Below are 276,120 nucleotides of genomic sequence, written 5' to 3'. Positions count from 1 at the left end.
CCTGAACTTTAGAGTTTTATGTCCATGACCACTCTTGACCGGTTCTTCTTACCTCTTCCTTGTCGGAAACCAATAAATTAGTACCCAAACCATCCGCTTCAACCAATTGAAAAAAAATCGCTGGTAGGTCATTTGTTTTCCATCTGCTCTTGCTATGATTGCTGGGTTGTGATGATTATATATTTTTTTTTAGATAAAAAAAAGCCGTACTACTGAACACTGGACATTTCGAATGATCTTTGTCGACAATGGTCGGTGTTGACTGTCCTTTCTATGCTTCACTCTACGAGTATTGGTTGTATTTATTGACAGTTAGAAAAAGTGGATGAAATTATATTTTTTAAATATTTAAATTACTTCATTTAAAATTTTTATAGTATTTTTTTATTACTGTGATATTTTGATGTTAAAAATAATTTTTTAAAAAAATAAAAAAATATTTTTAAAAATAATTATCATCACATTTCTAAATATCATGTTACTGGAGTTAATATCTGATGTTAGCTTTTTTATAATGTTAATGAGAGTGTGTTTAGTAAATGATAATCTTTTATCTCCATAAAAGTTAATAGAAATTTTTTATGACCCCATATCCTCTCATAAAGATCGGCCTGGGACTGCCATTAGATTAGTTGGCTAAGGAAATAGTACCTGCTGAATTTGGAGATTTTGGTCAGAGGTACCGAAGCTTGAGCAAGAGGACCTAGGACATCTCGTGTCTCGCAAAATGTCAAGAGAGTGATAATACACTTTTAAGACCAACCTCAACAGGATTCCTTGAGAGTTGTAGGGTGAATTTTTGAAGAATTGCTCTGGTCATATCTCGTCAGGATTCCTAACCAGGCAACAACAAATGCTCGATTATTGGATCCTCTACGAGGATTCATACACATCTCTCGTGAATTCAATTGCATGCTACTTACGACAGTTGACATTTAAATCTGATTGCAGCCGTGAAAAAACATGACGAAACCAAGAACCCGTTAGGCAAACGGCGTTCCATTTTGCTAAATAGTTTACTGTCATAAAATAAGTAAATATGATTCAACCGGCGTGAATCCTTCGGCAAACAGGAAAGAACCAAATTTTCAAGAAGAACCTCAATTCTCTGCCATAGGTTCGGCTCTAACCTAACACACACAAGTAAAAACTTCGCTTACTAAAACATAACAAGTAACCGTAACATTAACATCGACGGGCAAACACGAGGAACGATGATGAGGAAAGGAACTGGAAACAACAAGGAAATAAAAACTGTAAATTGTTTGAAACCACCAAAGGTGCCAAGATGTTGTATACAGTCTTAATGGCAGAACAAACTTTCTCCACACCAAGATCCACATGAATATCATTCATTACAAATAAAAAGCCACTTAAATAATGGCAAGTCTTCATATAAGGCCGCATCTGGTGCAGAACGTTACTTAAATGGGCCCAGATCTCAAACCCACATAAAACCCCTTGCTAAAACTACAACTATCAGCAGTCAACCTTGGGCATGCGCTGCTTGCAGCCAGGCACAGACTACTTGGGACCGATGTCCTTGAGGGCGCAGATCTGCTCCTCTCCCATGGAAGACATCACCGTCACAACAAGATCTTTCCCCTCACCAAATCCATCCTTAATCTGCATAACAAAGAGAAAAACATGACCAACTAGATTCTGTATAACAAAGAGGTTCATGGATTTTCTGAAATAGACTGAATCGGACTTATCTCCTATAGATTGAAAACTACACTACAAAAATTGAAGCGCAAAAGCAGAATGTTAGGGCACTGTAAGATTTTTATACATCCAGCACTTGACCTTTGCTGCATTACAAAAATCCATCCAATTTCAAAGCACAAAATACACAAGCAGATTAAGCGACCAAAAAACAAAAAAGTTAAAATCCTGAGAGGCAGCACAATCTTGTTGCCTAATCGAATTCACTAGGGAGAACAAAATGTCAACTAACCTGAGTGAGGAGACTGTCATCAGTTGGGAGTTTCAGGTCATCCTTAGTATTGCCATTCTCAGTCAGTAAGCTCACCTGAAATTTTAAAAACAGATTAGACAAAAGTCCAATTAGCCTAGTTTTAAAAAAAGTGAAAGAGCAAGGAACGAACAAATCCATCCTCCGAGATATCAATCAGCTGGTAGTCAGTACGGGTGACGTGGGGAACCTACAATGCAATGGAAAGAGACATTTAAATCATGAAAAAGCTTCAGTGATGAATAACTCATTGATGTAAAATAAATTAGATAAAAAAACTGCATACATCACAGTTGTGGGAAGAAGGAACAATATCTTCAAGCTTTTTTCCATTGAAAATATCAATTGCAACGAAGTGACATTTAGCATGGCCATGCTTGCCAGTTTTGGAGGTTGAAACCTCCACGACCTGTAAAAGAAAATTAAAAGCATGTCCTTAATAGTGTCATACAAAACCCAAAAGTTTTTTTAAAAAAGGGGAAAGCAATCTCTAAAGAACCAATAGGATGATCTACACGGGTTAACAAAGCTCAACATCACTAAATGAATTATACACGTGATAAACAAACAAACACGCTTTACACCTGACAAGTAGAATTTCCATCCGAGTTCATAACTTGTTTCATATTTATAATTAATCAAAGTATCCTAAGATTTACCTTCACAAAACGAGCAGAGCAATGGCTATTTCGACCATGCTCACAAAATTACCATCAGCATTAGATTCTGCCTATAGACATGTTATTATTCAACAAACGTTTACATTTCTGAACAGTTTATTATCAAATCTAAATAATTTATTTAATTTTCCTCTTACGTTTTTAAAGTTAATAACAGCCACTAACACACTGAACATGACTGTAAGTAACCTTTAAACCCTAACTATCCATAACCAAATCAACTCCATAAAAATAATAAAATCAATTCTGATCCGACATTCATAAAAGGCATGTCTGGAACAAAACTGAACACACAGATAAAAATCAAAACAAAAAGATTCAAGCAGATCTAAAATTGAGATTGATAGTGAAACTTGACCTTGCAAGGGCGATTCTTGATGACTATGTAACCATTCTTGCGAATGGTACCAGCTTGCTGAGGATAAGTTTTTGAAGCTCCGGCATCGGCCTTTGACTCGAAGTGATGCTCCTCGTCAGACATGGCGGCGATTGATCAAGAGAACTAGAAAACACTTAACAATAAGAAAACACGGAGAGTACCAGGGAGGACAAGGAGATTTTATCAATTTATGCTATTTATAGGGGTGCGTTATTTAAAAGGGAGGGTCTTTAGGGTTTCTAATAGTTGGGCTTTTTTGTAAAACCACTTATTTTGAGTGAGTTTAGATCATTGGATTTAAGAGATGGACGGTGAAGGATTCGATGAAATATATTTTTGGGCCTCATGCGTTATTAGTACGCAGTCCGGCACGTGGGCTGCTTGTGATGATGCTGTTTGGGATAAGTGTTTGTGTAAAGTTCTTGACCAAAACACACATGCACGATTATGTTCTACCACGTGTCCTCCTTAGTAGGAGCGCCCCCCCCCCCCCCCCCCCCCCCCGGGAAAGCATAAACTAGTTTGCCACGTAACCACAAATTTTGACCTTGGCGGCCCCATGCGTCGATGACACGGTTTCTTTTATCCGTATTCCATACTAGTTTGGTTTATAGGGATGAGTTATGCTGCCACTTGATTTTTTCTTTCCAACATAAAAGAAATACGCAGGTTGGAAGAAATTATTTGGTATTATTAATAAATTTAGTTTAGTAGATTAATTTTGAAATTTTTTTATTAGCTTTTTTGTCTAATTTGAATTTAGTTTCTATTTGATATTATGGTCTAAACAAAAAATATTCTAAAAATTAATATGTACTGCACTCTCTAAACAAGTCCTTAAAATTAAATTATGTAGAAGTTACCTTAACATGATCTAATCTATTTAAATCATCAAAATATAACTTAAATGATTAAGAAAAAATTTTTTTTGACTTTAAAAGAAAACTTTAAAATGATTTTTTTTTTTGCTATTAAGACATGGATATATTATATTGCCATTAACTTTACAATTTAATCTGTTAATTTTGTAATTCATGTGATGTATTTCATTAGGTTTAAAAATTTTATTTATTTATTTTAAAAATTATCTATACTTAAATATATAATAACAAAAGTAAATGTTTATAAAATTAAATATAAATTAAATATCAGATTTGTTTGAGACTAGAATAAACTTATATAAAATAAATTAAAATATTTAATAAAATAAATTTAAAATTAATTAAATATTAAAAGATAGAATTAGAAAAAATTAAAAAAAATACAAGAGATAAGTCAACACTTGTATTCCATGCTCGATTGCGGCAGGAGAATTTATGTTTTATATTATAAAAATGGAATTTGGTTTATGAAAAACTTACGAGATAACTTAAAAAAAAAAACAAATAGACACTCAGGTCTGCATCATCATTTTTTAATTTATTATAACTTCAAATTATTTTTTTGAATATTTTTTAGTCGTTTTCATATGTTAATTTTAAAAATAAAATTTAAAAGATAAAAAATTATTATTTTAATATGTTTCTAAACAAAAAATATTTTAAAAATTAATATATACTGCACTCTCTAAACAAGTCCTTAAAATTAAATTATGTAGAAATTACCTTGACATGATTTAATCTATTTAAATTATCAAAAAATAACTTGAATGATTGAGAAAAAAGAGTTTTAACTTTAAAAGAAAACTTTGAAATGATATTTTTTTTGCTATTAAGACATGGATATATTATATTGCCATTAACTTTACAACTTAATCTGTTAATTTTGTAATTCATGTGATGTATTTCATTAAGTTTAAAAATTTTATTTATTTATTTTAAAAATTATCTATACTTAAATATATAATAACAAAAGTAAATGTTTACAAAATTAAGTATAAATTAAATATCAGATTTGTTTGAGACTAGAATAAGCTTATATAAAATAAATTAAAATATTTAATAAAATAAATTTAAAATTAATCAAATATTAAAAAATAAAACTAGAAAAAATTAAAAAAAATACAAGAGATAAGTCAACACTTGTATTCCATGCTCGATTGCGGCAGGAGAATTTATGTTTTATATTATAAAAATGGAATTTGGTTTATGAAAAACTTACGAGATAACTTAAAAAAAAAAACAAATTGACACTCAGGTCTGCATCAGGCAACTTGATTTTTAAGTCTGACCTTGATTATGTGGAAAATTCATAAAAAATATAACCTTGACACATACTGCCAGTTCTTTTCATTGAATACTCAGTACTAGGCACGAGGCAGCGCCCATCACTTGACAAAAAAACAAATCCTTCTTTATGAATATCCTGGTCCATTCGAAAACAGAAAAAGAAGAGAAAAGTGCAGAATCGGAAAAGGGTCCGCAGATGAGTACTGCATGACCTAACGGCGTCAAATTAAAGCCGGACAGGATAACCATTGAAGTGAGTGGCATATGCTACAGGTACAAGGAATTTCTTACATGGAAGAATCAAAACAAAATGTTTTGCACCTTCTCTCCCCCGCATTTTGCAGTTTGGAGCAAGCTCTAGAAAACGAAAGGGCTGAAGCAATAATAAAAACAAAAAAACAAAGGGAACTGACTCCATTATTAATACCCGGGCAGCAAATTGCATTGTTATAAGCAATTAAGCAAAAACTACAGAGCAGATTTATCTTCTAAATTAGATCTATTACCTCCTTTACCAAGCATCCGAATATTCATTTCCTACTTGAAACTTCAGAAGAAAATCCAACATAGCTGTCTTCCATTTTCTGTATGAATATTTGAGGGGAAACCTCCCTGTCATGGAAAAGTCACATGGAGAAATATGCATGGTCAAGCGATTTGTTTAACACGTATTAGGCAACACCGTGCCATAATCAAACAAGAGACCATTGTTGGTTCTCTTGCATCACATAATGCAGAAAAATGAAGAAATAAGCAGCAAAGACAAAAATAGTAACAATTAACATTAAAAAAAACAGAATAATTTTTCACCATATATCTAAACATTGTTCACACATTCCTAAAACACTGTCCATTTACTTTTGCGTTCGGAAAGCCCCCCCCCCCCCCCTTTCTTTTTTTGCATTTTGGTTCTTATAATTAACAAAGTTTATATTTCAATCATGACATTTTTTTTTTGTATATTTCAATTTTTCCACTTGAGAGAGAGGTTTTGGCTGGCTATATTCTGGCTGCAAAAAACACTAATCTTAGTGTTAATAAATTTGTTTTGAAGAGGGGGGTCTGAAAAGATAGTTTGGACCTTAAATCATACTACAAATCAAAATTTGAAAAAAATGTTTTTATTTAATTTTAAGTTTTTAAACTAACTGGAGTGTATTTTAGAATTGAAAATAGAATTATAGAGATATCTAAAATGTGTTTTCTGTGAAAAAAAATTGAAATTTAGATATTGAAAACCTAAAATAAAATACTTGGTCCGTAATTTTCCAACAACTACCAGTGCACTTTTTGTAAATAATGATACCTCGCCCTCTTAAACGGACAACATAACATTCAATGTGCTTTTTTTTAAAGACTTGCACGAGGCCTGACTTGTCATTTCACGCTCAAGAGAACCTGAACTGTCAAATAAAATTAGAATTTTTTATGATAATATTAACAATTAATTTATGAATAAGTTATATATGAATTTGATATATATATTTTTTTAAATTGTTCATGAATATTCAACAAGAATAAAATATTTATATTATTAGTTTTAAATTATATAATTTTAATATAATTTTCTCAAATTAATTATTCATTTATTTTTTTATATGGTTGCATAAAAATTATCAAGACATCATTTTTTTATTGAAACTTTCTTTTATAGGTTTTTATTCAAAAAATCATGCTATTAATTAAAAAGATGTGTTTTTGTAAAAATAAAAAAAGAAATATATAAATAAGGAAAGGGAGTTTTAACTAAAGAAAACTTTGACAAAAATTCAAAAAACTCATAAGCAAAAAACTCTTCGCCCGACACGGTGGTGTATCAACAATTGCTTGAAGAAAAAAAGAGTTTTTTGCTTGTCAAAAACACTTTCCCGCCTTATCATAAAAATAATTTAACCTTCATGAAGTGAAACAGATTATGCACATGCACCAAATTTTTACTTTTTGATAAAAAAAATTAATTAAAAAAACAATATCAATTTTCTTCCAAAAAAGCAGTCTGCAGCGTTCTACAAGGACGAAAAGTTGAAATTTAACAGTACGGAGAAAAGCATCAATGATGGAGTAGAACGGACAAAATTCATGCAAAAAACTAGATTTGATGGTGGAGGCTGCCAATCTATCTTTATATGGACAAAAGTGAACAGATGCATCAGTATGTTACGGAAAACCAAATGACAACAATGAAAACAATGGAACACAAGAATATAGAATGTAGGTGCTGAAGAAAAATTCTACTGTCAAGATTTAAGAAGAGTATGGTAGAACAAAATCACAAAGGAGAGCAACTGGAGTGACATACCTTTCATTAGCTTCTTGATATGTGTAGCTTGATACAACAGCTAGAAGTTGCCCCACATGGTTGTATGATAAGGATGCCACACTATTTGGATATCTAGGAAACTGAAAACAAGAAAAGGAACGAACCACTTACAAGTAGTATTGAAAAGGAAATCAAAGTGCATGCAGCTAACTGTTGTAATCAGATGGGAATATACCTCGTGTAATCTTCTTTTACTTTTAGCATCCCACGCAGTAACATAGCCTTCATTATCGCCAGTAACAAAAGTACCACCAATGCTAAATCAAAAATACCCATCAATTTAAGTTTCACAGAGTACATGATGGCAAACAATTGACTGGACTGTACTTACAGTGGATTGAAAACCATGTCATTAACTGACACAAGATGTGCCGTTCCATCCTTTGTCGTAGGGTGACACCGAAAAGTGTATCTGCAGTTGATTTTGAAAAGAGCAACGCATTGCAAGATTATTAGCAAATTGTTCAGATCAACATATAAATATGCACTTGCACAGACAATAGCAAATAGAACACAACAAACGCTCCAGCACAAATATTTGATTCTGCAGTATGGAAGCTAGCATATACCACAATGGTCAGATTGAAATATCCAGGGTACTAAGAGCAATATGGAAAGTTTGAGAACAAATTACGAAACTTGTGTTATCCATGTAAAACCCGTATACAATGTTGAAGCATTAATATCTCAATACCGGAAACTTAAATTCAACTTCTAGAGAGGAGTCAGTGATGCCACAGAAGTATATCTAGTCTAGTGCACATGCATGTGAAGAAACAAAAAAAAAAGGTTAAATCTCTTTGCTAAAGGACAACCATAAAAGCTTTTAGATTTAAAACTCAATAACAAAAAGGATGCAATTCCATCCTGCTCATCGAGTTCTTGCTTGGCAGTCTAGTTGGACATATCCCATGACCGCCGGGATGCCTCTTGTATTATACAACTTGTCTGTCACAAATGCAGAATTGTCCTTGACCTTGGGTCCTAAGCTTGGGTGATGAGAATGTGGAATGGCATTAAGTTCAGTCTTGGTCAAAATCTTTAGAAAGTAAAGGAAAATGCGTCTACATTCTGAGGATCTACTCTACTCAAACCTTTCGCAGTGGGACACAGAAAAACAAAAATACCACTAGAAAACAAAGAATACAAAGATTAAAATTGAAAATATACTACCAATATCAGATCTTTAACAAATGAAGCATGCTTGAAACCAAAAGACTGACCCAGTGGAATTCGAATTTAATGGATTTGAAATCTCCAGCGCTACACGTCCATCTATCAACCCAATTGCATATCCTGCAAAAAAAAAAAAACATATTCAAAAATCAAAAGATTGAAAGGGAGGACAGGGGGTTTGGAAGAAAGAAAAGGAATATAATGTCATTTTGAATGGTTAAAGAACGATTAAAACCTCCATACCATAAGAACTACAAGCAACCACACATAAGATTGGTAATAAAACAATTACAGTTTGGTTGATTCACTTTTAAGGAATCGGTATGTTCTAATAATAATGACATTTCCTGCGAAAGAGATCTTCCACCAGAAACTGCATGTTCAAAATTATAAAGCTCACATTATCATTATAGTTGTACCTCTGGTAAATGGAACTGAAGCAACACAACTTATCCCTACATCCATAGATAGTTCTTTTAAATCCACCGCTCTTTCATAGTTCCGCAAGTCATATATATTTACTGCTGCTCCAACAGCTACCATCAAATCAAAACCGGAGATAGAAATGGAATCAATTTCTGCACCCAGATTTCGGAAGAGAGCAGGAGGATTTGCCAAGCGCATATCCCAAGACATTACCTTCTTGTCTAATCCAGCTGAAATCACTTGGCCTATAAAAGCCAAATAGAAAAGAATCATCAGAAACCCCTACAGCAATGACACAACAAGGAAATAGCAGATCCACATGAAAATATATAGGTTGCAAATTGGGCTCTTTGTATGTCTTAGCAACCAAATCTTACAGCAAAACCGCATTGCATTGCCATGGTCATATATATCATAACGTCAAAAATTATAATGCAAAGAACAGAAACCCTAACCTTTAAAAAGAAATCTAAAGGATGGAATGCAAGGTTTCTAGTTTGAGGTGGGTGAATGATAAAAACCCCAATAAATATGCATGCAAAGGTCTTATTTTTTGCTTTCTTAGACTTGGTTATCCTTGATATCCACAAAATTTGTCTGTAGTCCCAACAACATTTTAACTAGATGTATGACTGACCTTATTCAGATAACAGTTGACAGGATTTAATAGTGCTCTTTAGAAATATAAAGATCTCCAAGGAAAAGAATATAAATGCATACGTTTTCCCATTATTAGAATAGTAGGAAAGCTGCATTTACTGCCAAATATACCATGTGAGGTTGAGTACATATCTATTCTCGTTGTCTTGCAGAAAATAACAAAAAAGAAAGGAAGAAAGAAAGAATGCAACATGTGTCAAGTTCTAAGGTAGATTCATGTTCATGTGACTTGTGAGGATGCGTAAAGATAGCTTACATGTTTCAATAGAGTATCCCACACATGTTGCCATGTCCTGATGATTTCCAATAGCATCAATAGTTCCTGAGTGCAAGTCATACCTAGAAAAATTTGGCCATAAAGAGTCAAGATATAAGGCACGAAAACCATAGCATACCACTTCAAACAACAAACTTAACTAAAACACACAGTTATGATTCAAACATATTCTCTCCAATAAAACCATTGTAAGCAAAGCATGATCGAGCAAATCAGCCCAAATAAACAAAACCCCAGCCTGATTCGCTAAAAGAAGAGGCCAGCAATGTGTACCAAAAGCTAGCACCGTATGCTGCTGAAATGCAAAAAATTAAGCAAGTTATGATCATAGTATTGGAAGCAATTATTGAATCAGAAGTAATAAATAATATAAATTGATTAATATTAGAATAAAGAAATATGAAACATTTATTGTCGGAGATAAAAACAAAATTGAAGCTAAAGCTGGGTTTTGGAGTCCCAACGAGAACAAGAACAAACCTTGTAATGGAACCATCGGACGCAGCCGTAAAAGCAACGGACTCACTCTGGAAACAACAGTCGAGAAGAGCAGCTTGTGAGGGCGCAGGAGCTTCTAATCTAAGCAGAGAGCTATCCACATCGTATAATCGAAGATTCTACACGATCAAACAGATGTAAATATAATAATGTCGAAAAAAAAATCTAAAACTAATTTTTAAAATTAAATAATAAAGAAGAGAGGCGAACACTGACGGAATCCCAAGAGGAAATGAGGAGATTATTGGATTGAGGGGCGAATCGGATCCTGGAAACTGCATCTTCGATGGGGTTTTCGAAATTTAAACACGCGCCTTTCATTTGGGTACAAAATTAAGACACAAAAGGAGGTGTTTGAATGGGGAAGAGAAGAAAACCTAGTCTAGATCACAAAACCAACTGTGATTTCAGTCCTAGTTTGCCCTAATAAAGAAGCTATAAGACGCAGGGAAAGTGAACAAGAAGAAAAGTTTCCTTCCCGCTCAGCGTAGACAGCGGGATAATTATTTGAATCTATGTTACATACGAACTACCATTCTTGGGTGCATTTTGATGGGGTACTTTTTGGTGTTCATGCTTTAATATACTTTCTCCTTTAATTTTATTGATTTTAAAATTAATAAATGTGGAGTGTTAATTTTTTTAATCAAAATAAAATTTTATTTCTATATATTTTTTGAAAAAAAATCATAAAATAAAATAAAATTAATTTTTCTCTTTAAAGTTTAAACTTCTCCTCTCCTCATTTTATGTAAAATAAAAAATAACTTATTAAATATTATTTTCTATTGGAGTACCACATGAAGATAAAAAAAACTAAATTACACTATTCAAAATACTATATTAATAATTTGAATGAATATTTTTTAAGAAAACATTTTGAAGATTTTTTTTTTGTTCATCTTTTTTTTTCTTTTTCCTGGCATGCATGAGAGGCTGGGCTGCTCGAACCCTAGTACACTGTAGGAAGGGAAGTACACCGCCTAAGGACCAGTCGGTGTGTCGTCTTCTCCAGGACAGTACAATGTCAACTGAAATTGTGATAATTCTTCCGACACTGGAATTTGGGCGATACTTGAATAGACAAGCACTCCAACCAACTCCAACGTCTCTGTTTCATCAATCTCCATTTTGTAAAAATTTAGAATATAATTTACTAGCAATAATTATTTTTTATATTTAAATATATGTAAATGATTTTTTTTATTTTTAAAAAATTATTTTTAATATTATCATATCAAAACAATCTAAAATATATAAATCATATTAAATTTTAATAAAAATAAATAAATTTTTTAAAAACACGCATCGTATTTCTAAAAAGTTTCATAGTAAACACTACCATCTCGCATGCCTCGAGGAAAGCTGATCAGTGGAGATGGCAGCATTGTATCTTTCAGTATCTCGAATGGCGATCAATCGCATTGAAACCCCGAAAGACATTCCTTAATCTCAGATGGAACCTAACCATTTTAAAATTAAACAAAACACAACGGAAGACCTGAAAATTCTACAAATTCATACAACTCACAAGCACATTAAAAAGACATAATAAGATACGTGAAAGAAAAACTTAATAGAGATCCAAGGTTTGTGTTGCTACTACATATCTGGTTTGAAACCTGATTGGCAAAGGACTAGAAATTTAATCAACATCACAAACAATCATCAAATCATTTCCATTGCTCAAATCACCAATCAACACACTGACAGGCTACCTTCAGATGATCAATAAAACATGCAAGCACAGATGCACACACAAAACTAAAATGATTTTAGGATGCCAATTCACATGCTCTAGCGTCATTAAGGCAAAAAGCCAAATCGAAGAGAAAGTTCAAAAAGAGCAAAATCTTCAACCACTCAACAGGAGTTTCACATATACATAGGAGTGAGATTATAAAGTTTTGATACTAACCAAACCCCCCTCTGTTTAAATTTAATCTTACAACTCATCGTGTTCTTTCATCTGGGATGTAGAAATCAAACCGAACATCAACAGAACCAGAAGTTTCTCCAGTATCTTGGTACTCGATGTTTGTTATCGATCCACTCTCGTCCTCTTCCTGATATCCTGGCTTCACCCGATGTACAGGCACTGTCACAGAGTACACCGTCCCAAGATCTGTATCAGTTGTGACACTCAGCTGAACTTTATCCTGTGATTCTATCTCCACGAATTCTGATAGAGCATGCACAATGTTGTTCACAATTTTCCGTTTTGCCTCATCACTAACTGCACATCTGTCAGAGAAGAGAATCATCTTCAGACGCTGTTTGGCAACCCTTGCATTTGAGCTCTTTCTTTGAGTTGGTGAAGGGAATATTATCCTCCAAGCCAAGTTTAAACGCTCAAAGAAGCTCATGTTTATGGCACTTAGGAGCAAGCTTTCAGCTTCTTGATTAATTGCAGTTGAGGACAGTTGGTAATCTTCAGCAATCCCAGCAGATCGTTTAAAGTGACTGTGTATTTTAAAGCCACGCCACTTGAGCATGTTTTGGGAAGCGCCACATCCTCCATTGAGGAAGCCTAGGAACTCTACCTATATATTACAGAGCAAAAGACTTAACTATAGTGAGACATTAAACAACACACATGTCAAAATCTGCCAGCCAAAAATTCTTCAATACTAAAAATACATGGATGTAAAAAACAAGAGCAAAAGATTTTCTGTTTACTAAAGTAGTTCCGACACAAATATTGTAACATCTACCCGCAGAGCATTTGGTCATCCTGTATCTATGCTGTCTCATTTTACTGAACATCGCATGGTTCTCTATACCATAGCATACTATCCAAATCTTTGTTTTTCCGTAAATAAATGCAGAATTAGTATATAAATCCTCAACTTAAACAGCCCGGCACTCCAAATTTGATATTTCTCACAGTGTATCCACAACATCAGACAAATGTTTCTTCAAGTTTAAAACATGAAATGAACAACCTTAGAGCATGTAAATATAACTTCAGGAAATAAAACCTGCATTCGAAGTCATTTATCTGACAATTTCACTTCACCATAATCTACTTTCAAAATATATCTAGGTGCCAAATACATAATGCTAAGCACCTCTCCAAACCATAAATTTTCTAAATTTCTGTTCTTCTCCTTTATTGTAAATCATTGCATACGGATTTAAATGATACATAATCACATACGCATTGACCCTTGTATGCCAAAAACCTATCAGCCCGGATCACCAAATGAAACAACAAAGGACACCCATAATTTATCAGCCTCCATAAACAATTAAAAAATGATATTTACATGCCCCCGTTTTAGTAACAAACAGCCAGTTCTCCCTCAAAAATCAACCCAAAACCCCAATCTTCCCCATCTCATTTCCCCAAGTATTTCTCAAATTCCCCAGCCAACACAGATAAATTGACATAACATGGGAAGCACACAAAATACACGTGAAAACAGAAGCGAGTGGAGCTAAATTAAACGGAGTGGAGACCTTGGAATTCGAGGGAGGCAAAGAGCATAGAAGGTGTTTAGAGTAAGAGGCCAGTGTCGCTGAGACCCTCAGATCTCCTGATATCGCCATTTCCGATTTTGTAAGCTCTCTTTCCTCTCTCTCTCTCTGGCGCTCGCACCTACACCGTCTCGCTGCTATGTTTTTGCTCGCGGAGTGGCAATTCTGTTTCACGCTGCCTTCCTGGGGTGGAGTGATATATTATTTACCTGTTCCAACGGCGGCGTTTTTATATGGTTTAATTTGCAATTATTTTGTTCTTGTTGACCTAATAGCCAAGTCTTACTTCGGAATTAACGGCATCATAGTAGTTGAGTACTCCCCAGTCCCCACCCTAATTTTTACCATAAAAAATTATTTTTTCCCCTCTTAATAAAAACATAGTCTCTAATTTAAAATAGGAAATTTATACGATCAAATCCTCGCATGGTCTCTTTTAATTTATCGAATTCAAGTTTTAAAATTCACATTCATAAAAATTTATTAATTTAAATACAATAAATTAATATGTTTTTTAAATCATTATAATTTAGTCTTAGTTAATTAATGATCCAGTTAAAAAAAAATACTTGATATATTTAATCATTTAATATTAATTTATTACACGTTAAAAAATCTATTCTTTTATTTGAAAAGTGAGTTTTAACTTAGATTTGACAGTAAATAAATTTTCCCATTAATATAAATCAAATTCAATTTAATTTTTTGTGCAAGAGAATATAGTATAACGAGATATAAAGGTACTTCAATTTCCCCCTTCCTTGGATCATAAAAAAAAAACACATAAATAAGATTCAATTCTATATTTTTTTTCAAGCAAAAACAAAAACAATTTAAAATATATTTTAAAAAATATATTTAACTGCAAAAAAAAACCCTATCATAAATGCAATTTTGTTACAAAACAGTAAAATGACCAAAAAAAAGTAATAAAAAATTAATAAATAAAGGGCCATAATTGTTAACAAACAAAATCAGAGGAGTGGAGTAGAAGGCGCAGCTAGAGCCAAGAAAGTTGGAGGCCAGAGAATAGGGCATGGATCTATCACTCACAATTCACAACGGACTAACATAACCTTTTACTTTCCAATCTAAAGAACTGTTAGCTCCCATAATAAAAGAAAGAAGCATTCCTGTCCAAAGTGAATGGGCAGCAGGTGGAGAGCTACTGCTTCTCTTCTCCTCGACCACATAACCACAAAAGCTTCTGACTTTCTTTCACCTAACCTTCCCAAACATCTTAATCGCTCACACCCTTTAATCCAAACTGTCCTTGGCTTCAAATTCAGGCCATTTTCTGCAATCCCTTCCCGGGTTTCGGTTTATAGCAATGAAATTGAATCCGGGTCTCATGATTTGGCTCTTAATTATCCTTTGGGACCTAAAGAAGATGAGGAAACTGGAAAGATTCCCGTCAAAGCTTACTTCCTTTGTACCAGGTCTGCCACTTTATATTTTTAATGTTCTTTTTTTTCCTTAACGGTTTCTTTGTTCTGTGTCTGGAAATGTGTTTTTTTTTTTTGCTGTAGCTTAGTAATTTTTTTCTTTAGTGGGTTTCTATTGGCTGAAATTTGTGGCTTACTGTGTTTGTTAGCAAAAATGAAGTGACTTGGATTAAACTAGGCTTCAATATGCAACAACCCTCTTTAAAGATTGTTTTTCCCCTGCTGAGAGACTTCTTTTAATGTTAGTAAAATGTTGTCTAGATAGAGACTGTCTGTTGTACTGACTGTCCGGTCACTAAAAGGTGATGATTTGAAGTACCTACGTTTATGTTGCTGGGTTTTGGTTTTTGATAGCGAGCGTCTTTCTTCGGTTCGTTACGTGCTATCCTCTCCATGCTTTATGTTCCTCTTACATTTGTGGTTCTGTGTTTTTTTTTTCTTTGATGGTTTGGTTTTCTCAGATTCGTGATTTTGGCAGTATTAATTTGAAGAGCATGCAAGCAGAGAATTTAAGCAATGTTGTTCCTCCTACCTCTCGCTCGACAAATTATACTGTCCTCAGATTTTTCAATTTCTCTTCAGACATTAGTGTAAGCTGATTGAAAACAATTCGTAGTTTTTTTTTTTGTGATCTTTTGAGCTTCGTTAGTTTTCCAAACATTCTACCTCCTTGTGCATATGGATAAAAGTGGTGGGAATCATGTATACTTAAGATCAGATCCTGATTCCAACAAAAAAAAAAAAACCTTTCTAGCATGTATTTATGCCTTTCAAGCGGATTTGTTTGATTGTCATCTTATACCATCTGACTTTTAATTCAGGCACTTGGAATAGGAGGGTATGTCAGCTGCCGATACATGGTTGTATTCCAATATGGATCTGCTGTTCTATTTAATATCGAGGATCATGAAGTTGAAAGGTACCTGGAAATAGTGAGGAGGCACACTTCTGGATTGCTTTCCGAGATGAGGAAAGATGGTAAATTTCTTTGAGAAGATCCTATAATTTGTCTTATTTAAACAGAAAAGTTAGTTTGTTTGTCTTGTTTAGTAGATATATTTAACGTTTTGTGATATTGTGCAAATGTGGTACATTCTGCGCTTTAATGATTGAGATGAGAATCGCATTTAGGACAGTCGTCGTAATCCATAACCAACACCAACTAGTTTGGGATCAAGGCTTGGTTGTGTTGAGTTGAGTCGAACTCTCATGGCTTTATTAGTCTCTCAATTTTTCCAAGTTTTGCTCTGTCAGCCCCATCATTTGTTTTGTAACCACTCTAACTTTTTGATAATTTCTGAATACGTGAATGATTTCTTGTTTGGCCCTTGATTTCTTCTTTTATTAGATTATGCCATAATAGAGAAACCACTTCTGGCTGAGGACATGCAGGGAGGTCTAGATTACATCGTTCTCAAAACCTTAGACACTGATAGTATTCGCATTATTGGAAGTGTGCTTGGGCAAAGCATAGCTTTGGACTATTTTGTTTCACAGGTAATCTTGCATTTGTATCCTTTACTTATGATGTAAATCGAAATCTACATGGTAGAAGAAGACATTAGGTTGTTCAAAACACAGTGTGGCAGATTTCAAGTAATTGAAGCTTTAATCATTTGGATGTCAGGATTCAACTTGTGAAACATTTTTATTTATTATTGAAAAATGGCTAGCACAATTTGGAATGGGATGCCAATTGGAGGAACTTTAAACTGAAAGTAAATTGTTAATTTCTTTTGTCCCTCTCCCTCTCCCTCCCCCTCTCTCTCCCTCTCCCTCTCTCTCTCTCTCTCTCTCTCTCTAAGGTTGACGGGATGGTTGAAGAGTTTTCTGGCATAAATCGTGCAATGGAAAAAACTGGAACTTTCACAATGGACAGGAAAAAGCTCCTTCAACTTGTTGGGAAGGCTAATTCAAATCTAGCTGATGTGATTCTAAAAGTCGGCCTTTTTGAGAGGTACTCCATTGTTACCATTACTTGTTAAATTTCTCTTTGCATATTATAATTTTAAATGGTCTCTTTCACACACTCTATTATCTAATTTCCTTTCAGATGTAAAACCATGTGCTGTTAGGAAATTTCAGTAAGATCTTCTTGTTAAGCACCTAGTGAACCTTTTAGGTTTCAGTTCCATTTCCCCATATGTTTACTGTCATCAGTCATTAAGAAGCATGAAGATTTTAAAGAGCAGGAAACTTTTTCAGAAAAGAATCTTCTTTTTCTTGGGTAGTGCTGTCTCCAATTTAAAGAAACGCATCTGGCATCTGAATGAATCTGCTTATCTTAGATGACGAGTTCTGCATGGGATCCTTTGGATGTTGGTTCAAACTATGATGATTCCACAGGCCATATAAACTGTTGATGTTCTTTAGTGCTATTCAATAAGCTGTTCTTAAGTTCCTTGTCGGTCTACTCTGGTATCATTACGAGAATAAATGTGTGTATGCTTCAGCCTCATTATATTTTCAGGTTCCTCACAGAATCTCATTGCTCATTAAAGTGTAGACTCCTTTATCTAAGAAAAAGTGTTGAGACAAGCCTCAGTTAGAAAAGGCAGGTTACAGGTTGACTATAATGAAATTGTAAAATTGATGAATTTTTAGAAGTGTCCAAAACAGCATTGTATATGCTGTGATTTTTTAACATGCATTTTGCAGCCTTTACCAGTTCTATTCTTTCACTGTCCAGATCTGAAATTGCTTGGAGGGATGCAAAATATGCTCAAATATATGAGTACCTCAGGGAGGAGTATGAAGTTACTCAACGCTTTGGAAGTTTGGATTACAAATTAAAATTTGTTGAGGTACGCATCTGCTTTTATTGTACCTGATGAATATTATGGATTTTGGTTATTACTGAATTTTAAATAGCTATGTGTACGGTTATTGTGGTGATTGTGTTTATAGAGAGTTAGGCGTGAAAGAGCATATAATACGTGGTGCTCATTGGAGATAGTGCAGTTGCATGAATGAGAGGATGCTTGAAATATTTCATCAAATGTAAAGAAATTTAAATAAGCAGACAAATTTACAGAGAGTAGACAGTTGACTGGTTTGCAGTATTTTTCAGGACTTTTTCAGGTTTCCTCCAAAATATTGCAGTTGGACTGCAAGTAGTAAATTAATGGCTATTCATCTGGCAATTGCTCAATAATCTCTACAAGCACAGTTTCCACATCTCACTTCTCTGAATTTGTTGTGATAGTTAGTTATTGTGATATATTCATCTGGGAGCTGCTCTCTCATCCCATCTCTCCCTTCTTGCAGCACAACATTCATTTCCTTCAAGAAGTTATCCAAAACAGACGATCTGATCTTCTGGAATGGTGCATTATATTCCTGCTGAGCATAGAGAATATAATATCAATTTATGAGATAGTTCAAGGATAAAGTGCAGATACATAGCTGATTTGATATACCCTGGCATACGAGAAAGTTAGGATCGCCAAATGGAAAATTAACAATTCAATCTTTTGTAGAGCAGATCAATTTTTCAATATATATCTGTAATAGATGATCTTATTTTGCAGTACAGAACGTGGTGGAGGGTTTCTGGATAGAAAATTCAGAAAGGCAACCTTTTCAACCTCCGGCACGGCTATGTATTAACAGTTATGTGGACAATATGTTTGAACGCTTAGTTTCTCTTTTGAAATCAATATGGAAACACATTCACCTGCAGCGAAGTTCAGCTTCTTATTGTAATGATTGCAGCAGGGGGCAATGCTGCTGGTAGAACCTTAAGACTCTGACTGGAGGTAGGTCAGGCATGTATCGACCTCACCGTCCTGATAATCTTGGGCTGGCGCCTCAAAAGCAAATGTCTGCTTCTGGTTATGATGGTGCCGTTCTTTCCGCAACATCAAAACGGGATTCATTTTTATTTTTATTTTTATTTTTGTTGATTGAAACAAAGTGGTGACATTTGCTATTAGTTGGAAAACTTGCAGCTACAAGAATTGTCACAATTTGCCCGTGGAGGACATTATGTACCAGCATGAGGAATTTACATGTGGTGTTTAGACTTTAGATGGCATAAAAACCATCCATTATGCCCAGTATCAAATGGAAAATCTTTAGTAAAGGCGGATAAGCAATCGACCATATGATGTAAGTGCGCTCTGCTCAGCTGTATCCATCCCTCACGTGCATCAGGTCGATTTTCCTCCGTAGCAATCTATGGCCAAAGCTCTCGACAGTGTGATCGTGTACACGTCATCATTCTTGGCTCTCAACGATCCTTATTCCACCAAATGCACTCGTGCAGAAACGCTAATAATGGTGAGTGTAAAATCTCAAACTCATTGCAATCGCGTAGTCAAGTTCCATTATAGAGGCAATTGGATTTCGAATATTACATCCATAACAAGAGATTTTTCATCTGTTGATTACAGAGCACGAATTATGCTTAAATTCCAAAAAATGACTAAAAATACGAGCATTGACCATGGATGAAGATGATGGCGTTCCACATCCTTGGTTCAAAATTCCTCAACCCTGATAGCAGCCTGTGGTACATCATATATTTTAGGCCTAGACTTCTTGACACCAGCTGTAAACCACACCTTATCAGACTTGTAGCTAAAAATACGAGCATTGACCATGGATGAAGATGATGGCGTTCCACATCCTTGGTTCAATATTCCTCAACCCTGATAGCAGCCTGTGGTACATCATATGCAATTTTAGGCCTAGACTTCTTGACACCAGCTGTAAACCACACCTTATCAGACTTGTAGCTCTCAACTGCCACACTCGTAACCTTAACCCATACTAGCACTTTTGTCTTCATTCCCTCAATACCTGTCAGCTTTCCCCTCGTAAGTATTGTCTTTACTCGAGGTGCATACCTAATTACAGAAGAGTCCTTGAAGCTGACCTCACATGCAGAAGACAAGTACACAATCAGTTTGGCCTTTGATTCATCGAATTCATAGCAAGTTATGTTCTGGGGAAAAAGCCCCGGTGGCAAATTGTATTCTCGGAGGAGATCTGGCAAACTTTTTAGTGGCTTTCCTGCAGAAAAAAGTAACATTCAGTTAAGCATCTGGTATAAAAGAGACGACTTCAATAATGAAAGAAATTTTTAAAAATTGATGTCCTTGTTAACCATCCCAAATTTATTAATCTCGAGTCAATTGAAGAAATAGAGCCCTTAATTACTTTTAAATAGTTTCAGGTTCTCAATTCTGCGAGCAAAATGGTAATATCCATTGCAATAATGCATATTAAAGATGAGGAGGAGATTGCAAAACATTCACTAAAGAATGTTATGTATCGAACAATTTAGTGGAACTGCAAATGTGTAAACACGCATATACTATAAAATCTGTTGTGGGCATCACATGTATCGTTGTTGGCCCAGTCTCATGGTTATCTAACTTCTTCGAAAAAGCAACAATCACTAAATGGAGCCAGGGAACATACAAACGATAAAAGATTCTCCTTTCAGAACATTCTCCAGAATTCTGATCTACAAATGACAGCATTGTATCACCTCAAGTGCCTCTCGAAACAGTAATGCAGTTAAATGAACACAAAACCTTGTATCTAATTGAAACAATCAGCAATGAGGTGGAGAATGAATATCAAAGACATTGAAATAAAAAAAACAGTGCCATGCGAAACATCATCGGTGCACAAAAACAAACACGGTGCATCATTAGTCAATTCCTCAAGAATACCTGCAGCTTTAGCTACATATAATTCTCTACGTACCTTTCAACTTGTTGAAAACCCATCTTGCCTTCTCTTCAACAGTATTTGAGATAGTCTGCAACCACAAGCAATCGTGAATTTACTCCATATACAAAACAAGTTTCACAGCAAAGCAAAACTACCATACAAGCCAAAAAAAAAGGGGACAAAAACTCCATTTGGCAATACAAGACGCACGAATGAAATCCTAAAACTCGTTTCTTTTTTCATTGGTTCAAACACAATTATTTCATACAAGAAACTCAATTGGGTCTCCTTCAATTGGTCTCTTTTCCTTTTCTTTTCTTCCAGTCAGTAAACCCCAGAAAAGAAACTTAAAATGTAACCTCAAATGTTTCTTTTATTTTGTATTTTGTTTTCGAAACCCTTGGATTCAATACAAAATAAAAAGAAATATCTTGTCCACATTACACATTCTTTTTTTTCCCATGATGGCATAATCATTTACCATTTGAAAAACAAACCCATCTCCAAAATGACTCTTGTTTCCATGAAAATCAACAGATCCATTTAACATTAGCACAATATCACTAAATGGGTATCCTCCAATCGACCCACATTACACCAAAATCACCTAAAACAAAAGGCATACTAGCTTAATAAAAGTACGGTAAAACAAAATCATCATGACACAGACGTAAAGTTAAAGGAAAAAGGAATTAGAGTACGTACAGGCATCACTTACATTGATGTCTTCAGTAATGTTGGAGAACTCTTCTTTTGCTTTCTTTGAGATCCATAAGCTTCCTACTTTCAAGCTATTCACTTTTGTTAATGCTTTCTCCATTGCCTCAAACTCTCTCGAGCACCGAGTACAAGACTTCTCTTTCTCCTGTTCGATCTGTTGCTGAGGCTTGAGAGAGAGGGTGTGAGACGACTGAAAACAGCAAAATGGAAAGGAGTGGGGTTGCTTTTCTGGCTAAAATCTGAACACTGGCTGGCACAAAGGGACAAAAATGCAGCTGCACAGCACATTTGAAAAAACAAAAAGCGGCGCTCACGCTTCTCTAGGCACTGAATTTTCAATTTAACCGAGGGTGTTTCTGTAAATTTTAGAAAGGGGTGATGATAGAATTTGCCGCGATTCCTTTGGATTATTATTTGCTGTCCCAGTTTTTCTTTCTTTCTTTCTTTTTTTCGTGTCACAGGATCATTCTCTGTTTATCAATTACTATTTTTTTTGGAAAAAATAATTCATCCTCTGTTGATTGATTGATTGATTATTATTATTATTATTAAAATGGCTAACTGTAACAGCAATGCACGAGAAAAATAAGATGAAAATTTTATGCAGAAGTTAAAACTTTTGATGATTTCATAGTTTCTAGCGCACAAAGTGTTTTTGCTTTGTGTTTCCTTTCTAATTCTTCTCTGTTTCATGTCATATTCACATTACATTTTTAAAAAAAAATTGTTCGTATGATATTTTCATTTCAATTTCTAACGCTATAAATTAGATCCAAATCCTTTTTAGAAAGTATCAGAAAATTCCCAGTGTTAAATTTTAGTTTCAATTACAGCATTTGTCAGGAATTTATAATACTAACAATTTAGGATTTACAACGACAGACGTATCGTGCAAGCAATTTTATACAAGTTAATATCAAATCTTTCTTCCATAAAAGTACTTTTTGCTGTGCTTCTAAAACAAGGCTGATGATTAAGAAGGAATCATTTTGCCATAAGTATGGTAAAATGCATATAGCAAGGGCCCAAGACTCTGAAAGCGACTGCCTACCAAACTGGGAGAGATGAAGTAGAAAGGATAGATCCCCTGGAGCTAATACTGATGAAAAGTCTTTCAATTTTTCTCTCTTTGGGTTGCTTCATGTCCCCGCATTTGTCTATACCAGAAAATTAAAGATGCAATAGACCATGGTGGGCCTGAACCCACGATTTTTCCAGCTCACTAGTGGACAATGACAACTATAGCAATGCAGCTGCCTCTTGTGTTTACAGCCCCATCTTGCTGGATCACCAAGCAGACTGCTTCATCGGTGACAGTGTTTGCTGTTTAATAACAAACGAGGAAAAATTCTATTAATAAAACATACACCATAACATATAACATTTGGCGTTCATAAAATGCTAGACATTTATAACTATATAAAAGCAGTCTGCAGATTTGTTTTTAAAACAAAAACACATGACTAGGGCATTAGTCCAGCCTTCTCAACAAGTATTCAACCTGAACTTCTCGTGTCAGAGGCATGGTCCAATTTTTGTACAGATTAGCAACTAAAGTTGGCTCCACTTTGTGTAGGGAATCAGCTCTGTCATCCTGCTGGGTGACCCTTACCTCTTGACCATAATTTCTTGTTTTCATCTCTACTCGATTCTCAACAGCTGCTTCCACGGCTTCATATGTGAGCAACTCCATGAGTTGAGCTCGATCCTGCAAGAACCACGGCCCCTAGGATGACAGGAAAGGATGACAATGTTACTACAGGGGGGGGGCGGCGGTGGAATTAGTAGACAAGTATCGAAGCAACTTTACCTGCACTTTGATAGCAGCCTTGTAATCACTGCAACAAATTTTCCTTAGTGGATTCTCCGTGACAGGGGCTGCAATAAGAGTCCAATGGTAGAAAAAAATACAGGATTTTAGATTGAACTTTCTTGCAGAAGTTATCCATTTTTAATTTACCAGTAAATTATTGAGCATCCACGTAGCACAAAAGTGTCGGTGCAAATACTAGCATGTTACTTGGCTCAGGTGTCAGAGAGGTTTAGGAAACCACAGTAAAGTTTCATTATGGCGTATCATACCAATCCTCAGCTCAGAGGCAAGACTCGACACTTCATGAATTCCGCAAGAAATTCTCATTCTCAAAAAGGAAAACGAAATCTTCTTAATCATCAATGAAATTTAATTCCTCTATATGAAAGAAAATAAAAGAAAGCGCGGTAAATCTCTTCAGCATTCATAGGGGTCCGCTTGGCTTATTCAAGGCAGAGAAGAGGTCGATTTTCTGCCTCCACGGAAGTACAGAGTCCTTGTGGAGACGTCTCGAAACCATTGAATGCCATCAAAATGGCACTTGCTTCATGGTGTATAAATAAACTGGGACCTACTTGCAATAAAGTAAAATGATCGGTTCAATGGCATACCTGCAAGCAAACCATGCAAACCATGGAAGAACCACAGTCGCCATCATCCCCAGCTTTCACCAGCCAAGGAAGATGATCCCTGAAGTACATGTTCCAACTTCCAAACCTTTTTGTTTATATTGGTTGAACCAGCACAAGGATGCAGAACCTCATATCACATCAGTAAAGAGACCAAATCAGTCAGCAGAGAAGCCACTCAGCACAAAACTCGACTATTTTAGAAAGAATCACGTCTCATTTATTCAACTGAACTGAAGTAGAAAGCATGAGCAAGTGTCACTAGAGATTTGCAGTGTTTGGTAATTGTGTTTCGGAAAACACACATTGTAGATCAAGACCTTACCTACTAAAAGAAAGTTGTGAGAAAGAGATGAGTTGCTGAGCAAGCATCAGTATGGTGCAAGTTTATTAATCATGTCAGAATTCCAAACCATAATTCACGTTTTAGCAGAGCATAATGATGCAAAAACGTACATGATAAAAATATTTATTACATTACCAGGTTTAGTAACCAGCAAATATTGAACAAACCTACTATTTCAACTCAATTGACTACGCAGAGATTAGTACAGGGTGCAAAATGGTTCCTTTAGCAGCAAGATTAAATTGTACTAATCATTTTATTCGAAATGCCTTACCTTTGAATGCTTTTAAGTTTTAACAGGGGGCGCCGCATTTGGTTGAATTTGTATCAAACAACAAACGTGCTTCCCGTGAACACGAATCACAAAGCAATTAGATTCGGTGCCCATAATGCCAAATATTGTAGCTATCCAGAGAGTTGGGGGTTTTGAGGCTATGTTGAGTTCAGAATAAATTTGTTGATGATGGCCAAACTTATCAAACTAAAGCAAGCATAAGCATAGAAATTTATTCACTCTGAAATTGTAAAATGCTCAGCATCATTCACGAGCTTGAATTAGGCCCTTCACAATGTATGAAGAGAGAATATTTCTCACCATTGGTTACTGCAAAGGAGGCAGCATTGCATTGGGTCAGGTAAAGTTTCTGAAAAGAAGGGGTGCTCATCTGGACTTTTATATCGCCCCACATAATTTAAGAGGAGAGAACTTAAAATTTATGAAATCATGATTTTGTTAGAGTGCTTGCCTTTTTTTCTCTCTTGAAAGCGTACCTGAGGATGGAGCCTTCCGGTTTCTTTTACAATGAACTCGACGAAAGAACCATGGAAGCCGTCCATGCATAGAAAATCATGGTTGTATGAGTTTGCGTTGTAAGAATACTGTGCTCTGAGCAGAAGGTTGAAAATTATACCGTCTTCTTGCAAAATTAAAGAATTCCTTATCACATAAAGAGCCAAGGTCTGTCTGCTATCCACCCTTTTTTGAGCATATCTACTTGGAAAGGGAGAAATAATGTCAGATATTGCTGTTCAAACAAGAGTATAAAATCACCCATGCCATCAAAAAGTTCCCCCATACAGAAGGAATTATAGCTAGTTAAAAATGATAATTGGTAAGTCCTGGCTCTCTCACAAATTTATCGTGTTAAACAAGGTATGTACTTTCATGCAACTAATCAATACTTTAGTGGTTTTACACAGTCGTACCTGAGCTTCCAAAGAAGTCAAGAAAGCAATAACCACAAAGTGTATCCCAATGAATATCAGGAGTTCCATCTCTTCAAATGTCAGACCCTCACGTATCACCGCATTGAATGTGCACAACAAAGTTATAGTGAAGTGCTCCATTAACAAGATTTTACGGTCACAATTATGGTAATACAAAGCAGAATAAACATGCATTTTTCTTGAAATGTTCCTAACTTTCTTAAGCGAATTAAGTCATGAATAGATGGGAAACTCTGCTAGAAATCCCTCCAAGTAGTTACAATGAAATTGATATGAAACAATGACGGACTGAACATGCATGTTTTCTTTGTACTGAATGAATAAATGGACAATGTGTTTCAGACAGCTATAACAAATAAATGGGTTCGAATATAAAATGTCTATTCAAATGACCTTCTCGTATGGAGTATGAAGACATGAGATGAAAGACAAACATGTATAATTGACAATGAGTGAACATAAAGCATTTATGTGTTTGGTACCTCGTGTGAAAAGATGAAGAGTTTTGAAAAGGACGACGATCAGAAGCTCCAGAGTTTGACTGAAGAAATTTGAGGGAATTTTGATGATGGCGGGCCAAATTAATATGAATAAGGTGGTACGAGGCTTGAAGTCTAGAGGCTTGAAGTAGTTGAAAAGTAACATTCAGTAGCTTTGACTCCGTAGATGATAAATGAGAAGGGAGAGCAATTAACAATTAGCAAGAAGTTGGGTGTTATAAGACGAGCACTAATTACTCCATTGATATTCTAACTTGTACTCGATGCATACCTGGAATATACTTGGATAAATAAGGCCCATTTGATCTTGAAAATCTTGAGTGAATGATATCTAATACAAAGAAGAACACGAACAACGCGAGGCTCCACGGACTATTGATATGTTTAATGTTGCAATCGCGCTTCTTGGCTACGAGTTGTGCTCAGTACAACATATTTGGCCGTAAAAAATCAAAATCACAGCAAGTGTTCAGCCTTGTTTGCCATTTTATTCGGTTTAGAGAAAGAATGCGAAGAGAGTTGTTCCGTTGATTAGTTTGGAGATCGAGGTAAATGGACGGGCAGAGAGCGAGGGAGAGGGGAGGGTAGTTCCATTCTGGTCCACGAATTACTGCCTTCTGAAGTCCAGTCTTTAGATCCATCTCTTCTCAAAAGATCGCAGGCTTAATTAAACTGGCATATTGGACCTTGGACTTGGACAGTCTAGCCCGTAACTACGTCTGCATCGAGCCTACACCAATTTTTGCTCCAAGGTCCATAAAAAACACACTAGTGATGCTATAAAATAAAAAAAGGAGTCCCGTAACCAAATTAAGAAAGGAAATTTTCTCACATCTCAGTTTTTTAGCGGATCGACCTGCAATTGGCTTGTCTTCGCGATTATCGATCCTATTTATTATATGGGTGGAAAGAAAATGTCCCGACCACTAATGATAAGTTTCTCCAAACTTACTACAAACCAATCATGAAAGGTTGTGTCACACGCACATATTTCATTAAAAGTGATCAACAGTAATTAAACTAAGTTCAAGATTGTATATCAGTAGATTAGAGACAGAAGTCGATGTCATCATATAATAGTCGCGGGAGATTGAGAAGCATTAAGGAGGAGAGGGGAGAAGGACGAGGATTTCTTGAAGAATAATGGAATAATGATGTATATACAAAATCATTGACAACATCAACATTAATACGATGAAAAGAAAAAAACAGCGTCAAAATGCCTGCTAGCTAGCTAGCCTTCTTTGTCCATAAATCTTTGAGCTTGCACAAAAGCCTCCTTTAAGTATGCCCGAAACCTAACGATATCAAGCTTGACATTTTGGGTCTTCATATATACCATGGCCTTTGTATAATTTCCGTTGACAAAAGCTGAAGGGTTCTTTAGCACCAAATCATTAACCCGATACTTTTCTGACAAGCTACTTTCATTAACTTCAATCTTATATTTCATGTACTCTAATCCCAAAACTCTAGCCGGCTTCTCGTAGAATGTCTTAGCAGGCCAATCTGTTCCAATCGGCACTATTTCACCCACCACCGTTCCTACTCTTAGAAACAATAAATGTGTCATCGCAGCACCATGTACTGCTAACATTGCATGGCTTCCATGGAGTAGCCTGTATGTTTCCCTCACCGAAGCATTTCGCTTTGGCTCGAACACTATTGCTTTAAATCCCACTTCCTCAATTGCCTTGAGAACTTCTTTCAAGTTCAAGATCTCACGACCGACACCATTTTTTCTATTCACCAGAACAAGCTGGGGCCTAGCACCCTTTGATTTACCAGATGTCGAAAGATAATTACCTCGGGGACCATATGTATTTTGTAGGAGTGCATGGAAATCAAGGAGTGTTTTATTCCGGGGCAGCAATCTGGGGTCCACAACTAAGGGACCGTGTGTCATTAGCCCTACGATTGCCGATGGGAAGCAGTGTGTCCTGGTCTGATTGTCCATGTTGACGATGGGGTGCCTGGTGAATTGATGCAGTAGATCAGCGTATTTTTTGGCCCACCAATCGCTCCAATTGGTGACCACTAGGATGACATCTTGATCTAGAGTGTGAGAATTAATGGTGATGTAGAGAGCAAGCAGACCATCATTGAACTGATGGTAGAAGTTTCCTGTGTACCCGCCCGTGCTGAATACTATGGCTGGACTCGAATGCCTGATTCCGCAGGAGGATTTTGGTGGAGCTGAGGTGAGTGTTAGTTCGTTGACTTTAGACTTGGCATTTTTATCCGTCTTCCGAGGGTAAGGATGAAATTTCACTGTGAAGTCTAGTGGGGTCGAGTTAGTGGCGCCGATTGCGAAGAATGTTGAAGTGATTGGATCCAAGAGCGTTGGACCGTTGATAGACCACATATCATAGTATCCGTGAGAGCAGTCGCATGTGATTACGTTCTTGACCCCTGGACGGGAAGTTGAAGGAGCTCGCTTGTCTTCCCGCGCCGTGTTCACAATAACTGTAAAACACAAGGCATGTCTATTTTGAATGCAGGCAATCATTTGTGCAAATCACTTTTCTATTCTTTCCTCGGCATTTTCTTTTTCTTATACTATGCTATTTATTGCAAACCTATTTGTAATTATAATTATAAGCAGAGTATTACTATTGTCCAATACTTCTTATTCATCCACTTTCTCTTTGTAACATGACACAGTGATTGGAAAAACAAGTAATGGCTTTGGTTTAAGGATGACTATTTTGATTTAGGAGATGTTTAGAGTGGGCCAGTAGCTGTTCTTCAATGTAATTTTTAATGAAAAATACATCAAAATAAATGAAAAATAGATCAAAATAAATTAAAATTATAGTTCACGTCAGCACAATAAAAAAATTAAAACACATAAAAAAAATAAATTCAAATTTCAAAAAACATGCTTTCAATTATCTTTCTAAACAGTCATTTAGCTTTTAGAAGAAAGATGGAATTGAATTAACTAAAAAAACAGATCAAATTGAACAGAATGTATCGATCGAATTACAATTTGTGCTGTTTGAGTTCATTAATTTTTGAGAGATGGATCACGCGAGGGAGGTGGATCGCTTTAAGAACTTCCTTCAGCCCATTTGTGTTGCAAAGGAATATTAGCAAATTGATATTTAAAAAGAATCATTTACTTTCCATTTTAAAACGAAATAAAATCAGACTAATAGAATTGAATGCGCCAATAAACTCGATTTAGCTTAGAAATTCAATTTAGACTGAAATCTGCTCATCCTAACAGCATGCCTGAGAGGGTGTGTGATTCACAAGTCCAGTCCATGAATTAATCTTGGATCGAAGTCCAATGGAACATCATTATTGGATAATATTTTCTTAGAGTGGATCTGTGTTTTTTAGCTTTTTTATGAATCAATGATTTATTATATTTATATTTATATGTGATTTGTTAATAATAATTAATTTCACAGAACAAGTCCATCGGATAATTAATCCCCTTACAAAAATTGTTGCAGTTTTATTTTGTCTATTTTCACGATCGTACACGGGACTTGAATGCTAGAGAACAACCATGTGAAGTCTTCACGAGTAATACAAAGCTATACAAGATCAAAACAAGAAATAGCTGCACCAACACACATGATCCATGTTTTTATATGAAAACTAGACAAGAATTAGCGAAAAACAAGAGAATGGTTCCAGACTAGCTAGGTGACAAGGAATTGCAGAAGGTCAACTCTATCAGACAAGCAACGAAACGTGGTATTTTGATATTTGTGTTTGTAATTGAGAAGAATATCATGGCAATCACAACTTAGTTAATCCTGATTATCGATGGAAGGATTGCGTAACCCATACCTGGTTTACTCCTGGCTACCGAAGAAGCCACATTTGATCCAGAAAGCAACGAGAGGTTTATTTGGGAAGTGAAGAAGAACACCATAAACACGAACACGAAGGACACAATTGCAGTTGTAGGAACTCCCTTCTTCAACATGGTTTTGTTGCGTGGCTGGAGTACTGCCCGTAAGAAGACGGTGTTTTATGCGAGAGGGAGATACCTCGTCAAGAAGACGATCGGCTGCTAATGCTACCATATAATTAAAATAATGTATGGTCTGACCAAAATGGAGGCCATGATAAGACGTGGAAATAATTTGGGCGCCAGTAATAGGAAATTAGTAATACGACAGTGATATGTACTTATTGAGCTACTTGGGAAACCACCTACCAAGTGAATTCCTTATTTAATTGGCCATCGATGCTCAAATGCTGATTGTCTATTGATCCTCGGAGCGACCCCTCGATGTCTCGCGTTAAATTATTCTCGAAGGGAATAAAGAAACAAGTAATTGTGAGATATGGACGAGAAACAAATTAGTAGCTGTGGACAGCTGCGTCACAAAACGAGCACACAGCTAAACACAAGCATGGAAAAAAAAAATAACGACCATGAAATTCCACGCTCTGTATCCTCCTCTTCAATGTTTAACGGAAAACGCTCTATACAGACTAGGATCATATGCTGATAATCTCGGTGACTGGCTGGTTGCAAGAAGCCGAATCACTGTTCTTCGTTGGTTTCGAGGAATAGTACTGAGAATTGGAAGGTACATGTGGATAAGATAGCCCCTGGTTTGTCTTCGTGATTTAGTAATGGATTATGATAGGTAGTGGTGTAAAATATTTTTTATTTAAAAATATATTAAGATTATATATTTTTTTAATTTTTAAAATTATTTTTAATATCCGTGCATCAAAACAATTTAAAAATATTAATTTTAAATAAAAAAAAATTAACTTTTTTAAAAACATGAGTTAAACTATTAAACATACTTTAAAAACTCGTTCGAGTTGTGCCACCATAATTTCATGTCTCATACCAAAAAAATTCATTTCATATTTGCGTCTTGCCATGCCATTAACAAGGGAGAATATTATTATAGTTCTGAAATTTGATATAATTTATAGGTGGTTGGATTTAGAATTCCAACTACTTGAAGCTTGGACTAGTTTAAAATTAATTAAATTAAATAATTAGTCTGGTCCACCTAATTAAAACATAATTGATTGATTTAACATAATTTAAATTCAATGCTATACTATGTAAAATAAAATAAGATGATACAGTTAACCGTTCAAAAAAAATATGATTAATGTAATGACTCAAATTCTTTTTATTGGATCAAATATACATCAAGTATGATAACCATGGATATCATCACTTTTAATAAATGATAAATGACAAAAGGTATTCATATCAACATTAAATAAACTTGGAAAATGGAGTGTTGCTTGAAGTTGATGTAGCGTGATCATCACCTCTCCCTAAAAAATAATTAAGCCAAAAAAACTTAGCTACCTTCCTCGTTGTTATTATTATTATTATTACATAAAAACTTCAGAACAAAAATGTAGAAGATAGAAATAATTACATTCAGTTTGGTTTGATTTTTATAAAAAAAATAACTAAATTAAAATTAAAAAAAACCTAAATCGGTTCAAACTAACCTGTTTAGATTCGGTTTTTTGGACAAAATAGGTTAAAATCGGTTTGGCTTATTTTTTTCTGGTTTGGCTCGATTTTTTCCGGTTTGACTCGATTTTTTTGTTTGAGTTCGGTTTGATTTTTTCGATTTTAAACTTATAAAACAGAAACCAAACTGAACCAATCAATTTATTTTAAATTTTAATCAATATAATTAGTTTTTTTTTAGAATTTGATTTTTTCAGTTGTTATTTTTTTATTTTTTTCTCACTCGCAAGAAAAGGTGTCCCAAATCTTTCTTGGTGAAATAAATGCTACCTAGTAACGAGCGACTCTACCTAGTTGCCAAATTTTGTGCAGTTTTGGGCTATTTGGCCACAACTCGGTATCATATCTCCGAAGACTTTTTTTTTTTTAAAATTCTCCTGAAAAATTATTTGATGATAGTGACGCCAGGTGGATTGCGTGTGCAAATTGTACAGATTTTATCAACCGTCATTAATAACACTCTGACCAAGTTATTTGATCTATGATCTCTAAATTACCATAGAGACTCGAGATCAAAACAAGAAAAAAAAATATTATTCAATTAAGACATTACTCGAAGACTTAATTGAGAATAGCCAAGTAGACTAATTTGATGTTTAACCTAACATTCTTAAATGGTTGCGATTCGAAACCACATGTTTTGCCGTTTTTTGCATATCATTTATCGGGTTTGTAAAATGAATTATCTTGCTCTTTTTTCAATAGCCTATGCGTTGACTTGGGAAATTATCGATTATGGGTCTAGCTAGATTAGTCATAAAAAAAACACTCAGATTACTAAATTAAAAACTGGTTAAACAGTAATTAATAGCACAATATTAGTTATTTATTGAAATCTATCCTTAAAAAATAGATAAATACAAAAATAAGAGATAAGTTTTAGGATGAGATATTATCATTTTTGATAGATCTGTGTTTTATTTTATTATTTCCTCGTATACTATTTTTTATAAAAATAAATATAAAAAAACCACTGGTTAAAAATATCATTATAAAATTTGTTTTGCTTTCATAGCCATTGCTGCAAAGGTTAAATAAATGAGCTCGCCGGCAGCTGATTTTGAAACCCAAGGGTTGTAGATTGAGTGGGCCCTACCGCGCAATATATTTTTCCGGTTCAGTTACGATGCCTTTACGCCTCTCCAGCCCCCGCAGTTAGAATAAAAATGAAGATAAAAAAATGACAGGACAGATGGCAGGTGGCGAGTAGTTGTCAAAGGGCAGCAGGTTTCTCAACTTAGAACATCTCCGCTGACGTCAATATGATAACCACACAACATCCAACTCTATTATTGACAAGTGCCAACCTGTCAGAACATGCCAGGGCACCGTTGTCATTGCCACTACCTACTCCGGGCACTCATTGTAAAACACAGCGACTTTTTTCTCTCTTTGGATTATAGATTCATCCCGCGGTCTCCGTCGCATTGGAAAGCTGCTTTCCCAGTCAACTGATTCTTTTTAAACAGCCAATCAGGGTAATTCAAACTATAAAGACTGTTTCTGAAAAGTATTTTTTTTATTTTAAAATACTGAATATTAATACATTAAGATTATTAAAAAACATTAAGAAAATAAATTCATTTGATTTTTTTAAAATTAATTTGTAATAAACAAAGAGCTCGTAGTGGGCCATTACTCTGGCTTATCAACAATGACAGCTTTGTGCCGATTTTTTTTAAAAAAAATATTCTCTTCATAGTTTCTCTTGGCGACCGAACTAATTTGTACAAACAGTAGAACTACGAGCATTGCTGATATATATATATTTTTTTAAAAAAAAGAACAGAGAGCATTACTGGTATAAATAAAACGATCAACGATTCCTTCGAGGGAAGGAAAGTTTGGATCTCCATCCAGGCATATTTATTGAGAACCAAGATGAATGGGAAATTATACTCGTCGGTTGCCCTTACGCCACGGGTGTAAAAATCTGGACATGTTAGAACTAGAGTTCGTACATTCTGTGTGGAATGTTGTGCCTGTTTTTTTCTGCGTTTTGATTTCAAAAATTAATAAATAATAAAATAAAATAATTACTTGTTGGGAAGAGACTCCACGTTTGTTAAGCTTCAGCCATCCGTGCGTGTTTTTTACTCAGATGTCCGCTGTAGTTGTGGTAAGAGAGAGAAGTGATCGATTAACATGGTCAAGATAAAGTTTTTTTTAAGTGCGATGAAATATAATTATTTAAAAAAATCATTGTTATATCATATGATTTTTATTTAGTAATTTAACATTGTAAAACACCTTCTATACAAAAAGATGGTAGGATTGTACAACATTATATTTAATCTCAACTTATTATTGTTTTAAGTTCCATTTTACAAGTATTGTGAAGGATTTAAAGTAATAAAAGAAGGAAAAAGGAAAGGAAAGACATGGAATATTGTTGGATGATAAATAAAGAAAAGGGCATGGCTTGTGTTGTATATTGTTCGGGATCTATATGTTTTGTAGTTTTTGAGTAAGGACCCACACGGACAGAAACCACTACCGTTTTGTCTTCTGGTGCAGCGGCCATAGATGGCTACTTCACCCTTCATGCCAAACAGGGCCTGTCGAGCTCGAGTACCAGTCTAACCAAATTAATATATGTAGCCTTCATACGTCCTTCAAGTGCAGGATCTTGAAGATATATATAGAGGTTTCATTTTTACATTAACGGAATATAAAAGGAAATACCAAAAATATCTGGCTGGCGATGATCTTCATAGTTGGGTACGACAACAGGTGTTCACGGATGGATTTTTTTAATAATAATAATTTTTTACTTGTTGTGTTATGATTTTAAAACGGAAGAATGTTATGAAAAATATAAAGATAATTAATTTTTGGATAATTTATCATAAGCGTAGATATCTGGATCAGTTTGTGTATATATTTACTAATTTTACATACTCTAAAATTAATTAATATATAAATTTTTAATAACTCTAAAATTTACGAGAATCAAACTAATATTTTTTTTTAAGAAAAATAACACCCCTACCAACAAACATCCACACTTACTTGGAATGCAGGGTGTAATGTAAAGTGATAGTAAGATTTTTGGACAATTTATCCTTGAAACTTCATTCATGTATCTCTCTCTCTCTCTTCTTTTTGTCTTCTTTCACCACTTTTGCGTTGCCTTTTAACACGAGAATATACCTGAGTCTTGCATCCATAGCTTTTGTATTCGAGCTTATTTGACTTTACTGGTGTGCTTTTTCTGGTTACTGTGGTTGAGTGGTACGAGATTCTCTGTTTTGAAGTTGATGCAATATTTAAGCACGCGCCTCTTAAATGGTGAGGAAGTCGCCTATGTGTTGGCTCATGATGAGCAAGTGACCATAATTTTTTTTTAAAATTAAAAAATATTTTTTTTTTAAATTAAAAACATTAAAATGATATTCAGTATTATGATTTTTTTAAAAACAGAAAATATAAAAATACCTTTCAAAATATGAGTTGTTGTTTTTTTTAAGGATAAAAATGTATTTTTAAAATCTTATAAGAAAAGCTTTTGATCACTAGCTATAATTTTTTTCTATCTAAGCATGAATAATTAATTTTACTATTTTAAAGTTTTTTAAAAAACAAAACAATCATTATCAATACTTATAAATTTTGTTGATTTTAGAGTTAAATATATCATTTGACCGTGTAAAAAAATTAAAAAAGACTAATATATTTTTTTAATTGAAAACGATTAAATTACCCCCACCATCTAGGCTAGTGTTACATGAAAAATCCAAGTTTATATATTTTTTATTAATAGTATTCTTGAAGCCCAAGAATGTTGACTGAAGTTGGGATTCAAATTTGTATTTATATATATAAAGAAAAGGTGTACAAATTCGTTGAAAATTGAACAATGCAAAAAAAAAATATGATAAAGAAAAGAAAAGAATAAAACGTTTAAATGAGCAGACATGACCATTCAGCTCCTTATTGTCATGTCTAAAAGCATGGGGGAGATAGTTTGAACTCCGACACGACAGATGATGGCCATTGAACCACGACTAGCTGCATTCAAACCCACTTTGCAGCGGGTGAGGTCGCTCGCACGGTATATAAGCTCCAGAATTTACCTTAAAGAGATAAATACGGTAAATGTTGAGGTGGAGGGGCTCAGTTTTTGGTGACTTTCTCGAAAAAGGCGGGGGAAAGCGAGATGCTATCTAGCTTCACACATTCCGATGCTCATCTGGAGGGCCCAGCACACGAGAGGTGTCGTTCCGTCGGAAAAATGAAACATAAATACGAGGGTCGGTCATTTTGTGTTTCGAAGCCCTTTATTCTTGGATGAAGATAGGCACGGGAATTCGAGAGGCAGAGGGCTTTTCTGGGTGCCTAAAAGCACCAGAGTGAATAAATTTTTCGCTGTAAGCGCCTTTTGTGCGAGCGTGACTCTTTGAAAGATACATGTACGACTGAATAAATCGATGCGAATATTTTATGTTGTGTAAAAATTAGATGATGATAATTTTTTTTATTTTAAATTGGGTTGAATTTTTTTATTAAAATATATTTGTTTTTATTTTAAAAATATTTTAAAAAAATTCAAATTCTTTTTATTTTTTTATTTTAAATTAGTATTTTTTTATTATTTTAATATAATATCAAACCAAGACTATTAGATCTTGCTCCACAACAGCCAGACTCGAGCCGAAACCTAAACATTTAAAATCATACTTTATATTATTTTTATATTTAAAAAAACAGTTGTTATTAACCCACGCACCAATATAATATGCTGGTATCATTGATGGTTTGCCCCTTGAATTTTGCCCATCTGCTACTGTATGCCTTTAGACCTTCGCAAAGCGAGTAGGAATGAAAATAAAAAAAAAGAGAGAGAAGGAAAGTCTTTTTCAGATAGATGCAGGACTAAAGCCCAAAAAAGAAGAATGACGAAGAAGAAACCGGGAATAGCAACCCAAATAGCACCATGATGTAAAGGATCAGCAACTCCTGCAGGCGAGAATTGAAGATAAGGAACGCCAAGTTCAAAAGAAAGGTCCCGATTAAGCAACCAATCCCCACACCCATACAATTTTTTAACATTATGTTTGGAACTTTTCAAATCCAGGCATGACAGAGTTCCCACTTCCACATTACGTCACTCATCAGGAAAATCAATCAAATGGGTTTTTAATCCATCAATCTAACTATCCAACCAAAATCTAGGACACTTCCCATAGCCAATAACCATCGAACACCCTTCAGAACGTGATGCCAGATATTGCAGACCAATTTCCACAAATGTAAAGCATTGCTTCTGCAATTCAAATAAGAATTACACCCATAACCAAACCAATAATTGCCACTGGGAAATTGAACCCAGAGATTCTTTTTAACTTATCGAACCCAATTTCATACACAAAGCATCAATCATAGAATCCAGATGCTTTAATCCAATTCCACCTGATTCTTCGGCTGACAAAGAGTATCCCAGTTAATGATATACATTTTGGGATTCCCCTCCTTCTCACTCCAATCAAAAGACCTGCATGACCATTCAATTTCACCAGTAATAATCCTCGATAGCTTGACACTCTGCATGGTATAATTAAGAAGAGAAGCAAGAACTGATTGGCACAGAGTTAACCACCTGCAAAAGATAGATTTTCCACTTTCCATCTAGTTATCCTGCTCTGAACTTTATCAACTTGATGCTGGTTGGTCTTCTTGGTGATTCGAGGATGAAAAAAAGAGTCCCAGGAAACGGCTTAGATCATAACATCCAAAATATCCACATTAACGAGGAGTTGCAGCACCCAAGAAGTTAGTTACATTTTTATCAACTTATAGGCCGACACTGTATAATAGATTCTGGAAAAGCAATCTTAGGAATCAAAGCAATAAAAGTTATCATTCACTCCCTTTACAGTCTCTGTTTCTTGAAATGTGTTTTTTACAAATTGAACAATGAAACACTCACAAAATCCCATTAAGATTGGAAAAAACACGCCTAGACCAGGACATGTCAAATAAGGCCAAGTGAATTCCCTCTCTATTCACCAAGCAATAAAACGAATCAAACTCGGAAGAACCCAGAGCAGGGAAACAACTAGTAATGAAAAATTATGTAATGAGAAGCAAAGAAGTGGATGGAATGAGAAGCACACCAATTGGCACATGTAAGGTCATCAAAACTCCCAATCACGGATAGGATGACAGATGTGATTTCCACTCTTAAAAAGGATTGGTGTATCGTAATGCTCAATGAATAGGTTTGGAGTTCTCACCCGTACTCTGCTCAGTCTTTTCCACCTCTGGGTCAAAATTCGACCTCCATTATTGGACAATTAGGATGTGTTCGACCACCATCTATGGACCACCAGATAAGATGATATTGAATTTGGCAAGGTATTAGCCATTTCCAATTGTCTACTGAAAACTTGTAGCCTATCTTTATGCCCGGAACTTTAACAGTTAGGGTTTTTTCCTCGAGGCTTGCGCAGCCGTATTTTATCTGAAGCTGATAGTCTTCCTCTTGATAGCCGAATTGCGGGACTATCCTCTTCCTCTGCATCCGACTCGTCCTAAAAAATCACATCCTCATCGTCTCCATGCACACTTTTTATTGGAATATCGTCACACGGGAGAATCCTTATAAAAAGCTTCAACCCGTTCGGTTCCTCTAATTCATGCCATCAAAATCTCTGTCTTGTCAGTTGTCATGGTGTCCCGTTCGCTAGTAGTGATGTCCTTGGTGATTTTAACTTTTTTATTACTTCGAATAGCTCAGTAAGCCTTTTCTGCAGATCTGTCAAAAAAAAAATTCATCAATGATATCGCTAGCTTGATTTTCAAAACTAAAAATTATTGACTTTTTTAAAAAATAAAAACTTTAGTGAATTTGAATCGCTGTAAAACAGCCAACGCCCATGAATCCACGATGCTATTTCTGAAAACAAGTGAGTGGCAACGGAACAAAAACTTCTACTCACAAATCCTTTAAACCTGCAATATTGATTAAATAATCTAACGGTTTAAATCATTTATAGAGAGTTAATGGCCCAATATTAGCATTGATTAATGGTAAAATATCATTTTTCATTGAAGTTCCTCCTCCAGCAATAATCCATGCCGCCATTCCCAACCAAAAAAAAAACCATCATATTTTTATAGTCTTTTTATTTTTTTGTTTTAAAAATATTTATGAGAAAATTAAAAAAAATTATTATTTTTTATTTTTAGATCGTTTTGAAGTTAAAAAATAATTTTAAAAAATAAAAAATTATTCTTTTAATTTATTTTTTAATAAAAAAATACTTTAAAAATAATTACCATTACAAAAACAACCAAAACTATCCAAAAACAAAAAATAATAAAGAAAGAAGTTAGGCACCCAAAACTGTAAGGAACCAGATGCCTTTTTAGCTACAGCCAAATCATGCCCGATTGTTCTTTTCTCTCGACAAGGAACACCTGAAAAATACGCCACGTGTATGCTATATTATTTCATGTGATCGTATTTAAAAAATTCGATACTCGGGTTGTTATATCGACGAGTTACGGAATAATCACAGCAACAATCCATTCGCTTTTTACGATTTTTCTTCTGCCTCTCGACGCGTCGAAGTGAGTGATCAAAGGACGAAGACACTTGGATGTTTTTGTTCGACACATCAATTCGACTTTTCTGTTAGAATTCCTTCAAACTTTAGAGCTCATAAATCAACTCAATTTCGTTAAATTTTATCAAAGTAATCCGAGCCACGGATTGTTTCAAATATTAATTTGTTGTGTTATAAAACTACGAGGAGTAGGGAAAAGGTATTTTAGAACCCAGGCAGAAAGTTGAACCTGGCTAGTTGGCTTGTTTTGTTTGGGGTGTTTACTGCTGATTTTTTTTGTTTTTAGTTGATGTTTTAAGACTATTTTTAATTCAAATAATATTAAATTTATATGTTTTAGTGTTTTTTTAATAATTTCAATATGTTAATATAAAATAAAAAAGATTATCTAATATATTTTTAAACAAAAAATTATTTTAAAAAATATTCAATATTTCCAAACCGACAAGTTTATTTTCTTAAGAAAAATCATATTTGGACATGAGGCTATAAGAAGAGGGAAATCTCACGGGTAAATAGGTATGTTGGCTGAGATAGTTTTAGCACTGTAATAAATTTTACTTTCGGCTTTACAGGGCATCTTGATTTGATGCAGAGCTAGGATGCTATATAGAGCTGGACCCCACACCAGTCCTTTCATGTAAGCCAATGGGAATGCGGGAAATAAAATCATGGTAACGTGACCATAAATCAAACCATCACAGAACATCCAATCTAAAAGTCAATTAACTCTAATGGGACACGGGTCATCGCGATCCATTAGGTGGGCCCCACAGCGTTTAGTCAGCCAAATCTTTCCCCTGGTTTGGAGCTTACAGAGAGCTTCACTTATTTTTTCCATGACAGTGACAATAGAAGTGTACGAGCAAGGGACCACTTTAATGAGGTCAGATGTTCAGATTTTGAATATAAAAATAATATCCCGTGCGGGGATGTTGTGTTTTGAATGGGGTGATTGGGAAAGCGTTGGATTTTTTTAAAATATTTTTAATTTTAAAATATATTAAAATAATATTTTTTAATTTTTAAAAATTATTTTTATATCAGTATATTAAAATTATTTTAAAATACAAAAAAAATAATTTGAAAAAAATAAAAAATCTAATTTTTTTCAAAATAATTTTTGAAATATAAAAACAAACCGGCTATAAATTTATTCGTGGTTGTTTTTTATTTATAAAGATAATAAAATAATTTTATTTTTATTTTTTTAAATCATGGATATTATTATATTAAAATGATTTAAAATTATTAAAAAATATTTATTAAAAAAAAAACGTTTCTTTTTAAAAATATATTTGAAACATAAAAATACATGGAAACATACTTGACCCGCGACCACCCCCTACCGTACCGCGAGATATCCGTATCGAGTAGATCCCCAAATGTGCGAACAAATTCCTGTTCAGTAATGCCAGGTGAGGAGGAATTTTGGCCAAATATTTCAAATACGTGATCCAAATCTCCACCACACATTATAGCCTGTGATCTTTCAAACAGACATGAACCTATGGGACTAACCCTCATTAATATTTCCCAGAGTTTTTAGAAACATTTTCTGACTAACAACGCCCATGATAATGTGGCCATATTCAATGTTAGACCCAAATAAGCAATGGAATGTCACGGCAACAAAATCTTGGGCAATACTGTTTTTATATCCATGTAATGTCGGGGTTCTCATATTTAATTTTTGTCAGGGATATGGGCAGTGAATCCACCTCACGGTGGTGGTGGTTGCGGTCCGGTTTATCGTTCTTGATGATGCAGGGGGGGTGGCTTGCGGGCAACTGCAGCCCAGCAATATAGCACTACATGTTTTAAGTATAATGTTTTTCTTTTTGGGAAAGCAGTGTTATAACTCACAGATAGCAGCTGAAATTCACTCCAGCAAAAACTGCAGTGGGGGTGCTTTTCCCCAGAGCGGTTTCCGGCCAATCAACACCTCAGTTGTACGACTAACTTATTGGATCACCTTGTGGTTTGGAATAGTTGAGCTTTGTCAGTAATGGAGTTCACTAAAAGCCCACAGTGATCAAGTCCTTTTCAAGGCTGGTAGGTGGGCTGAACGGCTGACATGCAGAACTTGGGTGGCATTAGGATGTTCATTTGAGAAATCTCTCCCTCTCTCTTTTTCCAGCGGCTAGATTTTCGTGGATCTTTTAATTTTACATAGATTTTTCTTATTCAAATATATTCTTTAATCTCTTATAACTTATTGGATTCCAAATTTGTTTCGTTGACTAAACTTTTTTTTCTGATTAATTTTTGCCTGTCAATATCAAATCTGTCTTCAATCATATTCCGAGATGGTAATTTATATCTAGATTGATACATGCACAAGAAAATTTTTCCTCCCTCAATCATATTTTGAGATGGTAACGTGTGGAGCAATCCTCCGCTTACCACCTAGTCAGATCTCAAAGGTATTTTGGTAACATAATTAATTCAGTTAATTAGCATAATTAACATGGTTAACGTGCAGTATAATTGATAGTGCATTTCCAACCATTCATCATAGCCAATGTACACATGCCCAAATCTGCGGAAATTCCTTTTTCTAAAATGGAAAAGAAATAAAGGATTGCAGCAGAAGCCATATTTTTGATAGGCAGCATATTAAGCATGACCCCTTGTTGAATTTTCATGAAGAAGGAGGGCAGGGGAGTAGGTAGAGGTAGAAAATAATCCATCTCCTGCTAATCTAACATCGCCAGCTCTGTGTATGAGTGAGAACATGCATGTCCCCCTGCATTTTCTCGACATAGCTTGCATCTAGTGTTCCTGTTTTGGCATTAAGTTAGCTTCTCTGTTTTAAAGTGTTTTTCTAAATTTCTTTTAACATGAATGAATGTTCTCAGTAATTTTGATGTGTTGATATTAAGAATAATAAAAAAAATTACATTAAAAATACCATTTTAATATATTTTTAATTAAAAAACAATTTACATCACATTATCAAATAGGAGGTATTAACCTCTCTTGTTAAATCATATACCCATGTCATATTTTTAAAAATAAAAAAACATGGAAAAAATGCAATGATACTACTAATATGTTTGTTGATATAAAAAAAACAACCATGAAATCAAAATCGAAAATATATTGGACGGCACCCTTTTAAAATATCAAGTATGTGACATGTTAGAGGACATCTTTTTTAAAATATTAAAATAGAGATATATCGGATTTACCCGCAACAATCTTGATTAACCTAAGAACCCTGCAAACCAAGTTACGGGACCGTGATAATATCATAAAATGCAAAACAAAACAAATTAGGAAGATTGATTCTCAACAAGCCATGTATGTAAGGATAATTTTTTTTAAATTTTTTTTTTGATGCAGGGTTCACTTAGGTCAACCCGCAACTTGAGTTCCGGGAACTAGAATACAACATGTAAAACAAATTAAAAAATGATGAAGCAAGATCTTATCCAACATGTTATTAGGGGATAAAATCGAAAAAAATATTTTTTTATAAAAAAATTAAGTCAACCCAAATTAATTCAACAAATATTTCATCAAAGTCATGAGATTACGATAATTTAATAGAAAATAAATAAAAATAATAGCAAAGCCTAGCTCTCATCCAGTTAAACCCACGATCGAAGTCCTGAGAACGAAATTACCTGCATAAAGAAAAATCAAACTTATATAGCATGAGTGTAGGTAAACAATATTCTCCACTCACCTAATATTAAAAAAGGTTAAATTAAAAAATATATATTTTTATAAAAAACATGCGTGGCCATGCTAACTTATTAAATTTATGAATTAAATTGTGAACCAAGACAATCCCATATATACAATCAAAGAAAGCCACACACGTTATCAGAGCGAGACAGACTTCCTCCTTATGATGGTATGTGCAAAGCACACCCTAGCCTCAATGTATTTGACTGTTTATTCTAGTCCATGCTTTGGTTTTTATTTTTAAATTTAGCCCCTCAAGTGCTGATTGCAGATTAATACAACCAATTTTTTTTTTTGTGGCAAAATTAAGCATCAACCATGCATTAAGATTCCCATCTTTAAGCAACCAAAAAGATACTATTAAGTAGAACCATGGATAAACTAAATTTAAAAGAATTAAATTGAAAAAAATAAATATTAAGTGACCATAAAAACGAGGGTTGATCTTTTACTTGACGGTGCAATTACATCCCTGACTATTTAAAGAAAAAAGAGCTAAATATTTTCATACTGTTTGAATTTAACCACCACAGCTCTGATTATTTAAAATCTACATAACCTCATTGAACTGGTCTAGTCCAAGCATCAACCGAACATTTTTTTTTCCCAACATCTCGAGATTCCATAAGCTACGAATCCAAAACAAATAGTAAGGTCAAATTCTAAATAAATGCAACTTCAAATGAACAACCCATAAGAAAATTAAATTGAAGTATTGAAATGAAAAAAAACCAAAGAACCAAAACAAGAAAAAAATATCGTGAGTTACTATTCCACGCTTACACAGGTGTGGGTGAACATTTTGTCTAACAGATCCTAACGTCGGGATCCTTAACACTATTGGTCTGAATATCTTGAAACTCAATTTTTATATTATTTTTCTTGCATCCTGGATAAAATTAATAATTTGAATAAATTTATCTAGCCTTGAAAAAATAAAAAAATGAACGAGGACTTTGAAAGAGCGCAGTTCAACTCCTGGAACCTTAGTTTAATGTCCTAACCATTTTAAAATTGCATCGTCTTAACTTAGCTCGACAGGACATATCCTCGTCTGAAAGAGTGAGCACACAATAGTTTTATTTCTTCAAGACTTTAAATGAAAGTAATTATCCACCCCTTCCCATCGAAATAGAAATAAAAATAAAAAATAAAAATAGAAAACCCCTCTACTCCTTCCCTTCAAAGCTGGATGCTGTGCACAAAGACAAAAAAGAAAAAGAAAAAAAGAAAAAAAAGGGCTCTCTCTGTTTCTTTCTTTCATCGTTCACCCCCCCAAGCTTTTTCTGTTTTTCTTTTTTGGGGTTTTAACCTTTCATTATTCTAATGCCCAGTGGTTGTAATAAAATCATAGCACTGCTCAACCTTTTAACTTTTCTCAGCAGTAATAAAAAAAAAGGGTGTTTTTTTATTAATCCACTAAACATTCTAATTGACTGAAGCGCCCACTGGATGTCCTCTGATGTTGATGCTGAAAGAGGCCACGTGTTATGCGTTGATCATCTCAATTATTTATACTTGTTTTTTATTTTCTGGGCTTAACGAGGCACGATAATCTCATAATTTTAGCATTTCCTTTCCCTTTTCTCTCTCCTGGATACGGAAACAGAAAGAATCAGCCAATCAAAACCAAGCAGTCGAGAATCAAAAATTCAATCTTGTAAATATACCCTAAATGGAAGGGTACTAATTATCCGACCCAAAACCCGAAGAAACCTAATCCTTCTCACAGTCCATTTTTTGTGTGTGTGTGTGTTGAATTAGTCAATAAAACACTGGTTTAAATGGAAATAAGTGCATATACTAGCCAATTGATTACTCTTAATTAAGGAGCAAACAACCACTATAGATTAAGTTTATATTTAAGCTTCCAATACACTGACAAGGTAAGTAACATACAAGGTTGTTTTTGTCAAGATGGTTTTGTAAGGGAATGCCAGTGCAGGGTTTTCTCTGTAGCAATTTATTTATTTATTTGCTTTCTGTCAAATGTAATAATATATTTTTAATATCTGTACCAAAAGCAAGGAAGGTGGAGAGAATCCAGAAATGCTCTCCATTTATTTAAAATTTCCCCTCAAAAACCTATATAATAAAACAACAACAAGTACTTCTTACTAGTAATATATTATAAATGGGAAAATAACAGAAATGTATAGTGAGAGAGAGCTAGAGAGAAGTGAAGAGAAAACGCAGAGAATAAAAAGAGACCGGATGTTGACAAATTTCATGTCACTGTTATTAGAAGGTCGTTTGTTTGTGTAAAGATTTCTTATCTGGGATCTCTCTCCCCCCCCTCTCTCTAGAATAAATAAAAATACAATCTCTCTCTCTCAAAAACCATTCTTTTCTTTTATATTTGTTTTAGTTGTTGAGAGAGAGAGTGGCCCAGTAGATCGGAATCTTCTCTCTTTTGTTCAGTCTGGGGAAGATCTAAGCTTCTTTAATGGAGTTGCAACAACACCCACTTTCTTATTTGTCGTGTTATTGTGACTTTTTATTGGTTTCTTTTTAAGCTTATTTTTTGGGTGTGTGTTTTGATAGTGTCAGTCTCTTGGACTCTTTGAATTTTTTCCATGATGTGGAGGTAACTGTCGAATGATTGAATCTATGGGGATTCTTGAGGAGATGAGATAATAGGATGTGGGTCTGAGGTAATATTTATTTTTTGCACTTTCTTTCTGTATAATTTGATTTATTGTTTTTTATTGTTTGGTGACTTGGTTAATTGGGTTTTAATTTATTTCATGATTTAATTGATAATTATTTCTTATTTTTAGTCTGATAAATTGTTGGGATTATGACCTTTTCCATTTCCTTTATTGTGAGTGTTTCTCTCTCCCTGTGTGTGTGCATGTTTCTCTGAATTTTGTTTTTTTTTTTTATATATAGTTTTCTGATGTTTCTGGATTGTTTTGAAGGGTAATTTGATTTGATGGGTTAGTTTACTATTTTGTATGATAGATTCTGTTGCTGCTATTTGCTGATACGCAATGTTATTTTAGATTGAATTAGTGAGGGATCTGGTGTATTACCTTTTCGGACTAATTAGGCTTTTATATGTTTATCATAGTAAATTGAAGTGAATATACTTGAATTTTCCTTGTTGATCAATAGGGCTTATTAAATTGACGTTATTTTAGGTTTTTCCTTAAATCTAGCCATTTCTGTGAATTTCGGTTTCCATGTAGATATTTGGATATCTGGAATCTATGGTGATGGACTATACATACCCTGCTTTTATATGTTCCGTGCTTATTAATTTTTTTAGCTGCATTAGCTCAGAACATTCTATCTTTGGTACAAATGGCCAGAAGGATTTGTATGCTTTCTATTCATTTTAGCTTTAGAGTGAAGAAGGAGACCTGTCAATGAGTTGAAATTGAATTCTTTTTTAGGAGGTATAGTCATGGTGTCTTGATGGTATCTTGCTCTCTTCTAACTTTGGCCCTTCTGCATCTGTATTTATGCTTGTGTGATGATTTGTATCTTTAGAAAATTGTCAAGGCAAGAACAGGTGTTTACTGCTTGCGCTTTCTCCATGGCTTTGAGTGGTATATGTCTTATTAGGAAGCCAACTTCATCTTCTTATATTTGAGGCCAGAAATTAAGGTGCTTGTGACTTACCGCAGTTGAAAAGAACATCTCATTGGCGGTCATCTTCTAACCTTTCTGTATGATTATGGCATGACATACATGATCTGTGAGAAAATAACTGCATGTTTTGTAGGTGGTCTTTTTTACTGTATACCTGGGCCATCTCCATTGATCCTTGAATCAAAATGAAATAGTAGAAATTGCCTAATTGTTTGGGGATTTTAGCATTTGAGCAATTTGAGTGATCATGGACAACCATTGCATATTCAGCGATCATGTACAATTTATTGGCAGTTAAATATAATTGTTTTGAGGTTTATTAAGAATCTTTTCTTTCTTTCTTTCCTTATCTAAGCAGTCTCTTATAGTTTTTTTCCCCTTTTATATGATTTTTTTCGAACTGTGGGAAGATAGTAATTTTCAAGAGATTGTAAGCGGCAAAAGTTTCACTCTGTCTAACCCTCTTTAGAAATTTATCTGTAGTTTTTCAGTCCTGGGAAAGCAGGGTTAGGTGAATTACTGCGGCATGCTTTATATAAGACTGTAAGCACACCTGTCATTAAGTATGTCAGTTCCTTCCCTGTAGCTCGGGGCTGCCTAATCTACTTCATCTTAGTAATTGTGTTCACGGCATTTTTTATGGTAAATATGTTAATTAATGGTCATTTGAGACAAGTATTCCTGCTTTTAGGAAATAACTTTCTTGATGGCTGTAGTATGCAGACTTTTTGAACTCTTCGCCCTTCCTTAACTGTGGTGTTTGATGCCTAATAACCTGCATGCCTCACTGTTTTTTGAAAGAACCTTCATTTGCTTTTCTTACTGCTGATCAGAAAAAGACTTAACTTGATTAAGCAGTGCGGCCATTGATCTATGCCTTTTTGTCTAGATACGTCAGTGTATGTTAAAGTATTTACACTAATGGTGCTATGACAATTGATGAATGGCCAAAGCTTGTAAATGCATGTTGCACATGTGGATCTTTTTATTTTTGGGTTGATTATGACATTATCATTGAATTTGTAACACCATGATTGTCAAAGGTCGACTCTTTGTCAATGAATAGCATTTCCTTTTGTCTACCATAACAAATTTGTAGAGAAAATCCGTGATCTTTCCTGTTAAAGTTCGCATATCTGCTGCTAAATGATAGTTTCTTTGATGGTTATGTTTTTCACATTTGCTTCATATCTTTGATTGTTTGCCAGGAATGGGAACAAAAGTGCAGTGTGAAAGTTACTTCCCAGGATATTTCTCAATGAGGGATCTTAATGAGGATTCTAACAGTTGTAGCTGGCCCCTGTTCTATGGAGATAAAACCTTTACAAATGGGCAGCATTACAATGGTCTCTTGCCTAGGGTCATTGCAGATGCTTATCCAGGGAACGATAAGGACGTAGTAAAGCAGACAATGCTTGAGCATGAGGCCATATTTAAGAGACAGGTGCGTTTCATTTTAAGTCAAGTGATGTGAACTGTATACCATTTGTATGCTACAAACCTAAAACTTTCTTTCTTCCCTCTGTTATCCAGCTCCGTGAACTTCACCGTATATACAGAATACAGAGGGACTTAATGGATGAAATTAAAAGGAAAGAACTACTTAAAAATCAATTGCCTGTTGAGACATCATTTTCATCTAGCCCTTTAGCTTCCCAGATTACATCCGAAGATGCTCGTAAATGGCATATCCTTAGTTTCCCATTGGCAAATTCAATATGTGCCAGACCATCCACATCAGGCATTGAAGATATTCATTCTCCTTTGAGCTCTTTGAAAGGAAGCAGTGCACAAGCTAGTCCCTTGCCATCTCAAAATGGTGGAGCTTCAAAAGATGTGGAGATTCTAGAGTCCAGACCATCAAAGGTGAGAAGAAAGATGTTTGATCTTCAGCTTCCAGCTGATGAATACTTAGATACTGAAGAAGGGGAACAATTAAGGGATGAAAATGTATCTGGAATTTCAAGTTACGTGTCCAACAGGAATCCTAAAATTGCATCTCAGAATGAAAGAAATCTTTTTCTTGGCAATGGTGGGAAGAATAATTGCCAAGGAGATGCATCAAGATCTGAGTCATGTTTAAGGAGCCCAGTTAATGTGGGTGACTTGAACAAGCCTATCGAGGTTGAAGAGGCAAATGCTTCTGCATATGTTGATATTTTAGGTTGCACCTCCTCCCAAGCAGTGAGCCAAGGACATGAACTAGCTTCTAAGCCAAAACAAGAGCTTCTAGGTTTTCATAAGGAAAGTTCAGCAAATTTCCATTACAGGAGTGACAATGGGACTCTCAACAGTCCACATTTGCAACATAATGCCAACGGAAAATGCTGGTTTCCGCATGCACTTGACTCAGGTAAGGTTTCCTCACAAAATTACGATTTAGTTCTTTGGTTTCATTCAAAATCTTCATTACACCAGCTTTCATTATTGTAAGTTGTGTTTATTTGTTTATGGTGGAGCTAGTGAATATCATGCACAGATATTTTAGGAATTGTTTGCTGTTTTCCATGTAAAGTTTTCATAACTCGTACCAAATAAAAAGGTGGCATAATGATAGAGAACCTTATATTTAGTTCTGGAAACTGAAGCGCCCCCCCCCCCCCCCCCCCCCCAGAAGCTTGTCATGGATTGATCTACCTTTTGAAAAATGGTTTTACTCACTGGCAAGTTGGTTAGGCAAACTATAAGTTCGCTGAAGTTTTTTTCTTTTCGAATTTAGCATTTTTGGCAATGTTCTTGCAATTGTTTCCTTTGGTTCTATTGACTCTCATATGTTGCTGTCTCAATTTGCAGGGCACAGCAAAAATAATTTGAAGTCTGCTTCTCCAGAAAAACCTACCTCTTCCCAGCCAATGCAAGTTCTGTTTAGTAAAACTCATGAATCTCCTACCTTTTTTCTAACTGATCAAGGCAAGATTGATCTGTTGAGAGAGCGAACAGCTCGTAGTTTAGAACTTTCTGAAAGAAATCATGAGATCTCCCATAGTAACTATTCAGAGTCAGTTGTTGCTTCTCATATACCCAGCCCATATCCAATTGGTCCTCCTTCTGAAGTGGGAAAGTTCTGGCGTCACTCTGTTTCCTCCAAGTCTGCTGTTAGCTTAGGCCAGAAATCAATGTCAGTTCAAAAGCACCCGTATTTGAATTCATCTGCAACTTTGAGTAGGAGCTCACAGTCATCAACTCAGAGCCATGGGTTTTTAGGAGACCAATGGAATTATAACAGAAATTCTACATCTAACCCAAGCTTTGTTTGTGAAATGCCCAACCAAGATGGATTTTACCATGGGTCCTCATCAGGGTCCAAGGAACCATCAGTTCACCTTCCTTCAGGAAACTATGAGTATTGGAACTGTGCTGGTACTAACAATAGAGCATCTGGGCATTTCATCAATCACAGTTCAGCAAACTTCTACAAGAGTCCAAATTGTATGGACTCGAAGCTGGCTAGGGATGTGAACTTGAATGCAGTGCTTTCGAACAGCTCATTGAACAAGGTGGCACACCAGCAAGGTATTGAAGTTATAGATTTAGAAAGAAAGCATGAGGATCATCTCGCAGCTTTGCCTTGGCTTAAAGCTAAGCGTGCTTGTAAGAATGAGGGCACCAAGGGGATGGATTTAAATATGGGGGAATCGACTTTCTTATCTTCTCTGAATCAATTACAAGATAAGAGTGAAATTGGAAAGGTTCCTAATCAAATAGCTGTTCAGAAAATGAATTTGGCTTCCTGTCCTAATGTTGTTGAGACCAGTGTGATTCAAGGTAGCGACTCAAGCTGCAGAAAAATTCTTGGGTTTCCAATTTTTGAAAAGCCTCATATTCCCAAGAATGAGTCTTCTTCCTTCACCTCTTCTTCTGTGGCCCTTCCTCAGCTATCTGAAGAAGTGGAAAATAGCAAGAAAAATAAGGTATTTGATATAAACTTACCTTGTGATCCAGCTGTTCCTGACTTGGCTCAACAGACTGCAGAAGAAATTGTGGTTGTTGCAAAAGAACCAGCTACAAAAGTTGCCAATTTCAGATGCCAGATTGACTTGAACTCTTGCATCAATGATGATGAAACTTCTCTGATGCCTTCTGTTCCAGTCTTCAGTGCAAAGATTGTTGTAGGAATAGATTTGGAAGCCCCTGCAGTTCCTGAGATTGAGGAGAATATCATTTCCACAGAAGAAAAGGCACATGAAGCGGCTTTACAGTCAACAGAGCACAGAGTTGAAATCCCAACGGATGAACTTATCAGAATAGCAGCCAAGGCAATAGTTGCCATTTCATCAACTAGTTGCCAGAATCATTTGGATGACGCCACTTGCAATCTGCGTGAAGCTTCTATGACGGACCCTCTTCATTGGTTTGTGGAGATAGTTTCATCTTGTGGAGAGGATCTAGAGAGCAAGTTTGATGCTGTTTCAAGAGCCAAAGATTGTGATGGTAATTTGGAGACATCATGGGAAGTAATTGATTACTTTGAGTCGATGACTTTGAGATTGACAGAGACCAAGGAAGAAGACTATATGCCCAAGCCTTTGGTTCCAGAAAACCTGAAACTGGAAGATATAGGAACCACTCCTGTACCGACACGAACCCGAAGGGGCCAGGGAAGAAGAGGAAGGCAGCGGAGGGACTTCCAGAGGGACATTCTTCCTGGCCTTGCCTCACTCTCGAGACATGAGGTGAGAGAAGATCTTCAAACATTTGGAGGGATGATGAGAGCCACAGGTCATCCTTGGCAGTCAGGATTAACGAGAAGGAACTCTACTAGAAATGGTTGTGCAAGGGGGGGACGGCGCTCGCTGGTTAGCCCCTCACCTCCAGTGACCGCAAGCCCACCTTGCACTCCACTAATTCAGCAGCTTCATAATATTGAAGTGGGACTGGAGGACAGAAACCTAACAGGGTGGGGGAAGACAACTAGACGCCCCCGCCGGCAAAGATGCCCCGCAGGTAATCCTCCATCCCACCCTTTAACCTAATTACAGGAAGAGACTTTCATTTGTCAATTCATAGTTTATAGAGGGAAGCAGAAAGTTTGTTTCTATGACGCTGGGGATTGAGCTGTTGTGATCGATTGGGGACTCCTTGTACATTTAGCCCATAATCTAGGTCCCCTTGATTCTGTCTTTGGGTGGTAACCAACTTTGTATTATTCATAAATAATATTGCGTGATTTCTTCCAGGATGTATACCAGCATTCTTGAGCTGTGTATGCGCATTGAATTATTGAACAGTCCTCGGATAGATTACCTCAGGAATGTTCAAACAATTCAACGTTTTTTTTTTTTAAGTGAAACATGCCAACCGTAATTAAGTTTTTTGAAATACCTAGAAATACTTGTACTCTAATAGTAATTGGGGGGTAGGGTATCCTCTAAGGAGAGATTTTCATGCATGGAGGGATACAAGTTTCTCAAAAACTATGCGTCTATGAAGCACCATGCTATTGCCGGTTTAACATTTAACATCATCACGCATCTACAACAATACACTGCAACAGCCCCTGCGAAATAAATTGAGAACTAAGAGATTATTTTCTAGATCTCCAGGCCAATATTGGCTAGTCAATTAGGGGGCCAGGATGTATATTAAATTATTAATGATGGTTGGGTGCGTATGTCATGCCACAAGGCACAAGCACGTGTAGGGAACAAAAGGGCAGAAGCATCCTTAAATCGTGGGTTGTTGGCTTGTGATAACAAGAAGCGGTTCTATGTGTAGTATCTGATTGCACGCCTTTTTATAGATACATCGGTGATTTTTGTTCCGAATCTCTCCCACCTGGGCTGATATTCTGATACAAATAATAAAAGGTGAAAGCTAGTTATTAGTTGTGGTTCTGTCGATTCTATTTATCACGCAGATGAATGCCACGTTTTCATTAAATTTTATTTGAATTGCTGATGTAACTAAGAACAAACCTTGTTCTGAGGTTCCTAAATAACTGCTCTGTTCTGTAAGATAACTTCAAACAAGATGCTAATTAACAAATGTTTTTTTGTTGTTGTTGTTTGTAAGGGGAGAAAATGAAAGAAAGAGAGAAAATAGACGCGCGAGGAATACACGTGTGGGGAACGTAGTGGGTCGGAGAAGGAAAAAGGAAAATTGTTTGAACAGAGCCTAAGCTTTTGGAGGCAGCAGAAGAGTGATGCGTGTTGATGCTTAATAGATATGATGTTGGAGCTGTCTGAAAGGAATGGATGATCACATCAACCTGTTCCCCACAAAAATCTCCATGTCTGTCTGTGGTTATCCTAAACAATATATGTGGTTGTCATAATAATAATAATAATAATAAATCTTTAAAATTTATTACATTTAGAAATGGTTTGCGGGACAGGTAAATTGCTAATTTTTTTAACAATATACAAATTGATTTGATATAACATCATCAATTTAATAAGTATTTTTTAAAATAAATCGGTTTAATTTTTAATCAATTTAATGTTAAATGATAAAAATAAAAAATATCAATTAAAAAAGATAAAAAAAATTGAATCAATTAGGTTAACCCACTAAACTTGCGACTCTTGTCATGAGATCGAAATAACCTTTTAGAAAGTAAACCAAAATAAATCATGAATTTTAATTCATGATCAACCAATATTAAAAGATGAAGATAAAAAAATATCAATTAAAAAAAAACTCAAGTTAAATTGCCAAACTTGTGACATTGTTTATAAAACCGAGCTAATTGTGTATAAAACAAACCACAATAAAATTATAAAACTTAATTTTTTATAAATTAAATGTTAAAGTATGAAATTAGAAAAAGAAATGTAGATTTAGAAAAATAAAAAAGCAAAAATAAAAAAAATATTATTGAAATGAATAATATTTTGTAAGATGGTGCACAATAAAGGCACCACACCACCTCTTTTAGTTCATTGTTAGTAACTAGACTATGATGCAGATTAGATTAATTTTTTTAATGTAAAAAAAATTTAAGTATTGTTAACGTGTTTTTTAATATGAAAAAAAAAACTGTGGGGGGTGATCCTGTATGCCACGGTCAACTTGACGAGTTAAAAAACAATTCAGATAACTGTAAAAAATATAATATGACTAAATAAAATTAAAGACGATATTTTTTTTTTAATATTGAAGTGAAAATATATTTGACTGACCCAGATTTACCTCGATTAACTTGTCAAATATGCGACCCATATTAAGGGATTAAGATAACCCTTTAAAAAGCAAATCAAAACAAAATATAAAACTCAATTTCTAATCAACTCAATACTAAAAGATGAAATTAATAAAAAAAATTCAAGAAACAAACAACTCGATTAAACTCAAGTTAACGTGCTAAGCTCGCAATTTAAGTTATGCAACTTAGGTTATGTGATCGAGTTAACTTCATAAAAAATAAATCAAAATAAATTATAAAATTTAATTTTTAATTGACTTAGTATTGAGGGATTAAATTGAAAAAAATTCAATTAATACAAAAAAAATAACTTTAGTCAACTTGTGTTAACTTATCAAACCCGTGATTTAGATAATAAAACCATAGTAATTTCATTGAAAGCAAACTAAAAGAAATTCTGAAATCTAATCCTAAATCAAGCAAATATTATAAGTTTAAATTAAAAAAATAAAAAAAATTAAATGAACCCATAAAATTCATAACTTAACTTGCTCGTGAGATCAAGGAAAACAAACCCATTGAAGAATGAAAATAAAAACATAAATTCCAAGTAAACAGTTATTTGCGAGTAGGTTAAAAGTAAATTCCCTCCTTGGTTTATGTGTTAATTTTCACCAAAACTCCTTTCCTCCTTGGTGTGTTTTGGCTTTTCTGCATGGCGATACGAAACGATCCTTTACCAATTGTTTCGTATCGTCATGCAGAAAAACCAGAACACACCCAACTTTCGAGTGCTGCTGCTCCTCCTTGTCTGTCCTTTTCTTGTCATATATATATATATATATATATATATATATATATATATATATATATATATATATATCCACTTTGTTCCTTATTTGATAAGAGAGCTCGCATTGCATTCCTTCTTGCCCCCTTGTGTTCTTGTTTATCTATTCTTTATTCCACTTATTTCTCTCTTAATTTTTTTATAGCAACGAGATCCTCTCCACTCATATCCTTCGTTTTATATTATTAGTATTAAAACTTAAAATATCATTTCTCCTTTCTACCACCCTTCACGAGGACAGGCCACAGGCCAAAAAATACAGAAAAGAAAACGAAACATTTGACAATTGAATAAGATCCATGTTGACTCGACTCTTGGCATCTACTAGCAATTTTTACATATATATATTTCCTTATTTTCTTCTCAGAATTCCCAGTTCTTTCTCTTTTTCGAAGATAGATTTTTCATCTACCACCAGCTTGGTGCCTGATCTTACTGCCTTTCTCCCCAACCAAGGACTGGGCCTATCGAATCTGACATTTACTCCATGAATGATTTAGTCAGTCCTCTGCTTAAAAGTAAAACAACTGGGTCACAACTGCAAATAGTCGTGCCATAGTGGCTCAATATTTCACTTTGTTGAAATAAGATCCCTTATGCGAGGTCTCATCTAATCCAAACTCGTAGCTATAAAACAAAAATGGTGAAACTAATCCCTCTTTTCCACAAACAAGCGTATCTGCAAAAAAACAAAGCTTTCTACCTTGAATGGAGAAATCCTCCTCTATGCGCACCATCAACTGCTCTTAGAGTTAGAACACCCACCTTATGTACACCACCAAGACATGCCTCTGCCCCAATACCCTACAACTTCTTCCAAACCCATCCTTTCGCCTTCTGGGTCTCCGCGAAAACATCGAAACTCTCATGGAAACGCACGCTTGCCTCATTGTTCAGGGCCTCACTCGGGATCTTTCTCGCAGCACCAAATTAATTAACTCTTATGGTTCTTTTTGCCGTGTTGATTTTGCACGCTTATTGTTTGACTCAATACCTGACCCGGGTTTTCTTCATGGAAAGCGATGATCAGATGGTATTTTTGAACAATGTGTTTTGAGAGATTATTAGGTTCTATAATCGCATGAGAATGTGCTTAAAAGATTGTCATGATTTTGTTTTTTCCCATGTTTAAAAGGCCTGTAAGGAAAGTACACTATCAAATTGTCAAGTTAGGGAATCCTGATAGTTCTGTGTCGACTGGTCTTGTTGACATGTATGCCAAGTGTGGAGACATCGACTGTTCTTGTGCCGTGTTTGATGGAAATCTTGATAGATATGGGTTACTTGGAGCTTCATGGTTGCTGGCTATGTACGGAACAATTGTGCTCAAGAAGGGTTAGTTTTATTTAATAGAATGAGAGAGGAGTTGATTGAAGCAAATCCAATTACACTATGGAGCTTAGTTACTGCATGTAAAAAGTTAGGAGCTTTGCATCAAGGGAAGTGGCTTCATGGATACTTGATTAAATGTGTTTTTGAACTTGGTTCTTACTTGGTGACAACCCTTCTAGACGTGTATGCAAAGTGTGGAATCATTAGAGATGCGAGGTCTGTATTTGATGAGCTGTGTGATATTGATCTCATCTCGTGGACAGCTATGATCTTCGGGCGCACCCAGAAAGGCTGTTCCGAGGAGGCTTTGAAGTTGTTCATGCACAAGGAATGCGCCGGTGTCTTGCCTAATGACGTTACCGTTGCAAGTGTGTTTTCAGCATGTTCAGTCAGTTCATGGTCTGAGTATTAAAAGCTTGGGTCACGGGAGCCTATTGTCACAAACTCTTTGATGGATTCTTATGCCAAATGCCAAATTAATTGATATGCTCGTTTTATATTTGAGACAGTTTCAGATAGGAATTGGTTGTCTGGAATTCCATTATTTCCGGGCTTTATCAGAATGGTTCTGCATACAAAGCCCTTGAACTGTTTCGCCAAATGAGGACGGGATCTGTCTTACCTGATGCAGTCACGCTAGTTAGTGTCTTGTCAGCTTGTGCTTCCCTTAGTGCTCTCCAAGTCGGTTCTGCTTTTCATGCTTACACAGTAAAGAGGGGTCTATTATCCTCTCATGTTTATGCTGGCACTGCACTTTTGACCTTTTATGCCAACTGTGGGAATGTTGAATCTGCTCGTATTATTTTTGACGATATGGGCAAGAGAAGCACTGTCACATGGAGTGCGACGATTTGTGACTACGAAATTCAGGGGGATGGTCGTGGATCCATTTCAATTTTCGGTGATATGTTGAAGGCAGAGTTGAAACCCAATGAAGAGATCTTCACATCCATCTTATAGGCATGTAGCCATACAGGGACGGTTGGGGAAGGGTGGCGGCTTTTCAGGACATGTCAGGATTACAAGTGCTTACAATGAAGCATTATACATGCTTGGTTGACCTGTAGCTCGTGCTGGCAGGCCTGAGGAAGCCTTGGGCTTCATTCAGAAAATGCCAGTTCAACCAGATGCTAGTTTGTTTGGAGCATTTCCTCATGGATGTGGACTACATTCAAGGTTTGATCTTGGAGAGGTAGCAATCAAGAGGATGCTAGAGCTCCAAACTGGTGAAGCTTGTTACATTGTGCTAATGTGCAATCTGTATGCTTCGGATGGAAGATGGAATCAGGTTAAGCAGGTACGGGAGTTGATGAAACAGAGAGGATTGATGAAAACTTCTGATTGTAGCCTGATGGAGATGGATGGTGACCACTTCTCCTTTTCTACAGTTGCTTCCCTTGCATGGGCCATGCATCGATGCCATGATGTACATGGAATTGCACTGAAATAAATAGAGCTTTGCCATCTTAAAGATGATTGAAGATGGTCATTGGGGAAATGCTTGACGATGAGATCTATGTTGATAGTTTCTTGTCTCTCGAGCAATGAGCTGGAGCTGCATGGTGAATGCGGATACTTGCGTATGGTGCATTCACAGGAAATCTTTCTGTGCTCTTGTTGTATCATTGATGTGATGATTTTACTACTTCCGGTTCTTCAAACATGGCCATCAAGAATTTTGATGGGTTACCTTTGCTGTAAGCAATAAGAGAAAAGGTAAATACACAACTACCAAACCGAGGGGTCAAGTCTCCTTGGATGTGCCTTACATATTTGGTACGAGCTTTGCGAGTTTAATTAAACAGATTTTCTTTTGATGAATGTAATCAAAGATTGAAAATTATATATACACAGTTTTACTACGTAGCTGGTTTTCTTGGTCAATCATTGGCTGCTGTTGTTTTTTCTTACTATGATCCACAAAATCGAGATCATCCTTTACAGCATTGATCCACATTTGACTTGGACAGGGAATGAGGCCATTGTTGGTGGGATGTCACCATGATCCACATTAATTCCTGCCAGGGCAATTTTTTTTACCTAGATTTCACCACTTTGCCAGAAAGGCAATACAAATACAGAAAAGTAAAAAAGACAAAAAAAGACGGTGACGAAAAGTTTGAACTAGAGAATTATAAAGTTGATTCTGATTTTATTTTATTTTTTTGCATTTCAGAAATCTATTAAGAGGAGAGTAAATTGCAGGACGCATGTGCAGAGATTTTTCTAGATTAAATTGTAAACATTTTCATATTCTCTCAAGTATGGTCATCAGAAAAGATACTCTTTCATAGGAATTTTCATCTCAAGGAAAAAATAAAATTCACTGCAGGTATAGGGAGATCAAATTCACATCATTGCTTTTTAGTCAAGTTAAATTGCACTGTACCCAGGAACCTTCTTATAGCCTGAACGCTCCATAATATCTCTGGTGTTCTCACGAGCAGCCCAGTTTCCTATTTCTGCGTAGATATTAGATAACAAGGAATAATGCCCGGTATCACTTGTCCTGATCTTCAAGAGATCCTTTTCAATTCCTGGGATCATGTCCATCCTCTGGTGAATTCGACAGCCATTAAGTAAATTACCCAAAACACTAGCATCTGCAGGAAATGGCATTGAGTTGATTATTTTGTAGGCTCCGTTGACATCACCAGCACGGCTCAGAAGGTCAACCAAACAAGCAAAGTGTTCTGAGTTTGGTTCAACGCCAAAATCTCTCATCAGGTCAAAATAGAACTTTCCTTGTTCCACAGATCCTGAATGACTACATGCTGATAGGATATTCATGAAGGTAATATGATTTGGTTTTATTCCCAATTCTACCATTTGATTGAAGAAAGTGATTGCAGCATCAATACGACCATGCATTCCATATCCAGAAATCATCGCACTCCATGACACCACACTCTTTTCTGACATGCTATGAAAAACACCTTCGGCAGTTCGAAGATCTCCACACTTTGCATACATATCAGTTAGAGCAGTTTCTATGTAAAGATCCTTCTCTACACCATACATAATGAGTTTGTGGTGAAGCCATTTTCCCTTTTCAAGACATACCATGTCTGCGCAAGCTTGAATTGCACTTAAGAAGACCACATCAGTTATTTTAAGACAATTGTGGTACATTTGATCAACGAGATGAATTGCCTCTATCGAATTACCACTCTGAACGAACCCAGAAATAATAGAATTCCATGCCACACTACTTTTTTGTTTAATATCATTAAATATCATGTATGCTGAATCTGAGAAACCACACCTCGAGTACATGCCAATTAGAGCATTCTTGACAAACTCACCCAAAATGCATCGTTTGATGGCATAACCATGTATCTGACGCCCAAGCTGTAATGAACCCACATTTCCACAAGCAGATATCGCACTTGACAGGCTAAAAAAATCCAGCATTAGTCCTCGTTTTTGCATCTGCACAAATAATACTAGTGCTTCCTCAAACAACCCTTGCCTAGCATTTATCGATAAGAGTGTGTTCCATGACACAACATTTCTCTCCCCAATTGCAAGAAGAACCTTCTCACAATAACCTAGTTTACCACATCCAGCATATAATTCAATTAACACTGGCCCTAGACAGTCATCTTGGAATGTCATACCTTTCTTCAATGCATAACAATGAATTAATTTCCCTTCTCTAAGCCAGCTTAACCCAGAACAAGATTTAAGAACCCCCATTATGGTAATCACATTCGGCTCCACTTTCAACTCTAGCATCTTCACAAAAATCTCAAAAGCTTCTTTAAACCAACCGCTTCGATTATAACAGTAAATCATTGAAGTCCATGAAATAAAAGTCTTATTGGCCATATTTACAAAAATTCTATCAGCACTATACAAATCATCACATGAACTATACATCTCAATAAGGGAATTATCCAACGCCTCACAAGTGTCAACTCTCCTTCTAACGATATAACCATGTATGGACTTAGCTAGCTTCAAAATGCCCAGTTTAGAACAAGCCTCAGTGACACTTAACATTATAACCCAGTCCAATTTAACACGTTCATTTACCAACAACCTAAACATCTCCAACGCTTCATTTGCCTCTCCCTTATCAACATAACTAGAAATAATCGAACTCCACGAAACCAAATCTCTGACCGGAATATCATCAAACACCTTCCTTGCATCAGTTAAGCAACCTAATTCTCCATACAAACCAAGAAGTGAAGTCTCAATAAAAGGATCGTTATCAAACCCACATTTAATTATCCTCCCGTGAACTTTTGCACCAATAAACATGTCCCCAAAACCAGCACAAGCTCTCAAAACTGAAGGAAATACGAAATTAGTAATTTGAGCTTCATTGCATAACATCTTGTTGTAGAGTAAAATGGCTTCTTCAAAACCGTGAGACCAGACATGGCATTTTATAAGGACACCCCACATGAAAGAATCAGGGTTTTGATTGGTTTCGAAGACAAGTGTTGAGGATTTAATGGAACCCATTTGAGCATAGGACTCGATGAGTTTGGTGGAGGCTTGGGCGGTGTTGGAGAGATTAGTGACTACAAGGTGGGCATGGAGTTGGTTTAATTGTCTTAAGGTTTTGCAGGACCTGAAAAGGGGCATATAGCGTGTCATTCTGCTTCTTTGTTAATAAGCAGACACAGCATTGTCGATTGTGTAAGAAGCGATGCAGAAGTTAGAAGACCGAGCAGGTAGCAAACAATGATTGGTTATATGGGCCACGACAGAAAGGGTGCTCTCCCGCTATGAAATCAGTGGAACAAGAAAGCAGAAAGCAGATTGATTAAGCGAAAAGCAAGCTGTGGAATCAATATATTGTATTAGCTTAGATTCGGACCATTCATAAATCATGCTATTATATCTTCACAAGACAACAAGCAGCAGCAGCAGCAGCAAAAACGTTTATTATATATAGTGCCTGTAGTTTATTGACATTGATTAATTAGTATTTATACTATAAAAATAATTAATTTTGCCATTTGACATCATTGACCATCTTCGATATAGTAATCTTTTTATTTGAAAATTACCTTCTTTTCAAATCAGATTTTCCCAATATCTTTTTTTCTCCTTTCTTGCACTCTATTTTTTAAAAAGAGAAAAAAATAAATTTATTAGAAAATAATATATAATTGACAGAAAGACCAAGTTGCAAGCATATTAAAAAAAAAACATAGTTTGTTAAACTACAAGGATTAGTTAACTAATTGAGTTAAACTACAAGGACTAAGTCATAATTAAGTCTATTTTGGTTCTGAACGAATAAAAAACACAAGAACAACATGTTTCTACTCTCTAATGTCTACGAAGAACCTGAACCTCAAGGAACAAGACGAGGCAGGGAAAAGAATATAAGCCATATACAAGTTATTGCTAACACATGATCTAAATCAAATCACATCTGAAATTTCCAGCAAAACAAGTGAAGATAGCGGCATCAAATCATACATGACTGAGATAGATTGAAAAATTCCACAAGCTTTTCAGCTCCATGCCTCCATTCTCAAAATCACGTGGACCAGAAGGCAGCACTCGCCTGCTTAAGCACGCCGCCACCATTATCGTCATTTAAGGCGTCGTTTTGGTATTAAAATAGTAATAGTTTTTTAAAATATATTAAAATAATATTTTTTTGAAATAAATATCTTAAAACAATCTCAAAATATAAAAAAATAATTTAAAATAATAAATAAATAATTCTTTTTTAATTTTTTTCAAATATATTTTTAAAATGCAAAATCATATATACTCAATATTGATCAACCGGCACTTCATGACTGACGAGGCCTATTGTACTTTTCACGCAGCTGCTTGATTAGGATAAAATCTCCTGGTGTCTCCATCCCATAGAAAAGAAACGATGTATAGGGATGATCAAACCTTTCCAGCACATTGATCATATGCCTAAAAACAATCAAGTCAAACAAGCCAGGGGAATGCTTCATTTTTTAATCAACAACTTGACTTGCCATATCCGGTTTCTCAGGAGCAACCAAATTTTCCTCAGGAACAACTGAGACATCAGGGAAAGAAAAGCTAGCATGCAGCTATGGAAGTTTGCTATAAGGCCAAGATCCAAACTCACTGGAATCATGGAAACATAAAAAAGAGGGAAGTACGAATTGTTGACACATCGCAACAGGATAAGCAACTCCTAATCTTTTATATTTGCACTTTGATTCTTCTCACGTAAGAGACTCTATACGGCTGCGGCTGTCTGTAGAATTCATTTACCGAGTCCAGAATTATAACATTCAGTTCTAAGGATGTGCTCCCATGGCATAAATGCATCTCTACAGATTCTTTTCCTGTACATTCAATGCAACTGAACCTCATAAAGGAAGTGACAACAGATGAAAGATTTAAATGACGGTGTGGAAGCCAAGCTTACATCCCAAAAGTTTTGTGCCTCACTTTCTGCCCTAAACAAAATGCATACTGTGCATTTTCATATGCCAGAGCTCTAGCAGATGCAGCAGAAGACTCTGCTTCCAGTTTTGAAACTTGATCTCGTAATCCAGCTGCCACTGCATAATTCTCGTTCTCAATTGCATTCTGGACATCTGCACTGCAAGTAAAGAAGCAGAAGCAGTCTAAACATATTCTAGTTGAGCCAGTAAAATGCAACATAAGAAATCCCACAAAAAAGTGAAGATTATTGTTCCCGTCTCGCCATCAATTATTTTTCTTGCTCCTAAAACGATGAAGATTTATAAATATGCTGAGTGGATGATATATCATTTTCTTTTCATTGGACAATAAATAAATAAAAATATTAGCCCATAAATGAGCTAGGCCCAAATAAGAAAATTTTCAGCTTCTAAACACGTCTCCATGGGCCACAGCATGATTACTAGGAAACAACTCATAAAGATCCCTCCATGGGCTGAATGTCCTTAGTTCATCTAGATTCAGAACCGGATCCTCAGTTGGAGCTTGGGCCTTACGCTTATAATGTTTTTTTCTTTTTCCCTGAACAGAAGCCTGTGATCTTCGGGTTCCATCCTCTTCGCAGTGAAATTTCGATCTCGGTGTTAAAGAAAGTATGATTTGCTTTTGAATTTGTTTAAACATGTTTGTATTTGAATTTTTTTTTTACTTTTTTATGTTGATATTAAAAAAATATTATTTTAATATACTTTTAAATAAAAAATACTTTAAAAAATAATAGGTAAAAGAATCTCAAACATTACCGGTAACTCACCCACCTTCCACAGCAGCTTACATACATTTTATAGAGAAGCATCCAAAGATAACAAGGGACAAGCTAGCTTTTATTTCCATTGTCAAAAGCAATCATTCATTGCTCAACAAATAAAATAAACAAATGAGATGCTATTTATACATGTTTCAACACCAGATGCAACCCCGATTAAAAAAGAAAGAAAAACCGCTGCAATTTTTACGAAGGCAACATCAAATGCACCTTCGGAGGGGGGCGGGAAGAGAATTAAAGAAACCACAATCTAACTTGCAAAATCACGTGATGAAACTGTATCTCTGATGATGCCTACGGTCGATGATACACATATTTTGTTCTGGGGTCCACAATAAGACCCTTTCCTCCATTCACTTCTAAATCGTGCCTGCATACATCACATCAACAGTTTATAAGAAACTTCGTTTGTCCACTCCATCCTTGCAACCATACACCATTATCAGGATATGCAACGATCAACACAAACAGACAGCAAGGGATATGAATTGTAAGAGAAGCAGCAAACTCAACTGGAAAACAAAGTCAGGGATGGTCAGCTGCTCACGAGGTACATATCTGAACAGTTGCACGAGCCGATCAACATACACCACTTTCTTCCAGATCTAGGAGTCAAATTCAAGCAGTAAACTTGCAAAATAGATTCAGATTTCAATTGACAAAAACTCAAATAAAAATACATACCACTTTATCAACAAATACTTGCAAAGCGAAAATTGTGGCCTTCAGGTGAAAATTTGGGTGAAGAACATATATAGCCTACAAAGTAGATGAGGGGGTCAGATCTAAGAAAACAAATATATGCAATTACAGAGGTGAACATATATTGCATACATGCAGATTTCGCTGGTGTTTCCGAGTGAGTATTTGCTGTAATCTTCGTATCCATCCCAAGTCTGGTTGACTGTTTATCAAAGAGGCAGGCACGTATAAAATGAGGAAAGCTGACAGTTTCAGAAAGATGAACTTCAAAAAAAATATTATAAACCAGCCCAGACAAACAAAACCATTCCCATAAACTTGAAAACAAAAAAACAGGTGGAATAACAAAGCTCCGGTCAATAACCCATTTGTACAAAGAACAAATATCAAGAGTCATATGATTATCTTCTGATAGAGAAAATTCTGATCAAATTCTCCATAAAGGTACCAGTATGTGGCCAAGACAAGGATGGTGGGCAATTCCCACAATCCAAGTAGAAACTCAAATAAAGAACTTGAAAATTCCTGATCTATCCAAATCCTAATTGAAAATTCCTGAGCTTTATGAATCCAAATTCCTGATTCCAAGAATATAATTCTGATCAAATTCTCCATAAAGGTACCTCTTTGTGAGCACATGTCTGGTGACAAACAATCACCATAATCAGGGAAAAGGAAAAAAAAAGCCAAAGGTAATCCCACATTTAGAGCAAATGAGGAAGAAAAAAAAATCAGCATTGAGCAGAAATATCATTGACAAATGTTTCAATTCTCCCACTTGAGCAACAAATCATCTATTGTAAAGACAAAATTTCAAGCAAACGTAAGTGTGTAGTTTAGAAAGTCAGCCATGCAATACTTACACTTGCAAAGAGGCTGCAGAGTGGAAATACACAATCGTATAAGGCTTCTGTATCAAGGGCTCAAATTCCTGAAATTTAACAATCCAGATAATGTTAGGCTAAATCAACAGCAAAGTCAAGAAAATTATAACAGGATAAGAATAAGGATATCTGAAGACAGGATTGTCCAAGATCAAGAAGCTGATAAGTGAGAATAATAAAACTAGAAAATGAACTACCTTTACCACATGAAGCACAAATCTTTCTAGATCAAGACATCGCAGCAAAAAATGCGCTCCCACTACCACCATCACAGGACGGCCCTCGCTGTCTACCCCACCACGGTAACTAGAGTAGCAAGAAAAGATCTAAATTCAATTATATGCAATCTGAGATCATAAACACTAAGCATTAATGAAAGTGATAGATGCTGTACAATGAAGGAAATGCAATTCATGCAAAAGGTTATGTAGCCAGGTGGACTAATTCATAATGAGAAGATCTGAATGTAGAGGCTGCAAAAAGATAATTCAGAGCCACAACCAATGAACATTACACCAATCACGTTGATTCAACAGGAATCAAATTAGGCAATGCAAAGTTTGCCTTTAAAAAGAAAAGGAATTAAAATCTAAAGTGCATGCAAATGAAGATGTACAGATGCTTACACAATTTTCATCTCTGCTATTTCAGAAAGATTAAGAGAATTTGCTTTGGCTAGGTATCTTGAATGAAGAGAATATTCTTCAGCGGCTGACAATGGAGGGCCTCCAAGATCACCGAATCCAAGCATTTTGGCACAATTCCATCCACTCTGTGCTTGAGCAGTCTTTTCCCATTGCTCCTTGCGTCTCTGATCTGGATCCTTAATTACGGACATGAAGGCAGGATCCAAATAAGAATCCAAGTACGATGAATTCCTGTAAAATGGAATGATTGATTAGACGAGCATGTGTGTGAGTGTCATATTCAAAGAACCACTGTATGAGATTAACACTTCAAGAAAGAGCATATTCTTTTTGAGAAAATCCTGAGCATTAGCCATTGTACTGTTCATTCCATTTAAACACAAATATTCAAAATTAAAAATAGTAAGAAATAAAGTGTAGTGATCTAAACTGAAAAGTGACCATCTTAAACAAGAAAAAGGAAAACAAAACAGAAAAGAATGTTTAATTTGTATTGCAATTAAGTCAACTGACCTTCGTACCAAGCCAACATCAATGACAGGAAGGTCCGCTGGAGGTTGGGAAGGTCTCGGAATATTTTTCTTGGGCAAAGGCTTTATTCTGATTTTGCGCTCATCTATTATTGTCTCGCCATTCTCATCCCCAACATCAGCAGGAAGTTTTGAGACGGCCACCTCCTCTTCATGTTTATCTCGAGGAAAGTACAATGGAAGCAATCTACATTGGAAAATGGTAAAAGGAACAATGACCACAGTTGATAGAATTCTTACAAAATAGTGGTTACATAAGAAAAATATAACAAATGTGACATGTCTCAACTGAGGCATCATTATTTTATTTAAAGAAATGACAAAATGTGGATCTTGCCCTAACTAGTTTGGGCTATGGCTCAAATTCAGTTGGGTTGTAGCCATTTGTGCATCGCTAAGGTAACAGAAAGGAACATAAATATAGAAGCACCTTTTATATATTTCAGTATCAGTTGATGTGGTGGTACAAAAAACAACAGCTGTAATCTTATTTTTCTGCTTCTCAAGGAAACGCCGGACGGTCCCTGAACAAAACCAAACAGGAAATCAATTAGATGACAATAAATCACATAAGAAACATTCAGCTCTCCAAACACAGACAATATCAGAAATATACACAAAAATTTATAGACATGGGAATAAATGAATGAGTTTATGTGCATGAAGTGCAAGTTATTGTGTTATTCCAGCAAAACAACATAAATTCTCTCTGATAGCTCAAATGGATAGACAATATTAATTTACTAACAATAAGAAAAAAATTCCCTGGATCGATATTAACATGCACATTAAGCACTAGAGAGATAAACAAAGAGCTGTAGTGAAAGGAAAATTTCTCACTTATAGCCACATGTGCGGCTGGTTCACGCGGATAATTTTTAGACTCCATATATATACAGCCCATAGCGATGCTGCATTTGTATGTCAAGTTAAAGTTAGCTCAGTGTTTTTAAAAATCATAAAAGCACAATAAATGAACAGAAGACCAGCAAATAATGGAATTACAACCTTTGAAGCCCATTCTCAATGAGAAGCTCCAGGCAAGAGCGGTAGCAGTGACTCAAAGCATTCTCTGCAGCAGTATGATATTTCATTGCGTATTTGGGACCAACAGTATGGATAACTCTCCTGCCATGATATTAAGCAAAACATTAGCTTCTATTTCAAATAACAAAAAATATATAAATTAGAGCTACCAAAAAGAGAACCTGATGTAATGCAACAAATAAGTTGGAAGGATTCAACAAATATCAGACAAAACATTAAGGACAAGAAATGGAAAGCAATTTAAAGAAAATATATATTGATATTGCAGAGTGTGCAATATGTAAATATGGTAAATATGAGTCATCAAGCATGACTTTTGAAGAAGGAACACAAGCTTAGACTGAAACAACAATCAATCTGGAGAAGCTATTGTTAATTCTCCACTATAACTGGGTTCCCCACTATAATACAGCGTTCATTTATCTTGACTCATTCCATGAATAAGAAACAAACACTAATGAAATGACACAGATGCAATCCGTCTGAATAAAACAACAACCAACAAGAAAAGAGCACACTAAAGCATACAAGCGATATACCAAATTTCTCCATTGTCAATTCTTGAATCATGGGCAGGTTAGAGAAATGGAACACAGGATAATAAATTTTTGTGATATAATGCAAAAATAAATTAATGCTTCGTATCAAGTAGAACATGCCAGCATGCATACCTAGCTGGAAGGTCATATGCATTAGTAACTTTTGCCATCCCTGTTCGACATCCACCCTGACCACACACAAATGCATGTCAAGTCAGTCCCACTCTTGTATTTTCTTATCTCCATAAAAATGACCTAATAATCAAACAAGCTAACTTTAGCAACTACAAGTGTTTTGAACATATCTAGAATTGCCCCGGAGTATGAATACAGATTTACTGCAGTAAAATTTGTATTGTTTATCAACTATCTTTGCATGATAAGGAGCTTGTGTGCGCGCGCGCGCGTGTGGTGTATGGATCATTAAAAATCCTTGTAACTGGTGTTCATAAACATGACATATAACCTCCACGTCAAATGAAAATATTCAAATATTAGCAGCTGGCAACCAATTGACATCATACCAGTGTTGTGCATTCTTCTGCAAGACCAGGTCCAGCTGCTGCATGCAGACCAGGGCTGCTGTGTGCCTCATCCAGTAACTATAAACCATCAATTAGAAGGAAATTAGAGAAGATATAAGTGAATTGCTGGTTCCTTGGTTTTCATGTTTGAAAGCTCGATGCAATTAAAAAAAGGGTTTGAAATGCTACAGCAATGCAATTTACTAAGGATGCTGGAGCACACAGATTAGTGATGGATGCACCAAGAGGAGAAGGTGAATTGGCTTGGTGGTCCCTTTAAGCATAGAGTCAAAAACAATTTCTCAACATCAGCAGCAAGCATATAACTCATAGATCAAGTGCATCCACTGAGGACAAAGATAAAACAATTATGGTGCTCTAAAGCATCGTATTATATCAGGTGCAATGGGAGCTTAAAAGATTTTCCATGATCCAAAAAGAGAGTTCACATTCCTTAAAATCTGAATATGAGCCCCACAACCAAACCACGGAAAAAAAATTCAGATTGCAGGTTCTAAAATTCAGATGTCATTGTAGAACATGTGGAAGCTGTTGGTTCAAAGTCTCATATTATATCAGGTTCACCAAAAACCAAACTCCACTAGCTATCCAAACCTGCTGCAAAAGTAGCAAAAGGTTTCTTCAGACATTCCACTTTCTAACCATAGATGTCAAATCTAGATAACCATAGATCACTTGGGTACAAAAGGTAAAAAGTCAACAATCATCAGTTCCAAGGATAGCACTGCTAATGCAGTTCAACCAAATAAAGGGGAGTACCCAACATTCACCTCATTTGTAGAATTCACAACAGCATCCACCTCAAGATTCCAAGGGTTGCCCCTCCATAAATATATCTTTGAGTTGATCTCATGATCAACTGGGAACCTCGATACCATCCCACAGCTACTGCTTTCCCCCTCAGAAGGTGACGTTAAAGGATCAGGGAAAAATGGATTTGTAAATGAAGGGTCTTCATTATCATAACCGAACGAAGATCTACTCTCAGCATCACTCCATCGCGGAACTTGATCCAAAGTCACAACGGAATCCCCATTGTCAGTGGGCGATCCACCTCGGGTTGTTACAGCCGCAGGCACACGTTGGTACATTTTCTGTGGCTACTGATTAAATTCTCAGTTTCTGAAGCTGTTGGGCTCCTTGACCCAACAACCACCTACTACAATTTTTTGTTTACAAAATCACACTAATGGAATAATTCCCTGAAACAGGAAAACGCAAAATCAAACTCAAAATCCAAATCATCACATCACATATACAGATAAATGAAAATAAGATCAGAAATTCCTATCAAAACTAACAAAAATAGACCTAATCACATTTTGCTCTACATTTTAAGCAATTAAATTCCTTTTAAAAAAAGTCTGCTATAAAAGCTGAAGCTTGCGACCCAATAACACAATTCGTAGTAATATTACTCGTAGGTAATAGAACAGCAGAAAATCCTCAATTTCTATCCATCCAATTCAACGCTTGATCAAATCAATTAATTGCAGCAAACAGCTAAAAACAAAGAAGAATTTTAATGTCACCTTCAGTCAAGTTTTATGCTTTGAAAACCTAATTTTTAAATTCCGCGACGAAAATTGAGTAAAATAATCGATTTTATAAAGAAAATCTGAGGGAAATAAATCTGAAAGAAGAGAATTTTACGTACCTTTTAGGGATTGGACATGGTATTTAATTTTTATTTATTGAGTTAATCAATCATCTGGTTCTGTGTTTTTTTTTTTTTTAAAGAAATTGGATGGGAATTAGGATCGCTGGCTGCCTGCCTTGGTGAGCTTACAACATGCAGAGCTCATCTGGCTAGACAGACAACGAATTGGTGGGTCAAATTTCAAAATCACTCCTTCATCTTCCTCTCAATTCCATTTAAGGACATCCATTTTGGGTCAGCTTCCGAACTTTGCAAGTAAGAATACTCTTATAAATTAAAATTAAAATTAAAAGAAACTCTAGCACACGTAGAGAAACACTGTGGATTCACAAATCCACGGTGTTTTTTCTACTTTATACCTTGCAATACAAAATTGATGCCTTGGAATAGGATAGGATGTTTTCATCTTTTTACATGGACACAAATATTTTTTAAAAAATTATTGGTGACATAAATGTTTTTTTTTTTGCTTTTTTAAACAGTGGAATTACTAAAATAATATTTTAGGAATTTTTTTTTTGTTCAGGAGCTTTATCATAATTTCCTTTAAAAATGAACAGTGAAAAATACCCTTTAATAATTTAGAAAAAAACAGTGTCAAGTGATTTTAAAACTTCCTTCAAAGGGTATTTTTGTCTTTATATCTTGATTTTTTTGTTATTTTCAAGTGAAGTTAGGGGTATTTGTTTTCTTTTAATAACTTAAAAATATTATAAAAAAAAATGTTTGCACGTGACAAACACTCGACGGCGATTGAATGCCATCTGCGCTGTGTGTGGCCGCATTCTACAGTCAAAGTTAGCTTTCATCGTTTTTTTAGAAGCGTTTTTTCCTTACGGTGCGGTGCAGTCTGGTGGAAAAGTTTTTTTTTTTTTTTAAATAAATAAATTTAAATGCTTTTTTCTTTGTAAGAATTTTAATCGTAGAGGTGTCGAAAAAAGAATCCTCAGAATAATTCATTTGTTTGTATCGATTCAATAAATATGCTCCTTTAAAAATGTTTTGGTCAAACTTTATCTTGTATTTATAAAACCCAGGTAATTTAATTTAATTAGACTAAATTACATTAAATTATAAAATCAATCCTAACTAAAACTTGGGAAGTTCTTAAGAATTCAAAAATTAAACTAAATTACATTAAATTATAAAATCAATCCTAAATAAATAATTTTCTCCAATACTCGGTCATCAAGCCTTTTAAAACACTTAACAGATAAAAGTGAATTTTTGAAAAAAAAAATCGAAATGTTTAAGGAATGAGAAATTCAAAATACTCACATAAATTATTTTAAAATACTTATTTATTAAATTTTGGGATATTTTTAAGAAAACGAAAAACAAATTTTGCAAAAAGTATAATCATTTAAAATATTTAATAAATAAAAAATTCTCACCAATTAAGATTTATGAAATAAAAATAAAAAAGATTTGAAAATTTCTAGCGAGTGATGTTTCTGAAAAAAATTCATTCGCAACATACACACTGTAAAAAATACATGAAATAAAATTATATAGAATGATGGAAGGCAACTAAGGCACCGTTTGGGAACGCGGCTGCGGCCGCGGCCGCGTTCCCAAAAAATTTGAAATATATATTTTTTTTTTACTAAAATTTAATATGGTTTGTACGTTTTGGATCGTTTTGATGTGCTGATGTCAAAAATGATTTTTAAAAAATGAAAAAACATCGTTGGCATGCATTTTGACACGAAAAGTTATTTGAAAAGCACCCGCAACCATACTGCCAAACACGCTCTAACACCATTAATCACGATCGAGCTTTCAATGACTTACTTCTTTTTATCCTGGGCCAAAGGCCCAGCCACGAAAGAAAACTGTTACACATCCTCACTGGTCTAAGCCCCCTCACTCCATAATAGAGTCTGCAGCCTCTACGAAAAATACGGCGTCGTGGCTTAGAGTAACACCGAGATCGTCAAGACCATCTGCACTGTAAGGTAGTCTCTCAGTTTTCTCGTGCTCAGTGGCCAGTTGATATACGCATTGTCACCTCCAGCAGAAGTTTCGTAATTCCCAGACTCCAGGCAAGCTTTAAACGAACATCCACTGCCCGTGATTCTGCCTTACCGCTTATAATAAAACATGACTATAAGAAAAAAATCAAAGACCATGGAAGGTAAATGATATGTACTAGAAAAATTATAGTCGTTAAACTCGACTTAATTTGGTAAATTAATTTAATGATATATTTTTATTTAAAGTTTGACTCCTAGCAATGTTTTTTTTCAAATCATTTTGAAAGTTGATTTGATAAATATAAACTTGTAATTCAAACAATGTGAAATATGGTTGGACCAATATTGTTTTGAATAAATTTTTAAAAAAGTTTAAATAACATTACTTTAGAACAATAATGGATTGACATATGGATCAACAAATTAATCTCATAAATTTACTATATGGATTTTAAACCATATCAGATTAAAAGTCATGGGAGTTAGGAAACTCTCTCTCTCTCAGTAACATGTATAAAAAAATAATTTTTTTTTAAATATGTTAAAAGATTTCATTTAGAGCCTTCATTCATCATATCATAAGCAGACTTTATTCAAATCTTATGGGCTGGACTCAGTTCTATTAAGACAGCCCTTTAAGTTGATGGACCTTTTCCTATAATGTTTTAAGTTTTTGGGCTTCTCTGTTTACAATGTGACGTGATGTTAAGTTGAATTTTGAAAAAACCTCAATGTTTTTCTTTGTATATAAAAAGGGTATTTAAAGGTATAATTGTTGTTATTTTTTTAAATATTTTTTATAAAATAATTATTTTTGATACGAATACATTAAAACAATAAAAAACATGAAAAAATAATTAATGTTAAGCAATTGTTTTCAAAATTTAGGAAACACTATTTGGAACCCAAAATCATTCCCAATTGAATTCCAAAAGAAAATAAGATCTCTCATGTCTCAAACATTTCTCACCTGTATTTTTTTTTATCAGTCAGTATATGTTAATATTTCCTGTCCAGATGCAATAAAACAGCATCGCTGTGGAGGAAAATTGATGGAGAATTTACCAATCTGCCAGACAGAGGAACCTCATTGAGAAATGTGAAATAACCTTTTTGAGAGATTTGTAAAAACTTCGGGACTAAATTGATAATTAAGTGAATCCATGGGAGCTAATTTTGAGATATCCCGTTAAATATTTCCACGCGAATGAATTTGTAACATTTCTAACTCTCAATCTTCCCCTTGGATGCCTGATCTCCGGAAACGACTACTTCCACTCCCTATCACTCGGCAATATCCACCGCAATCGTGAGCCGACACGTATCCCACTTGGCTCTTGCTGGTGCCTGAGGAACCAAGAAGGCGACACGTCCCCGACGCTGAAAGGGTACACGGGGAGGACAAATAACTCGCAACTGATTACACTGGCAGCCTTTCCAGACCTCTGTGCTCTCCTTTTCCCTCCTCAAAATTGTCACGCTATATATATTAATCGAATACCTCTACCGTCTATCCGATGATCCAAACAATAAATTATCTGTAATCCTCTCTTGAATCTCACTACTTTTTCCTAGCTAATAATAATAATAATAATATCCATGGATTCAGCTCCAAAGGACAAACCCGCCGAGCATGACCGTCAACCCTCTGCCTCTGAGCTTCTCGCGAGTGCCAAGTTAGTGTCCGAGGCAGCTCAAGCCTCATTCGGTAATGAAAGAGACAAGATAGACAAGGTCAAAGTAGCTGCTGCTGCAGAAGATCTTCTTGAAGCTGCCTCCAAGTATGGCAAGCTGGAAGAGAAAGGCTTGGGCCAGTATATAGAGAAGGCTGAGAATTATCTCCACCATTACCATTCTAGTTCCCAGCCTACCACCACCCCCAGCACTACTGGTTCTGGCCACACAGCCCCTGTTGAAAAACATAAATCTTCCGTCCCGCCGTCGACTGATGGTAATAATGACAAGTCTGGAGATGGGCTCGGGGGAGCTTTCAAGATGGCTCAAGGATTCTTCAAGTAGCCTTGATATATATATATATATATATATATATATATATATATATATATATATATATTGAAATTAATTCTGTGCAAATAAATTAATGTGTCCAGTACTATATTCCATTGCTTTTAAATTCCAGTCATAATCCTTTATATATACGCTCGCGCACTGAAGTTTAATTGCTCTTGGAGCTTAATTATATTCGACTCCGGCCATGAATGTGTCAACTCTTTAATTTAACGTGTTAGTTCTACTTCTGGTTTTTTATTGTAAATTCATTTTCGTTGCCTTAGTCAGCACAGCTAGTTTCATTATTACTCAGCCTGGTGACAAAGATGACGATCCTGTTGACCATGCCGGAGTCGATTATTTGTTATCATTTGTTCCCTAATTAGTCCTAGAAAAACCCTGCAATATCGGATACATATGCTAATAATAATCGCATCCGGTGCATGTTCTGCATTATTACTCGGGAGATCAAATAGAGTTTGATTAGTTTCTGCCAGAAAATCAAAAATCTTATTTGAGTACAAATCGGAATATTATCACAGCCTGACCCAGTGGAGGAAATCACTTTTTGCCTCCATTTCTTCGCGCCTGGCTATATATTTCCACGGCACGTTGTTTTAAATCCATGGTAAATTATTTATGAGTGTGATCTCGAACTTGAGAAACTCGTTTCTCTTACAAGTCATCATACAATCGTGAAACAAAAATTAATCCTGTGATTTCTCTGTCAGCCAGTTTTTAGATCAAATTAATTTTCTTTTATATATGTGCCGATTAAATGACTCATTGGATTAATCCAAATAAAAACCAAGTTCCTATACGAAATTGTCAAATGTACTAAGAGCTTCTCTTTTTCTATAATTTTTTTTTAAAATAAACGGTTAACAAGAATAATTTACAAACTCGCATAGCTTAGAAAACTGCACCGCTCATAACAGTACAATTCAACTGGTTGAACTACGAAGAACAGAGCAAACATAAAAATAAAAATTTGTGAAGGTTGCGCTTTAACAGGATAACCGTGAAAATTTTTTATGAAGGATACATCACTGTGTAACGCGCAAATATATATGTTCGTGAAACTAAACTACACTTGACAGCGCGACTTTTACAAATCTTTTTTTTATGGTTACAGTATTCTTAGCGGTGACCAATTGAATTATAGAATTATGCTTCTGCTAGGAGCATAATCTGTTAAGTTTTGCTATTCGTAGTAGCACAATTACCCAAATCTCAATATATTTTTTTTTAGTTATGCTAGTTTATAAAGTATCCTTTACTAATAATGTATTAAAAATTCTAAATAGTTTAGAAATAAAATTTATAAGTTGAATAATTAGTTAACTAATTAATTTTAATAATCTCATTTATTTTTCTTAATTAAGATAATTGATAAATTATATTTGATGTCTGATAGATCAAGGTGACTTGTAGCTAATACTTGCAAAAAATTATTTTTTTATAAAAGTGAAGACTCTATAATATTTAAATAAAAAAATTTTAGAAAAAAAATATAATAATATTTTAAATATAGATGCTTTGAAAATATAGTTGTAATAGAAAAAAAATTATGAATTTTAATTCTAAAAATCTCATTATATATTTATAATTTATGAATTTTTTTTTCCATAAATAAAAGAGTTTGAACTCTAAAATATAATTTTACCGATATTTTAAGTCGTATAAAAGCTCAAAACACAAAATAACACGTATATAAAATACTGAGCCCACTTTTCTTGGACCCTCCACTATACTCTGTGCTCGGGATACGAACTACATCTCAATTCGACCGAGCCTTTGTCCTAAACTAATTGGAGTTGGCTGCATAATCCTTTCCTTCCATTCTGTCTGTTTGGAACCAGATTTCTCGCTACAGTATCACTTATATATTAATCTGGCTCAGAGTTGAATCACTGCGCTTTGTGCTCGTAAGCCTACATCTATCTGGTTCTAAGTTGTAGAATTACGAAGACAGTATAGATGACAGTACTGGAAGTGTGGAGTTTAATAAACGTACCTTTTAAACTCCTATTTGAAATTTATCAGAATCATATAGGAACTATTTTAAGTGTCAATGAGTAGAAAAATCCAGCGGTAATCTTGACTACTTGAACCAAGGCAAGATTCTATCATTCAAGAATCCTTCAATATTAACCAATAATGATGATGGCCTTTTGTAATGGTAGCTACGGAAAAGAACTCTTACTTCATTTTTTTTTTCTGGCATATATTTTTGTTAAGAAATAAACTCATTAGTGAGAGAATTGACTTTCCTTGTGTGATAAGAAAAATACAATAATATAGAGTGATTTTTTTTTATTTTTCTCCAATTGAGACAAAATACGACTCTTCTTAAAAAATGATCCCACCATTATTCTTCTTATTTATACATCACAGCAGAATTGGCCTAGGCTCAACTATGGGCACCCAATTTTTTGATCCAAAGCTAAGAACTCCAGCATAATTTTTTTGTTTTATCTCCCTAAAACTACAGCAAGAATGTCATGTCAAAGTTTCAACTCTTGGTGTCCATTTTCCACTTGAAATTATGTAAGTGGTTTGTATTTCTTTCTCTTGTTCCTGGAACAGCCAAGCTTGCAGGGACAGAGTAGAGAGCAGGCAAGAAAAGACAGGAAGAGGGATGGTCTAGATAATTGGTTATTTTCTTTATTAACTCATCAGTTCAGTGTTGCTTCAAGTATATGTGAAGTTTCCGTGAAGTTAAATATTCTGTAGAAGTTGATTGAGGAGTATGCTTCCCTTGCAGCACCGATATTTGCTGCTCCCTACTTTCTCATTGAAAAATCTACATCATGGATGAAAGAACAACGTCTCTTGCTCACCACAATATCAGTAGTATAGTCTGTACATTGCTTGTGATCAGTGCAAATCAAGCTACAGAATGGTGTAAAGCACGTATATATTTACATTTTGTAGCGATGTTTTCTGGAACTAGCTAGGGAACTCTTATAATTGGTTGATTCAAAAGCAGAAACATGTCCTAGGAAGCTTTCCTGTTTTTCTGATTGTATTTGCCTTTCCTTTTGCCCCGAGCTCTTCATTCCTTTGCCTTTCTGCTGCCTTTGCTTTTGCTTCTCCTGCAATCCGATCGATATCAGCCATCTCAGCACGAAATTGTTTGAGGGCTTTTGACCGTATTCCCTCCGAGTCATTCTGCAGATCCAATAAATATTCCATCAACCTCTAAGATATATATAGTTCGAGTTGGATTACATAAAGGTAAATGAAGCAAACCTCTGTTTTCTTAAGTCGATTTCTGGCCTTTTCCTTTTTCTTGTTCTCCCAGGAGAGTATTCTGGCATTCGTTTTCTCATACCTGACAAATCATTTTATTAGTGGTAGAACCGCATTACATTGTGTTTACTTGTCAATGAAAAATCAAAGCATGTCTTTGCAAATCTATGATTTTATTATTCCAAGTACTTGGCATGTGTAATTTTTGTTAGGATTTTTTGGTTTTGCTTGTAATTGATTTTATGGTTTAGTAAAGTACTTTCCATGTGAATAAATACCTCCTTTGAATTTTAGACAATTCAGCTCTCTCCCAAGCATCCGCATTTGTCCCGTCTATTCCAGGTGTTGTTGAAACCTTCCTTTCGATTTTAGTTGTTGGAGTAGCAGGTTTGCTTGTAGGAGGCTGATCAGGCTTCGGTGCTGTAATTCTTGGCATCGTTGTAGGCACCGGCTCTGCACTTTCAGGCTTCATATCCTCTGTGCTGCTCAAGCTCTTATCAGCGAAGGTTGGGGTTTCCTTCATTGATGGAGCAGGCTTGTCAGTAACTGTTAGGGTCCTTTTAAATTGTGGGGCAGCAGCGGCATCATCACTAGTTGTTTTTTCTTTGATAGCTGTTTCTGGCACCTTGCTATTTTGTCTTTCGGGGCTTTCAGTAGATGTTAAGATCCTTTTAATCCTTGGGGCACTTTCAGGACTTCTCATTGAACCTTCACCTGATTAGACTAGTTAATTAATTCTTGTTCAAGAAAGCACCATTGAGAACTCATATTTTATGCCTAATAGTTCACTCTAATTGTTTTACCTAGAAAATTGTTTAGATGCCTTACCTGGTTCTGACATTAAATCAGTCGATTCTTTGATTTTGCTTTTGATCTGGGTCAGAGAAGGTTCAGGGCCCTTGCTGATCCTTCCCTGTTCTTGGATGCTTGGTGCGTTCGATGATGCTATGGCATAAACGGCAGCTGCCACTGCAGTTACATGCTCTAGTCCACTGGAATCATAATCTTTATTCATTTGTCCAGAAAATTGTCTCTGGAACCAGTTCCGAGGTCTTTTAATCTCTGCAAAACCCACTAATGAGATTCATTATAGTTTTTTTTATCTATGTATTTGACTACCTTCAATCGTCTCCTCTTGGAATATGTCTTCTGTTGGTAGCGATAAGCAGTAGGAAAATTTAGGAAACTCTATATGCAAATTAGCATGTCAAATAAACACATAAAACCTTTTAGGTAATGAAAGTTAAAAGGGAATCCATAAGAATATTAAGAGGTACCTTCTTCGAAGGATGGAGTTCTTTCTCTGGCACTTCGAGGCTCTTCTGAGTTTTCCTGTCCAAAAAATCTCACCCTAACAGAAACGGCCAGTCATGGCGGGATCCTAAAGAGCAATTGATGTTAACGAGAGTAGCACGTTTACCTGACTTGTTTCAGCAGATTCTCCATTGCTCGAGGAACTTGCCGTCCTGAAATATCAAGGTCTCAGACAATTTTGCAGGATGCATTTTTGCTGTGTTTATTTGAAGGTGATGGATATGCTTTGGATTTGTCAAGGGAAGTATTCTTTCTCTTGGTGCTAGCTTATCAATGCATAACTCCAACGAACAAGGTATTGCGTTTTGATGACTTTTCTACAGGTTTCTTTTTGCCGGGGGAGTGGATAAGAATCTTCTTTGGAAACTTCAAATTAGGGGGATTGAAAAAGGTTTCTTTTGCTCTACCTGCCTGGATTTCTTCTTAATTTATGCTTGGGACAACGAGGAACATACTTGAAAACTATCATGCAGCCCCCGAAGTCAACTTATGAATCCAGTTTAAGAAAAACTGCGATTCTTGATTTAATCCTCAAGGCAGATTCACATGCTTTTCTGCCACGTATTCTTAAGCTAAGCCGTGGATTTAAAGATCCCTAAACAGAATCAAGTCTTCCCCAGCCCCTTGACTTGGATATCTTCATCCAAACGCGTAATTTAATTATATTCCATGAGTTCAGAAAACTCCATCGTATATCCATACCTCACTGGAATATGAACGGCAACAGTGTTTGATATAATACCAACGTGACTAGCAGTAAATCCATATATATATATATATATATATATATATATATCACAAGTGCACCGCAACGTTTTTCTTTTTTTCGTTCTGTTTGTCAAGCTGCTAACTTCCAACCATGGTAGAGAAAATTCAAGACTGGTCAGTTTAAACCTGATGGAGAAAATTAAAAACTAAGCAGTAGCTACAAAAGTTTTTCGTGGATAAGTTGTATCATCTGGAGTTCTAATATGGCCACGTGGCAAAAAAGAACTATACATGTATAAATATACTCTAAAATTCAATTTAGCTTTTAAATTTTATTCAATGCCATTCTAAATATGACTGCAAAGAAACATTTTTTTCTAGGAAAATAAATCACTGGCACTGAAAACCAATATATACATATGAAAACTTCAATGCTCTGTTCCTTCAAAACTTACCCTTGATACCATTAGCCAAAATCTTGTTGATCAAGAGCGCATACACTTCAATATATACCAGCTGCCTTGCATTTCCTTCATCAGCTTCTGGGGAATATGATTATGCCGAAAAAATGAGAAGCTGATGAGAAATAGAACGGTATACAAGGCAGCTGGTTGTCAAGACCCAGCCTTGTGAGCTTGTTATAGGGGAGGAAAAAACATTGAGACATGGAAGACGTTGGATCGGCTTATGAGAAAATGAACAAGCAGTTGAATTGTTTGGGATGCCAAATTGTTTATTCTAAGTCGCCAAGGCATGACTTTCAGCGTTAAGTGTTTTAGTGCTAATCCCTTTGCCTGCTTTAGTGATAGTGGCATCTTCTTTCAATGCTGTTAAGCTTTCGATTGCACTGGTACGAGAGTTAACCAGTCAGATGTGTTGAAGGAAGTGTCTCGAGGTTCATGCCAGTGCAGCATTCGCATAACAATCTTGCAAGACCATTGTGAGACTTATCATGATACATTCAACGAACCACAAGCTTCACCCACCAACATACAGCACATCTTTTGCTAATCTAGAAAACTTCGATTAGCAAGGTCGAAAGCATGCCAATTGAAGAAAATTTATATTTGAACGCGGTGGTTCCATTCCCAGGGTGTCACCCACGAATCCTGTATTGCTGAACGAGTATCAGGTTGAGTAAACCAAGTCTTGGGACTGTTTTTCCAAAATTAGTTCGGTCAAAAAAAAAAAAAAACCAGCATTCGGATCAAAAGGGCGTCGGCGCTCAGCATGTATCGTAACACAAAACGGAGACGCATGGTAATAATAATAATAAAAAAAATGACAGCATTAAATTCCTAGATATCCTGTAGCACATGCAGGTACATGGATTGCTAACAAGGAGAGATTTGGGCCATTTGGGCTCTACGGCATCCTTTTTATATCCCTTGCAAACAAACACTGCGGTCATTAAAGGGAAAGTTTGAACTGGGGAGCTACTAAATTTCCCATTTCATTGCAGAAACATAAATATAGCCTTGTCATGCCAAAAATATTAGTGTCCAAAAAATAAAAAATAGGTTGATTGATGCTTACACTACACTACAAAATCAGTATCAGACACTTCAAGGACTTTGTGAACACCTATTGGGTTTACACCTGGCTTGAATGCATTTCCTTCAACATATCTGCAGAAAACATTCAAATAGCTATGGTTCACCGAGATGCACACAAAAAAAATTATCACATTTCAGGTCCAAGGGGAGAAAGAAACTCACAATTCTTTCAAATATGGGTGCTTATAGAAGGCGTCAGGAATTCTCCCATTAAAATTGTTGTGATCCAAGTACCTGGATGATGAAGAAAGCATATATAATGAAAACAAAAGGAATACACGATTTAACAGTGCACAGATACTTAGCTAACAATTGGATCCAACAATTTCACTAATTCAAACTGGGGGGTTAGACACATACCAGCAAAACAATGCATTAGGTTTAATGACGTTGAAACAGAACAGAAATTCTTGGAGAATAGGCTACATATGGATGCCAAAAGGGGACCAGCAAGATGACCAAAGTCACTTCAGATAAAGGAGCTTGGGCATTTTTAAATTTTACTTGGGAACAGGTTTTTGTTGACAAAAATACCTCAGCCTTGATGCCATTTGAGAGTATGTCAAAAGATTTGTGGCAAGACAGTCAATATTCAACTGTTTGCTAGAGAATGATTGAACAAATTATGGATGTAAAATATAAGAGATCTACATCCAGATAAAGCACATTCTTAGGCATTTTTTCTTCATGGAAATGCTGCTATAGCTGGGATGCAAGCCTTTATTTTTTTCTTTTATCGCAGGACAATCCAAGATGATATATTTTAGCAATTCAATCATCATGGCATGCAGTGCTTTTGACAAAAGGCTGATTATAACTTTGACCTGATGAAAGCATTACCAACACTAGAGAAATGTAGCAGTAATATTTTGAAGAAGAAACTTACAAGTAAGTCAATCTAGGCATATGAGCAAGTCCAACAGGTATTATTCCAGTCATTTTATTGTGTGATAGGTGCCTGAAACCAATAAAGCAACCAATTATAATCATGGTACAGCAATGAAAATCTAGCTGCCTTTAGAAAGAAAGAACAAAAATGAAGAGAAACTTACAAGATTTCCAAACTGGTTAGGTTTGCAAGTTGTGCGGGGACTCCACCAGTTAGATAATTATCATTTAAATAACTACATATCAAGGTCAAAGATAGAATTACTTACAAAAGCTTCACCAAAAAATAAAGGAGCAAATGTGAACTTGCAGAATCACATAAACTTACAGGTTGCGAAGTGCAGGGAAGCAACCATCAGTACGTATCAGTTCCCTGATCGTACCCACCAAATGATTGTTGCCAGCATCCCTAAAAGCGAGGTATTAGAATTAGATTGCCAAAAATATAGTTCTACCATTTAACATACAACAAGGACATGCTGAGAAGGGGATGGCCTCTTACAAGTGCCGAAGATTTTTCAGTGTCCCCAATTCTGCAGGAATTCGCCCAGAAAAACGATTCTCATGTAGATAAAGATACCGAAGCTCAGGCAGATTTGCAAGCTCCCTAGGGATTTCTCCTTTGAAAGCATTGAAGCTCAGATAACTGCAAAAGGATACATGAAATGACTTTTCAGATGAAAGAATCCCTAACGACATCATATTATATATTGGAGAAAATTAGAACACTCACAGATGAGTCAAACTCTTCAGTTCACCTATTTCAGGAGGAAGAACATCTTGTAGTTTATTCCACCTCAAATTACTGACACAACAACAACAGAGCACCAACATAATGAATCACACTTTGCAACAACTAGCCCAAATTAACTCAAAGCTTAAAAATTCAGCACAAAGTAAAAACTTAAAATAAGCAAAAGAAAAGGGCTATTACAGTATCTTAAGACGCTTCAATCGCCCAATTTGCGGAGGAATAGGCCCTGTGAGCTTGTTATTATGAAGATCCCTGCATGTATAGAAAAACCCCGTATAGAAAAATCACAAGCACTTCCAATACATGAACTCTATCATAACCTGCCTTCATTAAATTAGCAACACTTGTACTTGTAGTCCATAAATTTAAAAACAGAAGCTGATGCAATAGATCAACAAAATTGAAAAAATTAAATCCAAATCTTACAGTCTAGTAAGATCCAGCAAATTGGTTACAGCAGTAGGAAATGGCCCCACGATGGACACTGCGTACACTTCCCTGCAACCAATAATAAAGGAATAAAAAACCTCAAATTTTCAATATTTCTCAAAACCCTATTTCTATATTTAGCAAATTGAGATAAAAAAATCAAACTATCAGTAATTACAATTCAGTGACGACTCTGTAATCTCCTGCGATAGAGCAAGTGACGCCGGACCACGGCGGATGGTCACCGTCGCCACAAGGATCGTCGCCGACCCAAGCGTACACCACTCTCCAACCTAGCGATGCCTTTATTTCATTCAAAGCTTTCACTGCAAAAACAAATACACACTAAAAAATCATCAATCTGAAGAGATATTTGGTTTACAGAGCGAGTTAAAAGGAGAGATCTGAAGAAACACCGTCGCGTTTAAGGGTTTTGGAGAGAGCGAGATGGAAGAGGAGAGGGAAAATGAGGATGAGAGAGAAGGAGAATGATGAACGCGCCATTTTTAGGAAGAGAAGATCGGGTGGGTGTGATCACTATAAATTATGTGAAGAATAAATGGAAGAGAAGATAGAACAAAGATCTATGAAGTATTACAATATTTACTATTTACTATTACTATTACTGTTATTTTATTATTGTAGATTTTTTTTTTTTTTTTTTTTTTTTTGATTCACGTGGGGTGTCCGGGCCAGCTTGCGCGCACCACGACTATTCCCCACGGCCCACTGGACATCCTGCAAGCCCAGGGGCAGGTTAGGCACCGCGGGGGTGACAGGCGTGCACATAGAGGGTCGAACCCGGGACGGGGGTGGAACAAGTCACACGGTTGACCACAGCAACTAGGCCTTCAAGTGCATCACTAACGGGGATGACAGGCGTGCACATTGTAGATTATTAATAAGTCCATCACTAACGGGACTCGGACTCGGTGTTTGGCTCTTCTTCACTCAGCTTCAGAAAATGTCGAATGGAATGCCTGCCACTTTATTTTTTCGATTTAGGTTAAAATGTAAAATATATTCCCAGAAGTTTGACCCAATACTATATTATTAAGATCCCGTTTATTTAGCGTTACTATGCAACTTGTTTTTTTATTAAAATTTAATTTTTTTATTTTAAATTATTATTATTTTAATGTATACATGTTCAAAATACATTTTAAAAAATAAAAAATACATTAATATTTTAAAGTAAATAATTATTTTAAAAATAATATTTATCATATTCTCAAATCTCTTCTTTCTATAAGCTGTTTAGAATTACATTTCAAACAGCGTTTCAACTAAATTAAAAAAATTATATTTTTAAAATTTTATATACTATATTAAAAATAATTTTTTAAAAACTTAAAAACTATATATTATTTTAATTTATTTTCAAATAAAAATCATTTTTAAAATCATTTACATACTATCACACCCGTGAATCCCTCTTTTCAGACTTTGTAGTTACACCTTGTAAACACTTAATTAATTTATGATTTGTGAAACTTATTAATATTTGTTTTAAGCCACATCAATTGGACTGAATATTTAAAAAACATAATCATTTAGGTGGTGGTCCAGTGCTTGCTTATGTGATAACCACTGGAGGCTTACATGGTCATTAACTTCATGGTCCATAAAATTAGTCGAAGTATGCGCAAGCTGAGCAGACACTCACGTTAAACTAAAAAAAATATATAGACCTTTTTTCTTTTCTTTCCTAATGATCACGAAAAATTATAGTTTATTACCTAAAATTTTCAATTTTTCTTTTCTATGTTTTGAGAGTTTCACATGTCCCTTTTTAAATTTTATTTATTTACATTACAGGTATCAAAATTTTAAAAAATATCATTGAACAAAAAAAAAAAACAAGTGCTTAAATAGCCACATTTTAACAACTAAAATAATCAATCTTATATAAATATATTCATTAAGGAGAAATAGATTTAATAAAAATAACATTTTTCCTTGAATATGTTTTAAAAATTAAATAAAAAAAATCATGAAGTTACTTTTTATTTCGTTAGAATTTTATTTTTTTTAGAGTGATTGCAAGTTTAAGATTGGAAATAGGTCTACTGAGATTAGTATGCTGTTTTTTAAGTATTTTTAAGTGAAAAAAAATTAAAATTGAGTCTTTAGAGATCAAAATAGTTTTTTATTAAGAATATATTTTTTTAGCTCAAGTATTATAGTTTTAGTTGAGTTTTTTTATTGTTTTTGCTTTTTATTTAATGAACTGCACTGTTTATGAAATTAAATTTTATTGTCAAAACAAAAAGGTAGAGAAATTAAAAAGGAGTATTTTAACAAAAGAGTTGTTGTATTATTTTGATGTGTTTATACTAAAAAAGAGTATTTTCATTACTTTTTTATATATTTTATTATAATATAATTAAATAAAAATATTAGATTGAAAAAGTTTACACCGACATAATGCATGTGAATATAACAGAACAAAACAGTTGTTATAAAAATAGCTTGTTTGATGGCATTTACAATTGTCCCAAGAGTAAGACTTCTAAGAGCACATGTATTTTATCGGCATTTATATTTAGTTTTATCGGCATTTATTTTATATGATTTAACTGTATAATGATCTCTAAGAACACATGATATAAAGTTTTTTATTTTTAGTTTAATGTTGGTTTCCGGGTTAGTTTACTTGTACCTCGATTAATCTCATGGGTTTTAAAATTAACGACCATTTAAGCTTCCAGTGATCATCATATAAGCAACTACAAGACTCAAACTAGAAATTATAAAACAAAAAATTTATTTTAAAATTTTCCCATTAAACCACAACCTATATAATTACACAAAATATAAAGTTATTTATACCAATATTGGTATGGTTGCTATTGGCATTTGCAAATTCCGTTTTAAACCCTTCATGATTGCATCTAAAAAGCCATCGTAATGTGAAAAGCTCAATTGACCCTGTGAAAGACGAAATCCATCAGTGAGATTTGATGGCTTTTATTTAGAGGCAGTCTGGAATTTCGTTTTAAATGATATTTCATTTAATTAATTTTTTAATATTATTTTGATATGTTTATATTAAAAATAATTTTTAAAAATAAAAAATTATTATTTTCATACATAAAAAAAAACATCTTGAAAAATAATTATTATAATACTCATTAACACCTTTAAATTCAGGTAGGGCATATGCTTAGTTACCTCTGCATTAAAAAAAAAATACTGTATACACTGCATGTATATATATGTAAATAGAATGTCATTACAATTCTTTTCCAAACCGAACTACAAACTACAAATTCTTGCTGGCCTGAAATCATGGTTAGAGGGGTTTGGTAACCTTGGCCTTTCTTTATTTTATTTATTTTTTATTATCTCTCGAACTCCCATATTCTATTTTATCTCTTCAATTCGCCCTTTTTTTAATTTTAATTAACTTAATCTCAACCACTCACTTAATCAAGCTATCCAGTTATCAATATTAATTGTTGACGTTTTCATTTGTCCAATGATGTGGAGAAAAATCGGGTTAAATGCATGCTTGGTCCTTTCACTATTTAATAATGACCCTTGTATTTCATGAATTTTTTTTTAATTCAATTCGAATCTTCCATCTACTCCCATTCAAGTCAAATATTAAATTTAACCAAAACTGTTCACATGTCAGCGAAAGATCAATCGGCGTAAATTAATTGAAAAAACAGTGACTATATATTATGTTTATTTTAAAAAAAAATGACTGTGATCTATGTGATCTTTAAGGTTTTTGGCTCGCCCATTTAAAAATTGAAGATTTTTTTAGAAAAAGCTATTTCAGGATGTATCTGAATTAAGAAATGTTACTGGCCCGTTCGTCCATTTTCTGCTGATTTCTTTTGGAGCACATGCACACAAAGGGAAGACCCGAAGGTAAAATTACCCAGTTAACAATAGAAATACTAGATATAATGCTGTCATTGCAGACCAAACGTGGATTTGTCCAGCCATTTTGGACGGCATTTTGATCGTGTCTAGAAGGAAAATTGAGGAATGCTCCTGCATTTCTTCATTCTCGTGATGTGAAACCACACTAGGAAAGATTATTGCATAAATTAAAGAAAACGTCCATTACCAATTTCTACACTATATACCTGTGTAGCGTGTACCTATGACATAACAGGCTGAGGTGCATTGCCCGGTTAGAATGCCAACGAGCTAGCTAGCTCCACAGTGATTTGTGTATTCATCCAAAAACAGGCGAGATGCTGACCATGAATGCATCAATGACAAAGCTGAGAGAGAGAAGAGAAGCAACAGTATATAAACAAAATGATCACAGCTAGCGAAACTTAGATTAATCAACTTAAGTACTATATACCCTCGACGTCAGGATTGTGGTTGCGGACCCACATGGGGAGACAAATCTGCCCCCAGCCTCCATTCTTTGATTGACTTTTGCTTATACAGCTCCAAATTAACGCAACTCATGAGTTTCTTTTGAAGTACACCTCCACCAAAATTCTGAACTTGTCATGACAAGAAGACCATTTCCATGCTTGTTTAACTGCCCCCTAACTTTTCAACCCTCTCCCACATTACACGTTACAAGCTATGCATCTTCTAATAACACAATCTAGTAATCAAACACAAGCACAGCTGATCCTTTTCTGCATGCATAATAGTCACTGTATATCCATTAATACATAACTCTCCTTTCACGAATTCGATCGGTAGACCATTTCCATGCTTGTTTAACTGCCCCCTAACTTTTCAACCCTCTCCCACATTACACGTTACAAGCTATGCATCTTCTAATAACACAATCTAGTAATTAAACACAAGCACAGCTGATCCTTTTCTGCATGCATAATAGTCACTGTATATCCATTAATACATAACTCTCCTTTCACGAATTCGATCGGTAGACCAGATGCTCAAGAAATAATTTAGGCAGGCATGAGAAGGTCATGACGTAGACACCAAGAAAGACCAGAAGAAATGCAAAGAACGATCATATATAATTCAAGAAAGAAGAAAATCCTGGCAAAAAAATATAGAAAGAACTTGGCCATATTTAGTATAGCTAGTGCTATAATACTGAAGAGATGAAAGATGGTATTGAGTCTATTCACAGCACTGGTTAAATTATATATATATATATATATATATATATATATATATATATATATATATATATATATATATATATATATAGGTACGGTGATGAAAATCAAGAACTATGATCAATTATGCAGAGGGTTAGGCCCAGAAGGTACTAGCCTCTTCTCAACACCATATCTTGGATCAATCTCAATAGGTGGTGGTAGTGGTGGTGGAAGTGGTGACCCTAGATGTCGCCGCCCGTTCATTCTTTGAAACCGAATGCACCAAGAGCGTGAGGAGCTTTTATGAGGGAAAGAACCGCAAGAATGGTGTTGACTCTTGAAGCGGTGGTGCTGGTTTCTTGAAGATGTCTCAAGTGAAGCAGAGGTTGGGATTCCAGTGGCGGTTGATGATATGACAAAGAAGAGGAGGAGCAGAGCCAAGATTAGGAGGCCGTGACTAGACAAGGTAGTGGTTGAAGAAAAAGGGTTCTTCATGGTTGAGAGAGATAGAGGAGAAAGGGAGACAGCGATTGTTGAAGAGATGGCTTGGAGAGAAATGAGAAAGGAAAGGAAGATGGGGTTAGAAGAAGGGTTTTAATGCGAAGCAAGAGACACATGAAGAACCCTTAATTTTAATGCGAATATAATTTGTCAAAGAACAAAGGGGGCCACTTTTTCTGGAAATCGACTTTTATCTTTCTCGTCAAATTAATTAGCCACGAATTTATAGGGTATATACTATACTGCTCTTCAAACCGATATTAGCTAAAATTGATTTCTTTATTTAAAATTATTTATATATATATTTAAATTATTTTGATGTGAGGTGTTAAAAATAAATTTTAAAAAATAAAAAATATTTTAAAAATAATTATTATTATATTTCTAAATATTTTTTTTAATTGATTGTGATGCTGATAAAAGAAATAAATAATTTTCATAAAAGAAGAAATTTAGTTTGTATACTTTCAATTTGAGTCATATATATTAAATTCATTTGAATAACTGGGTGTCGACCACTAATTTTTTTATTTTTCTTCTTCTTAGTGAAGTTGACAGAGAGATAATTTAATACTTAAATTATTTAATACTCTTCTATTACGTGGCAGGACCACCTTGAGACATCTCATTGCATTGTGTTAAAATGGTAGCTTGAAATTAAATACACAAGATTTTTCTTATGACCACACTTAATGATTTGGGGTTTGCGAGGGAAAAAAAAAGACGGGTTAAACTGGGGTGAACTGCATCATTCACTACTGTTTGTTTTTATGTTTGGAATCATGATTTGTGATTTTTTAAATTTTATTTATTTATTTATTTATTGTTTTGATGTATTTATATCAAAAATAATTTTTAAAATGTCAAAAGCTATTATTTTTATGTATTTTCAAACAAAAAAACATTAAAAAATAATTATTATTACATTTTCAATACTAAAAAAATAAAAAGAGAGGACGGGGAGTTTAAAATTCGTGTAGACCGACAGAAAAAATCAACTGCTAGTTGCGAAGGGAGGGTTGGGGAGGGTGTGTGTGTGTGTGTGTGTGTGTGTGTGTGTGTGTGTGTGTGGAGATCCACGCACATTCTCTCTGCCGTTTAATTGCATGGCCATATTTCAATATATATGCCTATATGGGATCAAAACGTTCGTGAACATGTACAGCTCACGTGGATCCGGAACCCTAAATCTGGGCACATTAATTAGGACGGACTGTCATTAGGGAAGAGGAGCTGGAGACCGCTGCCCGGACTACAGAGGATTTACTGTCTCATTCCAATTTCTTCACGGATGTTGCAGATAAAGTCATGGTCTTCGGATTCATGAAAGGACTGCATTTTATTATGACTTGATGAGGTCACGGGAAATGTGGCCTCATGCACGTCCCACCTGAAAGGGCCAGCTTCGGTTGACTGTTCATAATTATCAAACCAGTTACTTCAAATCTAACTTGGATTCGAAAAATTAAATCCAACTAAATCAACCTATCAAAACTCACATCTCAAATCATGAAAATAAAATATGATACAAATAAAAATAAAATATATGAAACTTAATTTATTAATCAATCAACCTAAAAACAATCAATTAAAAAATAACAAAAAAAATTAAGTCAAATTAATCAATTAAATTTACAATCTGAATCATGAATTAAAAGAATAAAATAACGTTACATAATTATTTACCTCAATAAAATTGGATAAAAAAAGAAGTAAATAAACAAAAATGATGGACCCATCAAATAAATAACAGACATCTAGGCTTATGTGGCCTTTAATTTTTTTTTAAATAAGATAAATAGTATCGTGTGCTAACATATATAGAGTTTGATAATTAGAAAGTCACTGGAAAGCCAGAGTTGTGATATTTCAATCAAAAAACTAATTTTAAACTAGTTTTCTTACCAAGGACATCTAAAAAAAACCATCATAGATATACGAATAAACTCAATCTTAGCTTTAACTAACTTCAAAGTTGTTCAAAAATTAAAAAAAAATCAATCTAAAATTAAAAAAAAATTAAGCTCAAATTTACTTTCACAAGCAGGGTCAAGGTCATAAAATATTTTACTATAATTTTTTTTATTAAATATAACTCGTTAACATCATAATTAATATTTTTCATGCACATAATCAATACCAGCCACCATTTTTCTCACTTCCATAAAATTCAGCAACCCTCTCGTTTTTCTTTTAAATCTAAAAATTAAAAATTAAAGTTTCATGCTAGTAGTGATTTTTCTAAACCCACGGGGATTTGGAAAAGTAGAAGAATTAAAGTTAATTCTATGTGCAAATTTTAAAACAGCTGCCTATTTTTTTTATATTTTTTGCTATGATCCCTTGTCTTTGAATTCTGTCATTCACTAACAAATTAAAAGCAAATAACAGCAAATTATGCATAATAAGGATCAAATTGAAGAGAAAAAAAATAATGAATAGAACATAAAAAAAAAAATTGGCACTACCCAAATCCGTAGTAATATGTAATACAGCTACAATGTACAATCTTAATGTTTATATATATATATATTAAAAAGTTGAATTTTTTAAATAATTAGTCTATTAAATTAATCTAGTGATCTTCAAGTTACTCTAAGCCTAGGTTGGATTAGATCTTGTATCAGGTTGACAAGTATGCTCCTGTTACAAGATCCAATCATGTTCATCTATTGTTTGATATAGAAGTTTAACTATGTTTTTTAAAAGTTTTATTTTAAATTAATTTTTAATATTTTTAAATTATTTTAATGCGTTGATAATAGTTTTTTTAAAATATTATTTTGATATTATAATATAAACAATCACTTTAAATTTTAAGGTAATAGTAAATTGCATAACTTTCTAAGTTATTGTATTTTATTGTATTTGAGAAGATCCAAATACTTTTCTTTTTTTACCCTTTTGATTTTTAAATTATCATCTTAAAAAAAATAAAGGAGTGTTTGAGAGTAGTAGAATTATTAAAATACTTTTTATTTATAAATATATCAAAATAATATTTATTTTATTTTTAAAAAATTATTTTAAACATCAATATATTAAAATAATAAAAATCACTAAAAAAATATATCAAAATAAAAAAATTTATCGAGTCTCTTAATCGCGAAACATAAGGATTACGATACTCTTTTCTCATATAAGATATTTTAATGAAAAACATTTTATATATAAGATATATTTTATTGATAAAATATTTATACAAAACAAATGCTCCCTAAATATTAGTCATGACTTGTATCAGGATCCACATTTTATCTCTAAATTTCCTTAATTACCCTCACCTAAACATTATAAACATTTCATTGCTTAATATTAATTAGGTCAATCAAACTCACCTTCTTGTTTCTGCCACACAAACGAAAGACATCAAGACGAAGAAACTCCCTCTCCCTCTCCTTCTCTTCCACCACACTCAAATTCCTCTCTCCAAAGTCACAATCTCCGTCACCCCAACAACCCTCCAAATTAAAATCTGGTGACAGTAATCATTTCCTGGTCTAACATTTGACTCACCTTCCAAACTCGTTTGGCTCGGTCTTTACTCACCTCCTGACTCTCTTAACGAGCACTCCACCGGCTACAAGTTCCTATCTTCCTCTCCTTCCTGACAATCCGGGTCGGGTTACATTTCCTTGCCCATCACGGTGTTTTGGTTGCTTTTTTGGAGCTGCCTTGTTGTTTTCCGCATGGTAGAATTTCTTTCTTTTTTTTATCTCTTAGAAATCACATACATCCATGCCTTTAGGGATGAAAGCTAGATTGGAAAAGGCAAAAATTCCTGCTTTCCCTACGTCAGGTTCATGCTTTTCATGGGATCTCTAATTGAGTTAAGGATCGGCTTTTGATTGCCTTTTGCATTTATTTTTCGATCTTCTGCTTGCTGTTTAATTGTAGATTGCATTCTGCTACAAATATCATTCTTAAATTAAACCACAAGTTGTTGGCTGGATTATTTGTTTCAATCTCTCTTTGTATTCCTTGTTTTGAGAAACAATATGACATCAATTATCAAAACCGGAGTCAATCACAGTTTTTGTGATCATCTAGAGTGTAAAATTCTGCTCTCGTTGGCACTTTTCACATGGCCAGCTGCACTGTGATCCTATTTCTCTATATAATATTCATGAGAGTGGATGAAGGTAGCATCATCTGTTTCTTGCCCAGATGACACCCTACGAATTTCACTGCAGCAGCGATAACTGTAGTTGATAAAGTTCAATTAAAAACCCTCAGTTACTGCTCAAATGATTAGATTCTAGAATTATTATTTAAAAATCATCCATTTTATTTTCACAAATATCAAAATCATTAAAGATTTATATCATAATTAATTTTAAAATCCATAAAATTAATCGAGATATATATACTCATTTAATCTAAAAAAAAGGTTCAATTAGCTAGCTTCTCCACCATCAGAGTTGGAAATATTTTGATAACTGGATGGAAGTACTGACTCTTAGGGTTGGAACACGACTCGGAGTTTTGTCTCACGGAATGGAGACTCGGATGAAACGATATGCTACCTTTATCAGTACACAAGACGGAAGCATATCAAACCATGAAGTGGATCCTCTGTGACATAGAAGCTACTGGTAACAAACCTGCTTTTGTTTCTCTTCTTGGAGATATCAGCTATGCAAGAGGCTGCTAATGGTTGTGGGACCATTTTTTTACTCAAGTTGAACCTGTTGCATCCAAGTGCCATACCATGTGTGCATTGGTAATCATGAGTATGATTGGTCTTTACAGCCCTGGAAACCGGATTGGTCCAATGCAGTTTACGGAACTGATGGCGGTTGTGAATGTTGGCCTGTTGGTTCCTTACAGCCTTAAATTTAACATGCCAGAGAACTCTTCAGAGTCAACTGGGACCCGTGCTCCTGGACTCGAAACCTTTGTACATATCAACTAAGACCAATTTCGTTTCTGGGAGCAGCCAATATAACTTTATAAAGCAAGATCTGGAATCAGTTAACTAGAGCAAGACCCCTTTTGTCGTGGTCCAAAGGCTCAGACCAATGTAAACTACTAGCAGCAAAAACAGGGATATTGCCCCTTGAGGAACAAAATGTTTGAGCACTTGGAACGTTTGTTTGCGAAAAATTAACAATGTTACCCTTGCATTGTGGGGTCATGTGCATAGATATGAAAGGTTTTGTCCAGTGTGCAACTTCACCTGCGGAAGCACTTGGAAGGGATTTCTCGTCCATGCTGTGATTGGTATGGCAGGACAAGACTGGCAGCCCATCTGGGAGCCAAGACCAGATGATCCACTCTTTCCACAGCCTGACCGGTCTATGTACGAACCACGGGGGCGAGTTCAAGGAGAAGCTAACACTAATTACTTATAATGTAGGGAACCAGGATGGACAGATGCACGATATGGTGGAGATATTGGCATCTGGAGAAGTTCTCAGTGGTGGTGACAGCATTAGTAAGGAAGCTGGAGACAGGATTAAGGTGATTGATTCTACTTTCCCGTGGTATGTCAAGCTAGGGTGCTCGTCCTTGGGGCTCTTTTGCGGGCTATATTTTCGGCTACGTTTCCCTTTCCAGGAAGCAAAATGGTAACAGGGACAGCTGGGCCTAGACTCCTGTGAAAAGCGAGGAGATCTGAAAGACTACGAGGAAATTATGATGCTTGCTATACATCATGCAGGACATGTTTCCTTGTATTTTTGGAGCTCGTGTGCGGGCGTCATTACGGATGTGCTGAAATGAAGCCCTCCTTTTTAGTCTAGGGTAGACTAGTTTTTTTTCAGAGCGGTTTTAAAAATCTATTTTTATCCAGTTATATTTTAATTATAATAGATATTTTTAATAAATACAACAACTTAAATCATAGAGAAATAGGTGAAGGATTTTTTTTTCATGAAAACATTTTTTTTATTAGTAGCATATTTTTCAAATAAAAACTAAAAAGAGTTAAAATAAATATTTATTAAAATTTTTATCATTTTAATATAGAAGGAAAAAATATATTTATTAAATCATTTTTTCGTATTCATGTGTTTTTTTTTTTTGGGGGGGGGGAATACTTTTTTATATGAAAACATTGTTTTTTTTTATTTAAAAAAACTCATCGTAATATGAAAAATAAATTTCAATTAAAAATATAAATTCACAATGAAAAAATTTTATAATGAAAAATAACAAAATAGATATTTTATTTTACTGAATATTCTTGAACATATTTTTTTTAAAATACATATTAATTTCATATATAATAACTAACAAAGTAATTAATATTACTATAAAATATATTATGTTATATTAAAATTATGGTGAAATTGGATAATATTTTAAATATATTTTAATTATAGTGGGTTTTATTCTTTTTTTAAGAAAAAAACTAATTTAAAATAACTGAATGGCATTATATATATATATAAAAAAGCCTAGCACCTCGGCTTGGGAAGATGGGCGAGTGTGCTTGATGTAAAATAAGAAAAGCTGAGCGATACATGGGCCTGCAAGACCAGACCCATGTGCTAAGTTTTTTTTTTTTTTTTATAAAAAAAAAAAGTGGACAACGGAGGATGTGTTGTTCATCCGGACAGATGACTAATTGTTTTTTAGCTCAAATTTTGACCACCTGGTGGTTAGAAATTCAAGGTTTGAGTTCTGGAATCATAAAAAATCATTTTACAATTTATTTTAACCCAATATTTAATAACATCTTCAAAACTTTATTAAACTTAATTTTAACTCAAAACACCATTCAATCAATCTAAATAACAAACTAAATAAAAAACTCTCTTGAGCTTTAATTTATTTTTTTAACAAGATAAAAATTTTAAACTCCTTTATAAAACTTTTCTTTACGAGACAAGTTCATAAACATCAAAAGTAATTTTTTTATGTATTAGAATATACCTAAAGAACCATTTTTTCTCTCCTTTTATTTTTTGTCTATTTTCTTTCTCTTCTCTCGCCACCGACTGAATAAATGATGCATAAATTGAATTTTTTAAACCAAATTGAAGTTTTTTGTGCTTTTTGAATAGTGGTCTATTTTTCAATCTATTTTTTTAAAATTAAATCCAATTTTATAAAATTGATCTTTATTGATCATTAGAATCTTTCCCGACACTTCACATACGCGAGAGAAGCGAAGCCTAACAAATAAATTGTTGCAAACATAACGTGAGAATAAAATTAAAAAGAAATAAAATTCAATGATTTAAAAAAAAGAATAAACAATGTTGTGCATAATGACATAATAAAATGTGAAGAGATGAACAATAATCTATAATATATAGTAAAAGAAGGTATGCTTTCAGTTAGTTTGTAGTTGTAAATGAAGCCTTCCTGCAGGTTGTTTTCGCAAATTGGATGGCTAAAAAACTACATTATAATTTTATATCATTCCTGTAAATACTAAATACCAATCTTTGTTCTTTATTTAGTGAGAACAAAAGCATTATACGTTTTTGTAGGAATATGTTTTAATAATCATTGCATTCTGTTTATAAATTGCTTCATCCTGGGTTTAAGACAATGGTTTAACTGTTTTATACAGTAACACAATCTGAATGTCACTGCCAATAGAGCTCACATAATTTCATGGGAGATCTCTCTCTCTCCCCTTTTGTTTTGTTGTCAGTGGAACATCAATAGTCCTGATTCTCCTAACCTGTGAGTCTGTGAAGTAGATGCATCATTGTGGAGAAATTATATGCCAAAGAAGCGAGGAATAGATTTTGTATTAACAGTATCTTGAAAGAGAAACAACACTTGCACTTTGTATACAACTGGGACTTGACAAAACTTGCCGCTGCAATAGCTAAACAGAAGTTATGTAAACTGAATTCTGAATTCAGTAGCTGAAGGCGATACACGCTGCCCGGTGTTTCACTTCCCAAGCAAACGGCGTGCACGTTGATTAGCTCCTTTCACTCGAGAGTTCAGCTCATCAACATCATCACTAAGGTGATCAAGGGATTTATTTTGGCTGCATCAATGACATAATTTAGGAAAATAAGATCAAAAATGTTTATGACGAACTTGCAATTGCAATGCACCAAAACATCATTTTTTTCAATCAAGAGTGACGTCAAACTGACCTGTCAAGTTCACTTCCCATGTCAATTGCCATGCCTTTTAAGTCACCCAAGATGTTGCTTAAATCTGAAAGTGCATCATCTTGCTTTCCCTTCTCTGCCTGGTATCATCACAGCCATTTATGCATAAATTCCTATATTACACTACAATTGAATTCTCCCAAGTTCCAATCACCAGCCAAGGAAACTAACCTCAACTTTCTGCAGTGCGTTTGTTGGTTCAGGAGGAGGTGTTGTAGGAGCTGAACGTCCTCTAGGAGCTAAACCCAGCTTTTCTCTTTCTCCTCTGTTGTATTGGTTCAGTTTGGAAGGTTTATCTGTAGCCAGTAAAGCAGTTCAAAGAAGAACACAAGGCAACAATTCTTAGAAAATGAAACAAGCCAGTGATGCTAGAAACCTGCTGTGATCAAAGGTCCTGTTATATCCCGGGTTTTCTTTGGCTTCCAAGGCTTAGAGAAAATGCCTCCGAGATTGTTTAAGAGCTTCTCACCCTGATAATACCAGTTTGAGATCATTAGAAGCTATCACCAACTGTTCGTGAAATGATGGAAGGATCCAGTAAACGAGATCAAAGAAAACCAAATGTAGAACCAAGAAGAAAGTCTTTTCAAAACAGTCATATATGCTCTTCAATGGTAATCCATTACCAGGTAATGTTTCTTTATAAACGGTAAAGCAAAATAAAAGCTTCCTTTCTTTTTACATCTGTATTTTTTTTTCTGGGTGAGTTGACCTCGTTTTAGTTTCTTGAGCCAACAGACTACTGTAATAGAATGACAGATTATCTTTATAGAATTTAAAAATCATGCCTTGCGTATGCAACATATCTTCAAGGTATGCTTTCTTTCTACAAAATTTTTCTCACATCTAATCAAGCAAATAATGAGTTCAATCCTTATCTAACTGAACTGATGCCTCATAAACGTACTCTCTTATGCAAGTTAAGGACCAAAAAGCCATGAGGGGGCCATGGCCAAAATTTTGCATCCCTTGCAAACGTTTTTCCTTCCAATAAGCATATGCTGAATTGCATGAAATTTATGTAGAAAAAATCCTTGGTCTTGTTATCAAATTCAACTGAAACAGAATTATCTTCATACAAGCATATAAGAAAAGGCCCTGTTGATGACATAAATATACACATTGCTCAACCTAACATGATACATTATGGATTTGCTCTTGCATAGAATCAGATAACACGGAACTTTCGTAAGTACTGATCCAAGGTAGGCGGAATTAACCAAAATGAACCAAGTCTAAACTCTGGAGATAATAAGACAAGAATTATTACCATCACCTTCTCTCCAATCTTTTTAAAATAAAACAACCATCAGTTTTCCACCTCGACTAATGCAATTCCTATTAACAGTCGAACGAACAATGATTTCATAACAACGCATTGAGCTTACCTTACCGAGATCCTTATCCATATCAACAGCCATGTTGTGGGTCCTGGTGATTTGTTCACCCTGAGCATGCAACATCTCAAGAGTCCTTGTAGCATCTTGTCTGATATCTTCGGCAATCCTGAGGCAGTTATTAACACTCTTTGTTGTCTCCTCAGCCTTGTAGGTAGCATATTTCTCCAGTTCTTGAACACTTTGGTTCTCTAGCCCTCCTGAGTCACGGAAATCGTTCTTGTATCCGTCTCTATCATCAAAAGCATCATTGGGGACATTAAGTATGGGCTCAGAAGAAGTTCGTTTTCCGTGATGAAGTGTTTGCTTGGCATTGGATTCATCATCTGAATCAAAAGGGTTAGAGGTAAAAGAGGCTGGAGGGTTCACTGAACTTTGCTTGGTAGGTTTATTATTTGCAGGTGATTTCCTAAATCCAAACATTTTGACTATGAGCAAAACTTGTGCACGTCAATTGGACAGTTGATTGGTTGGAAGTGCAAAACCCAAGAAAAGGGTACAATGGTATCCGCGTGAAACTTCAATCCTGATACCTAAACATAAACCATGTCAGTCAGCTGTAATGGCAATGGAGATTTTTCTTCCCAATCTATTTTATTTTCTTTACTAAGAAAATGTTTCAGGATGCTAACAGCATATTTGCCAACCATTAGTATTAAATCTCAAGCCAAGCACAAACATTAAAAACACCCAGAAATCAATTACCAACATAACTCCAATTAACATAAATAGATGAGAGAAAGAAAGAGAGAACCAGAATTTTGCAAGAAATTAAAGTTAACAAATATGAATGGGTCGTAGATTTGATAAGAAGAAAAAAAACGGAGGAACCACTGAAAATGGAATCCCAACTCCTCCTTTTTGGTTATCTTGGGTCTTGAACACAACAACGAAAGAAAGATGCCAAATTAATGAAACGAAAAACGGAATTTATCCCTGAAGAGTGAAGATTAACGCTCCAAATAATCAAAACTAGAATCTCTCAATCTTATCCAGAAAATAAGGCAATCAGATCAAGAACCGTACGGGCTGCAATAAGCAAGATAAGCATGAGGGAAAAAAATCATCTTGCTTCGAAGTAATGCAAGATGGACAATTCAAAAGAACATCACATTAAAAAGTGGAACTAAAGAAGGGAAAGAGATCAAAGAATGGGTACCTGAGATCAGAATGAAGAATGAGAGCAGCAATTATAATTCCTTTTCCAATTGCCAAGAGAAGTTTCACGTAAAGCCCGTGGATGCGAATCAAAGAATGGTTACCTGAAAACAAACTCCTCCCTTCTAATAGAAAGAGAGAGATTTTGGTAAAATATTGTTTGCCTATCTGTCTATGTTTGAATGAATCAAACAGATGGGAGGCGCTGCGTAAAATAAGAAAGGCTAAAATCTCGTTTTCATGGAGGAAGAAAGAGTCTACTTTTGTTATGATAAGAGCCCCCCTCTCAATTTTTAGACCGTTGGGATCCTTTTGTCCTTTTCTCCCGTGAGTTCTCCTTGAAAAACTAGTTTGGTGGTCAAAGTCCATTTGGAAGTCTCTAACCAGGCCCATTGTTTTTTTCAAATTTCGTTTTCTATTGGATCAAGCCCAACTGGTTGTTGGCGTAAGAAGGGGGATACGGGTATGGGCCTAAGTGGGCTTACTCAACAGCACGCATCTAAAACCGAAACCCCACTCCCTCTCACTCTCTAGTCTCTACCATCGATATTTCCCTCGTCTTGAACTTGGAGGAAAGCTCTCACACGAGAAAAAACCAAAACCCCACTCTCTCTTTCAGCAATCCATCTAAAAAAGAGCAGAGAACGACAACAATTCATGGCTGCTTTACCATTCTCTGCGGCTCAATTGAAATTCAGTTTCAGGCTCCACATGTGTTTCAGGCTTCAACTACCGAGCCAGCCATTCAAATCTATTATTTTCTAGAACCCCACGATTTTTCAATCGTTCAAGAAGAAGAAACTTGTCTTTCAAAAACATTGCTAGAGACGAAAGGCAAGAATTGAAAGATCCCACAGTCAATGGGGAAGGTTCTTGTTGTACTACTCGAAAGCTTCTTCCCTTTCTAGTCTATTTAGCGTTCTCTCATTCAACAGCATGTACTGATATTGCGCATGTGCTTTTATACTGTGTTTGCAGCTTCTTTAGATACCTTTGAACCTGATTCAGCATCTATTGCAGCCAACATTAAATACCATGCAGAATTCACACCATCATTTTCTCCAGAACTGCAGAGAGCGTTCGCGATTCGTTAATCATAAATTGGAATGCCACATGTGAGAAGATGAATGTAAAGCAGGCATATTATCTGTCTATGCAGTGCTTACAGGTTCAGTACTGTTGGTTTTCTGGTGGCCACAACTATTGAAAACCAATGCTGCTATGCTAGTTTGGTTTTTACTTGCAGTGCTGATGATTTGTTATGTACTGTGTTCTTTATTTTGCAGGGTAGAGCATTGCTAAATGCCATTGGAAACTTGGAGCTTTCAGGAGCCTATGCTGATGCTTTGAGAAAGTTGGAGGATGTAGCCGCCGGACAAGTAAGATATTTTTATTATATTTTTTTTCAGTCATCATGGCTGATAACTGCTTACTTTATGCCAAGTCTCCAGATTTATGAGTGTGATATGAAGTTGGATTTTCTTAACTCAAGATACTTTTTTTTTTGCTTGAGAACGAATTTTTCATTGATCAAAATATACTTAAGCAAATTGCTTAAAAGGTTTGTACAATATACAAACACCACAATACAAACAAAAGCAAACTGCTGAAAGTTTCAGCTCTTGCAAAGAGCATCATATCCGGGATTTACAATAGCTTTCTGTAGAATTCTTATTTTGTGAAGTCTAGGTCGAACAAAGCTGGAAATTCTATCAGACTACCAGCACTGAATTATCCTGCACTGGGGGTATGGACTCAGGTCCAACTATGGCTTGTTCAAACATCTCATCACAAAATAAGGCAAGTTGTATGCGTGCTTCTGTCCAGATATTTTCACAGCACCTCAGTAATATTTGTGCTGGTTAGGAACGGTTTATTATTGTCATTATTAATATTTCTAATGCCAAAGCTGATGGTTCCAATTGATGATTTGTTGTGATCAGATTTGCTACATATTGGACCCCGGGGATGAATCTGTAGAGGGTAAGACACTAGGGTTGAAGCAACAATATACACTATGCTCTGCATCTCTCCAAGACATAATTGCTCACTTTGAAAGGAGATCAGGGAAGCCTGTGAAATGGGAAAATTTTGCAGTGCAAATGAATGACACTTGTCCAACACTTTGCATCTCGGAGCTGATAAGAATTTTGATGGATTGGAAGGGTTTGAGCTGGAAGGAAGCATAAGCTATTACTCAGAGGTACTTCCCAGCATGGGTTTTGCACTTATGTGGCTACCAGTTGTGCAGTAACTAAACTATGCTTGTTTCACAATGTATGTCACGCCTATGTGTGTGCACATTTGCATGCACATGAATTATAGTTGATCCATACAAAGATCAACATTTCACAAAAAAAGTTTTATACAAAATCATTACATTCTCGGAAAAATTAGTTGCACTATATGCTGGCTTCTATTTGTGGTTGCTAATATTTCCTCGGACCTTTTGATACACGCAGAACTTTTGTATGCACAAATCACACAGTTCTACCTGAGGCTCTGGAGAAATGGAGTTTAGACCTTTTCAGGAACTGCTGCCTCGGCATGTTAAGATCACTAGGATGATTGATGAAGAGGTAATATTAGAAAGACATGGAGATTTTGTGTCAGATCAATTTTTTTCTTCTGTTATGTTTTCATATCTTCCATGTGTTATCCAGCTGATTCATGCCATAGTTGTGGAGTATGGCGCTGAGGATCTCAACTTGTTGCGGAAAAATCTAAAGCAAACGAGAATTTTTTATAACATCGGGTTGCCTGAGTCAGTTAGAGAATTGTTAGTTAAACTAGAAAGTTCTGCTGTTGACTCCATAGAGGATGTTGAAGTCTCAGATGAAGAAATTGAATCTACTGATGAAGAACAGTCTGAACAATAGGAAATTGATGAGACAAATGAGGCGACATTTGAACCATATCCAAAACTGCCAAAGATGGTCCAGGTGGCTAATCTATGTCTTCAGTAAATGGAGCTGCTGAGATTCACAGTGAAATAGTAAAAATTGAAGTATTTAATGAGTTCTATAAGGAAACAGAAATTGCATGCTATTCTCTTCCTCATATCACTTTCTCATGAAATTGAAGCGCTGCTATTTTTTCTAGGACTACTGTGCATTGAATGTTCTTCATGACAAAAGTAATTCCAGTATCCATAACTTTTTGACAGTTGTGTCGTGAGAATTTTCAGAATAAAACAAATGGGGCGACACCAAGAAGATGGATTCGTTTTGCAATCCAGAACTAAGTAAAATCATAACCAAGTACTATAACAGATAACTGGGTCATAAACACTTGGAAACTGTCGACCCATGGAAAGGTAAATTGCTATTTGCTACGTTACAGCCTACAGGTTGCAGTGTGCTCAACTTAGATATCTGGTGACATTCAAATTGGGATTTCACTTGAATGCATTTTCACAAGCGCATGTTTTAAATGTCCCAATATTGCATGACACGAGGCATTCCATCTACATTTTGGGACCACTAAATTTGACCTCGTCAGTTTCGCACACATCATATTTTGACAGACAAGTGTGAGTTTTTGCAGTTTTCTTATTACGAGGACCTTCAATCTTAATGGATGGAAGCAAAAAGAAGAAACAAGATCAAGGTTGCGGCCTTTCTTTAAGAAAAGACTGGATATATTGTCAATCCTGATGCAATGTTTGATGTACAGGTTATTTCCTGCCTGTCATTTCCTAGATCTGTCTCTGCCTTATCCGATTATACAACTCTGGAGGAAGCAGTTTTTGGTCCTTTTGTACATGGCTCTTGATTTCTGGTTTCTGGCACTAAAGAGTTCCGAGTAAAACGTGGGCACTTATGTTGAAAGGTTGGGAATGATGACGGTTAATGGTGATAACAGGCAGTGTCTTGAGTTTTATTTGTCTCACTTTTGTTCATATCGGTGATGTTGAGCAGAAAAGAAAGGACATCTTTAAAGATAACCTCTTCATATTTATATTATTTATAAATGAAAAATATATTGAGTCTACAAATAATAACTCTAATTCTCAGGTTAGGTGCATACACGAATACAAGCGGCAGTTACTGAATATAATGGGAATTGTTTATTGCTATAAGAAAAATGAAAGAAATGGTTTCTGAGGGAAGAAAGGCAAAGTATGTTCTGTTCCTAGGGTATATATATTTGGAGGCAAAACATTTGCTACATATGTCCAAGCCAAGAGGATGGTGAAATTTATGACAGATGACCTTTTGTTAATCATGATGCAGACATGGATGACCATTTGAAGCAAATGTTAGCAATTGTACTATGGAAGCATATACATTATAAATTAGCAAATGTTGCCTTGTTAAAAAGGTCGAGATGAGCAGTTACTTTATTTTTTTATTATTCAACCAATAAAGAGAATTTATAGCCAAATAAATAGTAAATAAAACTACAAATTAAGAGTTACTAGACGCAAATAAATTATTATATATTTTTGTATAATAAACAAGGAAATGGAAATTATTGTGTAAAGCAACATAACATTCGAGGGAGAACTGATCAATCGATTTAGAATAAACACTTTCCAAAAGATGCTTTCAAGCTTTCCTTCCCATGCACGAGGCCACCGATTGAAAAGAATGTACAAGTTACCTTTACGGAGTAGAGCAAAGCTTATAGCTCATCGGATCAAAAAGTCTCGCAGTGGAGAAAACACCACTTTCTAAGAGATAAAAGGGAGGCTTTTGCTTTAATCACTCGCTTGCTTGGTGTTAGAGACATATCTCTCATCAAGTTAGGCATGTCCCCAATATTAATAGGCCCATTAAGGTAAACTCCCTACCAAACCGAAGTCAATGATAAAGTAAGAAAAAACAAGTGACCAAACTGATGTGCCCTGCGAGGCGCCATTATTTCCATTCACAGCCCAACCAAGTGCAAGTCAAATGGCTGACAGGTGAAAGTGTGACAAAATTTGTGAATTTCTCCCCAACACAACATTGCAGCTTTAGGCTTTGAAGATACTACCTAACCAGTAGGTGGTAGGCATTCTATAAACCAGTTTTATGCGAACGTATAGAAAATAATTGCGAAGCGTATAGAAAGCTTGATCTGCTTGCTCAATCTGGAATTTTTGCAAATAAAATGCTTGAAATATTGTTGAATCGGTGAAGTATACATAAAATCAGAAAACCTTTCATGCTGTCCTTTTCAACATGAGCGATAGTCAAGGATATGTAGTTTTTAGACATTAAAGTTGTGTTCGACGCCTGATTAAAAATTTGAAGGGGAGCATTGAGGATGTAAAAAGTGCCAAGAAGTGAAGTATTAAGGATGTTTAGGAAAATTTGAAAAAAAAATTAGGGTAAAAGGGAATCCCGGCCGCTATAAACCAAAACAAATTTTAAATAAAATAAAATAAAATAGTAAGAAAATAAATAATATTATACTTGTGGTACAAAATGAAAAGGTGTAAATTAATTAATTAATTAGCATTATATTTAAAAAAATAAAGTGAGATTTATAAAAATAAAAATAAAGTTCTCCTCAAAATTCCTTTACCCTTTCCATTATATTATAAGGTTAACATTTTGCTCTTTTTTGGAGTCTAATGTTACCGTTCTTTAAAATTTTCTCTCACCCAGAAGTTGTGCCCCACATAATTCCTTGAAAAAATTTCCCATACCTTCATACTCATTATATTATATCCAAGGTTAAAAGATTTTCATGGCACATATATATTTACAATTTATTGTGCTTTGTATAATAAATTTACTAAATTACCCCTGGCTAGTAAAAACAACTTGCTTTGCTTGGAGGGTAATTCAACCTTTTTATAAGGGTTTAAATATCATTGTCAAGTTCATAAAGGTCATTATATTTCTATCGTATTTTTATAGCATAATAAAATTACTAAATAGCCTTATAGAGTTACTTTCACTTAATTATTTTAGGGGGTATTTTTGTTTTTTAATGTTTTTCTAAAAAAAATGTAATGACTATAATACCCTTTAAATCAATTTCTCCAAGCTTTGGACCTATGGGTGTTTTTTTTCATTTCCTATAGGTTTTTCTATTATTATTAAGTTTGGTTAGGAGTGATCCAGTCTTTTTCTATTTTTAAAATTTATTTTTTAAAAAAATTGATAATGTGTGCAGAAGGTGACTCCACGTCTTTTGAGCAGCGCGTAAGCCACAAGTCGATGGAAAAATGATAGCTTCCACTACGGTGTTTGAAGCTTTACGACATCCTCTTCCAAGTTGGGCGATGTGTGTGGTGTTTTCAATAATGGTTTGTCGCTGGCCATCCCTTCCTTTTCTTTTCCTCTTCTCTCTCTCCTCCACGTTGAATTTCATGTTGGCCATGAAAAAAACAACTTTGTTATCTTATTTTTTGACATTTCATATTTGGCCCACAATAATTTAATTTCTAAGTTTGATTCTTAACTTTTTTATCAAATTTTAATTTGTTTTTAATTTCATCCTTGGATCCATAATCTTAATTTTTATTTTTTTCATGTTTGGTCCTCATTCTCTTGATTTTTATTTTTTATTTTTTATTTGAATTTTTTTATGAATTTGATTTTTCTTTTCATCTTATCCTTTAATTCAAAGTTTTATAATATTTAAGGCTATGCCTTCTATGTTTTAATTTTAAATTTTGATTCTTAGCTTTTTTATCCAATTTTATTTTTTTTTGCAATATCATCTTGGATTCATAATCTTAGTGTTTTAATTTTTTTAAAATTTGGTTCTCCTTCTCTTAATTTTTATTTTTGTTTTGAATTCTTATTTGAACTTGATTTTTTGTGTTTTGTCATTTAATTCAGAATTTTAGTTTATCCTCTCATTTTTCAAGAGTCGATCCGAGTCAAATATCAGGTCACGTGTAAGTGAGTTAACCCAAGTCAAACAATTTTTTTTGTTTTATAAAAGTATAAAAATAATATTATTTTATAAAAAAATAAAAGAGAATAGTCATTTAATTTGATTTTTTGTATTTTGTCATTTAATTCAGAATTTTAGTCATTTTTCAAGAGTCGATCCAAGTCAAATACCAGGTCACATGTAAGTGGGTTGACCCAAGTGAACCCAAGTCAAATATTTTTTTATTTTATAAAAATATAAAAATGATATTATTTAAAAAAAATAAAAGAGGATATATAATCAACTAGTTTTGACTAGGTCTGTCACGGGATGATCATGCCACGTGTTTTTAATCATTTCATATCGGGTCATTTCTCCAAAAAATTCTTTTGAAACCCAAACCGGCCATCCTAAGTCTCGGGTCACTCGAGTCACATGTCAATTTGCTTTCTATTAGGTTTTTCAGTTTGCATTACCCTGCTTGCGAGTTTTGTCGACCTAACCTTGATTTGTTGGTTCTTTGTTTTTAAGATTTTTTTTTTGTTAACCGAATTTTTTTTACAAACTTTATCTTTATATGTTTGTATTCTTGTGGATTGACAATCATAATTTTTTTTTATAATATCAAGTCAAGAATTTTTTCTCATTCTTTAAAATGCGTGAGTATTAATTTTTTACTTTACAAAAAAACTCAATCTGGCCCAGAGCAAATTGCGATGAATCCCAAAAAGCAAAGCTTTCATATATAGATTCTCACGAAGTCATGATCGGAGAGATTGAATTATTTATCATGATACCCAAACCCTAATCTGAAAATACAACATGAATACATGTATATTAAACCTCCAATATCCATGTAGTAGTTCTGTTATTAAAAAGCTAAAGTTTACACGGTTGATCAAGCGTTAGTTTCTATTTATAATTTATACTATATATGCTTTAGCCCATGACCCTTGATTTATCAATCATGGTAGTGACAAATGGTCGAGACTCATCGTGACTTTATAGCAAATGTCACTTTCGTTTAGCCATGTCTGTAGCTCTTTATATCACAGGGTTGTCCAGAAATCATGCCCTCACCACCAATAACTGTAATGATTATAAATTCATTTACAATTTACAAACAAGAGATTTTTTTTTTAATTTTTTTTATGATTATACCACTAAGATCCTTCAATGCTTTTGCTCGTGGCATCATTGAATCCCGCATGGCCCATATATATATTTCTATCTTATTATTGGAAGCTCATGACTGCTCGGTCTTGATCTTGTCCAATTAATTACAGCTAGACTTGCAATATACGTTGCTGTCCAATTAATATCAAATCGAAATAAATGAAAAATAAAAATAACTTTTCAAAGCCAGGCATCCATATTTTTTCTAGCTAGGAAACAGACAATCCGCAGTATATTCCTTTGATTAATGGGCCTTAACATAGGTTTAGTTGGTCCCAGAGTGAAGCTTGCCAAGAACTACGAGTCGTCAAAACTTGCTGGCGGATCTATATATGCATGCCTCGTCATTTCTATTTTCTCGTTCCTTTCTTTCCTTAATTTACTATGTTATTTCAAGGCTATCCCAATGCATGTGTAATAAGATAGTCAATCAATCCAATATTATCTTTGATTATAGAGAAGGCTAGACAACTTAGAATTAGCAGCAAGCAAACAAAAGATAGGATCTGGGATCCCAATGGACCCGATACTTAGAAATAAAGTATTTTTTAAATAATTACTCCATAAAATGGGCAAACGAAAAGGTGCTTAATTCATAGTCTTTCTTTTTTCAACGTTTTTTTTAGATAAAATTACTTCTAAATAATATACCCGTGTGCTCTTAATTAAGAGTTGGAGAAACAACTAATAATTTATTAATTACAAGCACATTAAGGTTGAGGTGACTCTAAAATCAATTTCTTTATTTATATCTTTAATTTAGCAGATTACATCCATAATTTCTTCTTCTTGTTGTTTTAAGGGTGCGATTTGGGCGGGTTTAAATGATACAAGTTGAAGATTGTATATATATATATATATAATGTACATATATGCTGCACTTATGGTTATGGATATGCAGTGCAACGATTAACTAATTAAGTGATAGAGATAACAAGAAGGTAGAGACAATACGGATATGGGGACAATACGGATATGGGGTCAACAAGAAGGTAGAGACAAAATCCATCTTGTGAATTGGAACAAGATGTGTCGGCCGAAGGAAGAAGGCGGGATGGGGTTAAAGAAAATGAAGTCAATGAATAGAGCCTTTTTAATGAAATTGGCTTGGGGAATGATGAAGGAGAATCATCTTTGGGTAAAAGTTCTAAAGGACAAGTATATGAGCACTAGGAGAAGGGAAGGTAATCCGGTGGCAATACCGTCTGACTCAGTGTTGTGGAAGGTCATTTGTAAAGAATGGGACATGGTGAACCAGAATGCAACCTGGAATGTAGGGAATGGCAAACGGATTTTATTTTGGAGAGACAGTTGGTTGGAGAGTTATGGGCCTATCATTAATCATTTAGAGAGGGAGGTGCAGGTAGAGACTCTTGATTATACGGTGGCTGATATGGTGGACGATAGGGGCAATTGGAAATGGGATGTGTTTGCCCATCTAATTCCTATGCAAATTGTGATGAGCATTGTTGGATACACTCCACCAATGCAAGATGGAATAAACGACACGATGGGTTGGGATCATTCTTCAAATGGAAAGCTTACAGTCCGAACTGCTTATATAGTTTTAGAGGAAAGGGGGGAGATGGATCAAGACCCTATTTGGAGGTTGATTAGAAAGTGGCAAGGCATGGAGCGTATCAAAGTGTTTCTTTGGACGGTAGCCCATAATTCTATTATGACCAATGACCTGAGATATCGGAGACATTTAACAGCTAATAGATTTTGTGATCATTGTGGTACTGAAGTGGAAACATTAACCCATGCGTTGCGCGATTGCCCTAAAGCTCGTAAAATTTGGGAGGTGTTCGTAAAGGTAGAGAATAGAGAGTTATTCTTCAGTCAAAATTGGTATGCATGGCTGGTATCAAATATGTCCGCCAAAAATAGAAATACGGATCATAGGGCTTGGTCGTTGGAATTCGGAATAGCTCTATGGTATATTTGGAAAGAAAGGTGCAATAGAGTTTTTGGAGTAGATCAGGGTAATTGGTTTAGGGCTATTCTTGCTATAAAAAGAATGGGTCCGGGATACTGAGTTTACTTAAAGGCATGGTAATGATAACGGAAGAAGCAGTAAGGAAGATACTCAGGTTGGGTGGAAATACCCACAAGAAGAGCGGATCAAGCTAAACGTGGATGGATGCAGCAAAGGAAATCCAGGAGTGGCAGGTGCTGGAGGAGTGATTAGAGACCATTTGGGAGCGTGGATAGGGGGATTTGCAAGGAATATTGGTATTTGTTCGTCAGTTAATGCAGAGTTATGGGCGGTCTATGTTGGGCTTCAACTTGCATGGGATAGAGGGTTTAGGAGGGTGGATTTGGAATCCGATTCCAAAGTTGTAGTGGGTCTCATTAATGGGGATAGTGTGAGAGTGGACAGGAATTATAATATAATTATGCAGATTAAATGTATGTTAGGGAGGGATTGGGAAGTAACAACTTATCATGTGTATAGGGAGGCCAATTGTGTGGCCGATTAGTTGGCAAATTATGGGCTAACTAGGGATTTATTAGCCAAGGGATTAGATGTGTTAGAAGAACCACTGTCGGGGCTTTATCCCTTATTGTATTATGACCTGATTGGATCTACTGTTACTCGTTCAATTTAGAAGGGCTTATTAGCCCCGATTATTACCAAAAAAAAAAAAGTGATAGAGATAACGAGTTTTTCTGGCTCTTATCATTTTGTTTAAATAAAATTTATTAAATTTATTAAAAAAAATATTTGCTAATGGTTTAAAAATTAGTTACTTAGCTTCTGAGAGTACTGTAAGTTGATTTTATATAATCAAATTAAAAGTATATTGAGTACAATCGAGGAGTGGTATTTTTGAGATAAAATACATCTTATTTTACATATTTAAAATATAAAAATATTCTTAAATATTTAAAATTATAAAATTAATCAGTTTACCGTAATATACACACACACACGGTACGTAGTTCTTAATCTTTTAAAAGTCGAAGTATTTTAAAATAACTTAGTTTAAGATGTAAAATTCATTTTTCTTAAATAACCTTAATTAAATTATTTAGTAGTTCATTGATTTCTTTTTTTTATTACTTAAAATATTTTGTGTTGTTCTGTGTGTTTTTCAAAAAAAAAATAATTAATTTAACAAATAATTCAATATTTAGTTTCTCAAAGAAGATATTTAATTTAAATTATGTCTCTAGCTAATTGTAATTTAATTCAAATAGCGTAACGGTTCATTATTAAATAGTTTAATATATTTAATTTCACAGAATAACACATTGCAGTACAGGAAAAATAGTAGAAATCAAACAGACTCGAAATCTAGGTCAAGTTAGTTTGGATAAGAAAGAGAATAATATCTCAATAAATTCCATCTCTCTATATATATTAAATTTTTCCACCTCCAGTTCAAAAACATTTGGATAAGAAATTAGGAAAAAATATAAATGGTTGGCCATAAAAATTCATAATTACTAGTCATTTTAAAAACAAAAATAAAAAAATAATCTCCTCGCTAAATTCACAGGTAATTAAGAATGAAACAAATTTCATCCATAACTTGATCCTTTTTTCCTGCATTATTGCAGTGATTTTGTAATTAAAAACTATATATATATATATATATATATATATATATATATATATGCGGAGAGTTTTTGAAAGGATATTTAATATTAAACATGTATATAAGTTTGTTATTGATAGAATAATTAATATTTATCTATCCGTCGCTGCAGGGTTAATATGAGGGAAGCCTAAAGATTAGTGATAAATAGAAGCTTACTTAATAGCAGAGAATTAAAAATTTGCTAGACACGAAGGGTTTATTGATTTGAAAGTAAAAATAAACAAAAGTTCGGTGGTTTAAGATTTCTTTTCAGCTTATTCAAATTCCTTGGTTGGAGACATATATACGGATCAAGTTCCGACTAGCTACCTGCCTAGCTAGTAGTAGTTCGAATAGTTCTCAAACTCGATATGGGGTATGCTGAGGTTGAAAACTCAAATTATTTATCAATATTAAATAGAATTTATATATATTAAACAAGACTCTCAGAACTTCATTGACTCAATCAAGTTATTATTGATCTGTTAAATCATTTAAATTTAACTAAATTAATATTCAAAACAGCCTAGTAAATTAATTAATGAATCATCGAATTGACCATTCATATTTGGAACCAGTCTATATAACATTATATATACAGTGGTGCTCGTGATGTTGTTTTCAATTAACATTAAATGAATGATGAGATATGATTATGACAACAAAGTTTTTATATATGATATGCTATGATCAAGATTGTAGTAGAATCAGTGGAACACACATATATTACGGTGCCCTTTTTTATTCTTTTGTCTCCACACAGGAGGTCATGAACTCGCTTTTTTATTTGAACTATGTTGTTTTTATTTTAAAAGTATTTATGAAAAAAATTAATGTTTTTATTTAAAATTAATTGTTTTTTTATGTTTTTAAATTATTTTGATATACTGATATTAAAAATAATTTTATTTTAAAAAAATATTATTTTATATATCTTCAAGCAAACAACACCTCGCTCAAAGATATTCATTGTGATCTCTGAAGGGTAGGAAACCATGTTATTACTTGTAATTGATTATTAATTAATGTAACTGAGTTAATACAATGAATGTGATCTGTATGCACGTAGAATGGGCTATATATATCACAGTTATTAACACATGGATTGGCTTCACAGTTCGATCTAGGAATTGATCCGGGTTTATTATAAAGTCGGCCGGTACAACAACCCATTAAAACTTGATTGTTCTGGCAGGTCGATTTATGACCCTGACGAACCTGGACGAGACTTGATATTTTTTTTTTAATTTTGGTTTTTCTTCTAAACTCCTCTTTTTTCATATTTTTTTAGTTAATTATTAACACCTTTTAAAGTTCATTATATAAATATTAGAAAAATATTTTATTTTTTCAATGTATAATTTGAAACCTTTTCATATATATACTCTATGTTCACAAAAAAAAAGTTATGTTATTTCAATATAGGATTTGAAACCCTTTAGCATATATACTCTATATTCTCAAGAAAAAAATTATTTTTTCAATGTAGAATAAAAAAAATTTTGGTTTAAATACTTCAATTTAAAAGAATAACATAATATCTTTTCAATGCGAGATTTGAAACCCTTTAGTATATATATTTTATATTCACAAAAAAAGTTATGTTTTTTCAATGTGAGATAAAAAAAATTTTAAAATATTTTTTAAAATTTTATTATTTATAATATATATAGCCTATATTCACATGAATTTTTTTATATAAAATATTAAATTTTAATTTTAATTTTTCTGGTTACTCCTAAAACTCGTTTCGGTTTAATATATATATATATACACACACCGATATGTACGTACGTACAACCACAGAGGAGCGTAGATTTTTCTGTAGAATTGCAGGGCATTAATCACGTACGGTAAAGTCAACATGGCAACGCGAACAACCATGTTGACTGCCCTAGACCATAAGATATGGCGGGGTATAGTTGAGGAGGCCCGGCGGGGGCTCCCACAACCCACAAGTGGGTTTCTTCTTAAAGCCACATTTCTTGATCGCCACCACTTGATCTGATTACCCCACTCCCAGCTAATTTGTTTAAATTTAGAAGATTCCATGAAGTGACCGTGTTGACCTTTCGATAATAATTATTCACGTGAATATAATGACCACATCATACAAAATACTCGAATAAGATCTTTCGAGTTGTAACTCACTGACGACAGGCCCTACATTTTCTTCGGGCATCAGCATGAAAATTCCACAGCTTTAGATCCATGACTGATCAGGCGGTGACGGGTGAAGCATTTTTGCTATCGTGTAAAATGCCATAGATGCATGTATATATGGAAGCTTTCTCATTTTTAAGTTTTATCTACTGCTAATCAGTGATCAGAGAGATCCTTCATGAACTTCGGTGAAAGTGACCGGCTTGCTTAAAGATCAAGTTAGCTTAATTATTAATAAAAGAGATTCGAATCCGTCCCCACTCCTCATGCCCGCCCTTTAAATACTTGAGGCGTTTCTTTGAACTTTAAGGAAAAGGCCATTTATGCATCCCATCCAAATTAATTAAACAATTTATTTCCTTAATTACTCTAGCCTCTTTAATATCGATCTATGGCTCGCTCCCTCACGTACGCTACATTTCTCTCTTTCTCTCTCGTTTCTCCAGTCGGCTCGGGTGGTTAAATATGCCAGAGAAACTCTTTCCTCCCCATGTATACATGTACTTGTCATTATCTCATGTTTGATTTTATTAAAAAAAATTTAAGACAGTAAAATTTAAATTCTTAATTGTTTTTTCATTAGGATTTTAATATTATATTAAATAATCATTTTAATTTTAAAACTTAATTAATTGATAGATAAATCCTAGAGAATTATTCACTTTAGCCTAACGATCTGGGAATTAATTAAGTAGTACATGATAGAGTGGCTGAATAGACGGTAGAGTTCGGGGTTCATAGCGATCGATGCCTACAACGATCTACTGTGTGGTTTTTGAAACCACAAATCTAACAAGGGAATCCCCCTCCTCTAATTAAAGGTGGGCGATTCCATTGATGGAAGAGGATCGTTTCCTTGACTGTTCATTAATGGCCTGTAGTTACTTGGGTAGGTCTGTCTATTACTAGAAGCAGAACCAGCGGTTGAGAAACTAGCACCACTACTTAAAGAGATGGTCTTCTGGACCATGCTGGCTTCCATGGTAGACCCTTCATCCTTGTATGCTGTTGAAAAATATTTCATGGGCTGTCAGAAGTCCATGAAGTTTCAAAGAAATTTTACTGGTTGAACTCCGGTAGGCAGGGACGGAACTCCATTGAAGGGTGGAGCGCCATGGCACCCCAAATTTGGGAAATTTAACATTTTATTCCTGCAATTTTAAAATTCTTAATTACGTCCTTCAATCTTACATGTTTTGCATCCAAAAAACCACTTGATTTCTTATTTCCCCTCCAATCCTAAATCCCTGGTTCTTCTCTTCAGCAATGATGTATATAAGCTGAGATTCATAAGGAATTAATGGAATTTAACTGGAAATTAAAAATTAAAATCAATAAAGGAAAAGTGGTTTTCCAACACCAACTCATCTCAAAAAATATATAAAATGATTAAAATAACTGCAATTGGTTTGCCTGACGGTGAAGATGCATTGCTTTATTCCTTGATTTTCTCGGTTTAAATCTTGGAGGCATGCAGTAACAAAAAAGAGTTTATTAAATTTCTTTGAATGTGTGAAGATGATGCATGTAGGATGTGCGCCTTTAATTAATTATTAATATCGCTTGGAAAGAGAACTCGATCGATATTGATGCGCAAGCTCGTATGAAGATACATCTTACCATCAAATTAACAATAAATAATTAAAATAAAATTTTAAAGATTTTAAAAAATAAAAAAATCACGACAATATACATCATTAAGACTCTTAAAAAGGTTTAAGAAGTAAAAAATATTGCGGGGAGCCCCAGTCATAGATACTAATAAGATCTTAGTCCTTTATTTAATTTAAAATGCTAAGATCAAACTAACTAACATGGATGCATCGTGTTAATTAGCAGAAACTTGAAAGAAATTTAATTCGTATAATTAAGTACACAATCCTTGCAGATTATCACCCGATTTGCTCACAAAAAGCCATAACATCGACCGATCAAACAAATACATAGGCTTACCCCCATATAACTACAGAAATCTTGCAAATTGTCAGCTTACTAATTAATTTGCTCACAAATTAAAGCCATAAAATTGACCGATCAAACAAAAAAAAAAAAGGCTTTCCCCCCTTTTAGGTAACATGGCAAATTTACTTGACGTTTAGGCAAGCATGATACAATGAAGCGTCATTGTGGGATTGCAACTTTTCATCATATAAAAGGAATAATCCCATTGTCAAATAATGCTTCCAAGAAGACTTAGATATGGCTATCCATTTCAAGCTTACAACCAAATGAGAAATGATTTCATCTCATTGTCATCATAAGTGTCATTTATAGGATAAATTCGTGCAGCTGATCCTTATTTTCTGTATTTAACAGATGTCCTAATGCTTAATAAGCTCGAATTAATGAACCCCAAAGCGTAGTTTTGCTGTCAGCATCAATCGTTGTATTGGTGGGCCAAGGCCTAAAAATGAAATTGTTCCATGACCGTCCCCTTGCTTAACCAACGGAGATGATCTTGATTTCTCTCTCGTCTTCTTTCCTATCTAGGGCCACGATAGCTATTCTCTAGTTGTAGGTTTGGTCGAAACTCCTACGCTCGCAGACGTCGTCACCATATTTCTATCTTAGACATTGAAGATTGATGGCTGTAAGTTTCTAAAAGCATTTGACAAAACTAACGCTAGCTCCGGCTGCTATCCGATTCAATTATCAGGAGGTTGATTAATTGACGACTGACAACAAAGTTTGCTTGCCTGAGTTTTTCCTTCCTGGACGCCTATGTTCCCTGTATATATTCATGACACAATTAGCAGAGAATTTCATGATCAAATTATGCTACGTATCACGGACTGCAGGAAAGCACGCACATAACGGTGGGGGTCAAGTATATATATGTCATGAAAATTAATCTCACTCCTAGCGTGTATATTCCTGAATAAGTGATTTGTGAAATTTAGTATTAATTTGTGGCTTGTCCCTCCCGTCCTAACTAGAATAAAATCCTGTGGTTCTTATGAAACTAGCTAGCTGGTCCAGTCCAGAAACATTATCTTTGATATTTTTTTGCCCAATCTTCAAAGTGGATTCGGTCAAATACGCATTGTTTTCTACTTCTCTTCCTTCTCAAGGTTTTAGATTCCTCTTAACTAAACCACAAAAGACAATGCGATTCCTATAAACCGAAGACTTTGATTCAAACAAGTTATCGCGGCGCAATAATTTCATCTTTTAGAACCCACGCGGTTACTAAAATATTTTTTTTAATTAAGACTAAATTAATATGATTCTTTTAATATTTTTTATATACTTAGTACTAAAACATCAACATATGTTCAAAAATATTAAATTAATATTTTTAAAATAAAAGGCCAGTTGAGCTACCAAAATAAACGCACCCTAATAAGGCATACAAATTAAGAAAATGGTGTCAGCCTCTTACCATCTTCAAGGGAAGCCCTCCTTCTTTCCCTCTCACAATCAAATTTTAGACAAATTAATTATATGGGAAATTAAGATTAAAAAATATAAAAAAAGGCAGCCAGCGATCGAAGTAGGGGCGAGGAGTTTCATCTCATGCGCAAATGTGCTATGGGGGTCGGGGAAAATCGTGCAGATGGTGTTAGAGCTTCATGCCTCACGGAAGGAGGAGACAAGGAGAGATTGGCCGAAGAACCAGTGTCACAGAGAGTTGAAGGTAAAAACTGGGTGCTGCCCTCTAGTCAGAAAGTAAACCCTCTACTAATACCACCACCACTACAACAATGGAGCAGGACTATTTATTCATGCGCGTAAGGGACCCACCCGCATCCCCTTCCCTTATTATCAGCCTCCCGTATTATTATTATTATTATTATTTTGCAGTCGACGCATCCCTAATTTTTCCATCTTTTATCTTATCTCTCTCTCTCTCTCCCCTCCTTTTTCTCTGTTTCAATGTTTTTCGGTGATAAAAAAAATAAAAGAGTTAATATTTTTACAGGACAAAAAGTTTTCTTTCCTCGAACCCTTTGAAAGAAAGTTAAAAAACAACGCGTCTTTCCCAACACAACGAACTTCCTTCATATCACTTCTCCCAAAAACCCTAACTCTCTCTCTCTAGAAACCACATGCGCTCACTCTCCTTTTTCACTCCTATCTTTTCAGTTTTTCCCCACCCTCTACTTTTTCTCTCCTTTATTATATCACTCGAATTCACTCTCTTGTTCTCCCCCAAAACTCAACTGTTTTCCGATAGATCTCTGCAAATTATTTGATGGACGATACAGAAAATCCTGATCCAGGGACCGAGTTCACCAGCGAGTCAAGCTGGACACTCGGGCCTGACTCGGATAGAGCCAATTGTTTCTTCTCTAACCACAGAGAGAACTCCATACTCAGCGAATTCGGCTGGAATCTTCAATCGGATGAACCAGCCCGGTTTATGGACCTGGATCCGGTCGAAGCAGAAGAGAGGTCCGATTTGGCGGGAAACATAGAGATTCAGCGATTGCAAGGGGCAAGTCCGGCGGGGTCTGGTGGTGGCGCCGCTGACGTTTCAACTTCAAATTACCCGTCAGTATCATCGAGCTCCAGCGAGGATCAGCCCGACAAGTCTACGGGCTCCGGCGGGAAACCGCCTGAGATACCGTGAGTTCACTTGTTTGGATATTCAAATATCCATGAAACAATATGGTTAATGTTTTATATAACTTGAAATTCAAGGAAAGAAATTATAGAGTAGACAGATTTTGCAGTTGGAATAACGAGGGATAAAATCACAAACAGAATCGAATTTCCCCCCCTTTTGCAAAGCCTTTTCAGCTTCCAAGATAGAGAGAGTGCAATTTGCGCGTCCGTACGATCTAGAAACTTTCAAAAAAAAATTAAAAAAGGGGTCGGGTGGGGGGTTTGGTTCATGCAAGTTGTTGGGGGGTGGGGAGGGGAGGCAGTTTCGTAATTGGAGTGAAGTGCGGGGCTAGATGAGGTAATTAAACGGAATAAAGCTTAAGTGAGAAGCATAATTAACAGAAACCACGTCCACCGCCGTTATTGCGGCGGGCATGGCGTGCTCTCTATCTTTTTTAAACAGTGCACAATGAACATGCATTGAAGAATCATTTTTTTGAGTACTAGTAATTAATATATAGGGATTATCTTTCTTATTAAAGAGATAGAGAATATAGAGAAAATTTGTTTTTGTCGATTTGCTTGGGCAATATTGCTTTTTGTTTCAAATAAGGTAAAGAGATATTCTCTTCTTCTTATTATAAAAAATTCGCTGTGCTGCTGCTGCTGCTGCTGCTTGTTTTATGTTCTATATTCACCCCCCCTATGATAGTCGAGGTGCACATTGTAATCATTTTGAATGCGATGCGTGTCTGCCAAGAATATGCGTTGTTATTTTCAAGTTTCTTCTATGATCTCGCTTTTTGTTCATACACTAATTTGTAGTTTATGAATTAGATTTTCTTCACTAGCTTTAATTACTTCTCTTGTTAATTTTTGTAACAATCTTTTCTTCACTGTCAATCATTTCATGTTGCCCCTCGCAGCATGTATATATAGACATGTGATGCCAATGAGCTAGGTAGCTTACAAGTAATTTCCTCTTCAGTACGTACGTACTTCCCTTCTGAATATTTGAAAGATAACATTTTTTTCATTTAGGACAAATTAATCCTACTAGAATGTGTACTTAGACTGGATAGATCTTGATGTGGTTCACATCAGGCTGTTGATTTCCAGAGAGAAATATACATTAATTCACGTGAAAAAATACAATCTAAAAACTATGATTAATCTATTTGCAATCAAGTTATTAATTACAAAATACATCTACGTACGCACTTTTTCTTTCTTTCTTCTTAATTTTCAAAAAAATTTATTTATTTTGATAATCGTAGTTGAAATATTTTGTAGGAGCACTAAGGTTAAAAAGAAGGGGCAGAAACGAATCCGGCAGCCACGCTTTGCTTTTATGACTAAAAGTGAAGTTGATCATCTTGAAGACGGATACCGATGGCGGAAATATGGACAGAAGGCAGTTAAAAATAGCCCATTTCCCAGGTCTGTAATAACTACACCTCTCTTCTTAATTACTGTCCTAAGAGTGTACATGCTATCTTTGTTGAGCTCAAAGGTAGAAAAATTAAATCAACTTAGTTTCTAAACTATAATTTTTTTTATTTGAGTACGGTGAATTAATTTATATATATAAAAAATAGGCCCCTCCATCCATGTTTTCATCTCCCCATCTTTTTTTCATTATCAAATCACTTGTTTTCTCGATACCATCGCGTTCTACACAGTTATCTATAATTAAAATTAACGTAAAAGCTTGTTTTTTATATAAAAAATTAAAAGTATTTAAATCAAAAAAATTAAAATTAAGGACGAATTCAGTTTTTGACTGAAATTCACAACATTTTTTAGTTATTTACCCTTTTTTTGATCTTGCAGTGCATAATTTTCTCTTAATTAAGTAATTAATTATGAATGCCTATATAGATCCTTTACTTCTACCTTGTTATAACTGACTCAAAATTACGTCTTAGGGTGCTTTTTGAAACAAGTTGCATAAAATCTATATATGTGGTGTCCGAGTTAGGGATATGTTTTCTCGCAATATTCTCATTTTTATCTTTTTTCTTTTTTCACATTTCTGATGCATACTTGACGTTCTCTGTAAAATCAATTCCAAAGTAAAAGCTTAATTCCTTACTTTTCTCCATCTCGCCCGCAAATATTCTTCAGGAGCTACTATCGCTGTACAAATAGCAAATGCACTGTGAAGAAAAGGGTTGAACGCTCGTCTGAAGATCCCGCCATTGTGATTACCACATATGAAGGCCAACACTGTCATCATACAGCTGGTTTTCCTCGAGGAGGAATCATCAGTCATGAAGCTACATTTGCTAGTCACATGACTCCTCCAACGTCGCAATTTTTTTATCCCGGGATGCAGTTACCCCGAGAAAATCCTCCAAGTACTGTGGTACAGTCGCAACCGTTGCCAGTTGGAGCAAGAGAGTGCAACACAGTGCCCACGCGAACTCCCCAACTTCCAACAGATGAAGGACTGCTTGGGGACATCGTACCTCCTGGAATGCGTTGATCAAATTGGGAAAGGTACTCATTACTTGCCTTGAATTGATAAATGTAACACATTTCAACTTACAAATATTGCGTGAATATCTAAGTTACCTTTTCCATTCTTGGCATGTATGAGAGAAGTACGCGTCCATTAATGGCATAGTTCTGAAATCAACTTTAGTAGTTTTAGTACTCTTAACTTTAGTAACATCCCATCTTTAAGATATCTATTTGCACATATCTCATTTAAAACCTCTCGATCCAAGGCCAGCTTATGAAGCCCTCAAATTACTCAAGCTTCCCTTCCTTTAGCATCCACCGAAAAATGGCCAGCAAAAATCCTCCTTAAAACATCCTTGAGCGTGTAGGATTTGTTCAGGGAAGTGGTATTGTTAATATGAATCAACTCTCACCATCTGGGCCGTCTGTTACATACTTAGTTTACATGCTTGAGCTGGAGACCATCACTCTACCCACTCAAGTTTAAGGATATTTAGTTATGTAATTAAATAAATGTCAAGATCCAATGTATTTATTCAGACATTTTCGTGTCGAAATATTATGTCATGTCTCGAATTATTTATGGAATATTATGTTTTCACGAGTCAATTATTGTACACTGTTTCCTGCAGGGGGATCGACAAATTATATTTCATGAAATAGGGTTGTTTTTATTACCTCTCCGCAGATAGTCATTCCATTCCATATTTTGTTGAAATGGCAATCGTAATCTTATTCTCTTTGTTTCTTTAAAAACAAAAATTTATACTGTCAAACGTAAAAATGGATCCTCACTAAATTTAATAGCATAATATATATATATATACTGAGGAAAAAAGAGAGGCAAAAATAAGAATATTTTATTAGCAGAATATCAAAATATTCATAGATTCATTCCATCCAAAGAAAACCAACTACAATCCGACTTCTTATTAGATTTTTGCATCATGATCCTTTTCTGATTACAAGAAAATTATCGAGGATGGATTCTGATATGCGGGAAAGTGTCCAATGTACATCTGAGTTTTAAAAACTTTAATTTCTAGAATATTGCACGCATATTCTATTGTTTCTTTTATTCGCACAACACTTCCTAACATACTTCCACGGGTATTTGAATTATTGAACTTCAAGAATTAACTTGAATGCTCAAATTCGAAGTTAATTCGTTGTTGAATCTACATTTTTACTTCCCAGAGAGGGAAAACTCGGCAAGGGTAATATTGACATTAGCAAACAACTACTTCAAACTAACTTACTGTACTTTTCTGATTTAATTCTTTCTTCTTATTTGATAAAAAATAGGAATATATATATATATATATACACACACACACACACACACACGTAGAGTGCAGCATCTATTTGAATCGTGTTAAATTAGCTGATCTATAGTTTAAACCTTCCCGACATGTTCAGGGAGTTGTCCATATAGTGCAGTGATCTTGTGTGCCCCAATGTTCCTCGAGGCGGGCGGCGAACCTGATTTTTTAACCCGAAACATGTCCTTCAGTTTTCTGAGACTCTTCCGTATATACTCACCGGCAGTATCTGACATTGATATGTATATGTGCGCGCGCTTCTGCATCAGGTATTTGTTGCTCATGGTAATGCGCCCTTGGCCCCTTAGAGAGAGGGTATTTATGTCATATCCACTTTTTGATTATTTGTGCATGTAGATTTCCAAGTTAATATATATACTGTACAGCGAGTTCGTGTTACTTGCTTTGCAGGTACAGCATGTGTTCTGTAATGTAATATAAAATAATTTTTAAAGATGATTTTTAATTGAAACTATATAGAAATAATTTCTTTTTATTTTTTACATTAACAGATTAAAATTATTAAAATTCATATTAAAAAATATTAATTTAATATTTTTAAAAACACATAAAAAAATCTAAAAAATAATTTTAACCATGAAAACAAACTCCATACCTGGATAGCATTCAATATAAGGTCAAGATAATATAGTTTATTGCACCGTTGCAACGCTTGAACATCTATTTAAATATTTTGTGTGTTTATAGCTGTTGTTTCATCTGTTTTTCATGGAAATTTTAAATTTATTTTTTTAATGTTTTTTTATCATTTTAATGGGTTGGTGTCAAATAAAAATAAAAATAAAACAATATTAATTTAATATATTTCTAAAAAACCAATTTAAAAAAAATCTCCCAATCGTACTCCAAAACAACTGAATTCATTTCTAAGGTCTAAATAAATTATTATTTTTTTGCATTCATTATTCAACAGCTTGTGATCTTCGATCTGTGATGCTTTTCTGATGTTCTGTGCGGTCAATTTATTCATGGTACGTACACGACTGTCAATTTCACACGTGAATAATTAATGAATATAGGCCTCAGAAGTAGGGGGGGCCTGCAAACCAGGTCAGTCCATAATTTCGTAGGCTGATCAGTAGGAGCGTGGATTTCGATGTTGCTTCAGAGTCAGCCGACAGTGTTTTTTACTTCTCCTTTTTCTCACAGCGCTTTCTCACCACCAATCTCTAACCCCTTCGCGATGGATACGTTGCCTCTTCGGACGCTCGGCATGATCCATGATTGCCGGGAAACTGTGTCCTTGTGATGAACCGAAAGGGTCAGGCTACCTGGTAATGCGACCGACCTCTCCCCTGTTGGCCACCTTTCAAGGCGGATCTAACACCGACGTTGGGTTAACGTTTTCCATTGTACTCTGTTAAGTTGCGTTGGTGTGGCATTCTTCTGTCTCTTTTTTAAACGTTGGACTCATATTGACAACGATAGTCTTTAATTTCACGACAAGTTCGCTATTTTGAATTCTTTTTTTTTTCTTCCTTTAATTTTCCTTATTTTTTATAAAATCTCATCATCCAAAAAAAAACTTGGTTATTTATGATAAAAACATATTTTCTTCCTTTAATTAAGTTGATGGCTTTAAACAAAACATGAGAGTTTGGGGTGAAAGGATATTGGTTTAAGCACAATAGAGCTAACTCATATAATAATTAAATATTGATGCTTCTTTTTAGCTATTTTCTTTTATTTGATTGGGTGTGAATATGCATGCAGTGGGGGTGGTAATATCTCTTTGTTTCTTTTGGAGCACCATTGTATTTTGTAAGACTATTAATTATTATTGGTTTCTCATCTGATTAATAATTGATTATTCGATTTTTCAGAAAGTCTAAATAATTTACCAAATAAATTTTATAATTACATATTGACAAGAACATTAATAGCTAGTTGGCTAGTAATTTTATAATTTTATAGAAATTAATATTATAATATTATAATTACATATTGACAAGAATATTAATAATTTTATAATTTTTCAGAGTAGTTTGCCCTTGATTAGTGAGAGATTGACATGTTATAGTTGGCTGGTATAGAAAAGAGTGAAATAGTTTCTCGAATTCAAAGTGCTAGCTAGTAATGATGCATTGGTGATATTAGTGAGGGATTTGTCACAATTGTTATTATTTTATTTGAAAGCTTGATATTCTAAGAATACCCAGTAATTGGTACAGTATCCATTTAAAAATAAAGTCACATGGATAAATTAAACAATCACATTAAATTAATTTGATACAATACAAGTGATTTAAAAAACAAAAATTTTAGGTCGAACTATGATGATGATGATCACATTAAACAAAAATTAAACAATCACATTGATGATGATCATAGTTTTAGTGTGGTTTTATGCGCTCATATATGAGTGTTGAGTCATTAAACAATGCAAAGTTAAAAAGTTTTTCGTATCCCAACATTGTTACTTTCCCACTTATAATCACCTGGTAACTCCTGGATTGCAACTTTTCTAAGATAAATGCAAATGAGTCTCTCCAATCTGATCACAGCAGTCGGTGTGGTGTTTTCAAAAAAGGAAGAGCATATGAGACACCAGCCCCTTGCTCGCGAGACTTCCGAAAGGTTTTCTGTAAGAACGGTGCGTGGTGGTAGCTGGGTGGTTAGGTCGAACTTGTTATGCATCAAATCGACAAGACGTGATAGAAAGCGAGCTCCCCCATTAAACCATTTTCTCCTTTTCTTTTCTTTTCCTTTTTTACTTTTCTCGGACGTTTGTGTTTTAACTTTCTTAGGCAGATAATTTTTTCTGTCTACTTGTGTTTGATACGTAACATTTACAAATATAAATTGAAGCTGTCATAAGAACCAGTCAACCTGAATAGTTGAAGCCCGTGTCCAAGATAAAGGAGTGGCAGCGCTGGAGCCTGGTCACCTCAAATCAGGCCCTTTTGTAGCTCATAACTCTGATGTCTGTACAAGAACAGCCCACCGTACTTTGATTGTGGACCAACTTACTCATAAAGAACGATGCTTTATGGTTTTTCATTTTTTCTCTCTCTCTTTAAAAGTATATAAAAAAATATTTAAAAAATATTTTATATAATTTTAGCATGCTAATATTAAAAATAAATAAATAAATTTATTTATTTTTAAAAGAAAAATACTTTAAAAAAAATAAACGAACAATTCTTTCTAGTTTTTTCTTGTGATATAGCACCTGTAATTAAGGCGCAAAGATTTTTAATGATATCAGCCAGTATGGGATGATCATGTTCATGCATGCAAAATGGGGACTTGAAAAGAAAAGGGAGCACAAAGACTTAAGTAAAGCTTAATTGAGTTGAACTGAACAATACGTTCATAAACATTACATGCTAAGTTGTTACTATGCAATCTCTGAAGGAATTAATAAGAACATCCTCCTTCAGGTTATGACCTGCAACGCAAATTGAAAAGGTAAGAAACAAATAAGAGAATAGTTTCCCAGCTAGTACTATATGGTTTTTTTTATACCATTCTTTAATTGTTCCAACCAATCAATATTAAAAGTAACCCCTTTCGCTTTAGAAAAGAATTCTTCTGTTCAGTTAATTTGAGTGCCTATTTTCAAAATAAATAAATAAAGAGACAACAGTCTTAGAGCCGTTATTTATAGTTTATGGGGGGGTAAGAAAACTACAAGAGAAAGTACTGTATTGTTTAAGAATTACCTATAAAAACTATTTTGTTAAGTTGGTTTTCATCGCTTCTCCACTTGCGAGCTGGAACAATGTCATATAACTCCCGCACAGCCTGCCACGTGTGAAAAGATTTGCATATTTATGGATACCAAAATATAAATTTTTGCAAAGAAAAGGCTCCAGTGCAAGAAAAATATAGCATAGGTAATGGTACCAAAGCAGGCTTTGAATTACAGCTCAGACCCTCAATCATTGACACAATCAAAATTTTGAACTCAAGTACTATTGAATTCCTATTGCTGTACTAACCCCCTGCTATCATTACTGTTGTAAGCCGTATTCCTAAATTATTCAACCCTTTCCGATAGAGGCCGCAAAGGGCACCAAAAAGTTCCATTATCGAAACAAATCATCATGAAACTGACAGGTATTATGATAGAAATGGGCATTGGTGAACATATAGTCAGAGGCTCAGAGCCAGAATACACAAACCACAACCTCCAAGAACCCAATCTGCAGCAGAAGATGAGTCAACTTGATAAACAATTCTTGGCATTTAATTTCCAAAACTACCTGCAAAGTATGTAGTTCATCAGAGTTTCTAACATATAAAACCCCTTTGCAGCGGTATACATCCATGCCATCTTTCTTGTCCCACAGAATCTCCTCAAGCCACAGGCGAACCTTTGGCAGTTGGAATGTCAGGAATCATTGAACAGATATGTATGTGACAACAAAAAGGCGATTAGAGAAGGAAAGGAAGAATTCTTTATAGAGAAAAATAAAGTACAGAAATAAGCCTAACTGCACAAGAAAGTCAAATAAAAAAAAGGGATGTTAATATCTGAATTATCTGATCAGATTATGTTCGATCAAACCTCCTACAGGTGTCCCTGAAACCCTTATTTCCTGTACTGTCAGCTTTCACAATGCAGACAAGCAAGCACAAACCAGGATAACTCTAAATTCAAAATTCAATTTCTCTGCCATGTTCATCCTATTTTCTAAATTTTAATCTGTCATACTACAATATTTTGCAACAATGATAGTGAAAAACCGAAGCTATTGGCCTTCAAAAGATGCTTATACAGGTACAGATACATCCCAAAAAACCAAGCATGCACCCATGCAAAATGGGGACTTGAAGGGAACACAAAGACTTGAGTCAATGAAAGAGCAACATCAAAACTCAAAAGCTATGTAGATATCCTATCATTCGTACACTATATAAAGGGCCATAATTTTACCTAAGAGAAACAACAAAACAGAATTGCAATTTCCTTCATGTTTATGGATATGATAGCAATTGCTAGTGCAGCTGAACTAGAGTAAAAATCAGAGCAAGAAAATGCTAGTCCTGGGGTGTATGCTTGTGACAAATGGCATGGTTTCAGCAATATTGGACCTAAGAGTAGCACATCACAACAAATTTGTACAGCTTGTTGATGATCCATTTCAAATAAACTACCTTATCAAGATCAACCTTCTGCGACTCACAGATACATAAAGTTCGCAAGCTGGAATCATGAAGATCACTGGTAGATAAAGACTTGCTTTCCTCTAATAACACTTCCAAATGACCAACGTGCTAAGATCAAAACACAGAAGTATTCAAAAAATATCCATTCAAATAAAAATTAATATAAAAAAGAAAATAGCATGCTGATAAGAAAAAAAAAAGCAAGGCTTTATATGACTTACTTTGGAATCATATGCCCGGCAGTTTAATATCTTAGATAAGTCTACCTGACACCGAACAGAATGAATGATATTAGCAAGGGAGTTGATCTTATGTATTTCATTTTCTAGTTCCTTCAAAGCCTCTCCAGAACCTCCCAAAGAAACCAAATCAACCTTGTTAAGAATGATAACATCCTACAAGAAAAAACCTAACTTATGAGTTATTGGAACCTTATGTATAAATATAACCAATAAAGTCAAATTGGAAGAGGAGCGAGCAAATAATTTATCCAATTACAAATTGCAGGTGCATGCATGTAGTAAAACAATCATACAGAAGTATGCACATATGTATATGAACCTGCACATGGCACATATCAGGCTGCCAAATCACTATAGAAGAAAGAAGAATAAAATGAGAATTACCGCAAATGCTATTTGAAGAGATGCTTCAGGAAACGAAGATGAATTCTGAAGTTCATTGAGCTGATAATGAAGGTTTTTGGCATCCACAACCTGCACAAGCAGCAATTTGTTGAGAGAGTTGGAGACAGAGAGGAGAAACAGTGGTAAGCTGTAATAAAAGATAACTAGAAAGAAAAAAAAAATTAGGGGTACTTGGAATATATTATACTTGTATGTACACAGAATGACATTAAGATGGGCATTTATGCCTCACACTAATACGGTGCCCGGAAGGCATGCAGAACCACATCCCTGTCTCTGGTTTACGGAAAAATGAGGGAAAGGACAAAACACAAAATTAAAAAGAACTTGGATCATGAAGTAAGCTTCCAATTTAAACTCTTTATGCATGAACTTGAAAAATTATTTATTTTCCTCAATATCCATAGAAGGAAAGGGAAGGAACTTTATTTTCCATTCTCAAACATTTCTTTCCTTCATTTTATTTCTAAGGCTGTGCACTATTTTATGTTGTTATTTGTTGTTTAGCATCTTCATCTAATTTTGATTTTTAGCAGCTGATTAATGGCATGAATCCAACAAACAATTTGATAACAGCTTGAATAGTTGAAAGGCCTGGATATGAAAAGGTTAACAACCTAAGCTCTAAATCAGACAGACAAGTGACAGAAATAATTGAATTGTCAAAAACAAAACTTACAGTTATTATAGAATCAAGCTTGACAGCTGATTCCAACTGATCATCCAGCCAAAGAACAGAAGCAAGTGGAGCAGGATTTGCTAGCCCTGTGGTCTCAAGCAATATATGATCGAGTCTACAAAAAAAAAGAATGATCGTTTACAGATTATTAAGTTGTGTCATAACTTATAAGCCTAAAGTAGTGATCAAGGGAATTTTGTTGACAAACTCTTATTTCCACGAACACTATGTTAGGATGGAAAGGGAAGAGAAGGACACTTATCTTTCAACCTTGTTGGAAGAACTTGGAAAGGAAAAGGAGTGAGTGATTGGAGAATTTGCATAACTCCAAATCCCAAAACCCCAAATTAGGGTTTTAGGGAGGGAAAGGAACTATATTTATAATTTAACAACCAGGGAAAGGATTGGATTGGTAATTTCATAAAATAGTGACAGATGCAGATAAATCAAGTGCATTTTTTAAAGAAACAAGAAAGTAGCAGCACCTTTCCTTCATCTGAACAAGTTGCTCTAGTGCTTGAACTAAACTATGCTTAACAGTGCAGCATACACAGCCATTAGCAAGTTCAACCCACTCTTCAACAAGAGCGCCATCTTCTCCTTCATTTATCATTGCCCTCTCAACTCCAATTTCTTCACCAAACTCATTCAAAATGACAGCGATCCTCTTTCCATGTTGAGTATTCAAGATATGATTAACAAGCTACAGCGTAACCCGTTAATGTCAATAAAATTTGTAGCTCTAAATATTTGACAAAACAGCATTTGATTACTAACACTCATTTTCTTCTGAAAGAAGATGCGAATCAATAGATAGATAGAAATATAAATCCCAGATAAGCGAAGCATCTTATCAATCAATGTTAACTAAATTAATTTATCAAGATGGTGAGGGGATTTTACAGTGGATTTGCCAGAGCCCAGATAGCCCGTGATGACCGTGACTCCAACAGGAACGTCTTCGCCTTGAGGTTGTTTTGAATGAGAGGAGGAGGGTTTTACTGGTACGGTTTCTTCAAGTTCAACTGCGAGAGGCGCATCGTCTTCTTCCTTCTCCATTTTCAAAATATTCAATCACCTCACTTTTCCTTTCTACTCCCTTTTCTTTATTAGGAATAAAGATGTGCGTCCGTTGCATTAAGGGAGCCCAGATCCCAAAGCCCGCTCAAAGGGGATGCACTAGCATCCTTGGGACAGGTACCCAAAGCTACTAAGCCCAGCCCATTTAAAAAGGGCTCGCATAAAAAAAACAGCACTCTGAAGAAAACTTTTTCATTTTATATAATAATTTGCGTGTTCCCATGGGCCGAATCATATTTTTAAAAATATAAAAAAATATTATTAATAATATAGAGATTTTTTTCTATAAATTAATGCAAAATAATAAATATTTAAGAGTTAACTCGATATAAATTAGTTTTTTAATAGATTTAAAGAAAATTTAAATGATTTTTTTTCAAAATTAATGTTGAACAATAAAATTTTTTTAAAAAATCCAAAAGATAAAAGAGAGTGTCAGGCCATGTAAACTTTTCAAACCGATAATTCGAGACATTAGATCAAAAACACTATGAAAAAGTAGTGAAATTCAATTCCCAGCAAATATAATATCAAATAATAAATTATTATTGTTATTATTATAACAATTACTATTTTCATTGTTATTATTGTTGTTGTTGTTGTTATTACTGCTATTACTATTACTAATATTGTCACGATCATTGTAATTATCACCATCACTACTATTATTAATAAATAATATCATAATTATTATTAATATTATTATTGTGATCACTGTCACTACTACTACTATTATTATTATTGTTGTTATTATTATCACTATTATTATTATTGTTTATATTATTGTTATAATTATTATTATCACCACTATAACTAATATTATCATTATTTTTATTTTTATCACTGTTATAAGTATTATTATTGTTGTTATAATAATAATAATAATGTTATAAAACCAAACACTGGATATGGATGTTTGGTTACTTTTCACACCCTTTTATTATTATGATCACTTATCATTATATATATATATATATATATATATATATATATATATATATATATATATATCAGTATTTTTGAGAGAATATAATTTGCACATATAATTATAAATTCTCATGAAATAAAAGTGTTCTTTTCATCTTCTAATCTCCATTGTTTTTATATATTTTATATATTTTTTATTAATTATATTGTTTTTTTATTATATGCTTCTTCAAATATAGTTTTATAATATATTATTATTAACAATAATAATTCATTTGTTATTACTCTTATAATTATTACCGCCACCGTAACTAATTCACTTGCAATATATTTGCAGTATACGATATTATTGAAAAAGACAGCAGATTAGGACTCCTCCGTCACAAATGACGCAGATTATTTCTATCTTTCCTTCTTCTTCTTTTTTAAAAAATATACAACTCAGATAAACAAACAACGTTGCATCGCTTCGAAGTTTAAGAAACTTTTGTCTTGCAGGTTAAAATAAAAAATCTTAAACAGATTACTAACCAGCTAAAAATTCCAAAGATGCATGTTTTACCGACAGAGAAAACTATCGATTCACTCGGGGACCTGGGTAAGGGCGAAAAGTTGACAGCATACACTGCGAGTTGATCCCAGAAATCTGTGACGAACATTGGAAAAGACAACTCACAAGTGGTTCAAAGAAAAAAGTCCCAACCATTTGAATTTCACCGGGTTTCTATGGCTTTCAATGGGTTTTTATTGGATGTTTTGCGTATCCACTAATCAATATGAATCACCGACATGGATGGATTATCCAGTGGCGGTGCCACTAAATTGCCGATGCCGGCCCGGTTCCATAACACTGGTCAAACACTCGAATTAATTATTATAGCTCCATAAGTATGTGAAGGGTTCAAAAAGGTAAAATAACATTTTGAATAGTATAAATATAATTTTTTTAATTACATGTATGTATACTTTAATAAAAAAATTATTAAAAAAACTAATTATATTTATTTTTTTTGCTGGCCCTATTTTATTGGTTTTAGCTTTTTTAAAAGACATGTAGGAATAACATTTTCAAAAGATAAAAGATATTTTGACATTTTATTTATGATTTCATATTTAACGCATGTAAAATAAATATGGAGGAGCCAAAACAATATTTTTGGTTTTTGGTTTTTCATTTAGCACTACGTACGTACGGTACTTGTACTTGTATTTATTACTAGATGTTATCTGCTCAAGCAGGCATGCAATTTTGGTTGCCGATAACCAAAAACGGCAGTTTTCTAATTAAGGATCGTTTTAAATAGTGGGTTAAGAACACTGTGATGAGATTGATTATCTTTCATCGTCACTGCATCATAGCAGAAAAAGTCGAGTAATTAATAATCTCAAAAATACAACGAATTAAGAGCATGCTGTTTCCAAATAGTCGATCCCAAAACATCTCTTCCATTAGACGGCAAGGAGTTCATGTGCCACTACAAAAAGGGATCAATTACCTGCCGACACTATTTTTACCCTGCTTTATTTGGGAACGTAGGCAATGGGAACAAGTTGGTAGGATTTTTTTAAAATTTATATTATATTTATTATTTATTCGATAAAACATTTAGATATTTATAAATTATTCACCAATTTTCAAGTATCCATTATTTATTACTCAATAAATAAATAGTTAATATATATATATATATTAAAGGATAAATATTATACATGTACATGTGTTTTATATATTGAAAATTATATATATCATAATGTATTAAAAGAATCTAAATATTTTATAAATATATCTATATAATATAAATATATATTTTAAATTAGGTTTGAGTAGCTTCCAGGTCGAGTTTGAGAATATTAATACCCTAATTATTAATCATTGAATAAAATAACTGTAAAAAATATCCAAGGTTAAATCGGGATAGAATTAAATTGGAATCTCTCCTCAGTTTTATCAGCAAGTCAAACTACAGCTAAACCGGTGCCATCAAAAAAGGCAAAGTCAACTAAAACTAACAGAATGCGAAGAAAGGCATATTTAGTTCACACTAATTATATAAAAAATAAATAAAAACGCCGGACATACCAAACTCCGATTTCCCACTAAAATGCACAAGGAAGTCATGATGTATCTGAAACAATCACAGGAATCGCCGGAATAAAATGAAGTTTTCCTTTGAAATAGGAGGGCAATAGGCATGTTCGTATAAGATCAACTGCCTTGTTCTTTTTATTTGTGGAATAAAAATCATTCTTTTGGCAGCATCGGGAGCTGTTGTCTTATGATTAAAATGTTTGATCTCCAATCTATAAGTTAATCCCCTCGAGGAAAAAATAATAAATATAATCTTTGTTTTATATGAACAGCGAAAAAAATATAAAAAACATTACTTTTCTCTCCTCAGAAAAGAAAAACTGGAGTAATATTGTCTTCTTAAAAAGAACAGTAAATGTAATAATATGTATAGAAATTGCTTATTAATTCATGGACGCATTAATTTAACCTGCTCCTTTGAGATTTTAACAGAAGTTTTGTAAGTTTTAAGTTGATAAAGTATCTCAGAATTCCAAGAATATAAAACCAGATATATGCATAATAGCCCGCTCATGACGATCTTTAATTAAAAAAAGAAAAAAAGAAGAAATTAATAGGGAAAATTTCAATTTTGCAAAACGAAGAAAAAGAATGTCCCTTGGCATATACTCGGCGCATGTTCTCTACAATTCAGCGTGGAGTGTGGACCTAACGCGGTTAGTGTCCAGGTCCAACCATAGAGAAAACTCAAATCTTTAACGCCATGAACTGGAAGAGCCAGAGCCCAGAAGTGACTCAAGTGAGAACACAGAGAAAAGAGAAGACGACCCACTGGCCATCAACTGAGCATGACTAATAATGAGTGGATCATTGCTCCCTCCCCCGTGTCTTGTAATTAATGGGTGGGGTAGCTAAAGGGAAAATCACGAGAATTCAAATTCCCTGGAAATCAACGTGGGAATATCATGTAATCCAACTGTACCACAGCATAATCATAAAAAAGAAGAAGGACATGTAGGAAAAACATTAAAGGAGAAAAGCAATCATGGAAAGCAACCCGGGATTCAATTACAATAAAGGAAATCCAATGTATGGTTACTGTGGAATTTACACAGATGTGTGTGAATGCAGGGCTTCAAAACAACCCAATGGTCAACACCCCACCACTATCCTATCTTGTAATCCGCACCATCGTAAAAAAACTCAAACATCCTGCAGCACCATCCCATCATCACCTTTCACATGCCTCCGTTTTTTTCTCATCCCATTTCGTATTGTGTCGTGATTAATTGATCGTCTAGTCCCTTTTAATCTCTATCCAATTCTATACAATAAATCCAAACTACTAGTCTTAGTTAGTACTGGCTAGCTAGTTCCATATACGTTTTTTCTAGCTCTTGCTGCATTATATATATATTTATATATTTGTTACTTGTTGTTCTACGCATCTCAGTCAATATCATTGCCATCTCCTTCTCCCTGCAAACCCAAATCTTTCTTCGTCTCAGTGCAGATTTAAAACTCTCCCTCCCTCCCTCCCTCCCTCCCTCTCTGTATGCGTGCCTCTATATAGTAGTATACTCCCCGTCGATCATTATTAACCAGATCGATTTCTGTATCAAAAGATCGATAATACAGGAATCAGGATGCTACTGAGAAGAGGCATTGCCTTGGTTATAATAGTGTCAGTTGCTTTTCAGATCCAGACATGCTTCTCACAGATTAACAGGGCAAGTTTTCCGAAAGGGTTTGTCTTTGGGACGGCCTCTTCTGCTTTCCAGGTTCGTTTCATTCGTCTAATTGATAATACCTTTTACTTTAGAAAGCCTGTTGAGCCTGTTTTTGTTCGTTAATCAGTAATTAACATTGTGCCGTTTTTTTTCTCCCTATATTTTTAATTAAAAAGAGAGCCCGTTCACGTTTAGAGGGAAAGAAAATATTGTTGAGATTGTGTTCGTGTTATTTTTTAGTTTAAAGTTCAACAATAAAAATTAAATTAAGCTCGCACCCATGCTTAAAGCAGGCTCTCCGGCCAGTTATGCTTGCCTGATGGTTTGATTTACGTAGAGAGTGGCTTGTAGCTGGGCTAATTGAACTCTATTTAGTTTAAACTTTCATGCCATGTTCACGTGACATACTAGCCGTGTTGCTTGATGTTGTTAGTGTCGGTTTGAGAATCATTAATTAATTTAGTTATAAATGTTTGTTAATAGTTTAAAAGTTAATATTACAATTATTTTCATGTGTTATTTTTATAAACTATAATTTGAGAGTGTAGTTCTATTGTAATTTAAAGTGTTTTTCATGTTAAAATGCATCAAAATAAAATTATTTTTATTTTTAAAAATTATTTTTAAAATTAATAAATCAAAACGATTTAAAATACAAAAAAAAAATTAATTTTTTTTAGGATCCAAACGGTGCCTTAGCACCACCACTGCTAAAATCAACCCCAAACGGACCCACCTGTGGTTTCTCATAATTCAACGTCTATAACACTCTAAATTCTTCTTTTTTGGGGGTTTTTTTTTTGGGATGCATTTCCTTTTTAAAAAGAAAAATATTTTTTTAATGCGAAGTAAATGTTAAACTGGACGCGTAAAGGCTAATTTTGGCAATATCTTGAATTATCTTAGTCCTAAAAAAAATCGAGGCCACAGACCGGCCTGGGGACTAGGGCCACTCCCGAGGTACAGTTGTTGTTCCCTGGTTTTAAGTCATGGGTTCCATGAACGAACCACTGTTTTTAGGACATTTGTAAGAAGCCATTTTTTTTCCAATGGGAAAGGAATGAAAAGCACAGTTCACACTTTAGTTGTGACACTGCACAAATCGACATTTATATTAAGATAATATGATTTAAATGATTTAAGAAAATAGAAACGCTACAAGAAAGAGAAAATGAAAATTATTTTAACTATAATGTTATTGTTACTGAATTAAAATCATTCTTGTTAAAGTCCAACTGTTAATTTAAAACTTTATTAATACATTTCTAACTTGAGCTGGATATTAAAAAAATCAACTTGATTTAATTTAATTAACTTAATAAATTGGCCCGTAATTATTAAAACTTAAATGATTTTAAAAAATTAAAATAAAATAATTTGACATTTAAAAAAATTTAATTAACCCCGCCAGTAATCAGAGCATGTTAACCCCAGGTCAAGATTAACATCTGTGATTTAAATAAATGCCATGGAGTACTAGAGTTTTCCCCACGTAAAGAGGGTTGCAGATCCAACGGTTAATATAACACATGGGAAGATAAAATAACGATTTCATCACTTATCTGACTGATGTGATGTACTGTTTAGGCGAAGGCGAAGAAATTAGACAAGCACGTGATCACACTCTAGCAATCTGTTAAATCAACTGTCCTAATTAGGAAAGGGGAACAAAAAGAAAGTCAAGCATTAAGAATCTTTAGTGAGCTGGCCTGCTGATCACACCGCCAATCATGCTCTTCAGTATGGCATTCGGACTTGATCATTGTGTACAGAAAATGAATAAGTTAAAAATGGCCGAATCTTTGGAAGAAAACCTGTCGGAAATTAGATTACTTTTTTTCTTCTGGGATATTGCTTCCACACATATGATTTGTCCGTATCTTGTCGGACGTGTTATCGTGAGCTGGAACGACGGCTCCAGCAAATGTTGCTTCTTACACAGAAAACTCCCTGCTATGCAAAAAGGCCATAAAGAATGCTTGATGTTTTCAACTTACTGCTTCTACTAAAATTAATTTTATTTGTTTTACAGTATGAAGGAGCGGTGAAGGAGGATGGAAGGGGACCGAGTGTTTGGGACAAATTTTCACATACTTTTGGTAATACTTCATCACCAACAACAGAGTCCACAGTCTGAACATCGATAGGAATAGCTGATTTTCTAGCATTTGAACTAATCTTATGGTATAATTACTGCACAATAAATTAATCAGCATCAATTTAAAGCTATAATTTAATGGAATTATTGTTCATTGCAATGGAAATCTGAACATACGAAGCAAGTCAAGCAAAATAATAAGCCTACACTTATCTATTAGTTCATTTTCAGAGTGGCTAAGGCCACTCCATGATTAGCATGTGTATATTTAACAGTCAAGGTAATTAAACACATCCCAGAGAATATCCACCCCGCAAAAAAAGATAAATTTTCTGGCAAGAAGATCCCTTAACATGTGCCTGGTTTATTACTGTACTATTTCAGTTTAAATTACTGAATCAAATTTTAGTTGTAGAAGTAGAGTAGTCCTGGATATCAAGTACTGAAGCTGCATAAAACCATTTCCGCTTTTTAGTTCAAACTTTTATCAGATGATATGGGGTTTCTATTCGCTGCATGTTTGTAAATCCGCTTTAACCATGTAAAAGTGTTTGACCTTGCAACCATCAAGCTAGTAGCTGAATGCATAAAGCAAAATTGTGCAATGTCAGGTAGCAATTTGCTTCCCAAGCTAGTTCAGAAACCAGCTCTGAAGTTGGGAGCTGTCAGGTCAAGTTGTAGTTTCAAAACCTTTGATATGTCTGTTAGTAAGCTTATCAAGTTATTGGTCCTGCAGGCAAGATAATTGATTTCAGCAATGCCGATGTGGCTGTGGATCAATTCCACCATTTTGATGTACGTATTCTCATACGAATCCTCCATTTTATGAAAGTTTGAGCTACTAAATATTGCTTTTAGACATGAAAGTCAATCATGGTATGGTACAGCTTAAAGTTCAAAAAAAAACCCAGCAATTATACTATGTGTTCTTAACAATTTACTTTGTGGTTATTTGGAAACAGGAAGACATAAAACTTATGAAGGATATGGGAATGGATGCCTACAGATTTTCAATTTCTTGGACTCGAATATATCCTAGTAAGTTTACAGCACAGTTACCCTTTTTTTTTCGGTGAATAACAATTATTCATTTTCGAGGGTGATATCATGGAATAATGGTGAGGTCTCTATGTAGATGGAACAGGGAAAATCAATCAGGCAGGAGTTGATCATTACAACAAATTCATCAACGCTTTACTTGCTCAAGGTAAACCTTTACATCAAATCATCCTCTGGCGAGATTCATGTTCTTCGGAGCTAGAATAGAGTTCTACGAAAATCATGTAGCTTAAAGTATCCTTGTCCCATGTTGAGAACACTCAATAGCTTGTAAACATAATATACATTCTTCAACTTTGTCACTGGTTAGTGATATTTAATATAGTTTCTGATAGTCAAAGATTACCTATGCTGCATAACGTATGCAGGAATTGAGCCTTATGTGACCCTATTCCATTGGGACCTTCCTCAAGCCTTGCACGACAGATATAATGGATGGCTCAGCCCCCAGATCATGTAAAAGATTGTTCTTATACTTTGCAAAATTGCAATTAGAATTACCTTTATGATTTTGGTGGTTAAGATGATCTCTCTCATTTACAGAAAGGACTTTGCAACATTCGCAGAGACATGCTTTCAGAATTATGGTGACAGGGTGAAGAATTGGATCACGTTCAATGAGCCTCATACAGTTTCTATTCAGGGTTATGATGTGGGTCTCCAGGCTCCAGGAAGATGCTCTATCCTTCTCCACCTCTTCTGCCGGGCTGGAAATTCAGCAACTGAGCCCTATATAGTCGCCCACAACATGCTTCTTTCTCATGGGGCTGCGGCAGATATTTACAGGAAAAAGTACAAGGTAAAAGGCAAATATATACTATCCTGAGCTTAGTTGTGAGGACGCACAACTTGCCTTTGCCCTTTATTTTTTTCATTTTGTGTTCTTATCATATATTTTTCTATTTCCGTTGGTGCTAAGCTCCGGCATGATATTATGGCATGAAAATTTTCAGGCAAAACAACAAGGATCTGTGGGCATATCACTTGATGTGATATGGTTTGAACCAGCAACAAACAGCACGAAAGACATGGAAGCAGCCCAAAGAGCCCAGGATTTTCAGCTTGGCTGGTATCTATAATCACATATACGTGTTCTAGTTTTCTTGGTTCTCAATAGCTTATACAGGAGAGAGAAATGGTTCTTTTGGCTGTTTCAGAAACATTAAGAATTGATCGCTCTCTAATTTCTGGTAGTCGAGTGCTGATGATCTATCCATTGACCAGATCATGCCCTCGATTTGTTATGGTTCTAATAAAGATACTAATGAACAGCCAATCATAATCAGAATTGAGGCCCACACTCAGTCATGCAAGCTTAATTCAAGTAGTACAGAAGTAGCACATATCTAAAATATGTCCATATTAATTTGTGGATTCATTATGCTTTTCCTCCAGGTTTATTGAACCTTTGATCTTAGGCGACTATCCAATCTCAATGAGAAACAGAGTCGGAGATAGACTGCCAAAGTTTACCGAAAATGATGCTGCTCTTGTTAAAGGGTCTTTGGATTTTGTTGGTATCAATCACTACACAACATTTTATGCACGAAGCAATGACTCTCTACTTGGCGATGTAATTGGCAAAGTCCTTAATGACTCTGTCGCGGACTCTGGTGCCATAACCCTTCGTGAGTTAACAAAAATCCTCCGAAATAATTTCTTTTCAACTATTTCCATTACCTAGTAGAGATAGTGAAACAGCAGTGTAATTTTTTTTAAAAAAATTGTAAATAACTGTTGTGATATGTGTGCTTTCATTCTTTTCAGCATTCGGTGAAAATAAGAAGCCCATTGGAGACCGGGTATGCACCTCACTGAACTGAAATATGATACAAGTTCAAAACTAGAAGCAAGAAAATGCAGGGCCAAGCTAGTAGCATATGAGTGTTCAATGTTTCTGATTTCGTTCTTCTTTCTTCAATCCAGTTGCACTGGATTGAAATTTGTCTATTCATTCTCCGATACAGAAAAGTTCATTGACATTCAAATCTCGTTTATGGCTGCACATTGGGGTTCTGTGTTTCTAACTATTCGTTATCACTTGTCTAAAACTGCAGGCGAATTCTATATGGTTGTACATAGTACCTCAAGGGATGAGAAGCTTAATGAATCACATCAGGCAAAAGTACGGGAATCCTCCCGTCATTATAACTGAAAATGGTAATCTTCTGACTAAACATTGGTTCTGTTAAAAGGCATTCTCTGTGTTTCTCTTCTTGTATAAACTGATGTGTCGATTTATCTTAAAAATTGGAATGCAATTGACATGTTATGATTTTATAGAAACTGATCTCTACCTTTTCTTTTCTTCATCTCTAATTATGAATGTCTAGGCCCTTATAAAGCCTTGTCATGAAAGAAAAACCATAAATCTTTCTGTTTCTGTGGTCTTCCCAGGGATGGATGATCCAAATAACGCCTTGACCCCCATTAAAGATGCTCTGAAGGACGGGAAAAGGATCAAATACCACAATGACTATCTGACAAACCTGCTAGCTTCTATTAAGTATGGATCCCTCGCCTACATGCCTCGGCGCATATATGTTCCTGAGATAGTATGCTATTGCAAGCAAACTAATAATCTATTGTTTTTGTTATCGCAGAGAAGATGGTTGCAATGTGAAAGGGTATTTTGTATGGTCTCTTTTGGATAATTGGGAGTGGGCAGCTGGTTACACTTCAAGGTTTGGTCTCTACTTCGTGGATTACAAGGACAAGCTGAAGAGGTACCCCAAGGATTCTGTACAATGGTTCAAAAAGTTCTTGACTTCTAGTTAAAGCGGAGAAAATGAAGATTTGAATGGGCAAATGCAGACATCCTCACACACACAGATTTGCAATTACATGTCTTAATTTTCTTCAAGCGTAATATTGTAACAAGATGTTATGTAACTTATAAGACATGTCAATTTTAGTACGGTTTCTTCCTCAATGCTGGCAGAGAAATGCAAATTTTCGACTGCTAGAGTTTGTGTCTCGGCAGTAAGCAGTGTGATTATCGGATGGAATGGTACCGAGTAAATAAATCGCGAGCTAGGCTCCTTTATCGTGTTGGTATATTTTAATCATTTCAATCAAAGTATTTAATCAAGGCAAATTATGTATTTGCATCTTCGTTATTATTTTCTTTTTAACAGAAGGTTCCGCTAAAGATGACATGTATCGATTTAAAGGATATATCTTGGACAATTTTTAATTTATAAGAGAAGTATTTAATTGAAAAGAAAATAGAGATAAGCCACTTAAATAGATAGACTTATTTGAAAAAAGAAAAGAAATGTATGTACTTAAATGTAAAAATAAAAAAGTGACGGTTACTTAAAACTCTTATAAATAGAGGTACCAAAGTTTTCGTTTCATCTCATCCCAAACCCGACTAAAACAAGGATTCCAACGCCGTACGAGGAAAGGAGCCACGTGGTTTCCGACAACAATCCACGTGGTTCCCGCGTCTAGTCTCAATAAGGCTACATCGTTAAATTTTCAGGTTCTCTTCCTTTCCTTTTCCCTCTCTTGTGACATGTGCTTGTTTGTTTATTTATTTCACGCAGTGTCTGCCAATGATTAGTGAATCCGATAAGTAGTGACAGATAAGGTGTATTTAATTAAAGTGTTTTTTATTTAAAAATATATTAAAAATATATTTTTATATTTTTAAAAATTATTTTTAACATAGAACATCAAAATAATGATAAAAATTAATTTCAAATAAAAAGATCCAATTTTTGGGAAGATCTCAGTCTATTATATTGCCATCAGAAGATGGCTTGATTTTACGTAATAGGTTGGCACCCAAAGATTATCATCTTATGTATTTTATCTACTGCCTAAGATATTCCGTTTGGATCGGAATCCTAGCTGGGGACTAAAAGATAATGAACACAGATGGGCCTGTAAGATAGTATTGAAGTCAAAATCCATTGTTTTTGAATCAAAGATAAAAAACGATCCCACAAAGAGAAACTAAACCCCACAAGATTCGGGCCATTGAATATTGGCTTGAAGACTAAATAAACAAAAGAAATCTCTCTTCCCTTAACATTAGATCACAGATGTAGCCACAATCTGGCTTGGAGCTTTGAGAGCCTGCGATCAGAGAGCTGGAGCATATTCTCACTCATCTCCGAACCTTTATCATCATGGTTGGTTCGTACATGGGTGCTCCAAGGCAGCCATTGTCTCGAACTTGTCAGGAGTAGCAAAGAATTAATTTTACCATTTTCCGTCTATAACGATAACGTACTAGGACGTCTCGTTAGCATGACACATGCAATTAAGTTTACATTAGATTCGGATGGAGCCGTTGACATTTCGCAAAGATTGTCAGAAGAAGGCGTGGTGTTTCATTGGCACTTGTGGAGTAAAAAAGAAGAAGAAAAGAAACATTTAAGGAAAGATTAAAGACAATATGCGAACTTAAAGTCGAATTTATAGATACAACTGAGTTTGCGTATGGTTTTATTTTATTTCTTACTATATATATACATTTAGCCATACCTTGTACAATAATATTAATCAATTATTATTTTTTATTTGTCTCTATTTTCTAATGTGTCTTTCCAGCCATCTTGTTTGTCAAAATTATCAGCCACATGCATGGCACATGGCACATCTGGGTTCGTATAAATTCCTAACCTTGAATTCCCTAGACAAGTTCCTTGAACAACGACCAACCCTTTGCTGTCCGTTGCTGCTCGTCTCTGTCACTTCTCAGTTAATTTAAATTGTAGTGTCTTCCACGTTTTGATTAATAATGCATTAAAAAAAAAAAGTATGTGCATTCGAACAGACTGTGCATGAGTTTATGGTGGAGGTCATGACAACCTCTTTGCTTCCGATCTGGATCTCTAACTGCCATGCATCTTATATATATTTCCTCATGTGGCTTCCATCCTACTCATGACCATTCGGTTCCATAGACCCACCAATCTCTCTCACCACGACTTGTTGGCTAGCTAGTCCCCTCGAGCCACCATCAAAGAGAGGGGCAAAAAAAAAAAAATTGCTACAGGATACGTTGTCTAATTAACATTCTTTTCGATCTTTAGTACAGGCATGTATGTTCTGAATTTTTCTTTATAGTTTAGATTATTTATCAGGATATATTTTCAAACGTATTGATAAAAATATACTTACATGAAAAACTCGAATTCGAAATGGTTTTGTTGAAAAAAAGATTATCATTTGATTGCTAGAGTTTGTCGTTTATATATTTGTTTAAATAATAAATGTAATCCAAGGATAATATGTGTGTATAAATGTAAATAGTAAATGTAAAACTTAATCTGGTTATGAGATATATATAACAAAATTTTGTTTCTTAGAAAATTGCTGTATGCTCCCTTAGTCCATGAATATATTGAAGAAGATACATAAGATTCATCCACCCAGTAACCTCTAGGAAATATATTTAAGAAGACCAAATGTCGAATTTATATCAAGTTGTCATGTCTCTCTAAAAAAGAAAAAATAATTAATTCTTACGTGCCAGTAGAAGCGACGGCAACTTTTACCAAAATCACTTACCAGTACAGATCGCACTGTCGGTGCCTCAATAAATGTTGGGGGTGTGAAATTTACCTCGCTTGAAATAGAATTTATACAATTATTTTTCTTGTATTTTTTTTATATATATAGAATACACAATTTCGCTTTTTTTTATATATATAATAACTATGAGTGACATTTACGCTTTGACAGTTTGACCATAAAAAAGAAAAGAAGAAGAAGAAGAAGAAGAAAAGATACAGTAAATCGTAGAACGCACTCTCTTGAATTTTTGTTTTTGGTTTCTTGTGCTTTCATAATTGATAGATAAGTTAGAGCAAAACTAGGTGGCTAAAGTGCAATGGGAGAAATCTAAAGTAGAAACGTGTCAGTGCTATTTTTGGTCATCATGGAAACAGATCTTGAAGTAGTATAATAAATACCAGGTAAACTCAAGCCTCTACACTTACCTTATTCTTCGGCGGAAGAAGCTCCCGCCTTTGCCTTCCCTTTCTGTCACTTACTCTGCATTTCCCGTTTCTTCTTAGTCTATACCTCTCCCATCCCCCATTTCACTTAGAGAACCAGAAGATTACGAAGGTAACCGTTTTAGTTTCACTCTGACCTTTATGTTGTACACGTTTCTTTTTGGCTCATGGGCATTGGTTTTTGGTATAGCACACAATTCTGTTTGATGATGGGTGGATCTGTTATGCTTTTATCTTTGTTCATGGGATGATTGGTCTATGCCTGCTCTAGATCTGAACTTGGTTGTCGTAATTTTGATTCCTGACACTCGAAGGAAGAGTTCGGAGACGTTGGACTTAATTGTCCGGTTTCTCTAAATTCGTAAACTTTTAATTCTTACTTTATATATAGTGCAACATTGGATCTGTGATTTTTAAGGTAATGGAGTCTATAATCCCCCTTTCTCTATGAGGTAAGTCATGTTATTAGTCTAGCTTGTTAAAATTGAAACAAAACTGAATGTTAATTGCATGCTAAAGCATGTCATAGCGTGATCCGAGTTATGGTATGAAGATTTTAGTTTTCCAAGTTCACGTGTACTCATTGAGTTTTCTAACTGAATAGTTGATTTTAGATTTGAGGAAGAATTTGTATCCAGGATCTCTTACCTGTATCATCAAGCAAAAGTGATTGTGCACTTCCACTGAATTGTGATTTTAATTCTATTTTTTGGCTATCTATTACATATAGATATGGTGAAGATCTGTTGCATTGGAGCTGGCTATGTCGGTGGGCCTACCATGGCCGTGATTGCACTGAAGTGCCCAGACATTGAAGTAGTGGTTGTTGATATTTTTGAGCCGCGAATTATTGCCTGGAATAGTGACCATCTTCCCATTTATGAACCAGGCCTTGATGATGTGGTAAAACAGTGCAGGGGAAAGAACCTCTTCTTTAGCAAAGATGTGGAAAAGCATGTGGCAGAAGCTGATATAGTCTTTGTATCAGTAAATACACCAACCAAAACTCAGGGACTTGGAGCTGGCAAAGCAGCCGACCTAGCTTATTGGGAGAGTGCTGCTCGTATGATTGCAGATGTATCAAAAACTGACAAAATTGTTGTTGAGAAATCAACAGTTCCAGTGAAAACGGCAGAAGCAATTGAAAAGATTTTGACCCACAACAGCAAAGGCATCAACTTTCAGATTCTTTCCAACCCGGAATTTCTTGCCGAGGGAACTGCAATTCAGGACCTTTTCAACCCAGACCGAGTTCTTATTGGTGGCAGGGAGACCCCAGAAGGGAAGAAGGCAATTCAAGCATTGAAAGATGTATATGCCCATTGGGTTCCTGTGGAACGGATCATATGCACCAATCTCTGGTCTGCTGAACTCTCGAAACTTGCTGCAAATGCCTTTTTGGCACAGCGGATCTCTTCTGTTAATGCCATGTCGGCACTCTGCGAAGCCACAGGTGCAGATGTCTTCCAAGTATCCCATGCTATTGGAAAGGACACGAGGATTGGGCCAAAGTTCTTGAATGCAAGTGTGGGTTTTGGTGGATCGTGTTTCCAGAAGGATATCCTGAACCTGGTCTACATTTGTGAGTGCAATGGCCTCCCCGAGGTTGCAAGCTACTGGAAACAGGTTGTTCAGGTGAATGAGTACCAAAAAACACGTTTTGTGAACCGGATGGTTTCCTCCATGTTCAACACAGTCTCAGGTAAGAAAATTGCAATTTTAGGATTTGCTTTCAAGAAAGACACAGGTGATACAAGGGAGACCCCAGCCATAGGTGTTTGCCAGGGCTTGTTGGGTGACAAGGCTATATTGAGCATATATGACCCTCAGGTTTCACAGGAACAGATTCAAAGGGATCTCTCAATGCACAAATCTGAATTGGATAGGCCTCCTCATCTTCAGCCAGCGAGCCCCACGGCTATCAAGCAAGTTACGTTTGTATGGGATGCTTATGAAGCAGCAAAGGGTGCTCATGGGATCTGCATATTAACCGAGTGGGATGAGTTCAAAACTCTTGATTACCAGAAGATCTATGATGATATGCAGAAGCCTGCTTTTGTTTTTGATGGACGTAATGTAGTGGATGTTGATCAGCTGAGGCAAATTGGCTTTATTGTTTACTCCATTGGTAAGCCATTGGATGCCTGGCTGAAGGACATGCCTGCTGTGGCATAAGACCTGCATGTTTTGAAGCGACTCGGGGCAGGTTGTAGTGGAATCACAAATTGCGAGACCCCTCATCGTATATTTTTTATTTTTCTGCTTTTAGCCTTAAATATTTTTATAGTTCTGGGATTCGATTGTTTCTGACTATGTGATGGATGGGTTCTCTGGCACCATTGTGTTGGGATATCTTTTGTTGGTAGCAAATTTTTATTTGTTCTTATTGGTTTAATGTAATAAATCAGAACATCTGGAAATTTTAGCACTCTTTCCAGCTATCCTGTCTCCTATATATATACAGTATCGTTCTGTTGGGGGGCATCACGTTATGCTTTTGTCAGTAGAAGAATGTAGGATCCGACATTGTCATTAACCTGCGGTATTTTGTCCGTTGACCGAGGTGGATGCAACAAGGTGAGTTAGCTAGGATGCCGTACTAATGTGATTTTCAAGTTTTTGAAGAATTTGCCCGCGTGAATAAAGAAAAACTAATGTCTTTTATAACTCTTTTTTTCATAAATACTATACTGTAGCCTTTAATTGATTATTATTTTGCCAGGGATGAGATGTTCTTTAATAAAACAGGAAGCAAAAGGTTGTAATTTTTGGAGCCTTCTCAGCTTCCCTTCTCCCTTAAAAGCTCCATAACAATTCACCTTGATCATATCTCCTGTAAAAATACTTCAGTACATACTCCTTGTACTGCTCTGCTCTCACTTTTCCTTTGGAACATGAATCTGCTTCAAACTCTTTAGAGACGCCAACAAATCACTCAGTGGTAAGTGGTCAATGAGAGACTGAGACTACATCAAGATTTGACGAGCCTTGAAACAGTGCAAGGAGATGGAACTCGCTTTCATGATAATCAACAGATACTCCACAGAGAGTAACAAAATCAGGTACGTAGCCTTCTATGTAGGCTAGAAACCCGGAATTGCAAACTCTCCACAGCCGAGAATGTCTTCGTTTTGTTTAGCATAAAATTTAATTTAATGCGATTGTTAACTAGTTCATGCAACACAATTTAAATGGATGAAATACAAATGATGATACATTCAAGAGTATTGAAGATTTTCATCCAAGAAAATGTCTAGACATTGACTTCTTTTTCTATGCAAATACATCAACATGGTTTCAAAAAGAGACATAAAAAAAAAGCTAGCCAAGAATACATGCTAAATAAAAATTTCTCATAACATACTTGCTTTTTTAAAAAAACGAAGTTCCATATTGCAAGCTTAAATGAAGATGAGCATAACATATATTTTGTTAAATATAAAAATAAAAAATATATATATTATTTAAGTTTAATAATTTTACGGTGCTCAATAAATAACGAATAACAAGTGCTCGATAAATAAATGGTTTATCATGTGTATTTTCTAGTTCACGCTTTAAAAAATTAAATAGATATGAGCATGAAGATAAATCCTAAGTAAAAATATTTTTATTATTTTTTATGTGATTTTATTCTCTTTTATACTAATCTTTGTGTATTTTTTTAAAATAAATATTAAAAAACAACTCATAAAATACTACTAGTTATTTTTTATATATTTTTTAAATCTTAAGATTTAAAATATATTGTATCTTTTAATTAAACCATTTTAAGTAAAAGTATGAAATAAGTAATTTGATTTGAAAAACAAATCCCATATATATATATATATATATATATATATATATATATATATATATATATATATCGAAAACGTTACCATTTTTCTTGTAGACGGTTTGAAAAAAAAGAGAAACAATCGGTAGATGACGTCATGGTGTGCGTGTATATATAAACTACAGAGTGCTGACATGGTCAAATAAAAATAGAATTTACTTATTTCCTACAGAGAAAAACTTATTTACAAACAATCTAACAATTAAAATCGAAAGCAAAAGGCACCGCACGCAACTAATTTCATATAAAACAGGTATATTTTTTTATAAAAAAAATCGGGTGATTTTATCTTACGTGAGATATTACTAATCTTTTTTTTAAAAAAAGAAAATGAGAGATTTTATCTTCGGTGAGATATATTGCTTCATCATATAGTTAATAGATTGAATTAGAAAATATAAAATTAATAACTTCAATTTAAATTTGTACTTTATTTGGAATGGAATTGGAATTCTATTCCCACTATATTTTCGATTATTAAAAACGAAACACTGATAAAAATAAAAAAATAAAAAAATAAATGAAGGGAAAAAAAGGCTTATGCCAATTCAAGATTTACTCCTCAAAAAAATCAAATCAAGGAGAATTTCAAATTTTGATTTTAATGGAGAAGAGAGAAAATTAAGCCAGACCAACCATATAACTCGACGTTGAAAACAATAAAATGAATCCAGGCTATGAAAGGACCTTGATGTAATTTCGCTACTTCCGGACCGGTCTAGCTTATATTAGGATCCAGCTCATGATCAAATTTAACCGGGTTAGCATATCGGACCGCGTCGTGTACGGGACTCACGTACCTTAAAAAATCCTCTTTTTTCATCGTCTCTTTAACGTAATTAAATCCAAAAATCGATCTCCGATTTTTCTCAAATTATTTCTTACCACTTAGATCCAACCTTCAATTCTTTCAATTCGCGTCATCCTCTTTCGATCGGTACCTTTTTTAATACCAGCCGTTATTTTAAAATTTTCTAGGGTTAGGGTTTCTCATCTGGACCTCTAATCTCTCGATCCTTTATGTTTTTCATATCGGTTTCGTCTCTAAAGTAATTTCCCCATAAAATTTAAGTCCAATTTTGTTGATTGTTGTAATTACGTTTGGGTTTAGGATTTCGAAGTCTTCGATCTATTTCCGGTTTGCTCGAATCTGTTAATAAGTTTAGGGGTTTTGCTCGTTTCGTTACTGGGTCTCTGTATCTTCCTTGTTTTGCCCGTAATTTGCCGGTTTTATTGGTGATCTCAAAATCTAGGGTTAGGGTTTTTCCCAATTTTTTTTGGACTCTCTATTCGGTGAAATTGAGTTAGGGGTTCGTCTCCACGCATCAATAAATCATCTTTGGTTTATAATAAGTGTCGTTTACGATCAATTTTCCCTATTCTGCTTTGAAGTTTGAATACAACTTATTGTAAAGGTAAATTACTGTTAATTAGCAACTGTTTCAAAATACTTCACTTTATGTTGTTGGAGAGTTGTGTGTTGATGAGTTTTCCCATCTTTTTTTGTACCACCGTTCGTGTACGTGTGCCTTGTCTTAACTGAACGTAACGCTAACTGTGTCTATGCTGGTTTTGTTTGTTGAAGACAATGCTAGCAGTGGCTGCTATGTGTCTGTGTGTGGACGGTTTTCATGAGGCTCCTGCTGTCTATGGTTACAGTTACATTTGCATGCTTGTGTCGGGTCTGATAATTTCGTTCATGTCCCTGCTAGTAAATTTCAGAAAGTAATATTTCAGAGGTTCTTAAGTTATGCTTTTGAGTAATTGGATGCTGCAAAGCTAAGCTGATATAAATGGTACCTGATTTTTACCGCTGTCCCTTACTAAGCTGTTTAGCAATCCTGTATTGATTATGTAACTACTCGTGGACAAATGTCCTTCTGCATGTCTATGTTGATAGTATACGCTTGCATGTTTGCTGGTGATTTGCTTGTTATTTATTTCCTACGATTCTCGATTGTGCCATTGAGTTTTTTAAGGGAGTTCGGTGCTGGATCCTCGTGCATATGGGAAGTTGTGCTTGGTTCAATTTTGTGGACTCCTAGCTAAGGAATTATTGCTTCATCCCCCTTTCGCTTGAATTTTTCTTTAACCTTTTGCTCTTTGTATTTCAGGCTTAAATGGGATTTAAACGGCCTTTTGATGATGAAGAGTTTCAGGATCTTCCTTTTAAGCAGGCAAGACAGGTGGAATGTTGCAATAAGTTGACTCAATTGTCAGAAACTGGTGCACATTGTAATGTGCCTAAGAAACCTGATGTTGCAGGTAAAAATTGTGGCCTTGAACTTCACTTCTTGTTTGTCTACAACTGTAAATATGGTGTTTTCTTCACCTTTTGAAATAATATGTTGGTTGATTTGGTTATATATTTCTTTTCATGTAAAGCAGATGGCTATGGGAGCAACTTTTTCAAAATTCAGTGGCATGAGACATTTGAGAATGACTTAATTGAAGTTTCAAATTTTGCTAAAGATTCTGACTCCAGTGGTCCTTTGTCGTTAGTCACCAGCAGTTCCAGTGATGAAGATTTTGGGTCCTGGCCAGCAGCTTACTCTTCTCTTTCTTCTGAATATTTTGAGGCTGAGTTTCCACAGAAAACATCCATACCTCTGGCAGATGTCTACTCATCCTATTTGGATGAATTTCCTAGGAAACAAGTTCCTCTTGGACCAAATCACCAAGCCAGCATTCCATTGTGGGACAGGCATATGAAGAAGGATAAGCTAGCAGACTCATTCAATACAAATGGTTCCTCGTTGTCTGAATCAGACCATCACATTTATAATGATAATGAAGAGAAGTTGGTGGGAACTTGTATCATTCCAATGCCGGATACAAAACCATGTCTGTCCACTAGGTATGAGGCTGCTTGTGGCAGAATTGATTGTGAGTGCCTGGATGAAGGCTCTGTCAGATGTGTGCGGCAGCACATACTGGAAGCGCGGGAAGAATTATTAAAATCTACTGGGCATGAAAATTTTGTAAACTTGGGGTTTTATGACATGGGAGAGGAGGTGTCTTGTAAATGGGCCAAGGAAGAGGAACGGGTTTTCCATGAAGTTGTTTATTCCAGGCCAGAGTCCTTGGGCCAGAATTTTTGGAAGCACTTGGCACAAGTGTTTCCTTATAGAACCACAAAGGAAATTGTCAGCTATTACTTCAATGTCTTTATGCTTCGGAAGCGAGCTGCTCAGAATAGATCTAACCTGCTGGACATTGACAGTGATGACGATGAATTGCCTCGGATCAATAGAGGCTCCTATATTCAAGTTTTAGAAGAAGATGCAGATTCTGATCTCGAGTCCCCTGTTGATCAATATGATCATGCAGAACTGGGAGGCGATATTCTTGAAGATGACATCAATGATGACAGTGAAATTCTTGAAGATGACATCAATGATGACAGTGATGATGATGCTGGTGGTGCTTCTGATGAGGTGGGAGATGGTAGTGGAGACACCAGAGGAGAAGATTCTGGGATAGATTATGCCTCAGAAACACTTGATATGAACAGTATCGATCCTGCTGTTAAGCATATGGACGATAATGCTGGTCAAGATGGGGTGGATTTCATTGTTCAAGATGACTCTTGCATGTCTTTTGAGTTCCAAGCTGATAAAGTTGACTCTTGTGGTCTAGTTGACACCAGGGCTGCTCTGCATGTAAATAGAAGTGACTATAGCAAATGCTTGCCCAGTAAAGTAGATGGATGTGGTGATGATGAGGATCGGGTATACTTGTTGGACCTCTGTGATGCTAAAGATTGGGATGCCCGTTACTTTAGTCCAATCAGGGGTGTTGATCTTCTTCCTACAAGTAACATCATTGAAGAGATTTTCGGACAAGGAACCTGTGACAACCAGACAAGAGATGCCAATGGCATCAGCTAGTGCCTCCCTCAGTTTCCTGGCATTTTAGCGTACAAAATGTGCATTCACTGCAGAGACCAGGATCCTGGTGTCTTTCTTTGTAAGAATGTTTTTCAAGGTTCTTACTTTCTAGAAGGTAAGAGTTTTCCCCCAAATAGGGTATAAGAAGAAATTGAAAAAAGAAGGAAATTTTTTTTGTTTTTGGTCTTGCTCAATGTACATTCATAATCAACCTTTCTCAATGGAATCGTTGTGATTAATGGATCACATTAGTCATTACATCCTTCCGCTTTGTAGGACTTACAACTCTAACTTATTGATGAACTGTATCCTATTTTGTAAGTGGGGCTGAAGCCATTCTAACCCATTAAACCTTGTATCGCACCCGCAACAACTTATATGATCCTCGACCTGAGCCAGTTACCGGAAAGGACTCAGACTTTAATTCGTCATATTTTCAGTCATGGTTAAAGTGCTAGACTGCTTGAGCTTGTTTGAGCAAGGCACTGAAAGTCATTTGGGTTCCTTGCCCAGTTGTCCTAGCCTCGGCGCAGCAGTCCTGGAATCATTGTCCAGCTCGTTTTGATTTTGCAAGGACTAGCAAACGAGGCGTAAATCATAGGGTCCAAGACTTCAGGTTGGCACAATAAAGACGGCAAAGCTGCAAATCAAATCCGGTTAACAACTGCGTTATACTTTACAAAAATGATTCAGCACGTCATTTGAACTTCAGCCTCAGTTATAGTCGACCTGGACCTCTCACCTTCATCATTATTCCGTTTATATTATGTTATCCATCAATCATAGTATAATCAGCTGCCAGAAATCAGTCTGCCGGTTTCGTGCGACCGCTCATGTGCTCCTCCTGTGAGCGCAATGAAGCCTGGGAGATTAGGGTACGAGGGGTCCATTTTCTTTGCACGTTCATTATGTTGAAGAATTTGGAATGGATGATGCCAAGGGAAATCACCAAAACAGGCCAAAAAACAACCAAGAGTGGGACAGTGTACAGAGTTGGTGACGTATGACCACAAACAATTTAGAGCGATTTTTTTACTATAAATGTTTTTAAAATTTGCTTTTTATATTGAAATATATTAAAATAATTATTTTTATATCAACATATTAAAATATTTTAAAAATAAAAAAAGACAATCCAGTCGCACAAATAAACACCGCTTTGAGGAGGCATCTTTATCCATCAAACTGCAGTCATAGACTCATAAGCTATGAATTAATAATGCTATCAGTGGTTCTCTTGTTTATGTTTAAAGTGAAGGCTTCTAACGGCGGCGAAATTTTCAAGTTTTAAACTTGTGGGTCAACTCCAATAAAAATAAATTTTGTTCTCTTTATTGCTTTTTTAGTGAATATTACAAGACAATAATTTCCATTTACAATGAGGGGAAAAGGCGCAAAGATATAAAACCAAAGTGAGAGAAAAAAAAAAAGGAGAAGAAAGATTCTAATTTTGAATTTCATATGAAAAGTTTAGTTTAACCTCTTTTTTTATAATTAATAAGTAATTGGTCTTTTTAGTTGTTAAAAATTTAATTTTAATATTAAATTTTATTTCTCTCATTTTTAATATTTTTTGTTGAGGGGAAGAGAGAGTTGTTACATTTCAATGAAGAGATATAAAGTACTTGTTTACTTCTACTTTTTATGAGAAGGTAAATCTTCCCGTTGGAAGATTTTTAGGATTGGTTTTATTTTGAGTTTTTGACTTGTATTTGGGATTGTTTAAAGTTGAATAAGTTTATCTAAATATTTGGGGTGTTTTGTAGGTGTTATGGTTGAAAAATAGTTTTTTAATAAAAAAAAATCAAAGCCTTGATTTTCCAAGAACCCTTCGATCACTGAATTTTGCAAACAACTATTTTTTTTTTAAAAAAAATAAAGGTGGTAATAGGTTCTTCACCTCTTTAAAAAATAAAAATATAAAAATACAGGCCCGAACATGTGGGTTAGGTTGAAAGGCCCATGCGTTCGGACCCTTTATTTATAAGACCTGGGTACACTAGGCGCCTTTCAGGCTTCTTCTTTTTTAATTTTGTTATTTTATATTTAGGTAAAAGGTCAATTTAATTAAAAAAAATCATTAAATCCAGTTAAGACCATAACTATGATCGCAAGTTTAATGGGTTAATACACAATGTCCGTGTCAATCCAATATTGTTTTGTTCGAATATATTTTTTAAAATATGTTAGATTGATTTTTTTTAAAGCATTTGGTTTATTTTGAAAATTGACTTCATAATTTTTGTTCTGAGATTGATTTGTACATGATTGTCACGGTCTCGTGATCTAAGTCGTGAATGTAGAAGGTTGACATGGGTTGACCGGAGTTGCTTTAGTAAAACACAAAATCAAAGTTTTTTTTTAAAAAAATCAGTTTTTAGATATTTTGTTCATTTAATTTGTTTTCTTCCGGTTTATCCTTTTAGATTTTTTTAAAATAATTTGTTTTCTGTTTTTTTATCCTTTGATTAGGGAAAATATTTTTTTAAAAAAAATTAATTAAACTCATTGGATTTCTAAACTCGAATTATGGGCTTAACATGTTAGATCATGAAGCTCAAGTCGATCAAATATGTTATCATTGGTTTTTCTTTTAAAAAAGCAGGATACTGAAATCTTTTTCAAGTATTTAATTTATTTTGATATTTATGATATTTTTTGTTTTGGTTTATGTAGGAATAATTTAGTTTGATTTGTTTTTAAAGAGTTTTTTATAATTTTTTTAAAAAAAATCCAAATGACATTATTATTGTTCATCAGGTTTAATGATACTTTAAAAAGCAATTCCTGCAATCTTGGCATTATTTTTGTGTTTAAAAAAAAAAACAGTTGAACCCGCAGGCAAATGCGGGTCAAAAGACTAGTTATACAACTATTCCAGTGGAGTAAGTTCAATCTCCAACTGGTGGTATCACGTTGCCTGCAATTTAACTCAAGGGACCCTCCTTCTTTACTTGCTTTCTTTTTTCTTTTTTTTCTTTTTTGCTCAAAACATAAAATACTTATTTCTTTTTGCTCTGACTATGATGTCATCTTGGGAGCGTTACTGTGAAAATTTTTAACACGTTTCTGGTGGTAGATAGAAGTTATCAACATCAATATCCTGAGCTGCTAAAATTTGTTTCCTCAAATAATTTCTTGGCTATGGGATAAAAAAAAAAGAAGCGAAACGACCGGGTCAATTTAAATCCCCGAAAGGGACGGGACCAGCTAAGGAAGATGCATTACATCAAAAGGTGAAAAAAAACAATGATCTTCGTGCACATGACAAGAAGATCGTTACCAAGATGGTTTGACTTGATCAAAGCAACCATCCCCATAGGTATATCAAGAAACATCTCTATTTTGATGGGCAGGAAAATGACTTAAATTATAAAATCCCATGAAATTATCTAGGCCCTAGTCATGTTCAGGCAATGAACCAGGCAGGCCTTTCATAACGCAAGGTAATTTGTGAAGTAATCACGGGAATCGAATGAGTAGCTTTTCCTCTTTCTTAGTCATTGAAAAAAGAGAAAAGAAGAACAATAGTACTAAACATGAATGAATGGTGAAATCTTGGAATTGCCAAAGAAATAGAGATGGGCAAATAAACAGCAGGAGTGGATTTTCGATTTTTTAGCTGCCTTCAAATGGGTGTTGCAGATGTGTCCTATATTAGATGATGGATATGAAAATCCAATACCCCACTTGTTACCGATGCATTTTCCCTTAAGAAGTGGGATATTTCAAGCATAAATGATCCTGGAAAGTAGAGGTTAGGTTAGTGGGACAAGCGGTCCATGGATGCCTATACGATGCAACTACATTATTTTGAAGGAAGAAGCTCCGAATTCTTAGCACGAGATTAGATTGGATTAGAAAAAAAGAGAAAAGGGAGGAAGCTAGGAGAGTACGCGTAAAAGGATTTGAAGAATTTTCATATCAATAAAAAGAAATTGTAGCTGCATTTGCATATGATATGAAAAGGGTAAAAAATAAATAAGGGAAGCTGAAGGAAGAGCAATATGGTAACGGTTGGAGAGACTCTGACCCTTCACTTGTATGAGCTTATATAGCAGAGACAAAACAAGGGATATAAAAGAGTCCGATGCTGCTGTGGCTGTGCAGTCAGGGTGTTGCTGGTTGTTAATGTAGTATCTACTAAAACCCTCATTCCTTGGGATCCTCAAAATCCCAGTAAATCTTGGCCGTTCAATCTCCACACAGAAAGGTTCTCACTCGAGTACACGTGCTGCCTATCTTTTCTTCCCTATTCAATATTTTTGCTTCCATGCATGGAATTCTCCTCCAACAATATCACAAAAACAAATAAGAGAGAGGGGGGGGCTAGAGTATCTCTATTTTAGAGAGAGAAAAGAGAAAGAGCCATGGTTGTGTTGTGCTTTGATTGTTCTTAAACATGGAGAAAGCTTGCTCATCGCCCATCATTTTCGACTCATATTTCTTCATTAGAGCTTTGATTTTTGTTTGGCATTAAAACACCCCCATTAAATTCTCTATAGAGGTCTAATGTGTGTACTTGAGAAAGGGGATTTGTATGGCCTTTTCTTTTAGTGGGTCTGATCTTTGTACTTTAACAAGACCGTCACATCTCTCCACTCTTTTCGATTCTCTAGATCAATCATCAGTGCCAAAGCAGCAAACTTCGTGATCTGTTCTCTCTGCTACCTGATCTGGGCTTGACTCCGTCCTGGTTCCGTTTTTTCACCAAATGGGTGCCTATCTTTCTTGAAATGCAGCGATCGAGGTAACATTTGTGCTGTTGATTTTGTTCTTCTTACCGTGTTAATTTGGTTAGATCAATCAATGGAAACCAATCAAAAGAACAACTTTGTTTGCAAGTATTGCAACAAAAGATATCCCTGTGGCAAGTCCTTGGGTGGTCATATTAGGATCCATTTGAATGCTAATGGAACTTGCTCAACTGATGAAGATGCTAAGGTTAAGATGAGCACGACAGAAAACAAAAGTGAGCAAATCTCTGTGTCTGAAGCTGGTGGTCAGTTTGGTTATGCTCTTAGAGAGAATCCTAAGAAAACAACCAGGTTTGTGGCGGATTCCAGCAATACTACTTCACTGCCAGAAAAGCTGTGTAAAGAATGTGGTAAGGGGTTTCAATCACTGAAAGCACTTTGTGGTCACATGGCTTGTCACTCTAAGAACTTCTTTCAAGACCAGTCGGGGGCTACTATGAAGTTGAAAGGAATCATCATGGACAAGCAGTCAGATAGTGAGACAACTGATCCGATTGAGCCAAGGAGATCCAAAAGAATGAGGTACAAGGCTATTGATGTTTACACTTCTTCATTATCTTTGACAAATACTGCTTCTTTATCTTCTACTTCTGATATAGAGCAAGAACAAGAGGAAGTGGCTAAATCTTTGATGATGTTGTCCAAGGATTCTGGTTTTAAAGGTTGTTTTAGTTCAGTCGCAGATTCTTCAGATAACAATTCCGTGGTTTTAGAGGGTAAATCATCATCTATGAAAATGAGGATTAATGTAAATGACGGTATTAATTTCGTGTCCAGCGGTATCGAGTCACTGGAGATGAAGAAGGCAACGCAAAGGGGGGTAAATTCTGCTGAGAATGATCAGTCTGAGAATTCTGATTCCGGGTACTTTAGGAACGGTCCCAAGAAGGTTGAATCAGATGTTTCTGTTCATGGGTTTGCTAGGAATGGTGAATTCAAGAAGCAAGAAGTGGATTCTATGTTTAGTTATGATGATGAGCTGGATGCTGAATCAGGGAAAAGATTAAGCATGTCAAGGCATATTAGAACTCAATTGGGGAAGGATTTCATCGTGGATGATGTATATAATCAAGGTGATAGAGCTTTGATGGATTCGCAAAAGGGATTCAAGAATGAGTCTTGCGAATATCTTAGCAGCAGTGTTCGAAACAGGGGCAGCAAATGTGTTTCTCTCGGGGGACGCAGAACCAGCCATAACAGGATTAATGGCTGCAGTGATTCAATATATGAGAGTGGGGAGAACAGCGTAGATACTGACTATGTCCCTAATCCAATTGCTAATAGTAGTAAGATGATTCAATCTAGAAGTGGAAAAACTCCAATTGAGAAGAATTCTTCTGGAAAAGCAGAGAAAAAATTGGGGTTGAAAATAGAGAAAGTACACGAATGTCCTTTCTGTCCCAAGGTTTTCCGATCAGGTCAAGCTTTGGGTGGTCATAAGAGGTCCCATTTTATTGGAGCGGCCAGGGTTAGACCTGTGGTGATTGAGCAAGATGTGCCTGAGATATCCACGCGGGGGCTAATCGATCTTAATCTTCCTGTCTCCATGGAGGAAGAGTCAGATGGGTTAGGACCGTGGTAATTCATGAGTTTCTGCAAGTAGGTCAGTCAGATCTCCAAAGGAGAAACTTTTTGCTCGTGGTTTTTGATGAAGATGCTAGTGACTGCTAGAGTGTACAGACAAGGTGAATGCTTTTGCTTCAGATTCAAGGATGTCTTGCTAAGGTAGCTATTCCATTCGTTGCTTGTGAAGATGTAAGAAGCATGTGTTTTCACTTTGTTGGGTTTTTTTTTTTTTTTTTCTCTTTCTTAAGAGCTTCTTTTGATATCTCATTTGTTTATCCCAGCAATTTATCTCGTTACAAATTTTAAATTCACAAGTCCTTTTGTTTTGGAAAACGTGCGATGTATAGTATTTGGATCCTACATTTCTTTCTTTTCTGTTATTCTTCCATGAATTTTCATGGGTTCTTGAATTCTATGGAAATGGAAGCCTTGAACAGAACATACAACTGTTTTGAAATCCCCTACTGTATGCTCTATCGGCGAGCAAAATCCATTGCCATCTGAACTTAATCGTCAACCAGAATCAATTTTTAATGTTCATGTCTTTTTGAGTTTTATGCACTGTTAAAGAGTCACGCACCTCCTGCCTTGCTTTATGGGGAGGGGAGAGACACTAAAATATAAAGTGCTATTTGGAAGAGAAGTTTCCTTTTCACTTTACTTGCTCTAGGACCGTGTTTTCACTTTCGCGTCTACATGTATATTTTGTACAATTATGCCTATCTGGGTACAACGTAAGTTATCACGAAACATCACAAGGTGCCGACGTGCCTCGAGCTTCATATCACGCCCATGTTTTCTTCTGCAATTCGCCTTTTCTTCTACCTACAGATCTCATATTAGAGTCTCCCTCCCTCTCTCTCCATGGAACAAAAAGGAATAATAAAAAAAAAGGTCTCTCCTAGCACCAGCCACCAAGTAGTTTTCTCTCTTCAATAATGAATTGAATGCGGTTTAAACACTAAATCACGCTTCCTTGATAAAAAAAAAAAAGGTGCAAAAAAAGGAACGCTGCTGTTTTCTTGGTCAAGCATTATTTACAGGATATCTGATATTCTCAGTGACTAGCTGTTTCACTCATTCGGCCCCTCATCCACGTTGAAATGGGGATATATGGAGTGGTTGGAACACTGCTCTTGCCTTTGAAGATTTATTTTCGTGGAATCGTGAAGAATCAAGATTTTTTTTTTATCATTGAAGATAAATTGTGGTTCAAGTTGGTTGTATGGTCACCTAGCATTGAGACAACAATAACCTCATAGTGTTTATTTGTTTGAGATTACGGTATATATATATTGCTTTTCAAAATAACATTTTATTTAAAAATATATTAAAATAAAAATAAATAACATCAATATATTAAAATCATTAAAACCCACTAAAAATAGAATTCATTCATTAATTTTTCAAATTAAAAAGACTTTAGAAAAATACTCAAAAATAAAAACAAAAATTCTCCCAGAGACACCACCCTTGATATTGTTGTTTTCTCCATGGCTCCTCCGAATCCATATCACCCTTCGCCTTTTGTCTATATTCATCGCCATATTCTGGAATCTGGACTCGAGTTGTTGTTTTTTTTAAATAAAAAATAAAATAAAAAAAACTTTTACATTTTCGTTGCGTGTAGTGTCGTGGAGATGTAAATTGAGCATAGCGGTTTATTTGGTTCGATGATGTCACCTCATCCACAAACTAGTACAACGTTGGTAAAACAGTATAGACAAGATAACTTGCAGTATCACACTTCATCGTGTGGGACCGTGAAGCTTTTTATCCACGTCATATTTCCACTCCCAATCTATAAATGGATTGGTGAATTGTACAACAATCTCTCCGAATACAAATGAATTGCCTTATGGAGGTTATGAATTAACCTGGTACTATAAAACGTTTTCGTTTCGCTCCACGAACCAGCACGTCAATTGTGATATGAAAATCCTTTTAAATACTAGCAGTAAATAAATAAAATAAAATAAAATATTATCTTTATCTTGGAAAACCCATCAAGTTATATAATTGTAACATGGATTTAATAGAAGGGGTTGTGCTAGTGGATCTGGGCAGTCTTTAGAGGACAGCACAGTGTATTGCTCTATAAAGAAAATCTCCGCGAGACTGCCGGTGTCAATTTTCTCCCATTGGACCGGTGTGAGAGGACCACTTTCTAGAACCCATGGACTTGCAGCAGCCAACAAGTGCGGTCAAAGAATCAATTGAGATGAGAAAAATAAACACCACGTCAGCTCATTTGTTTGCTCGTGACACGTGGCAGGATAGTCAGGTGGCATTGAGGGAATCAAGGTCAAGGGCCAATTATAGCAACTTGAAAAAATTACTCAGGGCATTTGTCGATATAGTTTTTTAAAATAATATAAATATAATTATTTTTACGTGGTGTATTTCAATGGGAAACAATTATTTTAACAATTCATTTGTATTTTAATATATTTAATACTAATGGTTTTAGTTTTATTTTTTTAGAAAAACATTGAGAGAAGTCGCAAAGATTAAAGAAATAACTTTATTTTAATGTTTTTAGCTTTTCCGTAGAACAAAAAAACTATTCTAGAACTTCATTTGGTTATCCTTTTAAAACTGTAAAATCAAGTAAGAAAAGCTAAATTTTTATTTTTATTTTATTTTATTTTGACTCTTCATCTCTGGACTCAAACTAGTGGCAGTGCAAGTTCTGAAACCAGCCCAGCCCAGAACAGCCCAGCCCATGAATCGGTCGCGTTCGGAATTTCGAGTTTACAATATGTAATAATAGCATAACAATCACCTTTGACACTGGGCTGGTTTGATAGAAGACACCCAGGCGAGATGATACTTAAAAGTTGAAAATCAATGGCTTTATACACCACGGCTAGAAATGTAATAATGGCTTTCATAGTTTTAGCATTTTAGGCTGACTTTTCTTGCCTCGCTAGAAATTACTCTTTGGATTGTGTTATGGGATCTCTCGGTCTCTTTTCAGCTTCGCTTGCCTGGGTGCGTTTATACACCGCGGCTTGGGATTTCTTCATGTAGAAGATATCATATCATCGCTGGAAAAGCTGGTTTGATCTGACCAGTAACGTTAATGTATCATGCTATTATTATCGTATCGTGCTCCTTATCAGTGAAAAATATTAGTGACGATATGCGATTGGCTAAAAAAAGTAACACGGAAAAAGCATAGAAAAAGACGTCAAAACTATGTTTGCATGGCACGTGAAAAGTTTATATGGGCCTGTAGAAATACATAGAAGGCGGGCCAGGTAGAGTAGCCGGACCGAGGCAACACCAAGTTTTAGCAGAACTTCGGCTAGAAAATTCCTGCCACTTGGAATGCCAGTCGCTTGTGCCCAAGTGGCTGGAACAGGCCTGGGCCGCTGGTAAAGTAAAATTAAATAGGAGTCTAATTTCAAAAATAAAATTTTCTCTTGAAAAAATTAATATTTATTTTAAAAAATAACAACTAAAACAATAATAAATATCACATCCGAATCACTTGTGCTGTTTGTTATTTATTTGGGATTCCAACTTTAATTGAAAAGTTACTGCGGGCTGGGTTTAGTGGGATTATTGGGCCTGGTCTGACCTAGACACGCACTGACACACATCACTTGAAAATCCATTAACTCGTAGCGGGTCTTTACTTCCTTTTTTCTGTCCGCCTCTCTCTGTCCTCCTCCTCCCGCTGCTCCTGCTGCTGCTGCTAGGCAGCTAAGTTCACGCAATCTGCTGCCGCTGCTGCCTATCAAGGTAACTTTCAGTAATTACGTTAAAATAGATTTTACTCAAGTTCAGTGATCTTTATTTTGTCCTTTTTAACTCTTCATAATTTTTATCTGGTTACTTTGTAGTATCTCCCGCACAGCCCTCAATTTGATTCTCCTAAATTAATTAATCAGATGCAACGATAGAAAAACGTGTTTCTTTTTTTTTTGTATAATTGGAGTGTTAGGTTTCTAGTTGTCTTTGTGTTTGTTGATGTATTGATACAAATCTGTTTTTATTTTTTATTTTATTTTTTCATCTACTGTCTTGTGAATCTGTGGCATGGTTATTTGATGGGTTTCTTCGTGTGTTGTTTGTCTTCATGTCTTATGTATTCTATGTATTTCTTGGTATCTTGGTCCTTCTGCCCAATCGGGTATTAGTTTGAGCAACTGGTTGCTTCTGGTATTATTTTTTGCTTATAAATAGTAGAACCGTATTTCAATGTACAAACGTGTCCTTTCCTTTTGCAATAACTCATTCCATCATGATCCTGTACGATTACTTCTGCTGTAATGGAACAGCCAACTCCTTACATGATATAAAATTGATGGTGTTAACTTCAAAATTCCGGGAAGGATGTGATATCAAGATGGTGTGCTTGTGTCAATTTCTGCAAAAGAGCAGGAGACAAATATAATCAACAAACACGGAAAGATTCCTTTCTTCTCTTTTTCTGTAATCTATACAGTGTGAAAATAATTAAAACACACCTCCTTTTTATGTGCCTGTTACAATGTTACCATCACCACTTCCATTATTTTTTTAGTACTTTGATCCAATGTTGTCTATACCAAAAGTTTCAACTGACATCCACAATAAACATTTTGAAGATTGGCATGTGCTATTATTCTTTAATTGTGACCGAGGATGATCATGCAACAAATTATCTGTGTGGAATCTCTCTATTTATTCCAAATCTATTCTGTGAATATCACGCATGCTTTTGTGAATGCAAGCGAAAAGGGGGATAAGTACACAATCAAGAAACTGCATACACAAGTAAAGGTGGATCATCGTTGATGCATTTTCCATGTATTTCAGGCGGTGTTTTCTGAAGGAGTTTGAAATTTCCTTGGAATGGCTTTGGTTGTAATCTGTGGCCAGCCATGCAGTGGGAAGTCCACAGCTGCATTTTTCCTAGCTGAAGCTCTCAAAGAATCAGAATCTAACTCAACCATTAGAATAATTGATGAAGCTTCTTTTCATCTTGATCGTAATCAAAGTTATGCCAACATGACTGCAGAGAAGAATTTAAGAGGAGCGCTCCGGTCTGAAGTTGATAGATCTGTATCAAAAGACAATATAATTATAGTGGATTCTTTGAACAGCATCAAGGGTTACAGGTATGAGCTATGGTGTTTGGCTCGTTCTGCAGGAATAAGATACAGTGTGTTGTTTTGTGATGTCGAAGAAACTCAATGTAAAAAATGGAATGAACAACGTATGGACAAGTGTGAAGCTACATATGATGATACTATCTTTGAGGACCTGGCAAGAAGGTTTGAGAGGCCAGATAGAAGAAATCGATGGGATTCTCCTCTGTTTGAGTTATCGCCATATAAAGATGGTATTCAGAAATCTTCAGCTGCCATTGTAGATGCTGTTTCATACTTAACAAAAAAAGTGGACTCAAAAACTCGGGATGTTAAAATTTTACATCCAACAATTGCTACACAAAGTACACGATTTTCGGAGGCAAATTCTCTATATGAGCTGGACAGGGCAACACAAGAGGTTACCAATGTCATTGTAGAAGCACAATCCCAGTCAATCGGAGGACCTCTAAATGGAATTTCTCTTGGCCAGGGTTTACCAACTCTTAATATGTCAAGATCAGTTGGGCTACCAGAGTTACGGAGACTGCGTCGGACATTCATCAAGTTGACAGGTCAGACAAGCTTAAGTGGACCTCCCCCTCCTTCGGATGCAGAGAGCGCAAAAAGGATGTTTGTTGATTACTTGAACAGGGAATTGGGAACTACTTGAAGAAGGAATACGAGGATTATGCTATGCCCATTCATCTGCTACTGCTAGTGGCTATGGTGCAAGTGAAGCTATAAGAATTACATTTTGAATTAGTGTTGGATGTTCAAGTTTTTGTACCGACAAATATGGGCAAGTAGTGCCACTGTAGGGGATTTGTCTCTGAATGGTGGCATTTTTTAACTTATTTGTATCATTGAAATCTGAGCAATATTTCGTTAATAACGCAGCAGTGTACCATTGGATCTTGTATTTTCCTTTTTCTCGTGCTGCGTTTTGAGTTGTAGCGCTGTTGGATCAAGAAAGTCTCTCAACCGGCTGGTCCCTGTTGAATCTTATCTTAAGGTGCAAGTTTGTATTCCTGTCTTAAGCAAGTAATCGACTGTCTTTGTAAATGATTGCTCAAAAAACACAATATCAATAAACGAAGGGCTTTGTAGGTGGAAATTGGAAAATTTTCAGCACTTTTGTGTTGAAGACGACAGAAATTTGTTTTATGGTTCTAGAACTATGAAAGGTAACGTGCGAATTGGATGAGTAAAACTCGAGGCATTTGTTATTCTGAACAAGCAACCAAGCAGCATAGGCTTCTTTATCTTGTAGCCTAATATGCAGATATGGCCATTAGATGCTGCACTGCATGCCATTTCACATTTCCATTTCCATGTGAGAAATTTCCATCATTGATTACTTCGCTGAGAGGACAGGATAAACTCAAAACAGGGACTAAATATCATGTATTTCTAGCTAAATAATCCAAAATTACCCTGAGCTTTTCGTCAAACTAGATTTTTGTTTTTGCAGTGGCACCATGTTTTTAAAATTTTTAATTTTTTATGGGTTTTTTTATCATTTTTATATTAAAAATAAATTTAATAAAAATAAAAATATATTATTTTAATATATTTCCGAACAAAAAATCACTTTAAAAAGAAATTACGACTATAATATCAAACACCACGTGAACTATTTTTAATATAATAATAATAATAATAATAATAATAATACTCTCCGTCTAGGTTTTCATCCTTTCATTTTTTTTATTTTAAAATATCTTATTTTTATGACATGTGTTAAAATTAACAAAATAATATATTTTTTTATTAAAAAATAGTTTGAGGTAATTAAATAAAAATATTAAAGTTTAGGAAATAAATTCAATTTGATTCAAAATACAAGATAACTTGGAATAGTTTTTTGCCCTCAAACTTTGGAAGCATGTATACTTCAAAAATGCCTCCATGCCCGTATTAGGCAAGTGCTGGACACAACGTTTCGGATGGAAGACATGGAGATACTATAAAAAATAATATTAAATAAATTCATATTTGGATTTATTTGTCTCATTCTTATCTGATTTGTATTTAGAGAGGGGGCTAAGATATGTCCAATTGCAAGAACCTTTTGAAAGAGTAAAATAATCATTGTAGCATTTTAGATAGTGTTATTATTTTTTATGTGGTATTTCAATGGAAAAGGTCATTTTAACATGCTATTTTGTAAAAAATTTTATTAATATAGGTGTCCGGACTAGTTTGTGTACACTTCGATTAATTTCACGGGCCCTGAAGTTAACGACCATGTAAGCCTCTAATAATCATAAATTTTGTAAGACTCGAATCGGTGATCTTTAGAGAGCAAATACTATTATATTTTACATAAAATGATTAAAGAGAAAGGGGAAGTTTAAAGATAAAAAGTAGTTAATTGTTTTCCTTTAATTTTATGACTTTTCTAAAAAAAAAAACATATAGGAATGACTCTTTATTTTGACAAAAGGCATTTTGGCATATCAGCTAATCCCTTTGGAGACTCGAAATCAATAGATAAAGAGCCAACATGGTAGTTTTTTTTTTCTCCCCGTGTAAATCTTTAATTAAAAATACTTTTAATATGTGTTAGTTTATTTTTTAAAATATGATTTATTTGAAAATATATTAAAATAATATATTTTATAGTTTTTAAATTTATTTTTAATATTAGTGCATCAAAATAATAATAAAAAATTAATTTAAAATTAATTGAAAAACCTTATTCAGTATTCACCTAGCGAGGAAATGCCGAGTCACCACGCCTCCCCCTGCTTATAGAGAGGTGAGACTCTGTCTAAATTCAAAAATAGAAATCACATACTAGTAATCGACGACGTATGCATAGGAAGACGATAATATATGTGGGGATTCAGCTATAATACATTTTGGTATTAAATTTGTAGTTTTCTTCTAAAAATGTAGACCTAAATATATTTTTAAGTTTCATGATTTAAAAAAAAACACCCAAATAACAAAATAAACTGGGAAGGGTGAAATTCCCAATGCCAATTACTGTAACTATAGATTCAATGATATTATGGATTGTAATATTTAAAAAATGATTTTACCTTTGATGACAATAATATTTTGCCTAACTGATAATGATAAGAGGATTTTTTTATATTTTTTTAAACAGTAAAAATATAAAATTATGCCTGAGCCAAGATATCTAGAGACGGCATATAGAAGCATATTTTTGCCTTTTCATTTTTTTAAATGTATGGTGAATTTACTGGATTGTCCTTGGAGTAAAAAAAAATTAACTTTGGTTCAAGGTTGCTTTTGTCATTTTACTATTTTTTTTATATATATTATTAAGTGGGTTTGGTGGCACATATATGCTTTACTGTTTGATAAATATTATTAAAAAAATTATGAATGCTTGTATTTTAGGCAACAACGCATAAATATTGGTTATCGTGTTTGAGCGATACGTACAATATCATTCAACTGTTAAAAGACAGTGTTTGAATTGTTTAGACGACCCCTCTATTCCCAACCAACACGTGTTTGTAAAAGATGTTTAATTTAGCACTTGTGGTCCCTTTTTCTTTTTTCTTTTATGTTTTTAATTCTTTAAATTTTCAAAACAACCTTTTAATTTATTTTTTTATATTTTATTTATTTTATTTTAATTTCTAATTTTTTTCCCAAATATTTATAAAATCTTGATTTTTTTTGCAATTTAATCATTCAATTTTAATTTGATATGTGTAGTTTTTTTCACCTTAGTTTTTATTCTTTTAATTTTTTTAATTTTTTGTGTATTTTTTATTAGTTTTTAATCTCAACCCTTAATCCAAATTTATGATATATTATTTTTTTCAACTTGGTTCTTTTTTTTTAATTTTTTTTATTTTGCTAAAATTATTTTTCTTTTGTTGAAATTTGTAGGTGACCTCAATTTTTTTTTTTGCTTATTTTTATCATGATTTTTTTAGTTGATGTTTTATATTTTGGATTCTTTTATTTTTTTTAACTTTATCCTTTAACTTTTGATTTGTTGATAATTAAATTTCACAGTTTCCCTATGTACAATGCTTTTAATCTAATAACCTGAGTCATGAATTTGAAAAATCAATGTGAATTGACATTATTTTTTTTTTAATTTCATCGTTCGACATCATGTGTTTTTTTAAAAATTAGCTCATCGATTTTCTTTATTTTTTTATTGGGTTATCTTGATATTATGACTTCAATCGTGGGTTTGTTGGGTTAATCGCGATTGACTCTCTCTTACTACCCAGGTTATACATCTATCATGCTAACCCGGGTTGATTCAAACTATTTTTTTTAATGTTTTATTCATTTTTGTTCTTCCAAATGTTATATTTACAAACTATCATGATTATTTTTTTATTATAAAAAACAGTCCATATACCATCGTTTTTTTGTTTTTTTATCATATATATTTTTTTAGAAAACAACTTATTAAACTCAATTGAGGCTATAACTTGAGTAATTGATTTTTTTTCTTTATTTAAAATGCTCATGCGGTATCTAAACATCATTTTTTTAAGAAAAAAATATTGACTGCGACATAGCATAAACCTATGTTTAGTATTTAAATAAACATAACCTTACTTCAACATTTTAATTAATTATTTTTAATTTATAAATTTTTACAGTAATAAAAATTAATGAAATACTATGATTAGTGATATGGTCATGCTATGCGCAAGTTATTTAAAATAAAAACATAAGCAACATAATTTTTCATATAAATTTTACAACAAGACGTGACATCATCACATCCAGGTTAAAAAACAAATTATGTTTTTCACAGATAACAAATTAAAAGAAAGATGAACATCACTAAAAATTTGAAAGAGAAAAAAAATGAAATTATGATTCATCTTTTCAGTGAAATTATTTTTAAAATAATTTAATTTTTAGACATCCAATTTTTTTTTAATAATCGTATAAAAACCATGATTTCTAATTTTCTATTATTATAATTTCATATATTTTTACATATAAATCACTATGCTGGTGTTTATTTCTGTTTACTTTAAAATAAGATTTTATATATTATATAGAAGAATTAAAAAAATCAATAAATCAATATTTTTAAAAATTGCCATATCATCATATCTATACTGTTTCGTATTCGTATCCCGTATTCGTGCACGTGCTACTTCGCCCATCATTCTACCATCCTCTTTCCCCGCCCATTGAAATGTTTTCCCATAAGATTTGTCATGGCAGACATGGCGGCAAAGCTGGCAGCCAAAACCAGCGTATGTGATCTACAGAGACTATTAATTGATATAATTAGTTAACTCTCTCTCTCTCTCTCTCTCTATATATATATATATATTTTTTTTTTGCCTAGAAAAAAAAAGTTTTTTTTTTGTTTTTATATATAGGAAGTGTATTTTGATTTTATCGAGGAGCGAGAGGCCTATTTGTTGCTCAACATAATCTCATCCTTGCCCTATGCATAGTTAATGTTCTGATTTCGAAAGTTATACCCGACACAAACTAGGCTTTGACAGAAGTACTGATAATATTTGGTATGGTAGTAGTATTTGTTTTTTAAAATATATTAAAATAATATATTTTTTATTTTTTAAAATTTATTTTTGATACCATCAAATCATCTGAAAATTCAAAAAAAATTTTAACAGAGAAAAAAATTTAAATTTTTTTAATAGTATTTTTTTGTAAAATACAAAAATAACTGAAAAATAAATATTGTACAAACGGTAGAGGCAACTAAAAGCATTCTAATGAGAAGTTTGGTACAACAGCAGAAGAAAATGATGTCTCAACATTTATTTCCTGAAAACTAAGGCATACAAAGGAGATTGCGACAAGGGAAGTGCAGGATTCGAATGCTACACCTTTTTGCCAATCACAAATAAATGGTATTATCTATGAGAAAAAAGCTTGAAACCGATCTCTTACCCTGTAATTGCTATTTCGATTTATTTCATTCTCCATAGTCCAGACAGGAACCTAATACAGCAAGCAAGACCAAACCGCCTAATCCTGCACCTGAGAAAATTCGTTCTTACATTCATCATGGATTATCATGGTAATTACGAGACCTCAAGATCATCGTCCATAATAATCTGAAAATTTGCATCAAGGAGGGTTACTAGTGATTTGGATTTCCTGTTCCGAACCCTGCCTGCTTCTTTCAATAACTCCACTAACCGTTGCTTCTCGTCATCCACATCAGGATTTGCTGTTCCTAGCTTTTCCTCCCTCATGCCAACCACATAGTCCAGAATTTCGATGGCATCATCCAACCTGTCCATTAATTACAAATTCGGAATGCACAAGAAGCCTTATATATACCTGAATTCAACTAGAAGTGAAGGACATAGTATATAATTATCTGTATGCTCAATCAGTTTAATGTAGCAGGATCCTACAGAGTTGAGAAAAGAAAGGAAAAAGAAGAGTACCTGCCCATTGCATCATAGGTGCCTGCTAGGTTGCTATAAACCCCCAAAGTGTCTGGATGATGGGGTCCATATTCCTTCTCCAAGATGCTTCTTGCTTCTTTGAACAGATCTGCAGCCTCGTTTATTGCGTAACACTGCACGCAGGCTAGACCCATTTGGTTCAAAGCAATCCCAAACAAGGCAGATTTTCTCTCTCCACTTGCTCGAAATTTTGCTATGGCACTCTTGAAAGTTCTGTAAGAATCAGCATAATTCCCCATCATATAATAAATGACCCCCATCTGGGCTTCAATTCCTGCGACTGTGTTTTGCTGACCCGGAGCATCAGTACCGTAGATCTTTAAAGCCTTCTTGAGTAATTTGAGTGCCCGATCATACTCGTTCATGGACTGATATAAAGCAGAAACGTCAATAAAACCACTGGCTATAATTTCTTCTGAAGGCCAGACCCCCCCTGCAGGACGTGGCTTTTCGTAAATCCTAAGTGCGTTTTCACAGTAGGATTTAGAATCCCTGAACCTCCCTATTTTGTTATACAAGTCAGCCAAACGTACAAAAACGGAAGCAACTGCTGGGTGATTCTCTCCTTTACTTGACTTGAAGACAGTAAGCGCTTTCTGATAAGTGAAGATAGCCTCATCATAGCGTGCCAAAGATAAATATGCATCTCCAATGCTGCAATCAATGGAAGCCACATCCATGTCCTGGCCATTTGCTGCCATGGCCATGCTTGCTAAAACATAATGCTCAAGAGCAGATTCATAATTTCCTTTTGCTTCACAGATAATGCCCATAAGCCTTCTATCTGCTGCTTCTTCAAGAGTTGCGGCTGGGCCACCTTTCTCCCCATGGATGTCAAGTGCTATCTGACAAAGCTTCTCAGCATCATCAAATTGCAATGCTTGAACGTGAGCCTCAGCTACATATCGGCATGTCTCACCAACTCGAGGATCTGTTTCTCCCAAGACTTGCCTTTGGATTTCGAGACCAGCTGAATAACACAGTGTTGAATTCTCATTCTGGCCAAGCATTGCGTAAGTATCACCCAATTGCATGCAACCAGCAAACTTAGCCAGTGCATGATTTGGACCATCTTCTATTACTGGAATCTCAATAGAGCGCTCTAGAACAGGAATTGCCTCATTATATTGGCCTAAGCTGCAGTATATTGCTGCTAAAACATGCAAAGACATAACGTGCTCTAAATTGGGTTTTCCATTTGCACATACCTCAAATGATTTCGTTGCTCGAAGAGAAAATTCAAGGGTTTTTTGCGGACTTTCACCGGAAGATATCATATCCCTTGTTAGTTTAAGCAAGAATGGTCCAAGGTCGGGGTTATCTAATCCCGCAGTCTGCAGAAGATGCTGATCAATTCCATTCCGGAACTTTTCTCGAACAGAAGCGAAACTTCCCTGCTTCTTCACTGCAAAAACTGCATTTGGTCTTCTTATTTTCTTGTCCAACATCTGCCTATCGGTCGGAGGCTTCTCGTGAGAAGATCTGCTCTTAGGATTCCATCTTGCAGATGCACCAGATTCTGATTCCATGCGGAAAAGCTGCTTCTTAAGGCTTGCAGCTTGGCTTTTAGCCTTTTTTTGGTCAGTAGACCCATTATAATCGTCATTGGAAGCTGTGAAGCCAGCAACACAATCCCCTTCTATATTCTCCGATATTGTCACCTCTTTGGTTATCTCTGTTTCTTCAATATCTCCAACAAGATGGCGCAATTCCGAATCAATCCTCGATTCCTCACCATATGACAGAAAACTAGCCCTGGAGGGAGAAGGATCAGAGCATTGCATCCTATAGACATTGTGATACAGATGGTCGATGGAGGTGTCAACGATGCCATGAATGGCTAGATCAATGGAGTCACTGCATGGACTGTGAGGGCTTAATGTGCTTCTTGGAGACCTGATCATCCGGTGGCTACAGTCGCTACCCTTGTAAGACATGCAGTCTCCAATTGTATCATCATCTCCTCTTCTATATTCACCTCCATTTAAAACATCCATGGCTAGTCCCGGCATTTCACTTCAGGGATCGATCAAACTCTGCTATAATAATCAATGAAAGAAAAAGGTTGTTAGGAATTAGAGCATGTTCAGAATGTACATAAATATACTAATGTGTTTGCATGTCTCAAAACAAAATATCAACAACAAACCATCAGAAGATAAGAGAAATTTGAAAGATAAACTGACACAAATTGACATAATATTTCTTCATATGATAAGAGATAAGAAATGAGTCGTACTACATACCTTACTGATCACTGTTATTCTTTTTTGTAGTAAATACTGATGAAGAAAAACTTTCTACCTTGTCTCTCTCTTTTTCTGAAAGTTCTCTGCTCTGGCTGTAACAGACAATAGACAATAGAGCTAGAGCTAGAGCTAGGCTATATCATTGATTTTTTCTTCTTCTCTGTTCGCCTATATTTATACACACATGAGGCTGAAGATGAAGAAGGTGACATTTGGAGACACGGGCAGGGGCAAAAAATATAGGAATTTGTAGTAAAACAAGCAAGGCCTGAAGATGTAAATAATACACGCATATGCATATGTAGGCGTGGAGGCGCAGAGAGGTGCAATGTGGAAGCCACGAGGACGGCGACTCCTCTCCCACCCTCTCTTCTCTCTCTACTGTCGTGAAGTGGAAACATGTATCGATAATTAATTTGCAAAAAAGCAATTAATACTAATTTGCTTATAGTTCCTAAGATAGTTTCTAGATTGAGTTATGGTGTCGAGATTAGGGTGAGTCATGCAGTAGCAAGTTTTTGACTGTCACGGAAGAAACACACCACGCTTAAAAAAAAATAAAAAAATATGATGCCGTAAGCTTGGATTGGTTCAAAAGAAAGCAACATTGGATTTCGACGCTCCATCAAATTCCGAGTATCAAAGAGTTTATTTAGCTGTGAGGATGTAGATATATACGCACAGCACCACCATCAATGGAGTATTTAACTTTATATATAAATACAGCAACGCACAAACCACAGATCAATGGAGTAATTAATTAGCAATCTAACAGCCTGGTTATAGATTAGAACTCTTTGTCCTTCCAGCACATTCTTTTTCGACAAAGACAAAGTAACTAAAATTCATTTAATTTCAGAAATAGGACAGCCTTTGGATTTAACTATATATATAATTATTTATTTATCATCACAATAGAGTGACAGACACAAATTCAATACCAGACAAGCAACAACCCATCAAATTGGACTCTCAACAACGACAACGACAAAAAATCTCTCCATCTCCCTTCTGTTCTCGTTCTCGCATTCAAGAATCACGCCCCTCTTCAACGGAACAAAAACGGTAATTTATCTTGCCCTTGAAAAACCCTAATTGCTTTTATGATTCAAATGCGTTTGTTAGTAAGTCGGGTTCTCTCCCTCTTTTCGGATCTGATCTGCGTGTCGTTCTTCATCTTCCTTTTCATTTGATTTCCTTTTTGAGATCTCTGAGAGAGAGAATTGCTGTAGAAATTATTTCATCTTAATTCTTCTTTCCAAATCCAATACGTTATAAGTTTTTCATTTTTTTCTGTTTGTTTGATAAGAATCCAAGAGAGTCCGTTAGGGATTCAAAATCGGGTGAGACTGATGTTGTGTTTTTTACTCTTGTAGCAGGTTGATCTTGATTGATTGGTTAGTTTCTAGAGATATTGAGAAAGTGAAAAAAGACATTGTTTGTCATCTGAAATCCATCGTCATCGAGAGCTTACATTGTTTCCATATTGCGTGGATTTGCTATTCGTAACTAGAAAATGAAATCAGGTTGTCCCAATTAGGAAACGGTATTGGTTTTCTGTCCTTTGGATAATGCGAGTTTGTTGCTGGGGAATTGTAAAGGAGGTTGTGTTCTATGCTCGTAGGAGTTGTGCGGATTAATGGTAACATATATAGAAGCTTTTATGCTATGATAGTTTTGTTTTCTGCACTTCTTGGAGATTTAGGTTTGAGTCGGATAATTAGTGGATTTTGAAGTTCGTTTGCTTAATAATTTGGACATGAGAAGCCCTTGGTTCAATAAACCACTTGCTATTTTTGGCCCCAGACCGCCAATTAGTTGGTTGCTGTTGTGCGTTGTTTGTGTGCTTGCACTGATAGCTATCTTGGGTTCTACTTCTCTGAGTGCGTTTGATTCCGTGACTCCCATTCCCGTGCTTGATATTTATTCAAATTATAGAAGGTTAAAGGAGCAAGCGGCAGTTGACTATTTAGAGCTTAGAACACTCTCATCAGGAGCTGGTCGGCAAAGAGAGCTGGGACTTTGTGGCAGAGAACAAGAAAATTATGTTCCTTGTTACAATGTCTCAGCAAATTTGTTGACTGGGCTTAAAGATGGGGAGGAGTTTGATCGGCATTGTGAAATGTCAAGACCGAGGGAACAATGTTTGGTTCGCCCTCCAAAGGACTATAAGATTCCCTTAAGGTGGCCTGCTGGTAAGGATGTGATCTGGAGCGGAAATGTTAAGATAACCAAAGATCAGTTTCTTTCTTCCGGAAGCATGACCAAAAGGTATCTCTTCTTTGATTGATCCTAACTGGGATTCTGGTCCTTAACAGAATGGTCATTTCAAGTTATGATTGTATTCCTGGTTATCAATTTTTCTTTTTGATATATTTACATTCTTTTGAGAGAGAAAATACTACAGGTTGATGTTACTGGAAGAGAATCAATTTGCCTTCCACTCTGAGGATGGATTGATCTTTGATGGTGTGAAAGATTATTCTCACCAGGTTGCAGAGATGATAGGATTAGGAGGTGACTCTGAATTTGTTCACGCTGGTGTAAGTGTTTTTAGCATTATTAATGCTTTTTTGGGGGAGATTTGGTTTTCAAAAACACAAGCAATTACAAAATAGATTACTCTATTGTCTGATATAATCTTGTATTGATTAATATTCATGACCATAACAGCAAAGGTGCCTTTTGGTTCTCCCTTTTTCTTACCTGCTGTTTATTTAGTCCTTTTTAACATATCGTGTTCATTACAGGTGCAAACTGTGCTGGACATTGGTTGTGGATTTGGTAGCTTTGGAGCTCATTTAGTATCACTGAAACTAATGCCTGTTTGTATTGCGGCATATGAGGCAACCGGAAGCCAAGTTCAAATGGCCCTCGAAAGAGGTCTTCCAGCAATGATTGGCAATTTTATTTCACGACAACTTCCATATCCAACATTGTCATTTGATATGATTCATTGTGCTCAATGCGGTATTGTTTGGGATAAAAAAGGTATTTAATTAGTTTCTAGATGAGGGATATTCTCTGCTAATTGCTTGATGGCCATATTTTGTGTGCTGCTGGCTATAGCTTTATAGCTACTATCTTGCCTCCTGTTGATATGTCAACAGATATCTCTGTTGCTGCCATACAATACTCTTCCTTTTCTTTTTCAAAATGTTTTAGTTCTCTTAAATGCACCCATTTGCATCCATGGATTTTGGATAACTGATCTAAAGTCGACAATTAGAATCAGCTGCCATAAATCTATCTGAGTCTTCTCTTCCTCTTTAATACTTTCAGAGAAAATTGCGTCTAGAAAATACGTGCCCATCATAAAGGAGAGATTATTTGAAACTTTGTGCATTGTGTGTTATATGATAAATAAGCTGATAATAACATGCTGTGCCAAATCAATACAGTATGGTTATTTCTTATTGCTGGGGGCTAGATGAATGATGAAGAGAATGATACAATAAAATAATTCATGTGCTAGTTGATTGTATATTTGTATTGCTGAATTTAGAGCCCCTAAAGAGAGAAGGTGTGAATTACTGGAGGAGGTTTCATTTTAATGTCACTATTGATAACGTTCTTGGACTTTCGAGTATTCTTATTCTGAGATATGTGTATTTGGAGAACTTGAAGGGACTGTTGGTTTTTCAATTTTTCTCACTTGACTTTCTAACAGTGACTTAATAAAACAGATGGTATGCTCCTTATAGAAGTGGATCGAGTTCTCAAGCCTGGAGGTTACTTTGTTTTAACTTCACCAGCAAGCAATCCACATGGAAGTTCATTGAGTACGAAGAAGAGAAGCACACTGACACCAATAGAAGAATTTACTGAAGAAATCTGTTGGAATCTTATAGCTCAGCAGGATGAGACTTTCATCTGGCAGAAAACTGTGGATGTTCATTGCTATAAAACTCGGTGAGGATATTCACAATAAAGCACCAGAATCCCCTAAATTAATTTTTTCCTCATGCAGACATTGAGTGGGTTTGACTTCTGAACTTTTATTATATAGCTTCTAATACATGCCTTGCCTTTTCATTTCTATAGCTTACTTGAATTATCAAGCTTCTGTGTTTTTCACCTTTCTTCTCTGACTTGCAATTTTTCTGGAAGAGCAAGAATAATTCTTTTTTTTATTCTTTTTGGTCTTTCCTGCAGTAAGCATGGGGCTATACCAATTTGTAATGATGGCCACGATTCTTCATCTTATTATCAACCCCTTGTGTCATGTATAAGTGGGGCCACCAGCAACCGCTGGATTCCCATCCAGAACAGGTCCTCTGGTCCCCATTTGAGCTCAGCAGAGCTTGAAATTCATGGAAAGTATTATTTCAATACATTTTACTTTTGTTGCCTTTTCTTTTATTATCTGACATTTTCAATGTATAAGTTCCTTTCCCTCTTGTTTCCTTTTCTTTTTCCAAAATTTTACATGATATAGATGTCCTAGTTTATTGATCCATTATCATCCTTGCAGGAGTTCAGCCGGAAGATTACTTTGAAGACTCTCAGGTTTGGAGATCAGCTCTGAGAAACTACTGGTCTTTACTTTCACCTATAATTTTCTCCGACCATCCTAAGAGACCAGGTGATGAAGATCCAACACCTCCATTTAACATGGTACGCAACGTCATGGATATGAATGCTCGATATGGAGGTTTAAATGCTGCAATGCTGGAGGAAAATAAATTAGTTTGGGTGATGAATGTAGTGCCTGTCAGGGCTCCTAATACACTTCCTCTCATACTTGATCGTGGTTTTGCTGGTGTCTTGCATGACTGGTATGTTAGTTTCATTTAAGATGCATGCTGTTATATAAGTGTAGTTTATATGTTTCACCTTAAATCATTTGAAACTTTGCTGTCTGACTTATTCTTGATATTTGAAGAATGCCTTGATAATTAAATACTTTGCAGGACTTGTCTTCTTTAAAGGAACTTTGGTGAACCAAACATTTTTTCTTAAATGCGGTCTTTGTAAATGCTCTGTAATTCTTTCCTGTGCACCTGTCTTGAGCAACATCCTCATAAAAAACTTCTGGAATTCAAGATGCCCTGCCTACAAGAAGATTTGTGAATTTTTTTTTACCCATGCTGCAGATGCATTTATCATGACAGTGATGATGCTACAGTTTCAAGCAGTTGATTCATAAAAATCATGAACATCAACTTTGCTAATGAACTTTACACTTCCAACCTGAGCTTAAAGAGTTGAATGCTGCTGGCAGTAAACTATGCCTTGGATTGGCACTGCAAATTCAGGGCCTTGTTTATGATGCTTTTATTCTCAAAAACCTCTCCTAATTTTTCTGGTCATATCTTATCAATTTTTCCATGAAAACATGTTGAGGAATAGTGCTATTTTATTTCAATTTAGCAACGAAGTAAATAACCTGTCTTCTTTTGCGCAGGTGTGAGCCATTCCCCACATACCCCCGAACATATGACTTGCTTCATGCTAATGGGCTTCTTGCACATCTCAGTTCAGAAAGATGCAGCATGATGGATTTATTTTTAGAGATGGATCGAATTCTACGCCCTGAGGTACATCTCGCATCCCTCTGGATATTTCTTAACCATACTTGAAAATTTTGTGCAATGACCTATTAGACAGTTCTGTTTCTTTCTTTCATTTTTGTTTTGGTTTTGTGGTGTGTGGAGATTTCCTCGCTCAATTTCTATTTTTTGTGAATGCCCCATGTTCCTCTCCATGATGTAGACTCGGAGAGTATACAATACATGCTTTGATACATGGGTGTAATTAGTTCCCATGTCTAGATTTGACAAGGAATGAGGAACAATAATACTTGATAATCTTGCTGGCTGAATTGAAAGTGATTACATTTGCCGAACTTCATAACCAATGACCACATTTCTCTTGGGAATATTTTCTTCCCGTTCTGCCTATAATCTGATGTTCTGAACTCCCCACACCCTTCCCCTGGTGCGATTAGGTCCCATGCCTAGATTTGATTAGGAAAAGAAAAGTGTCCGCTTTATCTTTCAGGATGCATTGCTGCCATTCATTGTTTCCGTGGTGCTTGGCTGCCTTACCTTGTTTCCTGCAACCTGCAAAAAAGCATCAAGTCACTCTCTTTTCTTATTCTTTGTTTGATCTTTTTCTAATGCAACCAGCTCATTTTGCAGGGATGGGTTATCTTTTCTGATAAATTAGGAGCTATTGAGATGGCACAGGCACTTGCCATGCAGATACACTGGGAAGCTAGGGTGATTGACCTAGATAATGGCAGTGACCAGCGGCTACTTGTTTGCCAAAAACCATTTGTGAAAAAATGAGTGATCCAGCAACAGAAGTCTCATGACCATGGAAGTGAACATGTTTTTGCTCCGGTAATTCCTTTAATCCTCTCTGGAAAATTTGCCAATAAAAAATTTAGGTGGTAATTTTTTGTTCAATATGGTATAGATTTCACCAGTGGCCTCGTGGTTCACTGGTACCCCTGCAAAACGAGGGGGTTGAGGATTTGAGTGCTATTTCCACCTTAAGCAATACTTCTTTCAAACAGAGACGCCCGCTTGTGCGTGCACTGTTTTTTTTTTTTTTCTGGTTAACAAACAAAGTTTGAACTAGGAACTCCAGATCAGTTTATGTCTGTGTCGGTTCACGACAACACAAGACCCTAAGCAGCTTGTTCATTAAAAACACCATAAACATTTTATAACATGTAGATCAATACCCATGATAACTGGTCCAATCACTGACGCAAATCTGTTTCTTTCATTGACTAAAGACTTGTAACAAGACTTGCAGCCCGTCTGGGCTGCAGAGTTTCTTGGTGGGAAAAAAAAAAACCTCCATACCGCACCGCTCAGTCATTACTGATTAACATTAGATATAAGCCCTTAGATCATCTCAAAAATCAAAGTGTTCTTGAGTTTGTTAATTAGATAAGGGATTTGTGCATATATGCATGTATGCTTGAGTTTGTTAACTATAATGGAGTTAACTGGGACTAACAAGTAGGGCTAAAAAGCATTACTGTTAGGTGCAGTTCAGTATCTGGGCTTGAGAAAAATGAGGTGTTTTTTATTTTTTTTCTGGACTTAACAGTGGTGCCTTAGAATTGATCGTGATGCTCTTATTGCCAGATCACGAAATTTTTTTGACAGCTTCACAACGTGATAAATGCCTGGGCTTGAGTTCAATGGATAAAACAGACGTTGGGGAAGCGTGGGCTGTAGATTAGAAGAAGGCCTGATTCAGAAGTGGGCAGCGAAGCATTCCAAATTTTTTGTCAAAGCATTTGTAGTAATTCTTTCATCATGCTCTTTCTTTCTTTTAATTCTTTCGAGTGTTAATTTCTTTATTATTTCAGTATGGGACACACTACATTGGACAACTCATTGTATTACACTGTCGCGTGATAACTGACCGGCAAGGAAATGATAGTTACAAATATATTCTTGCTCTCTGACCCTTCAAAATTCTCCAATTTAAGTAAGTACTTTTATGCAGAGATCAAAAAGAAGCCAGAGAAACCTCAAAATCTTGATTGAACTGAATTCTAATATCAGATACTTAAATTAATTGCACGCTGTGAGGTTTAGCACTCACATGGGAGTAGTTTTGTAATGGCAGCTCTGTGGCACTGGTGATGTATTTGGGAAGCGCTGATCAGGTATCAAGAAAAGAGTATCTGTATGCTTGGTTGGTAATGGAAGATGATGCTCCGACCTGTATGCTTGGTAATGTAAGATGATGCTCCGGCTGCAACAATGCGAGTCCAGTTAAAAAGGAGGGGGAGAAAATCATAGAGAACTCCTTTCGGAACTAGCAAGTCAGACTACTTGTACAGGATCATAGAAATGTGAATTTTCTTGGATTGTTAACATACATTGAAAAACGCTCTCGCCTGGATTGTGTTCCCTTTTGTAGCTGTGATTCGGAAAAACAACTTTAGAAGAAATTATAATTTGAAAAACAGATAATATAAGATTAAAAAAAAAAAAACAGTCTGGTTCTTTCGGAATCAGATACCCAATAAAAAAGCCTTAAAATTAGTTCAAGTGGAGAGTTGCAGAGTCCATCCAGTACGTGTCCCTGTTTTTTTTTATGTATTGCTGAAATCATTCCACCATGCTGCCCGTGAAGAATGGCAGTGATGACATTTTGGCAACAAGCAAGAGGGAGTCATGATGCTCCTTCGTGATTTTTTAGGGCGCAGCGGTGGCAATGCACGATAAGAATTGCAGACGGCTTACTAGTGGTAACAAAAAAAAAAAAAAGAGAGGTTAATTTGTCAATCTAGCGGGATCTTTATTTCAATCACAAACAGTAGCTGTCTATTATAAATTTGCACGCCATCGCATCGAGCTTCATCATTTCCCCATAAAAAGAAAGAAATCATCAAATTCAACAGTGACGTGTGTATCTTGCTTTTGACTGTTATTGTACTCTCTCTTCCTCGCAAGCCAGCTAGGGTTCATCTCTTTCTTTTGTTCTTTTTACTAAATGCAGGGATATGATGTCAGTTACTAGCAGATTGATTCTGATATGTTGTTGTTATCATTCCCCCCAGTGATTGTTGCTCTAATTAGACTCTTTTTGTCCATTGATGATAGTGTTAATTGCTTTTGATGCCGCGCACCTGAAGAGAAATCCTTCTTCGGGTAATTTTGGGTAGAAATACATAGGAGTAAACTATTCATGCCAGACTTGGAATTGAGCTGCTATAGTCGAGCAGGCGAGTAGTTTTAGTGTTTATCTGTCAATAAGTTATAAGGTGTTTTTTTTAAAAAAAGTGTTTTGTTTAAATAATATTATATTTTTTAATATTACTATATTAAAATCATTAAAAAAACATTTCAAATTATTAATTTAATATTTTTTCAAATAATTTTTTTAAAAAAATAATATATTAACATATATATATATATAAACCTTGATTTTTTTTAATTGTTTTTCTTTTTTTTTTTTGAAAAAAAAGGAGAGGAAGTAACCTTATTTTTAGAAATATATCACGAATATTCATTTATAAAAAGAAATGAATGAACAGAGAGGGACAGGTAGATAGGATAGGATAGCATTCAATTCAATTCAGAAATAGGGGTAGCTGTAAAATCGCGAAAGTACCCCTCCGACAGATAGGATTGAATCGATCCAAAAGCTAAGCCAGGAAATCAAATCACGAAAAGCGCGCTTTCTCTTTCAAAACAACTAACGGTCCAGATCTGGTCTTCAACCTCCCCCATCACTTGCACCTTTCTATTTATTTAACCTTTCCTTCGCTTTCAGACCTCTAATAAAAAAGATTTCTCCTTTTAAGAGTTCATACCTTCTTGTTTTGATTTGTACGTGAATTCATTGTGATCTCTCAGCAAATAAAACAACAATGTCAACCGAGAAGGAGAGGGAGACTCATGTTTACATGGCCAAGCTCGCTGAACAGGCCGAGCGCTATGACGGTAACTCTATTTCTCGCTTCTTCACCGTTTCTTGTGGGCAGGGCATTGTTTTTTTTTTTTTTTTGGATAGCTGGATCGTTTTAAGAAAAATAAATTATACTGCATGTCGACATTTGTCTTTTATGATGCAGATAGATCATTTTATTTTTATTTAATTTAATTTATGCCCATTTTCCAGTTTCTCTGAAATTTAATTTAAATCTGAATATTGATGGAACAGAGATGATTGAGAGCATGAAAAATGTTGCCAAACTTAATTGTGACCTGACTGTGGAGGAGAGGAACCTCCTCTCGGTGGGATACAAAAATGTAATTGGTGCTAGGCGGGCTTCTTGGCGGATCATGTCTTCAATTGAGCAGAAGGAAGAATCTAAAGGAAACGACAGCAATGTTAAACTGATTAAGGGATACCGCCAGAAGGTGGAGGAGGAACTCTCCAAGATTTGCAATGACATCTTGTCCATCATCGATGACCATCTGATCCCCTCTTCCGCCTCAGGAGAAGCAACCGTGTTCTACTACAAGATGTGAGTTATGTTGGCCTTTAGACCTAATCTTTTATTACTTTAATCCTCGATCCTGTAGCCAGTTTTCATGTTTTGCTCTCTGCATCCTATTTCCTATACATGAAGAGGGGAAATGTTTTCTCTCCATCTAATTACTTGTTACTTTTCCTGCCTCTTGAACAAGTGGCGCGCACAAGGGGCATAAATTTCCTTTTGCTGATTCATCCCCTGGTCCTGCTTGTCAACAAGTCTAAGCAGCAATTTCATGAATTGTGTAATGATTTGTTATGTTCTCAGTTAATTAGTTCCCAGAAGTATTTTATGTAACATGGCATGAACGTAGTGATATATAAAGGCCTTCTTATATTTTTATTTCTTAAAATATCGGGTCATGACATCCATGAATTTTCAGGAAAGGTGACTACTACCGCTATCTAGCTGAGTTCAAGGCTGATCAAGAAAGGAAGGACGCAGCCGATCAGTCATTAAAGGGTTACGAGGCATGTTTCTTTGGTTTCTCTTTCATAAATATATTCAGAGTATTATTCCATTTATGCGGCGTCCTGTAATTAATTTTATCATCATCTGATATGTTCCTCCTGTTTCCATTTCTCTCTTAGGCTGCTTCTGCCACTGCAAGCACAGATCTGCCTTCAACCCACCCAATTCGTCTTGGCCTTGCCCTTAACTTCTCTGTTTTCTACTATGAGATCATGAACTCTCCTGAGAGGTATGTCAGATTATATTTTTTTGCAATCAAGGCTGCCAAATTGTATTATCCTGTGTTCATGACTTCCTAATGATCTACTTTTTAATGATAATGCTTGCAGGGCCTGCCATCTGGCCAAACAAGCTTTTGACGAGGCAATTGCAGAGTTGGACACTTTAAGTGAGGAATCATACAAGGACAGCACCTTAATTATGCAGTTGTTAAGAGATAACCTCACTCTCTGGACTTCTGATTTGCCTGAAGATGGAGGTATATTTATAAACTGAATGAGAAATTGAGTCTTATTTGCATTATATTATATGCGGAAAGCATGGTGAAAACTGGAAAGAAAAAAAAACACCGTCGTTACAAAATCATGGCCTCGCTGAAGTCCGGCCCTGGCAGACCATGTTATACTCATTAGTACTCAGCAATCAGGACTCGATCACCATTGAAAAGTAAGAGGAGAGGAGGACAATTGGCCACCCCTCATGTTTTGGCCCCAGTTAGGGATATGAGTTCTATATCTCTGTACCTTAGATTGGCTCACATCAAGGGATACCGTTGGTTAAAATTCGTGAATAAAAAATCGTGCTTGTTAAAACTTCATCTCAGACAAGTTGCATTATGTAGGTGATGATGACTTCAAAGGTGAAGAATCAAAGGAAAAACCTGCCGAAGGAGAGGTCAGTTCTCGTATAATTGCTTCTATTGAATGAAGTAAACTTCTGGTTTCTTCTCGCTGCCCTGCTAAGAATGTAATTTTTCCGCAGCACTGATGGGGGATCTGGGAACAATGCACATGGCAAGTGGATGCCAAACTACTTTGCAGTTTGCAGAAGTGGGCATCTTTTTGTTAGCTTTCCTGGCCAGGGATTCGATGGAACAGTCATGACAGTTTTTTATGGCACTGCTCTTTTTGAATCCTACAAAAAGCTGATGTTATCAATTGCTCTTCCTTTTTCTTTCTTTTATTCTAAACAGAGTTTTTCTTCTTTCTTTTTTAATTTGTTTTTATTCATTGTTCTTGCACGCATAAACTTCATATCAGAATCGCGGACCTCCTTTATTTTACCTTCTGTTATGATCTGCCCAGCTTGCCATTTATGAATATTTTTTTTCGTGTAATGGTAACCTTAAATCAGCTTTTGTACATCAATAATAATTTTATTTTTTTCTATCGAATGGTTATCACACTTGGATGCATTTACACTAAAATAATTTTATTTTGACCCTTCATAGATTCAAATCTTGGACGATAATATCACTAGACCTAATAAATGTTTTTTTAAAAAACTAAAAGTTATATATTTGGTGATGGTTGTACCATCAACATCTGCTCAAGTCTTGACAAGTAGTGAAAATATATATTTAAAATTTAATAAAACATAAGTATGATATTTCTCCAAAAAATTAATATTACACACCTTATAGTAATAGATTATATATTATTATTGTCTTACTTTTTGCCTAGTAATCGAATCCATTAAGAATATATTTAAGAATATAGCAATGCTACTCTTATTAGGATTATCCTAAGTAATGAGACCCATAATTTAATAAATATCAATCGATATACCATTTTGTAAAAGAAAAAAAAATGAAAATCTGTAAAACATTATGCTTTGAAAAATATTTACTACGGGCAAATTGTGTGATCTAATTTCAATTTTATCCTTTTGGTTTAAGATTTCCATGAGCTTTTGAACATCTAACGATTCATCAATCTTTTCTTAAAACAGGTTTGCAAAGAACAGCATAGATTTCCAAAAGGAAATTATGACATGTCATATTTGAACCCTTTTAAATCTAACGATAATATATTTATCTGTCTATCATCTTAATCTTTCCGGTGTGAGTCTTCAATCAACTACATCATGCCCCTTAACCATTAACTAGAGCTGCTGGCGGATTCTATTTTTTTATTATTATTATTGACTTAGGTTTTTTTTTTTATGGTATTTAAGAGTATGATAGCAGTTACAGTTTAAAGTGTTTTTTGTTTGAAAATGTATCAAAATAATATTATTTTATTTTTAAAAAATTATTTTTGATATCAACATATCAAAACGATTTATAAATATAAAAAATTTATTTTCAAATAAAAATTATTTTCAGTTTTTTTTAAAAAAATAATTTTAACTACATATCCAAACACTAAAAAAAAAGATATAAATATGTGGAACATTATATATATTGAGTTTGGAAGAAATATACGGTGAAAAGACTTGAAAACATGACCAAAAAAAAATATTGAAAAAAAATCAGGTGGAAGTTTTCAACTTCCAAGATGAGAACTACCGGTGTTGAAATGGAAAGTAACTAATTTAATTTATAAGAACTGAAATGTGTAATGTAGTGTGATTGTTTTTAAAGTATTTTTAATTTGAAAATTATTAAATAATATATTTTTTATTTTTTAAAATTTATTTTTAATATCAATACATTAAAATTATTTAAAAGCATCAATAAAATTAATTTAAAATAAATAATAATAATTTTTTTGAAAACGTGGTTTTGCAGGGTGTTGCGGTTTATTTTGTTTTCTTTCAGCCAGACAAACTTAGACAACTGGAGCTATTTCCCTGCTGCTAATGACTCCCAAGGTTTTTTTTTCAAACCTGCTAATAAGCTGGACATTAGGATGTGAAATAATTTGATAAAAGGGTACGTAATAATCACCATATTGATACTGCAGTCTTCGGAATTATCAGCAGTCTGCTCGAAAAGGCTAGCAAATTTCTTGATTGGAAGTAATTTGTTTCAACAAGTATTTTGTTGTTCCAGAGGGTTTGGTTAAAGTGATAAAGAGAGAAGAATTATGTAGCTTCAAGTTGGATCTTCTTGGTGAAGTTTATTTGCATCTAATTATTTCTACTAACAAAAATATTTCAAAACTCTGACTCCAATATAGATAGATGCAATGGGAGGTTCCAATATTCGTCTGGATGTGTTTTTTGCCAGTGTGAAATGGAAGCAATCGACATGTGATTTCACAGTAGAAACAAATCACAAACGAGGAAACGATCGCCATTTATCCTTGCGGCCATGGTGTAATTTTTAAAAATTTTGATTTTTTTTCTTTAAATTATTATTTTATTTTAACGTTCTAATATTAAAAATAAATTTTAAAAAATAAAAAATATATTTTCAAACAAAAAAAACACTTTATAAAACAATCATTTCTTTTATCAGCAAAACTCGAAATCATTTGAGATGAGAACACATCCTTACCTAGTTGTCCTCATTATTGTTAGACCCTCACCCAACCTTGCTTTTGCCGTCTTCTAAACTCAGGATATCAGGCTAAAGCTTTGGCCCCAAAATCTCTTCCCCTACCAAAATTGCAAAACCATAAATATATGTGTGACAACAATCAAAACCCACTGAAAAATGATAGTGGCTAAGAAGGTAGATGGCACTATATTAACCAGCATTTACATATTTATCTTGCTAGACGAGCCATGAAGAAAAAAGAAATAAAATAAAAAGGATCGTTCACAATGTCCTTCTAGAGATTCCGAGCAACATTGACTTCCTCTCAAATATGATGGAGAAAAATGCTCGCAACCAGGATTGTTGTGAGGAGTCCTAAAGGGAAGATGTAGATCAAAACTGTCTATTTCACTCTTCCTTGACAAAATAATTTTGGGGCAAGGAAAAATCTTCCTCGTGATTCAGAATTTCTGCTTCTTCGTCATCTGGTTTCTGAAATTTAAATAGAAACATGCCGAAATCAATGCACAATATTTATGTTGTCGTAACAAGAACAGAGATTATAGGTAAAAGCAAAAGCAGAAAAACTACATGACATTCTCAAGGCATAGAATAAAATGCTTGATTTCACAAATACTTCAATCCTCAACTGGTAGCACTTTATATTTCATCATCCAACTTCACAGACATGGTTTAAAAAATTGAGCTCCATTCCTTCTATACGAAACAGTACAAGGTTTAGCAATAGGAGAGTCAAATTTATTATCCAATCCCCAGCATTTTATTTAAAATGAATTTGCAGTGGCATAGTATCTGAAATGAATTATTTGCTGTGCTGAGAATTGCTGCATTGTTTTTGTAACGTAAAAATGAAAAGTTAAAGACATCACTGAAATCAGTACCAGCATTTCAATGTTGTAGAAACAGTCCAGCAACTGCAAAACCTCATCCGGAGAAAATTGTCGATCAAAGCTGTGATAGAGTGATCAATGTGTTAAATCATGTAAATGGAAACGTTTAGAAAAGGAAATAGAGTAAGAGGCAGAACAACCTTCTCCGAAGAAATTCCATCAAACCATAAAGTACAAAGTGGCGATGCATGCCTGCATGAAAAGATTTTTCAAATATTTTAAAATAATAAAGAAACAAATGAAAGTAAAAGTGGAACTAGAGGTATATATATTGTCTCATTAATAACTCAAGGTGAATTAATTGCTAGATATGATTCGTATTTGCCTCGTAAAACTTCTCACATAGAAAGCACTGATTTAGCTAATTTCTTCTCGAAAATATATGCTTTGTATCCTTATCATCAAAACAAAATAACACCTCAACAGTCTTGATACCAAACTGCAGATTTCCAGCACAAAAGTCTTCACAACAATAGAATTATCACTACTAAATAATAGCAAATGAAGAAAATTCCTCAAAACTCCCAGCAAATAGCATCATAATATAATCACATAATGCTCGACATATGAAATTCAATTCCACAAGCTGTTACAATAGCCACACTGACATATTCATCATACATGCAATGTACATTTTCCATTCAACTCTTAATTCAATCCATACAATTGCTATTGCAGAAAATGTGACACAACAACACAATTCCTATTTCAAGTTGATCAAATACCCCGTGATGGAGAGAATTGAGCTACACAGAACTAGATAAAACTGAAACTGGAGATGAAATTTGAAGAACCTGCCTCTTAGTTTGACTGGAGGATAAATTTCAAGTCCTTCTAAAAGTCTTAGCTCCAATTCCACCTGTGATTGCTCCTGATTAGCCCCAAAGAATTTAAAAAAAATTAATCCAGGTAAAATTCCACGCGCAAAAAAACAATATATATATATATATATATATGAGATATAGATTCAGAGATACCTTGGGGAGAGAGGAAGCAGAGGAAGGAGGAGCTTTGCATGGAGAATGGACGGACATGCCGTCTTGTTCCTCTTCCCTCTCATTTCCATTACCACCAACCCCACCTTCCATTTGAGCTCTGATTTTTCTTATTTATCTATATTTTGTGTTAAATTGTTTCGGTGTTTAAAATTGAAAAGTGAAGGGAATGTCTGGTGTTTATTCTCTAGGGTTTTAGCGTTTGATCCAAATTACAGAGAGACTGAAGCAGAAGGTGTTGACTGTTGAGATGTTTGGGCTTTTGGGCCAGTTTGTATTTTGTTCTGCCTTGGGTAGAGCAATGGGTTAGGCTTGCAATGTTCTAGTTTCCAAACTTGAAGCCGTGGATTTGATAACAGACAATTCTTCTCTTTTTTGACAGAGAGAGATGCATGTAATAGGGAATGGAAAAATAAAATAAAATTAAGATACTTTAAGTTATTTGATTTGATAAATACTAATGATTTTTAATTTTGATTAAAAAATCAGTTATAATAAAAGATGTTCGGAAGTCATGAGCGTGTTTGTTTTTTGTCGTGTCTATTGTGTTGTGCTATATATGAGATTAAATTTTAATATTTACTAATGAATTGGTGTGTTGTGTTGTTAATAAAATTATTTAAATTAAAATTATTATTAAAAGCATAGCTTAAATTAATTAAATTCTTTTAAAAAATGAATGAATTACTTGGGGAATGAATTATTTCTTTAAAACACACGAATATCACAAGAAAAAATGAGTTAGAAAGAGACGGTAATAAAAACATTACATGTTTTTTTAGTAAATATAACTAGTTTTTGCTAGAAAAATAAATAGAATTGCTAAATAATCTAGTCTGATCAAGATCATAAAAAGAAAAGAAATAACATATTTAAAATAAAATAACTAGGGTTAGATAATTTAAAATATTTGATAACAATGATTGAAGATGGTCAAAGCTCCTGGAATGTTCAATGGAAGCTTTATAGCTGATTGGTGCGGCAAAACATACATCAAGAGCCTTTTCTATTTAGTCCTTGTCAGGAGGTTAAAGAATCCTTTCAGTAATAAACTATTTTTTTTCCTTTTATAGGACGTATTAATTAAGAGTTATTGTATTAATTATTAATTGTACAATTAAGGTCTAGCATTAGGTTAGTTGCTTTTTTAATTAATTTTATAACACAAGAATTAGATCTTGGAGTCGGTATTACTACATCAATAAATCAACGAAAAACCAAAAACAAAAAACAAATCAATTGTCGTTAAAAACTGCGCTAGATAAAATTGAATAAACTACAGGGAAATAGCGAGAGAGAGAGTTTTAAGAGGGAAAATTTATGTAAAAGACAAAGGAATCAAAACGCCTTTGGCTCTCGAAACAGTTTTGCTTTGTCTACATGTTCCTGAAGTGCATGAGCTACGCAGGCAGTTCTTGCAATATCAACAAAGTTAGTTTCATTAAAATTGTTAAGAAAGATCATTAAATACCGAAGTCCACAATCTCTCTCTCTCTGATATCTCCGCTCCTTAAACTAAAAGAAAAGGAAATCCCTCGATTTCAACGTTCTAGTACTCTTGTTTTCACTTTCAAGTCGGAACCAATCAACTTCTTTTGAGTTATAACTCTGTCTCTCTGCTGCTGCTGTAAAAAAATTAAGAAGAAGGAGAAGAAGAATCTCCTATTGCGATCCATTGTTTCTGCTATGGCTTCTACGATTACAACAAACTCAATTCACTCTCAAATCAATGCTTCTCGACTCTCTTCACTCTACTTGTCGCGTAACAGAATCTCGCCGAGTAATGTTTTATTCGAAACCCCATCACAGTCGCTGCTTGCCACTAAAGCCAAGCGCTTCGCCTTCTCGCCGTTTCCGGAGAATAGGAAATCTCTGGTCGCCAAGACGTTGAGTTTCCCCTGTTGTACTCAACGGATTGGGCTAACAAGTTCCGTTGTTGTAAAGGCTGCTGCTGATGCTGAAGGGTTAGAGTTTCGAATTTGCTTGTTCTTCTAACATTTTTTTTTTTATAAAAGTTGATTTTCTGTTTAGTTGCTGAGAAAGTGATGGAAAAGAAAAGGGGTATAATTTTTTGAGCGAGTTGACTTTTTTTTTTAATTGCTTAAATTAAGAAAAGAAAAAAAGTCATTCAATTTGTGGAACTAGCTGTGTATCGTTACTTTTTAATTATTTGGAAAATTACTGTTTTATTTATTAATATTATTTATTTGTGTTTGTGAGTATAGGCATGCGGAGCCTGCAAAAAGCTTTGGTGAGAGATTTCCTGCTTTAGTTACAGGTTTCTTTTTCTTTACCTGGTAAGTGGTAAGCAGGAGCAGAAGCTATCCCATTCATTAAATTTATTTATTTAAGTGATGTCATAATTGCTTTTATGACCTGTTTAAACACAAATGTGCGGTTTATACTCCCATAATTTACAATTTGGACTTCAAAAAATTTGATGCTCATTCTTTAGTTACTGCTGCAAGCAGCATTTAGGTTGCTTTCGAGAGAAATCGGCTTATCATCCAGTTACGAACCACAGCAAGATTAATTTGCTTTGTATATGGATAAATTTTGATTCGAGCTTCATCATTTATGGTTTGTTTGCAGGTACTTCTTAAATGTCATCTTCAATATACTCAACAAGAAGGTCTATAATTATTTCCCATATCCATAGTAGGTGCTCATTGATTGCTAGATGATTTTGCTATTTTTCAAGTCGTTTATGGATTTGTTTCGTATTTACCTGCACCATCGAATTCCATTTACCCTAGATGTTTTATCATTATTGTAAGTTGTAACAACGGTAGATCTTGGCTATGTTATTTCGTTTCACGTTTGGAAGATATTTACCCTTTTTGCAGCTTTGTTTCTGTTGTTCATCTACTGGTTGGGGTGGTATATTGTCTTGTTTCTTGGGGTGTTGGCCTACCGAAACGCGCAGTAAGTTAAAAGTTTCTGCCTTCTCTATCTTTGCTCAATGAGGTATAGGAGGAACCGATTAATAACAAAGTTTTCTCTCCATCCAGCCAATCGATAAGGAGCTCCTGGCACTTTTGACTCCAGTTGCTTTCTGCCATGCCCTTGGACATGTCATGTCCAATGTATCATTCGCTGCTGTTGCTGTGTCTTTCACACACACCATCAAAGGTAATCAATTTTAAAAGAAGCAAAAGCATCTTCTGTAACTTAATTCCAATGATATTTAGTATCTATCTGTAAGTACTCTAAATCTGCAAGTAAAAAAGCTACTTTTCAGAATAACAAGGCTCAAGTTTTGATGGAAAATATATGCTCATACGCATGCCAATAGGCCAACGCACGTACATCTACATAAGTTTGATCTTCAGTATTCATCAATACTTGGCATTCTAGGATTTTTCAAAACCAGGGTTATTACTACTAGTTGTTTTTTCATATCAAATGAAGCTGTTCATTATCTTTATAGTGGAGAATGGATCATGAATACTCTTCAGATTTAATTTATCATTTTTCTTCCTTAGACATGCCTTGAAATTTGTTTACGGATAATTTTCTTTTTGATAGAAATTCAAATATTTACAAGCTGATTATGCTATTCCAAGTGACTAAAGTATGTTTCATTTATTCATAATGTTGTATTCATGCTTTTGATTAGTAACTTAATATCTTAGCAAGTTTGAGAAAGAGTAGAGGTTTAATGGGTTCCTAACTGTTTTACTGATGTTGTTCCACAGCTCTAGAGCCATTCTTCAGTGCTGCTGCTTCTCAATTTGTGCTGGGCCACCAGATCCCTTGTCCCTGTGGTTATCATTGGCCCCAGTAGTTATCGGTAACTCATTACTCATATGACTTGTGTTTCTTCTACCAGCCTATTCACTTTCTTTCAATTGCTATGACATATATCTTATTTCTCAAACCTGAAATATAAAAAGCTTATGGCATGTCTACCCATTTCACAAGCCTGATACAAATACATTATGAAATATGAAGGTCCCTTTTGATCTTTTTACTGGGTTTGAGTGACTTCTATTTTAGGTGTATCAATGGCATCACTGACTGAACTTTCTTTCAACTGGACTGGGTTCATTAGTGCAATGATTTCAAATATAGCATTTACCTATCGAAGTATTTACTCAAAAAAAGCAATGGTAAGATTACCCATGATGCCCGATCCTTGCTCTGATCATTTGTGTGAACTACAACTCAGGTTCCAGGCTCAAGTGTTCTGCTTATATTTCTATTTTTTACCCCAGTATACGGAGGCGGATTTTATAACCTCTTGCAATGTTTTGGTTTCTAAAATGTCCCACGCTTATCCTCTCTTCAAGATATAATGCATCAATGACTTTTTTTATATATTTGAAAAGGATCCTTGGGACTCGGATATTATGGAATCAAATTACATTTAAAGATTTCTGTCAAATTAACCGCAATAAACTTCTTTAACTATGATGGGATGTTCGAACTTCCTTGCCGATTTAAGGATGGAATTAAATTAGTTTCTTGATGTTTTTGATTTGAATAATATTTAGTTGAGTCTGCAGCGAGTTTTAAATGTGAAAAACAACAGTGATTTTTAGGAGTTTGACCAAAACCTTTTTGCTTTTGCTTTCACGGTGCAAAACACATTGATTCTACTCTCAGGAGATGTCAGAAACTGTAAAACATGCCGTGTATGTTGAAACCAGTCATAAAGTCAACAGATAAGATGCATGGAGAAAACATTCCTGAATTAATAGATTCAGAGGAATCTTTATAGCCTTTGTGATAGTGCTCATTTGAGCAATTCATTTTTAGACTATGGAACAGGTTGTCAGTTGATGGAATATATTTATAGGTCCAGTGGATTTGTCATATTTCCTTAACCACCATTCTCCTTTTCACAGACTGGCATGGACAGCACAAATGTGTACGCTTACATTTCAATCATTGCTCTCTTGGTTTGCATTCCACCAGCTGTTCTGGTAAGTATACTTGCTACAATGACCAGATGCAATTTCGACATCTCTTTTGTTGGACAATTGACAGTTGGTTTATTCTGAGTCTGCTTACAGATTGAAGGCCCTCAGTTGATGCAACATGGTTTCAGAGATGCGATTGCCAAAGTGGGATTAGTCAAATTTTTGTCTGACCTCTTTTGGATTGGGATGTTTTATCATCTGTACAACCAGGTATCTCAAATATACGATAATTAGGCTGGCCTTTTTAGTAAACATATTGAAAAGCTATGGTCTTTCATGTATCCTGATGTCAACTTTTTTGTTTTCTTAACATGCTTTACTCTGTTTTTACCATATGCTACCACTAAGCAAATGTTTTAAATGGATCTGTTTCTAAGTGTAATATATATACTTTCTGCTGTTTCTACTTACTTCAAAATTGGGGTTCCAAAGTGCACTACAAGAAATTGCTACATCATCTTAGAAATTACGTTTGCCTACTAATAACGTACCAAAAGGCGTTTTGCTATTGCTAAAAATATTTTAGTGATTCGTGACACCATTATGTTGACTCCTGATAAAGACACAATTTGACCCATATCGTGCAGGTGATGCCTTACCTCTTGCTTTGTTCATTGCCTTTTTTATATGACCTATTCTTTTCTTTTCTTTTCTTTTCCTTTCCTTTCCTTGTTTCCCATTGTTTCGCCCGGTAACTTTGAGCTTTCGATTGCAGGTTGCCACAAACACATTGGAAAGGGTTGCACCGCTTACACATGCCGTTGGAAATGTATTGAAGCGAGTTTTTGTAATTGGGTTCTCCATTGTAGTATTCGGTAAACACTCATCTCCTGCATGACTTCCATGCTACAGAATGGTAGTTCAGAAGAGATTTAACTAATCACGTCTAACTGAACTCTTGCTTCATATACCCTTCCCACCATCGTCAAAGTGTCGTGGAGAATATTAACCTGGGTTAAAAAAAAAAAAAAGAGATCATCCACCCCCCTCAAATAAAAAAAAACAAAACCACCTGTGTCGTGAATGGTGGATATAATACAGAGAACTTTTGATCAATAATGGCCATGTTTTTTAATACTGTTATGTTTCCAAAATTTGGCAGGCAATAGAATCTCCACTCAGACCGGGATCGGAACAGCAATAGCCATTGCAGGTGTTGCCATCTACTCTCTAATTAAGGCCAACATGGAAGAACAAAAGCGGGTAAGAATTCTATGTTACACATGGCACATTGTTTATACAAGTTAGGCTGACGCATGCCTCCGTATCTACGGTACATAGCCATGAGCCATTACTCATTATTTCTGTAGTCAAGACAGGCATTGGTTTATGTAGAAGACGCATTGATGAATGCCTTTCAAGTTTCAACCATGTAGCATCACTAGGGATGTAGTGAACTAGGGCGACTCTTATTGCATGCTTCTGACTTGGGATTCAGATAAGCTGGCTTCCTTTTCAAGCTACATGAATAAGCACCATTTCCCATTGCCTGCATGAAGGTCAAAATTAAGTTACTGCTCCTCATTCTTTTTGGACTGGCACCGTACTAATGAACTCTCTCTTTAACCATTTTCAGAAGGTTGATATAACTCATGCATCCTAAAGAAACACTGTTGTCTGTTGGGCTAACTGAAAATGCAGAGCCCAGCCTACGAAGAGCGGAATAATGTAGATCTTTGCGTTGAATCGTCCGAGCCGAATTAGTGAATAAGTTTACCTTTTTCTGTGATGGTAATTTGGCACATGTAACGGAAAAGAATATGAGTTAAGCTGAGACAGTGGCATGGCCGAAGCCTGAGTTCCTCGCCTGCCCAATGAATCTTCATGCTACATTCTCAAATCCGTAAAATTCAAACTGGGGTAACATCTTGAAGGTGCACCAACTCTATCCATATATTTTGATTTTTCGAAACTTCCCCTGATATAAAAGAATTCTTATATGTGATTCATAACAAAGTCCAGTTGAGTTATTTTCTTTTTTCTTTCACACACCTATTTCTACTTTTATTGTAATCTGTTTATAAATTTCAAGAGACTCTATATAACATACAATTCTTCAATCGGTTTTTTTAACCACAAAAAAAAGAGCATATAGAATAGACTTATTAAAGTATTCATAATCTGTATTTAGTATCTTATTAGCTCTTCGTTTTGGTTACCAAATTTAAAAATGTTTCACAGAGCTTTTATAAGATAAATATAAATGAATTTTGTATTTTACTATTAATGGCCATAAATACTAATAGCATGTTTGGAATCAAATCAAATGTAGAATTTAATTGAATTTATAATTTTTATAATTTTTATATTTGGAATAAAATATTAAACCACATAATTGAATTCAATCCTGGTGTTTGGAATACTTGTGAAAATAAATTGAATTAGCAATATTGAATATTTTGCCCTTAATTTATAATTCATTTTTGTTGCATAAATCATTTTTTAGTTAAAAAGATCTTTATATTTATTTAAAATTATATAAAATATAGAAATTTTAAAGAAGATATAAATAGACCTGGGTCTATTAAATATTTGTTGAAAAAAAATTCAAGAAAATATATATTTGTTAAAAAAAATAAGAAAAGAAAAACTTGCTATTCTTGTTGCAGAGGGATCAAACAATGTCAGACAAGACTACAGTAAAATTCACAACAGTTCTCGAGTGTTCAAGCCAGAACCACATGATAAAGAGGTAAAAAGAAAAACCTCAAAAGATGGCAACCATGAACTTCCAAGCAATTGCTAATATCTTATTTGTCACTATCAGCAAAACCAGAAAAAGAAATAAAAAAAAAAAGAGCATAAAAAAACATATCAAAGTAGCGAGGAACTTACAAGAGAAGGTGTTAGAAGAGAAAGATGGAAAGAGACAGTGGAAAGTTTTGTGAGAAATAGGGTTTGCGTTACTGACAGGAGTGAGTACTTTTTGTTGTTTTAGATTGTTGATGAGATTGTTTTTAAAAGTATTTTTTTTATTTAAAATATATTAAAATAATTTAAAATTTTAGAAAAAAGCAATTGAATAACAATACTAAACACCATCGTAGTGTAGTTCCGTTCTTTTGTTTTGTACTATGGGCTTTCTACTTGGGTGAAAATATTTGGCCCCATGCCGAGACACAAAGTGTTGTCAGCCCTCGTATGTTCTCACTTTGTTCTAGCTCTTGCTAATTATCTCTCCCCTTTTTTTCTTGATAATTAGTTGGAATTATCGCATTACTATTTTACACGCATGAATTAAGTAGTTGAATGGTTCGATCAGATATAGTTTGGGAATGCGATGTTTTCAAAAATTTAAATTTTTTTTTTACTAAAATTTAATATGATTTATATATTTTAGATCGTTTTGATGTGCTGATATTAAAAATAATTTTTTACAAATAAAAAAACATCATTAAAATGTATTTTAACACAAAATATTATTTAAAAAATAACTATTACTACACTACCAAACATCCTTATATACTATTTATTTACATCAGATAAATTGTATTTCTCGTAATCAACTTGAAATTAAATCGTGGTGGTCAGGATGACCGCTCCTGTTAATACTGGGTCAAACCTATTGGATTTTATTGATTACGTGGTTGGGTTTTGATATTTTAGAATTGAAATCGTCACTGATTTATCTTTACGCATGTGCTGGTAATCACTTGGTAGTCGGCACTAGATTTATTTTTTTTCCTGAGCTGTCAGGACGGTTAGTTTTTTTGAGATATTTAAATGATGGTACCAAGAGTGAATTCAAGTTAATTTGATTTATTTATAATTTGGGATAATTTAAAAAAAAAAATTGATGAAAAAAAATAATCAAAGAGTTAATCGAAAAATAAATTAAAAAAGAAAAAGAATTAAAAAAAAAGCAATTAAAAAAATAATAACCAAGATTGAATAAAATAAAATGTTGAGGGATAAAATTAATAAAAAATAAATTAAAAAAATAATGAAAAAGGTGAACTAAATCTGAATAAATAAATAAAATATCAAAGGAAAAACTTGGAAGGAAAAAAAACAAGAAAATGAGTATTATATTAATATAAAAACAAAATGAAATGAAAAATGGTGAAACTGAAAAAAAAAATCAAAAGAAAAAAAGACTAGTTAAAAGAAAGATGATCATAATTGAATTTTTTTCTATTATTTTTTTATCAAAATAATATCATTTTTACTTTTTAGTTGAATAAAAAATCAAGCACTTAACCAAGAGAAAATAATGTAAACACCTATCGATTTTTTTTGCAATTATTTTTTAATCAAAATAATATTATTTTTTACTTCATGCATAATAAAAAAATCCGATTGACCTTGGTAACTCCGGTTATTCGAACCTGGGACATGATGAGGGTCAACTCTTTGACTGGGTTTTAAAAGCAAGATGAAAGGCACCAAATATACTATGAAAATTTAATGAAATTAAACAATGAGATATTAGATTGACACAAAACAATTAATAAAAATAAAAAACTAAAAATAAAAGGAATTGCAATCATGAGAATTAAATTTAACAAAAAAACATTAAATGAGTAGGGATTAAATGGAAAAATAGAATCCAGTTAGAAAAAAAGATTACAAGTAAAATAAATAGAAATCAAAATAACAAAGATAAAATTTAATAAGAAAAACATAAAAAATTAGATAAATTGAAAAACAAATAAATTAAATTTGATATAATTAAAAAATTAAAGATTACTTTATAATTTTACAAAGCCAACATATTTTTTGAGGTGAAGAAGAGAGAAAAATTGTCGTCGAAACTCTTTCATACCATAGATGTTGACATACGCTGCCTCATTGTGTAAAAAATAGAGCGCTGCTTCAGATACCATCTTAGAAGGCCACCAACAGTCATTTTTTTTAATTATAGAAAGATTATAATACCCTTTATCCCATAGGATAATTTCTAGAAAACTAAGGTTAAAAAATCAAAAGAATTCCTTTGCCTTAGGAAAAAAAAAGAAGAAGCTGGTCCCAGAAGCTATGAGATAATTACACTGTGAAAATCCAAAAACAATCATCTAGACATTGGCTGTGTTTTTTTTGTTTTTAAGGACATGAGAGAAATCATACTGTGTAATAAATATGTGGAAATAAGATTTTACCATGTATGTTTACTTTTTTTTTTTTTTATCATCGAAAGACCTAAAGCACTTGTATGTCTTAGTTTTATTTGTAATACGAAATTAGGATGTTTTAAAATTGACCAGAGCGTCCAATTTGGAATATCAAAGCAAGCAAGCAACTTCAGAGGATGGCAAATTTAAGTTGCACTCGTTTGAGCTCTGTCCTGCAAGCGGAATCGCAGGGCTGGGACCCTTTCCATCAACGAAGTTCCTCCATCGGTGATGACTGGTTATAGCTGGACCGTAACGATCAAGATGGGAGCTCCCGCACCTTCCTCGTGATCTAGCCCGGCAAAAGTTCGACCCTGCTGCCCAGAAGAATACCATCAACGCATGGAGGAGGGCAGAGGAGGCATCTGCCTTTGTGGTGGTGGTCCAATTATTCTCTTTTTGGCCTACTGGTAGAAACTTCAAAACCACGATCAAGCACTTTGGAAACTGATCACTGCCTAAAGTGATCTAAAAGCAAGTATATAATTTCAAAGGGAATACGACCAAGCGTCATTCCCTTTGGTTCCACCTAACCTTCGATTGTTTTCTTGACCCCATGAATAACCAAAGAGGCACTCTGTTTCTTGTCCTTTTAATTAATTAAATACAACCTGTTTTGCGTTGTTGTTGATAACTCACTCGTATGATTAGCAGTGTTTTGCCTGTTTCGAGGATGCTAGCCTGCCTTCGACCTTCCTGGCAGCCTAGCATTGGCATAGATTCTTTTTAATAATCTAAAAGGATTGCTCAGGGAAGTATCTTTTCTCCTTTACATGTATTATAATTTTATTATTGTGATTGTAATGATATTCCAAGTTAGCCTAATAACTGCTTCCAAGTTAGCCTAATAACTGCTTTGATAATTTCCTGTCGTTGCTCTGTTCTTCTTCTTCTTTTTTCCCTTCTCTCTCTGTATTCTTCTGGGTACAGTTCCGCCATTAATTCTTTAAATTCCTCAGAGATGGTGCACAGGATAGATTTCTGCAGAGTGTGTAATGTTTGGACTCTCTTTTACCGTTGAACTTGAATTCGTTTTTAGACGGTGTATACAATAGTCATTTTTTAAAACTACTTTTTTTTATTTTAAGATGTACTAAAATAATATTTTTATTATTTTTTATATTTTATATTTTATTTCAATACATTGGAACAATCCAAGAATAAAAAAATAATATTTTTTTTTAATGCGGTTTGGACGTGTTACAAGACAGCGATATGTTATTGTTTAATTACTACGAAAACACTGGCAGTGTGCCGTATGGTATAACTTATTAATTAATAGCAATGATAATTCAGATTGACGAGCAACGAGTAGTTGCACGAAATTGAATATTGCACAGGGGCAAACACCTGACATCTCACCAGAAAACGGCCCCAGCGCTCACCGGACACCGTGCGTGCTCTAACTCCGCCTTCTGTAACTCTTGGCCAATATTAATTAGTTAACGGTGCTCTCTGTTTTTTTTTATATATATTTGGGTGGCCTCTTGGTGGGGTTGACTTGTCCTGCATCTCTGTTGTGATCCAGAGGATATTAGATGCTCCAGCACTTGAGCAATTGTTAGTGTACATTCTGCCACATGATCAATTGGAATGACCGAGGTGAATCAACTGGATATAGTTTGATTTTGTTTTTGAAGGATTTGATTGACTGGCCAGATAGGCTGGATGGAGGACTGGTGGACCCGGTAATTGGATGGCGAAATTTGGTGAATTTTCTGGACCCAGTAAAATTAAGCTACTTGCTCATCCAGTAATTGAATTCAACCGTGCTGAACACTATCGATGAGGTGCTATGTGAATCGAGTTGAAAAGAAAATGGATTCGGGCTATTTTATTTTAATGAAAAAACAAGAAGTTTCAGTTCAAGCATCAACACCTGTCAATTTTGAACCCGTTAATTTTTATATTTTAAAAATATTTTTTAGAATTAATAAGTTAATTTTTTTGTGTTTTTAAATTATTTTAATAAGTTGATATTAAAAATAATTTTTTAAAAATAAAAATATTTTATTTAATATATTTCTAAAAAAAATACTTTAAAATACAACTAACACTACATTCTCACGCATCCATCCTCTTGTATATTAAAAAATTAAGAAATAGACACTGAGGGTCTTGACCTGGTGATGAAAGGGGCTTGTCTCCTTCCACTGCTCCTGGGTTCGAATCCTCATGTGAACGCTTGTCACCCCCGCGGTGCATTACATGCCTACTGGGTTTGCAGGATGTTCAGTGGGCCGTGAGATTGGTCGTGGTGCGCGTAAGCTGACCCGGACACCCACGTAAATAAAAAAAAAATAATTAGAAACAGTTAAAGGGTAAGATATTAAAAACTTCTACCAGGGGTTAAGCATGGATGATATTTGTCGGGGTTAAGCATGGATGATATTTGTCAGGGTTAACTTTCAATTCAGCCCTCATTCGCCTCAATCGGGACATGTTTTATTATAAAATAAACATTAAGAGGTTAGGCAGACAGATAATCAAAGGGTCGAGTATTCAATGTGTTCGTAACCTCTTAATTGAATTTAATTTTTAAATTTTAATAAAATTTTATATTTATAATAGATTGAGTTTTCATAATTGAATTCTATATTAAATTTAATATTTAAAAACAATACAGAAGTAAATCAAAGATCAATCCCTAATTTACTAGGCTAAAAATAAAAAAAAATATATTGAAACTAACTTCTCAAAGTACCTATCTATTTAATTTTTTTTAGAGATATTTGAATGAATAAGATGAACACGAGAATAATATAAGAAATAAAATAAATTGATTTTTTTAAAATAAAAATTTAAATTGTTTATAAATTAAATTTAAATTAAACACTATATTAAATTAAATTATAATTGGCTTTAAATAGATTGATTAAGAATCCTGGTCAAAGTATAAAAATATCTGCAATGTTTAAATCTAATAATTTTAAAAATGATATTAAAATAAATACGACAATAAATAAATAAAATAATGCGTCATGAATTGACTGGTACAAATGACAATGAGAGAAGAGGGGAAAAGTAGATTCTACAGGCATTCTTAAGATCTAATTATAAAATTTGTCGGTACCATAAAAATCATATCAACAAAATGAATTAAACAACACAAAATAAAAATAAAAATAGCAGTGGCAATCAGAGCATGCTCCATGAAGATAAGTACTGTCATATCTTGCCATGGCTTTTGGTGTGCCAAACATAAATTAGTTGCTAATGTTGGGGTATTTTCGCTTATTAACTCTGTTTTCTAAAAAAATGCAAGTAACACAAATAGAAGAAATTTTGCTAAAATAATATAGTTTGATATATGTGATATTTAAAGTCATCAAGCTCAACATTTAAGTTGAATTGTTAACTGGGCTCATACAAATAACAATAAAGATAGGATTAAAAAAAATCACCGAAAAGATCCACTCATTAATATTATTTAAAACATTTTGATACGATAAAACAAACAACACAAAAAAAAAATAGCAATTATAAACAAAGTGGGCTATACTTCATGCCTAGAATAAATATAAATAAATAAATAAAATATAAAGATCATATAAGCAGAATGAAATTCTAATTATAAAATTATCAATAAGATACTAAAAATTTTTATGAGATTAATCTAAAAATTACCAAGTGAAAAAAAAAAGGAAAGTAAGTGGACAATTACAATGCAGAAAGAAAAGATAGAGGAAAAACTCAGAAACATGTCAAAACTCTAATTATGATAGGGAGCCACCCACAATGTATCTCTCAATGTAATTATTGTTGGTGATTTTTTTTAATGTTATTGAATTTATATTATTATTATTATTTAATAATAATGTTACCGTAATAAAAAATTTTGTTTTCCCCTCTCTTTATGCTCTTTAAACAATTGTTTCTGATATCGGGTTTCTCGTTACTAAACTCTGCTATTTTGTTAAAAAATAAATTAAACTGTGTTATTATATTATTATTTTAAACAGTGTTCATTTTTTTTTAATAAAAAAACCCATATAAGAACAAGAAAAATGAAAAAGGAGGAGGCACCACCCGGTGCAAGCTCACGGTCATAGCATAGAGTAAAAGGAGAACCAAGTACATACATGCAGGACCCCTTGAACACAACGGTGAACGGCCAATAAACCTAAACCAGGTTGGGTTCTGCAGTGGTCAAGTTTTAACCATGTACGTGAGTTTATGACCGTTGAAAAACAAAGGTTATTCCTTCAAGAGCGTCAGTTATTTTTAATTTTTATTTATTTTAAAATATATTAAAATATATATTTTTTATTTTTTAAAATTTATTTTTAACATAACATATTAAAAAAATCTAAAAAAATAATTTAAATTAAAAAAAAATCAATTTTTTACAAAATTATTTTGCTATCATGAAAGCAAACGCTGCCTTCACCCAGTCACCCACTTTCATTTGTATAGAAGAGTTTTGAAATAAAATATCGGGTCTTAGCACGAAAGGTAGAGGAAAAAAAAAGTTAACCAGATACAGACACCTTCACCACCCACCATCACCCATCGTTGTCTAGAAAACACAACTCTCTTCCACTCTCCTCTCTTCTAACACTCACATATAAAGCCATCTTTCAAGTTCTATCATCTTAAAGTACAGCTAATTCTCTCATTTCAGCCCCAAAACCCTACATCAACGATGGCTGTTTTAGTGTTTTTAGTGCTTTTCTGGGCACTCACTGGTCATTCAGGTAAGTTAATTAGGTTCTTGTGTTCTTGCTTTACTTTTCCGATCTTGGATGGAGAAATTTTTTAAGGACCGATGAATGGATTTCTCTTTAATGAGATGGGGTCTCTTTAGTTTTCTTTTAAAGTGATCTCCTTTCTTATTTTCCTGGTTCTTATACTGGTATGATTTATTTGAAAGGAAGAGTTTTTCTATTTTCTCGCTCTAGTTTTTCCTTCCTTTCTTCTTCTTTGTCCTCCGAGAAAAATTTAGCTTAATCCATGATCATCTGTACACTAGTGATCACCTTTTTTTTCTTTTCATCTGTTGATTTAGTTTAGAAATTCGTTTTTTTTTTTTTAAATTCCCAGTTGCATTCAGAAGAAAAGGTTGTGGTTTTTGTACTGACAGTTGAGTTTGCTGGTTTTCTGTTTTTTGTAGGTGCCACCTATTGCATATGCAAGGATGGGATTGCTGACACACAGCTGCAAAAAGCCCTGGATTATGCTTGTGGAGCCGGAGCAGATTGTACCCAAATCGTTCAAAGCGGTCCTTGCTACCAGCCCAACACTGTAAAAGATCACTGCAGCTATGCTGTTAACAGCTACTTCCAGAAGAAAGGCCAAGCTGTTGGGAGCTGTGATTTTTCAGGAACTGCCGTGACTAGTGCCACTCTCCCTCAAAGTAAGTGAAGTCCCACAATCCACCCATTCTTTATCCAATTATCTTTTGGGGCACTAACTCTCTCGTTGTTTTGTATGTTTCTGTAATGTGCAGATGTAGCCTCCGGGTGTACATATCCTGCATCAGCAACTTCAAGGTATGTTTTTTAAAAGAAAGTTGGTAATCCTGACATCCTGTGTTGGTGATTTCTCTGTCAATTTTGGAATCATGTTCTCATCTTGCCAGATATTTTGGCTATTGTATTTAAATGAAGTTTTCTCTGGGAGTGTGTGAATCTGTTTTTAGGGCTTCGGATACCTTTTTTTGTCTTCAGAGAACTTTGTAATTGTTTAGCGAAGGCAATTTTTCTTGCGAATAGGAATCTATAAGCTGATGAAATCCTGTTGTTGTTAATTTTGAATCTAACTTCCTGCGGTCTCTTTTAGACTTTCTGCACTTGCGTGTCAAACTTGTACGATCCACCTGGTAGATTTGAATTTGATCTGAGTTTGCTTGCATAAGCAGTATAAGAAAAGTACTCTCTTTAATAAAGCTGGCTTGAGAGAAATTTTAGACAGTGGTTGAGAAAAGTAGATCTATCATTCACTTTTTATTATTGCATTGACATATCTTTATAGGTCAGGGGCCTGCATCTTTCTTACAGTTTGAGCTGTCATGATGTTGATATTTCATAAGTTGCTTCTCTTATTCTACATGTATGTTTTCCACATGTTAAGTGCCAATGATGCAACAACAGTTGTGCGTGTTGTGTTTTGTTAAGTTTGGTATCCATTTGCTTTCATGATGTGGTTGCTCGAGGACAATGGGTGCTCTGAGATTTTTTTAATTACGTGGGTGGTAGTGGGTACTGAGTCTGAGTTATCCTTCTGGTTTTTTCTTTTGTTTTTACAGCACCGGCAACACATCAAACTCGGGCACAGCACCGACGGGCACAAACACACCATCTTCTATAATTCCGCCTCCTCCGTCATCAGTGTTCACCGGATTAGGCCCAACGGGCACCACTGTTGTCAACGGTGTGGCTTCTCAATTTAAAGGCACTAACTTGTGGTTCATGGCATCTTCTTTAACCCTCTTGTTTTCAGTTCCCTTTCTGTTGTGGGGTTGAAGGTAAAAAGGAAGGGCGGTTGATATGTGGATGATGAGATTTTGCCACGGAAGGACGGGTGGGCATGTTATTTTACGGTGGGATTGCCGGGGGGTGGTCATCAAGAGTCAAAACCCCACTAGGGTTTTTTTTGTTTCTTTCCTCCCATGTGAAAAGGCTAGGAATTTGATTCTCCATTGAGTGCTCTGATGTGACTGCTTATTGGGGTAGTAGCAGCAGTATTTGTATATCTAAAGAGAGGTGGTAGTATTTTATTTTCCTTTCCAATCTAATGAAAAATTCGTACCATCTACACCTAGTTTGATTATTTTTGCCTGCTGCTTTTAGTGGTGGATGCATGCATGCAGTTATGAGGTGTTAATGTTCTTTTCTGTTTTTAATCATTGAAGAAGACGTCGTTTTTGCTCTGTTAATCTCGCACGCAAGCCCTTATGGTCATTCGTTGTTACCGACTTATGTACATTGGGTCGGTCACATCGTAACTTGAGGGGATGCATACATCTTCGGTGCGGATGGCGTCAAGAGGTGTGTTGATAAATAATTCGGGACTTGCTAGCCGTCAAAAATCAGCCGTCTATTTATCAGGAGAGCACGACATCTGAACGGCCAGCCAACCTGGTGACAACACATCACAGCACGCCACGTTTCATGTCGATGGCATTTTTTAAAACCGGATCAGTGATCAAAAAAGTTTCCAAGTTTTGTCATTGATTCAGGCAAACTTCAAGTTAAAGGATGCTATATGAAATTTCTACCATCCCATGATTACCTGGACAAGTACACGTCATCCTGCCAAAGCATGGCAATGAGTGTTTTGTTTTTTTTTCGCTCGGGCACGGGGCCTTTTGTCAAGGGGTATTTATTACGTAGCTTGCCATGCCCTCTCAGAGTAACTTTTCATTTAATTCAATTCATAGAATATTTGCTTTGGAGAATAAAGGCGGCCCTTTTGGAAAAGTTTGGCTATCACTTTTCAGCTGGGAATATGATTTTTTATAAAAGTTTATAGCTTCTGGGAAAAAAACATGGAATTAATGGGCTGAGATATTAGTTTTTAAAATATCACAGAACATTTTAAAGTCACAGCGATAGCCAAACTGGTGATTCTCAAACGAGCACTTGTCCTGCCTTAGCTCTCATGTCTTGTTTATTGGCGTGCTGACACCCAACTTGACGGTCACGATCTGTGATCTCGTGTGGGATTCTCCGTGTTAGACTTAGTCTTAATAATTTTAATAAGTGTCCTAGTTATTAGGACAATGTTGTTAGCATTTGATATTCTGTTTTAGTTTTACCTATTCTTAAGCAAGGATCCACATCTTTAGGGTGTTGAAGACGTGAACTTATTTTTAGCTGTTTCTGTTGTTTCTTGTTCTAGCTATTTAAGCCTTAGTCTCATTTGATCAATTTATTGTATTATTCTAAGCATCCTGTGTGAAAGAGTAACATACATCAGTTTTTTATCATTTGGTATCAGAGCCTAAAAGGGGACCTGATTGTGTGGGGGTGTGAGCAAGTATAGAGTGTGTGACAGTAAGAGCAAACACGAGTGTGAGTGAAAGTGTGTGAGAGTGAAAATCAAACACAGTGTGTGAGACAAAACAAAAGGGTGAGAGTGAAAATAAAAAAAAGGGAGGAGAAAATCGAGATGTCAACCGCAGATAAATTCATGCAGCCTTCCATTCCGAGATTTGATGGCCATTACGATTTCTGGGCAATGACAATGGAGAATTTCCTTAGGAGCAAGGAGATGTGGAATCTTGTGGACGAAGGGATTCCAACACTGGCTGTTGGAAATGCAGCAGCAAGTGAGGCACAGAGGAAGAGTGTAGAGGAGATCAAACTCAAAGACTTGAAAGTTAAAAATTTCGTGTTTCAAGCAATTGACAGGGAGATTTTGGAGACAATTCTCGACAAGAGAACATCAAAAGCTATTTGGGACTCAATGAAGCAGAAATATCAAGGGTCCACAAAGGTTAGAAGAGCAAAACTTCAAGCTTTGAGGAAGGAATTCGAGTTACTAGCCATGAAAGAAGGAGAGAAAATTGACAGCTTCTTGGGTCGAACTCTAGCCTTGGTTAACAAAATGAAAACAAATGGTGAGGCGATGGAACAAAGCACAGTGGTGGGTAAGATACTTAGATCATTGACTCCAAAATTTAACTATGTTGTTTGTTCAATAGAGGAGTCAAATGATCTAAGTGTCCTGAGTATTGATGAATTACATGGAAGCCTGCTTGTCCATGAACAAAGGATGCAAGGACAACAAATAGAGGAACAGGTGTTGAAAGTCGCATATGATGAGAGATCAACCAGAGGAAGAGGTAGAAGCATGTATAGAGGAGGACGAGGTAGAGGACGAGGCAGACAAACATCCAACAAGGCTCTGGTTGAATGTTTCAAATGCCATAAATTGGGACACTTTCAATATGAGTGTCCTGATTGGGAAAAAAAGGCTAATTACGCTGAGTTGGATGAAGAAGAAGAACTCCTTTTGATGTCTTACGTTGAACTTCACAATTCGAAGAGAGAGGTCGTATGGTTTCTTGATTCTGGTTGCTCTAACCATATGACAGGAAACAAACAATGGTTTGTGGAACTAGATGAAGAATTCAGTCACTCGGTGAAACTTGGAAACAACCTCAGAATGCCAGTGGAAGGGAAGGGCAACATCAGACTTGAAATAGAAGGTATAACTCAAGTAATATCAGAAGTTTACTATGTTCCTGAATTAAAAAATAATCTGTTGAGCATTGGCCAGTTGCAAGAGAAAAATTTGGCTATTTTGATGCAAAATGGAGAGTGTAGAGTTTATCATCCTAGAAGGGGTTTAATTATGCATACACAGATGACATCAAATAGGATGTTCGTAGTATTGGCAAATATTGTGCTGCATGCATCATCTACTTGTTTAAATGTGAGCAGCAATCATCTCGGTGATTTATGGCATAAAAGATATGGCCACCTAAGCTTCACAAGTCTGAATTTACTGCAACAAAAGGAACTTGTCCAAGGACTTCCAAAGTTTCAAGTGCCAACCTCTGTGTGTACAAGCTGCATGAAAGGAAAACAGCACCGAGAAATTATTCCAAAGAAAAGCAATTGGAGAGCAACACAGCAGTTGCAGCTCATACACTCAGACCTTTGCGGACCTATCACTCCGGAATCACATGGCAACAAAAGGTATGTGTTGACCTTCATTGATGACATGAGTAGAAAACTTTGGGTGTATTTCCTGCATGAGAAAAGTGAAACTTTCATGACATTCAAAAGTTTTAAAAATGCTGTGGAAAAAGAATCTGGTCTATCTATTGCTGGGTTAAGAACAGATAGAGGAGGGGAGTTCACCTCCAAAGAATTCACAGAATTTTGCAGAATTGAAGGCATTAAAAGACAGTTGACAACAGCTTACACTCCTCAACAAAACGGAGTTGCGGAGCGCAAAAATCGTACCATTCTAAACATGGTACGATGTCTGCTAGAAGAGAAACAGATGCCTGCTCGTTTTTGGCCAGATGCTGTGAAATGGACATGCCATATCCTCAACCGAAGCCCAACCTCTGCTGTAAAGAATAAAACACCAGAAGAATGCTGGAGTGGAGTCAAGCCTAATGTTGATTATTTCCGAGTGTTCGGATGCATAGGAAATGTGCATGTATCAAATCCACAGAAGCTGAAATTGGATGCCAGGAGTCAAAAATGTGTGATGCTGGGGTATAGTGAAGAGTCCAAAGGATACAAGATGGTTGATCCCATAACAAAAAAGGTGATAGTTAGTAAAGATGTTGTGTTCGAAGAAGAGCAAAGCTGGGATTGGAGAAGAACAGAAGAAGACAAGAATGATATGCTTGATTGGGGAGAAGTTGATGCAGACATATATGCCTCCAGTGATGAAGAAAATGAAACTGAAGAATCACTAGAAGAAGGAGAATCCAGTCAATCCAATGATGCTGCAATATCTCACGGTAGCATCCCCAGTAATGCTGCAGCACCTGCTCTGCCCGAGAGAAGAGTCACTCGAGCTCCAGCCTATCTTCAAGACTACATAAGAGGGGAAAACTTTGAAGCAGAAGAACAGGTACAAAGTTTTTCATTGTTTATGGTTTCTGCTGATCCTATTTATTATGAAGAAGCTGCAAAAATGAAACAATGGAGGGATGCAATGGATATGGAGATTGGTGCAATCTTAAAGAATGAGACCTGGGAGCTTGTTGATGCACCAAAGCAAGCAAAAATAATTGGAGTAAAGTGGGTTTATAAAACCAAGTTAAATGAAAATGGAGAGGTGGACAAATGCAAGGCTCGGCTTGTGGCAAAAGGATATGCACAAGAGAAGGGGGTAGACTACAATGAAGTTTTTGCCCCAGTTGCTAGGTGGGACACAATTCGCACAGTGATAGCTTTGGCAGCAAGGAATGGATGGACACTTTTTCAACTTGATGTCAAAAGTGCTTTTCTTTATGGCGAGTTGAATGAAGATGTATACATTGCACAACCTCCAGGCTATGAGATTAACGGGGAAGAGAAGAAAGTTTATAAATTGAAGAAAGCACTTTATGGCTTAAAACAGGCACCAAGAGCATGGTTTAGCAGAATTGAAGGTTATTTTGCTAAGGAGGGATTTGAGAGAAGTAGCTATGAACACACATTGTTCATAAAGAAGGAAGAGAAGAACAGAATTCTAATTGTAAGTTTATACGTCGATGATCTCATTTTTACTAGCAATGATTCAATTATGGTGAGCAAGTTCAAAGAGTCAATGAAAAAGGAATTCGAAATGACTGATCTCGGTGAAATGAAGTATTTTCTGGGAGTTGAAATTCGGCAAAGTTCCAAAGGCATTCATATTGGTCAGAAAAAGTATGCAGAAGAAATCTTGAAAAGATTTGGGCTGGAAAATTGTAATGGTGTTAAGAATCCCATGGTTCCAGGAAGCAATAGACTGACAAAACAAGAAGATGGCAAGAAGGCAGATGCAACCTTGTTCAAACAAATAGTGGGGAGTTTAATGTATATAACAGTCACAAGGCCTGACTTGGCTTATAGTGTGTGTCTGATAAGCCGTTTCATGGCCAATCCTATGGAATCTCACATGATGGCAGCCAAAAGAATTCTCAGATATATTAGAGCCACTACTGATCTTGGTGTATTCTACAGAAAGGGATGTGAAGATGAGATGCTAGCTTATACAGATAGTGACTATGCAGGGGACTTGGATGATCGAAAAAGCACTTCTGGATATGTTTTCATGCTAAGTGGAGGAGCAGTGGCTTGGTCATCAAAGAAACAGCCGGTGGTGACACTCTCAACTACAGAAGCAGAGTTTGTGGCAGCTGCGTCTTGTGCATGTCAATGTATTTGGTTGCAACAGATACTTAAACAGATTGGAGGTACTGAAAGGAAGTGTGTCAAAGTTCTGTGTGATAATTCTTCTACAATAAAACTTGCCAAGAATCCAGTTCTTCATGGTAGGAGTAAGCATATTGACGTAAGATTCCATTTTCTGAGGAATCTTACAAAGGATGAAGTAATTGACATAGAGCATTGTGGTACAAATGAGCAGCTGGCTGATATTATGACCAAGCCTCTAAGGCTGGAACTGTTCGAGAAATTCAGAGCTGCACTTGGGGTGAATTCAGCTGAAGAAATAAACTAAACTGCTTCAAGCATGTTCAGTTTAGGGGAGCAATTGTTAGACTTAGTCTTAATAATTTTAATAAGTGTCCTAGTTATTAGGACAATGTTGTTAGCATTTGATATTCTGTTTTAGTTTTACCTATTCTTAAGCAAGGATCCACATCTTCAGGGTGTTGAAGACGTGAACTTATTTTTAGCTGTTTCTGTTGTTTCTTGTTCTAGCTATTTAAGCCTTAGTCTCATTTGATCAATTTATTGTATTATTCTAAGCATCCTGTGTGAAAGAGTAATATACATCAGTTTTTTATCATGTTCACCCCTCAATGATAATCTTAGATCGAACTCCAAAACCACAGAAAGATTCACATTTTCATATCAACAACTTAATTAATATGCCAAGATCCATATATTTAATCCTAGACCAAATTAATTTGAAATTTCAGGCAAGGAGCAAGATGTTCGCAAGACCATTCCTCCGACTTGCTGGGAGTCCTTGCTCTCCCTCCTCCTAGATGCCCAGAATGTTTGATGCAAGCGCAAATTCACGAGAAAAGTAAAAAATTTAGTTCTGATTGACAATTAATTGCTATTGATAGCTTACAATTGAACCAAAAAAATTTAACTTTTTTTGTTTTAAATTACTGTGAGTGGATGGCCAGCTTGTGCGCATCTCAATTAATTTTATGGATCTTAAAATTAACAACTATGTAAACTTCCAGTAACCCTAAGTTTTGTGAGACTCAAACCGGTGATATTTAAAGAGCAAATCTATAGCCTAACTAATTGAGTTATACCTCTCAGAATTAAAAAAAAAAATTTATCTTTTGATAAATATGTATGCGTGTTTTGAAAATACAATTAATTAATTATAATATGGTGTTGAATTCCATATAACTATTTTGAGTTGGACTCCAACGCCACATATATAGCCACTAGCCCAGCATAATTACCATTAATTGGAAGTGATAATTGCTGAAAGCATTGCATTTTAAAACGAAGCACACTGAAAAAGAAAAGAAAAACTAATTCTATACAAAATACAAAATAACAGGCAACGATCTCGAAGTAAAGATATGCTAATACGTGTTATTTTTATTTTATATGATGGATATTTTCAACTAAAATTTAACATGTTCCAATCATATTCTCAGCATTAAATTGAATTAACTTAAGATCTTTTTTACGAATTCATTTTAGTTTAGATTAATACCTCGAACTTCCTTAATTGTTGTAAATTAGAACATTTATACTCGTTGGAGCATTAGCCTCCATTCAAGTCGAAGTATTAAGCACGAACCAACATTTAATCCTACAAGGAATTTTGAAATTTCCAATAGCTTACGATATGTTCTGGCGCTAATTAAATTAAGGAGTTCTAAATATCTAATTAAAATCTGGCTTACCAATTGCTAGTATATAGACAGTTTTTAATACCCAATAAATTATTTAATCTGAGCTGGAAAGGCGCGCCTGCCAAATACAATAGAGCAACGAAAAACCAACACGCAAGACGGCAAGAGCTCCGGTAGCAAGCTACGATGATGGGCCCTCCTCCTAAAAAAATATAACATAATACCAAGACCAATAACTCACACGTCAGGTATTAAACTGGTATATTACACTTGAGCTGAGCCAAAAGGCCGAGTTGCTCCATCTCTCGTTGTTTCTTTTATACCTGTGCTTCCACGCACATGTTGTCATTACCTACTCGATGTGGCATGCTATTACCAAACAACACATAACAAGTAGAGTTAAGTAGCCATTCCACCTGCCCATCAGACATGAAACCACTGTTTCTTTCCTTGTGAATATACGATTCTCGATTTAAAAGCAAGGAAATGTATTGTTTAACCTCGGTTTTGGATATGGGGGGTCAGCATTGCGTTCACTTTGGGCTGCAGAACTTGTGGTGTTTTCTAGCTAGCGGGTACAGAATGCTGCAAGTGCTAAGCTGTTGACACGGAAAATTGTTCACTAGCGACTCTGCTGTGCTAGATTTGTGGTGGATCATCTTGTCATTCACTATCGACTGCAGCTAGCAGAACTGCGATGATGCCAACGCATTTAGTTTGCTGTAGCTAAGAAAACAAGACACATGCTGCGTGCCTCTCCAGTCTCAACTACCTACGGAATAAAAATGCTCTTATTAAACTCTCCAGATAAGTACAATGGTCCCTTCGCGGATATATTTGAAAAGGATCAAGAGAGAGTTCGGAAATATAGGTTCCATCTTCAATCCGTCTATAATATGGGGCCAATAGCTGTATTCCCGTGCTTCTAACAAAGGCAACGATGAGAAATTGCTGATTGCATTCCATTCCATTTAAGCTTGGTTTGGCCAGCCCACAAACTAAAATTGTAGTGCTACTGCTACACCATAGTCAAACTTACCAGCATAAAAAACAAAAATAAAATTTAAGCAGAACTAGAATCAATCCCTCGGCCATGCATATGATTTTTATTGGATCCTCAAATTTTAATCATAAAAATATATTTTTTTATTCCATGATAAAAAATACTTTGAAATTAGCTCATACAATTAGCTAAAATTATGTTTTCTCTTGAATGATTTTAAGAGGAAAAAAGAAAAAAAAAACACCATCCAACAAAAATGGCTGATATAATTTTCTTCGTCATACATTTTCTACATGAGCTAGGGTTAGCATCTCCTTTTAGAGTTGAAATTCAGTCTCAATAGCAAATGAAATCATGTCCCATTCATAATTCTCACATTCTTTTGCGTAAATGATTTTTTTCTGGTCATGACAATATATTATTTTTAAATTAGTATTCTTATATTAAAGTTCAGTCCAACACTCTGGTTTAATCAAAGGAAAGTTATCCACAGGAGATTATTGTAACATATGCAATCATTTGTTGAATATATAATTAAAACGTAGGAATAGATAAAGTTGACATGCATTATTTCATGAATTAACAAGAAAAAAAATCAATAACTTTTCTAATCATATACTTGAAATTGAAAATCCCTCTAGATTCAATTTTACGGCAAGGAAATTGATGGGGATGGAATTATTAGATCAAAGAAGAAAGAAGGACAAATTAGCAAGTTTAGAAGGTTTGGGACTGATCTGTTAACAAGAATATAAGTTGGGTTGGTGGGTGACTGGCTGATTCATAGTCGTTGTTTAAAACAAAAAACAAAAAGGTTATGATTTTTTTACGAGTTAAAAATAAGAAAAGATTAATTAAATCAATCTATAAAAATAATAAATTATAAATAAAATTTAATTTAAATCAAGACGTTATCAGAAAAATGTGTCAAAAATCTCATTTAATTAAAAAATAGATTTTGATTTTTGAATTCTAACCTATACTACATCTGTTTTTTTTTTAAAAAATGTTTTAAATAATGTCTATGGATGCTATTTATAAATTAAATTGTTTTAACTTATTTTTACCATAAACTATTTATACAGAATAATTTTTAAATTATAATTGAGAGTAAAAAATAATTTTTAATAAATCATGAAACTCGCTCGAAGTCACAAGTCGAGAAATTGAAATCATGAGTACCGTAAATTTCCGACGCCATCGCAAACGGAGGTGGTAGGAAGGTGGGTGGATCTGAAAGAATCCAATCCTTACAGATTCCATGGTAGCGACTACCTTCTATATATATATATATATATATATAAACACCATCTGTCATAGCTATAAAAATAATAAGAAGAAGAAGTTGGACACCATCTGTCATAGGAATAAAAAATAACTAATTAAGTAAACACAATGGAAAAATAAGAAGAAGAAGAAGAAGAAGAAGAAGAAGAAAACAACGTTCTAATCTACAAGTTCTCTGCGATCTTTCTTACATTGCTATTCTTCTTATTACAGTTATTTTCCCAAATCACTCTACAAATATCTTTGACCATTGAAAGTAGGTGAACAGAGGGGGCCACATCACCTCGCTTTCAAAAGGTTTGGCAAAAGATAATTCAAAGATTCCAAACTTATTAAGACAAGGGAAGGATCCAGGTCGCTCAAATTATTTTATAATTCATTATCGGTGGGTGATCCTTCTTTTCTCTGTTTTTCTCTCTATCCTTCTTATTTGCTGTTTTTTGATTTTAAAGTGAAATAATATGAGGACACGGAGAATGATCTGATGTTAAGTATTCAAGCTCGGTTCATCAGTGTTTTTAGAATCTGAATATGGTATGCATTTTCTGTTGCCGCTGTGTGTTGACTTTCTTGATTCTTATATATGCAGGCCTTGTTTTGATTCTGTATATTCTTTATGCTTTCCAAGTGTCATTTTGCTTGCAGACTCCTACACGCTCTTCTATTTTATACCTTCTTCTTTGATTTTTTATTTCCTGATTTTTGACTTCTAACCACTACTACTCTTTATAGGCAACCCGATGATTATTTATTTTAAAAAAAAACAGAAGAAATCATTTCAGATTTGCTCAGTATGGCCTCCTAGGAGGCACCACGCAGAATGAGTGGCTGAATTTGTTTCTTTGCTTGAAGGGTTTTTCAGGAATACCTTCATCGATCATTCTACCAACAGAAGGGATCATCGGTATTGCGTTGAAAATGTATGTGGTGGAGAGCAAAGGTGGAGCCATAGCATGCATGCTACTTGCGCTCTTCTTCTTGGGCACATGGCCTGCTGTCATGACTCTCCTGGAAAGACGGGGCCGTCTTCCTCAGCATACTTACCTTGATTATTCAATCACGAATCTCCTGGCTGCTGTAATTATTGCTTTTACATTTGGTGAGATAGGGAAGAGCACGCATGAGGCACCGAATTTTTTAACCCAGCTTTCTCAATTAAGCGTACGTTGAGCCATTTAGCTTGCTAACTCCATCAGGCTCATTTATGCATTATGCCCCTCTACAGTATTCTGCATTGCTTGCTTTTTAGTATTGATTGTTCTGAGGCGATTCTGTGGCATACTAGGTTTAAGTCTCTTGTTTGCAGTGGCATCATATCACTGACCATTTGTATTTAAATCTACTAGGGTGGTTGATGCAGGACAATTGGCCTTCTGTTATGTTTGCAATGGCTGGTGGGGTGGTCCTCAGCCTTGGGAATTTATCCACACAGTATGCCTGGGCTTTTGTTGGTTTGTCGGTGACAGAAGTGATCACTGCTAGCATAACTGTTGTTATAGGTTTGTCTGTTGTGTGCTGAATGAATTTTTTTATGCAAGTCAATAGCATGTCATTAGACTAAATTCTTTTATTGCAATTGTTGGTTTTTTTTAACAGGCACAACCTTGAATTACTTCTTAGATGACAAAATTAATAATGCCAAAATTCTTTTCCCGGGTGTTGGCTGCTTCTTGATTGCTGTCTGCCTTGCTTCAGCTGTTCACTCGTCCAATGCAGCTGATAATAGAGCCAAGCTCAGCTGTTTGTCAAACGATGACAAACTTCGATCAGTGTATGTGTATTCTTCTATGGATAGTTTCAATTTTAATGTTATATATTATTTGATGCATAGTCATTTACATTCCCAGCTATCTCTTCCATGTCAATTATGAACTTTTGAGTCGAAGTTAGCTATTCATTCTTCATCTTTGTCATAAATCTTATCTCAGTGCTTGCAAACAATGAAAATGCCGACAATGCTAAGATGAATTTTGTTCACTTGCGAATTCTATTCTCATGAGGCAAAATATTCACTGGAATTTTGGCCAAACCAGTAAAGCGACTACAGAGAAAATATAAATTTTCCCTTTTCTTTTCATTGATTGACGATTTCGTTATCCAAAAGCAAGAGTTTTGGATATCACTGATGTTAGAATTAAAATTAAGCTTTTGCAGGGCTACAGACATCTCCACATCCGGAGAAGCTTTTCCAGAAAAGGGTATGCTATTTTTTGGACTTTGTCTTATCATATTATTTGCGTCCACTTTGTTTATCGAAGTTGTCCATTTATTGCCTTCTTTTATTCTACAGAAAGAAGGGCAAAATTTGGAACAGCAGGCTTCCTTGTAGAGCTTGAGAACAGAAGAGCAATCAAGGTTGGTGGTTTCACAACCTTATTCATTGTATTTTCTAGCTGAATTATTTTTTCTGTCCTCCCCTCTCCTGCACTTATTTCACTTAATCTGAGGAAATGCTATATTTTCAAACACATGGCCAAACACAGTACACTGTAAACTACTTAAGAAGTGGAAGCTACAAACAAAAAATGGCCATTTAGTGGAAAAAAATTGAAACAAGAAATTATGGCAGATAAAAAAAACACAGCATACTGGTGAATTGTTTCTTCATGTATTTTCTTTCTTAAAACTAAACAATAACTCGGTTCTTTTTTGTCTTTGATCACTGGCAGGTGTTTGGGAAGAGTACTTTAATTGGACTGGCCATAACTTTCTTTGCTGGCATTTGCTTCTCGCTCTTCTCACCCGCTTTTAACTTGGCATCAAACGATCAATGGCACACCTTGAAAAAAGGGGTTCCCAAGTTGGTTGTCTACACTGCATTTTTCTGGTTCTCGGTCTCTTGTTTTGTACTGGCCATCATTCTGAATGTCACCTTCCTCTATCACCCTGTGCTGGACTTGCCTAGATCATCATTGAAAGCGTATATTAATGATTGGAATGGCAGAGGCTGGGCGTTTTTTGCTGGTCTCTTGTGTGGGTTTGGGAACGGTCTTCAATTTATGGGAGGTCAAGCTGCAGGATACGCAGCAGCAGATGCAGTCCAGGTTAGTTTTAATACACACACACATGGGATGGTGCGGCAAATTAATGATTTTAAACAATTTTGATAGCTTCATGATATTTTGGACGCACCATTAACCCTAAGTTCATCTTAGAAAGTGCTCTTCATGTGCTTACCGTTTTAAGTGATGATCATTTGATTTACACTGGTGATTTCAGGCGCTTCCGCTTGTGAGTACATTTTGGGGCATTCTTCTATTTGGTGAGTACCGGAAATCATCGCGAAGCACGTATGTATTTCTTGTCAGCATGTTGCTCATGTTTGTCGCAGCTGTGGCAGTTCTCATGGCATCAGCAGGGCATCGAAAATGAATATAGTTTACCGTCGCAGTTCAATTATGATCGCATATATTGTCGAGAGGAAGAAAACTCCGTGACCACTTGGTTGGTTGAGATTGAAAATATCATGTATGAATACTCTCAATGGAAAGGAAATGCTTTCTTTCCATTAACACGAGAACACGGATTCTTAATTGCTTTCGCGAAAAGAATAAACAATAACACATTAGGGGTGGTGGGTGAAGGAAAAGTTAAAATGTGAAGAACAGTAGCGATTTTTTTTATTCAGTCAGGAACTTGTTGTCTCTATATATTTCCATCAATGAAACCCATTTGTTATCTTATCCTTCTGATGCCTGAATTCATTCGTATTCTCTTTCTTTTTTTTTTCCAATACATATACAGTTTGCTAGCTTGTCAGGGGTTTGAGATTCATTGTGTTAGAGATGGTGTTTTGAAGTATGGTTATGATTAATTTTTAAAGTGTTTTTTATTTGAAAATATATTAAAATAATAATTTTTATTTTTTAAAAATTATTTTTGATATTATCCAATTAAAATATCTGAAAACATAAATTAAAAAAGTTAAAAATTAAAAAAATAATTTTTTAAAAATACAAAAACAAATCTACCGAGCATAATTTACGTATTGTGGTCTACTGGTTGCGAACATCCACGGAGTGGGAGATGGCTCTGTTTAAAAAGTTAAAGATACGTTAGTCAATGGCAAGAGGTGGCGTCCTTTGGACAGCAATACATTGACTCGAGAGAAAAACAAACAAAAATGGTGATGGTGCCGTCCTTTGACCGCCACCGAAGATAACAAACGTGCAAACGAATTGGATTCTTAGATGATGTGTTTCCCTTTTAACCAGGCCTTTTCCTTTTCTTTCTTTTCTTTTTTCAGAAATGTTTTAACCACACTTCAGCTTTTCTTAGATGATGTGTTTTAGACAAACGAACACCCAATGCTTATAGAGTCTTGCTTCTTTTTTCCGTATCTTTCCACATATGCAATACTGTGCCAGTTAATTACCGTCTCATACTAGGATGTTTTTAATCAATCGAAAGATTCCGAATCAGTGGAGAAGAATCTGCTGTTATGTATGGAAGATTTCGATCTAACTTTAGAATCTCAAGACGAAACCTCCACTGGTTTTTTCCCCGAGATACTGCATCCAGCTTCACATCTTTTTTTTTCGGTTGGTACGTTAGCACTTGCTTTCTTTCAATGTTTGCACCTACTTTCTACTAGTTTGTAAGCAATTTATGTTCCTCGGAAATTCATTTTCTGGCATCTTTGATAATCTTATTGATGAATGTATATGTGAGTCAACGGTGTTTACAAAGCAACTGGCTTCTTCTAAATTTAGTTTTGACTCTGTATGATACTCCCTTTAACATAATTATACTTCAACTGCCTTGCATATTCTGTAATTTAGAACTCTTCTCTGCTGCAGAGTTTTTCTGGTGCATCAGACCACCTTTGATTTCCTCAAAAGATTTAGAAGTTCTCTCTTGAACATGTATCTAGTGGAGAGCAAAGGAGGAGCTATAGTATGCATGCTGTTTTCCCTGTTCTTCTTGGGTACATGGCCAGCTATTATGACACTACTAGAAAGAAGAGGCAGGCTTCCTCAACACACATACCTTGATTATTCAATCACAAATCTCTTGGCTGCTGTTATTATAGCTTTGACCTTTGGTGAGATCGGCAGTGGGAGGCCAAATTTTACGACCCAACTTTCCCAGGTAAGTTCTGTTTGCGATGTTATTAGTCTTATTCGTACGCTGTTAGTCACATATTGTTGCTTTTGATTATTGTAAGGTGATTTATTTGGGCATAATTTACCCGCAACATAGAAGCAAAAGTACACAAATGATGTTTGATTGTTCTGGCTTGAATGATGCAGGATAATTGGCCTTCTATTATGTTTGCAATGGCTGGTGGGGTGGTCCTCAGCCTTGGAAATCTATCCACACAGTATGCCTGGGCTTTTGTTGGTTTATCAGTGACAGAAGTCATTACTTCCAGCATAACTGTTGTTATAGGTAGTGTGTGCTGAAAGAAGTCAGACATGTTGGAAATTGGCTGTCTTTGTAAGGTCCGTATTTTTCACTCCTGTTTATTTCTCTTTGACAGGAACAACCTTGAATTACTTCCTGGATGACAAAATTAACAAGGCAGAGATCCTTTTTCCGGGTGTTGGTTGCTTCCTAATTGCTGTTTGTCTTGGGTCAGCTGTCCATTCATCTAATGCAGCCGACAACAGAGCAAAGCTCAAGGGTTTAACAAGTGACAACAAAAATGTAACAGAGTATGCTTTCATCTTTTCATGTAGAAAAGCAAAGTGTTTTTGTGCTCCATATGAAGTTACAATTTCTTTTTTGGGCCAGAGTTAGGTGAATTAACTGGCATTCTTGCTGATGCCACTGCTGATTTTAACCTTCTATCAGGACTGTAGGTTCTTCCGCATATTCGAATGAAGCATCTCAAAACAAGGGTATAGAGCTTGCTGGATCACTTCTATCGTTTCTTTTCAGCTCATTTGATTAGAATGACAAGGAAATTTTTTGCTGGCCTTCCTTTATGATTGAACAGGAGTAAAGGATATGGAAAATGGAAGTAGTACTCCAGAGAAAGCCAAAGCTGGAACAGCAGATTTCCTCATAGAGCTTGAGAACAGAAGATCAATCAAGGTTTGTGGCACAACCTGGCACTCATTTCTCCTCAACCTGGCACTCATTTCTCTTAAAGTGTTGCATCTAAATAGGCGTGTAGCTCTTTAATGTAAAACAAGTGGTTTGGCTGTCCTTACAGGTGTTTGGAAGGAGCACTTTGATTGGACTGTCTATAACTTTCTTTGCTGGTTTTTGCTTCTCTCTGTTCTCCCCAGCTTTTAACTTGGCAACAAATGATCAGTGGCACACCTTGAAGAAAGGGGTTCCTAAGTTGGTTCTCTACACTGCATTTTTCTGGTTTTCGGTCTCTTGTTTTGTACTTGCCATCATTCTAAATGTCACCTTCCTTTACCGCCCTGTATTAAATCTACCGAGGTCATCACTTAAGGCTTATCTTAATGACTGGAATGGTAGAGGCTGGGCATTTTTGGCTGGCCTGCTCTGTGGATTTGGGAATGGTCTCCAATTTATGGGAGGTCAAGCTGCAGGATATGCAGCAGCAGATGCTGTTCAGGTCAGTCTTTTAAGAATGCTAAAAAGAGCATACGATAAAAACTTTGACATGCATAACATATATTTCGAATTTATGATGTCCTAACATTCTACGTGGTCATTGACTTGAATGGGGTATTGGTTTCAGGCACTCCCACTTGTGAGCACATTTTGGGGCATACTTATCTTTGGAGAGTACAGAAAATCATCGCGAAGAACATACATTTTGCTTGTAAATATGTTGTTCATGTTTATTGCAGCTGTTGGGATTCTGATGGCATCGTCAGGACATCGAAAATGAGTGACCAACTGCCTGCTCATAGTCTAGACAAATTGTATGGGGGAGGATCGAAATACTATAAGTTCATACTCAGTTGATAAGATGGGGATTATTCAGGAGGTGCTTTTTAATAGTTAAAGCAAGCCCTGGATGGGTTTTGTGGAAGAAACGAGGGAAAGTGACCGCTCGATGAGGGCGGAAATGTATAGACACCAGGATTCCTTTTTTTTTCCTAATCAGTTTCCCTTTTTCAGAATAATGTTATATTTGGTTGTTTTTTTATATGCATTTTCCCCCTTTCCAGCATTTTTGTGTTTGAAAAAGACTGCCATCCCTATAAAACTCTGTATATTTTGAACTGCTGGAACCATCCCTTGAGTATAATATTTCTATAATTTCATTATTTTTCATTTAAAAAAAAAAAGTTGCAATGTGGAACGTAATTGCGATTGTAAGAAATAAAATAAAAATAAAACCAGTATATGATTATAAATTTTAATTGTGTAAGAATATACTTTAGTTGTTTTCTATGACAATCAAACACAAATGATCTCAATTTCATATGGAAACCTTTTGAATTGCTCGCAATTAATTCTATCATAAAAAAAAGTGAAGATTAATTAGTGATTTTAATTGATTAATGCTCAACAAGTGTCCTTAGTAATGCCAGTATCATTATTGTAAGAAAATAAATTATAAAAAGGAAACAGTTCATCATTAATCTATTTTCATGCTGATTGATAGAGGCCAAAAAAGTGCTTCGGCCAGTTCTGCCTACTGGGTGCTTCCGTTTCTTGTTTTGCTACATTTTCATGCTCGTGGGTTTTGGCAAAGAATGCTAACCCCGGCATGTATTTGTTTTACCTTTTTTGGGCCTTCCTGCTACTGTGTTGGCATTTTTCTCGGTGGAGAGACTTGAGGCTCAGAAAATACGGGCCTAGCGTGAATTAATTTATAAGCACTCGAATTTATTGGATAAATGGAGGCCCATCTGGACCAAGTTTTTAATTAGAGTAAAAACCCCGGGCGTAACAGTTACGCGGGGCTACCTGACGGGTTATAAATTCGAGCCATATCTTATGACCATCTAAAGTTTATGATCTCTCTTCTCTCTCCCCCGTTCTGTCTTCCAATGGCCAGGGTTTCAGTATTTTGTCTTTTGTTTTCCTCTTCCTTTGTCCTCGAATTTGGCTAGGGTTTCATTCTTTTGACTGGGTATTGAAGCCTTCGATTAAGCAGAGATCCAGAGTCATCATGGAGAAACTGTGTGAGTTCCGGTCGAACCATTCTGTTTTCACATCTCCTTCGTTTTTTTTTCCCGTCACAAGATGAAAAGTTGAAAAATTATGGCCTCGGCCTGAATTTTTACAGGCCTCAACAAGCTATACAGTCAATTTAATTGGGGCTCGAAGGATGCGTGCGGGATCTAACCGATCAATAACCCAGGTTTCGGTTTATTACAGACTACGCTTGGGGAATCCTTGTTCTTCATGTCCTCATACATGGTAATGTTGTGTAGACTGTAGAGTGTTTTAGAAGGGCTTAAAAAATTTATTTTTTGTTAGATAAAAAGCAGTTCGAAAAGTTATTTGAAAATCAGGTTTGGACCGTGAAAACAAACACTCATCTCGAGAAATTTTCAAGGACGCAAACATTTCTGGAGGATATGGAATTACCCAGGGAGCAGCTGGCTATCGATCTCTTTCCATGTAACCAGCGACGGAAAAAACAAAGAGAAAAGAGCAATGCAAGAAGCAAAAATATAATAAAAGGTGACAATTAAATTTTTTTTTTTCCATACAACGAGGAGCTGCAGATGTAATTCTAGAGCCTAGAATGTTGAAGTCATGGTTCAGGCTCATCCTTGACCATCCCCAATTGCTGTCTCGTCGGTATGGAAGACATATTGCTCACATTATCATCAGCAAAGGAAACGCAACTGATGTTATTTTCACTTCACTTTTTTTTTGTGCTAGTTTCTCTCAAACACGTAAGCGATATGTCATGTTGGGCAGTGCAGGTCTGTTTTTCTGCAAAACGGCATGTCAAAAATAATTTCGGGGGCTGTTTTTTATGCAGAAGACATCCTTTTGATGGGAACGCTCTCTCTCCATCTGGGGTGACAAAACCCCTCGGCTGCCTAACAAATCCAAACCACATGACTGCGGTGGACATGCATCAAAATTCAGAAGGCAAAAACTGATTCTCTATTATAGCCTCCAAAACAATTCGCAGGAGCAGGTGTGCTGCCCTCAAACAAGTTCCCTGTGGTTACTGCAAACCACCATCCCAGATCGTCAAGCTAAGCTATATAGTATCAAAGTGGTTCATATTACTAGTTCCTACAGAAAAGAGGTCATTGGACCATTAGCCAATGACATATCCAACTTTTTAAAGTATACATGGTTCTGGAAACACCAAAAATTCATAATTCTAAGCCTACCAAGAGCATCTATTGCGGAGCTGCTTCAAGACAAAGAGTTACCGTTCTCATATTATGGCACCACGGATGTGTACCATCTAAAAAGCCTCGCTCTTCAGTGTTCACGGCAGTATCAAGCCTCAGTTGATGGCCACGTTGTTAAATTAATTTGCTTTGAATGTCAATGAAGTAGTCGTCAATTTCTGCAATTCTTGCAATTATAATGCAACAGAACTCACGTATTACCTAGTCGATTTTATCATCTGATGAAACATCTGTCCAGTTCGCCTTCCAGATGACTGGAGGGGAAAGAAGGCGCCCTGTTTTCCAACCCAACGAACTTAGCTGCCAGATAAAGAATAGAAATGAACAAGAACCAAAATGTGTTAGTTAATCTATAAATAGTGTAGCTACCTTGACAAATAATAGCAGGGCGGTGATTCCAAGTTCTTCAATGAAGAATGGTGATATAGGGAACTTCAGAATGCAATAGTTTGGAGAGCCATCATGGATTCACATCTCTGGATATATTTATTCACATTGCTCAAAACATAATTGTGGACATTATTTGATCAGCTAATGTAGTAAGATTAGGCCCTTCATTTGTAGGGATACAAATGTTTATTTAAATAAGTAAATAAAAGATGAGGGATTAAATTTCAGATGCATGTAAAAATTCCTGGTTCCCTTGGTGACCAATTATGACACAGAGCACTGTGAAACAGAATGGCAATTACAAGTTCTTTTTAGTTATTGGTTGAAGTTCTGCTCAGTGTAGCTGTCAGATAAAGAATAAAAATCATCTAGAGCCAAAATGTGCCTCTAAGTTCCCCGATGAAGAACAGCAACAGAACTCAAATTAAGTGGGAAAGAGCAGTATTCCGAAAGTGAATCCATTCTGGGTTCTCCTTCAGAATTTGGTCATAGGGTCAAGTAAACGAGCAATTTATTGAAGTTAAGAAAAATTGAGAGAGATACCTTTTGAAGAAAAACTTCATAATGTTTATCCATCCATGACTGGCTCTCCAAATAGACAGATGTACTTTTTTGCATGAGTTTGGCCATAACAAGAGCGTGAATAAACGATTGCAAGACATCTGAAGCTGTTGAATTTTTGTGCATTATAACATTGATGATTCCCTTCCTCTCCACCAGCAAGTATTTTGCTAAAAAGACCAGCACAGACAAGCAAAATAAGCAATAGGTTTCCCATTAAAATTCGAAGTTTTTTCTTTATGATTTTAAAAACTGAAAACTGGAAGGTAGAAACTAGATCTTAACCTTTAAGATAATGAGATCCTGCAGAAAGCAACACCTCCTTCCTGTTTGAGAATATTGCTTGAACAGTTAGTTTTGTACACAGAACAAAATGTTTTAGAGCACTGATTTTGCAGAAGCCAGCTCAGATAAGTTTTGTGTGCAGATATGTCAAGATTTAAGCCATAATCCTAACTTGAAATGCCTTTGAAATATGCTAAACAGTAGTTCAATTATTCAGGTGCTTCTACAACAACCATTGTAAAAGCACCCACTGAACAAAACTACTTTTTTTCAGTAAAAGGTTGTCTACCTAATTGCTCTGAATAAATATGTCATTTAAAAAAACTGAAAAGGAAAAAAAGAAAAAGAAAAAGCAAGGGTACATAGTACAAGTACGAAACAAAACCTTGTAGTAATGGAAAGTTTATGACTTAAATACCCGAAAACTCACATTTCCTGGTGATCAAGTGAAGAAACTCTCACACCCAAGCGCACATTGGCATGTAGTAACTTGACCTTTTTTAAACTCCAAGAAGTGATCCATGTTGGTAAAACATGTTCCATTCTAGAGACCTGCTCAGGAGAGAGAACTGGCAACAAATTCAGGTAATGGCGTCAAAATCAAGAAAAATAGATAGATAAACAAATTCACCTCCAGCTTGCCAACAGGTTAGATCAGGTAAGTAAGCTCATGAAATAGAGTGAGTTTTCATTAAAAAGGAAAAGAATCAATTTGGATGATCATGCCAGAACTTTGTTGCCTTTTTTTGGGCGATTAGCCACTATTGACAAAACCATTACCTTGGCCAGTCTCCATGAAATGCTGGAAGAGAATAGCGCTCCTCTCAATATTTAAAGAAGTCAAAGCAAGGCACCCAACAGCCCTGTAGTTTGCTGCACATGAAAATGATAACATTAATTGCAGACATAAAGCCAGATGTAACATGAGATGACCACAAAACTATATTATTATTATTATAAGTCATGGTTATGCAAACAAGGAGGTAGAGAAACTATAGGTTTCTGAGTTGGTCACCATGAAAGGACAAGTCTTACTGTCCATCTATTGCTGAACTAAGCAAATAGATCTAGAAACCAGAAAAAGTGTACCTCTTGCCACCCTTCAATTTAGGTGCCAATTTTTTTTTCATTGAGATTATTATGATCTAGTTCTTCGGCCATAAAGACAACATGAAAATTGATATGAATAAGTCATTCTCATTCATGAACCCATGTATAATTTTCCTGATTGTTCCTTGAAGGTGAGTATGTTCCTCGGTCAGAAATAATTCTCTATGTCGGAAACCAGAGCACAAGAGCTTACCATACATATGGAACACGGTGAGAGAAAGAAAAGAAAACCAAATGGCTAGAGGGAGTCCCATTGTTATTCGAGCGAGGATCATTCCTAAGGCCATGCCAATCATTGTTGCGACTGTTTCTTGACTTCCTTCCTATAAATATATAGGAGCGAGTCAATAGCTGTACTAGCAACCAAAAAAACTCTTGAGGTTGTCATGCAAGGGTCAGAATAGCAGTAATGGTACCTTGGCAGATATATCTGCAGCATTGTTCTGAAGGGCAAAATGCTGAGTCAAAGCAGCTCTAGTTGCACCACTAGCAACACCAGCTAATCATAGAAAAAAAGGAGAAGGAAAAGGAAAAGGAAAAAAGGAGATAAATCAAATGATGATCACTGAGCATTTATGTTTATCTAATTTTTTATATTCTATCCCGCAGGTGTGTCAGATATATTGTAGCAAACTAGTTAAATTCTATTGTTAGCTTCATATTTCTTTTGCATATTTTTAAATAATAAATGCCAGCAATAGTTAATCAACCATTTCATTAGCAAGATAGAATCAGACCAGGCTGTTTTTCTTTTTTTGGCCTTAACATTATCACTATGACCAACAATATAAATAATTACACAACAAAAATTCTAATAAGCAGTTTTCAGACAGTTTCTACAGGTCCCCACACCAGGCATTTAAGCTATGAGGATACTTACTGAATGATCTTGATAAGCTTCCTAAGCAAACAACAAAAATAAAAGCGGAAGGAAACAAAGGGGAAAGAAGGTCCATCAACATTCCTGCAGCCAAATTGACAAACTTTCTCATAAATTTTGGACATAAGGAAAAAAATAATTTGAGAAACCATGGAGAATAACTACAAAATAGAATGTCAGATGCCAATATGGAGCAAAAGTTTGTGTGTGCACTGTACACCTTCTGGAGAAGGAGAGAGACAGCAGGGCATACCGAGATCATTCATAAGGTCAGCAACTAAACGCCACATCTTGGCATTGCTATCCAGGTCTGAGCCCTGAGAAGCACAAAATTACCCAGTTTCATATAATCTTGAAATGAACCAAAAAAGAAAAAGGGCAGAAAGAAAGAAAGAACAAAAGAAAAGGTGGTTTGCATCAATCGCCAAACTCTACCTAGAGCATTTTTAAATAGGCAGGAAAACTAGAGCACTTCACAAGTGGAAGAGTTAAGATAATCCCCAGAGACCAGAAAAACAAAAGGGGTGCAATCACAAAAGTATGCAACAATAAACCTGGTAAAATGTAAAGAGTATGCCTCCAAGCATTCCTGTTAAGTCCCTCAAAAACCACTGCAAACAAAAACTCAGTTCTCAATATTATTTATAAACTTTTTTAAAAAAAAAGCCCCTCACAAATTTCAAAAAACTTTCAATTCATATTACCTGTGTAGCTGTAGAAAGCCAAAGATAATAATTAAAAAAAAAAAACTATTATAGTACCTGAAATGTGGCACCAATGACAGTAGCTGATTTCTCACCAACCCCAATTGCACTCAAGAGAGCCTTCAACACAATTTGAGGAAACAAGTTTTTTTTATATATTTGTTTTTTGACAATCATATGATTATTACAAGTATGATCAAATAGAGCTTACTTGTGTTGAAAGCATGGTCCTTATGTAAGTTGAAAGACCCTTTAGAACCAAATCAAGCCATCAATTCATCAGCTATGATAGATTACCACGGAAGGTTCTTTTTTAATAAAATTCATAAATTAATGATAATACCTGCAATGAATCCCATACTTGAAAAGGGGCATAATCTGGTGTTACACTGCTTGGAAATCCCTGCGTTCCCTCACTCCAACGGAATTTCAATTAATTAGTTAAATAAATTGAATAGTAATTTTGTTTTTTGGCCAAAGAAGAATTAAGAGAAAAGAAAGGGGGGAAGGGGGAGGGCTTGCCTCGGGTACAAACGCTTGAAGGACTCGTCTCCAGACGTGATTAAAACGACTTCCAGATCTGCGCATTAAACATGATTCAATTCAAAATGATGAATACAGAAGAAGCAAAAGAGAGTGAAGGTATATATATATATAAAGGTGACCTCTGGATGGATAGATAAGGAGAAGTAGTTATAGTCGCAGTTTTAAAGAGTTTTGATGAAGAAGATCCATTCCATTCTTCGATTATAAATTTTGATGATGATGATGATGATGATGATCTAGTCTCTTTATTTGCTGATACCATTTCTTCCATTGATGATGATGATGATCCACAGAGTTGACTCGACTGGACTCGATACTCTGCTCTACTTCAGCTCCTTCCTTGGCTGCCTATGTAATATGTATTATTATTCCTTGAAAACGACTTCGTTTTCAACGTAATACATCAGCAGCTGACCTGAATGCTCTGGGTCTTTTCCTTTTCCTTTTCTTTTTTTTTCTTTACCGTTCAGGGTCTGTTTGGTTTTCAAAAATTTCAAAGTATCATCTGTTTTTTTTCTTGTTGTGTGTGCAATCCATATTGAGGGCAATGGAATTTATTTATTTTTTAATCAATTTTTTCGCTGTTAAGGATTCATTATTTAGTATCAATTAATTATAAGTAACGGGTAAATGTAAAAGGTGTGGAGGGAAATAGCATAGCACTGAGCCACTGACTGACTTTCTGTGACTCTTATTAAATTAAATTGGAGGCTAATTTGTATGGGAATGACGAGATTGAAAAATGCAAGACTAAAGTGACAAGTACCGAGGGAATTAAAGGCTTTATCAAGGTTTTGGCGAAGTGTAATCCCTAAACTTTTCAAATTATAAATACTGGGTTCATTTAGTTTCTAAAATTTAAGCGCAAAATCAAATTGGTCTCAGACTTCATTTTTATTTTATTTTTTGATCCTTGATTTGAGAAAAATGAAATAAAATTATTGGAATCCAACTCTAAGAAAAAATAATTCTTTTGGCATCGATTTTGTCTATAAAAATAGTTGATATTGGTGTCACATTATCTCATTTGACGAGGAGAATTCATAATAGGTGTTTTTTTTATCTTAAAATTGCCTAGAAAAACATATCTTCACTCAGTAAAAAATTCTTTGGGCATCGATTTTGTCTATAAAAATAGTTGATATTGGTGTTAAATTGCTTCATTTGACAAAGAGAGCTCACAATAGGTGTTTTTTTAATCTTGAAATTGCCTAGAAAAACATATCTTCAATCGGTAAATTTTTTTTGTTTTGGGTTGATTTCATATTTTAGGACAGTCTTTTAAGTTTATAAAGGAGTTTATTAAGTTCCCTGAGATTTATTTCTAGGTGATTTTGGATTTTATGATGCTTTTTAAAGGTCATGAATGGAAAAACATAACTCAGCTTAGTAATGAGATTTTTATCCAAAAAAAAACTTTTGCCTCAATTTTTTTTTCCAAACAAAAATGGTCAATAGCAAATAACATGTCATCTAATTTTTTTTTTCAAAGAAAATTATGGCGGATGACATCTAAAATTAAAAACAAATTACGGGATCAAATGTGGGACGCGCTAGCCATTACTATATGAGTCAGGAACGCTGGCCTTTTTCTTAAAAATTAATCAATGCCTTTTTATATGTATTTTTTTCAAAAAAAAATCATATTTAAATAATAACATATGTTATCTAACTTTTTTTTTTCAAAGAAAATTATGGCGGATGACATCTAAAATTAAAAACAAATTAAGGGATCAAATGTGGGACACGCTAGCCATTACTATATGAGTTAGGAACGCTGACCTTTTCCTTACAAATTAATCAATGCCTTTTTATATGTATTTTTTTCAAAACAAAATAAAAAATCATATTTAAACAATAACACATGTCATCTAACTTTTTTTTTAAAAGAAAATTATGACTGATGACATCTAAAATTAAAAACAAATTAAGGGATCAAATGTGGGACGCGCTAGCCATTACTATATGAGTCAGGAACGCTGGCCTTTTCCTTAAAAATTAATCAATGCCTTTTTATATGTATATTTTTCAAAAAAAAATCATATTTAAACAATAACAATAAGGACCATAGTATATTTACCGAGGTAGAAGAGAAATGAAAGAAGAAGAAAAAAAGTCACTGGTAAATACACCGGCCACATTTGGAGTACACCTGAATCAACTAAGATGGCAAAAAAAATTTGATAGTTAGAAACCGCCGCACGCACTACTCAAAGTGTGCAACGATTCCAATAGACACGCGCCAACAACTTTTTATTAAAAAAAAATTATTTTAAAAGGGAATTACGTTACTACTCTAAACCAAATTTATAATTAACAACAAAACCTAGGCTAAGAGACCCAAATGACCCTTACTATAATGAACTAAATGTCTTACATCCAAATGTAGATGTATAATTCTACAGTGTATTAAAACTAAAAATACATAAATAACCCTGCTCGAGACCACCAGTATTTTTACTGTTAGGGGTATTTTATTTATTTTACTATTCACAAAACATTGCATTGGTAAAAACACCCCTAAACAAATCAACAATGATTAATGCACCTTATTAAGATACCCAAATAACTTTGTTCAAAAAGCATGCAATTTTTCTATGCAAGGACAAAAGGATCATTATACTGTAGCGATGAATAGAAAAATATAAGAGAGACTACAATGAATTCTTTTTTTGTTTCAGTTGTTTGTTTATTTGTCATCAACATATCATTGACATTTACTAACCCTTCTATCAATAATAATGCCAGGCACTATAATTAATGATAAATACTAATATTTTTACCGATTAATCATAACACCATTCTTTATATTTGAGGTGAGTCAACGCAATCAAGATTTATAAATATTTTGGATTACCCATTAAATTAAAAAAAAAAAGCTTATTAGATCACAAATTTATGATACCTGATATTTCTCTACATTTTTTCTTGATTCTATGTTGCATTGCAAGACTTTCTCTTACCTTGCAAGAATCAAATTTGTTTACATTATTTTTCTCCTATCATTACCCGCATAAGAGAATTCTCGTTTCACGAGATTTATATTTTTTTTAAAAAATACTCAAATCCAAATACAAAACTTAAAATCTAACTTATAAATCTTGATCCGCAAACTATAAAAAGTGCAATTTTTATATAAGTTTGCTCTCAAGTTCATCACATACCAAATCTCATTATAATTTTTTATTGAAAAAAACACAAATATCAAGTTTCTAAATTTTGTCATGGAGTATTGAAGAAATACAAGAGGACATGGATTTATTTGGAAAAACTTAAAAACTCTAATTTAATGCTCTTAAAAACTCTAATTCTATCCATTTAAAAAATATTATATTAATTTTATCATTAAAAACTCTAAAATATCAGGCCACTTTTGGTATCATTCTCTCCCTTTTTTTTAAAAAAAAAAATTGAAAATAGAAACAGAAAATTTTTTAGTTTTTATTTAAAAAAACGTAAAAATCCAACGATCGAGTGTCAAAATTTTTCAAGATCAAATCAAATGATTTAAAAAAAGTTTGTTAAAAGCTTTTCAACGCTAGAAGGAGGGCTTGAACCTCCGACCTTGTGGTTAACAGCCACACGCTCTAGCCAACTGAGCTATTCCAGCTGTTGATAAACTATTGAATATATTATTGATCTAAAATCCATTCCCATCCGTGTAACAAAAACTGCGGCTACACACAGAAGTCACACATTCGCAGTGATCAAACAATGTGGAGAGGAGTGTTTCCTTTGCTTCGACGCCGATCCTTCAGCACCACACCCGAAATCCCAACTTTATACTCTTTCTTGCAACCCACCATCTTTGCCCTTAAAAAGACTCCACCGTCAACCACAAACCCCGCCACCACCACCAACAGACAAACCCTGAAAATCTTAACACAAGATCACATAACCAATCTAGAATCCACCCTTCACAAGTCCCTCATCACTAACAACACTAATGAGGCATGGGCGTCTTTCAAGTCATTAACCTCAAACTCAGCTTTCCCATCCAAGTCTCTCACTAACTCACTCATCACACACCTTTCCTCTTTCAATGACACCATCAATCTCAAAAGGGCATTTGCTTCTATTGTTTATGTTATTGAGAAGAACCCAAAAAGTTTAGATTTTGAAACGGTACAACTGTTTCTTGGTTCAATGGTACGTGCCAACACTGCTGCTCCTGCTTTTGCTTTAATCAAATGTATGTTTAAGAACAGGTTTTTTATGCCTTTTCGACTGTGGGGTGATATTCTCATTGAAATTAGTAGAAAAAATGATAAAGTTATTGCCTTTTTGAAAGTTTTTGAAGAAAGTTGTAGAATTGCTATTGATGAGAAATTGGATTTTATGAAACCTGATATGGATGCTTGTAATGTGGCTCTAGAAGGGTGTTGTTGCGAACTTGAGTCTGTTAGTGAAGCTGAAAAGGTTATAGAAACTATGTCCGTGCTGGGTATTAAGCCTGATGAATTGAGTTTTGGGTTTCTTGCTTACTTGTATGCACTGAAGGGGTTTCAAGATAAGATTATCGAGTTAAACGGTTTAATGAGTGGCTTTGGTTTTTCGAATAAAAGGTTATTTTTTAGTTATTTGATTAGGGGGTATGTAAAGTCAGGGAGTTTTGAGGCTGTTTCGGAAACTATTCTACGTAGTTTGAGGGAACAAGGTGGACTAGATATGAATTTTAGCGAGGAAACTTATTGTCAGGTGGTTAAAGGATTTATGAAAGATGGAGGTATCAAGGGTTTAGCAAACTTGATCATTGAAGCTCAGAAGTTGGAGTCAGCAACTATTGCTGCGGATAAATCAACTGGGTTTGGTATTATTAGTGCCTGTGTTAATCTTAGATTATCAGATAAGGCGCACAGTATTGTTGATGAAATGGATGCTCAAGGTGGTTCTGTGGGACTTGGGGTCTTTCTGCCAATCTTGAAGGCATATTGCAAAGAGTATAGAACAGCTGAAGCTACACAGCTGGTCATGGATATTAGCAACAAAGGGCTTCAATTAGATGAGGGGAGCTATGATGCACTAATTGAAGCATCAATGACAAGCCAAGATTTCCAGTCAGCTTTTACTTTGTTTAGGGACATGAGAGAGGGAATAGCTGAATTGAAAGGAAGTTATTTGACAATTATGACAGGTTTAATGGAAAAACAGCGTCCTGAACTAATGGCTGCTTTTTTAGATGAAATCGTTGAGGACCCTCGAGTTGAAGTGAAAACTCATGACTGGAATTCAATTATTCATGCTTTTTGTAAAGCTGGGCGGTTAGAGGATGCAAAGAGGACTTTCAGAAGAATGACTTTCCTACAGTTTGAACCAAATGACCAAACATACTTGTCCCTAATTAATGGGTATGTGACTGCAGAGAAATATTTCGGTGTTTTGATGCTCTGGAATGAGGTTAAGCGAAAGGTCTCACTGGATAAAGAGAAGGGTATTAAATTTGATCAAAGTTTGGTTGATGCATTCCTATATGCTATGGTGAAAGGAGGTTTCTTTGATGCAGTGATGCAAGTCGTAGAAAAATCTCAGGAGATGAAGATTTTTGTGGATAAATGGAGGTACAAGCAAGCGTTCATGGAGAGTCATAAGAAGCTGAAAGTATCAAAGTTGAGAAAGAGGAACTTCCGAAAAATGGAAGCACTTGTTGCTTTTAAGAATTGGGTGGGTCTAAATGCATGAGTTTCAAGGATGTCCCATGGTAGTTATCTGCTTGAGCTTTTGCTCAAAGGTTTTACCAAAATTTTTAGAGTTCAAATTTGAAGCACCTACTTCAATCTTTAAGCTCTTTCCAATGAACATAAGAGTCACTCAGTACTTTATTCCCTTGGCATATGATTTTTGGCATAGTAGAGGCTGTATAAACATTTAAACTGGAAGGGATGCATGACCTATGGGGAACAAGAGTAGTTCTGAAATTGGGCTGGTTTGAATGCATGAATGTTGCCAAGATGTGTGACTGTGGGCTATAGGAATGCTTCTGAAAATCGGGCTGGTTCAAATGCATGGTGAATGCAGAAAAATCTGCTCACACTGCAAGGATTGCTGTTTGCTTAAATTCCATCAAAATCAAATGAAAGTGATTTGAAGGATCTTTAGGGAAATGAAATTTGTATTCTTTTATTCGGATGATGTGAATGGACTAGCTTCCAGATAATTCTGAGTTCCCTCTGGCTTCTAGTCATGATACAGGATTCTGTAAAGGACTGTCTCCTGTGGCGAGGCTAGTGCAGTGCTTATTTCAATCAATTGCATCATAACTTCCTTATTGTGTCTTGCTTGAGAGGGCATTTTACTTGGCCATATCTTCAGACTGGATCTAGATTCACTATTGATGGATGAATCAGCTGAAGCAATCACTTGTAGGGAGTTTTTTTTTCTTGTCCATTCCAGAGTTCTGTTGAGCTCTTTAATAAATTTCGATAGCTAAGAAAGCAAGGTAAACCTTGTCAGCTTTTTAGGATGGCATTTCGTTTTAGTGGCTTTAAACCTTTCTCTGTGTTTTAGTATGTATCATTTTGTATTGAAATAGATATTCGAATTCTTGATATCCAGTGTGAAACTCTAGTTATTCTTGTAAATTGGAAATCAAATCGCTGTTTGAATGGGCTGTAAAATATCATTTTTCTTTAAAAAAACTTCGTTACACTTCGACTTGCACTACTTGATAGTTACTGGTAATCCTGTTCACATTATCAAGCTTGTTTTCTTCTTTACTGTTTAATGGGTCTTCTACTAGGATGTACGTTGCTTTACAGCTAGAACCCACATGTGTATGGTTTGCTTTTTAGGAAGCGAAAGGAGTTCGAAATTGATCAGCTCCACCGAAAAGAACACCCAGCCCTCCTTCCAAACATAACTTCAATATTCTCTAGTGAAGTTTCCTCCGGGTTTTGAACTTATTGATTATTAATTCTCCTTAACTCTCACCAATGCCATCCATCTCAAATGCTTGGATCGTCACCTACATTCTTCTTTCCCTCCCCATCCATTTCACCATCTCTGCTGCTGTGAATCCTATCCCAATAAATGGCACATGCCATGACACTTGTGGCACGATATCAGTGAAGTACCCCTTCGGCTCCGGATTTGGATGTGGGCACCCCGACTTTGCTAGATATGTAAGATGCAACGCTGGCACACTAGAGTTCTCTACCGGGACCGGCATTTACAATGTCTCGGATATCGATTACTCAAGTGGCACCTTAATTATCACAGATCCCTTCATGTCTACTTGTAGTTCAATGCAGAACTCAGGAAGCTTTAGCCTGGATCGAGCTAGTCCTTTCACTTTAACAGGGGAAAATATATTTGTTTTGCTTGGATGCTCTACCAATTCTCCTTTATTTGATCCAGCTGAAGATTTGTGTGCTATGGGGTCGCGCTCCCGTGTATGTAGAGGACTATATTCTTGCAAGGGAGTGACAGGCATAGGGTTGCCACAGAATGCGCCACCTTCAACTTGTTGTGTTTACGAGTCACCTATTCAACTAGCAGGCTATACGTTGGATCTTCCAAAGCTCCAATGCTCTTCTTATACGTCAGTATACAGTTTTGGGGGAAGTGAGGGGGATCCAATGAAATGGAAATTTGGGATTTCTCTTCAATATAATGATTCATACTATTCTAATGTATGCAAGGATTGCGAAACCAGTGGGGGCTTGTGTGGATTTACAGGTTTTGATCAGTCATTTGCTTGCGTTTGTGAGAATGGGAAGAACACCTCAACCAGTTGTTTTGGCCAAGGTGAGTTCAAAGTTCACACTGTTCCCTTTTTCTGTTCAGCCATGAAGTCTAATCCAGTAGGATAGGTGAGCTGTTCTTCATGTTCTCTTTCTGTACGAATCCGTGTGCTGATGCGTGCCTTTGATTGATTAGGCTATAAGTGGAGCGGGACACGGGAGTCAAAAATTCTAAACAAGCTCAGCTTTGGAGGTATAGTGTCTTTTGTCAAGCTTTACTTTTTATTCCGATCAGCTTGAGCACAAAAAGTCTTCTCATGCTTTGGATTTTTTTGCTACTGTTTGCTTTACAAAATACCTTTTCCTGTTCCCGCAATTATATCTTGGAAATAAATCATGGCACCTAGCTAGAGAACGTCAGATTAGCCAGGGAAAGCGGGAAAAAGGAACAAATAAAGAAAGAAGAGGTCATCAAACTGGTCTATCCGTTATTTATTTATTGAATAAATGTCTGGAATCTCGAATTGTTGCCTGCACAGATTTTCTTTTTTCCTTTTCTTTTATTTTTGCGTTCTAAATGTGCTGCCAGCAGATTTGGGTGAGATACAATTTCACAGGCCTTGTTATTTGATTATTAAAAATTAAGCAACTGAGTCTATTCATGTCTTCAACCGATCACTGCTTGTTGAAAGTAAAAAAGAAAGAGAAGAGAGCCTTGCATAGGGTTTAAGCTGCAAAATGCTCTGATCTTTTCAAGCTTGTGGGACACTCGCCCCCAAAAAATAAACGGGATGCTCATACTAGTTTACTTCTTTTCTGGTTGCTATTCTCCTTTCTTTACATATATACCAGTTACATGTGCCCATTACTTTCTCGTTTTTAATCTTCTATTGCTATCCAGGTCTCTTGCTCTTGTGGCTGCTAATTTCTGTTTGAAGATTGGAAATGAAAGATCTCCGAGAGCTGGCCTAGAGCTCTGAGGTCAAATGCAGCAATTCACTCTCTAATTGACAGGAAAATCTTCTTGAAAATGTCCAGATTCTGCGTTCTCCTAGCTTGCTGCAATTCATGGTTTTATGTTCCATTTTGTTAAAGGTTTAAAATGGATAATATGTCCTGGCTGACACGTAAAATATCAAATAAACACCATGATAATATGCATTCCCTGTCCTATGTATTTTCGTCAAGAAGGTTTCAATGTGAAAGAAAGAAAGAAGCAAGATTTGGAATCATTTGTGAGGTTTTTATTTTATTTATTATTATTAAAAGTGTTAAAATTCTCCGTTGATCCCATTCATACATTTTGCAATTGGATGTGATTCACCGAAACCTTATTTATTTTTATGTTTTAAAAACGTTTAAAAAAAATTAATTTTTTTATTTTAAACTAATATTTTCTAGTATTTTCAAATTATTTTAATATGCTAATTTAAAAAATAAAAAAATATTATTTTAATATATTTTTAAATATAAAATACTTTAAAATTAATAAAAATCACATTCCCAAACACCCTAAAACATAGTTGCTAAGATTCCAATTCATTACTTGACTTGTGGCCTGCACGGCAGTGTTCGTAAGTTTCAGAATGCAGAATTAAGCCAAGATATCAGTAGTACTGCTAATCAGATTTTTATTCTTCCATGAATAATTGGACCAAATCAGTTTTTACGTGTCTTACTAGTCTGCATGCTGGGTTCTATTCCGGGCGACCAAAAAAATTTTAAATATAAAAAAAATAGGTTTTAGAAAAAAATTTTGGTATTATTTTATTAAATTTGATAATTTTTTTAGTTAACATATTTTTTAGATATTATTATTAAACCTAATAGCTCAAAATCATAAATATAAAATATCATTCTATCATAAAAATCACATAACACTGAGACAGAATTATGGTCTTAGAATAATATACTACTTATACTTGGCTTCTAAGCAATGATTCCCCCCCCCCCCAAAAAAAAAAAAAAAAAAAAAAAACGAAAAGAAAAACTTCATGTAACTTCTAAGCATAACTTTTGATTTTATCCCATTTTAATAACAGAATAAATGGCTTTTTTCAAAATAAAAAAATAACGGAATGAAAGGCACTACCAACCAGCTTTTTTTTATATATATAAATAATAAAGAGAAAAAAGGCGCGCCTAATTCACTTAAGCGTGGCCATTTTTTCCTTTTTTGGTAAAAAAGCATAGAATAGCATTATAAAGGGGGGGAAAACTACAAATAGATCGCAGAAAAGCGGTGAAGTGTGGTGTCCACACCCCGTCTCATGCACCCGGCGATATAGTTCTACGGCCAGGCAGCCTCAACACGGTTGAGTTTCTGCCCACCATTTTCGGAAAGTTACTGGAATCTCCAAAAGAAGATTCCAAGCCTGTTTATATTTACCCTACTGCTCCTATAATTTGCCATCCCACCCCTCCACCTCCTCCTCCTCCTCCTACTTGCTTACTCCATTCATATCGCGACCCTTTTATTCTTTCTTTTATGTTTTACTATACGTTAACTAGCAAATTGGCCTTGTTTTACAGGTTAGTGATTTGTTTACTTCATTTCTTTTGCTTGATTATAGTTCAGTCCTTACGTTACTTGATGTATTCACAGTATTGCTGGGTTAGTCTTTCTGTCATTGTTTAAAAAATAACCTCATTTCAAGAGTTGTTTTACAGGTTAGCTTATCATTTTTTATGGATTGATTTTTTTTTCTTTGAATGGGCAGATATTGGGTTCCGATGATGAGAGGATTAGGACTTGTATTCTTTGCATTTTTCTTGGTTCTCGCAACTCTTCTACAAGTGACAACTTCACATGGAGAGCAGCCTCTTTCAAGAATTGTTGTTCAAAACACAGAACTTCATCTTAGTGAAAATGCTTATGTTAAGGCCTCTCCTTCAATTCTTGGACTCAAGGTAGGCTTTTGCAGCACCGGTTCTTTTATTCAGCTTCCATATATGAGCGAAGCTGCTTTTTTTTTTTATTGCAAGTTGGGTCCTTGTTATGTACATATTTTGGTGACTGATATGGATTTGGGTTTTGAATTGAGTGATGCGATGACCGAGGTCTAACACTATAGAGAAAACAATTTGTTATGAGATTGAAAATTTCTTTCACTGCTGTAGGGGCAAAATTTTGAGTGGGTGACATTGGAGTATGCTTCTCCAAACCCATTAATTGATGATTGGATAGGAGTGTTTTCTCCTGCTGATTTCAGGTATGAGGATTTTTTGCATCTTGAAACTGGCCCGGCTTCTTGATTTTTGCTATTTTCAAAATCTGGGATGCTTTCATTGATATTCTGGTGAGTGCTTGAATGAATTCAACACATCATGTACCGATTTGACAGTGCTTACTTTTTATCAATTTCCAGTGCCTCCACCTGCACCCCTGATGATGGCTCGAAGTTAGCTCCTCCATTTTTGTGTACTGCACCTATTAAGGTTCATCCTGGCCTCCCTGCCGCGAGATTTTTGCTCTTTAATGTATCTCTTTCTTGAAGTGATAAGGGATACCAATACACTTGATTAATCTTGCAGTATCAGTATGCAAACTACAGTAGTCCAGGATACAGAAAAACAGGAAAGGGGTCGTTGAGGCTTCAGTTAATTAACCAGAGATCAGATTTCTCTTTTGTGCTTTTTTCTGGAGGTTTATCAAATGTATGCTTCTGACTTTCTATCCTCTCTTTACTTGTAAGGTGATAAATAAATAATTCCACATTAAGTAATTGGCACCAATGATTGATTTTCCAACTAATCTTCTTTTCATATTTCAATTCTGTTGTGTAAAACTTCCTTCCTAATTCAGTTCTGCGGAGCTCATGCAAGGAAGAACAGTATAATAATCGCTTTCCATCATTGTATCACAAGCTTAACTAATGTTACTTGTGTGTGTGGGAGATTGTTGGTATGCTAGTCTCTCACTGCTGTATGTAGGAGTTTGATTCTTACACATTTCCTTCTATTTTGAAGTATCAGCTGGAAGGCCTTAAGGATGGAATCATTTATTTGGAAAATATTTTGGTTGAATATGTGCACTTTTTTTCTCACAGTTTCGCTGTTATCCCATAATCTCAAATTTATTTGATGAGTACAGTTGTTGGTTGCATTCCACCATGGTTAATCATGCTGCAAATTTGATCTAATTATCTGTTCTTTCATATAGCCCAAGCTGATGGCAGTATCAAATAAAGTTGCTTTTACCAATCCAAATGCACCAGTTTACCCACGCTTAGCACAAGGAAAGATATGGAATGAAGTAAGCCTAATTTTCCTTTCGTTTCTATCCAAAAGTTCACATGTGATACATAGAGGAGAATCTGAAGTTCTTCGTTGCATATATAAAAACTTGAAACAGCAAAGGGTTTTTTTTATCACATTTTTTGATGAATTATTCATGAATGTTGCAAGCTTGTTAGAAATCAAGGATCTTTTCCTTGTCGCCTCAGTTTATACAATATATTTTATATTGTAGTCAAGCTAACTCTTCTTCGACATTATAACTTTGTTCTGAACTTCAAACTCAGATGACTGTAACATGGACAAGTGGATATGGGATCAATGAGGCAGAACCCTTTGTTGAATGGGGTCGAAAAGATGGTGATCGTATGCATTCCCTGGCTGGGACACTGACTTTTGATCGTAACAGCTTGTGTGGTGGGTGGCTCTTTTACCTTGTGAACTTAGACCTGGCTAAAAGTGACCTTAGAATGAAAGCCCTTTGTCTATCTTGGTTATGATTATCTATGCAAAGAAGTGTACATCAGCTAGAATTGGCATGTCAGAGATGCTATGCTGTCTCTTTTTTTACTGGAAAATAGAAAAAAACTACTTCAACAGATTTAGCTGCATTATGTTGAGTTGGTTAGCATATTGGTAAAAATTTATCAATTTAGTTTAATCCTAATTATCTGAGCTTGCACCTATAACTTGGTTGTTCTCTAGATCTTTTAATGTTTACCATATGGTTGGCTTTCTCAAAAACGTTTTGATTGCTTCTTTTCCATGGATAGATGATTCACCTTGTCAGATGTATATGGGCAGGTGCACCAGCAAGGACGGTTGGGTGGCGTGATCCTGGATTTATACACACAAGTTTTCTGAAGGAGTTATGGCCCAATGCTGTGTAAGTCATACCTTATCGCAACTTACAATGTTCTGTGGACCAATGTTGATTTTGGTGTGCTAACTTCTCTTGAAATAATAAATGGCCAAGCTCTGTTGATAGGAATGGATTATTGTCATTTATTATGCATGCACGAGCTACATTAGTTATATGCAAATATTTTTGGGTTTTAGAATTGTTTGATGAAGTGATGGTTTCCAATAGAGAACTTAGAGGATAGTAAAGGAAGCTCACTCACATCTAATAGTATGAGCATCTCAAAACTAATCATCTGTACAAGATTAGCACTGTGTTAAAGATCTACTGCCTTACTGATTATGCAGGTATACATACAAGCTTGGGCATAAATTATTCAATGGTACATACGTTTGGAGTCAAGAGTACCAGTTTAGAGCATCTCCATATCCGGGTCAAAGTTCTGTACAACGTGTTGTTATTTTTGGAGACATGGGAAAGGTTGAAATTTTCTCCCAAATATTATGCACATCTAAATATAGAATCGCATCCTTAACAGATATTCTCATCAGGAACATTAATAACTTGCAAGATATGCACACTGACGTTGCAATTTTTAAATAACATTTCTGGATTTGGTGCCCCGACACACATAACTTTCTTTTTTTAATTTTCCAATTTATATTTTTCTCACTCCTTTGAGAAAAAACGCATCATTATCGTGTCTAAATGACATATATTACTGATATCTTTCTTCAATAACTTTATACTTGTGTCAACGTCACTGTATGTTATAAAGCTATATCTTCTTTCACAGTTTCAAGGAGTGTAAAGCTTTTCCTTTTTTTTTTTTTTGAATGATTAGAGATAGTAAGCAAATCATTGCACAAGCATTGGTGCACTTTTTGAAGTACTTTTTACTTTGCAGGATGAAGCTGATGGCTCCAATGAATATAACAATTACCAGCGAGGCTCCCTTAACACTACCAAGCAGCTTATTCAAGACTTGAAAAACATTGATATTGTCTTCCACATTGGCGATATATGCTATGCAAATGGGTATCTTTCTCAGTGGGACCAGTTTACTGCACAGGTTGAGCCAATTGCATCAACTGTTCCTTACATGGTTGCAAGGTTTGTCACAATTTTTTTTTCCGCTTGTATTATTCACCTTCTTCATCTTATATGGTGATTTTCGTTGTATTATTTCAGTGGTAACCATGAGCGTGACTGGCCAGGAACTGGATCCTTCTATGGAAACTCGGATTCTGGAGGAGAATGTGGTGTGTTGGCTGAGACAATGTTCTATGTCCCTGCTGAGAACAGAGCTAATTTCTGGTATGGGAACTTTTTCAGAACAAACTTTAATATAATTAACCTCGAATGTGTTATGATTATTCTCACTTGTAATTTAGTTCAAACCAACAAAGAAGAAAAAAACTGTGGCTTCTTTGGTTTCTTCCTCAGTGGAATCTGTTATTCTGAGGTTTTTTCTTAGACATTTCAGTTATTTTTTCTTATCCTAGAAGAACGTGCCATTAATGGATTCCTAGTTTCTGCTGCAATTCTTAGTGGATATGCTGATCCTCTGAATCCGTGCTACCAGGTATTCCACTGATTATGGCATGTTCAGATTTTGCATAGCTGATACAGAACATGATTGGAGGGAGGGAACAGAGCAATACAAATTTATTGAGCACTGCCTTGCTTCTGTTGATAGACAAAAGCAACCTTGGCTAATTTTCCTTGCGCATCGGGTGCTAGGTTATTCTTCTTCCACCTTTTACGCTGACGAAGGATCATTCGAGGAACCTATGGGAAGGGAGAGCCTGCAAAAACTTTGGCAGAAGTACAAGGTTGATATAGCCATATACGGTCATGCTCACAATTATGAAAGGACATGTCCCATTTACCAGGTATGCAAAAAAGTTCCACTTGTGACACTTGACTCTTGAGCATGTTATTTCCCTTTGCTCTATCTGCATTAATCTGAAAGTGAAGGCATTTCAATTTAAAAGTGCTAAGCCTGGCAGTCCAAGCCTGTAAGCAATAAGTGAGTGCACAACAGGCTCTCAACGTTAGATTATTTCTAGTAAAAATTGTCAATTTACTCAGATGTTTATGTATGTCAAGTATTGTCAAATGAACCTGCAACCTGGATTTATATATTCAACACCTCACTTACCATTGGACCTAATTTTGTTTTTCCCGTTTATTGCCATAGAATATTTGCACAAGCAAAGAGAAATCCTACTATAAGGGCGCCTTAAATGGAACAATACATGTTGTTGCGGGTGGAGGAGGAGCAAGCCTTGCAGATTTCACCCCCATTAATACTACTTGGAGCTACTTTAAAGACCACGATTACGGATTTGTAAAACTTACAGCATTTGACCATTCTAACCTGTTGTTGGAGTACAAGAAAAGCAGGGATGGGAAGGTTTATGACTCTTTCAAGATATCTCGGGGCTACAGAGACATCACGGTCTGCACCGTGGACAGCTGCCCAAGTATGACCCTAGCATCTTGACCTGCATTGACGAAGAAAATTCTGTGAGCATTGTTTGTGGATTTGTAGTTTTTTGTTGTGGAGCGCTGGCCTTTTGCTGTGTGTTGTATAATCATATAATAGCCATTTAGAGCTCTGAATAAAACATCTTCCCTGGCTCGTTTTCCATTTTCTTTCTTCTTTTTTTGAAAAAAAATGAAAAAACAATAACGATTAAATTACAAAAATCACAAGACTGAAAAATGTCAAGAGGCAGTTGCTCTGATTTACAAATTCATTTAGATACGAGCATGAAGGCTGGTAAATACCTACAATTTCAGCCATTTATTTATAAAATAAAAACCTTATTTGTATCAAATAATCCAAATCCAGTTAGCGGCCCGTGTCCATGTGCGGTACACTAGGTGTTCTTGTTTTTTGGAGGGGGTGAGATGACAATGTCACCCAACTCGTCATATATTTGATGTCGCTAGCTTAACTTACCGTCTCACCTTGAAAGTGTTCACCTGGCCTTCATTTGATTCCAGTCTATATTTCTTCATGTTTTATAGTAAGCATTTTTCTTTTTTCTTTTTTTTGCTCGAAGTACTGTCTGGATTCCTAATTAGCCCGTATTATTGGTAGCATTTGTTGGTGATAGATGATATAATAAAAGGACCTGCTGTTTCAGCGCATGATATGACCTGCCCATAACATTTTCTGCGACGGGCATTGAACATTCCAGGCCACGTTCTTTTGTTGGTCCGTAGATGGATAACAAGAAGATACCAATCAACAATTTACGTGTGTATTTTTTTTCCTGGGTGATAAAAATTTAAGTGGCCTGGAATTCTAGAAGTCGAACCATATGACGCCAAAAAGTGCTTTTCAAGGCTTTTTCATGGGGCAAAATCTTGTTTGCATTCTTCCGCAGCCAAAGCTGCAATATTGAACGACTCTTTCTTTGGCAAAATGCTTCTCTTTGTTTTCCTTTGTGTTGATGCCTTGATCTTGTATTTTTCAAACAACTATGTTCTTCTTCCATTGGGTTTTTGTTCTCTCATAAACCCTGCCTACTTGTTATTTCGTGGCTTTAATTTTAGATCCTAACTTGATTGTCGTTCTTGGAGTCTATTGTTCATTGATTTCTTTGTTAAGAGAAAGGCTGGTTATGGATTTATGGGTAGTAGCCGTAGCTGCTGGTGCAGGATATGCAGTAAAAGCTAATTACTTCAAGAATTCTTCAGCAAGGTTAAGAGAACGCTCATTTGAATCCTTTTCTTTGGATTATTTTCACAGCCAATCCCAGTCCTGGAATTTACTGCAACGAATACGGGAGCAAACTTGCCCCTTTTGCAGATTAGGTATCTGCAAGCATTCAGCAACAGATGAATCATTAGGTAGAGATTTTATAGGGGTTGCAAGTAGTAGTGCTACTAAAGGCGAAATACAGTTACAGAGTCATCGGCCTTATGGAAGGGGTTACTTTCTTTATTTATCCAGTGAATTGTTGCCTGATTCTATCAAACGAGAAGTGAGTTCGTTTCGAAGGTTAACAGCGGACAGGCAACTTGGGAATAGGTCTAGAGGGTATATCAATAAATTCCTTGATTCTTCAGATAGTATCCTCACTCCTGAATTGTATGGAGGAGACATTGGGTTTGAAGAATATGAATATGCTTCACTACCATCTTCATCTACAGAAATGGCACAGCCATGGATAATCAGAGGTAGCCATGACTTTGGACAAGAGATGCCGTTAGAGAAAGAAAAGGGATCGTTGATGCTTACTAGAAAACAGATGCAGTATTTTGATATGGGACAGTCTAGGAGATTTAGCAGGCCAAGTAGAAGGGTAACTGGTGGATTGTTTTATTCACAAGGTTGTGTTCTTTTCCACATGTTCTCAATGAGCTTGCTTTACATTTTCATTTCTGACGTTTTTGGTTCCATTGAATTTGGTTTCTGAGTCCAAATGCTGATTATATGACTGCATGTCTTCGTTTGAAGTTAACTTTTCCTTCTGTTTGAGCTTCGGGTTTTCCTTTCTGCAGGGTCTTATGATAGAATGCTTCTTTTCTTCCTGGGGATAACTGTTGGAATAATGTCTCATGTTGCCGCAAATAAAAGAGAAGTGGACTACTTAAATGAATTGTTGAAGCAGAATGAGAACTTGGTCCGGGATTTAAACGAGGAACTTGTTAGTGAGGGTTCAAGCTTCCAGGGAACCACTGAAAAGCCAAGCAACAGCGCATCAAGTAAAGTTTCCACAAAAAAGGAATCGGACAAGTCTATAAAATTTTACGGCAGAGAGCCAGATGATGAGAAGGCAGCGAACTCTGAGGCAATGAGTAAAATTGAGGCAGAGCTTGAAGCTGAACTAGAGAGGTTGGAGCTAAACATGAAATCATCTAGTTTAGAGAGAATGCTCGATTTAATTGAGGTAATTTTGTTAGACTCGATGGATCTAGTTTAAGTGAGTGATAAGAAGTCAAGACCTAGCTATACCTTTTCTGTTATGATTCAGTACTTGGTTTAAACAAAGTTTCAGTTTCTGTTGCATGTCTAGTCTATTTAAACATGTTCCTTATTGCATGTACACTTCGTTTTGCGTTGTTGTCTGCAGATGGACCCCAACTTTGAGCTTGATGTTGAGGGAGATCTAAGCCCAGACGAGGGTCATAAGAAACCTGACGATTTATCCGATTCAGACGATGACACAAGTGTAAGTTCTACTAATCCCATTTATACAGCAAACTATGCCGTATCACCCAAGGAGCTCAGCTTGCGTCTTCATGAGGTAATTCAATCAAGGCTGGTAGTCCGGATCATGGAACTCGAGGCTGCACTTGAAAATAGCCAGAAGAGGTTATATGCCTTGGAGTCGGATAGCACAAGCCCTAAGATGGACTTGCATGGTGAAGTAGAATTATCATCTATACAGCAAGCCCCGAGCTTCACTGGTGAAGGCAATGGCGTGCACTGCCAATTTGCTACATCAGGGAAAGCTGATGACTGAACACGAGAACAACAGTGTACTCTTGAATTCTCAATAAATGCTGTCCTTGATGATTGATCCAACAGGGACAATTGAGTATCACTATTATACTAGCGAAGAAAATTGTAGGAGGAAAATAGTTTAGTCACGGAAATTCCAATGCCACCCATAGCTTATTACCCTATAAATTCACCCAGAAAATGTCCATCCAATAATGGTAGGTGGTTGCTTTGTTTGCCAGGAAAGAAGAGCCCATGGTGTTGCAATAGAAAAGGCCTACGCTGCTAGTTTTTTTCAAGCATTATAGTTCAAAGGAGAATATCTGTACTGTTGAAATGGACAATTTTATCCAGAGCTTCTTGTCACATAATAGCCTGCATTCGACGCAGGGTACATGAGCTATGCCTGAACTTTAACAAGCAAACAGGCCTTGAATCCCTTGATACACTATCCCAGTTACAAAATTAGCAGAGATGATCCTCGGATCAAACGTAAAACAAAGCCGCTTGCAGACCAGGACAGTGTGCTTTCCCTAGGCCAGATATTTGCCTTCAAAGAAATGTGATGCCAAACCGCCAGAAGACTGGATCCTCGTATCATATTGATGAGGACCTTCAAAATTATGGACTTAAGCAAGAATTTACACACCTCAATAGAGAACCTCATGCAATATATGTATGCATACCATCATAGAACAAGCCCCTGTCATCTTGGAAGAGCATAAATTGACCCAGAGAGTGAGAAGAAAATCAAATTGAATCATGGGTTTCTATGAAAGAAATCAAGTGTTTGTCTCCATTGGAGCAGCTTTTGCTATAAACTAAAGTTTATGATGGAAAGACCTTCTTGTATCTAAAATAAAACAAGAAACACAAATACAAGAATACACATGCAAGACCAGTTATAATCAGAACCCAATTAAATGCATACGGGTAATCAAAAATTGAGGCTACAAAGTTCATCCCAAATATTCCTGTCACAACAGCAAATATTGTAGTCACAAAGGTAGCAGCAGTAAGAAGCAACTCGAATTGAATCAGTTGGTTCTGGACATTGCCCTGTATATATATGAGACAAATTATATCTCATGTTTTTTTCCTCGATCAAAAACAGAAATGAAAAGCACAGTAAGAAATTAGAAGTCATTATTACCCCTTACCAGTTTAATGTTGATCAGATCTTCCGTGTCATCTATGTATTCTTTGAGCTGCAATGTTTATAGAACAATTAATATAATCATGCAGTAAATATTCTTGCACATCACTACGCAGAAACCTATAATGAAATACAAGCATCCTTTTAATTTTAAGACACCACAGTTTCCATTTTAGAACCTATAAAATTTATAAGTAACCTGGGCTGGTTGTGTGTTTCAGCTTGCTGCCAAGAGGGGCATCCTGATTTAATTGGTGGATTGTCAAAATCAAAATATTGGTTGGTTTTAGTCATGCATGCCTTATACCTCAGGTCATTTGTAGGATATCAATTAGCAAGCACTATCCAATCACACAACTCATACATAAATCTAGATAAGTTCAAAAACGTGTTATGCAGGAACACACCGAGAACAACTTGCTAAGAGTGTTGTCGATAGCAGCAAAGTATGCTTCAAGTAACATTTCAAGTTGGTCAATATTCTCGCCATTACTGGATGAACTCATCAAGCTTCCATGTTTACTTGGACTTATATTGCTAAATGCCCTCTGCAATTTCTGGGCTCCACTAATTGACCTTACTGGCGAAACAGGTGCAGATTTTGAAACCACTCTGCCCTCACTTGGGATATCATTTTGAAAATACATATCACCTAGAGCATAAGCTTCTGATCTCTGTCTTTTCTCCGTCAGATACATCTCAGCCATGTCACCATCATCATCCATGAGATGTTCTATCTCATCGTGGACCTACAATTTTAATCTCAAAGCTAACATATGGAGGAAGAAAGCGGAAGAAGACAATAGATCACCAAGAGAAAAGGGGTAAATAAGAAGATTAAATTTACCCTCTGAACTCGCTGAGTCAATGCAAGGAGGTGGCCCTTGAGTCTACGGACACGTTCCAGATTATGAGTATTAATAGATGTTGCTAGTTCATCCAATACCGGATATACCTCCAATTCCAGTTCTTTTACCTGTCAACCCAAAACTCCTTAATGTGAGGAAGTTACCCACAATTTTTCAAATTTCAAACTGCCAGTTGATCTATTGCTTTTATTGTGTGTACTAAGGCCCGTTAACTACCACTGGTTTGCCAAAGCGAATTCCAGGGAGAGGTGTTCTGAGAAATGATCTCGAGCATTAGAACATTTACGTAAAGCGACCAGTCTGAATTGCAGCCCAAGAATTCCATCACACATAAAGCTATTGTTAAATGGCTGCCCACTCTTAACCCACATAGTTTCTGAAACTGCATTTGGTCAAATCCACCATCCAATAACAAGTGACGAGTAACAACCATGCATGCAAAAGCATTGAGAGGCAGTTTACATATTCAACTCTCCTAAACCAATTTTCTTTCTTTCATAAGCTATATTTATTTATTCTAGTGAATGTTATAACAGAGAGGGGTTCAATTAGGCCCTCCAAGACGTTGTGAATTTCAACTTTCTCAGCATCAGTTGATCATGCAATGAAATGATATAGTATGCACCAAATAGCTACCATGGTTGGTCAATACAATGCATGCCCAAAATTATCGACAGGAGGTCATGAACTCCTATCTTGCAGCTAATTAAACTCATTGAATGGCAACAGAACAACAATATTTTAACCAGAGTATTAATGAAACGCAAGCTGAGTCTCCACACAGCTACCGCAGAAGAGAAAAGGTGATGCACCCTTAAGGTAATAGCACATGAAATTACCCCTCTGTCAGAGTACAAGATAAAAAGCATCAGACCAGCCATAAAAACTGTCTTCAGGTCTCAGGGTATAAGTTAAAAGTGTCAAACCAGAAAAGGCTGACTGCAGCACATGCCAATTCTGTTTTTCCAGCATCAATAAGTTTGATGCGGAGAAGGAATATCAAGTTCGATTCTTGCATCGCAAGCATCTCAACCTTTCAAAAACCACAATATTTTATATTAAAAAAGGGCATTGATTTAAGATTGCCAATTCCATACCACGTGGAAGTCATCTTGGGAAGTGAAAACAATCTTGGTACATGGATTATCTTTACAAGATTACCTTTTGATTGGAAGACTGGCTTCCTTTTCCACAATGACATCATTGATTTCTAAAGGCTTAAGGGCTTTATTTAATTGGTCTGTGAGTGTTCGTGGGCAACATGTTCAGACAAAGATGGAAACACTTTCCTTAATAGCTAGTGGCTCGTATTATTAGCATACCTGAGCATCAAGAGAAATGCAAGTTAGATCCAAAGCCAATTCCAGAGCTCTGAATTCAAATGGCAAGTCCTCTGAATCAAATCAAAAGTAATTATATACAGCTTGTACAGCATGACTTTATAAACTTCAAGAAGTAAAAAATAGTCATAATTGTGAGTAACAGAAATCAGTTTGAAAAAAATTGAAGTGAGCAAACTACTGTTGCAAGCAAGAAGCTCTACAGTTTCAAGCCCAGTTAATCAAAAGAAATTCAAGTTTTAAATTCCATTATCTGCCTACAACAAAGCAACCAAATGCTTCAAGGCCATAGAAACAACTGTTCCAAATTAGAAATATCTTTACCTGCTTGTTCTCGATTTGTCTGAAGACGTTTGCAGAATTCTGACATGTACTGGACAACACATCCATCCAGGGAATTCATCAGGATAACCTCATCCGCTGTGATTATACATCTAATCTGTTCAAGACTGACCACAATAGCCTTCTCCCGACCTAAGATTGTAGAGGGATAAATAAAAAGAGGGTCCAAAAGGCGCAGATCCCTGGAAGGCAGAGAACAATGTCTCATTATGGTGGCCTTGTCAAGCTCCAAAATCTTTGAGTTCCCATCCTGATCAATCTTTATCCATGAACGATTTCCATGACCATGACCTCTCTTCTTTAGGCCTGGAAAGCCAGACCCACGATTACCATACCCATCTAAATTAAGCCTTACATTGCCATGAGAAGAAGCAGGTTCAGGAACACCAGCTGGTGCATGCAGACCTTGGAATTCTTCCATTGGACATCAACTTTCCTTCTTTTGGTGCCAAGTCAAAATTTCGTAGAAGGGTGATGGCCAACACTCATTGAATGATTTAAGGCGCCAATCTATGAAATCTAAGTTAGTCAAAAAAGATTCAGCAATAGTTATCCATGTTCTTCATACATTTCCGGGTTAAACACAGACCTGAAAAGTAAAGCAGTGTATAATAATTATAAACCCTATCAGTTCATCAATTGAAATGCACATCAGTTCCCATGAAAGAAAGTAACATCCTTCAATTAATAATGAATGCGATAAAACGAATCCTTCTGGTAGCTAAGAATGATCAAAAAGCGAAAGACTGAAACTTTGACGCACATAAATCTGCGGCTTGACATTTCAGGTGGATGGTGAAGTGTGTGCGTGTGTGTGGGGGGGGGGGGGGGGGGGCAAACGTGATTACTCATGGGTGTTTCAGTAAGAGAAATCCAGAATTAACACAAGCCATCTCTAACTCTCTGCGAAAAGTAACAAATTTCATTAATTATTCAAACGCAGAATAAAACTCCACAGAAACAAGAGCAAGAATCAATTACACCACAGTTCTTGCTTCTAATCACATCTAATGATTAACATTACCACGACATCAATTTCTGTAAAAGCTGTACATTACACATATAAGAGGACAAAACCCAGTTACTTCATTCCAAGGTTTTTGATCGATATTAAAGGAAAGTCTATGAAAGAATAGACCCACACACACACCAGCATGATGAAAGATGAACCCAGGAAGGAGAGACGAGAACTGGTACCCTTTTCAAAAGAAAAAATCGTTTAAATTTTCAAGCTGCAGGGTGGAAACTGGTGAGATAGAAAGAATGCAAAAGAATATTCTCTTTGTAAAGAGATCCAGCTGATGAGAACTGTGTTTTCTTGCAGTAACCATGAAAGAGAAGCAAATGTGCCAGCGCCGTTTTTGCCACTCCCGCTGTTCATTGCCCACAGCCGGGCGAAACAACCTCAACCTATTAGTTTTATAAGCGGTTTGTAATTAATTATGCTATAATTGAATTTAATTATAATATTTAATTTAAATTTAATTTATAAGAAGTTGAATTCACACGAGATAAGATTTAATTCAAATGTTTTTCGAAAAAAATAGATAAGTGTTTTTAGAAAATCGGTTTTAGCATTAAGTATAGCAAATTAAATGAGTTAATATCTTTATATTATTTTTATATATTAAATTATATTTAAAACTCAATTCTCAGCATTCAAAATAATTCTAAATATAATATTTTATTAAAAAATAAATTAAAATATAGTTCTTTTTATGTTTCTATTTTTATAACTAGCCGCTTCGATCACTTTTAAAATATTGTCAATTGAGTATATATTTTATTTCCTGAATTATTAAAAATTTTATTTTGATTTTTTAGGGGAAATTGGGGTTTTTGTAGGACACGTGACAACCCCGCGCGTTCAATATTTTATATGATATGGATCTATCTATCGTTGTCTGTAATTTTGATGCCTCGTTCATAGTCACGAAAAACTTAATATTACAGCTTGAAATTAAGCTACTTTGTGTATGATAGGAATAAAAATATATACATGTATATACACGCACGATAAATATTTCTATGTCACTCTTAATACTTGTTTTTCTTTGGGAAAAATAATCTCTTGACTAAAAGATTAAAAAAAATCACTAGTTTAATAGAGAAAAATAATTTATTACTAGTGTTTTCATTGCAAATAGACCCAAATTTCTTATACCGTAAAGAAATAATATATAGATCATTAGAAATCTTTTAGTATTGTTATTAAATTTAGTATAATTGTTTAAAGCTGGAAAACCAGCCCGACTCTTTTATTAATATTTCATATATTTGTCAAATTTGTGATTTAAATTATAGATTTTACTAGGTCGAATTAATTTTTTTATATTACTATATGATAAAAAAATATAAAAAATTATTTATCATCAATTAAATATCAAATAATAAAATTCAATTAAAAAAATCTCATGTTGAATAATAAAATTAAAAAAAAAACTCAATACAATATCTAAAACTTGAGAAATTAATATCATACTATTAATAAATAGTTAATCTTTCAAACTTATAACTCAAGCTATGGATTCAAGTGTTTCAAAAAAAAATTATTACACAATAAAAATATAAAAATTAATTTGTTATTAAATCAATACTAAAATATAAAATTTCATAAGAAACTCAGACATGAAATAATAAAATTAAAAAAAACAAAAGTGTGAGTACAAAAAAGCTTAATTATGTTGGCCTAGGCCCAAGAGAGGTTGACGTGCCTGGCCCATGTATTTTCATTCGCCTATTTTATTTATTAAAAAAAAAAAAAACATGTGGTTTGCGTTTGATTAAAAGGAAATATGACGTCCAGGGAGTCAACGCGCGCTAACTACTTGAGCCACAACATGAAACTTGCAATCAAACAATCTATTATTAATATATTAACCTAATTTAAACAGTGAAACCTTCGATCCAGTTGTTTTGATAATAATATGAAATTTTTTTTGTTACTCTCTTGAGATGAAACATTTACTAAAAACTTGGTTTGCTTAAAGCAAATAACAGCAAGTGGAATTTTCTTAGTCACCACCTCATCAAATGATATAAAAGAAGCGTCCGTGATTACTTCATCCACCTAAAGTGGAAAATTGGATCTGGAGGAGGAGAAGGCTAAATCCAAACTCCGATCTAGAGATTCACTACCTCCACTTTCATTTCTTCTTCTTCTTCTTCTGCCATTTTTATATTTTTCCGGCAAGAGTTTCTTCCTTTTTGACAAGCAATCAATCCCGTTCCTTCCCTGTATAAAGAGGGCCACAAGAAAGTATAAATGTAAAATGACCTGACAGTCCCTCACTCGATGACATGGCACATTCCCATTAGTCAAGATTAAAACCCAAAAATAAACTCCAAGTACCCTTTCATTAACTTGGAAAAAGGAGGAAAGATGGCGCGAAAGATTTCCATAGTTAGTTAGAAATCCCTGAACTGTAGCAGAGCCTTATATCATCAGATGATTCCCGTTCTCCTTCTTTCTTGCTTCCTTAATTTCCTACCTAAAAACCTCAAGAAAAAGAAGAGGGGGATTTATCTCTCAAAACAACAGCAATTTAGGCTGTTCATTTTCAAATCAAATCTCAGGTACGGAACATTCTTTAAATCACTGTTAATGATTTTTCTTTGATTTTTCGCTTTGTTTTTGTTTGGTGATTTTAGTATAGATATAGAGAGGAGCAAATTAATTAATGAATAATTAGCTGCGGATGATTCGTAAAAGTAAGCTCTTATTCTTGTTTTGTTGAATAACCAGAGCTGCTTCTTGCATGTTGTTTCGTTTAAGAGGATTAAGGAAATGAGATAGAAAGGAATTTTATCTAGCGTTAGAGTTGTTATGATCGAAGTTGTGGAACAAAAAACACCAAACAGAACACGATTGGCTTTTAATCTGTGTGGAAATTATCGGAATTTTAAAGATGTTATATTTGGTGGTTGGCAGTTTAGTTTCATAGTGTTTGTGAATTAGCATACATGTCAAGGAGATTGCAAGAAAAGAGAATTTTTTTATTATTATTAAAACAAAAGGAAAAGAAAAGAGGAAGAAGAGAGAGATTACTAGTAGAGGTGCACTTTACCATATCTAAACTTGAATCGTACTTGTTTATGTATTAATTATCCAATCCACTCTCCCTCTCCCTTGAATTTGATTTTATTTTGTTATATATGGGTTCTTAATTTCTTAAACTGAGTATCACAGCACATTAAATCTTTCGATTTTTTTTATTATTGTTTGTTGATATTACTCGGCTAATTGTATCCTGTACAGTTACATGTATATAGGTCTCTCTGTGAAAGAAATTGTTTTCATTTCATCAAGCAAGCTCTTAGCTGTGTATGTGTGGTAAATTGTGAGATTGAGATACCTTCAATTTTGTCACATTTTCATACTCAAAAACTTTATCCTGCAGGGTTCCTAGAGTAATAGAGTACTAAAAACTAAGCTGGATCAGATTAATGTTTTTCAGTTATGGACTTGGAACATGGAAGCGGAAGCAGCAAGCATTCGGAATCACATCCAGAGGTTAGTGATGGGAGCGGAACCAGTGATCATGAAGATACATATCCAAAGCTTCGTGTTCGGGTTGGGAGTATTGACAATCTTCAGAGAGACCAAGAGAAAATTGATGGGACCGAAAGCAGTAAAAATTCAGAATCAAATCCTGAGTTTATTAATGGAAGTGTTAGTAGTAAACAAAGAGAGTTAAAACTGGAATTTACTGCTACAGAAGGGGATCTTTACATGCCATTTGTAAAGTCAGGTCCTTCCTCTTCCTCGCCTTCCTCTGCTTCTTCTCTGGGTTCTTCTAGCTCATCATTGTATGATCTATTTGATGTGATCGCAAAAGAAAGCGCTGACCTTGGAGAATGCACTGATTTTGAATCACCCAACAAAGCTCACGAGATTACTCAACCAGCATCAGAAGATCATGAGAATGATACTTCCATTGAAAATTCTCACAAATCAAAAGAAAGTGAGCGTGGCTCTTCAGATCACACGCTAACATTCCCAGCTTCTGATGCCACTCATGAATCCCTGGTGTACATGTCACCAACACAATCCCCTCCTCTCCAAGTCATGGAACGACCAGGAGGATATGATCCTTTTAGGATTCCATCATCCATCTTTGAAAGAAATAAAGGTCCAGCACCAATGGATTGGAGTGTTGCTTCCAATGAATCATTGTTTAGCATTCACGTAGGAAACAATAGTTTCTCCAGAGACCATGTTTTATTGTTGGGCGATCTGGGATTGTCTGGAGATATTAAACAGTCAGGTGAATTGATCATGTTCAGCCCACCCCCTCCAAAAGCAATGGTGGCCACTGATAATCAGTCTTCAGATCCTGCCTTGGAAACCTGCAAACAGAAGGGTGGAGCAAATGGAATATCAGATAATACTACCAAGGATCCCGCAGAATATCAAAATAAGGAAAATAATCCAAACCAAGCTGTATCCTGGAAATCTCCTAGAACTTCCAACCTTTCATATGAAAGTGGAGACAGTGTCGAGTCCTTTACTTTTCCAATGTAAGCTGCTCCCATTCTCTATATGCAAACACTTAAATACTAGAATTCATGCGCGCTCAACTTTTACGTATTACTTCTATTGTGCATAAAGACTGGTGGACTCTCGTTATTCATGCATAATATACATATCCATGCAAGGCGCCAGTCTTTGTCCATACCATATTTGTGTTTACATTCACATTGCACAATGTGAATACATGGATGTTTGTATGTTTGCGACTTGTTGTGTGAATTCAGTCCAGACAGAAATGCCTCTGGACTTGGCATGCTTGTAGTTCATGCATGTAAACAAGATGTCTAGATTTACTCTACAATTATATTCACGTGTATGCCTAATTAATTAGGACTCCGCAAGCCTAATGCTTTGTCAATGAGGAATATACCTTTGTGTTGCAGAAGAAAGAAGAAATATGCATGGCCATTTTGCTACTTTTCTAGTTGTAGCTGGGCGCTCTGCTACTGTAAACGGCCAAGGTGCTACTTTAGGTGGCCAAGCTGCTCGTGTTCTTATTGTAGCTGGGCGTTCTGCTACTATTGGAACTGTGGCCGAAAAGGATGGTGTTGTCATAAATATTCTGCGTATGCTCCTCTCTCTCCCTGTCAATTGATAACAATCAAGAAAATAGTAAATTCTGTCTTGTTAATTTTTTCCAACCGCCACGATTAATACCAATTACGTCACTTATGTTCATATATGATTCACAACTATTGCCATTTCATCTACATTATAAAACAAGGTTTATAATAACACTTTGTTATCTCATGATCTATATTTCTTGGGGTTTTGCAGTTTGGCAAGTGGGATGAGAAATGGTTCCCTGAAAGCAGGTATTGAGCAGCGGCAGCAGCATCTGGAGTCACCGTCTGCCCCAGTGAGTCAAGAATCGGCTTCCTATCATGGGTGTCATTGCTTTTCATGTTGCTCACGGGGTTGTTCTTTCAATTGCTGTTGTTCCTGTCGAAAAATCAAGTGTTGCTGTTAGAACTGGCTCCTTACTCATATGATGGAAGAGTGCATCTCAGCTCCTAAGGCGCTTCCTGTTTAAAATGCAAGCCTGAGCTGTCCTTAATTAAGGTTCTGGTGATTAAGTTAAAATTGGGACATTGACGGTGGTTGCTACTTAATCATCACGAGGCCTCTTGAAAATGCAATTGTTGTCCATGTGCGTTGTTCTTGGTGTGACTACAAGGAAACTGGTTCTTTTCAAGACAGGAAAAAAGGAAGGCGCTGAGGAATGGTAAGGGGAACCTCTAATCCTTTACCTTTATGATGTTTCCTCCGGGAATTTCAGGATGATTCGTCCCTGAATCGGAGCTAGTTTATAACTAACCCTATCTATTTTGCGTCTATATTGCTGTAAATTAACCTTTAATTTAATAGCCCTCTAGTGGTATTAGACGATTGTTTTCAAGCATATTCGGTATTTTTTATTATTTTTATTGTTATTTGGATTCTGCTGATGTTAGAAGCATGGTGTGATTGTGATGATATTACTCTATCTATACATGAATGAAATTCTAAATGGCAGTGAGTACTGCATGCATCGAGTAAGGTAGGAAATATATACAATATCTACAATTCAGGGGGCGGGGGGGGGGGGATCCTTAAATTAGTGTATTATCATAGAGAGAGGGGGGAACATAAGATCGCTTATGAAAGTCTTCTTCTTCTTCTTCTTCTTCAGTTTCATGCTTTTCATCATTTGTTTTTCTTTTATGCCCAGCATGATAGCGCATGTAGATACGACTGATCTTCTTTCCAATTGGTTGAATTACAATGGTAGTTTTGGGGATAGATGCTTTCATAGAGGGGGGGTATGGTCATGAACTTATTGGGAAAAATAGGTACAGCTTGAGTAATCATTTATATAATATAGGTATCGAATCTTTCTTACAAAAACCACCAAATCTTATGTATCGATTGTTAGCATTTACTGTCATTGGAGAGATTCTAGGAATTGATTTATTCTACAGTTGTAAATTTCCTAATTATAATAGGAACCTAGAACGTTACAAATCCTTTTTTTTGTATATATACTACAACAGTGTAAACGTAAGATTTCAATAAAGATTTTACAAATTACCAAATTTCCTTCTTTACTTACATGGTATCAGAGCAAATACCCTAAATTTTTTAACCTTTTTTTCCTTTGAGTTGTGAAACAAAGAGGCAGCCGCCACCCAGAACAAACTATCTCTCCCTGTTAGCGTAGAAACTTGATGGAAATTCCTACTAATTTAGTAGATACGATGGCAGCCCCTACCGATTTAGTAGAACAAAATCAACAAGGAACAGAGGCTATACTGGAAGATTTGACTACGAGAATGACCCAGGTTTTGAGACAAAGCCTGAACCAGACCCCTGCAGTAACATATGATACTGCTGCACCGATTGCTATCAAACTCAATGGAACTAATTATGCTCTATGGTCTCAGATTGTCGAGATGTATATCTCAGGAAAAGACAAACTGGGATATATCAATGGTGATCTTCCGCAACCAGAATTGAATGATCCAACATTCAGAAGATGGAGGACAGAAAACTCTATTGTAAAGGGTTGGCTGATTAATTCAATGGACCCTTCTCTAGTCGGCAACTTTATCCGATTTCCAACAGCAAAACAGGTATGGGAATCAATTGCCACAACTTATTTTGATGGGAATGATAAATCGCAGGTATACGATTTGAAGAGAAGGGTCACTCGAATGAAACAAAATGGGGAATCTATTGAGGGATATTACAATTGTCTTCAGGGCTTATGGAATTGATTACCGGCGACCAAACCCAATGGAGTGTGCAATTGATGTACAGAGACACAACACCCTGCTTCAAGAGGATCGGGTGTATGTGTTCCTTGATGGACTGGACGATCGGCTAGATAAAATCAGAAGTGATGTTCTACAATTACAACCGTTTCCATCTGTTGAGCAGGCCTATGCATATGTTCGAAGAGAGGACATTAGGCAGTCTGTAATGCTTGAAACAAATGGTGGCCCTACTGCTTCAGTTATGGCAACGAAGAGTGGGAAACAAAATCAAATGCTGCGCATGACCAAAAGAGCACCCGGATATGCAGCAACGGGGGGGAGCAAAAATCTGTCTGGAGGACTTGGCTGCTCCCATTGTGGTAATGTCAAACACACACGGGAAACGTGCTTCAAGCTACATGGTTATCCGGAATGGTGGAATGAATTTAAAGCAAAGAAATCACAGGAAGCTAATGGAGGAGTTGGACGGGCAGCAATAGCACATGGAGGAGTTGAACGGACAGCAATAGCACATGCAGAACCTACTCTTTCTCTCATTCCCTGTGTAGAGACAAAGGCAGAGACGGCTAGTAATGGCAGTGATCAAGGTAAAGGCTGCTGTTATACCAGCAGTGCTTTGGTAGTTTCTACGAAACAAAAGGATGATGACTGGATTGTAGACTCTGGTGCAACAGACCATATGACCTACAATCCAGACGACCTTGATGAATACATAACGCCAAGAAGGAACAATATTTCAAATGCTAATGGGGTCTTGTATCCAGTAACAGGGGCTGGAACAGTACAATTATCACCATCAATATCCTTAACTAATACTCTTTTAGTTCCTTCTCTTACAACAAAATTAATATCTGTGGGACAAGCTACTGAAGACCTAAATTGCATTGTTTTAATGTATCCACATTTTTGCCTTTTTCAGGATATTCTCACGAAGAAGATCATTGGGCGTGGTACTAAGAGAGAGGGGTTATACTACATAGATGAGTTCAGTATCGGAAAAATCAATATGGTGAAGAACTCAACCACTGCACAAGAAAAACAGATTCGGCTATGGCATGCTCGTTTGGGGCACCCGTCATTCGGCTATATGAGGCAATTATTTCCAGATTTATTTTCTAGTCAAAAACATTTAGACCTCAAATGTGATACATGCATTTTTGCAAAAAGCCACCGTGTATCATTTCCGGTTAGCTATAATAAAAGTGATATTCCTTTTGCATTAATCCATTCGGATGTTTGGGGACCATCCCCGATCACCACGGTTCATGGTGTTCGATGGTTTGTGACTTTTATAGATGATTGCACCCGGATGACGTGGATATATTTGCTCAAAAATAAGAATGAAGTCTTTGGTGTATTTTGTGCGTTTCATGCTATGATACAGAACCAATTCTCAGCAAAAATCAGAATTTTGAGGTCGGATAATGGAGGGGAATATATCAATCAAGACTTTGTGAAATACTTCCACAATGCTGGTCTCCTACATGAATTTTCTTGCAGTCAAACACCACAGCAAAATGGTATAGCTGAACGGAAAAACAGACACATTTTAGAAACTGCTCGTGCACTACTAATTGGAGCAAACGTTCCCCATAGATACTGGGATAAAGCTGTGGTCACGGCTGTGCACCTAATGAACCGGATGCCTTCTAAAGTCTTAGAATTTAAGACTCCGCTGCAAGTCTTGGCCACTCATACTACACTACCATCTATACTAATGTTGCCCCCACGTGTATTTGGATGTGTAGCGTTTGTTCATCTTCACAAGAACCAACGAAACAAGCTGGATGCATGTGCTGATCGGTGCATCTTTCTGGGATATGGCGCATCAAAGAAGGGCTATTGTTGCTACAATCCAGTAACTAAACGCACATACATCACAATGGATGTAACCTTCTCAGAAGCTGAAAATTATTATTCTCCAGTGTCCACTTCTCAGCTTCAGGGGGAGACATGGACGGAAGAAGAGAAGTGGTGGAGCTGCCCAAATATAGAACCAATACCTGCACTGCCCGCGGATGATGGAACGGGCAATGCAGGAAACGAAGAGATGGGCATACTGCCTATACATGCAGACGAAGAGAGGGACATACGGGCAGTCATCAACGTGGAAAGGGAAGATGACGATGATGCCACGGGTACTCCATCAGAAGACATGGAAACAAAAAGGGCAGCCACGGTTGAGGAAGAGATGGGTGTATCTGTGGACATGGGAGAGGAGGACTTAATTGCAGACTTGGCAGTCGACACCGGGGATAAAGAAGCTGAAATGGAAAGTGAAACTGAACACACATCTAGTAGTCAGACCCCTCTACTCTCTGTACTCGACGATGATCATTCCTCGCCAGAGAATATCCATGAGGTAAACTCTCTTGCTCCATCCTCCAATCCTGTTTTGAATACTCCTATTGGTTACAAATTACCTGCCAGGAAAAATAGGGGAAAGCCTCCAGCTAGATACTCCCCTAGCACAGAGGGAAAACAATCGAAGTATCCCATCTCCAACCATGTAACAACTCAAATGCTGACCAAACCACTTAGAGACTTTACCAATAAGCTGTCAGCTCATCATATCCCGCATGAAATTCAGGAAGCCTTGACCGATCCTAAGTGGGCACGAGCAGTAGAAGAGGAGATGGAAGCACTGATGAAAAATAAAACATGGGCACTTATTCCACTGCCGAAGGGGAAGAAAACAGTTGGGTGTAGATGGGTCTTCTCTATCAAACACAAAGCGGATGGAACCATTGAGCGGTTTAAAGCAAGACTGGTAGCAAAAGGATATACTCAGACATATGGAGTGGACTATCAGGAGACTTTTTCTCCGGTAGCAAAGTTAAACACTGTTCGAGTGCTGTTATCACTAGCAGCAAATCTAGATTGGCCGCTACACCAATTTGATGTAAAAAATGCTTTCTTGCATGGAGACCTGGAAGAAGAGGTGTATATGGACATCCCACCTGGATATACCTCATCCCCAAATACTGGAATTGTTTGCAAACTACAGAAGGCATTATATGGGCTAAAGCAATCACCTCGCGCGTGGTTTGGGAGATTCAGTATGGCAATGAAGAAATATGGCTTTCAACAAAGCAACTCGGATCATACTCTATTTCTAAAACAACAACAGGGAAAGGTGACTGCATTGATAATCTATGTGGATGACATGATCATTACTGGAGACGATACAGAAGAAATCTTGAAACTACAGGAACAATTGGCTACCGAATTCGAGATGAAGAACTTAGGAGGACTAAAGTATTTCCTTGGGATTGAAGTGGCTAGATCAAACCGAGGCATATTTCTTTCACAAAGGAAATATGTGCTAGACCTACTAACCGAAGTAGGAATGCTTGACTGCAAACCGGCTGACACCCCCATGATTCAAAATCAGAAATTTGGGGACTCTACGGAAAGGGCTTCAACTAATAAGGAAAGGTATCAACGGCTGGTGGGAAAATTAATTTATTTGTCACATACTCGCCCTGATATTTGTTATGCAGTAAGCATAGTCAGCAAATTTATGCATTGTCCGAATGAAGAACACATGGATGCTGTAATTAGAATACTACGTTACTTAAAATCAGCTCCTGGAAGAGGCCTTTTATTTTCTAAAAATGGTCATCTAGCGGTTGAAGGATACACAGATGCTGACTGGGCAGGAAGCATATCGGATAGAAAATCTACGTCGGGATACTTCACATTTGTTGGCGGCAACTTAGTCACATGGAGGAGCAAGAAACAAAAGGTAGTTGCCTTGTCAAGTGCAGAAGCCGAGTTTCGAGGAATGGCAAAGGGACTATGCGAATTATTATGGCTCAAGAGGTTATTGTCCGAAATTGGGTTCAGTCCAGAATCAAAGATGAACCTATACTGCGATAATAAAGCTGCCATCGAAATATCTCACAACCCAGTTCAACATGACCGCACAAAACATATCGAGATAGACAGGCATTTCATCAAACAAAATCTCGAAGAAGGGGTGATTAATTTTCCATTCGTGAGGTCAGAAAACCAGCTCGCAGATATCCTTACAAAGGCCGTCTCCAGCAAAATTTTTCAGAATTCACTTGACAAGTTGGGCATCGAAGATATCTTTGCACCAACTTGAGGGGGAGTGTTAGCATTTACTGTCATTGGAGAGATTCTAGGAATTGATTTATTCTACAGTTGTAAATTTCCTAATTATAATAGGAACCTAGAACGTTACAAATCCTTTTTTTTGTATATATACTACAACAGTGTAAACGTAAGATTTCAATAAAGATTTTACAAATTACCAAATTTCCTTCTTTACTTACATCGATGCCCTTGTCCAGAACCAACAAGAGATGTTGGATGAATGTATAGAAATTTGTAGAATGATATTAAAGGTTCATCCACGTACTAATGTAAATGCTTTCGATGTATAGGATGCTCTACTTGAATTCATGCCTTGTAAAGAAATATCACGCCAAGAGCTTGGCCCATCACTGCTGTTTTTGTCAGCGGAATAATTCTCCAAATACAATGAAATTGGAAACATTTATTTAATAATTGTACAATACTACTGCCTTTAATGTCTCTTAGTCTTTTTTATTTTTTCAGGTCATTAATTTAAAAACTAAGTAATGTATAGTTCTATTCTTCGCCATGTTCTATCATATCATACGTAGAGAATACACAACACAATATATATTTAAACTATTTAGATAATGGTCTAATAGTAAAAATTTGAAATCAAGAGATTTGTTTCCCTGTAGTTTCAGGTTCGAACTATGTAGTTGCTCATATGATGGCTACTGAAGGCTTACATGGTCGTTAACTTCAGGACCCGTGAGATTAGTTAAGGTACACGCAAGCTAACCAAGACACCAACATTAAACTAAAATAAAAAATAATATTAGCTAGTTTGGATTCTAGCTGGTATTGCATTGAAGATTCTCGTCCATCCTCCTCCATAGATTTTATATTTGGTTTCACATGTGATAATATTATTTAAAAATATGTGTGTTGGAAATAGAGTTTTAAATCTGTTGTTGAATAATTAGTCCCCAGTTCTTCTTAAATAGTAGCTGACAAAAACATGGCTAATATAAGGTTATAGAGGTTTTTTTTTAATACACACACACACATATATATATATATATATATATATATATATATATATATTAAGAATCATGTGAATCCACGCGCCATGGCGCTGGCCCTTCGGTTAGTTAAAATTCCAGGTACCGGGAGTTAGAATAGTTATAATGGAAAATCTGCTCTTCGAGAGGCTATTGCTTTAAGCGGTGGGACAATTAAAAGACCAGCATTTATTCGATGTGTGGAAATTAATTGAAGTTGGAGGTTCCTAATTCTTGATTGGTAATAAGGGTACCACATTCTTAAACACAGAGGCCCCTCCCTTGTATTTTGAGTCCTGATATTTTGCACCTTGGATAAGTTTAAGAAGACTCCAAAAGGGCATTTATGGGGAGGGCCTGAGCACCACACTTCTCATTGATTATGACTGGATGACCTTGGGAGCTCATGCATGAAAGCTTGGACACTAGAAATATCCCCTTGTTATGCTCAAAATAAATAAAAATAAAAAAGACACGGGTGTGTGTGTGTGTGTGATTGCTATGTTAGGATGTGGTAGTGGTTTTTTCTTGCAGAAGGCCGACCACTGATATTCCGAACAGTAGCTACTAGCTAGCAACCGGTGGCTAGAACCGGACGAAATTCTGGAGATGACGTTGGGAGTTTTCTTGCTAGATCTTAGCGAAGGAATTAAAATCTTTATAACACTTTCTATTAAGAACTAATATCTTAATGGATGATTGCCTTGTTTGAGGTTTATTTTATATCGATTATTTCTTATATATATATATATATATATATATATATATATTTTGTAGGGCAAGAATTAGCACATAACAACTTATTCATTGAAGCTCTTTGACTTGCTCCTGCCTATACAGTACCGTTTTATATATAGAGAAGGTAAAGAAGAGAGTGTTTTTTTAGTTTATTTATTGCTATTATTTTCAAAACAATCAAGTATTTTTTTCAATTTTAAATATCAGCACAGTACTCAATTATACAAACTTACACGGTTTCTTATAATAATTCTTCTTGATTTATTTATTTAGGATATGAACTCATAAATAATTTACTGCCAACATGTCAATTTCGCATATATATATAATGTAAATTCTTCTAGTTACATCATAGGTTACTTGCATGATACTCATTAAATCTTGTGGTTTCCTTTATGAACTAATTAATATAGCTCAGTACTAGAATAAATAATATTTGTTTAGGTATTGAAATAACACTTAAGAGATATTATTGAACGGTTGAGATATAATTATTTAAGAATAAAATCTTGTGACACAGGGTTCGTGGCTTACTATTTGTTCAAACTTTATGATTTGATTTTTAAACCTTATTTAAGGTTTAATAATAAAATCTTATTATTTGTTTAATAATTATTCGTTTTATTTAATAAAAATTAAGTATAATATATAGTATGGGTAGGAGCTCAATATAACATAAAAATCTTCTCAAATGCAATAATATTGTAAAAAAGGAAAAGAAACACAAGAGGTAGGCATTTGTCTTGTTACCACTGTAGACATTTTCTATTCGTTGATGAAACGACGACGTAATCGTTGATTGGAATTTATTTTTTTTCTTGTTTAATCGCTATCATTGTGATTGTTAGTTCTTAAATTAACAACCCAAAATAATAGTAGTAATGATGCAATAAGGCCATCATCCACGCGGAAGACGAAGGAGGGTCTCTCGCAATAACTTTTGAATGGGACCCACCAATGTGCCGGGCCTTACGTGTTGACGGCTTGATGCATTAATTGACCGGCAGTGGACCCCACTCTCGCCAGCAAAGTCCTCTGCTCTGCTCCCCACCTCCCTCCTTGCCCTTGGTAGACTTTAAACGAACTCTCTCAAGTCGTGCTTGCTAAAAAGTAATAAACAAAACAAGAGAGAGAGAGAGAGAGAGAGAGAGAGAGTTTTCCTTTCCTTCTTCCATTAGCCAGCCAGAAAAAGAAAACACGCTTCCGTCTTTGAAAATCACTGTTTTGCCTTCACCCCAAACACAAAAAGGATCCCTTTTCATTTTTTCATTTTTTTCTGGGGTTTTGCTTCCCTCTTGGTTCTATTTTCTCTTCGTTTCTTGAGAAAATGAAATGCAATCTGTTATCAAAAACCCTTCTCTTCTTCTTCTTCTTCTTCTTCTTCTCTCTCTCCTGTTTTCTCTCTCTTGTCTCTGGTGATGAAGCTTTTCCTGATAAATCTGTTCTGTTGGAATTCAAGTCCGCTGTTTCTGATCCTTATGGGATTCTCTCAAGCTGGAACCCCAACAGCAGCAACAAGACTAGTCACTGTTCATGGTTTGGTGTCACGTGCAACTCCAAATCCAGGGTTATCTCACTGAATATCACTGGTGGGGATGGCTATGGAGGTAATTCTAAAGTTCCTCCTTGTTCAAGGTCTTTGAAGTTTCCTTTTTTTTCTCTTGGGACTAAAAGAACATGTTATAATCATGATGGGAAACTGAAGGGGAAGTTGTCTCCTTCTATTGGAAAACTTAGTGAGCTTAGAGTTTTATCATTGCCTTATAATGAGTTTAGTGGGGAAATTCCCATGGAGATATGGGGTTTAGATAAATTACAAGTGCTTGATCTTGAAGGCAATTTGTTTGCTGGGAAATTGCCAGACGAATTTGCTGGTTTAAAGAAGTTGAGGGTTTTGAATCTTGGTTTTAATAGACTTGATGGGGGGATTCCAATTTCTCTGTCCAATTCTGTGTCTATGGAGGTTTTGAATTTAGCTGGCAACATGCTGACGGGATCTATTCCCGGGTTTTTTGTTAGTTTTAGGAAGTTGAGGGAGCTTAATTTAGCTAATAATGAGCTAAATGGGACTGTTCCTGGTGGTTTTGGAAGCAATTGTCGGTACCTTGAGCATCTTGATTTGTCTGGGAATTTTCTTGCTGGTGGGATCCCTCTTACTCTGGGAAATTGTCAACAGTTACGGATACTTTTGTTGTTTTCGAATATGTTGACGGGTGTCATTCCTCGCAAGTTGGGTCAGCTGAGCAGGCTTGAAGTTCTTGATGTTTCAAAAAACTTCATTAATGGTGCAGTCCCTGCTGAACTTGGAAATTGTGTTGAGCTGTCAGTTCTTATCCTTTCAAACCTTTTCGAAACACAGCCAGGGGAGAGAAATAAGAGTGGAAAGGTATTAGTTGGATTGTCACGTGTTGCTGGTGTTGAGTATAATCATTTTGTAGGATCTCTTCCTGCAGAGGTCGCAGCCCTTCCAAAGCTGAGAATACTTTGGGCACCTAGGGCAACTCTGAAAGGGAAGCTTCCAACCAGTTGGGGTGACTGTGAGAGCTTGGAGATGGTGAACTTAGCTCAGAACGGTTTCTATGGACAAATAAAGGGAGCTTTTGAGAGATGCAAGAAGCTGTATCACCTTGATTTGAGCTCAAATAGGTTAAGGGGGGAGCTTGATAGGAATCTTCCAGTTCCTTGTATGACAGTATTTGATGTCAGTCACAACCTCTTATCAGGCCCTATCCCCAGATTTGATTATAACGTGTGTTCCCCCTCCTTGAACTCGGATCCTGTCCAAGTTGACGACCCATCAGGATATGTACCATTCTTCACACGTGAAACTCGCGTTGCAAGCCATTTGCCTTTTGTTCCTGCTAGTTTAGCTGTGATTCACAATTTTGGCGGAAACAACTTTACTGGTCAAATCCGTTGGCTCCCAGTTATTCCAGAGAGATATGGGAAGCAGATTGATTATGCCTTTCTTGCTGCTGGGAACACGCTCACCGGATCGTTTCCTGGAAGCTTATTTAGAAAGTGCGGTGAATTAAATGGAATGATTGCTGATGTTAGCAAAAACAAATTATTAGGTCCTATTCCATTGAATATTGGTGCAATGTGCAGATCTCTTAGATTTTTGGATGCCTCTGACAATGAAATTTCAGGGTATATTCCTCCCAGTCTTGGGAATTTGAGATCACTCATCACCCTTGACTTCAGTGGTAATAGACTGTGGGGTCAAATTCCAGCAAGGCTCTATCGATTGAAGTACTTGAAGCACATTTCCTTGTCTGGCAACAACCTGACTGGTGCCATCCCTTCTGGCTTGGGGAGGTTACGTTCTCTTGAAGTGTTAAATCTTTCTTCAAATTCCCTGTCCGGTGAGATTCCACAGGACATTGTGCTTTTGAAAAACCTAACTGTTCTTTTGCTTGACAACAACAATTTCTCAGGACAGATTCCCTCTGGTTTATCTAAGGCAGCATCACTATCTACAGTTAATGTCTCCTTAAATAACCTTTCTGAGCCATTCCCCTTGATTCGTAAAGTGGCAAATTGCGGCAATGCCCCTGGAAATCCATATCCTAACCCATGCCATAGATTCCTCCAATCTGCTCCATCTGATTCGACAGATAGCAATGGTACTTCTTCACCAGGGTCTAAAGCTGGGTTTAATTCAATTGAGATTGCATCCATAGCATCTGCATCAGCCATTGTTTCTGTTCTTCTAGCTTTGGTTGTTCTCTTCTTTTACACAAGAAAACGGATCCCAATGGCCAGGGTTCAGGTTTCCGAACCCAAGGAAATTACCACATTTGTTGACATTGGTGTTCCATTATTATATGAGAATATTGTACAAGCAACAGGGAATTTCAACTCGATCAATTGCATTGGGAATGGAGGGTTTGGTGCCACTTACAAGGCTGAAATTTCTCCAGGAAGCCTAGTGGCCATAAAGAAGCTTGCTGTTGGAAGGTTTCAAGGTGTTCAACAATTTGATGCTGAGATAAAGGCCCTTGGGAGGGTGAGGCATCCCAATCTTGTTACTTTGATAGGATACCATGCCAGCGAAACAGAGATGTTCCTCATATATAATTACTTGCCAGGAGGTAATTTGGAAGATTTCATTAAAGAGAGATCGACAAGGGAGGTTAGTTGGAAGATTCTTCACAAGATTGCTTTGGATGTAGCCCGGGCGCTTTCTTATCTTCATGATCAATGTGCTCCTCGTGTTCTGCACCGTGATGTCAAGCCCAATAACATATTGCTGGATAATGACTTCAATGCTTACTTGTCCGACTTTGGATTATCTAGGCTTTTGGGAACCTCTGAAACCCATGCAACAACTGGTGTAGCAGGAACATTTGGATATGTTGCCCCGGAATATGCTATGACCTGTCGTGTCTCCGAGAAGGCAGATGTTTACAGCTATGGTGTGGTGCTACTTGAGTTGATATCAGATAAGAAACCGTTGGATCCTTCATTTTCTTCACAAGAGAATGGTTTTAATATTGTTTCTTGGGCATGCATGCTATTGCGACATGGTCAAGCGAAGGAGGTCTTCACTACAGGACTCTGGGATTCTGGTCCGCATGATGATCTGGTAGATATGCTGCACTTGGCCGTCACTTGTACAGTTGACAGCCTCTCAAACAGGCCTACGATGAAGCAAGTTGTTCAACGGTTGAAGAGAATTCAACCCTCCTAGCGTTAATCAGGATGGTGGAAGGTGCCTGTCTGTACATCCTAGCATAGAAGATATCACATGAGAATAGAAAATCGTAGTTGTAAAACACCTCTTAAGATATTGAACCGAAGTGGTGGTTTTCATTAGAATGTATTCATGTCTAAATACCCGTCTTGTTTTAGGCTAAGGAAAATTGTTGTTTCCAAGAATAACAAATATTCCATCGAAAGTGTGCTTTTAAATGTATCTATCCGAAATCATCGATAATTTTGTGGCTGCATGCTCCAAGTGACTGCTACGGACTTATGGTGTTTGCTGTCATCCCCCCATCTTGTTGTGGCATGGCCATATCTGTCCTTCCATTCATTTTTAAAACAGATTGCTGCTCTCGTTTCAGGGAAGGCAAATAGAGTCAGATTTCTGAATAGATTTGGCTTCATTTTCTGTCATTTCATCCTTTTCAATTATATCATGAACTTATTTTCAATATTACAGATTAACTTTGCAGGGAAAGACCAATAGACATCTTCTTAGTCATGCAGCAGGTGCCATACAGAGTATATTTACATTTTCACGGCTGAAACACCATCACTCCTTCCGCAAGGAATCTTGCGATTCCATGCAAAAGTTCAAATACAATGCCTTAAGTTTAAATACAATGCCTGCGGTTTTGGAAAGAGAGATCCGCTAAAAAACCTCGAGGAGAAGAGATCCCTTTTTCGAATTAGTTTTCCATGATAGACATCGGTAATCTGCGGCCTGCCCTTTTCTCTTTTTGATAAAGACGATTGCAGGAACATATTCATCGGTTATCCCATCTGCATAGCACGGCGACAGCCCATGTGCAGATCTGAACTATCAAGTCTTGTTTTCCCTTCCTCCATTTGTGCATACACTGTCAGCTTAGGAAATAGGGAAATACACTCCCAGCTTATGAGATGGGGGAATTAGGAAATAAATATAACATGCAGCCTCAAAAAACCATTTCAAACACTCTTCTGGAAGATGAAACGAAGTTGGGCCATATTCGGTTTCCGTTTCAAGGCCCCCCAATAAATAAAAAAATAAAGCAAACTACTTCCTAAAATTCTCTCATTTTTCTCTTCCTATTTCACATCCCTACTTCTCTTTTAAAGGATGACATAAACACCGACTTACATTACACAAAGGACGGACCAGAAGAGTTTATCACTATGTGTCTAAGAGGGTGATTAACATCACTGCCACCTGCATGCTTCACGAACTCTGCGGGGGATAGAAAGCTGCCATGGCAGACGCACATGATCCTTACTTCCTCTCCCTTGCCATACTTGTACAGGATGCCATCCACTCTTCTCCCATTAGGACCATCTCCTTTTGTAAACACACAAGGCATATCTTCCATTGCATTGGTCCCAATTTCCCTCCCTATATTTTCTGCAGAATCAAGCTTCTTGGAAAAATTCTCCATTTCTGTACTGGAGGCGGCTCTGCACGCATTTTCATTTTTCTTTGTCCCAGAAGAATCTAAATCTTCTTGACTGCCTCGTTCCTGCAAAGACTGGTTACTTGTTGGACTTCGTGCTTCACCACCACTGCTTGATCCTGATGCACAAGAGATTATGAGAAGACAAAAACCATCTGCCTTTTCTCCATTTTCCCGTTCCCTTTACTTGCAGTAATTTCAAGATTAATTACAAATTTCCAGTATCATTGTATCGGTTACAGAGGCATTTAAGTCGTACGATTGCTATAGGATCACAAAGAAACTGTCAACTACATGCAATTACTCACTTAAAGGCCATTTGACTGTATCCCATGGGGGAAAATAGAAAAAGATAAATAAAAAAAAGGTCAGAAGATAAAGAGAAAGAAAGTAACATTAGTCTAGCATGCAAAACCAGTAACGTGAAAAGCAGGGATCCTTAGCAACAGCAAGAAAAGTTAAATTGCATAATTGACTAGGCTACAGAACAGTTTTCAATCTGATCAAATCAATTAAGGTCACATAACCCAGTTACTATGGCAACAGAAACAATTTCGAGGATGATTTGTGACAACTACAAGGATCAGTAATCGCCTGATTGGAAAATTCCATCTAATAGCCACCCCAGACTGTCTCATCACTTTACATGGGAAGCCAGACCCATCTTGCCCCTCTCCTCCCCGACTAACCCACAAAAATGGTTTTCACTTTGCCAATTGAAAATCTTTCAGTTCAAGCAGACGGAATTTTCCAAGCTTCTGAAAACATTGCACCACCCTTTCAGTAATCAACCTCTTAATTCATCCTCTCCATGCCTTTTGAGTGTGTCGAGCATGTAATATTGAGAAACACCCTCCTTAACTCACCCAGAAAACCTGGATTTAGTTATTCACCAGTTGCTTTCTTAAAGTTGCAAAGCAGCGAAGCTTTGACAAATACAATCCCGAACTCAGTGATAACTGAGGCATCAACTTCTGTTTCTATAGTAAATCTATACCATTGGACACAAGAAGCTTGATAACGAACAAGATTTAAGCCTTTGGAACTAAAAAATTTCCACAAATTAAGAGTTGGGAAAAACTGAATTTAGGGATTGAAACTGGATGGACCTGCAAGGAGGATAGATAAACGAAAGAATCCGAACTTAGTGATGGCTAAGGACCAACTTCTGAGCTAGGGAAAATCTATACCATCAGACACACAGAAGCATTATACCGAACAAGATAAAGCCTTTGGAATTTAACACTTTCCACAAATAAAGAGTAGGGAAAAAACTGAATTTAGAGATGTAAACTAGATAGATCTACAAGGAAAATTGATCAAGCAAACGACGCTTTAGCCTAATCCTGAGCTACCATCTATCCACTGCCCACGCATTAATAAGTAATGACACTGTAATGAATAGTTATGATGCAATAATGAAAGACTCCATGGAATGGCTGGCAATCAAGTAGATGCTTGGTTTGTGAACTCATTTAAAGTTACAGACCATCTCCATCGTATAGACTACAAGCAGGCAAGCAAAGAAATATTAATAATTTAAACGTAGTTTTAAAACGTTAAAAGAATCTATCCGCTACTTCTTGGAAAACACAACTAAATAATTACCCATACGCAATAGGAAGTTCACTCCATTTTATATGAGCAAATGCGTACAAATTCCACTTCATGTTTCCTCTCCCTACCTTCTTAAGGCAATCATGATAACACTTTCTACATCGATGCCACAGTAGAAGTGTGCATCTCTTCTGCCTTCGTTGACAGAAAAGAAAATGCTGAAAAAGAGCCTATTCCCAGGAATCTAATATCCCTTTCAAGCAAGTAGATACCATAGCCAACTAAGAACTAAACTAGTAAGCAATAAACTGAGTTTCTTAGTTCTCCATGCACCTGAACTAAATAACTGCATAACTTGAGTGCCCAATGAAGGTGACCAAAATGAATTGCAAGTTCATGAAGTTGGTCAGTATAAAGAAGCCTTCCAGAAACAACCAGAGTTTTACAATGGTTTTTACCCGAATGTGACCTTCCAGTTATAATAATTACCAAAGTAAATGATCTGCCTGCGTATGCTACACGCAATATCCTAGCACGGAGGGTTTATCTATTCTGTATAGAAAAAACAAGTGCCCGTTTGTTTTTGGGTGCAACAAAAAGCATTTTAATGAGGTTGAAACGGAGTTTCAACTTCATTGCCAAGCCAGTCGTAAGTATCCATGAAGTTGATATGCTGCAGAAACTCAGTTCAGTTCTGACACAAAGACAGATGCAAGAAACCCACTGCCTTTTTCATGAGAGACATGCTAATGCAATCTGCTTACTTCCCATATGTAGCAGCAATCAGTAATGAGGGCCTTGAGTTAATACTCTACTTAGTTACATCTCAGAATTGCTCGGATTTAAACAAGCATGATCCTCTCCTTCTTTGGACCTTCTATGATTTTCTTTCGCGAAATATTGATGAAACCAAAGAAACTCCAACGACAGAATTCAATACTACTTAAATTAGTTGAGTAAGATTTGCACTGTTTAGAAACAAATAAACATCCAAGATTTAGCATCCAATCCAAACAAAAGAACCGACCTATCTAACACCACAGCATCCACATGATCGATTTAGCATCCAGACCAAAATCCACCACCAAAACAACACCAAACAATAAAGCCACTCATTCCAATTCCATCCAGAAACTCCCCAAAAGACCGCGAAAAACAAAAAAATCGGACACCAAAAGGTTGAGATTTTTTAAAAAAAAAAGGTACCTTGAACAGGCTTGCTCACCATTTCTGATAATCCAGAAGAGCTCCCTCCTTGAGACTCCACGGACCCTTGTGACGCTTGCTGCTGCTGCTGCCCTGCCAGATTATTACCTCTATTCACAACACCACTCTGCTTACTAGCCCACGTCGGCACCCAATTCCCTTTATTCAATTTGACTTCCTCCAGACTCAACTCTCCTCTCAAATTCCTTTGCTTTTCACTTCGCCTTCTCTTGGCTTCCATTCTCCTCAAACTCTGCATTTCCTTCCGCTTCCTCCACTCCTCCTCTGTCTCCGTAGGCAAAGAAGAAGTCCTCATGAGAAGAGGATAAGATGCAGGTGGAGTGGTTAAAGCATCATAGTCTCTCAACAATGGTATTGAACCAGCTATTGATGAAGATCTCGTTAGTTTCTTTGAAGACTTATCAACCCCAAATCTTCCACCAAGTGATAGCCCAAGATTTAATTCAATCTCCTCTGTTTCGTCTCCATCACTTGTTGCCGTTTGATATTGCTGCGCGTCACTTGACATGAATCTTTGTAATAGATCTCTTGGGTACCTGTTAATATCCAAAGAAAGACTCTCCATTACTCTGCTACTTCTACTGCTGCTGCTGCTCCTATTTCTATTCTCGTTTGTTTCTCCCATGATGCCGCCTCTCTATAAACAGAGGAAGTTTTAACTTCTTGCTTCTTTAAGACAGCTTTCACTGGATTAGAAAGTATTTTGGGCCTATGAAACAGAACGTGAAGGAGGAGGAGGAGGAGGAGGAGGAGGAGAGGTTGAAGTGTTTATTCTTTGATCTGATTTAGAGACACCCATTTGTCAGGAAGGCTTAATTCTTTAGTTGTTTTCTTTTACAGTTATCTCTCGGGGCTATCTGACAAAAGCTTTGCCCTTCAATTAAAACCCAACTTGCATTGCATACACTCGCCAGCGAAAAATAATAATAATAATAATAATAATAATAATAAAGAGAAGGCTACCAAAACGTTGATGTCTTCTTCTTTCTTCTTTTGATAAGAATATAGTTAGTACCGAGAAAATGAAGGAAAACAGAAGCCGAAGATTTAAAGAAATTGAAATCGACGAGGAAACACAGGAGAGGGAGGGAGGGGGGGAGATGGGGTGCTTCTGGGCGGTAATCGAGAAAAGAAGGAAAGAAATAAGCAATTAATTGAAAAAATATTGTACTTGTTGAAGGACGAAAGTGCCCTTCAAGTTAAGACAAGGAAAAGAAGGTAGCTGGGAGAGAGCCAGGTGGCGATCATGAGAGGAGAAGGGTGACACGTGGTTGTGACTGCCACAAATCTCTTCCTTTTTACTGATTATTTAATTAACTCGTTGTCTTCTTGAGGTCCGTGTTGAACGAACCTAAAAAACAAGTTGCCTTTCTAATTCTAGAGCAGAGGACACGTTTCGAGATGTAACAGACGCTAGAAAAAGTGTACATGTGTTTGTCAGTTTAGGTGTGTGGGAGTTCGACACGTGGATAGGAAGCAAGTTGCAGGAGGAGTACTTATTACTCCTGAAAGATGCGGCTTTCTTTTATCTTGCTACTCTCGATGTGGGTGCATACTATTTTTTATTTTAAAATATATTATAATAATTCTTTATTATTTTTAATATTATAATTTTAAAATTAATACAGAATATTAATTTAATACCTTTTTAGTACCATTCTACTAAAATAACTTGGAGTTAATTTATTTTTCTATTTTAAAAGTATTTTTAGAAATACTTAATTTTTTTTCTTTTTGTTAATTTTTTTATGTGTTTTCATATTATTTTGATATGGTAATATTAAAATGTATTTTTAAAAAATAAAAAAATATTTTAATATATTTCTAAACAAAAAAATACTTTATAAATTAATTACAAATATAAAAAATATTTAAATATCAAAAGAGTTCTAAACCAACACTTATCCCTGTTATGCAAGGATAAAAAAAAAATTAAATTAGGTTTTCTTAGGTCTTTTAAGGTTGCGCAATACATTGTAATTGAACATGGATGTTCATTTATTCCGAAGTTAGGCAGAAATTAATTCAAAATCAATTTAGAATAAGTTAAGATAATTACTTTAATTGATGCATGGTAAATATAATATACTCATCAATGTTGATTTTATATATATAATATTTATATTGTTTGAATATACACACCTTGACATTTACATGACACGTTTAATTTCTATATTCAATATATTATTCTTTTAGAAACTCAATAAATAAAATATATATAAAAAATATTGAGCAGGAAATATTGAATAGGATATGAGTATAGTAGAAACTTTGATATATAAATACCTACCACTAATAAATAAATTCATTTGTTCATGTAGTGTGAAGAAGAACGACAAATGTTGACGTGGCACTTATATCAGCTGAGACAAGTTTGAATCTGGTCATTTTCAGGTTCAATTGCTTCGGATCTCGATGTATTAAAACTAGAGATATTACACGCTTGACCTTATCTAAACACACACAGCTTGGTTGCATTGTTTGTGTTTTTTTTTTATTATTATTTGAATATCCTCACGTCTTTTAAAAAGATAGATTAGTTTCGTTTGAGTTTATAACTATCCCTCGTGCTTTAACTGCACACAGCTCGGATGCATTGTGCATCTACTTTTATATTTATTTTTTCTCAAAAAAAAATATTTATTTTAAATTAGCTCTTCGCACAACGCTAACTACATATATTAATTTATATAGTTGAGTAAAAAAAATAAAAAACCAATTAAATCAAGAAAATAAAAAAAAAACCAAAAAAAATAACAAAAATACGAGCATCAGTTTGGAGTGAAAAGGGAAGAGATGGGATTGTTTATATTTTTCTTATTTCAACGTTAAAAATTGGAAAATAAAGAAAATATAAATTAAAAGTCCCGAAGTTATATTTTTTATTTATTGCTCTAGTAAATCCAAGGGATTGTAAATTTAGAATTTAATATAGCGGATAATATCTTGACGGTGTTGATCAAATTCAAGAATTCTTGTCCAATTCATACACACCGGGGTTTTATACTGAAAATGCTAGATCCGTAATCTTATTTTTGCACCAGGCTTGGAGGCCGTGACAAGTTAGCGGACCGGGTTCATATTTACCACCTCCCACCCATCTTTTATATACATATTATTTATTTTATTTTTTCATGAAAACACTTTATTTTGTGATCAAACTTTTCCATCTCTTTGCTTTTTTTTCTTTTTTAATAAATAAATAGATAAAGAAACGATTCAGAAATCCTGAACAAAAAGCTAGACGAATTGGGAATAAAATTTATTATAAAATTGTATTTTTAACACAAAACGTGATTCTATTAAAAACAATTCAGGAAATAATTAATACCCAAGGACACCGAACTAGCCAGGCCAGAATAATGTCTAGGCTGTAATGAAACAATAGTTATTTAAACCATAAAGACTAACTAATTAACTTTACTATGTAATTAATTCTAAAATGTTTAGCTTAAATGATACACTAATCTCTAGTTCTCTACATATACAATTGAATTGATTGCCGATGCATTACTCTCCGATAGGCGCCGGCCATGGAAGAAGGGAAGACTGTTTACTTTATTGTTATTGGAAAAGACAATAAAGCCACTCATTCCAATTCCATCCAGAAACTCCCCAAAAGACCACGAAAAACAAAAAAAAATCGGACACCAAATATTTTTCTCTAGCAAATTGTAATCTATGCATTCTATTTAGCTTTTTTTTTTATTTCACGTTTTTCACAAGAGATAATTATAAATATTGTGTTTTTTTCAATCATAAAATGCACCGAACTATGCTATTTTATATTTTTTTTAAATGAGTTATTTTGACAATTTTTTTCTTTAATCTTTGCTATTTTTTTTTTAAAAATCGTTTTTTTAAGCACCATCAAGTTTGACACGTAAATAACATCAAAACTAGTCGTCCTTCCCCGTCTTGAAAACCAACAGCTACTCGAGACAATGGGGAGTTGATCAAATCAATCACTGGCAGCTTTCAGTCTCCGTAAAAAATGACAGCTGGATTTGGCATTACAATTCTTCCTTGGAAAAATAAAAAATAAAAGCAGAATTTCTGAGTTTGTTTGTTTATTGTTCGGATATCTTCTGTGTAGGATATTTTTTTCTGATAATGTTTGTGTAGTAATTCTATATAAAAATATACATATAAGATTAGACGTATGATTTGATTTACTGGATAATATTATCATTTGTACACATACCAACCACATATAACTTACCAAAATATCATCTGTGAGGATTTAATTCATTTCATAGCAATGGAGCGTGGTCTTGCGTGGTGGATTGATCTGAGATTTTGATAATTTATATAATTTATTTTTACATGAATTATTTAATAAATTTTTGATATGGAATAATCATGTATAACTTGCTTTCATATAAATTGTTTATTGACTTTTTATTTTTAATATGGGATAATTATGTATAACTTGCTTCCACATTTATAATTTATTAACTTTTTAATATAGGATTATTATATTGCACTTCATGTTTTTTTAAACCATATCCACATGTATTTTTGTTATGGCCTACCTCCATATATATGCTTTGTTTTTTAATTTTTTTATATGAGATAACTATATATAATTAATCTCCATGAATTGTTTTTAATTTTTTCGATGTAGGGTAACTACAATACGAATTATTCCTTGAGTTTTTTATGTGTGAAAAATATATTACACTTTACATTTTTTATATAGCACAAATCCACTTGAATTGTTTCTTAACTTCTTAATACGGGGTAACTATATTGTATTACAATACACATTTTTTTTTTTACAGTTCGCATCCACATGCACTATTTTAAACTTATCCATTCGAGATATTAAAACCACAACCCTAATTTTCTTTCCGGGCTAACCTAAATTAGCCCGTGTGGCGCGGAATCTCATCCCTTAACCAGGTCAATCATGGGGCAAGGTTTAATACTTATGATTCATTACCTAAATTGGTAGTCTAAGTTTAGCTATGGTCAATGCAACAACCATCCAGTGAACAAGGAACCCAGTCACAAAAATCTGCGAGGAAAGGGATTTTCTTGAAAAGCAACATAGTTTGTTAAAACTTTTATGATGGTAACACAAGTTGGAAAAAATATTTGAAAGATAGTATAGTTTGAACACAATGGTGTTTAAGAATATCATTTTTGTAAATAATTACTATTTGGAATAGCATTTATGTTTCATGATATATTTTTGTATATAACCACTATTTAAAATTAAATAGCTATTATTTAGTTATGTTTCAAAACATGTTCATTTTGCAAATTAATTATCTTAGACAAAAGTGAACTCAAAGATCTAGTGGTCAAAAGATAAGATTCAAAATTTAGTATCCAAAAAAAATAAAAAAAAATGATGTGGCTAGAGGAAGGGAGAAAAGGAGAGGGCGGAGGGCGGTAGGGAGGAGGTGGGATATGTCACTAAGAGCACATAGGAGCTTTATTTTTTGACACATTCAGTACTATTTAAAAGATCATAACAAGATAATTAGAGATATACCTTTAAAGAATACAAAATAAAATCGTAATTAACTCTGAAAAAAATCTCTAACAAATTACGACCATATTTGGTGTTTGATACTGTGTTAATTTATATGTTAATGATTTAAAAAATTAGGTTTTCCAAAAATAATTTTAGTTGCGACTTTAATAAAACTACATTTTAAAATAAAATATTTGGTTAACACCACACGATACAAATTTATGCATACAAAATATATAA

At 35.3% G+C, this 276,120-nt stretch overlaps 36 protein-coding genes, 2 long non-coding RNA genes, 2 other non-coding genes and 4 pseudogenes across 65 annotated transcripts; 25 read left to right on the top strand and 19 right to left on the bottom strand.

Annotated features, from left to right (window-relative positions):
* Positions 1-1,239: 1,239 nt before the first annotated feature.
* On the bottom strand, positions 1,240-10,976 carry LOC133705295 (mitotic checkpoint protein BUB3.3-like). Its single transcript, XM_062130430.1, has 14 exons — positions 10,776-10,976; positions 10,542-10,678; positions 10,041-10,123; positions 9,118-9,369; positions 8,746-8,818; positions 7,854-7,934; positions 7,698-7,779; positions 7,502-7,602; positions 5,744-5,814; positions 3,014-3,150; positions 2,262-2,384; positions 2,109-2,165; positions 1,958-2,032; positions 1,240-1,626 (listed from the first exon to the last, which is right to left on the bottom strand). The coding sequence occupies exons 1-14, from the start codon at positions 10,878-10,880 to the stop codon at positions 1,525-1,527; spliced, it is 1,479 nt and encodes a 492-aa protein (XP_061986414.1). The 5' UTR covers positions 10,881-10,976; the 3' UTR covers positions 1,240-1,524.
* A 1,334-nt stretch (positions 10,977-12,310) lies between these two features.
* Positions 12,311-14,246, bottom strand: LOC133704737 (cell division topological specificity factor homolog, chloroplastic-like). The gene is made up of 2 exons (XM_062129679.1): positions 14,022-14,246; positions 12,311-13,102 (listed from the first exon to the last, which is right to left on the bottom strand). Exons 1-2 carry the CDS (start codon positions 14,109-14,111, stop codon positions 12,512-12,514), a joined length of 681 nt encoding a protein of 226 aa, XP_061985663.1. The 5' UTR covers positions 14,112-14,246; the 3' UTR covers positions 12,311-12,511.
* A 783-nt stretch (positions 14,247-15,029) lies between these two features.
* On the top strand, positions 15,030-19,165 carry LOC133705109 (protein RETARDED ROOT GROWTH, mitochondrial-like). Of its 2 annotated transcripts, XM_062130203.1 has the most exons (7): positions 15,037-15,478; positions 15,963-16,074; positions 16,306-16,462; positions 16,833-16,981; positions 17,290-17,441; positions 18,174-18,288; positions 18,752-19,165. In XM_062130203.1, the coding sequence occupies exons 1-7, from the start codon at positions 15,186-15,188 to the stop codon at positions 18,872-18,874; spliced, it is 1,101 nt and encodes a 366-aa protein (XP_061986187.1). In that variant the 5' UTR covers positions 15,037-15,185; the 3' UTR covers positions 18,875-19,165. The 2 variants fall into 2 exon arrangements, with proteins under 2 accessions (XP_061986188.1, XP_061986187.1); XM_062130204.1 differs by lacking the exons at positions 18,174-18,288; positions 18,752-19,165 and adding an exon at positions 17,955-18,165 and having other exon boundaries at positions 15,030-15,478.
* A 620-nt stretch (positions 19,166-19,785) lies between these two features.
* LOC133705110 (uncharacterized protein At5g01610-like) lies at positions 19,786-22,193 on the bottom strand. 2 transcript variants are annotated; one of them, XM_062130206.1, is made up of 3 exons: positions 21,875-22,193; positions 21,203-21,257; positions 19,786-20,500 (listed from the first exon to the last, which is right to left on the bottom strand). In XM_062130206.1, the coding sequence occupies exons 1-3, from the start codon at positions 21,878-21,880 to the stop codon at positions 20,121-20,123; spliced, it is 441 nt and encodes a 146-aa protein (XP_061986190.1). In that variant the 5' UTR covers positions 21,881-22,193; the 3' UTR covers positions 19,786-20,120. The 2 variants fall into 2 exon arrangements, with proteins under 2 accessions (XP_061986190.1, XP_061986189.1); XM_062130205.1 differs by having other exon boundaries at positions 21,888-22,186.
* Positions 22,194-23,360: 1,167 nt separating this feature from the next.
* Positions 23,361-26,078, bottom strand: LOC133705294 (chorismate mutase 1, chloroplastic-like). Its single transcript, XM_062130429.1, has 5 exons — positions 25,884-26,078; positions 25,018-25,158; positions 24,374-24,461; positions 23,700-23,767; positions 23,361-23,597 (listed from the first exon to the last, which is right to left on the bottom strand). Exons 1-5 carry the CDS (start codon positions 26,076-26,078, stop codon positions 23,361-23,363), a joined length of 729 nt encoding a protein of 242 aa, XP_061986413.1.
* A 1,455-nt stretch (positions 26,079-27,533) lies between these two features.
* Positions 27,534-30,529, bottom strand: LOC133704829 (xylan glycosyltransferase MUCI21-like). Its single transcript, XM_062129847.1, has 2 exons — positions 30,212-30,529; positions 27,534-28,870 (listed from the first exon to the last, which is right to left on the bottom strand). Exons 1-2 carry the CDS (start codon positions 30,348-30,350, stop codon positions 27,639-27,641), a joined length of 1,371 nt encoding a protein of 456 aa, XP_061985831.1. The 5' UTR covers positions 30,351-30,529; the 3' UTR covers positions 27,534-27,638.
* Positions 30,530-45,185: 14,656 nt separating this feature from the next.
* On the top strand, positions 45,186-53,072 carry LOC133705243 (uncharacterized). Its single transcript, XM_062130385.1, has 5 exons — positions 45,186-45,810; positions 47,962-48,197; positions 48,287-49,106; positions 49,547-51,697; positions 52,766-53,072. Exons 2-5 carry the CDS (start codon positions 47,964-47,966, stop codon positions 52,825-52,827), a joined length of 3,267 nt encoding a protein of 1,088 aa, XP_061986369.1. The 5' UTR covers positions 45,186-45,810; positions 47,962-47,963; the 3' UTR covers positions 52,828-53,072.
* A 2,022-nt stretch (positions 53,073-55,094) lies between these two features.
* Positions 55,095-57,881, top strand: LOC133704841 (pentatricopeptide repeat-containing protein At2g03380, mitochondrial-like; annotated as a pseudogene).
* Positions 57,882-58,287: 406 nt separating this feature from the next.
* LOC133704840 (putative pentatricopeptide repeat-containing protein At1g69350, mitochondrial) lies at positions 58,288-60,896 on the bottom strand. The gene has a single exon (XM_062129860.1). The coding sequence runs from the start codon at positions 60,628-60,630 to the stop codon at positions 58,393-58,395; it is 2,238 nt and encodes a 745-aa protein (XP_061985844.1). The 5' UTR covers positions 60,631-60,896; the 3' UTR covers positions 58,288-58,392.
* Positions 60,897-63,267: 2,371 nt separating this feature from the next.
* Positions 63,268-70,046, bottom strand: LOC133705845 (uncharacterized). Of its 3 annotated transcripts, none has more exons than XM_062131243.1 (15): positions 69,784-70,046; positions 68,897-69,328; positions 68,106-68,183; positions 67,714-67,769; positions 67,004-67,123; positions 66,836-66,906; positions 66,426-66,519; positions 65,979-66,182; positions 65,445-65,696; positions 65,016-65,124; positions 64,798-64,865; positions 64,067-64,136; positions 63,917-63,991; positions 63,746-63,828; positions 63,268-63,602 (listed from the first exon to the last, which is right to left on the bottom strand). In XM_062131243.1, the coding sequence occupies exons 2-15, from the start codon at positions 69,215-69,217 to the stop codon at positions 63,527-63,529; spliced, it is 1,677 nt and encodes a 558-aa protein (XP_061987227.1). In that variant the 5' UTR covers positions 69,218-69,328; positions 69,784-70,046; the 3' UTR covers positions 63,268-63,526. The 3 variants fall into 3 exon arrangements, with proteins under 3 accessions (XP_061987227.1, XP_061987228.1, XP_061987226.1); XM_062131244.1 differs by having other exon boundaries at positions 63,746-63,824; XM_062131242.1 differs by having other exon boundaries at positions 63,746-63,837; positions 69,784-70,045.
* A 3,181-nt stretch (positions 70,047-73,227) lies between these two features.
* On the top strand, positions 73,228-74,197 carry LOC133704325 (nodulin-related protein 1-like). Its single transcript, XM_062129125.1, has one exon. The coding sequence runs from the start codon at positions 73,362-73,364 to the stop codon at positions 73,779-73,781; it is 420 nt and encodes a 139-aa protein (XP_061985109.1). The 5' UTR covers positions 73,228-73,361; the 3' UTR covers positions 73,782-74,197.
* Positions 74,198-76,590: 2,393 nt separating this feature from the next.
* On the bottom strand, positions 76,591-78,807 carry LOC133704951 (uncharacterized protein At3g61260-like). 3 transcript variants are annotated; one of them, XM_062130024.1, is made up of 6 exons: positions 78,448-78,807; positions 78,305-78,378; positions 77,856-78,101; positions 77,306-77,741; positions 77,028-77,109; positions 76,591-76,946 (listed from the first exon to the last, which is right to left on the bottom strand). In XM_062130024.1, the coding sequence occupies exons 1-6, from the start codon at positions 78,471-78,473 to the stop codon at positions 76,755-76,757; spliced, it is 1,056 nt and encodes a 351-aa protein (XP_061986008.1). In that variant the 5' UTR covers positions 78,474-78,807; the 3' UTR covers positions 76,591-76,754. The 3 variants fall into 3 exon arrangements, with proteins under 3 accessions (XP_061986008.1, XP_061986009.1, XP_061986010.1); XM_062130025.1 differs by having other exon boundaries at positions 77,856-78,089; positions 78,448-78,805; XM_062130026.1 differs by having other exon boundaries at positions 77,856-78,089; positions 78,305-78,359; positions 78,448-78,803.
* Positions 78,808-80,486: 1,679 nt separating this feature from the next.
* Positions 80,487-83,266, bottom strand: LOC133704378 (probable leucine-rich repeat receptor-like protein kinase At1g35710). The gene is made up of 11 exons (XM_062129189.1): positions 83,093-83,266; positions 82,855-83,002; positions 82,674-82,745; positions 82,428-82,499; positions 82,227-82,298; positions 81,996-82,139; positions 81,822-81,902; positions 81,658-81,729; positions 81,492-81,563; positions 80,768-80,839; positions 80,487-80,677 (listed from the first exon to the last, which is right to left on the bottom strand). The coding sequence occupies exons 1-11, from the start codon at positions 83,178-83,180 to the stop codon at positions 80,587-80,589; spliced, it is 984 nt and encodes a 327-aa protein (XP_061985173.1). The 5' UTR covers positions 83,181-83,266; the 3' UTR covers positions 80,487-80,586.
* A 3,394-nt stretch (positions 83,267-86,660) lies between these two features.
* Positions 86,661-87,790, bottom strand: LOC133705034 (uncharacterized). The gene is made up of 2 exons (XR_009844179.1): positions 87,007-87,790; positions 86,661-86,920 (listed from the first exon to the last, which is right to left on the bottom strand). It is a non-coding gene; the product is annotated as an uncharacterized LOC133705034 (long non-coding RNA).
* A 267-nt stretch (positions 87,791-88,057) lies between these two features.
* On the top strand, positions 88,058-93,854 carry LOC133705293 (probable inactive purple acid phosphatase 2; annotated as a pseudogene).
* Positions 93,855-95,911: 2,057 nt separating this feature from the next.
* On the bottom strand, positions 95,912-99,169 carry LOC133704830 (putative SNAP25 homologous protein SNAP30). 2 transcript variants are annotated; one of them, XM_062129849.1, is made up of 6 exons: positions 98,878-99,169; positions 97,710-98,244; positions 96,698-96,791; positions 96,493-96,617; positions 96,304-96,401; positions 95,912-96,191 (listed from the first exon to the last, which is right to left on the bottom strand). In XM_062129849.1, exons 2-6 carry the CDS (start codon positions 98,139-98,141, stop codon positions 96,092-96,094), a joined length of 849 nt encoding a protein of 282 aa, XP_061985833.1. In that variant the 5' UTR covers positions 98,142-98,244; positions 98,878-99,169; the 3' UTR covers positions 95,912-96,091. The 2 variants fall into 2 exon arrangements, with proteins under 2 accessions (XP_061985833.1, XP_061985832.1); XM_062129848.1 differs by having other exon boundaries at positions 97,710-98,251; positions 98,878-99,168.
* LOC133705292 (alpha-1,4 glucan phosphorylase L-2 isozyme, chloroplastic/amyloplastic-like) lies at positions 98,870-102,856 on the top strand (annotated as a pseudogene).
* Positions 102,857-116,446: 13,590 nt separating this feature from the next.
* On the top strand, positions 116,447-121,453 carry LOC133704901 (probable WRKY transcription factor 57). 2 transcript variants are annotated; one of them, XM_062129957.1, is made up of 4 exons: positions 116,447-117,190; positions 118,463-118,609; positions 119,297-119,671; positions 121,055-121,453. In XM_062129957.1, exons 1-3 carry the CDS (start codon positions 116,817-116,819, stop codon positions 119,655-119,657), a joined length of 882 nt encoding a protein of 293 aa, XP_061985941.1. In that variant the 5' UTR covers positions 116,447-116,816; the 3' UTR covers positions 119,658-119,671; positions 121,055-121,453. The 2 variants fall into 2 exon arrangements, with proteins under 2 accessions (XP_061985941.1, XP_061985942.1); XM_062129958.1 differs by lacking the exon at positions 121,055-121,453 and adding an exon at positions 120,268-120,312.
* Positions 121,454-124,253: 2,800 nt separating this feature from the next.
* LOC133704670 (uncharacterized) lies at positions 124,254-128,520 on the bottom strand. 2 transcript variants are annotated; one of them, XM_062129581.1, is made up of 9 exons: positions 128,323-128,520; positions 127,905-128,122; positions 127,420-127,534; positions 126,720-126,809; positions 126,315-126,359; positions 126,082-126,201; positions 125,187-125,297; positions 124,644-124,725; positions 124,254-124,369 (listed from the first exon to the last, which is right to left on the bottom strand). In XM_062129581.1, the coding sequence occupies exons 1-9, from the start codon at positions 128,476-128,478 to the stop codon at positions 124,308-124,310; spliced, it is 999 nt and encodes a 332-aa protein (XP_061985565.1). In that variant the 5' UTR covers positions 128,479-128,520; the 3' UTR covers positions 124,254-124,307. The 2 variants fall into 2 exon arrangements, with proteins under 2 accessions (XP_061985565.1, XP_061985564.1); XM_062129580.1 differs by having other exon boundaries at positions 126,315-126,488; positions 128,323-128,519.
* A 4,100-nt stretch (positions 128,521-132,620) lies between these two features.
* Positions 132,621-139,399, top strand: LOC133704724 (beta-glucosidase 40-like). The gene is made up of 13 exons (XM_062129659.1): positions 132,621-133,236; positions 135,218-135,284; positions 136,020-136,078; positions 136,246-136,321; positions 136,419-136,490; positions 136,711-136,798; positions 136,886-137,141; positions 137,296-137,411; positions 137,738-137,970; positions 138,110-138,144; positions 138,400-138,502; positions 138,740-138,848; positions 138,946-139,399. The coding sequence occupies exons 1-13, from the start codon at positions 133,102-133,104 to the stop codon at positions 139,118-139,120; spliced, it is 1,524 nt and encodes a 507-aa protein (XP_061985643.1). The 5' UTR covers positions 132,621-133,101; the 3' UTR covers positions 139,121-139,399.
* A 2,694-nt stretch (positions 139,400-142,093) lies between these two features.
* On the top strand, positions 142,094-144,758 carry LOC133705729 (UDP-glucose 6-dehydrogenase 5-like). 2 transcript variants are annotated; one of them, XM_062131095.1, is made up of 2 exons: positions 142,094-142,429; positions 143,048-144,758. In XM_062131095.1, the coding sequence occupies exon 2, from the start codon at positions 143,050-143,052 to the stop codon at positions 144,490-144,492; it is 1,443 nt and encodes a 480-aa protein (XP_061987079.1). In that variant the 5' UTR covers positions 142,094-142,429; positions 143,048-143,049; the 3' UTR covers positions 144,493-144,758. The 2 variants fall into 2 exon arrangements, with proteins under 2 accessions (XP_061987079.1, XP_061987080.1); XM_062131096.1 differs by having other exon boundaries at positions 142,107-142,275.
* A 2,141-nt stretch (positions 144,759-146,899) lies between these two features.
* On the top strand, positions 146,900-150,303 carry LOC133706042 (uncharacterized). 2 transcript variants are annotated; one of them, XM_062131555.1, is made up of 3 exons: positions 146,900-147,570; positions 148,270-148,420; positions 148,544-150,303. In XM_062131555.1, exons 2-3 carry the CDS (start codon positions 148,276-148,278, stop codon positions 150,043-150,045), a joined length of 1,647 nt encoding a protein of 548 aa, XP_061987539.1. In that variant the 5' UTR covers positions 146,900-147,570; positions 148,270-148,275; the 3' UTR covers positions 150,046-150,303. The 2 variants fall into 2 exon arrangements, with proteins under 2 accessions (XP_061987539.1, XP_061987538.1); XM_062131554.1 differs by having other exon boundaries at positions 148,541-150,303.
* A 3,643-nt stretch (positions 150,304-153,946) lies between these two features.
* Positions 153,947-156,738, top strand: LOC133704897 (uncharacterized). The gene has a single exon (XM_062129953.1). The coding sequence runs from the start codon at positions 154,855-154,857 to the stop codon at positions 156,382-156,384; it is 1,530 nt and encodes a 509-aa protein (XP_061985937.1). The 5' UTR covers positions 153,947-154,854; the 3' UTR covers positions 156,385-156,738.
* Positions 156,739-159,962: 3,224 nt separating this feature from the next.
* On the top strand, positions 159,963-162,477 carry LOC133704116 (protein KTI12 homolog). Its single transcript, XM_062128869.1, has 2 exons — positions 159,963-160,118; positions 161,178-162,477. The coding sequence occupies exon 2, from the start codon at positions 161,214-161,216 to the stop codon at positions 162,120-162,122; it is 909 nt and encodes a 302-aa protein (XP_061984853.1). The 5' UTR covers positions 159,963-160,118; positions 161,178-161,213; the 3' UTR covers positions 162,123-162,477.
* Positions 162,478-167,186: 4,709 nt separating this feature from the next.
* LOC133706052 (protein KINESIN LIGHT CHAIN-RELATED 2-like) lies at positions 167,187-170,398 on the bottom strand. 2 transcript variants are annotated; one of them, XM_062131571.1, is made up of 3 exons: positions 170,115-170,398; positions 167,848-169,907; positions 167,187-167,689 (listed from the first exon to the last, which is right to left on the bottom strand). In XM_062131571.1, exons 2-3 carry the CDS (start codon positions 169,878-169,880, stop codon positions 167,476-167,478), a joined length of 2,247 nt encoding a protein of 748 aa, XP_061987555.1. In that variant the 5' UTR covers positions 169,881-169,907; positions 170,115-170,398; the 3' UTR covers positions 167,187-167,475. The 2 variants fall into 2 exon arrangements, with proteins under 2 accessions (XP_061987555.1, XP_061987554.1); XM_062131570.1 differs by having other exon boundaries at positions 167,848-169,904.
* A 540-nt stretch (positions 170,399-170,938) lies between these two features.
* On the top strand, positions 170,939-177,544 carry LOC133705441 (probable methyltransferase PMT4). 3 transcript variants are annotated; one of them, XM_062130645.1, is made up of 10 exons: positions 171,022-171,182; positions 171,494-172,388; positions 172,525-172,660; positions 172,868-173,108; positions 173,804-174,029; positions 174,273-174,435; positions 174,594-174,895; positions 175,525-175,657; positions 176,261-176,464; positions 177,224-177,544. In XM_062130645.1, the coding sequence occupies exons 2-9, from the start codon at positions 171,877-171,879 to the stop codon at positions 176,408-176,410; spliced, it is 1,863 nt and encodes a 620-aa protein (XP_061986629.1). In that variant the 5' UTR covers positions 171,022-171,182; positions 171,494-171,876; the 3' UTR covers positions 176,411-176,464; positions 177,224-177,544. The 3 variants fall into 3 exon arrangements, with proteins under 3 accessions (XP_061986630.1, XP_061986629.1, XP_061986631.1); XM_062130647.1 differs by having other exon boundaries at positions 171,026-171,182; positions 172,056-172,388; XM_062130646.1 differs by lacking the exons at positions 175,525-175,657; positions 176,261-176,464; positions 177,224-177,544 and adding an exon at positions 175,214-175,510 and having other exon boundaries at positions 170,939-171,182.
* A 1,746-nt stretch (positions 177,545-179,290) lies between these two features.
* On the top strand, positions 179,291-181,934 carry LOC133705444 (14-3-3-like protein GF14 iota). The gene is made up of 7 exons (XM_062130648.1): positions 179,291-179,539; positions 179,760-180,066; positions 180,458-180,545; positions 180,666-180,775; positions 180,876-181,024; positions 181,388-181,440; positions 181,528-181,934. Exons 1-7 carry the CDS (start codon positions 179,467-179,469, stop codon positions 181,531-181,533), a joined length of 786 nt encoding a protein of 261 aa, XP_061986632.1. The 5' UTR covers positions 179,291-179,466; the 3' UTR covers positions 181,534-181,934.
* Positions 181,935-184,148: 2,214 nt separating this feature from the next.
* On the bottom strand, positions 184,149-186,156 carry LOC133705445 (uncharacterized). Of its 2 annotated transcripts, none has more exons than XM_062130650.1 (5): positions 185,859-186,156; positions 185,680-185,740; positions 185,022-185,073; positions 184,873-184,942; positions 184,149-184,462 (listed from the first exon to the last, which is right to left on the bottom strand). In XM_062130650.1, exons 1-5 carry the CDS (start codon positions 185,967-185,969, stop codon positions 184,379-184,381), a joined length of 378 nt encoding a protein of 125 aa, XP_061986634.1. In that variant the 5' UTR covers positions 185,970-186,156; the 3' UTR covers positions 184,149-184,378. The 2 variants fall into 2 exon arrangements, with proteins under 2 accessions (XP_061986634.1, XP_061986633.1); XM_062130649.1 differs by having other exon boundaries at positions 185,680-185,752; positions 185,859-186,154.
* Positions 186,157-187,153: 997 nt separating this feature from the next.
* LOC133705442 (triose phosphate/phosphate translocator, chloroplastic-like) lies at positions 187,154-192,861 on the top strand (annotated as a pseudogene).
* A 7,507-nt stretch (positions 192,862-200,368) lies between these two features.
* Positions 200,369-202,668, top strand: LOC133705620 (PLASMODESMATA CALLOSE-BINDING PROTEIN 3-like). The gene is made up of 4 exons (XM_062130918.1): positions 200,369-200,609; positions 201,026-201,268; positions 201,362-201,404; positions 202,160-202,668. The coding sequence occupies exons 1-4, from the start codon at positions 200,558-200,560 to the stop codon at positions 202,374-202,376; spliced, it is 555 nt and encodes a 184-aa protein (XP_061986902.1). The 5' UTR covers positions 200,369-200,557; the 3' UTR covers positions 202,377-202,668.
* A 6,805-nt stretch (positions 202,669-209,473) lies between these two features.
* Positions 209,474-209,665, bottom strand: LOC133706091 (U2 spliceosomal RNA). The gene has a single exon (XR_009844436.1). It is a non-coding gene; the product is annotated as a U2 spliceosomal RNA (small nuclear RNA).
* A 2,060-nt stretch (positions 209,666-211,725) lies between these two features.
* Positions 211,726-215,338, top strand: LOC133704615 (ureide permease 1-like). Of its 5 annotated transcripts, none has more exons than XM_062129496.1 (8): positions 211,726-212,040; positions 212,518-212,816; positions 213,016-213,154; positions 213,252-213,426; positions 213,801-213,853; positions 213,946-214,010; positions 214,325-214,699; positions 214,875-215,338. In XM_062129496.1, the coding sequence occupies exons 2-8, from the start codon at positions 212,574-212,576 to the stop codon at positions 215,025-215,027; spliced, it is 1,203 nt and encodes a 400-aa protein (XP_061985480.1). In that variant the 5' UTR covers positions 211,726-212,040; positions 212,518-212,573; the 3' UTR covers positions 215,028-215,338. The 5 variants fall into 5 exon arrangements, with proteins under 5 accessions (XP_061985480.1, XP_061985478.1, XP_061985479.1 ...); XM_062129494.1 differs by having other exon boundaries at positions 212,508-212,816; XM_062129495.1 differs by lacking the exon at positions 211,726-212,040 and adding an exon at positions 212,047-212,189.
* A 538-nt stretch (positions 215,339-215,876) lies between these two features.
* LOC133704285 (ureide permease 1-like) lies at positions 215,877-218,754 on the top strand. 2 transcript variants are annotated; one of them, XM_062129075.1, is made up of 8 exons: positions 215,877-216,196; positions 216,455-216,746; positions 216,908-217,046; positions 217,138-217,312; positions 217,452-217,498; positions 217,597-217,694; positions 217,816-218,190; positions 218,317-218,754. In XM_062129075.1, the coding sequence occupies exons 2-8, from the start codon at positions 216,519-216,521 to the stop codon at positions 218,467-218,469; spliced, it is 1,215 nt and encodes a 404-aa protein (XP_061985059.1). In that variant the 5' UTR covers positions 215,877-216,196; positions 216,455-216,518; the 3' UTR covers positions 218,470-218,754. The 2 variants fall into 2 exon arrangements, with proteins under 2 accessions (XP_061985059.1, XP_061985058.1); XM_062129074.1 differs by having other exon boundaries at positions 215,877-216,200.
* Positions 218,755-219,552: 798 nt separating this feature from the next.
* Positions 219,553-221,079, top strand: LOC133705667 (uncharacterized). The gene is made up of 2 exons (XR_009844325.1): positions 219,553-219,715; positions 219,820-221,079. It is a non-coding gene; the product is annotated as an uncharacterized LOC133705667 (long non-coding RNA).
* LOC133705666 (protein root UVB sensitive 3) lies at positions 220,633-225,862 on the bottom strand. Its single transcript, XM_062130994.1, has 16 exons — positions 225,511-225,862; positions 225,368-225,425; positions 225,189-225,248; positions 225,057-225,095; positions 224,903-224,965; positions 224,696-224,752; positions 224,395-224,458; positions 224,142-224,225; positions 223,678-223,760; positions 223,455-223,584; positions 222,932-223,024; positions 222,582-222,720; positions 222,152-222,192; positions 221,849-222,036; positions 221,117-221,215; positions 220,633-221,042 (listed from the first exon to the last, which is right to left on the bottom strand). Exons 1-15 carry the CDS (start codon positions 225,660-225,662, stop codon positions 221,117-221,119), a joined length of 1,350 nt encoding a protein of 449 aa, XP_061986978.1. The 5' UTR covers positions 225,663-225,862; the 3' UTR covers positions 220,633-221,042.
* A 3,065-nt stretch (positions 225,863-228,927) lies between these two features.
* TRNAN-GUU (transfer RNA asparagine (anticodon GUU)) lies at positions 228,928-229,001 on the bottom strand. Its single transcript has one exon. It is a non-coding gene; the product is annotated as a tRNA-Asn (tRNA).
* Positions 229,002-229,074: 73 nt separating this feature from the next.
* On the top strand, positions 229,075-231,936 carry LOC133704074 (pentatricopeptide repeat-containing protein At1g69290). The gene has a single exon (XM_062128815.1). It carries the CDS (start codon positions 229,106-229,108, stop codon positions 231,068-231,070), a length of 1,965 nt encoding a protein of 654 aa, XP_061984799.1. The 5' UTR covers positions 229,075-229,105; the 3' UTR covers positions 231,071-231,936.
* Positions 231,937-232,146: 210 nt separating this feature from the next.
* On the top strand, positions 232,147-234,302 carry LOC133704075 (wall-associated receptor kinase-like 6). The gene is made up of 3 exons (XM_062128816.1): positions 232,147-233,134; positions 233,267-233,323; positions 233,972-234,302. The coding sequence occupies exons 1-3, from the start codon at positions 232,321-232,323 to the stop codon at positions 234,004-234,006; spliced, it is 906 nt and encodes a 301-aa protein (XP_061984800.1). The 5' UTR covers positions 232,147-232,320; the 3' UTR covers positions 234,007-234,302.
* A 988-nt stretch (positions 234,303-235,290) lies between these two features.
* LOC133704667 (probable inactive purple acid phosphatase 1) lies at positions 235,291-240,824 on the top strand. 2 transcript variants are annotated; one of them, XM_062129575.1, is made up of 13 exons: positions 235,291-235,602; positions 235,791-235,980; positions 236,191-236,282; positions 236,415-236,508; positions 236,605-236,727; positions 237,233-237,325; positions 237,594-237,723; positions 238,111-238,192; positions 238,516-238,648; positions 239,076-239,281; positions 239,360-239,485; positions 239,754-240,063; positions 240,372-240,824. In XM_062129575.1, exons 1-13 carry the CDS (start codon positions 235,559-235,561, stop codon positions 240,675-240,677), a joined length of 1,929 nt encoding a protein of 642 aa, XP_061985559.1. In that variant the 5' UTR covers positions 235,291-235,558; the 3' UTR covers positions 240,678-240,824. The 2 variants fall into 2 exon arrangements, with proteins under 2 accessions (XP_061985559.1, XP_061985558.1); XM_062129574.1 differs by having other exon boundaries at positions 235,292-235,602; positions 236,439-236,508.
* A 679-nt stretch (positions 240,825-241,503) lies between these two features.
* On the top strand, positions 241,504-243,716 carry LOC133704668 (uncharacterized). The gene is made up of 3 exons (XM_062129576.1): positions 241,504-242,518; positions 242,690-243,078; positions 243,262-243,716. The coding sequence occupies exons 1-3, from the start codon at positions 241,807-241,809 to the stop codon at positions 243,652-243,654; spliced, it is 1,494 nt and encodes a 497-aa protein (XP_061985560.1). The 5' UTR covers positions 241,504-241,806; the 3' UTR covers positions 243,655-243,716.
* A 242-nt stretch (positions 243,717-243,958) lies between these two features.
* Positions 243,959-248,738, bottom strand: LOC133704669 (magnesium transporter MRS2-5-like). Of its 3 annotated transcripts, none has more exons than XM_062129579.1 (7): positions 248,537-248,738; positions 247,322-247,928; positions 246,980-247,050; positions 245,636-245,764; positions 245,196-245,537; positions 244,793-244,840; positions 243,959-244,245 (listed from the first exon to the last, which is right to left on the bottom strand). In XM_062129579.1, the coding sequence occupies exons 2-7, from the start codon at positions 247,758-247,760 to the stop codon at positions 244,090-244,092; spliced, it is 1,185 nt and encodes a 394-aa protein (XP_061985563.1). In that variant the 5' UTR covers positions 247,761-247,928; positions 248,537-248,738; the 3' UTR covers positions 243,959-244,089. The 3 variants fall into 3 exon arrangements, with proteins under 3 accessions (XP_061985563.1, XP_061985562.1, XP_061985561.1); XM_062129578.1 differs by lacking the exon at positions 243,959-244,245 and adding an exon at positions 244,372-244,691 and having other exon boundaries at positions 248,490-248,738; XM_062129577.1 differs by lacking the exon at positions 243,959-244,245 and adding an exon at positions 244,372-244,691.
* A 1,542-nt stretch (positions 248,739-250,280) lies between these two features.
* Positions 250,281-254,387, top strand: LOC133704126 (uncharacterized). 3 transcript variants are annotated; one of them, XM_062128879.1, is made up of 4 exons: positions 250,282-250,915; positions 251,797-252,859; positions 253,256-253,438; positions 253,650-254,387. In XM_062128879.1, the coding sequence occupies exons 2-4, from the start codon at positions 251,799-251,801 to the stop codon at positions 253,840-253,842; spliced, it is 1,437 nt and encodes a 478-aa protein (XP_061984863.1). In that variant the 5' UTR covers positions 250,282-250,915; positions 251,797-251,798; the 3' UTR covers positions 253,843-254,387. The 3 variants fall into 3 exon arrangements, with proteins under 3 accessions (XP_061984864.1, XP_061984863.1, XP_061984862.1); XM_062128878.1 differs by having other exon boundaries at positions 251,740-252,859; XM_062128880.1 differs by lacking the exon at positions 253,256-253,438 and having other exon boundaries at positions 250,281-250,915; positions 251,740-252,859.
* An 8,166-nt stretch (positions 254,388-262,553) lies between these two features.
* Positions 262,554-266,413, top strand: LOC133705689 (LRR receptor-like serine/threonine-protein kinase RPK2). The gene has a single exon (XM_062131035.1). The coding sequence runs from the start codon at positions 262,802-262,804 to the stop codon at positions 266,165-266,167; it is 3,366 nt and encodes a 1,121-aa protein (XP_061987019.1). The 5' UTR covers positions 262,554-262,801; the 3' UTR covers positions 266,168-266,413.
* Positions 266,414-266,647: 234 nt separating this feature from the next.
* On the bottom strand, positions 266,648-271,495 carry LOC133705690 (ninja-family protein AFP2-like). The gene is made up of 2 exons (XM_062131036.1): positions 270,375-271,495; positions 266,648-267,730 (listed from the first exon to the last, which is right to left on the bottom strand). Exons 1-2 carry the CDS (start codon positions 271,018-271,020, stop codon positions 267,306-267,308), a joined length of 1,071 nt encoding a protein of 356 aa, XP_061987020.1. The 5' UTR covers positions 271,021-271,495; the 3' UTR covers positions 266,648-267,305.
* Between the last annotated feature and the right edge of the window lie 4,625 nt (positions 271,496-276,120).

This window comes from Populus nigra, chromosome 10 (genome assembly GCF_951802175.1).
Source record: "Populus nigra chromosome 10, ddPopNigr1.1, whole genome shotgun sequence".
In the NCBI taxonomy this organism is placed as follows: domain Eukaryota; kingdom Viridiplantae; phylum Streptophyta; class Magnoliopsida; order Malpighiales; family Salicaceae; genus Populus; species Populus nigra.
The sequence above is the reverse complement of the archived record's forward strand: the minus strand, read 5'-3'. Positions and strand labels throughout refer to the sequence as shown.

Coding starts and splice junctions, on each gene's coding strand:
- LOC133705690 (XM_062131036.1), bottom strand. CDS start 271,020: ATGGGAGAAACAAACGAGAATAGAAATAGGAGCAGCAGCAGCAGTAGA. Junction 267,731..270,374: donor GGTGAGCAAGCCTGTTCAAG/GTACCTTTTTTT, acceptor CTTGTGCATCAG/GATCAAGCAGTGGTGGTGAA.
- LOC133704901 (XM_062129957.1), top strand. CDS start 116,817: ATGGACGATACAGAAAATCCTGATCCAGGGACCGAGTTCACCAGCGAG. Junction 117,191..118,462: donor GGGAAACCGCCTGAGATACC/GTGAGTTCACTT, acceptor AATATTTTGTAG/GAGCACTAAGGTTAAAAAGA. Junction 118,610..119,296: donor AAAAATAGCCCATTTCCCAG/GTCTGTAATAAC, acceptor AATATTCTTCAG/GAGCTACTATCGCTGTACAA.
- LOC133705109 (XM_062130203.1), top strand. CDS start 15,186: ATGGGCAGCAGGTGGAGAGCTACTGCTTCTCTTCTCCTCGACCACATA. Junction 15,479..15,962: donor GCTTACTTCCTTTGTACCAG/GTCTGCCACTTT, acceptor TGATTTTGGCAG/TATTAATTTGAAGAGCATGC. Junction 16,075..16,305: donor ATTTCTCTTCAGACATTAGT/GTAAGCTGATTG, acceptor CTTTTAATTCAG/GCACTTGGAATAGGAGGGTA.
- LOC133704126 (XM_062128879.1), top strand. CDS start 251,799: ATGGACTTGGAACATGGAAGCGGAAGCAGCAAGCATTCGGAATCACAT. Junction 252,860..253,255: donor GAGTCCTTTACTTTTCCAAT/GTAAGCTGCTCC, acceptor TTTGTGTTGCAG/AAGAAAGAAGAAATATGCAT. Junction 253,439..253,649: donor TGTTGTCATAAATATTCTGC/GTATGCTCCTCT, acceptor GGGGTTTTGCAG/TTTGGCAAGTGGGATGAGAA.
- LOC133704897 (XM_062129953.1), top strand. CDS start 154,855: ATGGAAACCAATCAAAAGAACAACTTTGTTTGCAAGTATTGCAACAAA.
- LOC133705110 (XM_062130205.1), bottom strand. CDS start 21,989: ATGGAGAAAGCATTAACAAAAGTGAATAGCTTGAAAGTAGGAAGCTTA. Junction 21,258..21,887: donor ACATTACTGAAGACATCAAT/GTAAGTGATGCC, acceptor TTGTGGTTGCAG/ACTATCTCAAATACTGTTGA. Junction 20,501..21,202: donor GGTTTTCAACAAGTTGAAAG/GTACGTAGAGAA, acceptor TTTTTTCTGCAG/GAAAGCCACTAAAAAGTTTG.
- LOC133705729 (XM_062131095.1), top strand. CDS start 143,050: ATGGTGAAGATCTGTTGCATTGGAGCTGGCTATGTCGGTGGGCCTACC.
- LOC133705689 (XM_062131035.1), top strand. CDS start 262,802: ATGAAATGCAATCTGTTATCAAAAACCCTTCTCTTCTTCTTCTTCTTC.
- LOC133704074 (XM_062128815.1), top strand. CDS start 229,106: ATGTGGAGAGGAGTGTTTCCTTTGCTTCGACGCCGATCCTTCAGCACC.
- LOC133705441 (XM_062130645.1), top strand. CDS start 171,877: ATGAGAAGCCCTTGGTTCAATAAACCACTTGCTATTTTTGGCCCCAGA. Junction 172,389..172,524: donor TCCGGAAGCATGACCAAAAG/GTATCTCTTCTT, acceptor AAAATACTACAG/GTTGATGTTACTGGAAGAGA. Junction 175,658..176,260: donor ATCGAATTCTACGCCCTGAG/GTACATCTCGCA, acceptor CTCATTTTGCAG/GGATGGGTTATCTTTTCTGA.
- LOC133704829 (XM_062129847.1), bottom strand. CDS start 30,350: ATGTTGAAGAAGGGAGTTCCTACAACTGCAATTGTGTCCTTCGTGTTC. Junction 28,871..30,211: donor GGTAGCCAGGAGTAAACCAG/GTATGGGTTACG, acceptor TGTGTTTTACAG/TTATTGTGAACACGGCGCGG.
- LOC133704670 (XM_062129580.1), bottom strand. CDS start 128,478: ATGGAGAAGGAAGAAGACGATGCGCCTCTCGCAGTTGAACTTGAAGAA. Junction 128,123..128,322: donor TGGGCTCTGGCAAATCCACT/GTAAAATCCCCT, acceptor GTTACGCTGTAG/CTTGTTAATCATATCTTGAA. Junction 125,298..126,081: donor AGAAGGTTGATCTTGATAAG/GTAGTTTATTTG, acceptor CAACTGCCAAAG/GTTCGCCTGTGGCTTGAGGA.
- LOC133704951 (XM_062130024.1), bottom strand. CDS start 78,473: ATGGAGAATCTGCTGAAACAAGTCAG. Junction 77,742..77,855: donor TGATTTAATGTCAGAACCAG/GTAAGGCATCTA, acceptor TAGTCTAATCAG/GTGAAGGTTCAATGAGAAGT. Junction 77,110..77,305: donor TTGTCTAAAATTCAAAGGAG/GTATTTATTCAC, acceptor ATGATTTGTCAG/GTATGAGAAAACGAATGCCA.
- LOC133705295 (XM_062130430.1), bottom strand. CDS start 10,880: ATGAAAGGCGCGTGTTTAAATTTCGAAAACCCCATCGAAGATGCAGTT. Junction 10,679..10,775: donor TCATTTCCTCTTGGGATTCC/GTCAGTGTTCGC, acceptor TTGATCGTGTAG/AATCTTCGATTATACGATGT. Junction 2,166..2,261: donor CTTCTTCCCACAACTGTGAT/GTATGCAGTTTT, acceptor ATTGCATTGTAG/GTTCCCCACGTCACCCGTAC.
- LOC133704830 (XM_062129849.1), bottom strand. CDS start 98,141: ATGTTTGGATTTAGGAAATCACCTGCAAATAATAAACCTACCAAGCAA. Junction 96,792..97,709: donor TGGATAAGGATCTCGGTAAG/GTAAGCTCAATG, acceptor TGGTATTATCAG/GGTGAGAAGCTCTTAAACAA. Junction 96,402..96,492: donor ACGCACTGCAGAAAGTTGAG/GTTAGTTTCCTT, acceptor TGATGATACCAG/GCAGAGAAGGGAAAGCAAGA.
- LOC133704325 (XM_062129125.1), top strand. CDS start 73,362: ATGGATTCAGCTCCAAAGGACAAACCCGCCGAGCATGACCGTCAACCC.
- LOC133705620 (XM_062130918.1), top strand. CDS start 200,558: ATGGCTGTTTTAGTGTTTTTAGTGCTTTTCTGGGCACTCACTGGTCAT. Junction 200,610..201,025: donor GGCACTCACTGGTCATTCAG/GTAAGTTAATTA, acceptor TGTTTTTTGTAG/GTGCCACCTATTGCATATGC. Junction 201,405..202,159: donor CCTGCATCAGCAACTTCAAG/GTATGTTTTTTA, acceptor TTGTTTTTACAG/CACCGGCAACACATCAAACT.
- LOC133704075 (XM_062128816.1), top strand. CDS start 232,321: ATGCCATCCATCTCAAATGCTTGGATCGTCACCTACATTCTTCTTTCC. Junction 233,135..233,266: donor AACCAGTTGTTTTGGCCAAG/GTGAGTTCAAAG, acceptor TTGATTGATTAG/GCTATAAGTGGAGCGGGACA. Junction 233,324..233,971: donor AAACAAGCTCAGCTTTGGAG/GTATAGTGTCTT, acceptor ATTGCTATCCAG/GTCTCTTGCTCTTGTGGCTG.
- LOC133705243 (XM_062130385.1), top strand. CDS start 47,964: ATGGGAACAAAAGTGCAGTGTGAAAGTTACTTCCCAGGATATTTCTCA. Junction 49,107..49,546: donor TCCGCATGCACTTGACTCAG/GTAAGGTTTCCT, acceptor CTCAATTTGCAG/GGCACAGCAAAAATAATTTG. Junction 51,698..52,765: donor CCGGCAAAGATGCCCCGCAG/GTAATCCTCCAT, acceptor GTTGTTTGTAAG/GGGAGAAAATGAAAGAAAGA.
- LOC133704615 (XM_062129492.1), top strand. Junction 212,817..213,015: donor CCCAGCTTTCTCAATTAAGC/GTACGTTGAGCC, acceptor TGGTTGATGCAG/GACAATTGGCCTTCTGTTAT. Junction 213,155..213,251: donor TAGCATAACTGTTGTTATAG/GTTTGTCTGTTG, acceptor TTTTTTTAACAG/GCACAACCTTGAATTACTTC.
- LOC133705666 (XM_062130994.1), bottom strand. CDS start 225,662: ATGGAAGAAATGGTATCAGCAAATAAAGAGACTAGATCATCATCATCA. Junction 225,426..225,510: donor CCTTATCTATCCATCCAGAG/GTCACCTTTATA, acceptor TTTAATGCGCAG/ATCTGGAAGTCGTTTTAATC. Junction 221,216..221,848: donor ATGAAGTTTTTCTTCAAAAG/GTATCTCTCTCA, acceptor TTTATCTGGCAG/CTAAGTTCGTTGGGTTGGAA.
- LOC133705845 (XM_062131242.1), bottom strand. CDS start 69,217: ATGTACCAACGTGTGCCTGCGGCTGTAACAACCCGAGGTGGATCGCCC. Junction 66,183..66,425: donor GATACTGAAATATATAAAAG/GTGCTTCTATAT, acceptor TTTCCAATGTAG/ATTGCTTCCATTGTACTTTC. Junction 65,125..65,444: donor ATAGCAGAGATGAAAATTGT/GTAAGCATCTGT, acceptor TTGCTACTCTAG/TTACCGTGGTGGGGTAGACA.
- LOC133705445 (XM_062130649.1), bottom strand. CDS start 185,969: ATGGAAGGTGGGGTTGGTGGTAATGGAAATGAGAGGGAAGAGGAACAA. Junction 185,753..185,858: donor CTGCTTCCTCTCTCCCCAAG/GTATCTCTGAAT, acceptor GGGGCTAATCAG/GAGCAATCACAGGTGGAATT. Junction 184,463..184,872: donor TCTACAACATTGAAATGCTG/GTACTGATTTCA, acceptor TTTAAATTTCAG/AAACCAGATGACGAAGAAGC.
- LOC133704668 (XM_062129576.1), top strand. CDS start 241,807: ATGGATTTATGGGTAGTAGCCGTAGCTGCTGGTGCAGGATATGCAGTA. Junction 242,519..242,689: donor TGGATTGTTTTATTCACAAG/GTTGTGTTCTTT, acceptor TCCTTTCTGCAG/GGTCTTATGATAGAATGCTT. Junction 243,079..243,261: donor GAATGCTCGATTTAATTGAG/GTAATTTTGTTA, acceptor TGTTGTCTGCAG/ATGGACCCCAACTTTGAGCT.
- LOC133704378 (XM_062129189.1), bottom strand. CDS start 83,180: ATGGCGCGTTCATCATTCTCCTTCTCTCTCATCCTCATTTTCCCTCTC. Junction 83,003..83,092: donor CAAAACCCTTAAACGCGACG/GTGTTTCTTCAG, acceptor TTGTTTTTGCAG/TGAAAGCTTTGAATGAAATA. Junction 81,730..81,821: donor TTCCCTGCACTTCGCAACCT/GTAAGTTTATGT, acceptor CTTGATATGTAG/TTATTTAAATGATAATTATC.
- LOC133704737 (XM_062129679.1), bottom strand. CDS start 14,111: ATGGCGATATCAGGAGATCTGAGGGTCTCAGCGACACTGGCCTCTTAC. Junction 13,103..14,021: donor TGCCTCCCTCGAATTCCAAG/GTCTCCACTCCG, acceptor TGTAATATATAG/GTAGAGTTCCTAGGCTTCCT.
- LOC133706052 (XM_062131571.1), bottom strand. CDS start 169,880: ATGCCGGGACTAGCCATGGATGTTTTAAATGGAGGTGAATATAGAAGA. Junction 167,690..167,847: donor ACCTATGATGCAATGGGCAG/GTACTCTTCTTT, acceptor ATTAATGGACAG/GTTGGATGATGCCATCGAAA.
- LOC133704285 (XM_062129075.1), top strand. CDS start 216,519: ATGTATCTAGTGGAGAGCAAAGGAGGAGCTATAGTATGCATGCTGTTT. Junction 217,047..217,137: donor CAGCATAACTGTTGTTATAG/GTAGTGTGTGCT, acceptor TCTCTTTGACAG/GAACAACCTTGAATTACTTC. Junction 218,191..218,316: donor CAGCAGCAGATGCTGTTCAG/GTCAGTCTTTTA, acceptor TATTGGTTTCAG/GCACTCCCACTTGTGAGCAC.
- LOC133704840 (XM_062129860.1), bottom strand. CDS start 60,630: ATGACACGCTATATGCCCCTTTTCAGGTCCTGCAAAACCTTAAGACAA.
- LOC133704667 (XM_062129575.1), top strand. CDS start 235,559: ATGTTTTACTATACGTTAACTAGCAAATTGGCCTTGTTTTACAG. Junction 235,981..236,190: donor CTTCAATTCTTGGACTCAAG/GTAGGCTTTTGC, acceptor TCACTGCTGTAG/GGGCAAAATTTTGAGTGGGT. Junction 236,728..237,232: donor TTTCTGGAGGTTTATCAAAT/GTATGCTTCTGA, acceptor TCTTTCATATAG/CCCAAGCTGATGGCAGTATC.
- LOC133705294 (XM_062130429.1), bottom strand. CDS start 26,078: ATGCATGTTTATTCTGCTTTGTATTACCATAATTGTGACCGTAAAATC. Junction 23,768..24,373: donor GGGATCATCTTCCTTGGCTG/GTGAAAGCTGGG, acceptor CTCTTATTGCAG/CCCCTGTCACGGAGAATCCA. Junction 23,598..23,699: donor AGGCTGCTATCAAAGTGCAG/GTAAAGTTGCTT, acceptor TGGTTCTTGCAG/GATCGAGCTCAACTCATGGA.
- LOC133704724 (XM_062129659.1), top strand. CDS start 133,102: ATGCTACTGAGAAGAGGCATTGCCTTGGTTATAATAGTGTCAGTTGCT. Junction 136,322..136,418: donor TTGGACTCGAATATATCCTA/GTAAGTTTACAG, acceptor GTCTCTATGTAG/ATGGAACAGGGAAAATCAAT. Junction 138,503..138,739: donor CGTCATTATAACTGAAAATG/GTAATCTTCTGA, acceptor TGGTCTTCCCAG/GGATGGATGATCCAAATAAC.
- LOC133704669 (XM_062129578.1), bottom strand. CDS start 247,760: ATGGAAGAATTCCAAGGTCTGCATGCACCAGCTGGTGTTCCTGAACCT. Junction 245,765..246,979: donor GCATTTCTCTTGATGCTCAG/GTATGCTAATAA, acceptor TTGGGTTGACAG/GTAAAAGAACTGGAATTGGA. Junction 244,841..245,195: donor CTCTTAGCAAGTTGTTCTCG/GTGTGTTCCTGC, acceptor TAAACATTGCAG/CTCAAAGAATACATAGATGA.
- LOC133706042 (XM_062131554.1), top strand. CDS start 148,276: ATGGGATTTAAACGGCCTTTTGATGATGAAGAGTTTCAGGATCTTCCT. Junction 148,421..148,540: donor TAAGAAACCTGATGTTGCAG/GTAAAAATTGTG, acceptor TTTCATGTAAAG/CAGATGGCTATGGGAGCAAC.
- LOC133705444 (XM_062130648.1), top strand. CDS start 179,467: ATGTCAACCGAGAAGGAGAGGGAGACTCATGTTTACATGGCCAAGCTC. Junction 180,067..180,457: donor ACCGTGTTCTACTACAAGAT/GTGAGTTATGTT, acceptor ATGAATTTTCAG/GAAAGGTGACTACTACCGCT. Junction 180,776..180,875: donor ATCATGAACTCTCCTGAGAG/GTATGTCAGATT, acceptor TAATGCTTGCAG/GGCCTGCCATCTGGCCAAAC.
- LOC133704116 (XM_062128869.1), top strand. CDS start 161,214: ATGGCTTTGGTTGTAATCTGTGGCCAGCCATGCAGTGGGAAGTCCACA.